This window comes from Toxotes jaculatrix, chromosome 20, assembly GCF_017976425.1.
Source record: "Toxotes jaculatrix isolate fToxJac2 chromosome 20, fToxJac2.pri, whole genome shotgun sequence".
NCBI lineage: Eukaryota > Metazoa > Chordata > Actinopteri > Toxotidae > Toxotes > Toxotes jaculatrix.
Genome location: NC_054413.1, coordinates 4,788,800 through 5,032,592, shown reverse-complemented (window position 1 = coordinate 5,032,592; position 243,793 = coordinate 4,788,800). Strand labels below are relative to the sequence as shown.

The following is a 243,793-nucleotide window of genomic DNA, read 5'->3' as shown; positions in this document are numbered from 1 at the left end:
TTTTACTTTTGATGCTCTGAGGCTGCAGCCCCCTCAGTCAAACACCCCCCCCCCCCCCCAAAAAAAAATCTACCACCTTTCCCTTCTCCCTTGCAATATTCAGACTACACTGACTGGGGTACAAGGATCTTATCCAGGGTATGTTAAAAGCATATGCATATGTTCACTTCCATGATGCCAGCATTTTGGGGGATAAAATGAAAGAAAGGGGTTTTGGTATACAATAGGAAACATTTTATTACTAAAAAAAAGTTGTCTTATATTGAAGGTGCTCTTTCAGCAGCGTTTCCACAACTATTCTTTATTGAAATCACAAGATTGTTTTTTAACCACTTAATGGAAAAAAACAGAACAAAAAAAAAGCAAATTTAATCATACATGAAATGACATTAACTATGGACTATTTACAACAGTGGGACAGGAGGGACACAGGTGTGGCTTCAATAGGCCAGCATTGTTTGGTGTTTTAACACACTAGGCTCATACAGGAGGCACTTGAATGTGAGAGCCTTAAGAGCCAGGACCTAGCCAGAGTGCTGGAGGGAGAGGAAGGTAAAAAAAAAACATGGAAATGTCCAGCAACAGAAAACAATGACTACCTGCTTTGAAAATAATAAAAATCTTGTTCAAGGAGTACATAATATGCATCTATTCCTTCAAGGCCTCAAGGCCTGGAAACTTGGTTAGGGGAGGGGGGAGAAGTGGGTTTGGGGGGGGGTGGCTGTCACATGTGGGACACTGATGCACATACAGAGCGTTTACACAGGCCTGCACCACAGAAATCTAGAGCACAAAGGGTGCACATTCAAAAGCATGCATCGCCCCACAATGAGCAATGTGGTTAAAAAAAAGAATGATGTATTTAGATGTCTGCAACTACGACAAAACTCAACTGTCTGCTGCTCGAGATTGTTAATGCAATAGACATACAGTATTTACAGGAATTATATTTTTCTTTTAAACATCTGTCACTCCAATGCCAGTTAAATAAAAAAAAAAAAAAAAGTCCATAACTGCATTGCCAGGTATGAGGGGAAGTTTACAATGATAGATTGCAAAATCAAGAATGGCTACCATTTCAATGACCTATTTACAATAAAACACAATTATGTATCCATAAACAAAATAATGTTGAGGAAGAACACAAATCCATGACATTCTGAATAGAAGTCTGTGGGTTGGCTGCCTCGCTGCAGAGTTCCTGTCAGAGCTGGTTTAGTGGTTGGTTCTCAGTCTGCTCTGGGAGTGTGTGTGGCGTTCGCAGTGTTAAATCTTCTCCTGGATAAAGGGATGCTGCAGAGCCTGGTTGATACTGATGCGTTTGGCTGGGTCCAGCATCAGGGTGCCATCCAGCAGGTCCTTCAGCTGCATTACCTTCTTTCTCTGGTCCTCAGGCAGTCGCTGGCCTCCTATCATGTCCGCCAGCAGGTCTTTGGTGGGGTTGATGGTGCTCATCACCGTCACCTTCTCCTGATGGTGCAGAGATACGGGGAAATGAAAGGAGATGCAAGTCAAACTTGACACAATGATTATACTGTGTTACCTGACCCTTTTAGGCTTGTTATAAAAATTGCAGGACATGTTGAATCCTTCATCAGTGTAGAAGTCAGAACATCTTACCCTTTCTGTTACTTTGTCTACTTCAATGTACAGGAAGTTCAAATTCTGATCGAAGTGCTGGTCTTTGAACAAGCCTTTACGGATCATCTGAGGAAAGAAAACCACATTGTTGCATCAGTCATAACTTCTTGAACACTGCATGGAACTGCAACACGTCTCACCTCATCCAGGAAAGGCAAACAACAGCAGAAGGAACTGAAATTAAATGATGTAATTTTACCTTGTTTGGCATCTTGCCCTTGAGGTCCATAGCTAGTTTGATCATGTGATTGTTGGAAGATCCAGGAAACAGGATTTTGCCAGTGTAAAGCTCGTATAAAGTGCAGCCGACGGACCACATGTCAATCCCATAGTCATACGGCTTTCCTATGACTGAGACGGAGAGACATTGTGAGCAAGGCCCAGTCTTGAATGCAACTTATTAACAGCGAGATCAGAGATTTAGACAAATACTGCCACTCACTGATTTCTGGGGCTCTGTAAAATCTGCTGACCAGGTATGGTGTGATGTCATTGTCAGCAACGTGGGACGCAGAACCAAAGTCACACAGCTTCAAAATGGTCTTTGACTCGTTCACCTTGTAAGGATGGACACAAACAAGTCAGTACCATTTTCATCATTCCAGGATCTATCTCGATTTCAGGAGCGAGAATTCAGATCGTACCAGGATATTGTCTGGCTTGATGTCAGCGTGGAGGATGTTGCATCGTTTGAGCAGCTTGAGGGCCAAGAAGAGCTGCTGGCTGTAGGAGCGCACCGCCTTGATATGGAGCCCAACATCTTTACCATACTTCTTCAGCACCTCTCGCAAATTCATACTACAGAGTACAGAACGCAGTAAGTCATTAACAAGCGAGACTATCGTAAAAAACGCTACAAGCGACAGCTGCTGCAGAAATTATGAGAAGAAAGAAGCAGTGTTTCCTTTCTCAGTACCTGAGAGGCTCAAATACCAGACAAAGATGCTGCTTGTGGTAGAAGTGCCTGAAAAGGCGAAGGCAGTGAAACTTGTCGTCGGGATCGGCGTCATTCAGCTTCTTGAGGAATTCCAGCTCTTTCAAACCGGTCTTCTGCCTGTTCACCAAAAATTCATATATGTTGTTCATCAATGCAAATCCAAGCAGACATTCATACGATTCACGCTGCAAAGAGTACTGTTTTTTAAGTATCTGTATTTGGTGTATACGTATTTGTCATTCTTGTGAAAATGTTCTTGGTTCACTCACATGAGCTCGTTGTTTCGGATGATCTTGACTGCCACCTCCTGGCCGGCCCTCGCAGTGTCCCTGGCCCTGATCACGTTGCTGAACACACCTTGGCCAGTGTAGCCATAAACATCATAGCGCTTGTCCAGTGTCTCCCCGATGTTCACCCCTAAATGTCCAAAAAAACAACCACACAGGTAAGTAAATTTGTTAAAGGCAGGGTGGCTGATTAAAATATAGAAAATGTGATAAAGTCCACTCAAGACTGACACTCAAGTATGTTGCCATGACATTAAACAATCATTCAATCCAAAATCTAAGGATAACAAAGGGAGGACTTACGGTAGTAACCCTCAGCATCAGTCCAGTTGTCCCTGAGGTTGGGGTTCTCCTTGAAATCCTTTCCTACACCTGCTGCTCTCATCCTGGCACTCTGCAGAAAGAGCACAAAAATCAAGTCAGTGGCTCAGTGCTGTTTCCTGTTATTTTGTGCTTTTCTGAAACTTAAGACCAGGCCAGTAAAATAGATACTACAGTGCAGAGGAACATTATAAGAGCAATGTTCAGATGCCTTACAGAATTAAATTTTTGAATACTCACATCAAAGTCAGCAGCAAACATGTCATCTGACTCTGTAAACATGTCAGGGGCTGAAGGCTTCTTTGGATTGGCTCCTGAAACGAAAGAACAACAATAAAACACCACATGATGGGTTTCTGGTTGTCCACTGTGTTGTAAAACAGAATATCTGGAACATGTGTTTGATTCACATACTCTGCAGAGATCAAAACATGCTGCAGGTGGCAGAGACACCCAGGCTTTGGATTACAAGCCAGCAACTGAATGAACACATGACAGAAAGAAACAAAATTAAAATCCCTGCATCACACAACTCTGCATTTCTCACACAAATCATGCCACTTAATGTTTTGGTTTTCTGTACACTGGTGTCTTTTGGCCAGTCACGAAAATGCCAGATTGCTCGTAACTGCAGGGAAGTACCAACATTAATGCACATTTATGGTTCAATGAATTTAAAGGCAGGTTAAAAGTGCTACCAATCAGCTATCACTTTTATAGATTCCTTCATCATGACAGAACTGCTGAAAAATTGCCATTTTGCTTCCTGTCAAAATCTGAGAACAGACTGTCCAAAGTGATCCCTGATAGAGCTTTCAGCTGTTCAGCTTCTGATCTCCTGTTCACAGCACCATGATGAAGGGGAGCAGATGCAGTGACACATATATTTTCTAAAGCCTTTGAAATGTGGCTGATGTGAATGGGTGAAGCTGGAGGAGGGATAGCGCATAATATTCTGTAGTTACCTGGGTCAAGCTAACCCCATCCTGCCAAAGGCAGCATATATGGAACCTGTTTTGCGCTTGGCCTATTCCTGTTCTAGTTTTCAGACCAAACCAATGTTTCAGATGAAATCACCTTCATATGTTCTTGCTCTGTTCATTCAGTTGGCCTTGTATGCCAACAAACATAATAGTCCTGACAAGGACATTACCGTCTTTCTCCTGGGCGATGAGGTTGTGCTTGGCTTTGATGTTGGCCTCAAAGGTGTTGAGGTTCTCGCGTTCATACTCCTTGACATCTGCGGCTACTCGCTCCAGGATGTCATCGGGTGAGGGTGAACGGCTGCGTGTGCTGCTCTGGGGGCTGCTGGGCTCTGACACCATGTTGGTGTCTTCATTCACAACCTTGTATTTCTGTACAGTGGCAGCAACAGTTAGACCATAAGAATGCATCTCATTCTTTTAGCTTGACCAATATTGGACTGCATGACAGATTTGGTAAGTGTGCACAGACCTGCACAATAGCCATGCGCTGCTGGCGGCGCTGTTCGATGAGAGCTTCTTCATCTATCTCCTCTCCATCAAAGTCTTCCAGCCTGCGAACACATGCACAGGCTTTCAAAAACGTGACAAGTTCACAGTTTCCTGTTGATGGAATCAGTGAACCATGATACTGTAGTGCTGATACATTAACATTATCAGTCACGCAATTGAGCTTAATCCACTTTTAGTGAGCTGGGTAGCAGCAGGACTATAAAAGGACACATAAAATACTTGTGATCTTTGCAGATCATACTCGTGATCTGCACTGGAATTAAAAATATCTTCTTTTACTCACACTTCTTCCTCTGAGGATTCCTGGTCTACCTTCATGCCCTCTGAGAGGCTTCCCTTGAACTTGTCTTCATCTCTGCTGCGCCGCCTTCTCCTCTCCCGATCGCGGGACATTGAGCGACGGTATTGTCTGAGCCTACCATACCTGTCTCTCTCCCCAGACCTGTAAGGTTCAGACGTCAAGGAGGGACAGTTCATTACCTCATAAAAATATCACAGTACAACTGAGAGACACTGACTGCAGGTAAAGTTCCAGAGACAAATGCTAACAGTGAACTGATTATAAAAAGTCAAAATTTGCCGTTTTGTCATTACCTGTGTCTCAGTGGAGACCTGCTCCGCCTGCGAGGGGAGGAGCGGGAGCGTCGTCGTGGTGATGGGGACCTCCGTCTCAGAGGTGAGCGACTCATCCTACGGCGAGAGGATGATCTGGGACTGTTGTCTCGTGATCTGTCTCTGCCTGGCCCGACATCTGTCCGCAGGCGCTTCCTGAACATCAGACGGGTGGACAGACAGGCTGAACTGGACATTCCACATAGTCGTTTCAATAAAACAATGCAGATGAACTAAGACAGACAGTCAGTGAAATGCTGCATGTTTCTCTTTTTAAATTGTCTATTTTTATTTTTTAATTGAACTGTCTTGAAATGAACTGTCAAATATTTGATGTCTGTACATCTTTTAGAATCAGTCAGACTATTATTCATTTGTGTTGCATTACAGGCCAACTCCTCTGTCCCAATCAACTTTCATTACCATGAGAAGTTATGCAAGTCAAAACAGCTCTGTTCACCAACCTCAGTGGTGAGTCCTGCCTGTCAGCATCCCTCCTCCTGGCATCTGGTGAGCGACTGCGGCCTCTCCTGGGGGAAGACCTTGTTCTGGATGGAGAGTGGCTCTGTTTTGAGGTCCGGTCTGCGGCACTAGCCGAGGGGTGGCGGGAATCTCTGTGGCGAGGAGAAGCACTGCGTTTCCTTGCAGGGCTGTGAGGTCCTCTTCTATGAGGGGAGCGGTTCTCTTTCCCTGACGATGCGTCCTTGGATGGAGACTTGGCTGGCCGCTTGTCTCTGTCAGTGTCAGACCGACTTGGTCGCTCTCGTCCAGGTGATCTGGACCGTCGGGTTGCTCTTTCCTGGTTTGGTCTGTCGTCCCGCTGTGGAGAGGAACGTTTTTCAGAGCGGCTGCTTTTCTGCTCTCCTCTCCAGGAGGGAGAGTTGGACTTCCTTCTCTCCTTGGACCTATCAGTGCTGTCTGAACGCTTTCTCTCTTTTGACTTGCTCCTGCCACGGCCTCTGTCCTTAACACTTGTGTCCTTGGTGCTTTTGGTCACCTTATCCTGCTTAGTCTCCTTAGCAGGTCTGTCTGCAGATTTACTTCGACTACGACGCTTGGAGCTTGACTTACTGCCCTCTGTTGAGTCCCGTCTCGATTTCCCACTTTTTCCCCCTCTGGGAGATATGGGTTTACCTGAGCTGCCCTTTTGACGCTGTTCTCCATTCCTTACCCTGGCATCTCCATCCTCTTCCGATCCAGAGTTATAACCCTGAAGGATCAAGCCCATGCCGGACTGAACCTTGCCCTCCATCAACTGGCTGTCCAGCTCAGCTTTGATCATGGCCCTCTGTTTCTCCAAATCCTCCAGCAAGGCCCGATCATCCAGACTTGGATTTCCAGAGGAGGGAGAAGATTCAACTTTTCTATGACTGGAGGAGCCAAAGAGGCCAGCACCAGATGGGGAGGAGCCCTCTTTGCGTTTGTGTTTCCTATGTTTATGACGATGTTTGCGTTTGCGGTCCTTGTCCTCATCAAAGGCATGTTTGTGTTTTTTGTGCTTACTGCGATGCTTGTGTTTTTTCCTCTTGTGTTTACCACTGCTGCTGTGATGTTTGGACCCCTCCTCTGTCTTCTCACCATTAGTTTCCGCCTCCTCCTAGGATGAGACAAATTATCAGCTTGACATTTGATTCAGGTGTCAGATCATCTCCTATTCAAAATTTTACATGTTGTGAACAGTCATATTTTTTCTTCAGTTTTATAGATTTAATCTAATGTACAGTTTAAATAATGATCATCATATCAGTGAAGATATTTAGGCTTGTAGTTGTCCACCCCCTACCTCTTCCTCCTCTTCTTCCTCTGACATATCTCCACTGTCCTCATTTCCACTTCTTTCATGGCTTTCCAGATCTTGCTTCCTGTTTAACAGAAAATAGCATTCAGTTTACTTTGATATAAAACAAACAGCAAATAATCACACTGAAAGAAACCTGTAAACACAGAATATTTGCTCTTTCTCGTTTGAAAAATGACTAAAACAGTCAATTATCAAAATGGTTACCGATGATTGATTGTTGATTCATTGAGTAATGATTGCAGTTATAATTAAGAAATAAAACGACTGAGTAGCTCAGTAATTACTTATGCAATTTCTCAAGCAAAAACACTGGGCTAGCTGCTTCCACTTTCTCAAATGTTAGAACACCTTTAATATCCCCATTTTTGACTGTAATTGTAAATGCATCATCTTTGGGCTGTTAGTTGGACAAAACAAGACATTTTAAGATATCACCTCAGCCTTTGAAAAATAGAGATGTTAATGATTGTTAGCTGCAGCCCCACACTGCACTGATGCCTTTACTGCAGCCCTAGCACACACCGAGGACATGGAGCTTACAGAGAAGCTTTCTCTTGTTGTGCCTCCTCCAACACCAGTAACCATTAGCAACCAGGGCGCCAATGACTTTGGTATCCTTAAAAAAACCCATCCCCAACTTTCAGTGCTGTGGTGAAATCCAACTTTTATCTTGCAGTGTTTAGTAATGAGACCACTTAAATTTGAAAATAAAAAAAATCTGTAGATTTTTAAATTGTATTTTGAGTTCGTGAAAACGCCGCCGTAACGACTGTTTTCTTCCAGCATTTAACTAACTGGCAGACATCGTGCAAGTGTGTTGTGAAGTTATTTCACTGCTTGCATTGCGCACATTTCAGCACGTTTATAAGAGTTAGTGGAGTTGAAGCCATCACCCAGAAGGCAGCATGTGGATGACCGCAAATACAAGTAAGTAACATTAGGTAAACCCTGGTTACGTAATGTACTCAATTTAGCTGGAAACTGCAGAAACATTAGCACTAAGGGGAAAGATAATAGTTGAAATTTCGGAGATGGAAATCTGTTTATTACTGTGGCAACGACATTTGCCACCATGTGTACTTCACTCGTTTCGCTCGACCGCCAAGACGATTTTCACTCATTAGCTCGGATATGCTAACCGCTCTTAGCAAACTTAGAGCTAACAAGCTACATCCTAGGGTAGCTTCTAACCATGATAACTTAAGTTTCAGGGTCGTTGCTCGCTACCAAACACCACCGTCTCGCTGCATGTGGCCTGGCACGTATATTACAGAAGAACATGCTCAACAATTGAGTGGTGGCAAATAAGTGCTATGCGTTAACTGAAACTTAACGCTAGGTGAGCTACAGAACATTAGCTGGTTGGCTAAGAACGTTAGCCGGCCGTTAGCATGTAATTTAGCTAGCCCCGGCAACAACGTGAACCCGCTGCTCAGTCTAGCCTCCGCACATCTAACTAACAACACAACTCCCCATTGATTTCGGATCAGGAAGGAGCTTAAACCTTATTACTACGAACGTCTTATTTTAAATTAAATCACTTACACGTGTTCGTTGCCATTATTCATTCTTCTGGACGTGATGTCCATCTCAACGTCGGCCATTTTCCTCAGCTGAGGGGCCTTTTCTTTTTCGATTATTTTGACCGGAGAAGTCCCACAATATCAAAACACTGACGTGCCCTCTGTTGTGCTGGCGGTGCACTGCAGTACAGAATTGTACACTGAAATTAGTCTGTTTGTCCACCAGGGTGTACACTCGTATTATACTTGTAATTAACGTTTTCAGGCCAGAACATGCTGTTATTACATCGTCATACATTAAGGAGGCACTATTAGAAGTAACCAAGAAGGAAGCGATGGGGACAGTTGCAACACTTTCTGCATTTTGTTGAATTGCTCTGAGATTATTTGCACTTGACTAACAAAAATGTAATATATTAAACTCATATGTGTGAGCTACCTCATTAAAATATGTCTAGATATGATAATAAACTCCAAGTATGCACTGGAAGAGAAAAAGCCAAGTGTTGTAGTTGACCCCATGTCTGGGGATTTAGGAATATGGTACATTTCAACAAAATTATCCTCAGCTGTGAAAAAAACAAAATAATACACAGTCCCAGACTTCTGGATATAGAGTTTAAGCATTAGAATTAGAAAGTACACATAAACTCTATGGTGTTCAAATCTTACTGGAGATGTCACAGAGTTCCTCTGCAAGCATACAGTGCTGGTAGGAGCCTTGGGTGCAGTCTTTGAGAGACAGCCAAATAGGCTACAGAAAAGAAACTGAAATAACAAAGAGTAGGCTCAAGGAGGCCGCTTAGTTTTCCACGGGATACCACAGGATGGCCCAGGTCAATCAGTGGATCATGTGGTTGAGGGCCCCTCATGCACCACAGGGTGCACTTGGGGGTTGTGAACCTCAGTGTGCACCTTTGGTATGCTCAACAAAAATGTCAGATGAATGCTTGATTTAAATGCTCTCTTCTCCAGTGCAGCATTGTAACAGCAAGACCAGCAGCTCACTAGGGGAGAAATGTCCACTAAGAAAGAATGTATTCTAAGGCATCTAAGGATTTTATAATCCCTTAAGACGCAGTATTTGTTGGTGTTTTAAAAAGTATAATGTGTAATAGCAGATGAATAGCAGATATTTTAATCCTGCCTGATTTTTAAGGAATTAATGTTGCATCACATGCAATATGTATAAGCAGGTAAAGGTACTGCCATTAAACATTCCTGTTGCCTTAAGTATAGACAACTTAACTGTAACTTGAATTGTTTGGATGTTATTTGAATTTGTTGATACTGCATTGTTGCTTCCTAATCATATGAAATTTAATAAGAGAACAAACCTAATGTTTAGCTATGGAAAATATCTTGAGTTTTTATTTGCTCTATATTTATAGTAAGATAAGTAATTCTTCTTAGAAAAGAAACAAACTTTCTTTTCTAACTTTCTTTCTGTCGTTACGGCGATTGTGTGTTGCTTCATGTAACGTTTAAAACAGACAGATATATGGCAAAGAGTTGCAAAACATGTAAAAAGTAAGCGGCAGCTTCTAACACAGCTCATCACTTGACATTCAAGGATGCAGAAGGATTCAGGGGGTGGTTATTATCCACGCTTGACAGTTTTATATGTTGCAGTAAATCGCGTTATTGTGAGGCACCTGCGGTTGCTTATTCACAGCAATGTGAAAGTAATGGAGGCGTAGATATAGCAGCATTAATGTTGATATTCTGGCAGATGGGACAGCTGATGACTGTCCTGCAGGTGTTATTATTATCATCATGTGTTTTGTTGGCATCTTGCTTGGTGTAGGCTAGCCAAAAAAACAAAAAACAAAACTTTGATTCTGTTTCAGATTATAGAACAATTTATATAAAAAAGTCTAAAAGTTTAATGAGACTTCAGTTTTTGCAGGAGCCCCTTTGAAAAAAATAAACAGTACACACAGAGGCCTTTCTGCTGTGCTGTGCCTCTCGGATTTATAAGGTAAAGTTGCAAGCTGGAGGTCTCCCCACAGATTAAAGTGTCGGTCATGGAGACATTAGGTATTCCATTAGCTGAGACCTCTGTCCCAGTGTGCCCAGTAAATCAAGAAGCATTACGGTATGCCGTGAGTGTTGTCTGCTGCTGTGCAGTCTAGAGAAGAGACAGTCTGAATGTGTGTCATACAGATAATGATTTAAAATGTTGTGTGATCTTTTTGTAAAGATGAAGATTAGACTCCAATGAGTGTCCAGTGTGTCTCACTGTATGTTTTACCTGTATTAACTTGGTCAATAAAAGGCAATACATTCCTTCAAACATAGTACTTTAAATCAGTCTGTTCTGCAAGTTGTAAACCTTAAAGCAGCAGTCTGTCATTTTGGGAAAAACACGTATTCACTTTCTTGCTGAGAGTTACACGAGTAGATAAATACCATTCTCATGTCTGTCTCTTGAACACAAAACTGGAGCCAAGTTTAGCATAAAAACTGGAAGCAGGGATAACAGCTAGCCTAGACTGAAGTCTTGTTGTGAGCTTGCCAGGCAACTAGTCGAGACTCCAGGAAGTCACTGCTCCCAACCAAGAAAGAGTCTGGGACATAAACCCTGTAAAACCAAAAATGTTTGTGTTTTGTAGAGAATGAGGTATGATGTTAATTAATAAGCTCTGATTAACATGTTATACCAAACTCTTGGGTTGTTTTGTATATTTCATTTACTGTAAGTAGCATCATCTGGCTTAAAGTGCTGGATCAAGAACATATTTGTATGTACACATATGGCCATTCAGATTTGAGGACACATTCACAGAACCACCTGCACAGATTTCTTGTTGACCCAACCTCTCAGATCTGAGTTATGGCTTTTGTAGTTTTCCATAGTGAAGAAATAAAGCAAACAGGTCTAACTTTACTCTGAGGGCCTATGCTCTCCAAGCTTCACCGGAGACACAAAAAGGATGGAGCCATAAAACATAAGGTCCAGCAGATGCTCAGTGAAGACAACCACAGTCCATTACAGAGCCTGTTAAAAACACTCAAGCAGTTTGCTAACCCAGTGTCACCCCAGACCCCTCACTCTTCAGTGGGTTTTGTCCTCTGGTATGGACAAAGACAGAGTTATGACTCAGAAGGACTTCCTCCGAGTGAAGCTGACAATGCTTCTGAATAAAAAGGGAACGCCTGCATCCATCAGCGCAGATGTTCTTTACTCTCTCACAGATGTGTACATCTTTATGCTTTTCTTTCTTTTCTGCTCCTTTCAGAACAGTTTTGCTTTATGTGCCTCTGATGTTTGGTTCTCAGAGGGAACAAGGGCTGGCTTAGGATTTACAAGGGTAAAGAAGTGGGTTTGGAAATGTGCCCTAAGTATATGGCCTTGTCAGGGAGTGAAATTTATGTATGCTTCTAGGGAAGGGATGAGGAAGCAGGTTTACATTGTCATGGCTTGTGAGCAACTGGAGCAGAGTGACTTTGAAACTGGGGGTGATTTCACTGGAGATTTTGATAAAGAAATTTCCCCTGAATTCTGGTCCATCATTCGGAGCTTGATTAGAGACATCTATGTTAACACCATCCCTGCAGGTCCAGGGTGTGGCTGTTCAGAGATTGGCACTGAGGGAATGACAAATTAGAAAACAGGAGTTGTAGAAGATGTAATTTTCCTCCTTTCAGCTGCATAATTAAATATGGGCGTACAAGTTTACTTGGGTGATAATCAAGGCCCCAAATGTTAGCCTTGAAAGCTGCGCTGTAGGTCCACCTCCCAGGTTACAAGATAAACAACGTAAACAGCCCAGGTTACATGACCATAAATAATAAACATATTTGCAGCTGCAGTTTAGTTTTAAGGAAATGCAATTTCACTGTTTCTTGGCTCCAGCTTCATATTTAACGGACAGATATGACAGTGGTCCCAATCTTTGTTTAACTATCGGTAAGAGAGCAAATAAGCATATTTCCCCAAATGCAAAAGTTTTCATTTAAGTCTTAAATGTTGTGAGGTCTCAGATGTTGTAAATTAAAAACCCTCATCCTTATGCCATAAGTCACATGCTCCTAAACTTAAGTTGTATGCAATTCTTGATCCTGAGCTAATCCTGAATTAATGTTCACCTAAAGCCAAATCGAAATTCTTCTTTTAAACCTAAACCCAATTGCTAATCCCAAATTAGTCACTTAAAAGTATGGAGCGAATATGGAGATTTTTCCATATCTTTCCATCCTGTGAGGACATTTGAACACAAACAAACAAACAAACTGTTTATCTGGTGAAACAAGTCTTTTATTTCACAAACCAACTCTTAACATTTCCTCTTGCTCTCTTACTTTTCCCTAACAGAGTTTGGCATTGCCGCTGTTGAAATGAGAGACAAATGTGTTTAGAATTCTGCATGAGAAGGGGCTTTAAGGATGAGTGGGCAAAAGTCTGTTTTTCCATTTAAAGTTTACTCTTTCAGAGGAATTACACTGGAATGAGGTACTGAGGCAGAATGTGCTGACTCTGCAAATGTGGCCAAACCTCAGATTGAAGCCCTGCTCAGAACGGACAGATCCTATTATTACACGAGGGGAAAATGGGTTTTCTGATAACACTTAGACAGTTGCTCCATGTAACATAATCATTCTCTAATCATTCATCCTTAAAATGAAATATGCAGCATAGAGCATCTCCACGTTAGGAAAAAAAGGCTGAACCATAGTGTGAGACCTCTTACTAACCTTAACAAATGTATTATTTCACAATAAGACATGCTTCATTGTTCTGATTATCGGACATTTAATCTACTACAACCATGGGATTGACTTTTAAAAATTTTTTTTTAGATAAATGTCTCAACAATGATTGTATGGACTGCCTTTTGATTCTCTCTCTGGAAACATCACTTCTTTGACTCAGCATTTTAAGAGTAACCAAACCCCAAATGTGCACCACACGCTATCTAATAATGGCTGGGTTTTGTGTGAGTAAAGGCAAGCTGAAAGCAGATGGACAGCTAAGTTTGAGGTCTTTTTTTTTTTAGGATGATTCACCTTCTGCAAAAGGTTTGTGTAACATAGCATCTCTCACCTCAACCGCTACATGACAGTTCAACATTAAATGTCGGTCTGAGCTGCTTTATTATTACAGTGCATCACAGCAATTTTCTTCCCGCTCTGTAATTTCTGCTTTTGTAATGATACGGGTTAATATACGAAGGAGCTCTTATGTAATATTATTCAGTTCTTGCTGTAAACAACCACTGAGATGAGTGATCTTGTAATCTGGCATTCATGCATTGCTCCATAACATTTGTAATGTTTCCCTTTAGTAGGACATTTTCCATATTCATACACTCAGCTGTCGTTAAGCACAATGGGGAGTCAAGTGCCACAAAACTGAATGTGGAAACATTAATTTAACTACTACAAAATTATACTGAAAGCCTGTTTGAAACTAATGTTTTGTATCTGCAATTCACTTCAGCCATTTCTCTCACATGATAGCGCCGTCTCATGGTTTTCATTCTCTGAGGGGTGGATGTTCCCAAAATGAAGGTCCACTGTAGTGTATATAAAAAACACCCTCAGTAAGAGGTTTACATTTCAAGACAACTTGAAAATTGAAACAACAGAACTGAAAATTACAGGGAAATGACAAGTGAAATGCACAGTGAAATGTTATCTGTAGTTGACAACGTGGAACTTCCAGAGAAGCAGGAATCCGTCACTGAGCCCACATTGCCAGAATATTTCCTTTTCTGTACTGTGGCAGCATCTTTTCTGTGCAGACAGCAGCTATGTTGGCAACGAGGAGCTAGGAAACAGCTGAATATAAAACTCTCAAATATTAACAAAATCTCTTTGGACAGTTTAAACACGGCACATTGAAACTTTACATTTTCCTGACTGGCTGTGTTTCCTTATTCTGAGCTCTTACTTTCGCTATAGTTAGACTGCAACACTCACTAAGGTACAATAGCAAGTTCAAAAGGGGCATGAAGGCAGACTTTAGCTCCTACCATCTGCTCTGTCTCATAAAATGTAATGTGCCCATCAGAGCTAGAGCGCTCTCTCTGATCACAACGGTGCCATTTTCAGTTTTCTGCACATACTTTCATTCATACAACCACATACATACCAGTACATGCATGCATTTGTGTGCTTGTACAGTCAGCAGTGTTTGACAGTTTGCATTTACTTGCAGTTAACATGATATTTCCTGTACCGTATTGTTATGAATTGCTTTTACCAGAACTATTTGCAGACAGTCTTGTCCCACAGTGCAGTGGTTAATTACAGCTTAATCGACATTACTTGACTGGGCCATGGCTTCCTGTAAAGCTCATTTATTGGTCGCTGCCTCTCCACTCAGTGAAACATTAGTGTGCTGCTCAATGGAGCAAATCTGCTCCTTTTTTGGTCACCCTGATAGGAGACAAATAGGCTACAGTGAATCTTTGTGCTGTGGCTAAAAACTGGTTAAAATAGACAAGAGTTATGTGAGGTCAGAAGCTGCAAATCCTGCACAGGCGAATGTTAATGCTCCTTAGCTGGCAAAAAAAAAGGAGACGAATTTCAGTTGTTGGACTTGAGATTGCATTTCAGCAGTTTCTTTTCAGAATTTTTTTTCCTGTGGTTATTTCCAAACATCTCATTTAAAGATTTAGTGTAGCCTACTGATTTGAGGAAGACGTGGCATCAAAGGCAGGGTCACCAATAACCAGTAGAAAAAAAAAAGTTTTCCTCCTGCTTATAAATAAGGGGATGGACAGTTTTGTTTTCGCAGCCTTTTGCAGTCTTTGCATAATAATACCCTGTTGTCGAGGAGGAGGGAGGAAGGAAGGAGGGAGGACGCAGAGGAGAGGGGAGGAAACTGCGCTGACAGAAAAGCAACTGCTTATCCAGACAGTGTGAAGTGAAAGACTCTGGATTTAGGAAACAGATCAGACAAGGGAACAGCGCTTTAGTTTGAGAGATGTAACAGTTTTATAGACTTAAAAAAATCTCCTGAACGTATGGCCGGTGATGATGACGGATAAATAAAGTGTTATATAGCCTAGTCAGTTCTGCGGGGGCGTTATCTTTGACTCTAAAGTCTATTCTTTTTTTTTGTTTTTTTCTAAATCATGCCACGTTGAGATTACGCCTGTGATGGGCTGAGCAAACGCAATGATCATCCTCCTCCTGCCTTCACACACCGCTGCTAAACCGCCGGGAGTGGACTCGCCGAAAAGTTGTCGAAGTTGTCTTTCCTCACTGTCCAGATTTTTCATTTTCACATATCTGTGCCCTTGACTTCCTCAGTGCTCAGACCGCTGTCCTGCGGCCCGCCCCAGCATGCTGGACTGACGTCTGAGGAATGGCATCGGCTGTGTTTGAAGGGACGTCGCTGGTCAACATGTTTGTCCGGGACTGCTGGGTCAACGGGATCCGGAGACTCATCATCAGCCAGCGGGGAGAGGAAGAGGAGTTTTTCGAGATCAGGACTGAGTGGTCTGACAGGAACATTTTATACTTGCATCGGAGTTATTCCGATCTGGGCCGGCTGTTTAAGAGACTTGTAGAGTCCTTTCCTGAGGACAGAAGAGACCTCTCCAAGTCCCCACTGATAGAAGGTTGGTATAAAGGGAAATAATAATGTGACAGTTAAATGGCAGGAAGTGATCATTGTGACAGAGTATCACCAATGATATTTAAACTATGATCAGGGCCATATCTACAAATTATGGGGCCCAATGGAGAGGAGGTAGGTGCCCCCTCAAAGTTCATCTGCACAACTTTTTTTCTCCAGAGCTGATGATTTTTGCTTCCCAGGTCTGATGTCTTCAGATTGCTCGCTTTGTTTCTGTTTATCAACTGATCAACTGGTCATTTAACTTTTCCACTTTCCTGTAACATAAATGCACCTCAGTACAGCGACGATTTCATTAGTGATCATGTTTTTTTTTTGGATTGGAGTTTAGGTCTTGCTTCTTTCTGACAGAGGATTCCCTCAGTAGTGGAAAATGATATTCCTGTTTAAATGTAGCCTCAGATAGCACAACAGCTGGCGTTTTGTGTGGTTTTTTTTCTTCACATTTTTGTGGATCACAGTCAGACCCTGTTACCAGAGCAGCTGTGTGATGTGAAACTATGAAACATTTCTAAATGTACAATTGAGGGCTTCTTTTTTTGCCAGATACTTAAGCTTTGGGTCTTATGCAGATGGTACAATTGGGCATCACATCATCACTGGAAAGGAAGCTAAATGAAAGAAGGAAAACATGGTCAACATAATCAGTAATGTTTTAGGCCTAATCTGAACAAAACGGCTTCAGAGCCTGGACTTACATGCTTTTGTTTGGACAGCTTAATAATTAACAAAGTCCACTTTAGGATGCCACATAAGCAGACCTATCTCATAGCCTGTAGACCACAGAGACAACATGCTGACAGCATGATAATAATACTCAATATTTAGGACCTAAAAGACCATGGGATCTATAAGGTCTACTTTTTAGGTCACGTCTTTGGTGCTTAAAATTTGATGCTTAATTTCGCACTCTGCATTTGATACACCATAACTTGTTATTGATGTCACTTTGCTATTTGGGAAGCTATTATCTGGTTCTCAGGAACCAACCCCACTTCTGAGGCCAGTACGTTGATCAAAGGCAACTGCAGAAACATTCATAATTACTAATGTAGGTGCTCAGTGTGTGAGGGACACACAGGCACAGGGAAAACATGCATACTTTGCACAGAAAAGACCAGAATAGATTTACTGTATACCCAGCAGTGTGATTTTTGATTGAAGTTAAGATGCATGATTCCCTTTTTCAAAAAAATCTGGTAAAATCATTTTATTTTGAGCAAAGAGTAGATCATCATTGTAATTTATTAAAAGATGCAGGGACATCTCATCTACTAGGTTGAACCTATGGCCTCACAGTTTGGATCTGACACTGTGGTGTCCTGGCATTGCCAGTGGGTTTGGCAGTGTCCCCAGCTTGTTCTGTGTCTATGATCTCCCCAGACAGTCCAGTCTCCTTGGCACTGCCCTTTTGTCTCTACCCACTGAGCCTATATGAATGTTTTGGAAACATCCCTTTAGTGGCGACTGGAAAGCTTTACTTCCTGCCCAGGCACTGAAATAGCTGACGGATGTGTTGACAGCGCGCTGCTCTGCCTCTGCCTGCGCAGTGTGTAGTGCATTTTGGGAAGAGACATTTCAGATCTCATGACTCACTTTTCACATCTTTTTTTAACTGTCTGCCACCCGTCATATCCCCATTACAGCTAAAAGATAAAGGGGGCTGAGATATCCGTGCTGAAGCAGACATCAGCGTTACTTTAGCAGTGACTCGAGCTGGTTTGACAGCTTCATTAATGGATAGCAAGCCACAGGGTTAATAACTTTCCTCCTTAATTCCTACCTCTGTTCAATATTTCATTTGCATCCCTTCTAAGTGCCATTGAGGTTGAAAGTCCTGAGACAAAATGTAGCTCTGGCCTGTCTCAGTCCATTTTGCTCCAGTTTCTGGCTCTGCTCATGTTTTCCTGTTTCTCTCCTGCACCCAGGCAACAGGGAGGGCGTGCAGAGTTTTCAGACTTATGTGTTGATGAGAGAGAGGGAGAGGGTGACAGGGAGAGAAGTGGACTTCCCATATTTAGTCCCTTTGGTCCGCGAAGGCCTCATAACCCTTACCTTACATGTGACCTCAGAGTGAACGCAGACAGGAAGTTATTGCTCACATTCCATGTGAACCAGATACCACTGAGGAATATAGACAAAGATAAAGTTACAGCACCCACATCATAAACCTCAATGAGTGTTGTGGGCAGACAAGTCTGTGAAAAATTGTAAATTCAGGGCTAAGCTGACAACAACAAAATCTAAGCAGCTGCCTAGTGAGACTGATGAAAATTTAACTTTAAATGTGTTTGATATTTGCTTTTAAATACTAGTTATGTATGTAAGAGAAGTAATATCATTAAGGAAACATAATGGACTATTAGGTAGTAAATATAGTGCAATCGGTAGGTAGTGACTTTGGGCACACAAATACAGACAATAGTGGTACTGGTACTGGTACAGCACAGCATACAGAGGTCTGATGTCCTTTGCTTGTTGACTGAGGCGTCCAGAAATAACACAGTGACGAAACTACAGCAAGTTAGTGGTTAGAAGATAACGTGTTATGCTGCTGACATGTGCTTATCAGATCCATGCAGAAGATAGCTGTGAAATAGCTGGTGCTTACAACATCTGATGACTGTTATGATAGTGTGTCTGAGGATGACTTGGACTCTGTAGTTCCTGTTGTAAACCTGCTTGTACTGTGTCATTTCAGCTAATACATTAATTGAAGTGGCTTGTCTACATGGCTTTCGGTCAGAGAGCTAACAGATGGGTAACTTTAATATGTAATTACAAAAAAAAAAAAAAAACATGAGATGGGAACATACACTAAATGTCGTCTGGTGTCCGTGTAATTACTGTCACTGTTAGACACCTTGTTCCATTAGGTGGATAAATACAGACAATTAAGCCAATGTTCCAAAAGGGAGACAATCAAGAGTGAAGGCTATTATGAAACAACCAAAGTACTTCCTGGCTAAAATAGTTTTGCTGGAGGATAATCCTCTCTGAAGCCAAATGAACTGAATGAATAATCTCAGACAGAAAACAGAAAAGAAAATGTTGATTAATTATTTATAACACAAGGACCACTGTAGCCAGGAAGCCCATTCAGGAAATAGACTCTTTCACAGGAAGTTACAGGAAATAGACTTGGGGACCCTGCTAGGTTTTAGTGTCAGTCTATATGAAGAACCACCATGTAATTGTAACAAATAGCAAAGATTTGGATACACACAGATGAATATTTTGAAGTTTTTGAGATCCTAAGGCACAGAGTTTTTATTTTGTTGCCTGTATTTTGGTGATTCGCTATGTGCCACAGTGGGAGGGAAGATGCAGGAGGAGAATCACTGCCAATCCAGTGGAGCACTGCAATTTTAGTGTCTGGATTGATTGCATTCTTTGTCCCATGTTTCTGCTCAGGCCAACTCAGCAGTGCACATTCACGCTATTTCCAAAACTAATTAGTGGAGACGGCTCATGTAAAGCACTCTAAAATCACCCAAATCTCTTTCATTCCAGGTTGCTGTTCTCAGCATCTGTCATCCAGAACAACTTTTAGCTGATTAATGTCCTTTTCATTTATGTGATGGCAGCGAGTACATGTTGAATCTGTAGCCTCTAACTGGAGATATGTGCATCATCAAACTGTGGCTGCGCATACCATCTGCACTGTGGTTAACTTGATTAGATCTTGGGCAACCAGCACCAAACTGTTGCGAAAATACCTACACATACTTCTCTTTTGCATATTAAACAGGCTTGTTTCAGTATATTTTGTTATTCTCCACAGCCTGCAAGTTTAATCAGTAAAAATCGTCTGGAAAGTTGGAGACAGTGACAGTTACAATCATGTAAAGGCTTATACAGGCTATTGTTTTTACTGCAAATTAAAAACATTGCCAAACTTTATTATATTTGCACAACACTGGACCTCATCTATTGGCTTATGTTTTTTATTTTTTAAGTTAGCCGTCTTCAAGGGACTTTGTAAGTTAAATAAAGAAGATGATCTGGTGGCGGTATGAGGTTCACACTGGGTGGGAGTCCCACTGGTTTCCTAATGATGATATAACTGCCCAATCACTCTTCACATCCCTGTGGGTATGATGTCATCACCGTGGGCCATTGTGAATGGATGAGCTTGTGACTGTGCACAGTTTTGCTTTAGGCTCTCTTACTCAGTGCTTCCATGTAACAGTAACCGCTGCGTGACAACGTTTTGTCTGGAGCACTTACATCAGACAGAGGCTCATCAGTCTGGCTGCAGCCTTCATCATTATTCTCCTCCCCACATCCCTTTGTCAGCATGGCAGTAAATGATGCTTTGCTTGCTCACATGGGCGGCAGCCTTGTATTGCTAAAAGTGCTGATTTTACACTCCCGCTACCTCTTAAACTACATTCCTAGTTTTAGCAGGATTAACATGTTATCATAGGCATTGTTCTGTAGCTTCTCTACCCACTGTTATTACTTTCCTTTGCTATTACTGCCGTTGTACAAGCGGCAGCATTTACACTGGCAGTTTGACAGTATCTCTTTATACCATGCACTGTGTTCTTGTTCTGTATACAACGATAAGTAGTCTATTTTTGCCTCCCTTTACTTGAAGTAAATATCAGGGGGCATTGTTAATAAAAAGGTTACTGTATTAAACAGACCACCACCTTCTCTCATGCATTTGTAGCAAATTTTTTCAAGACTTGGGACAAATTCAACCCTGTCTGGCTTTGTGTCTCTTGACCTATGGTTAGATAATAGTGGGATGGCAGTAAAGGTCAGGACAGCTGACCTTTAGTGTTCAGCATAGAAATAGTTATATATGTAAATATATCTGTCTATATATAGATGTATGCATGTATGTATGTGTGTATATATATACACACAGAGTATTTTTATAGTTATTTTTCAGGTTGTTCTCAGTGGGTGTTTTTCATTGGACTGTAATATGCTGCTCTGTGCTGGGGGTGGACAGAACATAAATAACACCCTTTTCAGTGTAATGCAGTCCAAAGCATTTGTTCTTGCCATAACAACATAAAAAGACTAGGTTTCTACAACCACACTAACAACTCTGTAAGCTGTACTCAGACTCACTGGTGCTTTGAGATAAATACTAACATCAGCATGATAGCACGCTCACAATGACAATGTGCTGACATTTAGTAGGTAAAAAAGATAACTGGTTCAACATGCTAACATTTGCTAATTATCACTGAACACAAAGTCCAGTGATGGGATTGGCATTTGTTTTGCAGGTATTTAGTTATAAATATTGGGCAAATTAAATTAATTTTGACCCTCTGGGTGAAAAATTAAGGAAGTTGTTAAAAGTCAGCCTGCGGGGAGAAGAATATATGTACCAAATGTTATGGCAATCTATCCAACAATTAATGAGATCCATCCTTGGAGCTATGCTACTGGTGTAGCTAAAAATGACACCTGTCTGACACTATAACAACAAAACCTGAATATTATAAGCTTCACAAAGATAGGATCAATTGCAGAGCTGTTGTACTTGACTTACACACTTGCACCTGGTAAACTCAGTTTATTTTTAAAAATTTCCATACTGTATTTATTTGTTTATTTCAGGGCTGGTAAAAATCAAAGAGGCAAATGACATTGAGGAGAAACTGAATGAGGTGGAAAGACTACTGAAGAATGCTATCAACATGCCATGCAAGGTAAATCATTCAACTGTTACCCTTCAAATAATATCTTATATCAGTACCTTGTTAGCATATTCACTGTACATAGGACGTTTGCCATGACACCTCGCTCTTGTTGGGAGCTAAAGTGATGTAACTTGTGGCTATGTAGACTAAATCACTCAAAGTCCTCGCTCTTCAGTATTCCAGGTCAGAAGTGATGTTGACATTCTTCGAGCGCTCGCCACTGGACCAGGTCCTGAGGAATGACAAAGTCCACAGAATCCAGCCGTGCTTTCAGAGTCCAATCAAGATATCAGGTACATGCCCTGTACTCTTTGTACCACAAAGATGGAGTCATGGTGACTTGACAGGTGATGTAATGTTGAACTCTGTACATTTCAGAAATCATGCGGTCGAATGGATTCTGCCTGGCCAATACAGAGACCATCGTATTTGATCACAGTATCCCTGAAGAAAAGGAGAGACCTTCATCCACTGACTCTGTGGAACATACGTAAGTATTAAGATCACTCCATTCCAGTTTCAGTCATTATCACAGTAAATAGGACATCATTAATCTGTTTTATACCCCAGAGGGAGTCAAATTTGCACAGAGCTATTTGCAGCATAACACAAATTCCTTTTGCACATATGCAAAGATTTCCATGTTTGCTCTTGGATGTACAGTAAGTGCTTTGGTGAGTGAAGAAGTTCTTGAATGTGAACCAACCCCAGGACCCTCCACCCCCCTTTATGCACCACAGGAAGTGTGTCTCTGCACCTCTTCCTTCCCTGGGTGTGTGAAGGAAACAAAAGAGGAACACATTCCTCTTGGTACTTCACACAAAACAAGACTTTACATCACTCTCGCATAGCTGAAATTTTTACTACTGCAATGCTCTGACCTTATATTAAAAAAAAGTCTCTATGGGAGGATGCACACAATTAACACAGGGCTTTAGATAAAAGGCATCAAGCTTTTGATTCCTAGGTTAGACTACATGGGTCCCCCCTGTCCTTGCAGTAATGTATCTGTCCTTTCATTGCCAGGTATGAGGATGGAACTGAGTTTTTGCCAGTGGAAACAGACGTGTGTGATGAGGAAACAGAAGCATATGTCACCAACCTTTCCTACTACCATCTGGTCCCATTTGAAACTGACATCCTGGAATGAGGAATTTACACAACAGAGGACTGCCAATGAACAGTTGACATTACGATTGAGGAATATATATATATATATATATATATATACTCTGAAATGGATCCAAGCTATGCAATGCTTCACATAGCTGCTCTGAGTTAATGCTGCTGCCTAGTGTAGCAATCAAGGGTTGCTTAAAGTTTTCTTGCTCATTTTGGAGTCGGGCAGGTGTACAGGATGCACCAAAATATTGAAAGAATGCAACAGCATCGCCACTTTGTTTTCATTTTATGTGACGTCACCAGTGTGCCTCATCCAGAGCCTTAATTAAGTGTATTGAAACAAATTAAAATGAGACAGGACTTCAGACTGACTATACCTGAAGGCTTTCAGGTGAAGTACCACAACTTGCGGCAGCCACAATTGAGGGTCGAAGTCCGCAGCGATGTTTTCAAACATGATTCGCTGCCACTTTAAAAGAACTGAAATTTAATGCATCAGTGTCTGTGGTTTGACTGCAGCCAAGGGGGTGAGGTCGACTGAAAGTTGGAAACAAATCAAGCTTGTCGGGCCATTCACTGTTACTTCTAAACTGAATTTACTAGTGCTCTTTCTTTTTGACTGAGTTGTTTTATCTTCAGTGTCAATGTGCTCTGCCAGTTCCTCGGTGGACCTCCATTATAACATTGGTCAACTTTGCTTGGAGATTTGCGATGCATCTGTGTCTTCTCATTTAAACTGCTCCCTCAAGTGTTATCCACAGTGTTACCACTCTGGTGTTTTGTTTACTGTGGGAATACAGGAAGCTATTATGAAGCTTTGTGTATGGACTTTGTTTATGGCGCAATTTCCACCAGCATTTAGGATTTTCTTTTTTGTGTACCAGCTTAAAACTATTTTGTTGCTGTGATGTGCAGTAGGTTCTTTGGCATGAGAGTACTCTAAGATCCAGGTGAAACTAGATGTGAAACTAGTGAAACTTTAATCTAAATGAATAGAAATGACAGTAATTTAACCATCTAAAATTAAGATTTAGACAAATTGTTGTCACTTAGAGCTGCTGTTCAATTAAGCAAAGTTTTTGCGACGCTTAAGCTATAGATACATTTTCCATAGTTATAGGTATGTGCTTCTGTTTCACTTGGTTCTTGGACTACTGTCAATTTAAAGAATGCAAAATAAATATTAAGTGCCATTATCATTTTGTTACTGTCTTTCCAAAGTGAGAACTTAATGCTGCCTTTTTGGATGTTGGTGAGAAGTTTTGTCTGAGTAATAACTTAGATGTCTTAGTAGTGTAGCGTATAATGTTGCTTATTTTATGTTCATAGACAAATAATTCCATGTATCAGAGCAGAGAGTGAGTGTTGCCATTATGTGGATTACTGAATCATCTCACTGCTGTTGTTGCCATGTGATGAGTGATAAAATAGGGCAAAGAAAGCATTGTTTTATGGGTCAGTTGAGGTCATATCTGACCCGCTCTGTAAGATGACGTGAGTGGGTTCTGTCAGACAGCTGACTGCAGTGAATGTGGGAGTCTGCTGCTTGGCCTGCGATGGGGGAACAAGTCCTCTCTTTTTCTAAAGAAGACAAACAACCTTGCTGTACTTTCTATAGGAGAAGCTGTGTGAAATTGGCAAAGACTTGATTAAAATTCATGCCTTTTGTATGTTTTATGGGTCCTTCCACAATACGGAGGGTGCTTTGACTTCTGTAACTTCAGAAATGTAGAAAATACATTTTTGTGTTGGGTTAACTGTATGGGAGTCCATCAAGTATGCATTGTTTTGACAGTTTTGTCAATGCAGAGGTCATTGTGGTCTTACAATATAGGCTAACAGCTTGTGTGCAGTTCTCTGCCCTTCTAAATACAATGGCATTCAACCCTCACAAACTTGGCACAGAAGACTTCAACAGGACGGTCCTCCGCATGAGTCTATTTAGTAACACAGTCATGATCACTATTCACCCCGTGAGAAAGTACAGCTCTTTCTCAGGGTGTGAAACTATTTCATGCTCTTTTTTTTTGGTCTTTCTTTTCTCCAAGAATGAATTGATGGATAGTCTTTGGACATAAAGGTTTCTGTTGTAGAAAACAGCAGAACGTAAAAAGCACTGATTTAAGATGATTCAATAACAAGAAACTGGAATTTGTACTTTCATGCCAAGGTCAAATTTTCTCTGCAAAGAACTGCATGTTTTCTATGAGCTCATATTTTAAGATCAAAGAATATTAACACTCCTCTGTCTATCTTAAGGCCATTTGCAAGCTTACACAGTCAGTGCATTATAAATATTCTGCCACTGTTTCCGTGAAGTCATGACTAAAATGGTACTCAGCTGATTTAGTGCAGCGAGAGGAATGAGTAACAAAATGCTGGTACTCCAGTTTCAGAGAATCTATGAAACATATCACTGTGCCCGTCATTGTCAGCCAGGGGTGTGAGGACTCTGAGGAGGAGAATATGACAGATAGTATGGAAATAATATTTCACAAAAGGTTTTATTTATTTTGTAACCTCCAGCCACACTCTGTGAAGCTAACCATTCTATGCCTTGTAACGCTGTTTATGTTCTCTTGTGAGATGTGAGATGTTCTGATGTGTAAATGTATGTGACATATGTATGTGGCGACATGTTTGGTAACTTTAAAGCTATTCAGACAGTATTAGATAAAAAATTATTATTCTCAAATCTTCATAAAACAAATAAATATGTTTTCAATAAAATGAATGTTTAAGGTGTTTTTTTTTTTTGTGGAAAGCATGATGAGAATTCAATGATTGGTCAGATTCTACAGAACATAACTGAGTACATTTACTCAAGTTCTGTATTTGAATACAATTTCAAGGTATTTACAGTTTACATTTTATGATACTTTTATTTCTCTTCATTTCAAAACAATGCAAAATATATTATCTCACATTGCACAGTACAATGATATAGATTCAAGTACTGAACAAGGAGTAGGACAGCCCCTTTGGCTAAATTGATATGTCGGGTCCATTTTAATCCCTGTCTGAATTTTACCTTTAGTGTAATTTGAAACATGCAGTAATTTCAGAATATCCACCATATAAGCACAGTACTAGCAGTAGTGTGGCTTATATATTTAAAGATCTGAATACTTCGTGGACTACTGGCCAACAGGCAGTGAATGGTTTGGCCTGCTGCCCGTTTTGATTATCTTAGAGGGCCACCTTGTGGTCAGTGTTGGTAGTCATCATCAGTACCTCTATCTCCGTTCAGTACAGTCAAATACTGCTTTTTTGCTTTGATAAATGAACAAGATTAAATGTGAAAAATGCATATAAATACACATTTAGGCCCACTAACGTGTTCCTCAGATAATTTCTTATGGTAGTCTATTTAGCTCTGGAGCACTGTTCAAACAAGGTTCAAATATAATTACTGTTGAATAAGTAAAACATTTGGAAAGTAGTTTGCAGGTTTGCTAGAGTGTATGTGGAATATTTTCAAAGAGACGTCTGACACCTTGTTTGAAAAAAAAAAAAATCTCTATATTAATAAAAAAAACAGAATACACCTGTATTACATTTATTATTATGCTATTCCATTCATTTATTTATAGTAGATTTCTCCAGTAAATTTTTCAAAATAAAATCCTCGAAACACGCAGCTGTTGCTGCTTGGAGCGTTGAAGAGGCCGCGTGACCACGCGCATGCGCAGAAAGATCCGATTTAGCCGCTGTATTTCCTGCTTGGTGTTTCCAGTCGAAGCAATGGCAGAAGTGAAAGCTTCTCTGGTTTGTGGAGGTACGTTCACTTTTTTTTTTTTTTTTTTAATTCCGTGTACGTTTAACCATAGGCTTCGCATGTTATCATGTCATCTGTTAAAACGGCGTTCAAAGCCGCTGCTGCTGAAACTGTGGGGGAGACAGATACACAGTTAGCCGACCAGCTTTAGCTGGTGATGCTCCAGTCATGAGGTTTCAGGCTGGAGGGTTTGGAGAATACAGACTGTAAAAACCCTTGTTCACATTAACATCAACGTGTTCTCTGTCTGTGTTCGTGTCTCTTTTAATATTGCAGTTATAGCGGCCTTCCTAAGTTCAGCGGTGCTTGCTTTTGTTGAGGATCTAGATGACACGTAAGTGATGCACACCTGAATCTGTTTCAGTATTTCAGCTTCCTGCCGCGGGCTCCTTATATCATGATCGTTGTAATTCAACTTCCGAGTGTACAAACACACTTTCTGCGGATGCAAATCCGAGTTAAGCTCAGTTCTGACTTCCTTCCTGTCAGAAGGAGAAACATAATCATGCTGGTGTGGCTTTTTCCTAACTTGAGCATATTGTGTTTGTTGCAGTGTAACTAGGTCTTTGAAGACACATCACGTTTTCAAATGACCACAGGGTTATGTATTAAAAAAGGAAATAGAAATAGACATATTTTAATTAAGCTAAAGTAGCCAAATAAATCTGTGAAAGCAAATTTTCTCTGAACATTATAACCTTCAGAAAAGGAGGATATACAACAGTACTGTTGTCTTAGATTGTTTTAATTTTAGCTACGTGTACCTAATAAACTGAGAACTGAGTGTATAGTTTATTACTTAACTCTTGTTACTGATTTTTTTAACAAATAAGCAGCATTTTCATGTACAGCTGGTTCAGGTGCATTATATTTAACTACTTCAACAACTGCAGGGTAGTTTAATCTATAACAGTGCATCATATTTTGGAGTACAAGTACAAAGCAGTATAAAATGTAATAATAAATCATTGTCTTTCGGTTTTTGACTGTTAGTTGGACAAAACAGGACATTTTAAAATATCATCTTGGACTGTGGAAAACTGGGGTGGATATTTTCCATTGTTTTCTGACACTTTATAGACAAAACCAGTCAAGGAAATAACAAGCAGATTAATCAATAATGAAACACATTGTTAGTTGCAGCCCTGATTTAAGTGTTTAATATCCACATAGCTGGTACATTGATTGTTGTTTTTAGTGTTTAAATTACAGCAATGATTTTGGAAAGCGACTCATTCAGTTAACAGCATCTGATTAAGTTTGTCTTGTAAATGATCAAAACTCTCATTTAATTTGTTTTTTTTTCTTTCCAACAGATTTAAGGACACTAGAGTAAACGACATCTGGCTGGTTGATGTGAGTCTGACATTATGCGTACACACACTCACAAACATGAACACACTAAAACCAGTCTGGGTCCACTCAGCTATGCTTTACTTTGTGTCCAGCGCACCACTGTCCTGATCATCCCTTGCGGAAATGGCACCAGTCAGGGTGGGATGTAGGAGGGCGGGGGCCGCAGGGGGTTTACAGACTGTCCTCTGTGTTTGTGATTAGTGAATGAGAAGTCATGCATGCCGGGCAAAGCCAGGGGGCTCAGGGGTTTATATCAGATTGGAGTCTGGGTCCATATAAGGAAATCTAGCTTGAACACCCAAACTCCTAGTTTGGGTTGCAGGAACGAGTTCTGACACTGGGAAGTTAGTTTGGCTAACGTAGTTTATTTGTTGATGTAAAATAAAACTGAAGGAAAATACAAATTTAGAATTAGAATTTTTTTGTTTTCTTGAAAGTTAAAAGTGGCCCACATGCAAAATACAGCACAGTATAATAGGGAGATATGTGTGTAATCATAAACCTCAGTTAAAACAAATGTGGAGTTGTAGATATTTTATATCATAAATAATGCTATATTTTGAATTTTAAATGTCAACAATGTGTTGCTTTCTTCTCCTGGTCATTTTCAGTTCTATGCACCGTGGTGCGGTTATTGTAAAAAACTAGAGCCAGTATGGCATGAGGTGGGAATTGAGCTGAAATCCTCTGGGTCGCCGGTCCGTGTGGGAAAGATGGATGCCACAGCTTACTCTGGTGAGTAAATGATAAAGCACTTTAATGTCTTGTCTTTAATGGCTCGGGGCCTGTTTTTTCCCCAGGTGATTTTTTTTGTGTGGTAGAGACAAAGGTTCAACATAACTGACTGTGTTACACAACATCATGATAATATCGTGTATCTAAAGGGCTTTCAGGTCTTATTACAATCAGCATAAACAATTTTAAAGTTGGATTCTGATGATTTCTTAAAAATTATGTCTATCATGAAATTATAATGATAAATATGATAAATGATAAATATGTGTAGTGAAAGTGCTTTTAAAACTTTATGAAGAGAAGAAGAATTGTCACTTTTTTCTTTGGGATGATTACTTTTCTTTTCTGTGTTGCAGGAATGGCATCAGAGTTCGGTGTTCGTGGTTACCCCACGATAAAACTGTAAGTGTCTCTCTTCAGTTTTGTACAACAGATTTCTCTCAACCTGCTTTGTTTCAAGGGGAAATTTTTGAAACCCAGAAGCAAGTCAGCCATAAGTTTGGCTGAATTTTGTACAGACCCACAGCGTCTGATCACAGTATGATGATTAGCCAATCCAGTATTTCAGCAGATAACCTCTGATATCTCTGTGAAGCTTCTAATGTTCTGTACTTGTTAATTATCCCAGAGAGGCTTTGTTCCATCTCTGTAATCACTGTTGAGGCTATAGTTTGTGATTTAGGTGTTATTATATATTGTGTAATGTAGCTGTTACTCTCCCCCCTCGTCCTTCATCCCCTCTTTACTTAAGTTTGTATTGTGTTATTATCAGGATCCTTTTCCCCACGGTTGTGTTTTTTTCCTTTGAGGTTTGGCCTGTTGAGATGCCCTTAGATTACTTATTCAGGAGAGATTAAGGTGTTGTTGCGGTTTCCTTAAGGCATAACTAAGTGACAAATTGTGTTTACACCTTCTCAACTTAAATTTTATTACGTTTGGATGCTGTTAATGATACATTTCTTGGGTGATAGACTGTTTAAGATTGGCTTTAGCAATTTAAATTTACATTTTCCTGTTGTGTATGTTTCACTTTTTTCAAGTATGTCCTAAAATCACTTCAGTTTGTCTCGTGATCTGTGGATCAGATTTAGTGTGCTTGATTTCTTTTTTCCAACTGTGAACTACTTCAACTAATGTTCCTCATGTAACTTATTACAAATTGTTTCTTGAAGTGCGAGTGACACGGTTTTGTATAAAATTAATGAATGTAGGTAGGTGCCAGCTGCTCAGCAGCAAGGCTCATGTTGACTTGAGAGATATGATCATCTTACACATAAAGAGTTTCTTCCATATATTTGAAACAGAACCATTTGTCTTCACGCTGCCATAATGGGCTCCCCATTTACTTTCATCAAGCTCATTTGGGGAAGTGCCACCGGATCACGGCAGGGTTCATAACATTAAACCAAGAAAGTGATGAAACATCCATCGAAGAACACGAGAGACCTCCCTCGGTGACAGAGGGAGACTTGATTTAGAGTTCTGTTTCCCCCTGAGTCCATTAAGCCCTGTAGGCTGATGCAACCTTAGCAATCCTTAATGCACTCTGCTTGTTGTAGGAGCTCAACTTAAACAGTTTCCTTGGCTGGAACTCAATTAGAGGAAAGTTGTTTGTTGTTTTTTGATTGTCTTATTTATTTATTCATTCGTTCACTGGAGGCGCGATGATTTAGATTAAGTTGACCTTTGCTGTGAAGGAGCTTTTCCTGCTAAGTTTGTATTTTCATCAGCTTGTCTTTCACAAAGGCGACTTTTACTTTTTGAAGGATTCTTGGTGCCATATGGTTTGGTTTGAGTGTCTCAGAAACTGCTGATCTCCTGGGTTTTGTCTTGCTTAACAGTCTCTAGTGTTGCCAGAGACTGCTGTGAAAAACAGAAAAACATCCAGTGAGTGGCAGGTCTGTGAAAACACTGTGGGTGAGAGAGATCAAAGGAAAATAGGCAAACTGGTTCAGGAGCATCTCTGAACGTACATCATGTTAAACTTTGAAGTGGATGGAGTACAGCAGCAGAAGACCACACCTGGTAGCTGCCTCCACCAGCCTGATAACAGGTTCAGTGTACTCCAGTGGCCTCTAGTCAGTAAGGAATGATTCCAGTACCTGGCTGAATCGGCCCTGCAAAGAATTCAGGCTGTTCTGGGAGAAAGGGGAAGGGGGAAATCCTACCCAGATCCTAGAAAAATGTAAATAGGAACATGGCCACTGATTGTATAAAACAAGAAAAAAAAAGAAAGATGATAGAATATATATTATATTCTTTATATGATATTAAAAAATGTATGGTACTGAATAGCATCATCATCACAAGTATCAGCCTTTGACACTTTGTTTTGCTTTTCTCTCTCCTTCTCAGGTTAAAGGGTGATCTTGCCTATAATTACAAGGGACCAAGGACAAAAGATGATATTGTGGAGTTTGCAAACAGGGTGTCAGGGTAAGTCCCAGCCTTCAGTCACCACTTCAAAAAGAAATGACATGAAACTGAAAAAAAAAAAATAGCAGAACTTCCTTTATTTCACAGGAACACATGCTATGAGAAACATCCAAGCACACTGATTGATGCAGGCCATTTTTGTTTCATAGCTTAATGGATTTCTGCCTGTGATGCTCCAGTGTAGCCACTATTATCAACTGAGCCTGGCAGATTTTGTCCTCATTAAGGGAAATCAAGCTAGATCCATGACAGAGGGGTTGATCAAAAGCTTGGCTCTGATTTGAGCCCAGGGCTGCAAGTTGTCGAATCCCCACTGGGTGGTGCCACTAGCACACAAATCAAGAACTGAAGGAGTTTTTATCCTCTAGTTCTTACACTAGTGTGCAATTTCTGTTTTGTCCAAGTTTTAATTTGAATACACATTAAAATGAACTAATCTCTGTGGATTTTATTCCTCCAGTCCGGCTGTCCGTGCACTTCCCAGCAAACAGATGTTTGAGCACATGATGAAACGACATGATGTGCTTTTCGTGTATGTCGGTGGGGAGTCTCCCCTCAGAGTAAGCACCGTTTATGCCTACCAGACATGAATCAAGATCGCTCTTTTATTCTAAGCACCCAGTATTTTCAGAGCACCGTCAATGTTAAAACTGTGTGTATTGATGGAACGATAGAAGCACTGCTCTGCTGGTGTTGAAACATGTTTTTAAAGAGAATAGGTTGCGTGTAATAACTTGTAGTGACTCAGACTTCACAACTGTGAAACACTGATTTATTGAAAGCTATTATGTGAATACTGAAAGACCCGTTTGCTGTTGCAGGAGAAGTACAACGACGTAGCCTCTGAGCTCATTGTCTATACTTATTTCTTCTCGGCTTCAGAGGAAGTCTTGCCAGAGGTAACACTTTGAATATGCATCCTTTTTTTGGTCTTCTGAAAGTATTATGTAATGAATTTCTTAAAGATATTGAAATAATTTGTGGAGAGTTTCATATTTTTGTCATCATATGTTACTGACACTCCAGGGTATTGTGCATCCAGTTTCTATCCTTGCTATTTTTCTAGCTCCAAGTAAAGTAAATAATTATATTCTTTTAGCATAGTTATCTTGCTGTAACTGTTTATACAGATCCCAGGCTCGTATGCTGTGTTTGCAGTATGCAAAGAAGTATATAAAATTCATAGTTTGCTGCAGTTCCATACTGCCAACAGTCTCATATTTTCCACGTGCATGTACATTCAGAGAGTAAAGATGATTTATGGAGCTTGCTTTTAAATTAAGTTTTTTTTTTTTGTATTTTCAACAGTCTGTAACTTTGCCAGAAGTTCCGACGGTTGTAGTCTTTAAGGATGGAGCCTACTTTACCTATGACGGTGAGTATTATATTACTCTGTCGGCATCTGATGTTGTCTTGAGGTGATTTTCTTGTGTTAGTGTGGCCTAAAAATTTCTTATAGGGGCCAGTAGGGTGCCGTGCCGTCCACTGTTCCTTCTCTCTCTTCCTTCCTCCTCCTCTTTTCTCATATAATCCTTGTAACTGGAGCTGTGTTTCTCTAGTTTTCCCGTCCCTGCTGCTGTTCTTTCATCTTCCTCACCACAGTGAGTTATGGTGTGCCTGGCCCATCATAAAGCACCCCGGGCTCTGCCCACTATTGTGTGTGCGGTGAGGCCAGTGATGTTGTGGTGGTTTGTTTTTGGGCGGACACCCATAGAACACGAGGGTGGATGGACTGGCCTGCGTGGGTGTGATAGACCACAGTTTAGGCCAAAGAAACCAGTGCAGAGCTGGAGCTGTATATAGCGTCCGACAAAGCCAAGAACTGAATCCTTGAAGCAGCCGTCAAGTATCAGCAAAAAAATTGTATTGTACGCACAGGGGTTAGAGAAGTTGCTTTTTCTCTGTTGCCTAATTTGAAGCTCCTCACCGCAACAACGTGAGTTCACCACATTTCTTCATGATGTCTTGTATTTTGCTGCCACTGTGGGCCTGAGGCGGGAGGCGGAAGCGGAAGTGAAGAGCATCGAGGCACAGAGTCAACACAAACGGCCCCCAGTAGTGGCTGTTGGGCAGGTTTGGTGCACGGTGTAGCACCTGGAGAACAAAATCCATCTCCGCCGCCATCTGCGAGTTCACATCAGTCTGTTCCACCTGACCATTGCGGAAGGCGGACTTCCTTCTCCAGAACTGCAGCAGGAGAGGCTCGCCGCAGTAGACGTTAATGACAAAAACTCCACACTCCGCAGAGTCCTCCAGGACCCTGATACGGAGGACGTGGTGAATGTCTAGCGTCGCCATGGTAACGGCGTATTAAGCTTGTCAAGGACTGAGAAGGCGAGCAGCTTGGCAAAGTGGCATGGTTGTGTCCTTCCTCACATGGTGGATTTCTCCTTTCCCTTTTGAAGCCTCTAGAAATTGGAGAAGTAAAGCACTTATTATGAGGTGTTGTAGGCAAAATATTCAGACTGTAGCTCATTAAGCACTTACCTACAATGATAGAAGAAGAAATTTCCCCTGCATCAGAGAAAGTAGTTTGCCTGGTCTTCCTTTTTTTTGCCACCTGTGGTCTTCATCGTCTGGTTTCCGTCCAGCTGTGCTGTGCCGTGTTTCCCAGAAGACTGGTCTCACCGAAAATCCACTGGCTGGATGTTGGATTAGGGAATAAATAAGGCTTAGGCACCTTATGTGGTTTTCTATTATGCTCGCTTTGCATGATGTTCTGTCAGAAACTTTTCTTATCGAATGGTATTTGGCTGAACTTCCGAGAGAGACGTTTGCATAGCCACCCAGTGACACGGTTTTATGACACACTATGACATTTATGCAAGTGTGTGGATATATAACCCACATATTATATTTTTTTATTAGCTGTGTTGTTGTTATCTACCATCTACCCAGGCCGGTAGTTTCCAGAATATACATGCAACTTTTGTCATCTCCCCCCTGGTATTTGTTTTTGTTTGTATTTCGTGAAGATGCAGATTCACAATACTAATTAGAAATTCAGTGCACATTTATTGTTCTTAATGTGCAGGTCTGTCTCGTGCTTTGAAGAACTGGATGCCACTGAGCAAAGCCACACTGTCCAAATATGGCCTCTCGCTTTGTGTAAAAGGATATTTGACATATTGTTGTTTAGCTTTAATTGGTTTAGTGCACATCGAAAACACCGGCATCCCTTTTGAAAAGCACAGTTAAAATATAGTACAGCTCAGAACCTCATACATATTTAATTCTCAAATCCTCAGTTTCATACTGCTGCAAAGGTTTGAGCTATTATTGTGCTTCAAGAGCCAAGATCTTTTTGATCACTGTGTGTTTGCAGTGAAAGCTGCTGGGCCACATGTTAGTGCTGTAAGAAAACAGTAATATATAATTAGGATGTATGTTAGTGTACACAGTGTGCTACTTGCAAATGCTTCACTCGCCAACATGGTTGTCTTCAAACATGTTCTGAGTGTTAATACACACTAGTTAATACTCAAAGCTCCACATAAGGCCTTCTGTTTCAGTGGTTTATGGTTTGGCCTTGCCTCTCCTTCTATGGATAGGCACTTTACATAACGCAGGCAGCTGTGAGGCAGATACTGTTTTGCATATGTGTATTGGGAGCACTTAAACGACAGGCTGATTAACAATCCGTGAATGTGATGACAAGAAAAGGTGATAACGCAGAGATGACATGACATTGTGACGGCACACATGGACGGCATTCACTTCAAGAGTTATTTGAATCGGCAAAGATGCGATCAGTGTGAATGATAGGGGGATGAAAAGCACAAGAACTGGTCAGAAGGGTTCACCCTGTATCATAATGGGAGTTAGTAAATCTTTACTTCCATGTCAGGCCAAACATTCAGCCTGTCTCTGCTCCTTATCAAACCTCAAAAAACATAAAATGTTCTGGTGGCGCACATACAATTCAATCTTTATTTATTCAGGCGGTCTCACTGAGATTAAGATTTGTTTTTCAGGAGAGACCTGAGAACAAGAAACATTCGCACGAACACAATCAGCAAAACAGAAGCAAAGCAACTGCACAACACAAGGAAGTAAGAAACAAGGTTTTTAAGAAAATCAGTTACAAGAAACATAAAAAAAATCTGACAATAAAACTGTAAAATCTCCAAGGGAAATGTAAGACTCTAGTTTGAGGGCAGTTTGGATTTGGAAACGGTGCATAGTACCTGACACCAGTTCTGCTAACATTAGCGTGTACACAAGGGATATCTAAGGTTAAGTAGTTACTGGATTTAAATGAGAGGAGAGATGTGAAGCCTTAACAGTAGAGCTTCATAAATTAATAACATGAGATGGCTGTTTTTTTTTCTCTGTGTGATACAGAGAACAATGATGAGTATGACATTTGTCATTTGAATTAAAGTGTAATGCCCTGTGATACACAGGGTTTAACTGCTGCAGTGCTGATGGTTGATCATCAGAGTTATTACTTCATCCTGAGGGGCATGGACGTCTTTCACAGCAGTCCATCCAATAACTGATGAGACATCTAATCTCTCAAAACCACAAATGCCAACCTCATGATGGTGCAGGAGGAAAACTCAGGGCATCAGGGAAGTGAGTGGGAGCCGTCCTCTTGGCATCATGAAAATCTCATGGCAGTCCGTCCAATAGCTGTTGAGACATTTCAGTCTGGACCAAAATGGTCAACTGACTAACTGACTAAATGACACTGCCATCCCTCGGGCTGTGCTCCTAGCTTGGCTAAAAAATGCTCCACCACTCCCACAGTTGTGAAACAAAGTACAAATGTCATTTCTCCAAGATCCAATAATTTGTTTATCCCATTATTTATATATTTGGTTTCTTCACTATCGAGCTGTGGATTCTCTAAGTGAGCTGCACATATTTTCTCATGGTTCCCATCCTGCATCCCCCTCCATATTATATTTTTTTATCTTTTTTAAAAAAAGGTTTTTCTTTTTATCATGAATCTTTCTTTCATGGGTACAGTAAGAAAGTGCGACTCGTTCTTCTGTCACCTCACTGAGCTTTCTGTTTCTGTTAAATACATCCGTCTTTTCATCTTTGGCCACCCTCTGTGTCTTACCTTGACTTCCCTTTGATGATTATAGCCTGTCCCTCTCTTCTCTGTGTCTCCCTCTGGTTTTGCTTCCACTCTCTTTGCATTGTCTTGGAGGTCTTCTGTGCCATTAACCTTCATCGTTGAAATATGTCAGAGCTGCCTCCTCCTTCCACTCAAAACTCTAACACTGGATCATCCACACTCCACCCACTGTCTGTTTTTATTCCCCCTCCTGCCCCTCATCTTTCTTTCTTGTCTCCCACTGTGTGAACTCTGGGCTGACAGGCTCCTGTAGGGCAGTATGGAGATTGTGAGGCTGGTGCCCAGGAAGAGAGCAGCTCTAATTTGTTTCAAGGTGAAACAGGTTCAGTCCGTGTAGAGGTTCATCAGGCTGTACTGTCTCAGTATGGGACCTTCAGCTCGCTCGCTTCTGGGAGAAACGTGTCGGGCAGCTGCACGCCTAGAAAGCCAGAACATCTGTGGAAAGAACTCTCTGGAATGTCGACGAGATTGACTGACTCAGCAGCCTTAACAACAACACTGCTCTGCCTTTGCACAGCAGCAGCACTGAGAAATAGATTGCATTGCTTTAGGGTCATTTTGATTCTAATGCTACTATAAACTTCGACCTTGGGTTTTTTAAAATTATGTTCCAGGTTTTAGGTTGTCATGTTCGGTATTATGCTCCCACCTCCTTCGGGGCCCTGCAGCCTAAGAACCATGTAAAAGTCATCAGTGTTCTTGTAATTACTGTAATAGCAGCAGAAAGGTCATGATAACTTATTAACATGTCATAATGAGGTCCCAGCTACATTTGACATCAATTATGAGCATCCTGTAGCCTCTCTCAGCCGGAGAAAACAGAGCAGCTTCGCTACACCCTATTTATACCCTCCAGGGACAGACTCTGGTTCCCGTTTGCATGTTGCCTCCAGATGTTAGGGTAGCAACAACATGTGGTTCACATTCAGGAAACAATCCTTTATTTTACTTCACTTTATTTTTTATTTATTTGTTGCAGCACATGACTTTTTTCCCTCTTGATGCATCTGTTGAATTATGCATTTGCTCCAAATGTGTAAAAATCTGCTAAAAACTGTGTCCTGAAAATGAATGTACGTTTGTGTGGAGGGTAATTTACAAACCAAATGTGTTTTTTTTTTTTTTTTTTCTGAAGACAGAGAGGCATAATGGCTGTGAAAATGAGGTCAGGTGAGCCAGAATCCCAGGAAAAAACAGCAACTATTGTGAATAGAAATTAGTTTTTTTTTGTTTTTTTTTTTTTGGAACATTCTTGACAACCAGCTATTTGATAAATAGCAAATTAATCTTTTACAACACGACTGTTGTGGACAATCCAGCCTGAACAAAATGTTCTTTCATTTATGTCTTGACAAACTAACTGTTACCTTTGATTGTTTGCATCTGCCTTGATTCCCGTCTTCTCGCTCTGACTCACGGTCCATTGTGCCATCTCAGATCCAAAATAGCTTCCCTGGCTACTTAACCCATAGACAGCCCTCTGTCAAAATAATTTCTGTTTGTTGTTTAGCCGACCTCTGTCTGTGGATGCTCAGCTTGTGTCCCTCTCTTTATTCCCTAGAGAGCAGGTGGTAAACACTGTGATCTTCTTACAGTGCAGGCATCAATACACTGTTCTGCTGTGCTTTTAATATAGACAGGTTGTGTGCCGAATGTCGATTGGTTGTTTTGTGCTTCTCCTCCTGAAATGTTCTTTTCCTCTGTGTTGCAGAGTATGAGGATGGTAGTTTGTCATCGTGGGTGAACAAGGAACGCTTCCAAGGGTACCTGCAGATCGATGGCTTTACGCTCTATGAGCTAGGAGAAACAGGTGGCGTATGCGCAATATTTGTCATCCATAATATGTTATTTTCAGCCAAACTGCATTTTCCTTTTTTGGTTGTGTTTTACTTTTTTAAAGTTTGGGTTTTATTAGTCCAAAGTGTATGTAATTATGACGTTTCAAATAACATATATACATACATATGTCCAACGCAGTTATCCAGCGTACAAGGTGATGCCTTTAAATGACATAAAAATGTCACAAATCCTCAAATTTTCAAAGCTGGAACTGCGACATGTTTTCCATTCTTGCTTGAAAAATGACTAAAGCAATTATTATAATTGCTGCACATTAAGTTTCTGCTAATTGACTCGATTGATTAATCATCTGAACATTGCAGCTCTATTTTCTTTTTAAATGGCATTGTTTTGTTAATTGTGATCCAAAGCTGTGTGACTTGTTTCCTTTTTTACTCTTAATAACTATGAAATCAAAGTCAATAGACAACATTTACCAGCATATATAAACAGCTTTACTGAGCCCATACCCTTTTTTTTTTTAAATTCATATTAAAGTCCCTAATATTTAGCTTTTCACTCCCAAATCTACCTCATTGTAACTTTATAATTAAAAATCAAACAGTTTAGCTCTGGTTTTGTCAAGAGTTCCTTGTAAAAATACATTTTTTTATGGGGACTCTGATAGAAAAGAGTGTCCCTTCCCTCATGCTGCTCTATTTGCTCAGATGTACATACACTTTTGGTCTCGCAGGAAATTTAAGCTCAAGACTGAAATACAAACTGTCTTTTAAACAGCAGCAAATTGATGCTCTGTGCAGAGAAAGCCAGGCCTTCTAAAGTTAGATACAGCATTTTACCCCTTTATGTGCAGTTTATTGAGATCAGTGACGCTCAACGGTTGGATGTTGCCTACATTTGCTGCTGCTTACATTCAGTTTTTAACCCATTTATTCCAAATTCGCTGCTTATTATGGGTAGTTCAGCATACAAAATAGTCACTCAGGCATCTTAATTGAGTCTGACTGATTAAAGACGACATGGTCTGTGGCTTCAGTCTGTTGAAATAACTTGGTAGAATTTCGATCAAAGTGAATTTGTGAAAACAGTATAAGCCTTGTCTCTAAAGACATTTCAATCAAGTATCAGATTTCATACACTTGGGGGTGGTTGAGCAACATTTTAATGCTTTAAAAGCCCCATCACACACATTTTAAGTCATACTGACACAAAACTTGCTGCCCATGTCTGAGTGCCATAGGAAAAAGAGAATTGAAAGAAAAATCAATTTGACTGAATCAAAGTAGAGTCATTTTGTTTTGTTTTTTTGGGGGTTTGGGTTTTTTTTTTTGTGGTGTACATGCTGGCTGTTTTGCAGGGACAGAGAAAGGGTAGTATGTCTGAAATATTGCTCAAATGTACAAGGAAAGAATACCACATCAAAAACTAATGAAGAAGCTCAGATTTTGACTCATAAAGATCAAACTTACCACATACCACTACTGGATTTAGACACATAAATAGTCAACAAGGTCAGCTTGATAAACAACATAGTCACCGAACCAATGAATTTGAAAATGGGCTGGTCCAGTTTATGGATATGATTGAGTACATTTCAGGAAATGTGACTCATGCAGGTTGTTAAATGGATGTGTTGTAAATTTGATTATATCACTTCACGAGAGCTAATAGCTCTTTCTTTAAGCTTTTACCAGAAGAACTTAGCCTCGAGCCTTACAGGCATAAAGCTCACAAGCACTCAGCGATTTAGAAATGCTTTCTGTGGTTAAAACATGAAGTAAGATCTTCATTCTGAGCCTGAACTAGGATTTAAAACGAGTCCCAAACATCTTAACCAGAGTGTTAGAGTAATCATCTCACAGAGCTCAAGGAGCTTGAATTATCCTCTCAGTTTGGAGAATGAAGGGGGAGAAAACAACACCACACTAGTAATTTCAGTGTTCCAGTTTCACCTGTGGGTCAGAAATAACACCAAAATTCTCAGAGGCAGACTCGATGCCAGAGGGTAGCTGGCTGAGAAACTGGTGAAGATCTCTTAATGAGTTTTTTGGCGAGTCTACCTAGACTAGTCTAGACACTTGAAAGAAAGTGTTGAATTAATAACAAAACTGCAGTGACTTTTACAACAATGTACAAAGGAACAGAGATACAGTCTGCACGGTGAAGCTGCAAGAAAATACTTGACTCTTATTTCGGTATCACTTTTAAATAAAGGTTTATAAGTGGTAGCTTATGACTTTATTGATTGTTAATAAATCTTATGTTTTGTAGATCAATGTTTGCCCTCTATAAGATTAACCTGGGGTTGCCAGGTTGTGAAAAATCCCTCTGGCTGGTGTTTATCCTCCTCCAGCATGACATTTGATTTATCTTTTTAGTTCATCATACACTCCTCCAGTGGACTGTTTGAACTTTTATTCTCTGGAGAGGAGATACAGAGCATCTGGATAACTGCAGACATGACAGATTATATTAAGAGCCCTTTATTAATGACTGTTATACATGCATTTATAATTGCACATGTCTGCACTAACTTTTGCTATCAGCTGTGTAGAAAGTGAGAAGACTTTGACTCTTTATTAATGATGTTATTAACATTTTTCTTTGTTGACTTGACGTCTTATTAGAAAGTGATAACATTAGTATTAATTAATGATTTATCAGGATTTATTACTTCATTGTTACTGTAGATAAATGAAAACGACACCCTGAGAGCCCAAATGTTCTTAGGAATGGCTTCGATCTGATCTATAAAGCAGGAATAAATGATTAATTAACCATAATTCAAGCCATTAGTTGCAACTCATTTACCCCTTAGAGAGGGTGACTTATTTCTTAAACCTGAAATTGTGGTGTTTCTGTGTGGTTCTGTTCTATATGACTGCAATGAACATGGCTGCCCTGATTATCCAGGACTATAGTTAATTCCGCTACATCCACAGTGGAAACTGTGCATCTAGTTAAACACGACAAGACTGCACAGAGTTAATTATGCACATTTCCACAGGTTGTATTCCCATGAAGAGGCACTTGAGAAAAAAAACACAAAATAAACCATAAATAAACTGCAGTTTTCACTGCATTCTCAACAATCACATGAATATGCAACCAAAGTTACTCTGGGAATGATGCGTTGAGGTCAACATTGTACATATAGAGGCTATAATTAGTCCCACATACTGTAGCTTTAGACCCTAAGACATGCATTCATTTTAAAATTGCTTTCAAGCATTAAATACCTCTTCCTTTCCCACTTTTGCCACTAGAAACTACATTTCTATGTGAAATATTATCCCTTTTCTTGGAGCCAAACTGTCCCCTGCCTTCACCTAACCTTAACCTTTGCCATTTAACTACTGTGAGTGACCACCAGGGGGCAGGCTGGCACTCTCATCCAAGCAACAAGGGGCTTCTAGCCTCAAACCATACATGTCTGGATAACAGAGCTTTTAAGTTGTGTAGGTTTTTTTTTTAAGTAGACGTATTTGTCATGTCGTGGGTTTTGGGTTTTGAATGGCACTGAAATAGCTCTTCTACCAGAAAGTGACCACTTGTTTCCTGTTCAACTAAATAGAAAGCCTAAGCTAGTTTAACTTTTGAGTGATGAAAGAACAAAGAGCCCTCGGTGCCTCTTCTTCTCCTTTCCCCCGTTGAGAGGTGATGTGCCTCTTATCTCCCCGCCATTGTCTTCTCACCCTCGTTTTGTGTGTGCGATTGTGATTTCTAATCCCTGTCTGCCCCCTCAGGCAAATTGGTGGCGATTGCAGTCATCGATGAGAAGGACCCCACAGAGGAGAGTGGCAGGTACAAAGAACACTGAAATTAAAAAGCATGGCTCTATATAAATTACTCCCATACACTCCCACACTTACCACAATAGTTGTGTTTAAGTGCACGGCTTTCAAATGAAGATAAGACTTGCTGTCATTGTTGGGATCTTCCCACAAATTGCAGGCACCGGCTAAAAAAAGGTTAGACTCCGACTCATGTGGTATTTCACTCTCTTCTCATTTGCTTTTAGATTAAAGAGCTTGATTCAGAGGGTGGCGAAGGAGTACAGAGAGCATTTTAACAGGTAAGGCACGGATACGTGATGAGGTCAAAGATGAATATCCAATTTATACATTTATTCTGGGAGGGTGCACTCACTGGGGAATGCCGTCTGTCTATTCACAAGCAAGTTTATGCCTTTGTCAGGGCACGTCTGTTTTCGCTGAGGTTCAGCAGAAAGGTAATTATGCGAAATGTCAGCTTCCAAATATAGGTGTTCTTTTCAGCTGTCAGTCAAAAACTCAGCGTGGCTTGTATTAATGCATAATTTTCTGTTTTCTCCGGCTTCAGTTGTGCAATAACAATTGGAGATGAGATGTTTATGTTAGGTACTACCTTGTCTGACCTGTTCTTTTACTGGAGAGGAACTGATTTGACAAGGCACCCAATACAAAAAAGAAATGCATTTAAAATGGATCATTTCTTAATGGTATTGTTGTTATTTTTGTTACCAGTGGACAGTTAAGGTTGTAAACTAAGATAGCGGACAAAGAGGATCTAGGTGCATAGACACCCAAACGTTTTAACATAGTGCTCCTGCATAAGGTGCCAGATGTGTGCAGGGGGATGATTTAGTGTGTGCAGTCGGTGGGTCATCTTTCAGCTGGAGAGCCCAGGTAGAAGCAAGCACGTGCTCTGCTGAAGTGGCTCTGCTGAATTCAAATCAGCTCTAAGTTTGCTGTTCTGTAGCTGACCCTTATCTGTAATCACCACCGGTGGGGGCGAAAGGCGTCAAGAGGATTTTCCTCACAAGGATTAACACAAAAATGTATCACATTTTCATCATTATGTTGTGCTTGAGTTCCTTACTTTGCCCCATCATTGACCATGTTGCTTCATCAGATAGATTTCTGTATCTCAAGTTGCCGTGATCAAAGTGTTTCTTCCTCTCCAGGCATTCCCATTAGGACTGATTGAATTACACAGATCCCTATCATCAGTTAGACTACTATCCGCCACACTACCCAGTCCTGCTTTTTTTGAAGACTTTTGAGTTTGAGATCCCCACTGAGATCAGAGCTGCCTGCAGTGTTCTGACACACCTAAATGGTACTTATAATTACAAGTCGCAGGCTCGACTGTCGCCCCCGGTGGTGGGTGGAGGCAGCGCAGTCAGTAGATCATACGTGCTGACTGACATCTGAATGAGCTGACGCCGTTTGATGCAGTAATAAATGTCGTGGTATTCAGCTCACCCACCATTTGTAGCATTTTGACAGAAGAGTGAATGCAAATCTCAGGGGAACCAGTCTGTGTGTAGGGGGGAGAGGAGGAACATGCCTACATGTGCGCAAACTGTACTTGGGAAAGTTTGATTTTTGTCAGTTGGTGGGTGTGAATTGGGTTGAAATTCTGCACTAGGCATTATTGTCTTGGCTTCTAGGCACCAGCTGATGCACAGAAGGTTGGTGCAACACGACTAAACATGAGTCTTATAAAGCTTGTGGGGGGCTTTGTCACAAACTGAAACCTGTGACCCACAACCTGCTGTCCATAAATGACACTGGAATCAAAGCAACGAGACTAAATGTAATTTTGTCATGTCCCAAAAGCACCTTGTATTTCTGATATCAGAAAACCGGCTGGTGACAAAAGTTACATGAATTTTTTTTCTGTGGAATAATTCTTGTCTGTTATAAACTACATTCGTAATTTGACAATATTAGTTATTAGTTATAATTCTGTTTAGAATGATGAGTTTAGCTTAGTGAGGAGCAAAATATTTCAACGCCCACTTTCCTTGGAATATTAATTCTCTCTTTTCTCCATGAGAACCATAAGACACGAGCAAAAAGGTCGATAAATATCTTCCTACGTTAATAAATATTTCATAAGTTGAATGGATAAATAGCGCACTTACTCATTTGCAGGAACATTGAAGTACGCAGCCAAAATCCCTTCTTACTGCAAAAATCTGACAGCTTTTGCCAGAAAAATTTGTTGCACAATTCTTGCCTTCAGTTTGCTCCATGCCTCCTCTCAAGTATACAAGTTTCTCAGTCAGTTACTCACACTTCTTGGCCGGTCTGTTCAGCGAACTGGCCAAGAAGTGTCATTGGGAGTGGGAGGATGGACATACATGGGAAACAGACCTGTAAATATTTAAGTTATTGAGTGGGCAAAGTAATGGTAATAAAGTAATACAAAAAAAAGGAAAGCAAAAGGAATTTGATTTTTAAATCACATTTTGTGTCCCTCAATCCCTTATCCCCAAATTCCTTCTATTGTTGTTGGACATGTAGATCATTTTCCAGCTATTTCTGCTCCAGGACCCACAGCGCCGGGGCCTTCAGAGCAAAAGTTACAAGCTGACTTTTTGATGAGCTTTATTCCCAGACTGGTCCACTGTTGTCAGCTAGATAATCCCTGACACAGAATGATTTTATATTGCATCCACTGGTATTATTATATAGGTGAGACTCTTCATAATCATGTCATTGATGTAAGCACAGGCAGTATTGTTTAACACCCAGGGGGACAAACGTGCTAGATGTGGCTGTGATTCAATATGAAAATAATATATATGTATAGGCCCTATAATCAGTCATTCAGTGGAAGTCACTGGCTTCCCTGGACTTGTGCAACCCCCTTCCCTAGTCTACCCACAATACACTCTGCTCAGACATAGTGCAGTACAATGAGATACAAATTGAATTCCTCCTCCTGCCTTATCGTTTAGATAAATCACCTGAGTCTTTTCTGCGGTAGAAAAGATGAGGAGAAACAGGAGACGGCATATGACGGAGCTTTGGGGATATTTTTTTTCCGTGCTGCAGTGACAAAAGTGATCCCAGGTTTTCCACAGCGAGAGCCTGCGATTCCATTCAATGCGGTTTCATATTTGTGTCCTATTGTGCAGGAAAGTTTGCGTCCCAGTTTGTTCTAAGTTGTTCAGTCCACAGAGGCAGGAAAAGTGCTCATTTTGCTCTGCTGTGTGTTGTTTTTGATGCACTGTTTCACTTTCTCATTCCACTGACTTGTCTTGCGTCTCCAGAGACTTCCAGTTTGGCCACATGGATGGGAATGACTACATTAACAGCCTCATTATGGGGTAAGTGTCTCATATCCAGCCTCCCTCTCTTGTCTCATGTCATCCTCCTCTTTCTCTACCTCATGTTACCTTCTGTCAGCTACTTATCCAGGTCTGCGCTGGCTTGTAATGCCAGCCTCTGCCATTAAAGATGCTCTCTTGTGGAGAAGTCAATTACACAGGCCGACTGTCATTTCTTTTTTTAGTGCTCCTGGCAATTTTAACCCCCCGCCACACACGCATATGAAAAACCACACAAAGATGCACATGCTCATGCAGATCTGCTGGTGTGAGTCTTGCATGGCGAGGAATATATGAGGAATTTCTCTGCATGGATTAAATCTAAAGCGAGTGTGTGTTTTAATAGCTCGCCAAAGAGCAGCGCTAATGATTCAGCAAGACCCTGCTGCAGTAGCCCTGCGCCCAGGCTGAGGCCAACTGTTGGGGAGTCATGCTCAGAGAGGCCCTGCTACTGACATCCCACACTTTTAATTAGACAGAACCCCGCTAGTGTTACAGGCCGGCGGGGTTGTAGCAGTCGGCGTGTCTGTTTTGTGTCTACCAATGTACAGTATCTAATTATGTGTGTCTTTGTATAACATTGTGTGTATGTTTGTGCGAGAATCATGTGAGCGTAATAGATCGCTGCAGGATGTTATTTTATTTTGAGCATGTTATTGTTTGTATGTGGGAGATTATGGCAGACATGGTCTCCTAAGTCCTGTGTAATTAAAAATGTGTCAGTGAGTACAGTAGAAGTCTTATTGGAAATATGACTACATTCAACTAACTCACTCCTGGTGCACAGCTGAAATTAGACAGGCGGTGTTTATATTTAAGGATAAAAGAGGCGATTAGCTTTCCTAATTTTGTGTGAGTACATACAATATGTATTTCGCTGGGGTTTACGCGACTGAATTTGGCCACTGTAGCACAGGATTAATTGCCCTCCTTTGAGGAATGAAATCCTGGCCTGTCAATGTCCACTAATCCTCTCCCTTAGGAGGGCCATGGAAATAAATCTGATGGCTTTTTATCCTTCTTTCTGTCATCACAGCGATTACTGTGTTCTGGCAGCGGTCTATCTGGCGTAAGGCTGCCCCTGCTTTCACCAGAGGCACATAGACACATTCATACACACACATACAACATGAGCACCACTCTGTAAGTCCAAGGCTGTCTCTGCCTGTGTTTAACCGTGGGATTATCACTAACCCCTCATATGGAATGCATTGTGGGCTGTGAAAAAGTGAAAGCGATGTGAGGTGACTGAAAAGTTTGTGTGTGAAGGGAAGACTTATAATCATAGACGGTGAATGAGTAGAAAGATCACTATTGCCGTGCCAACTGGCGATCATGTGATTGTTATACTAAAGACTGCTTTTGTGGAACCTCTAATAAATGTATTGTGGGAATAGTATTCACTATACAATGAATGCCAATTCCATTGTTCTACTACTTTTCAATTTATAATGTTTTTAATCAAATTTTTTTTAAGTGTAAACTGATTTTATGCCCCCATGCATTCAAAATGTAGACTTCCTGGACACCCTGTGATAATTATTATTACAGTTTAGAGTTAGGTTTTTAATTAGGCCCCCTTGCAATAATTAAAGCTCAGAAAATGCTTCTGGTAACAGAAAATGAAAAGAAAACTATAGGAAAAAGAACTAATGCTGATAATAAGCTAGTGTCAGTCCCACTGAGTAACAAAGCAACAACAAATGTTATTTTACAGCTTTCACATGGATTTGTACATTTTAAGTTTATTTGTAATTAAAGGAAAAAAAGGATTTCCAACAGTTTTGTTGTGTTCTGAGCTAATGTTATATGCAGTTAGCTTACAGCAGCTAAGAATCCCGTGATCACCCTGCAACTTCCCCGAAAACCACAAAATGTGTTTCTTCTAAAATCACAAATTTCTGTTTGAGTAAACAAAACAGAGGAGGTTATAGGTGTGTTTCAAGAGATGATGTTAATCCAGTAAGTTGGCAAAGAAGCTTTAAATGTTAAACTATTCCTTTAATTAAAAAAAAAAAAAGAATTTTTATGCTAATGCTAACCTAGACTTGGACAAAATTCCTTTACAGGTTTAAAATAAAAAAATATTAGTCCTAATTATGTGGCAGCTGTTTTTGGCTGTGGAGAGGGAATAAAATGTGCCTTCTGCCAGTTGTAATTCTATAGAGTACAGTATATGACCCTTCATTATGGGTGGCAAACCCCCAGCGGTCTCCACTCACAGAGGTGAATAGGGTAATCCATATTTATTTTAAATGGGTGCCATCTGTTGGAGAAGGCTGCATGTCAGATAGAAATACACATTTGTAATGTATGTGTGTGTGTGTGTCTGTGATTGCAAATCTCAGCTGGGCAGAGTAGTGAGGTGCTGTATGTTTGCACTCCTGATCTCAGCTGGGGGGTGGATTGAGACAGTGATGGATCCGTGTGCGTGCGTGTGCAATTTGTTGCCGGGTTGAGTAACACGGCGGGGATGTGGGGTGGCGGCGCCGTGATGGACTCTTTGTGTGCCTCTGTGTGTATCCGAGCACTAGGATACCTCATCTAAGCCACGCTTTGGTGTTGTGCGAGACATGTGAAAGAGGGATTGCTTGTTTATATGACCTCGTTTGTTATCTCACCGAGTTTTGTAATTCCTTAGCTGATTTGTCGAAATATGTTGGCTGGAGAGCGTACAGTGTGTATGCCTCTGTTTTTGTATTTTCTCCTCAAATGATGCGAGATCACTGGACCACTGGGTGTCTTTGTATATGTTTTGCATGTGTCTCAGCATGGATGCAGCATGGCTTTCCTCTGGGCTCCCTGTGATTCACTTGTCAGCTGTAATTTGTAAAGGTCTCTTTAACTGTGACCGGCACAGACCCATAAAGCCCCTGAGTTGCGCACTGTTTGCATAAAAGATAGAAGAAATGCCACTCCGAAATAGGCCAGGCTGCATTGCCTTTTTCCTTCTGAAAAAAAAAATCCTCTCTTTGAATGAATGCCCATGGGAAAAGTTAGGTTGCTCTGAGCACAAAGGGTTTGTTTATCTCACTGTTGTATTCTGTGTGTTACAGTTTGTACTTTAAGAAACCACAATTTGTTCCTATCTAATGATGCACTTTGATAATGGCAGTCGAAGGTGCTGAGGTTAAGAAGATTAAAAACTGTGCTTCCTGTTTTTATTTCATTTTTTTTCCTCAGCGAGGTGACAGTGCCCTCTGTTATCATCCTCAACACATCCAACGAGCAGTACTTCCTGCCCAGTGAGCCGATTGAGACCATGGAGCAGCTGGTCCAATTCATCAGCAGTGTTTTGAACGGTTCTGCACAGGTACAAATCTTCTCCTCTTCCCTCCCTCTCCTGCTTTCTGTTTAGATATTCAACTCAGTGTAGCCCTATCCCTCCATCCCCTGGTGTTGTACCATTGTAATCACACCAGTAGTCTTCATTAATCAAGCATGTTGCCTTGCATTTTAAGTCCTCTGTGGAAAATATTTTCAACAGATGAGGTATTTTTCCAATCTCCTTTTACATGTTTAGATTTCATATTGCTGTCCCTTCTGAACAGATTATCTACAATAATTCTGTCTTCTAAGTCAAACACTGAGATTACTACATGACTCAGTATTGTAGTGTGTACACTAATCTGGAAAAGAAATGTCATTGCTTTCCCTGCACTACACTAAAGTCACCAGATGTATGAAACCATAAGCCAAACAGCCAGAGGTCCTGTCCTTTTTTTTTTTTTTTTTTTTTTTTTCCAGGAAAGGTCTGGGCTATTTTTTGCTTGGCAAAACAAACCACCTCCCACCAAATAAACAGCAACAGAAACCTCCATGTTTCTGCAGTCCAGTTCCAGCCAAGGCCTGGACAGTTTCAGCCTCTTCATGTCATGCTGCTAACGTCTGCCAAGAGGTCTCTCTAGGCTGGTTTGTGCTCCTTGTAGAAATGCACATAATAATGTGTGATAAATACATTCAGTTAAATTTAAAATAGCACAGATGGTGCAGAAAAAGTAATAATAGTTACTGTAATATTTTGAGGGTGTTCCTTTTGTCTTTTTTTCTTTTTCTTGGGGAGCGTGGAGAGCTGAATCTTCCCCCACACACATGAGCAAAGTTGTCGAATTTTTGAGTGTTTTTCACAAGAAGCGTGAACACTAAGGCGCACAGACGATGTTTAGCCACGCATGAAGCGTGAACCAGCCAGAGGAGGACAGAGTTGACAGGCTGTGGCATCTCTCCAGCAGGTTTTTAGGGAATAGTTAAATTTTTTTTTTTTTTTTTTAAAGTATATTGCTACTCTCTGCTTTTATGGTACACAGGCCGACTTCAGTTCTTAAGTCCCCTGTCCTTTGCTCCTTTTCAATTAAGAAAGAACTCCAACAACATATGCTATAAAAATGTTTGTAAAAACTTCTCAGACTGCTTTTGCAGTCCTCGCACAGCATAAGTCTGTGCAACAGCAGCTTCCACAAAAATCATCTCATGCCCGCCTTCAGCTCCTTCACAGAAGTCCGGCTTAGCCAGAGCTCACTAATTGGCCATCCTGATGAATTTGCATCAGGACGGATCACTCATTGACTGCCGGGTGCTTTTGCCAGTAAATGAGCTCGGACAGAATTGAACTGCAGGACAGTGAGCAAACCAGAGTGGAGCACATCAGATAATTTCGTGCAGGGAAGCGGTTAATGAAACAATATTTAAAATGTCTGAGATTCTCTGAGCCTGAGACTGGAAACCTGAGACTTAGATTATTCTGTGTGAGTAGTCTGAAAAGTTCTTATTGACATATTGACAAGTGTTTTGTTGTTTTGGGGTTGTCCCCAAGTAATTGCATCAAATGCCAAACTGAAGAATGGATGAAACCCTGCATATGTACAACATAAGTGCTGAATATAAGATTGGGACAGACTAGAAATAGCGGGTCCTCTGTCTCCATTAAACGATCTGTTTCCCTGCAGGCATATGGAGGTGATGGAATCATTCAGAGGATCAAACGTGTGGCCTTTGATGCCAGATCCACTATTATGGTAAGTTACTGAGGATTCATTCCAGGCTGTTATATGTAGACACTCAGAGGGCAATGTAGCTGAAGTTCCAAAGGCTCAAATAGTATTGTGTCATGTAAATAAATCACATTTATTTCTAATTAGCAAGCACTTTAAGTGTTTGAAAGAAATGCATATCAGGTTAAATTTAAACCATTTAGTGATAAATAATTACAAAATAGTTAAAAACAAATCAGTCTGCAGGATATCGCTGTATTGGGTTGTGCTGATGCAACTGTCAGTTGAGCATTCTCACTAGTTGTAGTTCTGTTTTGTTCCTGCCTCTAAGGGAAATTTGCTAACGTCTGTCTGCCTGCTGTTCAGTGCTGAAACGGTAGCGTACTGTGGCTTTAGCGTGGAAACACTGTTGATGAGAGGAGTGAGAGGGAACCAGAAAAGTGAAGCTGTGGCCTGTAAAGGCAAAACAACAAGCTGAACACCTCTAAAATGTTTTGTGGAGGTGAAACAAACTGTGCAGTTGGGTGATAATTCTCTGTGGGTTTGACACTGCTGGCCAACCACCAAGCTGAGATATCTTTTATTCCAGCTCTGCTGAAATACATGTCTCTCTCTTACCTCTGTAATTATTAGACATTCAATATTATGATAGTACTGAACACCTTGTGCTTGTTCATATGATTCATATCATACCTCACCTTGACTGTGTGCCATTTAGGGTAAATACTGTGTGTGTGTGTGTGTGTGTGTGTGTGTGTGTGTGTGTGTGTGTGTGTGTGTGTGTGTGTGTGTGTGTGTGTGTGTGTGTGTGTGTGTGTGTGTGTGTGTGTGTGTGTGTGTGTATATATATATATATATATATATAAAACCTGCTCCAAGTTCTGTAACAGTATAGAAATTCTCAAGCACCCTGCATGTTCCCTCTGGGTGAAAAACAGAAATGCAGAGGACTAGACTGGGTGTACGGTTGAAAATATGCAATGCAGGCAGTAAACACAGTATGGGGACAGAGAAACAGACAACTGGGTAGGAGAAGGTGGAGTGATGAGGGAGGAGGAGAGGGTCAGGAGGCTGAACTTGCTTTTCCTCCCACTTTAAGTAGTTGGTTCATTTGGGAGAACTGGTGTTTATTTTTACCAAGGGTGTGATAGGAATCTAAATACGTCTGTGTTGTAATGCTCCTCAGTAGAACTAGTTGTACTGTAACCACGGGTAAAGCTTAACCTAACATAGAAGGTTAAGTGACTTCTGTCGTTCAAGCTTGAGACACAGAAAAAAAGTAAATATAGATATAAATATTTTTATTGAAGTTTTAATTCTTTTGCGGTCAAATAAGGACTGACAGTTAGAAAACAGTGGTAGAATAACTGTCATAAATAGGTAAAGGTCTGAATACAAAAAAAATAATAAATAACTGTTTAAGAGCATATTGTGCAAGATTTTCTTTAGTTTCTTATTTGCAGCTGCACAAAAGTAAGAATCCATGAGTGAAGGGCTTGTTCCCAAATTTAGCGAGCTGCAAGCGTCACCATGGCTCGCTCACAGTGACACGATATGATACAGAGCAGATAGGCAGCAGCCATCACCTTGTCCCTGGAGAGCTGATCTAAATGTACATCTGACAGCAGCATGAGGAAGCAGCCACATTAGGCCCAATGACTCATAGCCAGCTGTGTTAGCATAGCATACCCATCTCTACCTCATCTAGCATCACAGAGCACCAGCAATTACCATCCCTCTTCCAGTGGCAGTGACTGGAGGGAATGTGAATATTTCTCGTCTTCTCAGCTCAGTGGCTGACAGAAGTTGTGACCGAATACTCCCTTCTAGGTACATTGTCTCTGATGTATCCTGTTATATTAAGGCCAGATGACTCATTTGTCACCGAGATCATTTAAAGAAGAACTTGCAAAGTTGTCCTTCAGTGACTCGGTTGTTGTTGTGCCCAGAGGAGATGAGGGATTGTGGGTTTTGCAGCAGCGGAGCAGTACAAGTCATAGAAATGTTCAGTTTTATATGCAGGTTCAGGACATGGATGTGAATGAGAGATGCTGTAATCACGACCGGGCAGCACCTCGAGTCCAGAACAACTTGTTAGCTTTGTGTGTTTGCTGTACTTCATATACAACACTGACACTTCCATTTACCGTGTGCAGACCCTTAGGGGCTACTAAGGGGTCGGACTCCAAAGCAAGTTAAATTTACAGTATACATGTAGTAAATAAAAGTACTGACAATTTAAACGTAGTGATTCACTCTCAAAAAAAACATTTGCAGTGTGTGGGTGTAAGCGACCTTTGCACAAACCTTGGTACAGTGTGTGGTCGAGGTGCTGTGTGAACATGTGGTCATGGGTGGCGAAGCCCATGGGAGGAAAATAGAAAGTGTGTGTGTGCGCAGAGAATATCTTCAGACAGACTGGTGTATAAAGGTGGATCTTTGCTTGTGTTTGAGATTTCTTTATTTATTTCAGTTCAAACTCAACAATCCAGGAGTACAAGAGACCCAAACAGTGCAAAACAAAAGAAAAACAAACAAGACAGCACTGTACAAGAGAGAACACAAACACTATAGCATAATACAGACTTTCTACAATTACATGACATAAATTTAATTAATACTAAAATGTTCCAGCCCGCCCATGTTTCTGCAAATGATTTGTGACCTGCCGTCGAAACACACTCGCTGAGCTTAATGGCATAATGCAAATGAATGAATATATGAATGGATAAAGAAAGAGTATCTCCGCTAAAAACATAAAAGCCTGTCCACGATTTTCACGCAGATATTTTTTGATCTGCTTTCTAAACAGGATTTTGAATTCACTCTACCTAATAGCTAATGGGACTCTCTTTACTACAGTAAACACTGACTGTTGAGAAAGATGTAACACTTTATTTATTTATTTATTTAAACCGTCAGACACTGCTCTGTTATACTGATAAATTATTCGTGTGTTTTGTTGTTTAATGTGTGAACTTAAGAAACAAGATCAGGGTCGGGTTGACTCATTAGAGCTGTGGGGCCTTATTTACCTCCCATTTCCTCACTTCTCAGTGAGTGCAGTGTATGCATCCTATTCCTTGTGAGTACTCATCATTTACAGTGTGCACGGCTACATGGCTTTACTACGGTAGCTTCCTCCATTTTGGATTCTCAGTGCAAAGTCGAAAACCTTTGTTTTATTTTAATTTCACCTCCCTGAGCGGATCCCCCGACTGCGTCGATTTATTTGCAATGAATTTGATTTTTGCTGCGAAACTTTGCCGTCCGCTATCAAGACGCCAGACCTTGTCTTCGAATCGCTAACGAAGCTGAAGATGTAGCTAGTGATAGACAGGTACGTACTCCAGGGTGTGTCAGTACACCGTTACGTCACTGTTGGGTGTGGTTACAGCTGTAACACAGCTCACTTCGGTCTGGTGTTAAGTTACCGTTTAGGCTTGAAATGTTGAACTGCTTTCTTACCCTTGTCACGTCACTGTATGCACTTGAGTTGCGTGTACTACCAAGCAGATTTGCAGTTTATCAAATAAGCACACGGTGATTCCAGCAGGGAGGTGTGGGGGCCCCGGTGGGAAGCTGCTGGCTTTGCCCGGTCAGTCATCTCAGGCTGGAATAAAACAAGCTTTTGGGTGATTTTAATGTTTGGAGATGGAATTACTTTTAACTGGATATGTAAATTTACATCAGGAGCACTGTGACATAGTAGAGATCATGTTCTTGTAGTGGTTAAAGTAAGCAAACTTAAATTTCTTCAGCAAAATACTGAATTGTGAAAGAAGCTTGTATTTTGTTCTCACCTCTGTCATTTCTTGCTGTCTCGTTTTCCCATTATTTCTTTATTTTCCTCTTCTCTGTCAAACTTTACTTTTGTCACCATACTCTCCCTCCCTCCCCCCCCCCCCCCCCCCCCCCCCCCCCCTTTTTGGTCTTCCTTTCATCTTTTGTTGTCTCCTTTCCAACATCAGTCAGTGTTTCGCAGCTCTCCACTGCTGGGCTGCTTCCTGTTTGGCCTACCGCTGGGTGTAATTAGCCTGATGTGCTATGGCATCTGCACAGCTGAGTCGGATGACGGTTCGGATGACATAGACGCGCTCAAGAGGGAGGGCCTGACTGATGAAGAGGAGGAAGAAGAGGAGGAGAGGCAACGCGGCGCTGAGCTGGAGGGCCCAGATGAAGGGGAGAACGAGGAAGAGGATGTTGGAGAGAAGGATCCCGAGGAGAAGAAAACAGATTAACACAGGGGCTCCCGCCAGATAGAGGATGATAGGCCTAGTCAAATGCAGTGAAATGAAACTCAGAGACATATCAATGTATTACTGTTCAGCCTCTTTGTTTTTCATCTCACTTCCCAACGAAACCCCTCTAGCGCAGACTGTTCTCCTATCTTTGAGTTCTGCGTGTCAGTGTGTAAGGTCAGATGCTCGGTGAGGCCATTGAATCATGTTTAAAGCTAACAGCCTTTTTAATGACGGAGCGTAAACACATGATAACAAAGTGCTTCACAGAGCAATGAACTATCAAAAGATCATAACAAATAAAACACAGGATAGAAGCATTGAAACGGACATAGGATCAAAACATTAGGGCACATTAAATATAAATATAAAGTAAAATCATAAAGAAACGGCAGAAGCTAAAGGCAGACAGTTGCTTGTGAACATAAAAATGCCTGTCTGAGCCAGTGTGTTTTGAGAAGGGACTTGAAGGTTGACACTGAAGTGGTGAGCCAGAGTCGAAGGGAAGAAGGGATGGCTGTGAACCAAACATACCACTTATTTATTATAATTCAACCAACCACTGGTCTAGTCCATGTGATGTGTGACCCTTTCTCTGACATTGTTAGATCGTTGTTTTGAAACCACTCCATTGCCCTTATTATATCTTCTTTTTAATGCCATGTCCCAGTCTCTCCTGTTGTTTTTTTATAGTCTAGTTTGCTATATTATCCTTCAGTAGTAAAAACAGATAAATCTTGCCTTCAAATTGAATAGAACTTAAAAACACTGCAACATTTTGTATGCCTCTACCCCCCAACCCAAACTGTAGGCTTGTCATGTATAGTGATTGATATGTGTAGAAAGCATTGGAAGTGCCCAAGAGGGAAAATCTGCCATAAATGATTTGTGCTTTTTTTCCCTAATGTCTCTTACTGCCTGAAAACATTTCTTCTTCTTTTTGTAGGGATGCAAAGTGCCGAGACAGTCATGCATTTCAGCTTATTTCTCATGCCCGCCACCTGTTAGTGTCCATTTATGTAGACAGTTGATGAACAAAGCTAGAATGGTAATTGGTATCAGTATGTCTGATACCAGAAATATGGCAAATGCACATTTTTTTAACCCATTTCAACCCAACATAACCAACCTGCTTAAAATTCTTAGTATAACTGGGTTATATACCTATATAGCAGACTCCTATAACATGCATCAGTGGCTCCCGTGGCTCTTAACAACTCATATTCCTCAGATAGACTGGCTCTGTCTGTTTCCATATTTCAATCTGTCCTCCATCACTGGTTTTTTGTTGAATTTAGTTGGCAGGTTGAAGTTTACATCCTGATGCACTGAGACATACACTAAGCGTATAAAATATTAGGACTTTCTTCCTACTACTGAGATTTGCCCCTTTTTTGTTACAGTCCACAATTGTCAGTTGGCTAAAGGCTTAGAAATCTTTTCCTGTCCTATTCTCATACCCTTGTGACTAAAGTGTATGTAATAGCTGAAATCAAGTAAGGGTTATTTCCTGAATTCACCAGGGCGCCTGTTACATGAAAAAAAGCGTTCCTAATATCGAGTCTGCACCGAGTCTGATGCCGTTTTTATGAAAAATGCACAGTAGAGTGCATCTTGTTGGATTTGGGATCCAGTGGTGCCGCAGTGGCAGCAATGGCAAGTTAAAGCACCTGGTGACATGTTTCATCACCTTTAGTGTCTGCTGTATAAAATGAAACATTTGTGAGTAAAGGAGAAAAAAAAATAACACAACACTCAAAAACTCAGGGTGTGATTTTAAGTTTGATTCTCACATTTACATTCTCGGCAACAAAAGCCAGTTTCCAAACAGCTGTAGTCAGATTTGACTCTTGATTGGTGCATGGAAATACCTGACATCTCTTTGTTTTGTTTTTTTTTGTTTTTTTTCTAATACAGTCCCGCCCGCTTTAAACCAGTTAGAAGAGCACAGTCAAACCACAAACACTATAAAAATCAATCAATAACCATTGTGGTTCCACATTTGGACCCTGTCGCTCAAACTAAGAAGTTAAGCAGTAGTTAAAACATTCTGGGAAATACACTTATCCACTGTCTTGCTGAGAATTAGATATGAGATAGTTAACACCACTGTCATGTCTGTGCAGCAAATAAGAATCCAGTGCCAGCAGCCAATTTGCTTAGCTTAGCATAAAGACTGGAAACAGGAGAAAGGAGCTGCCTTGCCCCTGTAACGGGTAACAAAATCAGCCCCTAAACCTGTTTTAAAGCTCTAATTTACATGTTCAATCTCTTTTATTTAATCCGCTCAAAAGCTGAAGTGTCCACAAGACTCCAGGAAGTTTCTGCGCATGGCAAATAAATAGTTGGGCACAAAAGCCCTGTAAAATCACAACATGTTATTTTTCTTTGCTAGTTTTTTTTGTACAGATTAAACAAACAAGATATAACATGTTAATTAGTGTTAATGTAGGTGTATTTTTGAACTTTGAACAGAGCCAGGCCAGATTTTTCCCCATGTTTCCAGTGTTTATGCTTATTAAGTTAACTGTCTGCTGGCTTCAGTTTCATATTTATTGTACAAACATGAGAGTGGCATCGATCTCCTAATGTGACTCAGCAAGAAAGCCAAACGGTAATTCCATGAATGTTGAACCATTCCTTTAAAGACGTAGCAAAGGCATTTATTTTTTGCTCTGTATTGGTTTTACATTGTCATTCAAAACATTCACACATATTTAATGTACAGAGCTCCAAAGGAAGTTTAAGTTTGAATTGAGTAAAAGTAAAAGAGTTCTCTCAAGGAAACTATCAAGTTCATTCTTGACCTCGGGAGCAGTAGTTTAACAGAGTATTCTAAACTCAAGGTCCACGTCTTAGCTTTTTTTTTTTTCCCCCGGTGCTTTCAACATCTCGAGTATCAGAAAACTGATCAAACTGCGAAGCGGACCTTGAATTAAGATATTTTCAAAGGGCAATGAATGTTTTGATTTGTTTATCCTGTTATTGAGTAAAGCTAATCCCTGATCCTTACCCCTGTTCTGTAACCTTTTTAAGAAGTGTAGCTGAGTAATGAGGTGGCTTTAGGATTTGTTTTTGCAGCTCAGTTTATCTTATAACTTGATTGACTTAGGCACCTCAACCTAAGCACACCTGTTGTTTTTAAGATACAGAGGTCATCTGTATTATTACTGTGAAACTGCACTAAAGGAAACCATGCCCTCGTCTTGCCTTCTGGTCTTTGTAGTTGCCTACCATTCTCTTCCAAACTTCCTCTTTGGGTTTGAATTGAGAGTGTCACACTTTATTACAAGTTTGGAAGATTGAAATAAAGATTGTCCTCTTTTTTTCTTGTTCACTGCTATCTTTTGTCACGTCTAATGTAGGCCACATTTCCCTTTCTGTTTTTTTCATCTCTTTTAAATGATCTGCCTGTTTTCCGTTTTTCAATTTCTCCATCTATCTCTAATTATCGCTTGCATAAATGTGCTTTTCTTTTCCACCAGTGTAATTTTAGGCAGAGGTGTCTCCTCAATTATGGCAGATATCGTCAGATTTTTGGAGATCTAGGTTTAACCGTGGCTGATTGCTTTACTTGATGTGAAACTCATTTATTTCCTCTCTTTAGGGAATGACAGCGCTCACAAGTCAAACTCGGAAATGTGACTTTACATAATGAAGACACACAACGTCACAGCACACTTCCTGAAGCCTGACCCTAACACAGTTTGAGAGATGAAAAAAAAAAATAGCTGTCGGGAAGTTTGATTGGTTGTTTTCAGGTTTGATAAAGGAGGAGATGTTCATTTTCCATTGGATGTCATTTTGGGGATAAATTGCCACAAAGGGGGAGATAATATATTACTACATCAGAATCAGTATCATTGAGTGGTGCTGATGCAAAAAGCAATTCATCGCTCAATTACCTCGCTATGTATTCTGAGAATGAGTTTCATCGCGTGGCAAATGAAGGAGGCCTGCTGTCTCTTTTCTTTCAGAGAACCAACAATCTTGTGCACCAGACAAAGGCAATTACACTTTGCTGCTGGTTCTGAAGACTGTCTTATGTTGAAATGGCAAATTAAGGCAAGACAGTAATCTCATCTCTGACTCACATGGGAGGTGTTAAATGGTTTAGGGTTGCGTGTAGGGTCAAGGTAAAGAGCAAGATGGCTGTTTCAGTTAATGCTTTGAACTTGTGTTTCAGGAGTGTTCAGAGCTCATTTTGTGTCACTTGGCAAGATAAGAAATGGCTGATTAGTTTTCCAGATCTGGTTAGAAATGCAGTGTTTTCTGGTGTTCTGGTGTTTTTCTCTTTTTTTTTTTTTGCATTCTGATAGATGGCTGCAGCTGCTTGAGTTAATTTGTTGACTCATTATCTAATTACACAATTTGTTGAAACATTTACCCTTTAAAGATATCACATCCTATCAGTAAATGGCTCTTTTGTATTTTTTTGTATTTGTTTCCATCATTTCCAGTTAGATCATTTCTCATAGCCCTGTCTGACTATTTTTAGTGCTGTGACTTCACATCAACAGTTCAACTGGGTTTAATAGCCGCTTGTCAACTTGTCAGTCGATAGATGGTGCTTGTTGCCGTTGTTTTCCTCTGAACGGCCTGACATTTTGGAAAGCTTTTCTTCAGGGCTGTGTGAAAATGACTTTGTGCGAAGATGTCTGCTGCCCATGAAAGCTGTTACAACTTCTCCTGCATCAAAAATCATCAAAAGCACACACACAGCACGCTCACATGCTCCTGTAGAGAATAGTAACTGCCAGTGGAAAAGAAGATACAGCAACTCATTCAAGTAAAAAAATACCCATTTCTGAAAAATAACAAATACTATCGTACATAGTAAAACTTAGTTATTGTAAAAGTGGAAAAAACTTTTTGCTACATTTCACTAACTTTTCAGTGTTTCAAGCTGTTGTTCAAAATTATTTCTCCACATGTGGAGAAATCCAAAGCTAAGCTGTGACTGGACAGTTGGTGGAGAGGTTTTTCAAACAGTCAATTACAAATCATAAAACAATTGCAGCTCAGGCACCTCATCCACAGTCCGTATCTTGGATTGTGACAAATCTTTATTTATAGCTGGAGCTCGCAAATGATGCACAGCTCTGTTGAGAATAACAAGTCCATGGCCCATATTATCCCTGTCACCTCTAAGTGCACTGTAAGCATTTCCCGGTGGAGTGTTTCTGCTTATCACCGCCAAGGAGCCGCTGCCACACAGCAGCTGACAAATGATGTTGCCTAGGTCGTGATCATTTACTGAAGGGACCTGTCCCCTCAGGGTGGTCAGGGTGACTTACAGTACCTGAGACACAACCGTTTCTTTAGGAGATGCAATGTGCATGAGCGCAGCCGCTGATGCCGTCACTCCCACGGTTGCCACGGGCAATTTCCAGCCTCCAACCTGATTATCCAAAGAGCATAAAAATCAGCTTTCACAGTTAAGGAACACAACAGGTTCATCAACACACGGATGAGTGTTTGCAGTATGTGTATATATGTGTGTGTGTCACAGCTTTTGTAGATTGTGTTTAATCTGATCCTGTCACACAGATGTTCAGGGTCGTTACGTGACTCGCCTGCTGGGTCCGGAGCTTACTTCCAAGCCCCCTCACGGTGACTGTAGCCAGCTGGGTTTTAATGATGGTACAGTCACAACACTTAAATGCACACTTACATATGAACACTGATGTGCACACACACTGTTAATGTGAGCACTTTTTCCAGCTCAGGCAGCAAACTGCGGAGTTGGAGGGGCTTGTGGGAACCGTCTCTGAATCTCTTTAACCCTTAAAAACCGGATATCTCAGGCAGTACTACTGGGGCATGAGCTAAGTGCTATATTCTGTGAAGAAAGTGGGATTTATTTAAGTTAAGAGCTTTTGCCCTGTAATCCTTTCAGGGGCCTGTCTAAAACATTTTGGGTGGAGCTACAAACTCAGAGGAGAGGGCTGTCTGTTTACATAGAGTACATCATACATCATACAGTGATATATATATATATATATATATATATGTGTGTGTGTGTGTGTGTGTGTGTGTGTGTGTGTGTGTGTGTGTGTGTGTGTGTGTCTGTGAAAACCTGATAGAAAAACAATGTTTTAAATCGTTTCCATAGTTCTGGAGCACAAACTGCAAAATTTCTACACTGGTTTGTTGTGGAGGCAAACAAACCCTTATTTTATTTATTTATATTTTTTTACTTAACTTAAAACTGGATCGATTTATTTTCTTGTAGAGATCTTAAATTCACTGCTGTGAGTGCTGAGTCCTGTTAAAATACCTGTAGCTGAATGTTTGTATTTGACTTATGTTTTAGGTTTAATGATAGATTTAATAGGTTTGGAGCCACAGTGTTGTATAATATTTATTGCTCATTTTATGTCTATTATCCTTTTATCTTTTATAGCAACTTCAGTGTTGTATGTGTCAGTGTTAGTGCAATGATTTCCTCAAGTAAAGCAAACTTCAAACGTCTTTTCACTTAACTTTTTGTGTGGAATCAGCAAACAAGATATAATGTGTGTTAGTGAGCTTTAGAGATGCTGGTAGGTGAATTTTACTACCTTCAGGAAGAACCAGGCTAGCTGTTTCCAGTCTGTATGCTAAGATAAGCTAGGCTAAGTGTTTCTCTACCCTAGAGACTCTAGCTTCACATTTAATTGACAGATATGAGAGCAAGAAAGCAAATAATTATATTTTCCAAAATGTCATGACGATTCATCTGACAACTGTTATCGTTGCACTAAAGGCTGAAAGAATGAATATAGTGGCTGCACATACGGCAGACTCATGATTTACCGCAAAATTAGTATGATTAGTAAAAAAATCAGATGACAGGCATCATTTGTGTTAACTTGACCATCTGTTGTGTAGCGCGCCGACTCGAACCTAACAGAAGGTGTGTTTGACTGCGCAAAACTTTACAACAACCATCAAAGAACCTAACAATTACTTCAACTTTAAAAAAAAAAAAAAAAGCAGGAGACGTGTTACTGTGCCAAGAACAACAAAGACTTTTATTTTGAGTAGGCATAACTGCGGGATTACAGATTCCTAAGAGGGACAATCCCACCCTTGCCCCCACCCATCGCTGCACACACCGCTGATTCCCACCACCCATCACCAGTGGAAAATAATGCATTTAAAATTTGCCAGATGCCTCTGAGATTTTGTGTGAACAATGACAAGTCAAGAAGAGACGACCGCTCCTGATGCGCTCTTTTTTGGAACAGCAGTGCAAAGTGCTGTTAGTGGTCATTACTGAGCCCACTTTAGCATCCAACACCACGGAGGAATAACAACACAGCGCCTGCAGAGAGTAATAACATCTTAGTGCTCCTGTGGCCACATTTGGCTCAGGCCAGTGGTTAACTTTGCAATCTAATAGGAAATGTTTTCTTTTCAGCTCCCTCTGATAGCTTTTTAATTGCTTTTGGTGACACTGTCACCTCTCTCCCTCAACAGCCTGGAGACCATGTTGTGTTTGCTACGACAAGGGAGCCCTGTAATGTAATCATGAAATAATCATAATTAGGAAAACATAATTGTGAGCAGTTATTTGGTTTAAAATGACCCAGAGGTGCAAACTAATCTCTTAAAATACATTCTCGTTAATAGTAGATGGCTTAGGAACACATTTAAAAACAAGCATTAATCAGGATTGAGGACTATTACAGTTTGTAAGGACCACAACAACCAAATGTAACTCCTCTGGGCTTTCTGTTAACGCTTCTGATAGAAACCTTCTGGGCTGTAATAATGCACAGGGCTTTTACCTGGTTGTTGCACTGAATTATTGTTATTGCATTTGGCTGAAAAGTGCCTTTAATATTGCCCACTGTTGGTAAAATATTAGAGGGGTAAATGGAAAAACACTAAGTAGCTTAAAATGATCAGTTGCAAATGCATGAGTGTAATGGTCACAAGTGCAAGTGGCTATGTGACATGGATACACACATCTAACATGAGAAGCCTTAGTGAAATGAATTAGTACCGGGATTAATAGCATCAGTTACTTTCTGTGAACTGATTCCTTTCATATTCGAAATGCAACGAATACCTCATGTTGCTGACGTGCATTCGCTTTTAATTGTTTTGAAATTTTAATGAAAAGAGACAACTCTAAGACATTCACAGAGACAACTAAATGCCATTTTCCTGTTTTCAGCATCTGCTGTCTGTTTCCACTGCAAGACAGACAGGTTCGGACAGAAGTTGCCAGTCAACAGAAAAGGAGTTTGTTCCAATTGGAGCGGTTGTCCTTTTTTGTGTTTAGTGTCAGGCCTAACAGATGTTCTACATTTTGTAATGCGAATCATGTCCTGGTCAGAGCTAATTAGCTGGGTTTTCACCCTGTTGCATTACCTCTTACCTGTAGTAGTGTCACCCAGGGGTGATTCATTGACTACAGATAGAATGATGCTAATGAACCACTTTATGAATTCTTTTTTTCCCCTATGAAGATGGCACAGAGCCGAGTGAAACGGCCACTTTTAAATTCTTTATACAGGGAGATCCCAGATGATAGCTAAAGGAGCTTCATTTCTGCTGAACCCTGGCGAAGAGCTCATATATATTTTGTACAAAAACCCAACTTTTTCCAACTATTGATACAGATATTGATTGTTTTATTATACTGTACATGTCAAATCAGAGAGTGCATTTAAAAAGCAGCCCTTGCAGGGCTTTAAAAACAAACAATTTAATATTATTAATTACTACTTTAATTTTTAATATGAGACACACCAGCTCATGGGAATCCAAATAAACATACAGTGGGCCTACTAAGCTTAAACAGGACAATCACCAACTCAGCAAACAAAAGTATAAACTCAAAACTGCACTTCCTTAAAACTTCCTCAAAACTGCTCCAGAACAAAGTGAATACCAGATAAAAACAACCTCACAATGTCATTGTCAACCAGCATTGCTTTTAAGGCAGTGACATGTGCTCTCTTTGGGGACGCGCGCAGCCTGGATTAGTGGTGCAGAAGTTGTCAACCATCCAGATAAATCTTCTCAGAGCTCCACGCTGCTTAGACCACCCAGGAGGATCTAGCCTGGAGGTTCGTCAAGGACAGCCAGAGGCAGATTTGGAACTGGCCCTCGGCCCTGTTTTTTTTTTTTTTTTTTTCAAAAACTGGGTTGTCTTCTGTTTCTCCGGCTCTATGTGTCTCTCTCTGTATGATGTGCATGCCCATGTGGTGTAGCTGCATATAGGGCAGAGATTGTCTGTCATGCTTTTCCACCTATCTGAACTTGGTTTAAACAGAGCGGAAAGTGAAAGTGCTGCTCAGTGTCGGCTGTGCTGCTCAGCTCTGGTCCACGATAACAGAGGTGGGAAAAGATGGGATGGCGCACCTGGAGTTAATGAAAAAAATTTAACGCTCATACATAACATGAAGGGTCCTGCAGGATCACAGCCTGCCACAGCCACTTAGAGGCTGTATTTGTCATGAGCAAAGAACGGGGAGCAGGCAGGCAGCATTGCCTGTTACAAAGTCCTCTGCTGCACCAGTTTGTATCAATCAACTTGTCCTGACAGCAGCAGGAGACAGACAGAGAAACAGATGCCAACTGTCCTTACTTTAAAACGTGCACATGTGATATCAGCAGTGATCAAAGATAGGGGCAGTTATCAAGGGTTCCTTTCTAAAATCTTATTATTTTGACGCCAAAAATATTCCAGATTTACATGATTGTCGTACTTTGACTCATAACCACATAGTAACCACATTTACTTTAATGGCAGTAATCATATTATTTGAGTCCGTCACAGTTTTTTTAGACGACTCAATGTGTGGTATTTTAACAGAGCGATAAAGCATCACTTTTACATCTGTAACAACTTGCGTATTCTTGGAGTCTGCACTTTATCCTGATATTTTATTCATCATGCGGAGAAAGACATAAAACAAAATGCAGAGCCTGGGACTGCTGAGGCACACATCTCTGTGTTATGTGGAATAAAGCGTAATACAATTAAGAGGACAATCTTCAAAATGATGAATGCTGTTGCTCGTGCTTCGTTGCTTTATCCATTTATCTTTCTTTGTAAATGACATATTTTTGTTCTGATATCCTCACCCCGCTCCATCAAATGGAACTAGGGGGACACAAGGGCTATTTGTTCTGTTTTTTTTGTTGTTTTTTTTCTTGTATTTGGTTTGAGCTTTAAACCATGCAGCTACTTCTCATGGAAATCAGCTGGCAAGATTCAGTGCAATGCATCATACTAATATGACAGGATGCTTATTAATGACCTTTGAAAAAAAACAATCTGAGTTAATAGCAGCTAGCTGACCTGCAAGTAGAGCTTTCCTTTCCAAAACACCCCATTTTGGGAGGAAGAAAATAGTTTTACACAGTTTAGGCTCCAAGCTTCTCAAATAATTGACCGTTCGCTAAGCCCTACTGCCCTTAGTTACTGTTGCTACGCCTGTCAAGCCTTTCATTCTAGCATGGCAACAGAATTCAGGTTACCATGACAACACTGACAGATTCACCACTCGAAATTTGTAGTAATTTCTGAAACAATGGGTTTTTGATTTCACACAGAAGTAAATGAAAACAGCCTCACATCACCACCAGGCCACTGCGGAGTGTGTGGACTAAGCTCATTTTAGCAGCTGTAGCTAGCTAGTTTAAGCTAATGAATAGAATATAAAACTGTGTGAGACGCATAGAAAATCCGTATCCAGCTGACTTTTTACAGCACAGTCTGTATCAAGGAGAAAAAAAAAACAGTTAACAATTTAATTTCGTAATTCATATGCAGAAAATTACTTAATAGTCATGGTGATCCACACAGAACACCAATACTGGGCAAACCCAAAGTTCCTCAAGTTTCCCAAACCCCCAAATTAATCAGTGATGCATGAACATAGTTGCTCAGATTTCTTAATCTAACAGACTTCAAACCTGTAGAGAAAAGTGCAAGAGCTTAGGTCTGTGTGTTCACTAACCAAAGCCACACAAATTGCGGCTTTTATGCTCTCGTAGAGTAAACCTCCCTAAACCAAACAAAGAGCAGGACTGAAGCTAGGTTACAACAGGAAAAGGTTTGCTATGTTAGATGGGTTGATGATTCAGTGAGGCTGCCACTGTGGATGGAAAGCGGAAGGTGCAGAATCAAATTTTATGTTACATACCAAACCCATAACCAATAAATACAATTTCAGACTTCCTAAAATGAAAGTGGCACAAAGAAAACTGATACTGCTTTTCAGTTTATGGTAGATGACATGTCCACTTTATACTGCTGTTCAAACCCCCAGTTTTTTAAAACGTAATATCCCACGACTGACACAAACTCTTTCCTCCTGCCTATGCTCAAACAGCCTTGTCTTCTTTAACTTCCAGAGCGCTTATCAGAAATTGTAGTTAAATTGGCCCAAACTCACTCATGATGCGCATGAGCAGACAGGTACATGTGCATACACACAGACCTGCTCTTTCCCCTCATAATGTATTCCCTCCGTCCGTCACTTTTGCCTCTGTCAACGCTGTCTGATATCACAATGAATCTGAAAAGTTGTTATTCTTCGCCCATTAGCACGCAGGAGAGACACCATCGTCTTGCGTGTGAATAAACAGTTGTTAAAATTTCAGTCTGAATCTCAAGAGGATCAGAGATTAAATGGTTGCACTGACACTTTCTGATCCCATTTTAAAGTAGAGGAACACATATTTAAATAATCCAGTGTTTATTCTCACCCCATGACAGAAGGCACTTCAGGCAGCTAGGTGACTCATTTTATAGTGATAACCTTCAGCGGAATGACTTTAGTACTGCAGGTTCGAGCAACACAACAGCTTTACGCCACCCTGTTTCATTCCCGGCCAACAATGGAGTTTACACATCTTTACAAATGAATTTAATAAGAGTTGAAAAATCCTTTTTCTTCTTCATGAATCAGTAAAAATCTCTTAAAATGAATAATAGAAATGCATTTGCAGTTTGCCCCATAGCAGGTTTGTCCACATCACCTTCTAAGTAAACTTGCTGCGTCTACTTTGCTGTTTCTGAAGCTTGTCAGTAAATACTGCTTGGACCTAATGCTTCTATAGTAGGCAGTTAAATTGAGATGGATTCATCCTCATTAGAGGCAAAGTGAGCGTGCACACCAACCAAAGACATATTTTGCTTAATCAGGCATGTTTTATAAATGCATTCACTGAGCTGTAAATCATTAATCAACATGAATAAAAACATTAATACAAACTAGACCATTTTCTAAAGAAAATAGTCAGTGTGGTTGCTGGAGGCTAATGATTTTACCTTGAAAAGCAAATAAAGGAGAAACTGAAGCTGACTGGCTTGTGATAACAGTGTCAATTCAGGTGACTGAAGTTAAGAATACATGAAATAAGAAGATTAAGTTGGTATGTAAGCAATGAAAGGAGTTGAAGCAAACATAATTTAAAGTGTAGAAAACCTTGTTGTAAAATAGTATCTCTCCCAAAACTCGGGAGTCTGTCAACCAACTAATTACTGAAGAATTCCTTTTAAATTTCTTTGGCTAAAAGACAGAGGTGTCATTTATTTATTTACCCAAAAAAAAAAAAACAACAACTTTGTATTAAGAGCAAAATCATGCATCTTTAATCCAGTGCACCTGCAGCACAGTGTGGGACTTACAGGTTTGCCACAACTGCAAAATGATAGTAGCGCATTTTATTTGAAACTGGCATAACAGATTTTTCAGAAACAAGCTCTGAACACAGAACACACATTATCACCTTTGTGGCAAATCTGGCAAAATCATGTGGCAAATTTGTCCGTGAACTGATTCCTATTTGCACATCCCAGAGATACAGAGCCACATTATCATTCATTCTGGCCGCCGGATGAACGTAGGTCCAATGCTCACTCTCCTTATATCTTTGTTTTGCTCTTGAGTATCTAGTTCTTTTTCTGCTGAATGCTCCACCATGATAGTTGCTAACTTTGTCTGTCTGCTGTTTGGTGCTGGAGCTGGTAATGTAGAGTGGATTTTTCTTTTTTAGAGCCTTTTTTGCTGAAAACAGCTGTCTGCTGTGGCCAGATTTGATGCTATGATGGCAGGGAGACTGAACCAAAATGGTAAAGTTGTGAGCCAGAAAACCAAAACAATGAGCTCAAAGATGCCAAAATACTAAGAGCCGTGAGAAACAGCACACCCAGGTGATTATTCTCTGTGGGTTCCTCGCTTCGAGTGTCCCTTTTCTCAGTTGTGGAATTCATTGTTAATATTGAAATATTAATTATTCCCTCTGGAATATGGAGCTTTTCATGACATTTGCTGGCTTGAACATTCTGCATTTTGAACAGAAGCTTAGTCAGTGTGCATCTGACTTCAAGAAATACAGTGATGTAGAGATTCTTAAATTGTCTTTGCACAGCTCCATGAGCTGAAAAACTGCTACTCATAACTCAGCTGTCAAAGAGATACCAGCTACTAAAGCTTTTGTCTGGTTTTAGACGGTGTCCTGTCAGAATCCGAGGAAATGTTGATGATGGAAAGACTTGAAGCAGCAGCCCTGGTAAACTGCCCAGATTTTAGTCAAACACAAAGTGGAGAGATCTCCCTCCCAAAGCGTCTGCTGCTCTGAATTCAGAAATTCAGACATCAGTATGCCTGTGAGAGATAAACATGATGATGACTGCTTCCCCAGTGTCAAATACTGGAGTGTCTGGGCTGTGGTCTCAGCCAGTGATAATGAGGTGTTGTTGTCTTGGCTAACAAGCTCTCTCTCTCTCTCTCTAACCGCCACCGCCGCCGTACGCCCTGCTCTCTCACAGCAATCCTCAACAGCACATGATCACAAGGCCTCCATGTTAGCTTGTTATATGAATAATGCCTCATTGGCCACAGTCGTGCCATGACACATCTGTGATCATAGCAGGATACTTCACTCTCCCTTCATATCGGTTTTTGTCTCACATAAACACAAACACTCACATGAGATACTGCTATAGTGTGACGTCTGTATCCACTTTGTCTGCTTCACTAATGTCGGTTTGTGTGCCTCAGCAGGAATTTTATTGGCACTGCTGCACATACTGTGACATTATTCACTGGACCAAATGAATCTATGAGCTGTGAAATCATTCAAGGGGATGTAATGATGAGCTATCACAGATCTGCTCTTGCTTTTGTAGCAATAAAACACACTGATAGAGTTAGGACTGTGAATATGCTGACAGTCTGGAATATGAAAAGCCGCAATAGCAGAGTTAGAATGCACTGCGTGTCTTTTTTTTTTTTTTTTCTCCTCGTTCATCTTAAAGCATATTTCTTCAGAACCAGTGGACACTTTTATTAAACACCAAAAGCACTGAAAAGATGTCCACGCTCAGTCTAAAATGAATAACGTACATATCTAATTTTACATTCATACATGGCCTGACAACTTTCTATATTTATTTTTGCATTATAATGTCTTTTAGGCAGCTACAGGGGAAGAGTTCACAAAGTTGTGTCTTTTGATAATTTTTATTCACTTAAATTTATCAGCAACTCATTGCACAGAGAGTAATATGCTTTGCTGATTAGTCCGAGACTGCAAGGATGACAGAGATGGACCAAAATAAGTTCAGTCACAAGCACAGGAGAGCTGTTTAATCGAGAAATTCCATTTTGTGAGACAATGATTTAAATTGATTTTGGAGGGAAATACTGAATCTTCAGCTAAATTATTAGTTAGTCTTTGCTTTGCAGATGAAGGTTTTAAGTAAAAACCTCATGTTAATGATCCCTTCCAACCCTTAAGTGAGCAGTTTTGGCTGTCTAACCTCTGCTATAAGTTATTCATAGTGTAGTTGCCGTACATGGAAATAGGGGAAATCATTTATTTAACAAACTGTCTGAAATTTTCTGAGGTTTTGCAGAATCCTCCCTTATCTGTGTTTTATTGTGTGACTGGATTGTTGAAATTAAATTCAAATTACAAACTAAAATGGCAAGAAACCTGCAGTTTCATCCCAAAGTCTGAAATATATACCATCTAGACAAATACTACATAGTTTATACTGTTGATTTCAGTGTGTAAGAATACAAATGTAGTTTGTTTAGGGCTGTGGTGAATACGTCCAACCATGGTAAACATTCAGTTTTTTGTTGTACAGTGGTTCACCATACAGATGTTCACTCATGATGTTAATCCTGTACTAATTTAAGAACAATGTATACGTTGGCCTAGGTATCAAATTTATTTCTTTCTTTATTTGGAGGAATCTACAGTACAGACATGGTAATAACTGAGGGGAGAGAAAGACGTGGAATGAAATGCAACAAAGGTCCTTGCCCTGTTTCAAATTAGGCATACATAAAGCTATATATATATATATATGAATATGTGCAAATGCAAAATGACATGCTGTGAATCACTGTGAAGGAGAGGCCAAACCCCATGGGGGACTGTTGGATGACACTAAAAAAGATAAATACGGGGATGGAGACTGGTTTAGCTCACACCTCTGCTTTGACATAGTATCCATTCCTCTATTTATCTTCATTTGACAATGTCGCTATTCTTAAAATACGGTCTCCTCCCAGTAAGATTTCCCTGCGGGTGCTCAGCACCTATGGGTAACAGCTTCCAGTGAAAGATTTGATGACCTTGCCACCTCTGATTTTTGAGCAGTGCAGTCTCTGACAGAAGAAGCTTTACAGTGATGTAGTTGGCGACATCGGGTCAGACTTGATTAGTATCAAAAGATGGTTAAACGGGGTCAAACTTGCAACTGGCACCACTTTGGAGTTCTCATGTTATGATATGCCCCTCCTCTGGCAGGGTCTCTCATCCACAGCCTCTGTCTGTCTGACGTACGTGACTGATACCCCAGGGTGAATCATAAGCTTGTTGCCTAGCACTGTATCGCCTACCCATCTTTCTTTTGAAATGTCCCTCTTCTCCTTCCCCTCCCCCCTCCTTTATGGGTGGCTCATTGCTGTCACCACACGCTGTCTGTGGGGGGAAAGTGACTGCCACGCAGGGCTCTGGTATCTCGGCGCCCATCTGTCATCACCGGTCAGCCCGTTTCCACACTGTGTCCAGGGAACATCAGGCGTGGGCTGCCCGTCCCGCCGGGTGGCTTGATGACTTCAGTGTGCGCTCATAGTTACAGAACTACCTAGAGATTGGATTTATGTCAAGTCAAGCAGCAGGTTTTAGCAGATATCAGCTGTAATCTTTGTGTGTTCATGCAGAGCCTCTGCTGATGGTTTTCACAGCCTCAGCGGTTATCACGTACTGCATAATAGGATGTGACTGAAGACCTCCTTTCACGTGACATGACATAAGTGTGATGGCCACATGACAGGATGACTCCTGTATATGTACAGTAAATGTAGAAATAATTAGGAGTTAATTCATTTCAGGAAATACACTGACAAAGTGAATCCTGTCATGTATTAAATTACTTACTATCAGAAAATTGAGATTTATTTAGAAAAAGAAGCAGCAGGTGACAGTTGCTCTTTCTTACTTACATTATTATAAATTAAATCTTTCAACAGTATGCAAAGTAGGTAAAACTACTGTGCACAGTGAGTACTTAAACTTTTGATACTTTATTGATGGCAGTATCTGATAAAGATAAAATTTGATTTATAGGGTGTGTACAATAGGTTTTATAGGATTTATATACTGACTTTCCTTGTTGTTATTACATTAAAAGCGTTTTCATGTTGAATGAAACGTCCTGGATACAGGACCCAACAACTGTCAACAAAACACAGGGGAGAATGAAAATATAAGTCCTCAGTCACAAAGTATCACGCTGCTGTTCTTAGTAAATGAACCCAAAGTACAAATTTTAGGACAAATATTGGAAGCACTCTTCGGTTTATGGCAAGTCAGTGTGTGTGCATCCCATTTTCCAGGTGCTGAACATGTGCTTCTATCAAAGGCCCATTTCCAGTGATTTCAGCAGTTTTAAATCACTCGCTAACCCAGATTTGGTCTCTGCTGAATCCCAACCCAGATCTGGTGTCTTGGCTAGCCTCTCCACAGAACACTGAATGGGTGATTTATCAGTTCTTGGAGTGAAATGATTTATGGCTTAGCTCTCTGTTGCTGTCACCATCACTGCTGCCGTCTCTGTTTTGACTCTCTCTTTCTCTTCTTGTCTCTTTTGCTTATACTTTAGAGGTCATACCAGTGAGGTGTAACTTAAAGCTTGATGGGTAATCCTAGTTTACTGTTGGCTGAAAGTTCTGGGAAGCGCTGCGTGATCCCAGTGAGCTTTTATGGTGGATCAGAAGCTGGGACTATGTGACGTTTACTCTCATTCAGCACTGACACACGTCAGTCCCAGCATGTATTCATGGTGGGATGGACGTGAACATGTATTCAAGCACACACACACACACACACACACACACACTCATGCACAGGATAGTGTCAAACTGAATTAATGCGTGGGCCGAAGCATGGCGAATGCAAGTTATTGCTTATTCTCTCTTCCGTAGAGAATGTGCCCGATGAATAAAACATTTATGAATAAACACATATATTGATTTAAATATAACTCTATGAATACACTATAGATTGCTCTTGAGATTTTGTCCCCCTTCTTTTCCCTTTACCCATTATTCTATAATCACTGACGTTAGCATATTTCTCCATCTCTCTTTTTCCATTTCACCCCTTTTCTATCTGTGAAAAATGAATTGGACTATTACCATCATGCATTCAGGAAACGCAGCCTTAGGATATAAATTGGCCAAATGCAAACAAGTGGGATCCGCTGATCCTAAATGTGAGTCACTAAGTCGAGAATTTTGGGCCTTGAAATGTCTGACAGCTTAAATTACTGTCACTCTGGGCAATGACGCAGAGAGAAACAGGAAAGGAGGGAGGCGGAAGGAGAAAGACAGACACAGGGGAGGAATTAATGAGTTTTCCCATAGTAGTCTATCTGTAAGGTCACAAAGGCCACGGTAAATATGAACAGCATTTAAATCTAAGCTTGTCATCTGTGGCTTGATGCCAAATGACCACAGTTTGGCTTCATGACTTTTTCATGAGCTCCTGTTGATAAAAATTCATAATCCTGATCTGCATTCTCTGATCAAAAGCCCCCCTGAAATGTGCAAACAGATTGTCACCTTGTGTGAAACAGAGATGTTTCACAAAGAAGAGTGCGGGTAAAACCACTGCGGGACACAGGCACTCTTTCTGTATGAAAATGATACTTGAAAGACCAGATAAAATATTCACCAGAGAGAAATATGGGGAGATAGCGCATAGCCTTGAGCAAGCAGGGCTCCTGCTGCGAGGTGCAAGGAGAGAGAAAGAGATAGAGGAGGAGAGCGAGAGAGAGAGGAAGCTGGGGAGAAATTGGGAAAAATGAAAAGTGAGAGGGAATATAAAAGGAGATTTACTGAAGAGCAGGTAAAGAAAGAATAGGTGATAGAATGACCAGTTAGCAACTGTAGGATGTGACTCAGTGTCTATTAAATTTTACTTTTCCTGAAAAGGTCACGTCTGTTTGCAAATTTCTACAAAGTTCAGAGAGGATGCTAATATATCCCTAAAGCTCTTACATGACATGTAATTCTTCACCCATTTATATTTGGGTTTAATTGCAAAACACTAAGCAATTTACCTCCAGACAGAGCAAAACTACAATCAAAAATGACACTAATTTTCCACCTGACATTTTGTCTCTGCTCTCCTCGAGAGTGTCAGAGACAGACACATCCTAGAGATCATTAGATCATGGGAGAAAAGCATGATGTATTGATTCGGGACACAAAATTCTAGGTCACCATTGATTAGCAGACACAGGCCTTTTGCTTTCCTCTCTGTCACTGCCGGGGCCTGGCTTTATTTTTAGGCGCGGGCTGATCGATAGGAGGTCGCTTTGTGCGAGTCTCGGTGGCATTGTGCCTCTCCGTGGAGCCCGTGTAGGTCAGACCAAAGCCCTCCGAAAGGTTGAACCAATGATGGGAATCAATGGTTGGGAAATGTCAACTAACATGGCTGTTTACTACACTGAAGGACACTTTTTAGATTATTGTTTCATGTGAACTGACGTCTGAATTCCATCTATAGCTTTCATCCCTTAAAACTTCTGCCAGATATAAATCAAGGACAGCTGACTGGAGAAAAACATAAACAAACAATGACATTTTCAACCTATGCAGATAAAAGTGGGTTTATTTATGTAGACAGCTGGCTCAGATCCTGATACTGCAGAAAGTACTTGTTATTGCTGCTCTGGTTTTGGTAGCTATGTGCTAATTCCCTTTCAACCTTAATTATTCTGAATCAACATCATAATTATTTCACAAATTCATGGGAAAAAATTTGTTCTGAGGCACAGTAATTGATTATAATGGTGATGATCATGAAGTTTGTTTTTTTTTGCGCCATGCACATTAATATGCTCATCACACATCAGTTTACAAGACACAACAAATGATTGTAAGCCAGACCCATAATGCAGTGCACAGAGTCTCAAATAATACCACAAAATCTCCACAGATAAACAACACTTTCCAAAACTTACATAGATACTTGAAAGCAACACAGAGCTTAGAGTAACTCCCTGTAGGTTTGTCACTGTGACTGAGCACTTTGACATTACACATTCATTCAATCTCTACAGGAAACCATTAAAGCATAGTGTATGTAATTGTAATCAAAAAGAGAAATGAGTGTAGATGATTAAATTGTTTAACATGCCTTCATTTCCAAGCTTTGAGACAGAGTTTGCTAAAAGACATTAAACGTACACAACTATTCCAATTTTTGATCGTCTGTATTTGCAGATTTAGGTTTTCATAATACAGATTACATGTGATGTGTATTTATCAATTGTGTTTTGTATTAAATTCAAGCTATAATAGCTAATAAATGTTTCTGATCTAAACATGACTAAACTACACTACATTGTATGTATGTGGCTGGAAAACTATTTGTCACTTTTAAGCTGATTAGATTCAGTGTATCCAGATCTGTTATCCACTCTGGTAATTTGCCTAATGATCTCTGCGCTGTGATGAGTAACACGTCTGACCAGAGCAGTCACGAAATGTTCAAGCACAACATATTACACAATTAGACAAATGTTTTGAACAAAGGTGATCTGACAGCCCAATTATCACTCTGCGCTGTTTCGAGCTTCACTCTCTTGTTCTCCCTCATTTCCATGTGAGAGTCCACTCATGCAGCGTTCACCCACCCACTTGTATGAGCTGCTTGAACTGCTCGATGACTCAGCAGCGTTACACAGTGAAATCACAATCTGTTTTTGAGAGGCACTTGAAGATCCTTAATCCATTCTGAAATTGGCCCAGATGCAAGTGGCTGTTTTTACATTGTGGCGTGACAAAATTGTTTGTTTATGGTTTGAAACCGCGTTCGAACTCACTTGTTTGTTTCGTGCAAAATACTCAGGACAGCAAATGATGCAACTATAACTACTAAATTGTATCAGCAGTATTTATTCCACTGTTTCCATGTTTTTTTTTTCTTTGTGAACTCTTTGGGTTCTATAGAAATGAGCTGATGAAGTTTTCATATTTAATGCATTATGGATTTTTGAAGACATGCTTGCAAACAACCATGAGGCAACTTCTCACAAAGCTAGGCTAAGCTAATGTTGCTAAGCATGCTTTCTTGCAGCTTTGAAGTGTTTTAGAAAGGAGGTCATAACAATCCCATTAGGACATGAGTCAAAATATATTACAGCTGTGAACATTTATTTTTGTGATGTTTCTCTTAGCTTTTTTCTTATTAAAACAGGGATTTGTTTTTCTCTCCAGGCTTTGAAAAATGTTCAAATTAAGTGAAATATGTCACCTTTGACATGAGCTGGCAGTTGCTTCATTTTAAAAGGTTGGCAACCTCTGCAGTAACAACTGTATTTTATTATTTGTAAGGAGTTTTGTTTTTTCTCTAATCATGTTATGACCAAAAATTATTAATATTTCAGTCACCCAACCTTCATGGAATGGATCACTATGTGAATGGAAAGGTGGGTTCAGACTGAAAGCGATGCTAATTTTCACCTTGTGTCTGTTGTGCAAATTGGACGGCTCTTGTGTTTATTTGCTCCAAATGCTCTTACTATCCAGATGTTAACTGTAAGCTAACTGGCAAGAAAAACAAGCTGAGGACAGTGAGGAGTGGGGACATAAATGACTCCCCTATAGGGGAAGGTAATCTCAAAGCCTATAGGTGGATGCTGGGGTGGAGGTGAGGCTTTTGAAATGCGTCATGAACAACAGCAGTGGCAGTGGTAGCTTTCTTTGAGCAGTGTGGCAGCAGCCATGGCATCAAAAGAGTGAGCAGAGCACTGACGGCTTAAGTACACTGACATCAGAAAAAGGGTGAGCTGGATATATGTGAGTCATGTGAGTCCAGAGTCAGAATGGAGCTGCTTGCAGGCTTTGCTTTATTTAAAATCAATAAATCAAGACTTGAGTGATCATCGACAGTAGAATCCATTACAGAGTAGATTGTAAGCTCTTCTTCACAGAGGAAAATAACCTTGACTCCACTTAGAGACGTGAAATTGATAATTCACATATGTATTTTGAGTAGAAACAAACATGTCTTTATTCATCTAACTGAAACCGAGTTTTCTTTTTTTAGTTAAAGGAAACCATTTTACCTATTTCAACTATTCCTTTTTTAGATGTTGTATTGTGTATTCACCATGCTTTGCAAGCTCTGGCCTTTAAATCGAGGGCTGTTTGAGGATTAAGCCGGCTTTATACTCTGTCCAAGCAGCTTGTCGGATGGTCGAATAGCTTCAGAAACCCCCTCCCACCGCACCTTTCCGACGTCAGATAAGGAGGCTCTGTAACTTTCATTCACACCCACTTCACGCCATGATTGGGCAGCTGCGCAGACGTGAGGGAGAAGCCAAAAGCTGAACTTCTCTCTCTAGCTTTTTTAAAAAAAATTATTTCTCACACAGCTATTTGTGGCACTTTTCATGCGAATAACTGAGTTCAACGCTATGAATGTCTTCATGGAGTGACTGAAAATGTGCCCTGTTGTCCCCATTTTTAAACGACATCATGTCTCCCCTCTCTCTATGATGGTCGATTTTTCACTCTACCTTTGAATGAGGCCGTTTAGATCAGGGATAAACTCTTTTGATGTCCATCGTGCTCGAACAGCATGTCTTACAAACTAGTTCTGACAGAGCACAGACCAGCTCTTAGTGTCCTAACTGACACAGCAAAGGAAGAGAAGGGGCTTTTGCCACAAACTCTTAGTTTGATGACTAATTCATTCTTCGAATCACTGTGTCAACTAATGTGAACAAAACATCACTCATCGTCTATCTGCATTTACTATAGGACATGGCGTTAAACACAGTAACACCAGTAACAATACAGGAAGACATATAAAATTAGAATTACGCTGATGAGGCTGTTGTCTTGTTACAATAAGCGTATCTTGGTATGCAATGATGTAAACCTTCAAAAAAAACCCTCATTTACTATAATTACACTTAGACTACAAGAATTGATAATTACACAACATATATAGATTGAATAACTACATTGTTTTGTTGTGTAAACACAATTGTAGCAAGACTAATGACACCAGTGTTACTTGAGAAAGTATATGAAATCCGCTGTAGCAGTTCTACAGTGGTACACAGTATCAGTGGCTCAGGTGCTGATGTGAGAGAGATAACAGGTGATTATAGACACATCTACACCCATAGACCCAGTGTCACCCACAAAAGTCTCAGCAGTGCTGGTGTCAGCAGGGCTGTGGCCCATGCAGGGCAGCAGCCGGTCAGGCCTGGGGCAGCTGGTTCTCCGACTCACAGCTCAGAACATTGATCCCTGCTACCAAGCCTCCTCGCTCTCATTAGCAGCATTACTTGGAGCACTGTAGAGCCTAGGGATCCTGCTCCAATTGGATGGCAGAGCTAGTCAGCGGTCTGAGGAGAAATGATAACATACCCAGTTTTCAGGCCAAGGAGCACACACAAGGTCCAGGCGGATTAGAGTGAAGCGCAGTCTTGTTTGGCCAAAAAAGTGAGTTTAACAATCTTGCGGCCAGCTGGTCAACTGTAGTGTATATTAGAGGCTGGATTGTGGATTCAGTGCCCAAGGACATGATGACAACAGCATTCAGGCAGCAATGAAAATAATACCAAGCAGGTTTAAAGTGCGCTGGAAAAGAAAAAAACAGCTTTTTACGGATATTTCTTTCTGTGCTTGGCAAGTGTTTAGCTTCCCATGTTTACTGTCGCATTCACACTGAACACAGCACTTGAAATGTCAGCTATTTCCTGGCTTGCCTATACTGTGAGAGGCAGATTCAAAATCCTCTTTTTCCCATGTGTTCATCTGCTGATAGACCTAAAGTTCAGAGGCAGAATTTGATACTTAAACCTCAGGCAGATGAAATGTGAGATCTCCGGTTGTGGTTTTTGCACATATATTTATATTTTTTGCATGCATTTACATATTTTCCTGAAGGAAAAACGTTATCTACAGAAAGTGCATTTGACAGTGTGCAGGTGCATCAAGTTATGTGTAAGAGAGTGATGTTACGCCGTTCTTAGCACGCCCACGTATATCTCGCTGTCCTAGTGCTGAAGACTCAGTGGTAATTTGAACAAATGTCTGTCTCGTCCTTTGATCTGGGATGATCAGTGATTAACGTGAAGACCACAGTAACAGGGAGAAGTCACGGATTCTTATTCTCAGCTTGTAATTGATGGTATGTAAACAAGCTTGTCGGTATTAAACCTTACATCATGTTGCAAAGTTTACAGCTGACATGACCACTAATTACCTATGGGGCCAATTAAAAGATGTTGTCTGTCATAGTTACTTGTGATTACAGCTTCACTGACCACATAAGATGTACTACAGCTGAGAAGGTCATTTGTGAAGACAGATAGCAGTGGTGCTGTGGCAGACTTTGAAATTACACACTTATTCCAGACAATACAACACAATTCAGACTGTGTGATTTGTTCTGGGATAAACACTTGAAATGACTCCTCATGTAGAAAATCCACTTGAGGGGGGGGAAAAAAAAAAGTTGGCAAGAACGTCAAGCGCTCTCATGTCTTTTGCATCTCAGGTGCGTGTGATCACAAAGTGTCACTAATATGCTATTCACAATGCATGTTAAAAGGGGCTTCATTTGATCCCAACAGCACCACGGTGCTCTTTCAGAACCAGCACAAAAATACTGCAGCAAAAGAGCACTGATGTTCCTCTACTCTTCTCATAAACAAACGTCTGACATTTGCCGACTTGCACGTTGAACATTGCACCTTGTACTTCTGTCAAAGAGTACCTCTGACTTTCACAAGTAATTCTTGTTTGAGGGCACCTGAAAGGATGATGTGAGGAAGGAGGCCGCCGAAAATAGTCTGCTTATTTATATCATATGTTCAAAGCTGCAGATATTGCTTTCTTTTTCTAAAAAATACATATATATATATATATATATATATCATTTCTCCCGAGCGGTGTGCTTGAAACAAGATGTGGCGTTGTCTCGGATAAAAATAGAGAAATGTAAGAATATCTGACTGTCAATCTGATACAGGTAGCATCGTGACTTCAGTAAGGATAAATGTCCTGATAGGTGAAGCTGTGGTATACCTGCTTGTTCCAGAAAAAAAACACACGTTTCCTCTCACGGAAGGGGTGGAGGTAAGGGGTCAGCTACAGCACAAGAATCCTGAATCTAAGAACTCTGAGTCTCTTGTTATTTTAAAGCCCCATTCCATTATTCTTTTTACCACATGAACATAACATATGAACATATGTAACTGAAGAGTTTTGTCTGTTGGCCTCCCATATATCAAGTTTGACCATCCCTTTTTTTTTTTTTTTTAAAGTCCTGTCTGAAGCGTGATACTTTTTACATACAATAATTTACTAGTGTTAAATTGAGCATCACAGCAAGTACCAGTCTTGAATCTTGATTGTTGGTGGTATGGTGACCTGTTTTTGGGAGCTTGTGCCTTTAATCACCAGGTCACCCTGTCGTCCTGTCTGACACAGCCACATTTCCAACCCTCTCACCACTCTACACATCCTCAGGGAGCATACATTGTAATGTGGGCGCGAGTGAAGATCACGTCATCTGAATGCTTTAAGATTTAAGGCTCCAGTTTGGCCATTTCTTCTCTTTGACGACACTCTGACATAATTTCATCCAGCTGTGTCTCAACCAGAGAGGCTTGCCGCGGTCTCACTGCTTAGTGTGTCTGAAATAGCATCAAGCAGCACTTCCTTCAATCGGCTTGAATTAGAGACGAGCCTCGGAGCCGGCAGCAGGGAGAGAAGCAGGACGCACCTCAGTCTTGACAAAATGATTGGAATGATTAAAGCTCTTGGAAACCCATGTTTCATCCCTTAGTTTCAGTCATTTTATGACAGCGCTCATTACTGTTCCTGCGATGCCCCAGACGTGCCACACACTGCCCAAATTAGCAGTCCTACATCACACTGCCTGTTTATACATTCAAACCACACAGACTAGGCTGTAAAAGTATATCATGTCAGAGAACAGGCAGACGTTCGCCATAAACGTGACAGTGCGAGTCTTTGCATCTGCACCTCTTTGCTCTGAGAGTATGTGTGAGATGGTGGCAATTTCCTAGATATTTCGTGTCAGCTCTGAAGCTAGCAGTCCCGCTCCTTTTATCCTCTGCTAGGAGCTATCCACTCTCTGCCCATTGTGTGTTTTCAGAGGAAGAATATGAAGTTGGCAGGTTCTGAGCGAGCCTGATTGGTGTCTTGAATCATTAAGAATGGACGACAGCGCTGGTGTCTGCGTGTCTGACATTTCAGAGCGACTTGAAGCCAGGCCCGTCACACTGATAACGTCCCTTGGGGTGAGGTTGCGAGCGAAACACCAATTTTATTTATTTATTTCTCATTAATCCCACGCAGTCAAGGTGGCAGCTGCGTATGGAGATTGTCATGTTTGCGGTATCTGTGTTGGCTTCTCTCTCCTATCACAATGTTACACCTTGTATCAAAAGTGCAGCAGTTTTCTGTGAAGCATTTGTATTCTCATGCCAGCGCCCAACTTCTGATGTAAGAATGCCGTGGTAATGTATGCAAGTGCAGTAGTGTAAAGCCTCATGGAGTGATATCCTCTTCGCTCTTTCCCTGCTGGGAGCGTGAGGTGCAGGACTGAACATAATTGAGGAGAAACAGGACTGCCGGCCAGTTAGTGGTGCACCCTAGAGTAATAGCTCATGCTATGACTCCACTGCCACCTCTAAAAGTAGCATACTCCTTGTTTATAGTTGTGGAGCTTGCAGTTTTAGATGAGGCTCCATCCAGCGCTGTCTTTATCAGGCTGGATGATTTAAGTGCACCCAGGGAGCGGGAGACTGCCATCACTGCTTCCTTCACAGGGCCGGTACAGTATGCAGCGGGGAGGTGGGGGGGGCAGTATCAAGTGCGCTTGATCTTCAAGCATCTTCACTGGCCTTTGTGAGAGTGTAGTCTCCGAAGACTGAGTCCATAACAAAATTCATCCATTCATTCATCGCTTTGATCCATCATTTCAGTTGAGGAGCGTCATCATAACAGGCTTTTTTCAAGGACTCTTACACTAATGAAATTACTTTTCAGAATGTGTTGTAGCTTTTCTTGGCGATGACGTCTAAATCCATTTTTGTCATTTCTAGATTCATTATAATTCAATTTAAGGGTATGAAATGCCCATCTGGCCACTGGCCACAATACTGTATGTACAGCTAAAATCACATTTAACAGATAAGTGTCTGAATACTAATGTTGACCACAAGTTCTGCAGTCAGTGTATATTTGAATCATGCAGATAGTTTTGGGAAGATAAGGGGAGATTAATGGGCTTCATCATTGGCAAGAGCCAGGCGGAAAATGGTTGTTGGCTTAGAAAGGGTGATTTTTATTCATTAAAAATATGAAATATGAACAACTTTATTGGTGGTGCATTTTTCTCATCTTTTTGTCACTCGTTTGGAATGCTACTCTATTTCTTTTTTCTTAAATAAGCTGTATTTATTGCATGTTTAAATGTGCACTGTAATGATCCCTCTGAAAACTGCCTCTGTTGGAAGTCGTACAGTTCACTAATGCACTCCACTTGAGTGTTTCCATTTAAAGCAACATTTCAATGTGTCCGTTTTCCTCATAATTTGTACCATGCAATTTATTTCCAGGAACCCTCAGATGAATTTACATCATTGAATTCCCCCTTTTTAATGTTTGTAAGCAGTATATAAATATTTAATAAGTAAAATGCTATTTACACATTTATGCACCTGCAGCAGCAATCTTGCTTTATATGATAGAGTTTCACTGATAGGGTCAATTTTAACTTTTCATACTTTACTTTTCATTTTGTTCACAAAACTAACACACTTTGCTTTAGTCACCTTTTCAGTGCAGGACTTTTACTTGTAATGGAGTATTTTTTACATTGTGGTGTTGCTACTTCTGCTTAAAAAAAGAATATGAATACATCCTCCACCGCTGCTCCTGACAAAGACTATAGAGAGACTATGTAAGTAGAGCAAGATGCTGGCCTTTCTTGTCCACGTTCAGATCGACCATATTGTGCTCATATAGCTACACTTTCCTCACAGAACATGCATCTATGGATGTTCAGTAGGGCAGACATGTTTATGGAGCTCAGCTGCTGCTGCTGAATTTATTTTAAAGTGAACTTTTACGTTCGCAGATCCAACATTTATGAGCATTCCTTGTTTTCCGAGCATATGGCGCTCCGCTGGGCTCCTCATCCCATATGCCATGGTGCCCAGGAGAACATGCAGTTAAACAGAAAACATCGCTGTGCTCATGTAGGTGATGGAATCAGTACGCCATCACACATAAACTGAGCATGAGTGGGTATGCACTGTTAGAACAGTTGATTGTTAAATGGAATATTACACATTCAAGTGACAGTAAAACAGAAGTTAGAACGTTTCTAGCTTCTGCAATGCGACATATTTCCAAATGAAAGAATATGTGGTTTTGTTACAACAGTGATTTGAATAAAATCCCTCAGATGTGAGTAGGTTGCTCAAAAGCGAGCTTAGTAGATACAGTACCATACAGAGCTATGGGTTGTTTCTATAATCACTCCCTCATTTGACGATGACACTGTATTTCACTCAGCAGCGAGCAGTAAATCTTGGACACCTTTGGGCACCATATAGTGGATAAAGTTACACCCTCAGAATTTTGATTCTCAAATAAAATGGTAAGTGGAGTGAAATAGGAAGGGATTTTGGACACCAGAAAGAGCCGCATACTCAATATTTGTATTTTTTAGTGAACTTTAACGAAGGCCATTTCCCACAAGCCCTAGGCTTTTCTAAACGTCAAGGCTTCACAGCTCAATTTCTTTGCGAAAGCTGCAGTGGGTGCTCATTTGTCTCAGAATGTGGACACTAGTCTTAAAGGAGAGATTGTTTTGATTTACACAAAGCTGGTGGGTCAGAGGCTTACCAACATGTGACGCCATGACAGCTCTCACCTCCACACACACCTCCCCCAGCAGCATTGTTAGATCACAAACGGGAGGATGAGGCTTTTATGATTACATCAGACCTCGACCACATTCTTTGGAAATGTAAATCAAGCTGTTACCAGCTGAAATCCAAACACACACCTCCTACTATGATACTGCTCTGCTAGCTGCCCACACAAGCTAACGGGTACGTGTGGTTTCACATGATGGGTGGGTTAGCCAGTCACCTCAATTCACATTTGATCGGATAAATTCATGTAACCACCTCTGACTTCAAGATGTGCCATGATAAATATCTTTACAGGAAGAGAAATTAAAGTGATTTTGATGTAAAAAAAAATTATATATATATATATATATATATATATATACTGTATATATATATATATATATATATATAGAGAGAGAGAGAGAGAGAGAGAGAGAGAGAGAGAGAGAGAGAGAGAGAGAGAGAGAGAGAGAGAGAGACCCACACTTAGCATGTGTGAAGAGATAAATGAACAATTAACACAGGCACAAAGGATTAGACCTTGGAAAACGTTTTTTTTTATTTCACTGTGTCTTTAGCAATAGTTTGAAGCAGCTTTCAATCTGAGTGTGTAGTTACAGTAAATATAAGGAAAATAATGCAAATACAACATCTAACAGTGCATGCGATGACCTCTACAATATGTGCTTATCTTTGTTTATGGTGGTGTTCATTATGATCTTACTCAGTTAGGTGTTGTAATTAGATACAAAAGCTAATTTGCTTTAATTGAGCTAAAATTTGATTATTTGTGTGCATATGCGTATTCAGTGACAACATGTTACAGGGTGTGGGTTTGATTAACAATATAGGACTCCCTGGATCATAAACATATGGTAGGTTTAATCCTGTTAGTGTTATTGCTATCTGTGACTTTTATTTTCATTGTTTGTGCTCAAGGACAATATGTATATAAGAAAAGATATTTTTACAGGATGAATGATTTTGTGCACAATTTTCGAGACTCTTTCAGTGGATTTCAAGCAATAGTAATGGAAAAGGTTTGAGGTAAAGAGGTGTGAGCTTTGGGCTTGTAATAACTGGAACATGAGCACAGATAATGAGAAGATACAAAGGCGTTTTGTGGAGTTATAAATTCCATTCCATTTACACTTCCTCTCTGTCTCTGTATCTTTCAATCATGCTGCATGTAGTGAATGAACACATTTATCATTAGAATTTAATTCCCTGTTTCATTGTGGTCGCCGCAGCTCGGCTCTATCACTGACGAGGTCTATCTCTCGCGCTAAAATAACCGAATTACTGACATGGCAAAGGGGAGACTATGGATTCAACCATTATCGCCATGGCAACATGAGCTGGGAGCACTACCACTTTGATATTGCACTCTGAGCTCCTGCTCACTCTTGTTAAGAGAATAGGAGTTCAGACCATTGTGTTCTCTATAAAATTGAGGGGGGGGGGGGGGGGGGGGGGTAAAAGCATTGCCTCTTTTTGTGTACGAGCCTACAGGTGGTATCATCTGAACTATGAGAAGTGCCAGGGTTTTCCAAATAAGCTGAGTCCAATATCGAAAATAGGGTTTTTAGAGGTGCTTTTAAGGGTTACACTGCTGGATTTCAGCCTTGACATATGTCATCTGTGCTCTGAGAAAATTCACCCTGCACTAAAATATGCATGTCTGTCTTTTCAAGCCAGAAAAAAACAGGTTTGCTTTTGATACTTGAAATGATGAAATTAAGTCAAAAGGATAAGAAAAGATAATAAAAAGCACTGGAAGGTGACTTTGACGTTGCCAAAAAAAACCAAAAAAGAGGCAGTTTTTGGCAGGATTCCTGTCATATGCCACCCGCCCACCAGATGTCCCTGGACTTTCTTCCTGTTCCCAGACCCACCTGCCTACCTGTTTCCCATTCCACAATCACGGAAACGTCCCGCCTATCTACACACCTGCTCCTTATTACTCTAATTTTCTCCCTGTATTTATACCAGCCCTTTTTCAGTTGTCAGTCGGTTGTTCCTGTCTCAGTGTGTCTCCCTTTGTGCTATTCATGCTGTTGTCTCTTGTTCCTGTTACCTGCATGCAACCTGTATTTTCTGGTCCACCTGTCTGCCTCTAAGAAATTTTCTCACTAAAGCTCAGACAAAGACCGTGCAAACACTGAACACTCAATAAATGTGCTTTTCACATCTATTACAGTTTGAGCTGAAGCTATGGACCCTCAGTGACCACTCATTGATTGTATGGTTCTTAGAAATCGACATCTTATCCTGCTGCATTCAGGGTATTTCAGCTGGTGTGTCAGTGGTGGATAACGTATTAAGATTCTATACTTGAGTAAAAGTAGCAATACCGCATATTAAAATAGTCCATTACAAATTAAAGTTCTGCATTAAAAAAATACTCTTACGTAAAAGTGCACATCATTAGGTAGACAATGTAACTTTTGCTGAGCAGCAGCTACAGCTGCCAGCAATAATGCTCTCCACCATAGCAGGTATATGATGTTCTCGTTTAACTTAACTCTTGGCAAGAAAGCCAGTAAGTGAATTTCTGAAATGTCCATCCTTTCCTCTGACAGCATTCATTGTTCCATTCTGAAAAAAATAAATATAAAATGAATGATGTCCATAAACTATTACTTTAATTCTATGTTTTTTGCAAGTGAAATCTTGCATAATTGCATCCACTTGTTCAGTTTCTCAAATATGACACTCTGCTGTGTGTTCTTACTGTTCACTGGCAACTAATTTTGGGTATCTCAGTCTAGATTGTCCCAGGGGGTCTAAAGACAATTTCTTTTGTGAGTAAAAGAACTGCAGACAATGATTTCATTTACATGGCACAGTGCGGCTCTGCTGGTTGTCTTCCATTGATGTTTGCTGAAACTCACCAGTGATGATAAGGAGGGGAGGGGTGAGAGATATTCATCTAACAGCCACTGGAAGCTGTGTGGCTACATCGATTGAGCTGCACAGGAGGATTCATTGTACATACAAATGATGCATGAATTGCAACACAAAGTGGGAGATACTTAAAGTGAGAGCTGAACAATTTGATTTGATTGAACTGAGTCACAGACAACCCTAAACAGCTATTTAAAGAGGTATCGCATTTGTTGAAATTGGATTAGTTCGGGGCCTCGCTGGATATAAGAGGCACCTTTCAGCACAAGAAATCCTTTGACATTAAGATTGATGCCTTCACTGACATAAATACTGCAAAAATCTTTCCCGCCAATAGCCCATTCCTTGTATAATGAATTAAAATCCAATTACAAGTGCTCATTACCGTAAACAAACACCACATTAGCATGAAATATGCAAATGAGCAAGCATCATATTACTCAGGCTGATGAATCACTGTGCATTAGATGAGAGGGACCCGGTGATGTGTTGGTAACGGCCTCCCTTTTGTTAAGTCTGAATGTGTGGAAACCACCAAGCTTAGTTGTTTGCAGCAAATAGTGTCTCTGAGTACAGTTATTTGCAGCAAATATAATAACCATTAAAGATTCATTAGTAAACCAATGTACCAGACACATTCTTTTCATCCTATTTGGTTCACCGGAAATACTAGTTCACACACACACACACACACACACACACACACACACACACACACACACACACACACACACACACACACAGACAAAATTACTCCAAAATATGTTGTGGTTTCCTTCGGGTCCTTGCAATTAAGTCTGAACTGGTACGTTCTGTGAGCTGGGGAGATTTTAAAAAAGTGCCACTTCAAAGAAGAGTTGTCAAACAGGAGCTGACAGAACTGAAGCCATAATTCAAAGTTATCGTGAAGCAATGCCACATATGTTCTTTAGGTTTCACTTCGGTTTGGTTTCCCATAGTGTCTTTGTGATACATTCACAAGGCTCAGCGAGCGTCAGTGGCAGGATAAGTAGGGTGAAGATGGGCGCAACTAAGATATTTAAGACTTTTGCCTTGTTTTAAGTATTAAACAAACTGAACATTTGTGTTTGGAAGGGTGTAGAACTTTTGTGAAGATAGTTCACTGAATTTTGGAATCTACAAAACAATTTTGACAAGAATCTAAAGTTATTACAAATAATTGTGTGGGGGATATGATAGTCTGTACTCAACTTCATGTTGACCCACCCATTTGCTGTAGAGATGTTTCAGACAAGCCATGTGTCAAACTGGTGGTGGAAGATATTTCATTTTGTCAAGGCATTTCAATGAAAAACATTTCAACCATTTAAAAAAAATATGCAACATTTTCTGACTATAACAGGCTGTAAATTATTGTGATCTGATGTCTTTGCCATGGTGTATTTAATAGAGCTTTGCTGTATATCTGGCAATCTAAATGTCCACTAGTCCAATACTGTACAGTTACTGCCTTATTCTGTTAAAGGTAGTCCATAAACAGGCCTCTAAAATATCCCTGCCAACACCACTGCATGTTTCTCCTGTGCTGTAAATCTCTCCACCACTCCATCCTCCACATGTATTTGTATTCATGAAGTCATACTATTTTGGTATACACATATTCATGCAATATAGCAAACATTAGGTCTATGTTTGCTATATAATCATTATAATAAGGTAATATGCATTTTCAGGATGTGCCCCATACAACAGGTTTGTTTGCTCAGAGCTAGTCTGTCATGTTTGCATACACTGGTTCTTTGAACAAACCATACTGGGAGCATTTACACAGCCAAATACGACTGTATTCAATTACCACTCGCTGCAGTAAGACAGTGTCATGACTGAAGTTATTTTTTTTATTCCTACTAATAATGCAATGTATTGCAAAATACTGTTCAAGTTTGTAACATGTAGCGTAGAACTGTCAAGTTTTCCATGTTTCTTTTGAAATGTGTGTGATAGGTGTGTGAATATTGTTAGTATATAAATATTGATGTGTATGTGTGGGTGTGAACTGTTGGTCTGCAGCTGCTGCATTCAGAGGAAATGCAGCAGCTGCAGGAAAAGACAGGCGAGTATTATAATAATGGACAGAAACATACATTTGTAAAAAGTATGCAAAAATAGAAACTTATTATTTCAGTGATTCTCATTTCAAGATCTCTGTTACATGTTGTCCAAGTCAGATTCACAAAATAAGTAAAGTAAATCCATAACAATTTCGGCAAAGAAATTAAATACAGATGGATTGCCTCCTCTCATGGTCCAACTTTGCCGCCAAATGTTGCCGCCTGAACCCCCGATCACATCCACAGTGGTAGTGCTTGACAGTTTATGTGATGTGTTGTCTGACCACGTCAAAAATGTTTCTAATCCAGTTAGCCAAACTCATCGGTTTTGCCATTGCCAATACTATATAAAGTCTCTACTGCTGTCAGTTTGCACTTTAGGCTGCAGAATTGCCAGAATTTAGTAGTCACACCCTAACCATATACTACACAACTGAACAGACAGATTTGTGCCATTGTGACAGATTCTGCTACCACTCCTACAGTGTTTAATGAATACACAGTGTATGCTGTTAGCAGTCACTGCTGACAGGATCAGTCATCCAAAGATATAATCCGCCACTGCAAATGAATGTTTGTAGTTAGCAAAACCTTTCTTTTTTCAAGGGATGAATTTGATATCAGTGGCAGTAAGTTCCTTGATATGGAACATTTTAATGAATGTAAATGCTGGAAACAACATAGCTTTTTTTTTTTTTTTTTTTGCAACTGCAATTTTACAGGTTTTATTCTATCCATATTGTTTATATTAGGGATGTGCTGAGCTTGGTGTTTCAGATTATGTTTACCCATGAAGTCATTAAGTTAGTGTCCTTTCAGTGGAAGCGGCTGCCTAAATCCATCCACCAGGAATTAGCTTGTGGATAATATAAAACAGCAGGTGCAGAGAGAGAAATGATCCCAAGAGAAAGGTACTGTAATTTCCATTTGAATGGAATGTCTTTTGTTACATGTGGTGGGACTACTGATTAGGATTTGCAAACACTGAGTAACTTAATCTTTAATAATCTACATATTTGGGCTATTTTTAGTCATGATATCTGCTTTGTGGCTAAAGCACAGCCATGTGGAAACACATTTAACCTTCAGTTACTTCCCATTTACCTCCCACGGAGATGATGCCATAGTAATTATAACCCTCAGCAGGGTTCCAAAACCTAAATAATTTTAAGGCTTAACATCCAACAAAATCCTTGACAGGACTGAGCTTCAGGCTAACACTAATGGAAGGTCTGGCAGAGCAGTCAGGTGTGGTACTTTTGACAAATGGCCGACTATATTGTCCTTTAAAATTTACTGCCCTCTTTTTTTACTGTAGACAATAAATTATCATCACTGTTTGAACCTCTCTTCTAAATTTGCAAGTGCACACTCAAAAAAGCCTGAGGAAATTTTTACCCCAGTTGTTGGCCACCTGAGAATTAAGAGAATTGACTGGGACAGAAAAGTGCCACTGGCTGGCCAGCATCTGCTAGAAATTGGGTGTCCCAGTAAGCCCCAGGTGAAAGTGGTTCTTCCTGATGGTGCCTTTACTTCCATTATAAAAGACTGAGGTTTCATATCAGCTCTTTGCAAGGCAGGACAGTGGCCCTAGCAACAGGTGTCTCTTACTGTGTCTGCACCGTTGCAATTTGGTTATGGAGTAGGTGCCTACAGTGATGGATGTATTGTGTCTATTGTGTTCCATAACACTATCCTGGAGACCTAATTTGCCCCAGGCAGCAAGCCTCAGAGGGAGAGCAGTAATTCCAGCCACTGGCAGCCAGACTGATAGCCAAAACCCAACACTGCTTTCAGCTTTAGACTGAAGGTAATTCTATATTTTTGGATTTTTTTTTTTCCTTTTAAGTTTTGTTTCCACCTCTTGTTCTTATGTTGACCTAAACTGACTGAACATAATTTCACATAACCTAACATACAGTTATATAGTCTAAAAAAAAATGAACCATAGTTTATTGTTCCTGGGATATTCTGTGGGACCTCTAACTGGAGACTGTGGTCTGCTAAGATTAGGATATATTCATACTGTGTATAAATTCTACTCATAACTTAAACCTATACTTTACTAACTTGGACACCATGGCACTGTTGAGACTGTCCTCCCAAGAAGAGCAGCAGCATTAGTCATTTCAGTAAGATCCGCAAAATTACATGTTTACCTTCAAATGACAAAGAAATCTAGCGTCTGTAGTAGTTATGACGGGAACACAGAAGGAGGTCAGGTGATGTTGTTATAGAAGGACAAATGATTGTTCCCCAACATTGACCACATGTTTATGATCCTAACCATGACGACAAAGGTCCATTAACCTTGGTGAAGTAGTCATTTTAACCCAAGCCATGATATTTCCCTAAACCTAACCAAGTTCTTTTTGTGCCTTAACCTAAACAAACTTTTACCATAGTGTTGTGGCATCATAAATTTGATTTATTTTTGAGCAGGGATTTGCAACGGTTTCAGGGGACAAGACAAATGATGCTGTGCTGCTGATAGGTGCGTCCAGTCAGAAAATATTTCTGCTGCAGAAGTTAAATACTTCTGGGGGGGGGGGTTGCAGCATTGGTGGAGGTGGGGTGAGTGTGGGAGGTGGTGATGGGACGAAGCTTGGGACATTGGGAATAATGCCTATAAAATGGTGAAGAGGATTGTGTTCAATCTATGAAATCTGCAAACACACACAAGGTTTTAACATAGCACCAAGAACCTTTCTACTCCAGCTCTTCTCGCCCTCTTTACACTCTGTAGTGTGTGAAACTACACACAGACGCATTCAAGGTTGCTACATTGTTAGATTTCAAGCACCGAACACCTTTCTGCTCCCACATATTCCTGCGCACTTAACCTGCTGCAGTGTGTGAAACTACAAAATGTCTTGGATGAACCTGCACATTATCATTTCAAAACATTCTAAACATCCTATATTTTCTCGCTCTGTATCCCAGCTGCAAATTGGGGGCGGGACACAACAAACAGTATACAAGTGCAAGAAATACATTTGCAACACACACACAGTAAAACTCTGTCCCTCGTGTATTATGTAGACTGGTATGAATGTGTGTTCAGATTCATTCCAGACCAGAAGATGAATGTTTCCAAAAAGAGACATTGTAATCCCATGTGGAATGGGTCAGATATTTGGCATGACACAGAAACAAAAACCATTTAAGTGTACCCGTGTCATTAATGTCATAATATCTTCCCCACAGTTATCAGTTATCATCCTGGTACAGGAAACCTCACCTCATAGAGAATATTGTATTAAAGGATCACGTCTGTTGTTAGATTGCACCTTGTTTCATCTTGTGTTCCTGTGCGTGTATGGAAATGGAAAGAAAGAGAGAAGCTTTCAGATGAAGAGAAACCAAACACGCACAACATTCAGGCTACTTTGTCTCATCCACAGCTTTTTGTTGTTGTTGTTTTCTCTCTTTTAATTCAGACCTAGCCTCAGGGAAGATGCTTGCTGTGGGCGTGTTTGGCCAACTTAACTATCTCTGACTGGTTCACAGAGATGGCAATTAACCTTTCCTCTCACAGGGGTCATAGACAACAAAAAGCACATAACAAAACCCTAGATGCATTGCCTGTTGGAACACGTTTATTACTCTGCCCCTGTCCTCCAAGTGGACACTGCAGAGTATCATCCAGTAAAACATCAAGGCAGGTTCATCTGACAGGGTTGTTAGGAAGTGGTGATTATCAGCAGATTATGCCAAACAGATAGGAGATATGTGGGCAGTGGAGTGTTAACCTAGTGTTATCATAGTGTGTTAACCTCTGAAAAACACAGCTGTGGTTTGAGATATGTGACTATAGTGTGTACAGCATATGGATTTCTCTTTTGCTGCAGGCCATTGCGCACATTATATCTAAATGTTTAAATATTAAATTATAGACAAAAACTAATTTTATGCAAAACATGTCCTTTCCTCTGACTTGCCTAACAATTACACATAAAATGATCCAGCTCCTGGAAGAGAAGTAAACTTCCCTCTGAAGGCTTTTCTGCAGTATCCATTGCTATGTTGCCAATAGCAACCATCTGCATTTCAAAACGTCAGATGTTTCTTTGTAGAATTTCTGATCTATTTTTGTTTATTATTTGTTGGTGCACAGGCTGCAGTCATTACATGTGGATGTCATGCTTGGCATGAAACTCTCCCTCCCGTGAATCCTCCATTTGGAAAACAAATCTGCAGGTTGTAATACATTAGGGAACCTGTGTTCAAAAAGCCACATGTACTGTAGAGAATGGTCTGACGGTATTTATTTTGTATTTCAAAGGTTAGATAAAATCCTCCTCAAACCATCCTTAATAATTCACACAGTTGCGACATACTTGTGTTGACAATGGTATTCTCAGCACTTCTCTTTGGTTGTAATGCAGCCCTGTCTTATTATTTTTTTTATTTTTTTAAACGTATATAAGCCATCAAGTCCCTGCTGTTCCTCAGACTAATTCTTAGCCACACTCATGGTCACCAGGGGATTGATCCTAATGACTGCAGTGGCCCCCTGACTTTTCCTCTAGGGTTCACCATGAAGTTGACATTTGTGATTCAGTGTGAAACAACTTGATAACTAATGAATGGATTGGCATGAAATTTGCTGCAGATGCTCATTATAAATTCTACCTATCTATAAATTCTCTGCCTATCTACTCTATCTACTTTATTAAAGGGCACAAAATTTTGCACAGACATTCATGGTTCCCAGATTATTAATCCTACTGACGCTGGTGATACAGTGACTTTGTGTCAACGTGATGTTGACATTTTTGGTTTGGCTGCACTCCACAGCTCTTGCTTTTGTTGACACTTTTCTGATTTTGGCATCTATATTATGGTAGATTTATTGTTTACAGTATGTTCTGAAAAGTTCTACTGCTCAATCTAAAAGGTTTAAAAAAGATATGTAGAAATGTTTGGCAAAGCACCCATATAATTAAGCCTCAACACAAGAAAGTGTAATTAATGAAAATATAATGTTTAAAATGATCAAATTTTCAAGCCTTTGTGCTTATTATTCCAAATATTTACTTTGCTTTCTCTGTTCAGCAGCTAGTGTCGCTAAAGCTAAATGATCAGATTGCTCTTCCAGCGTCATCCCTCCTGAGCCTATATAAAAGGCAGGCTTTCAAGTCAATGCTGCCACATCCATTCTAAATTTTTCTGTCTGCAAAATTAAAGGTTTCAATGGAGTTAACTATTCCACCCTCCAGAGAGCTCCCGTACCAATAGATGGGCATTAGGGACACAGGTTTCCCTCATCTGTCATTTCAGGACTGCCGGGGCGTGCCCCAAACAATGTGGTCGGCTAAACCCCCCCCCTGAATGTAAAGAGGCCAAACTGCACTGCCAGCTGCACAAGCAAAGTCTGGAAAAACCATCTATGTGTAAGAATTTAAGATCACATGCCAGTTGAGTGTATAAGTAACATTCCACGACAGAAGCCAAAATGACCTTGGCAGAAAATAATTCCATATGACAGCTTCAGAGGTTGTCGGTGTAGGTTTTCTCTGACAGGGTTTTTTTTTAAACCGGGTTTAAATGGTCACATATTCCACAGAAGTTTGTCCACACCACAATTAATGGCTGGTAAATTACATCTTGCATGCAATAATAAACCCCAACTTCTCTTTTTCGTTGCAGACAAAGCAAAAAACCTTAAATTTCACACTAACCTCACCTCAGCAGGGCATAAAGTCTAGACTGCCAAAGCAGGTGGTCAAGGTTGGCTCTGTTTGATAGTCACTGAGAAGATTTGAGGTCTGTCAATCACCACCAGCATCAGTGTGAGGAGTCCTCCGGCGGTAGTGATTGATTTGGAGGTCTATCTCATCTAAGACCTCTGAGTGTTTTCTCCTCTTGGAGCCATGGGTTATAAACCGTCGCGAATCCCTTAAAATTGTTTTTCTCTGCAACATCAGATAGAGAGAGACTGGGGTTTTGTTTGCCATTACATTTTAATAAGACAGATGAGAGAGAGAGGGGAGAGTGTTTTCGAGAGGAAAATAAATAATCAGAGACCTGGCTGACTCTGGGCCATATTGCGAATGAATCAGTGGACTATTAGAGCCTGAAGCCAGGCATGAAAATGCATCTATCTTGAGCTAAGAGATATAGAGGTCAGAGATGACACTGGAAAGATGTGTAGTCCCATCAGATCTGTGGCGATACTGTTGTCATGTCTCTTCTGGCAGAGTGGAGCTTTTGTTCTTAATGGCACCATACGTCAATATGGACATAACTGTCAACCACCCACCACGGCCACGACGGGCGATGTTTCATCACTATTGCATCACAGGGAAAATACACTCACGAGCATTTCGCTTGCATATATGAATAGGATATGGCATTAACTGCATTCTCTCTGCAGTGAGTGCAGAATTTCAAATTTACATCATTCCTTTTTCTGTGCTGAGAGTAAATAGGAAAATAAAAATCTCCAGGGGACATTGCAGGATTGCAAAACTGTACATCATCAAATCCCAACCCTGTCCCCTAGAAAGTACATTTATATACTATTAATTTGTTTTATCAAGTACATTTTGAAGGACTTTTAATGCTGCCCTTCAAGTGTATACAGTATGCTACCTTTTTGTGTTGCTTATAGTAATAGTGGGGGGTAGTTGGTGTGCATGGGGAGTGCGGGTGAAATGAGTTCACCTCCCATGTCCTGCATGTGATTAGGTTTAGACAACAAAAACACTTTGGGGAAAAGTTTTGGTTTCGGTTTAATATTAAACCTGCTATGAATTATTTTTGGCCATTTGGAGGCAGCAAAACAAGCTGTCAACACAACACTTACATATTATTGCTGTTTAAGTTGATATGGCTCTATGAGAGTGGTGGGAGTGAACCAAAACAGTAAAGTGGCGGGCTGTAAAAACCCAAACAATAAGCTACAAGATGACACAAAATTCTCTGTAGAGAAGAGAGGGGAACGGCAGAATAGGAATCACTGAAAACATTTTTGTTATATTGATAGAAAATGTGCTTCAGGTGATATTACCTCACATATCTGCTATGTTTTGGATTTGTAGTATAATTTCTATAGTGAGATGGGGCTATAGGTTGGCGGTCAGATGTCAACAAAGGAGCCAGAGAGGGAAAGGTTGCTCAGATCTTCAAATGTATTTGACAGATGCCACACATTAGTATCATTCATTACCATTAATCATCATCGTGTCACCAGTAATTACCCCATTTAAACCGACCAACCCTGGTCAACCCACTAATGAAGGTTAATGGTCTCGGACGCCATCATTCTTCTGCCTGCATTATACCAGCAACAATTGCAATCCCTATCAACAACACAATGTCACTGCTGTCTTTCATCTCATGCAACAATGAATGGCAGACAACACTGTGGCCACCTTTTCTATAATGACATGCTACAGCATTGCCTAGTGACCAAGGGACAAAGCGGCACGTCTGTCTGAAATGTAAAGGCTTCAGAGGAGATCTTCTGTAGGAACAGAAAAGAGCTCATTTACATTTCACACCTAGCATCTAATCTCTGGAGCTAATCCTGGTGTAAGACACATGGGGACAGGTTAGTATCGATCACACTGACTTTGAAGGTGGTTTGAGATGGAGTGGATCTGCAAGTCGGCCTTGTGTGCATGGACATGTTTTTCCGAGAATGTGTGCGTGTAAAGCTCAGAGTGAGACAACAATTTCGTTGTCTTCCTTTCATTCGTGCCGCTTACTCACGAGTACAGATAATTCAGTGCTCAAACTGATCCTGGATCAGAAAAATAGAGCAACAACTCTGTGTGGGCTTCAGTATAATCATGTGTGTTGAAAGCAGAGGAGCCAGTTTCTTCCTTTTCTTCCTGTTGCTTGAGACAGGGCAAACAACAGCTAATTTCTGGGTAGTTTCAGTGTAACTTAAGCTGCAGTTATCACAGGGGAAAGATGAAACGGATCCAGTAGAGGTTATTTCCACAGACAGCCCGCTTACATAGTTACACTTGGGAGGAGCAAAGATTATGTATGCGTCTTGTGATGGATGCATTTCTACTTTTTCACCATCCGACTAGAATGTGTCTCGGATTTCAGTCAGTCTTGAATGCTTCTTGGAAGCGTTTATGGTTAAGTTTTTTTTTTTTTTTTTGTGATCAAATAGCCAACATGAGAGCAACAAAGATGAATTAAGTGACTAAGTGTAAATAGGATCTACCAAATGCACTTTAACAACCAGGTTGCTCAGTGGAAGCAGGCAGTGCAGTAATCTGGTTACTGTAAATCTGTATATATATGGAGCAGATCAGTAACCAGACTTCTCTTCTACCCTCACCACGTATTTTTTGGAAGCATGGCTGACTGATGTTAACTGTAAAGTGACAGAAGACTCTGCTTCCTGACTTTTTTTTTGTTGTTGTTGTTGCTGTGAGTGAAGCAGACAGAACAGAGCTCCTCTTCACAGCAAAAAGTGTGTGAATTTAAGAAATACTCCAATGTTCAGCAGAGGGAAACGATGCATATAGACTTCTACAAGCTACTTTAAGTTTTAGTTGGATGTAAGGCAGACTTGTGTTAAATATGAGGATGAAATTGGCATAAACATAATAGAACCCACCAAGGGAAATCAGGTTTCTCTAATCTCCTACGCCAATTACAGAAACCAGATTTCTTGTTTAAGTGACAGTTAAGAAATCCGCTTACTGGAGAAATGTAACTGTAACTGATCATGAAGTTGGTGACACTACTGGGAAATACAATGTAAAGCAGAATATTTTAAGAAATCCTGGGTTGCCTGGTGGATGGATCTGACTATGATTACACCATGAAGTTTTCAAACATTTGTATGGAGAGCCCACTGGCCATTTCCTGTTTACATGTTCCTGTTATCTGTAACAAGTCATCAGACGTAGCCCATTGCCGTGTCTGGGAGGCTGAGGGGGAAGATAAAGAGGCGTCGAGGCAGGCTCTGCCCTTCTGACAGAAAGCAAGAATAGAGGAATGGAAGCATCCTGTTTGATCTCTGAGGAGGGAGGATGCTTCCCACTGTTGGCTATAGTTATGCATACAGAGTCTGATAAGAGGATAGTGTGTGTGTCCGTGTTATACACAGTCGAGTAGTGTACCACTGACTGAATTCAAAAGTTAGAGTTCGACCTTTACGAGCTTCTGAAGGTGAAAACAACCACATGCATGTTCAGACTGAAGATTTCTGTCCCTAAAACGTATATACAATACATAAATATACAATTTGAGTAAGTTTGAGTAAGCTAGTATGTTTTACAATGAATTAAGTCAATAGCGATATAAAAAAGACATTCTCTGTTGTATTGTATAGCCTCTGAAGCCTCCATATACAACTCCTCATTGATGAATGATCAAATTTAAGGAGCTATATTGCCTTTTGTTTTCATTATTCAGAGCATAATGACGCTCAGACTGCTAAGTTCTATCAGATGACACAGTTTTATCACCAGCCTCCAATAAACAAACACAATCAGCTGGATATATAATGCAATCCACAGTGATAATAGTATGCTAATTTGTGCAAGTGTTTTCTTGGCAAGAAAACTGCAAATAAGGTGAAATACCTCGAGCTGTAGCTCAAGCAGCTCCAAAAGCCTCGTGCCCTGCTCCCGCTTCTGTTGCTCACCAACACCCTCTCAGCCTCCCCGAATGTTAAAAACAATTACAGACTTTAACAACAAACGGCAATGTAGTGCAACTGCGGTAAAACTGTCTGGAATAGCTGGAGTCAGCAGCAATCTTCTTTGTACTGATGTGGACTGTGGTTTTTTTCGTCTTAATTAAATCACAGCCACATTTTTAGGGGGAATCTAAAGTTTTATGATCCTTGGGTTTATGAAGGCAGTGTTCACGCTCAGACGTTTATAACACACCATATGGGCAGTGCTCTCTCAACAGCAAACACACGTGACTGAAAAACAGCTGAGCTGTTCATGACAGCTTGAAGACGATAATTTTCAGGTGTAGGCTGAGGGGGAACATAATTAAGGGCATATGAAACCTATTTCGCGGTGCAATATCTTCATGAACATTAAAGGTTATCCGTATCATTAATTTCTATATACTCTGAGTCCCGACACTGGGTGTTCTTCACCAGTTGCTGCACTGCATTTAATCTCACTGACATACTTATAATTCAACTTTTATCATGCTTGGCGGTATGATTTAATCATTAGATTTTCGTTGGCATAATTAATGTCAGTGACCTCTCTAAAATCAATAGGAGAAATCTCCTAATGACAAAGCCTTGTCGTGAACCTTTAATGACTATCATCAGTCATTCTTTATCTATTGATATGTGATTTATCATTGACTCCACAAATGTTAAGCTCATAACCAGGCAGAAATAGAAAACACGCATCTTTAAAGCATCTTTTACTATATTGACATAAATGAAGAAATGTGGACCAAAGCACATGGATATTATTTTTAACTGGCACTTACCCTACTAATGCTGTTAGACCACCACTGGTGTGTTTTCATACCACAGAGTATAATTAAAAGTTTAAAAATTGTTCAGTTATGAAAAAAAAGAACAGCTTTGGAGAGTAATGTTTCTTGTGGTGGCAGAATAATCTGTTTTTCCTGTTTTCTTTTTTTGTTTGTTAATTTAATATTCGTCTCATGGAGATTTCATTTTTGCATTTAAACTTGTATTAGAGATGGCAAAGGCAGAAATGAATGATATATACATATATTTATCTCTCTTTTCCAGTGTTAGGCTAATTAAAATGGCTCGATGTATAATAAGATTGTACGCTGTATAAATAAGTACTTGAAATATAATTTTTTAGTAGTTTATTTAGTTTTAGAGGGAAGTTATATTACACTTGAAAGGCAGACACAGCCTCAGTTAGGGCAGGATGTGGCTAATGTTGGTCTTAATCACACTGATATTTGCCTGTTTTTTAAATAAATAATTAAAAAAAAAAAAAGAGCTGCAAATTTGGCAGAGCAGCTACAAAAAAGCCCCTGGGCGAGGTTGGAGGCACCTCATTATCGGATGGAGAGAAAGATGCCAAGAGCCACACAGATTACTGTTGGTTAAAAAAACAAAAAAGGAGAACAAGTCATTTTTATTAAACAATGGCTACTTAACTTGAAGCTGCCAGCCATCATCAAACCACTCATCTGGTTCTAGTAATACTGGGGTCCTTTGACACTTCAATTTATAATGATAAACTTATTTATTTATCATTTAATCAAATGACTGTAACTCTCGAGTTCCTGATTTTGTAGGAATGAATTTATTTCGCAGTTTCCATTTTAAATCGTGATGTAGCAAACAGGTAAAGTGTTAGGGTCCCCATCTTGGTTTAGTGTGTTATCATGCTAACATTTGCTCCAGCTGAGCTGAGTCCAGCTGAGGCTGATGGGATGTACTGGGCAAACTGAAATCTTGACCTGATGATGGCCTGAGATGAAAGGTCAGGGGATATTCATTTATCCTCTATGTTAAGCTCATGGTGACACAACAGGAAAAATGGACCATGAACCATGCTTCAGTGTCACAGATACATTGTTGATTTTAAAATATGAAAATTCAACAGACCTGTTGTTTGTATTTTTAGCCTAAACACAGCAAAGGAACAACAACAAATCACTTACTGTGTGAATCCCTCATACTGTATGTAGTAATGTATTTGCCTTGGGACCTGAGCAGAGCGAAACTGCACCTCTTTACAAATTTCACAGATAAAAATATCCGCCTCTCTATGAGAATGAACCTGTGACACCTTTGTAGTGCTGCAACACAGATGGCCCTTTTAGGAACAGCTTGAGAGGACACAATGATGGAGATTGTTTTTACTACATTAAGCCAGTCTTCTTTCCCACGTAACAATCAAAGGCTTCATATTATCAATAACATCACTCACTGGAAATACAATTTCAAGGTCTATTTGATACATGAAAGAGCAATGATGCATTTTAATTCAAAATTTCCACTATAGCATTCTCATTGCTTTTGAGAAAAAAAAATCTTTGATAATCCAGGTGCGGTGGAAAAACATACAGTTAGAGATAATGGGGGCACCAGATCAGCAGAAGGCTCATATGAGTCGTTCTGGAGTGCGCTAACTAATTTGTTATTGAGGAGTTCTTGCTTGTGGGAAAGATCTTGTGTTCACATGTATGAGATGACTTGATTTTTTTTACAGGGCTTAGCAATAAAATCCAAATCAGTGTGTAATTAACCGAACTGGAGCCTGTTTTGTTCTCTTCTGCTGCTTTCAATAACATGGATTTTTGTCAAGGAAGCAAGGTGCTTTTCTACCACATAATATTAGGAAAGTAAAATAACAAGATAACTCATTTAAGGAAGTGAGGTGGAGCAGTGCTTAGGTGTGGTTTATCTTCTGAAACAAGTGCAGGCTATGTATAGATACGAGCAGGTTATTTGTAGTGCAGTGAGCAGAGAATAGGCAACTGATGTATCAATCTGTCTTCCTGAAAAATACCTATCGCCAGAGGAGTGTGATATAGACCTCTGAAGTGACAAACAGCAAGGTGGTTTTCCTGGTTCAGCAAAAAAAAAGCAGGTCTGGTCTGGTAGTACACCGAAGAAAACACATTCTTTTTGTTTAAGAGGAGCTTGGCAGGAACACATCTATTTGTCATGGAGAACATGGCGAGTGAAGGAGTGATTGAGTGGCCTGCAGTGAGTGACCCAGTGCAAGGATTACACAGGATTGAAACAGGGACTACAAAGCTAGGGCTGAATTGGAAGGTAAGGGAGAAGGGAACCTGTGTTTATGTTTTCTAATCTGTAATGCATGTAACACAGAAGTGGATTTCTCAGACACAGAATCTATTGTACTGTACGTGCACTGACCTAAAGTGAATCTTAGATATTATGTTAATTAAAAATGTTATTTTCACATAAAAAAAAAAGAGAATCAGCTTGTTGGGTGAGTAAAACATCATGATTTCACCCGTACAGGGACATTACTTTGCTCATAATATAATGTTTTGCAGCTCAGGCATCTAAGCAGCTTTGGCACATTTGCTCCAAGTTGTCAGTTGTTTTGTGTGTAGGTGAGCATTTCTTTCTTGTTTTTTTCTTTTTTTTTTCCCCAACTCACCATCTCCTGCTCTAACTTTTATTTATCCTGGGAACATGTCTCAAAACATCTCTGGAGGGACCCAGGGCTCTATTTTTATGACATTGCATGGGGGATGTTGGGACTGTTGTGATGCTAAAGTGGCATTTTCTTCCACTGCACACAGGTTATTTTCTTACCAGTTCCTGTTGGGTGTTTTGGTGTTGCCCTGTGAACTCCACTATGTGGAAGGAGGGGCACGGAAGTGGGTGCGTTAGTAACAATCAAGAAGTGCAGTGCAATTTTGGTGAAAACGATCTCCGTGATTGGTACTTACACAGGAGAGTTGGGTGCACTGCCTGCTTGCTTGAACCACCAGAAGTGCATGAAGTAAGGGAGTTGTGACATTTGGGTAAATGCACGTCCTGCAAAAAAAAAGCATCGCTTCAGTAGAAGAAAATAAAATGCATTTCTCTTTGAAAGTGTACAGTACATATGTGTGTCCTGTAGTTTTAGTAATTTCAGTCCTTAATAGATCTGTCAGAACGTGCCATGATGGGGTTGTGGAGGTGGCTTTATTCTCCATTAGAGCCTGGAGGATGCCTGCATTTCAGTGGGCAAATTGTTGTTTACAATGTGTGCATCTGGCCATGAAATAATCAAACTTCAGTCAGCATGTGGCTCCGATTCAGATTTTCACCATGTTCCCCTGAAAAAGAAAAACAAAGGCTGACAACAGTTTTTGCTGCTTTGTGTTCACAGACAAAACAATATCCTCATTTTCAAAGCCAGTATACGGATCTAAACTGGCACGCTTGTGATCACCAGATCTTTTCTATTGTCACACTCACTACTTAAAATCCTACTGTGAAAACAGCTAAAACCAGCAGAAATAATGTAAAGTGCAGTACATTTCTCATTAATGTAGCACACATAAAACCAGGTTAACATGTTATTGGGCCTGAAACCAAGTACCTGCATAATGCAGGTGCATGCTAAAACTGCAGATGAGTTACCTGCAGGTGCTGAATCACCCACACTGCAGCAATTAATCCCAACTTTTGGAGTCCTGCCAGGTGAAGGCCTGCTGATTCATTCACCCTCTTTTGCCCCAAAATAGCATCTCTGCATTAATATTGCAGGATACCTTGACAAATACCAGCTGGCATATTAAAAAAAAAATATATACATGCATAATTTTGGATGAAACCGGCAGAACATGACACAAACGCAAATCATGATTTGATTTAACAACTTGTGAAAATAGTAGAGGAGTAGGATGATGTCACTCAGGTTCCTTCATAGATCTGATAATTACTGGTTTTTATTTGACCAACTAATTATCTCAGCACATATCCAAAAGCTTATTTTCTTTATGTATCATTTAAAGATGTTAGCAACCTTAAAAAGGAGCATTTTTTTTTCTATCTTAAGCACGTTGCACTTCTGTGATCAAAAGATAGAAAAAAGCAGGAAAACTGAGAAAACAGAGGACAAAATGTACACGGATGGAGCATTTTACTGCTGTTTAAAGGACAGTTTTTCACTTCATTTACAATTTCTCGCTTCTTAAGTGTTCATATTTGACTGTGGTTTTTTAAACTGGACGTCAGGTGATGCTCTCATCACAGCTCTGCTATGTGATTTCCACTGATAAGACAAGTATATTGTTATTTTAAAATACTCCGTGGGGCAGCTTCACAGTCAGTGGGAAATAAAACTGTTTCATTTTGCTGTGGGACACTTTTGCAGAAGAGGCAGCTGCAAGGCAACAGCTCATCTAAGCTGCAGTGCTTGCATGACTCTCCAAGCTGTATTAGCAATCAGGAAGTTGTGGAGAGGAGCGCACAGGAAGTTACTTCAATCAACCATAATACACTGCGTGATGAATATTCAGCTAAACATGGTGCTCCTCTCACAAGAGGGAAGGCTGAAGAAGCTTTAATTAAGATTCACAGATTCTGAATTCAACCACAGAAGCACGGCAGCAACCATAACAGGAAATTTCAGCAATTATCAAGATAGACTGAAGTGACACGAAATAATATGTGTGCATATAAATGAACAGATGGAAAAATACTCTAGGTCATGGAATATATGTATATTTCCAGGACAGAAATTTGAAAAAATATGATCCATACTACATATTTATGATGGATCTAATCATTATACATTTTGGTCACGTGAAGAATGAACTGTTGCAGACACATTTGACACTTAAATGGTAAATTCACAGATTATTTCACAGCTATATACATATTACACCCTGACAGCTGAGTGTAAAGTGCAACTTCTGTGATGGCCATTAATTGGTAGGAACAGCTGATCTTTAAAAAGTTTTCAAAACTATGATGAAATACATTCAGCTTAAGCTTATTGTGTTAGGAGCTAAGGATGATGTTTTCCACCCTGAGGAGAAAAACAGTTTATGCTATATAATTACTTTGAATTCAAAGGTGCTGCGGCTCTTGACAAAATCCGACCTCTGTGCTGTGAACGCTGAAAGGACAACACAGCATTTTGGTCCTTTGATAAAAAGGCCAGTTGAAATCAATTCATTTTTTCCTTGGAAAGATGCTGCATCACACCAACATGCTTTCCTCTTTTTTTTAAGATGCTTCACTACACACAATAGAGCTTCATGGCACTTGGTTGAAAGGAATTTAAATCAGATGTGATGATTCTTGTCTGTTTCTAAGGTACAATATGTGATGTAACTCAATTATGCAATCACTGCAAGTATGAATTTAAATTTAAAAAAGCATGCAGAGCAGAGAGTCCAGCAATTAGACATAGCATGAATGTCAAATGATCTGACAGTACAAAACAGGGATATTGTCCTGTGAAGAATGCATGCTCGGCTATGAAGTGCACCAGGGAGCAAATTTTGCTCTAACACAGCAGGACTTGCTGCGTATCTAAAGAGCAATATTTCATGATTAAGTGCTCTAATGGCTACCTTTAAGCGTCAAAGTCATCATTCGTAATACACTTTGCATGAGGTTTTCTCATGCTCGCTCATTCCAAAGTAGTCTAACTCCCAGCGAGCCCCCATTAATTCACTGTTTGCCCAATCAAATTAAAAGTGGCAGTCAGCGTCTGGGTTTGTTCATTCATGAGGTGGATCTGATTGCGCTTCAGGCCCTGTCAGTGCATGCAGCCTGATAAGTGGCTTGTACAGTGATTGGGCTGATTGCAGAGGGATGTTTTGGCTGCCATTGATGCAGAGCCTATTGTGCGCTCAGCTCTGATCAGGCTGAATAACGAGGTTGTTATGGCAACGAGACTCCAAACTCTGGTGGGTGAGCAATAAGATGTGAAAAATAAGAGATAGTGTTTTGGATTTTTCTAAGTAATGATTGACAGGAATATGTTTTGGGTTTTTTTCTCCACAACATTAAACATGCTTCACTCTTATGTTTTCACATCTATCAGGAGCATCATTATACACAACCATGGAAATACAAATAAATATTTTTTAAGAAATATATATATATATATATATTGTTTGTTTTGACTTTGATCAAACTTGTAATTGACAAAAGGACAAAATTTTAGTTGTTTTTGGAGTTTCATTTTCTGCAGTATTAATGTTGGTCTCAACCGACACTGGTGGTACTGATAATTTGACTGGATCATTATCTGTGAGGAATTAACAGACAGCTCATTAATATCAGTACAGAACCAAAAGGGACAAAAACGTCCAGAGACATTAACAATGCATCTCAGTGCTGGCCCTTAAATGTCAGTCAGTCGCTGCTATGGAAAATGAATGTTAACAAAATTTAGAATTTTAACAACAGCCTGTATCATTATAGTGTATTTTTCCTTACACAAAAAGTGAGGAGAAATCAAATTTTAATTCAGCTTTAATGTGAAATTAAGACATACAGTGTTAGCTATTTCGGGTACATTAATGATTTAATTATAATCAGTGGTTGTTGGGGTAGAGTCGTATAGCTCACAGTGTACACACCAACAGTTTCTAACTTCGCCGAGCCCCTTTAATACTGGCAATCCAAAGGGAAATACACCATCAGTGGCTGCTGGAGGGGGACACGGGAAAGGTTATGAATGTCATTACAGTCCTCCACGGACTTTGTGGTGAACTCATTCAAAGTAGTTCATAGTCATGGCTCTGAAAAGCTCAGATCTGGCCAAAATGTATTGTACTCTTAACAATGAGGTGATGTGGTTCTTGCCACTTGTAATGCTGTAGATAATCAGATCCAGGAAAGGAACACAATGAGAGGCAGTGGACCTGACAGCATGGAGAGCCTGGATTAGACCACTCTATGAAAACAGAATCACTCGTGACAGACACTCATGGCCTTTCATAGAGACGGCTCACAATAAGGGATAAAAAAAATAATCATTCCCAGTCATTTCTCTTATCAAACTGCTCTTTTCATTTCCTAAGCTCACTATTGAATTTTCTCACTCAAGCTCAACATGGGTGATGGGGTTTCTTTTCTTTGTTATGTGTCATCCACACACCGCTCTCGCCCAGAGGTTAATAATGAAAGTTAAAAGAGTGTTGCATATTAATGCTGAAATCTATTGAGCCATATGGCAGAGCAATAACTGTCCTTCAATGGCAGACTGCTGTCTTAAAATAATTAATACGCGCGACATGTTGGCCTTTTCCATGCTCGGCTGGAATCACAATTCAGGGAAGTTCTCACTTGGATTTACAGGCAAGTGTGATAACATACAAAAAAAAAGGACATTGTTCTTAGTTCTACTGGACTGAGACTTTTTAAAATGTTTGAAATGATTCCTGCACAGAAAAAGAAAAGTAATATTTGAATTAGAAACACTATAATGAAATATATTTCAATTTTGTACAACAAGTAAAATCTTAAAGATAATTTAAGAAACAGATAAATTCCTTCTTTAATGCAAAGTCTTATTCAGTGACTTATCCTCCTGATTACTTACTGAAACCATATCCTCCACTGCCCCAAACTATTTCCTCTTCAGAAGTCGATTTAGCTGCATGGTCTGTTGCACTAATAAGGAGCATCTTAACTTGACTATTATGTCTTTGACAGTAATACTGGTTCTCATAAGGAAAAAGGAACAGATTTATGGACTAAATTTATCTACTGTCCCGCTGAAAATCGGACAAGAAGGGAAAACAAACCAACTGAGGCTAAGCTTGAAAACTGTCAAGCAACAACAGCTGTGGATGCAACCTTTATGTTGCTTTTTGCATTTGTGGGAATTAATGTAAGACTAACGCAGGCTGTCAGATAAATCTTCTCCTCGATGTGTTACTGAAGTAATATTATCCAAAGTGTGACAGTGACATGGGCGCTATGTGTGAATCACTGCATTACACTCTGCCACAAACTTTAAAAAAGTGCACTTTTCGGCAAACCTCACAATAGATGGAAACAACTCTCGTAACCATGGCAACAAAGCAGAAGCTAAGTTTACTCACAAAAACACCATAATAAAAAAACATGACTAAAACTAATTAACACACTAATTTAACACTTGTCTGTAAGAATTAGTGTATACCATTATACACGTGGGTTAAAAAAAAGGACCAACATTAATTAGTGTGAAACAACACTATTGCATAACCATGAGACAACATGACCAAAATAACCTGACTTGATGTTTTTGTTTTCAAAACACCCTTCTGATACTTTGATAATGCCAACGGTTTAAAAACACATGAACGTTTGCAGACGTGATGTTTGAAACTTAAATGTTATATGTGACCTGAGAGACTGTGGTCCCTGGTGCTATCTGAGAACTCATTGTATGCTTTAATATTTTAACCAATGCACATTTAAAAAGCTTTCTGAGACAAGAGGTCAGCGAAGGTTGTGCACCTCAAGATACGATAAAGTGATGTTGCATCTCTTATCCGTATTTTCTAAATCATATCAGGTCACATCAGCATATCAGGCTGAGCAAATCTTCTCTGTCTCTGATGTTGCCAGTGTGTTAGTGTTGAACTACTGATGTTTTCTTTGAAGAATGCAATAGATCTCTTATATAATAAATTCAATGCTTGATCAAATTAATGTTTCCCTCGTGTGTCACCAGTGACAGAATCTGATGTTGATATTCAGTGAAATATCACAACACTTTCAAAGCTAATTGAACACGGGGGTGTGGATCTTTATTAAGATCAATATTCATTTATTTATCATTTGTCGTTTTTCCAATGAGCCCATCAGAGACACAGAGATTTGACGCTTACAGGAGTCAAGAAGAAAAGCAGGAGGAGAGGGAATAGAAAGGGGCTGTGTGTCACATGGAGGGAAAAGGAAAAAGTAAGGAAGAAAGATGGAGAGCAAGAAGGAAATGCCAGGTATTGAGCAGATTTGAAGGTGAGGCAGGATATCGTAAATCCACCACCAATTCCCCAAATCACTCTGGGAACTGAGCTCATCTCGAGGTCAGTTGCAACTCTGTTATCCATGCAGAACTGCTGAGTGGGCTTTTCCAGGTAGCGGGGTCAGCCGTCCCTTTGGTCACAGCTGGTGCGATCAACAGTGAGTTTACACAGAACTGGAAAAGTTGGAAACTATTAGCAAGTAATGAAACTATGATATTATATTTCCTACAGCTCCCTGTTGCCAGCTCATAAACAAATTATGACTCAATTTGACCTAATCACATTCTGAAAGCTTTTATATTACATTTCATGAAAGCTACATTTGTTGTTCTCCTTCTCTGAGCCAAAATTAGTGTAAACATTAGCACTGCCTCAGATTAAAATCTTTCCAAAATGAAAAGATACTGTGGAGATGAAATTGTGTTCCTTTTGAAAGATGTATATTAAACTGGAACTTACATTAGGTTTAATGTACTGAAACTTTTGGAACTGCCATGAAATTTTGTGCAGATGTTCATTATCCCCAGAGGAGTTTGGTGACTTTTTCCCTACACTGCCACAAAGAGCGGAATGTCTTGACAACTCTTAGATGGATGTGTTTGACATTTGGTACATTCATGATCCCTACAGGATGAATTACCTTTGGTGATCTGATCCCCTGATTTCTTATTCTTCTTCGCTGCACCTCCTGGAAAATAGAACTGCACACCAGCTGATTGCTTGCCAGAGTAAAATAAAAAGAGGCAAGAAGGGCTAAGCTAACAGACTTAAACCCTCCCAGCAGTGACACGTGGCCGTGACCATTTTCTTTTTAGTTTTAATGAACAAATATGCATTATAAAAAATAGGCTCCCAGGCAGGGAATCATTTAAAATTAACAAGAGAGATGGTATCTCGTCACCGTTACAAGGTCAAGACTGTAACATCATTTGTTTTGCCGCGTTTTCCTTCAGCATGAATCACTTCATCCTCCCAGTCTGTACTCTCCAGCTTTGTCCTTCAAACACATCCTGTCGGACTGGTGTAATTGCACCATGACAGGACCGATTCCTCATCCCCATCAATCACTCCCACAGAGATATGGGCTTCTTCCTAACATGACGACTCTCACCCTCCCTCCTCCCTTTTCCTCCCTGGTCTGCCTCCATGTTTTATGGTTATAGTGATAAATAACAGATCCAATGTTCAACCCCCTTCATCTGAGCCCAGATTTCCTGGCTTGCATCCTATCGAGGTTGGACCAGAAACATAGTGCATTGAGTGACATATTGACCATGTTGGACTTGTGACAGGTTTTTCTTATGTTAGTGCTACTGGGCTTCCTTTTGGTGCTCCCTCTGTGTGGTACGTTGTGTTTACCTTGTGCTTTGTGGTCCACCATTAAGAAATTAGAATAAGGGTTTAAACAAGCAAATGAATACATTATAGAATCTGACTGAAATGTGACTATGGGGAGAATCAGAGCAAAAAAGTGAAATTAAGAGAGAACAGTATATATATATATATATATATATATATATATATATATATATATATATATATATATATATATATATATATATATATATATATATATATAATTAAAGTACCTCACATGGCATCAGAGGAGGTCACTGTTTGGACACACTGGGATACATCAATCTGGGAATTCTCAGATCTGCTGAGGACAGATAAGACATCAGTTTAATAGCGCCTTGGCATTTCTAAATAGCTTGTTCTGCCGGACTGAGTGATTAGTCTACACAGTAGTATTGTCCAGGAGAAGGATCTTTATGCCCTTTAATTAATACATTTTTTGCCTTGTGAGGCTTTTGTTACATCCAGAAACAGATCAGTGCCGTGGTAGGTTCACAGACAGGGTATTCTATTCATAGCAGTATGTACAAATGAGTCACTGGAAAGCCTCTCTTCATCTGCACCAATATAAAGACTTTGTGTTGTGAGCTGTTTTGTTTCTTATCAGAGGAACAGAAGTGGAAAGTTTGCTTACAGAGGCTGGTGATAGCATCTCGCTTGCATAGCCATGGGAAAACTCTGAATTTACAAAACCAAAGCACACTTAATGCTAACGCTAACTGCAGCACACTCAAATCTGGGTATTCAGTGAAATTTGACTCAGCTGTACTTGAGTGAACTGAACTAAATCTAAATTTAAATCTAAATTTAAATGCCCTAGAAGGTCCTGCTTTCAAATCTCAGCCTTCTGCTTTCTAACTTAAATGTGCGTGTTCTTTCTTTGTTCTGTGGATGTTTTGGTTTCCTTTTTTTAGAGCAGGTTTTAGATATACTAATAAAGTTGCCCTTGATCAAAGCACTTTCCTCAGAACTAGAGTTGGTCCCCTGGTGCTGCTCTGTGGCTGCACATTGCTCTTAAATATGTAGGGTTAAATGTAAGAGGACAAATTTCTCCACAGGGGTGAATAAATAATAATGTGATCATTTTAATAACTTTATAATAATAACTGGACTATTAACCTCAAACGTTGCTGCAGCCCTAACTAATATAGTTACTTAATATTAGAACACAGGATCTTGGGGTTATCATCTAAATGAGTTCACTGCGTCAAGAGGTCTCCTACCTTTTGTCTTTGGCTTAAATTAGCAGGGATAAAATTCCACCTGGAAACACTTTCAAACGCATCCAAAATTAGGCTGTTTGAGAGGACAGGCATTCAGGATACTTACCATTTCATTTTAAGCACATGGTTATTGTTATGGTCTCCTGATAGTATGATGCTGATACTGGCTAAACTACAGAAAAATGTCCCAGGCATCTTTGTAGTTGTAGCCGCCATGATACGATATAGATGCAATTTCAATGGCTTTTGGGCTGATTTTGGAGCTTTTTTTTTTTAATTATTATTATTTTTTTTTTGTAACAACTTGAGACTATGTCTATTTCCTACCTAACTTACCAGGACTTTCAGTACTTTAAGTTACTTTTCTCCAGACCCCTCTATTTTCTCCCTGTTGTCTCTGTACATTCATTAAATAGTCCTGTAGCTATTGAATATGCACAAATCTTTAGCTCTGCTTGAGACATTTCTGTCCAGAATACCAAGGAATTACATCCATATTTAACAATTCTGCACCTCATGATTTATCTCCAGTGGCAATGTTCAGTGCCAGTGCAGGAGGTAATGTGTCCTTTACGTGGCAAGACAAAAAGTAAGGACATAAAGGTTGAGGTGGTTGATGGGCGTACAGAGCATTTAACTTTCATGAAGGAGACTGAAGTTTGTGTCCCGTCACAGACCTGCAGTTCATGCCGCTCAGATTTTTATTAACTGTAAACACAATCCTTCCCTGATCTTCAAGACCTTGTGCTCTCAAAAAAGGTGTTTTGCTTATTGTTGCTTCACTTGGATGTTTGAGCTTCGCCGTGCAGAATGATGTATGTGCAGAGTCTGACACTAGAAGGCTGTTTTCAAAAGGGGGAGAGTTTCTCTGAGCTCACCTTGAACCTCCAGCGCACATTCACTGAGAACAGGCTTTTCAGTGAAGAAAGAGGCAACTTGCATCCAGTGGTTCAGTTTTAGAAATTAAGAATATTTTCATGTTCATAGTTTCTGGAGTTTTATCAACGAGTAGATGTGCTTTTTAAGAATTTTTTAAATGAGATTATTGAACTTTTTTTGTGGAAAACACATTTCAAATTATTATTTCAGGCAGGGTATTTTCATATGTACTGAAAACATGTCATGGGGGGAAGCTTTAACCAGATTGCAGAAAACAAGAATTTTAAAAACACCAGCACTGAATGTAAACAAACAAAAACAGTGAAACTGAACATGATCCACGGCTTTGCAGAATTCTGCAGCACTGACTCTCTTGCCCAGCAGCAGGGCTGAACATGTTCAGCTTCTGTGAATATGTATTAGTCTAAACCAAAGCCATCATTTGTTGCTACTCTGTGTTTTTGCATGCAGTCATGCCACTTCTAAAATCACTCTGCATTCAGTCTGTTTACTCTGTGTCAGACAAAGGCAAAGAAACATACAGAAATGTAGTTTTTTATTTTTTATTTTTTACAGTAAATGAAGTATGCCAACAATGTAGCTAAACATACAGTGTATGTAATAACGTCTCTTGATTGAAGCCAGCCAGCTGGACAATGATCTACATCAGTGCATACTGTACATTTGAAAGCACGATAAATGCAAATGCAAAGTAGGCGAGTGGAACTACTGTTGACATTATGGGTATAGACAGCAGTGGCTGTTCCACACTCAGGAACTGCTCTCACACTGAGCTGTAGTGGTTTATTTTCAAAATTGCTCATCCCTCCTGAAAGATCCATCATCTGTGGAGTCTGTATTTCCAGCCTATGCATGTTACTGCACCCACACACAGACACTAACTGAGGGGAATAAAAGAGATAGTCAGAGGGAGAGGCTGGCTTAAATGCTGGAGCTCGTGTCCCCACAGACTATTGGTCAGAAGGCCAGTGCTTTTACAGTGTATAACCTTCTTCTCCCCAATTTGGATTTGTGAACACAAGCAAATCAATTCTCCCAAAGCTGGAAACAACAGAGCCGAGGGCAGAGTCTCTTGATGATCCTTGATACCAACTAGAAAAACTCTAACTCAATGAAATCTCCAGGTTATTGCCACTGGATAAATTTTATTGCTTGAAGGCTGCAGACATTAGAAACCACGATAATCTGGGTCCTGGCTGTGGGAGAGGATTGTTCACAAATACTGAGCTTTCTCCTATTTCAGGGATACCACTGGCATTGTGTTTGAAGGTGGATTTTTGCTTTAAGAGACATTTTTTTGTATAATCCACATTTAGTGACTCAAGAGATATCTGGTTTAAAATTGCATTAGCTACCTTCTGCCAGTCCTCTTTTACATTTTTTTTTATTTGAATCTCCACACAAAAACTCCATCACAGATCCCCCATGAAAAAAAAAATCCATGGCAGTCTGAAGGCAAACTCCTCCACTGTACTGCAGAGCTGCTTTTGTGTTGAGGGAGAAAAAAAAAAAAACATAGCCTCCACGTTCTTTTCAGGCTTTAGCTTTGATAAATGGTTAGTGGTCACAAAAACAGCATTCTCACTTGTTCAAAAGGATCGAACTGAAATATGAGAACAACAGTTGTTTCGCCCTGAATTGATAGCTGTGACATTTTTCTTCACACAGATTTTACAAAAGAGAAACTTTTTAGTGCTTTCTAATAAATTTTCGTCATTAGGCTCGAATGAGAAAATGGCCTTTCAGTTAAATTTCCCTTGACCAAGGCTGTAACCTCTGGATAATGTCAAAAAGAGACACAACAAAGAAACAAAGAAAAAAAGGACAAGGACAAAAATCAATATTTTCAAATTAGAGGAAGTAATTATGATCCCTGTATGTTAGAAATATGGGTGCTGTTGTGCTCGACCCCTTCGGCTCAGAAATCAAACCTCTGACAAGAGGAAGATTAGAAACCACTACCATAGTGGGCTGCCTCTGTAATCTCACAGCTCATTATGTTTTAAATAGAAACACCAACCACCTCAGCTGCTATTTTAGTGATGTTAGCCCACACATTAGCCAAGCATGGGATTTTCCTTTTATCCTTGTTTTCCCCAGTTCTGTTCCGTAGACGCAGCTGACCCCTCAGAGGCAGATATCCTAACAAGTCTGGTGATGGGTGGGTGGGCCGAAGATGCTGCAAAGGAGGAGAGCTGAATCCATATTTTGTCAGCTCTCCTCATCCCATCATCAGCACAGGTGTTTCGCTCCTGAGCTTGCATCCATGTGCCTCCAGTGTTTTTGGCTTTGCCCGTCCATCTGTGGCTGGTGCTCCGCTGGGCGTGCGCCCGCAGAAGTGTGGCAGTCTGTAGCGTTTTCAAACAGGTTAATGGACTTCTAACCCCTCATCACTGATTAGCATGATTAATCAGACAGCAGAGTACTCCATGATTCCCCTCCCCTCCCCTCTCCCCCAGCTCACTAGCTCTCTGTTCCTGCCAGATGGTATCAATGCAAAGCTGAGAGCAGAGGAAAATCAAAGGTAGGCTTCAGAGGCTTGAAAACCAAGAAAGCACAGCAGTTATCTCCTGCTGTTCAGATGACACATTTACAGGCTTCATGCACTCTATGGAGAATAACCTCAGGAGAGAGTGCCAATAAGAAAGCACTTCACCGCACTCCGTGAAACAACAACTTTTACAGCTACAGTGTTGTACAGTAAAGAGGCGTAGGGATAAAGCACAGTATGCACCTGGATGTGATGACCAAAAAAAGAAAAAGAAATCAGTTTTTTCATTTCACGTGCTTATTGATGACTTGGAAATAAAAGTATTAACAAAGAAAAACTAATGACAGACTCCACCAGTAACAGTGAAAACTACTATACTGAACGTAATTATGCTTCAAATTAAAATCTTAAGGATACAGAGTTGTTGATGTTAAAAGAAAAGGAAATAAAATCTGTGTGTAGAGTACTTGAGACACAAAGAACGCTCCGCAAAGAGAGTTCTTGGACAGCAATCCTGAGCCGATGACACAATTACATCTAAAAAGCCGTTATTAGTTCAGTCACAAAAATGGCACGCAGGTGTACAAAGCCATGGAAAATCCAGAACCACCAGTCAGTGTCATTAGCTGGAAATGTCAAGGTGAACTCTGAATCTGAGGGGTGAGAATCACAGGACTGGAGACGGCCTCTGGAGAAAAGAGGACGAGACATTTCTGTCTGCTGTCCCCCCGTGCTCTTCCACTCTAGTTATGGCAATGAATATAATGATTCAGTGGAGGGATGGGCAGACTGCCACAATGTTTTCTCTGAGAGCGAAGTGTTGATGAGAGACTCTGCCAGTTTTATATTATCATTTATAACACAGCAGTGATGTGTTTATGAAGAAAGCAGATTATACTTTTCAATAGGTGGAGGCCATTTGGAACAACCGCAGATAAACTCTTAAAAAATAATACATTGACTCAAGGCCTTTCTGTGTTCCCAAGCCTTAAATGCATAATTCAATCTAGCATCCAATTCTCTTGATTCTCATTGTCGCTGTGTTTGGGGAGGGTGAGGCTACAGAGCATGGGGAAATGAGAAAATTAGTTTCAGCTGCAGCTCTTTCAGACCTCCACCAGCGTCCCGTGGGTATTCTCATTTCAAATTCAAAGACAAAATAATTAGAGGCCGTTTTGTTGAGGGTAGCCTTCATTTAAATCAGATCAAAGTACAGCGTAGGGACGTACCGGCTCCATGATGTAGCATCCACGAAGAGTTCTGTAAAGATTATTTAGACTCTCCAAGGTCTATGCTCTGCACAAAAGTCAACAGAGATGTTTTGGGAACCCACTATGCTCCTTTGACCACTGGATCATTTTCTCAATATCCTCTTCAGTCTGTCTTTACAACTTTAAGTACATCTTGAGGGAAACTTTTCAGAAGAAGTGGTGAATGTTGGATACTGCTTATGTGATATTTCTTGGGGAAAAATGAATCACTGTGCTTGCTGGCCGCCAGCTGGTAGATGATGATCTAGTAACTGGGACAAATGTATTTTCTCCATATCTGATGGGGTTGAAGAAATATAGTAGATTAAGCCAGGAATTAACAGAAAGAACCATAAGATCCCTTTCAATCTGCGTCACATTTCAAGGGTGCATTCATAATGTTCACATCTGCCGCCTGTAGATTATCATTATTTTTCATCCCTTGAACGATGTCACAGATCAGACTCAATAGAAAAACCTATTTGAAATGAATCTCAGATGAATATAACACATTGGTAATACTGACCTAATCTTATTTGCCATGCAGGTATTAACTTTAGTATCCATGGGATTACAGCGACTCTGTATTTGCTTATCTGGTTTAAGTCCTTTAAACCAGTGGTTTCTAACCTTTATTTGTCAAACACACCATCATAGCCACAGTGGATGAACTCAAATACCCTTCATCAGTATTCATGTTCAAAATATATGTTCTCATGAATGGATTATAAACTGGATGCTGTTTGGCATAATTATTTACATTAAAATCAATACTGTTTCAATAATTTATCCCTTACACTTGAATAGTTTATGTTGCTTTGGTCAAGTTTGCATTCGTACTGTTTACTATACTATTTTCTGCTATTTATCTATTACATAGCTAGCAAATTCAACTGTCAATTCATTGTCTCAGCTAATGGATTAAACATAACTGTATTTAAATTGTTTATCTATTAGCCAACTGTCTCAGCTGTAGCTTTCTATTTCAATAGTTTATCCTCTACTGTTCCATTTATGACAGCTAACGATTTCAACCTTTACTGTAAATACAATAATAAGAATGACACCAATTTTTAATCTCATGTTACTGCACCCACACACAGTGGGTGCAGTTTTCAACTCTAGTAGTACTTGCTATAGGCTTCTGATTGCATCTGATACAGCACAATGTAGGACCAATGCTGTCAAATCTCAAGTTCTAAGTGCATAAAAAAATCTGCTTAAAACTCAGATATGATAAACTCTCCTGTGGGTTTACCATGATGCCTGTATCTGCAGCAGTTAAAGGTCAGCTGCACACATCTCAGACACTTCTATACGACCACACAGAAATTCAAAAACATCCATAATTGATAATTTACTTGACCAGCATACAAACACAGCATCCAACTTCCTCATGGTCCATTAAACACACGGTTATCTAAGATACATGGAGTGTGTGTGTGGATGTTTAAACACTATAATTGCCTGTCAGTGGATTCTGACGCTGAGGAGTTAATTACCTTCTGTGTGTGTGTGAGGTGCATGTTGACACAGTTGGCATGTGAGTGACAGGTTGGAGTTTGCTGCAGATGGTGTGTGGTATTGTACATCACGAGTGGGGACGTTTAATGAAAGTGAAAGTGATTTGTGTTAAATGTAGTCCTATGGTCTCAGAAAGTCAAATTAGCTCTCTGATGTCTGCGTAACAACCATTCAGTGTCTCGATTTGTTTGCAGAATAACGACCCTATAAAGCTCAGATGTTATTAATAGTATAGTGATGTGACTGTTACCATATATCCATTACAACAATTAAACTGATAGCCTAAATTTATGAAATGCTGTGTGAAATTCTACGTAACTAAATGAGGAATGTCATCCATGTATCTGCACTCCAGCTGCCTTTGATGTACCTTTGAAACAAACTTCAAAGCTCGTGGACTAGCTCTAGTTTGTACTGATGTCTTACAGAGGTTGCAAAGGGTGTGCTGCTATAGAAGAAGATATGAAGCCTTTCACTGTGGGGCTGAAGAAGCAACTGCGGGGCAGCCTCGGTCACAGAGTTAAAAGGAGGGTATACTTTCAACAAATGACCCATGTGCTGCAATAAGTGAAAAATAACTCAGGCAGCGTTTGGCCTTATTTGCGTTCAAGGTCACAGTGGGCTGGAGTCTATCTATCCTACTAAACACAGGCAGAGAGGCACACTCATATTAATGCACACACTCAGTGTTGGCTAGTCGGTCTCTGTAGTCCAAAAACATGTGACTGCTCCAAAGATGATTCATGTAAGTGTTTGTCTACCATATGTGTTTGTGCAGTATAAGGCAGCTAAAGGTTGTCAAAGTTGCCCTGGTTGGAGAGGTTGTTGTAAACCAAAGCCATTTTCATTTAGAGTTCAGTACATTTGCTAAGCGAACGCAGGTCTAGAAAACTGGTCGTGGGTCAATCACAAAACAGTGGTTCAGGGGTTTTCACCCATCCATGACTAGATTTGATCAACATGGTTTTAGCATGGTTGAAATAACGGAAAGGCGAATGTTGTTTTCCATTCACTGACATAATGCATGTGGCGCACTGTGTTGTCAGGGAACATGCAGCACAATTAGTGCACGTTTTAGATTAATTTTCAAGTTTGAAAACAAATGTGCAGTAAAGCTTTCTCTTCCCATTTACTGGAGTAACAAATCTGGGTGGATTTAAGCATCTGGAGTGTGAAAATGTCCTGAAAATACTTGGTTAAAAGAATAGTTAGATATTTGGGGAAAGGTTTTGATGTAGTTTTCTGCAGGGACCATGTACAAAAACATTAATATCCTACAGAGAGAGATGTTCACCAGATTTAGCTACTGGTTTATTTCCATCTGTAGTCCCTCAGCTGGCAGACACAAAGAGTACCATTATTAATAACTATTACTAAGACAATACAGTACACATATTTGATTTCTTTCCAAGAGCTAGATGAGTAGATTGCTATACAAATACACTATAGGAGAATAAGCATAATATCTTCATGATTTAAAGAAATCAGTGACGCGGTCAGTAGGAGACAAGGCACAATTGTCTCCCTAAGGCACAATTGTCTCCACAAAAATTATGTTAAAGTCACATTTGCTGTGCACTCAATCATCCATCATCCAATCTAATATCAGGCTGGATGCAGAGCTTGTAGGTACCTAGTGCCCTTTTGTTCTCTTTAGATGCAACTTTTTTGCATCTTTCTAACCACAGCAGATCCACATCAAATTCTTTCTGGGTGTGGAACCACTTAGAGCCGTGATGTGGAGAGCAATGTATGCAGCATCACATTTTATTTTATTTTATTTTATTTTTTTGCTGTGGTAGGAGTACAGCATTACCTCAGGGGCTTTATGCCTGAAAATAATGCTGCACATTGAAGAATGAGTGCATGAATTGCACAAGTGATCAAGTAGCAAGTGCAACAACCCAGATGGCTTTTGAATGAGGCTGTGTACTGGCTACACTACAGAAAAGCCCATCTACAGGGCAGCATTAACCACTGCGGCCCCTTGCTGATATAGAGTAAACAGAGATATGTGTGAGCAAGAATAAAAGAGTAGCAAAGGATTATTCCAGCTGCAACACTGTAGTGTGGGATGGGGAGGTGGGGATGTACATAAAGCATCTCAGTGAAATAAGAGACACAGTATGGAAAACACAGTGGGTTGTGAAAATGACAAGTGTAAAGAAAAGAAAAATAACAGTGTCCTGGAAATTCTGGTTCCCATTTTTATATATATTTATATATACTTTTTCGGTCTGTTGGCATAGGCAGTGCACAGTTAGACAAAAGTGATTAGAGCAGATTTTCCTGGATCCACTTTGTTCTAAGTAGAGCCACTGCTGGCAGCTGTCTGAGGTGATGCAACCGCGCCTCTGGAGAGAAACACAGACCCGCTTATTTATAAAAGCCAAAGGGAGGATGAAAGGACAAAGGGAGCTTGAGTGACCTGTTTGGAGAGGGAGGTTCAAAGTCAAAGAGAACTCATCTGGTCTTTACGGGGACAAGGGTAAGATAATGAGCACTGAGAATAGCCCTTGAGAGGGAATCACAGAGAGTTCAATTAGGCTTCCATACTGTTGCTTCTGGCTCAGTCTGACTGCTCCGTGTGCCCGGATGAAATGTCTTGAGTTTTTATAATGACAAGAGCCCACTTGGAACGCCCTGTAGAACCAAATCTCAATGCAATCCCCTCATCGTCTTGTAAGCAATAAGAGGGGCATGCTGCTTAAGTGCTGATATTAAAGCCCACTGTGGAGCAGCTTGCTAATTGTTTTCACTTTGTTTTGCTGATTTAAATTTCTTAATGAGAATTTCTTTTCCTTGTTCTCAGTTAGGGTCGAAGGTTGGGGGTGTCATTTTCATATTTTCATTTATTGTTTTCATGCTTTTTTTTTTTCCTAGTGTGGGCGGATAGAAGTCCTTTGAGGCTATATCTGTGATTAAGGTCTATAGAAATAAACAACTGGAATATAGCTAAATAAAGGCTGGTTTAGCCTCAAGAAGCGTCTTTATCTCTTGGTCAGTGGAAAATGGACGTTGGAATGTATTCATTGTCGGCGCTGTAGGCAAAACTAACACCTGAAAGGAATGCATATTCCACTGGTAGAATATTTTTCTTTCTATTTTCCACTTTTTCTCAGGCTCTCGACTGTTGTTCTGTAAATAGAGATTGTGAGATAAATATAATTCAAAGTCGCATCACCATCTGCTGCACATATGTTACCATTTAAACTCCATCACCCCTGTCACAGATAAACATCATCACTCTGCTTCACTAAACTCACTGAAGTGTCAGCGCAACGAATGAAAAGCATTAACTTTGTGTGGGACAAATTGACCCACGCTTTGAAGCAACCATCCAATGCAAGCTTGTGGTCGGGCTGTGAGGGGAACAGGAGATAACGACTCTTTTTACTCTTGCTCTGCATTTGTTTGTAGTTTCCTGACCCACTTTACAGGTCAAAAATGTTGAAATAAATAGCATTTTATCTTATCCAGTAATAGGTTTAATGTCATTGACTTTCCACTCAGATGGCATTTAAATCAATAAGCACAAGAATATTCAGTAGTTCCTATGGCAGCTGGAGATCTTGATGTACAAGCAGCAGCAGGTGCTTTAAAACTTTAAAACTTTACCATTTAAAATAAGGGTTCATAGGGAAAAGGCATTAGAATTCACGTTTATAGAGATATGCTCTTTTTCTGTAAATGTTTGTTGCAGTAGAATATTTCAAAATATGGCTTACCTTCCACCTAACATTTCCGCAACCAGTAAAACTTTCCTCTTTGCAGTAAATAGGCTATGATTTACAATGTAAGATCATTTACTTTTGCTTATGTGTGAACATAAGCAGCAAATTTTTCCTTTGAGAAGTTGCAAATCAGATCTTCTGGTTTGAAATGGACAAACACTTCGTGTCAGTGGTGGGTTCACCAATCCTAAAATCAAGAGGTCTGTTCTGAAAAATCTAAAATGTGAAAATTGTGATGAATATCAGTTTTGAACAACTAGGTTCACCGAGGACGTGTCCATGTTAAATCCAAGGACTGGAAATGATCACAGAAGCTGTTGGCTTTTCTTGACCATTTTACTGTAAAACTTATTTTACACTGGGCTGAGGAAATAACAAGGATAACCAGAAACCCCGTTGGCTGACCTGCTGTGGCCTCAGCATCTGATATGACAGGGCGGGGTGGTATATTAACATTAAGTATAGCAATAAATCTTCATAACAGCTGGTGTTGGCTTCAAATTTATGGCTATAATTTTTTCTCATGAAGTCATTTAACAAAAAGTCCATTCTCACTGCGGAGGCAAAGTCACTTAAATTGATTTGGGGGCAGAGGAGCACCCGCAGTGGACGCACGCCATAATTCATCAATTCTAAATTCTAATTTGCAGCAGTGCCCCTGAGATTAGCAGAGAAGTAAAGGAAGTGGCACAGCTCCTGACTGCACCGCGCTCTGTGACGACGGGATGGACCACGGATAAGTTGCCGTTACGCTAAACGGGATTTCAGTGAAAAGAGAAAACCAATTCACATTTGAAGTTTTCAAAGAGGATTTTCCAATATGTTTTTCAAACCCATTCATCTGAAATTCATTTTGTCTGTTTGTGAACGTGTGTGCGTCTGTGTGTAGAGAGAGCTGCACGAGCAGCCATGCATTTAAGCATGAACTGACAGCTACCTGTTCGCATACGTTCACAACACAAGACTATTGATTTTGTCAGCTCAACAGCAGCACATGAACCATTCCTGCTCTCATAATCAGCCATGGCATTACAGCTCAGTAGCTCACATAATGGAGGTCTCTTCTGATCACGCTTTAAATATTCATGTGCTGCTGGTGTAATTCACACACTGCAACAGCAAATGCCTTGTTTCCTCCGTAGGCTGATTTCAGCTCTGGATCTCAATGTTGTATTCCACAAAGCTTTCTCTTGGGTGTTTGTTTACAGCTCGCTGCTACAGTTCACCTACAGAAATAACAGCACTGGAAATAACAGCAAATTAAATTTTCACAAAGTTGAAAGAACTTCGATTTGTAGCATTAAACGTGGGTTGAAAACAGCACCCAACCTGTTGAGAACTCGTTAGTTCAGAATGTCTAGGGAGTCAGGTGTTATTTCAGATCATTACAAACAATTTTCAGCTCATGATGTTTTTTTTTAAATGGACGTTAGCATGAAGGATTGGGCCTGGCATTGCTGAAAGCTGAAATCTTGGTGCCCCTTTACATCTGTCACGGCTAATCAGATCATAGCTCTGGATCACTGGACAGAGCACGAGCACATGAAATCCGAGTTGAAGAGAGGGATATTTCAAAACCTGGGAAAAAGCCCCTACGTGAATGGCAAAATACCACGAGAATTAAGGGGCTTTTTGTAATTTAGGTGAGCTTACTCTTTAATCATAAATAGATACAGAAGTAACTTGAGCTACGTTACTATGATTGTGAAAAATGAGGGTTTACAGTATGATACCAACATCCATTTTCTGCCTCTGTCCAGCATAACCTTGTCTCACCTTTTAGCTCATGATTCACACAAAGTCACCACCATGAAACCTGCATTAGTTATAAAATAAAGACAAAAGACAGAATTTACTTCAATGCTGAATTTCAGCAAAGCACTTCAAGGGAGTCAGTAAACCGTGCTGTTTGAAAACTACTCTGTAGATTTGATGAATAAAAATCCCGTCCTCTCAACGTCAGTTTCAGAGTGACAAATGTACTGTTTGATCTGGAGCAGACTGATGCCTGGCTTGCATACAGCTGTGGTAACAATACGCTTTGAAGCTCCATCAGATGAGATGTGCCTAGTCACTGCTGCCCCATTTCCCAGACACACATACACACTCAGTGTACTGTAGGTACTGTAGCACTCAGTTCTTTGACAGCTATAAAGCTAATACCACATTTCCATAATGCAGAGGGGAAGGGTGCAGTGAAAAAAAAGATGTTAAATACATAAAACATGGCAGCTGGGAAAACAGTGACCTGTGGAAGATACTGTACAGTCAGGTATTGTACAGTCAAACGCTAACAGGTCTGAGAATAGGCTGATGTTCATGACTTTTTCATGCGACATTTTAAACAAGGTAATAAACATGTTCGACATAGTACCATGGACATTGTGTCAGCGTGTGTGGCACTGAGGCAAAATGTGGAACAACCAAAACATGGTGCATGTTTAAAGGCTGCTTTCATTTAACACTGTGGGGTACCAAAGAAAAAAAAAGGTGTGAGGGTGATATATTTGTCAAGCCTGGCATTAGGACTGCTTCTGAAGTTTGATCTGTATTGCAATCAGCCACACAAATCTCACCATTTAATCACATACTGTCACTGGCACTCTCCTGCCTTGTGGCACTAGGCTAAAGTAAGAAGATGAAAGGTGAGGAAAACACTAACAATGCTGTGAGGCGCACAAAGTAGACATGCAACTGTCTCGCATCTCATTCAGTATGTGTAAGGACCCAGTTTGAGACATCACTGGAAACTGCAGCAGCATTAAATAATAAACAGCAGTTCTGTGGTTAATAGGTAACAGTGGGCTTGTGATGTGGACAGGGAGGAAGAGGGAGGCCCTGGCCTTGAGCTTTGGCCCTCCCTCAACTCTGGATGGGCTCCTCATCTGGTAGGTTTGGGCCGCAGACTAAATTAGCTACCACGGAAATGGCCCCAAGCGACTGCAGCGCCTCCTCCGCGCCACAGTCCCCTCCATCGTCATGAAAAATAAAACAGATACAACACCCCCGCGTTAGGGAAGCTTTCAACCCCTGCTCAGCCTCCACTTTAATATTTCATGGCCTTCTCTTACTTATTTTAGTGGGAATAATTGATCTGGAAAGAGCACTGCCACGCAGCAATGAAAGGCTCTGAGGAGCTGGGTAGAAACAAAAAAAAAAAAAAAAAAAAGCTCTATTATGGTTTTGACGACTTGAGATTCTGCAGCTTTTGTGTTTGGTGCTGCCTGGCAGTACACCACCACATCAGTGACTTTAACTACAACTTCTGATTTGTTGAGGAGAAAATGCATTCTGAAGTGCAGATAAGTTCAAAAAGACAAAATGTTCCACAGCTTGTTTAACAGCTAATGGACAAGCTGCGTTAAAAGGTGCTTTCTAGTGCATGTGCGGCTGTGTAAAGGCTAAAAAAACATTTCTATCACTAACCTCACTACACTTTTTTTTAGCGGCGCACCAACATTGCTCATTCAGTTCAATGGACAATTCAGCAGCCTTGTCCATTTAGACAAACACTGGCCAACATTACAAATAAAAACGTTTATTCTGTATTGTGGAGAACCCTTGTTCATGGTATTCACTGCTATCGTTAGAATTGTGTTCCTAGTCTAGCAGCTGACACAGGCAGTCTGGAAACACAATTGATTCTTTCTCAGGGATAAGGGCTAAGGTCACCCAGGGCCAGGAGCTGTATTCATCGATGCACAAAAACACCTCCAGAGATCTGCACCTGCAAGCATCTCGCCCCTTGTGAATTCCTGCTGCAACCCAGTGTAATGATTTGTAACAAAATGTTAAAAAAAGTCACTCAGTCTCGGGCAATCTGTGCGGACGACCAGGGAGGCAAAGTTAGGTGAACTAAGTTTCTGACAGCAGTAAAAAAAAAAAAAAAAAAAAAATTACAAAACAAAACAAAAAGGCCTTCCCGGAAAAACAGAGTTGACTTGTCAAGCCATTTTGCTCACCAAGGGCATTTTGCTCTGAAAATTATCTATGTTATTTTTGAAAGATTTTCTGTTGAAGTGATGGAAGAGGTATTCAATATGTTTCTGTGTGTGTGATGCTGAGTAAAGGAAATAGAATACCTCAGTGACAGGTAGCACTGAGAGCCAATGGCAGGCCAAGACAAATAAAGTCAAGCGGCCATTTATCATGCTGACAGTTGAAATCCCATCTCAGTAATTACAGCTGATGCCTGGCCTTGAGATCAAACCAATCATTTCACCAGAGGAACAAATGATGTGGAGCCAGGGAACATGGATTGCTTTAGAGATCAATGAACTTCATCAGGAAGCAAGTTAAGCTGAAAAACAATAAACAATTGTTTCACATCCAACTATACATTTGCTGCATGTGATGGATCTCGACAGTGGCTGGCCACCTTTCTCTGGGATATTGGAGACAGGGCGGAATTAGAGTGGGGAACAATTGATGCATGGGTGAGAAGATAATCCCTCTATACACTATGTTCTACCACTGATTGGGCCAACCACACATCATCCATTGAAACCCCATCTCTCATACATTATGGGTGTATAGTTTCGTCCTAGAGCTCCATTTGTTTTGCAGTGGTGGCTATTAGGTGTAACTGTGCCTTTTTAAACATTTGGTGTAATGAAAACCTTAGATTAAAAAGAAATGAAACTTGATATTGCGGTCATTTTAAAGGAATAGGTTGACATTTTGGGAAATGAGCCTGGCTCTGTCCAAAGGTTATAAAATCCACCTACCAGTAGTAAGGGCCTTTTGCATTTTTAGGTTACCTGAAGGCCACCGTAGGTTCTGCTACATGCTTGGAAGGGGAGGGGTGAGGTGAGGGGTATTCATTAGGATCTAATGTGCGACCTCATTGGCTAGATGCCCAGGTGTAACCCATTTGGGCCCCACAATGAGTGTGCTGACTGGAGTCTTTATAAAACACTGAAAATAAGGTTATCATAATATCTGCAGCCAGTTAGCTTAGCTTAGCATGAAGACTGGAACATGTCACACTGTGTCACTTTGCAGTACACTTTTATAGTAGCTTCTGTTTTGAGGAATTGGAGGGAATCTTCTTAAGGGGACCAATTAGTATGTTTTCATATTCTCCTTCAAAAGAAAAATCCTATTTGCAAAAAGCAACATAAATAGAGTTTGGAGGTGTCTGCTGTGTCTCGTGTTTCATTTGACCATAGTGAGTCTCTCAGGTTGCTGGGGGGAAAGTGCTGACACTGTGTGGTTTCGCCATCTGCTCAGTGTCCTGTGAGATCCCTGGCTTGTTCATACATTGGCTGTCTGGCAGGAGTGAATCTGTGAGATGCAGTGATATGCTTCTGGCTTGACCTCTGCAGTGAATGTATTATGCACTGTGCTGAGGAGAAAAAATTCCATAAGTGTCGAGGGTTATGAGAAAAATGAAGGACAGATTAAAAAAAAAAAAAAAAAGCTCAGTAGATGTAGTGCTGAGACACTGGTATCATAAGGACACCCTTTCTGCCTGGCTCAGTTCCAGTTGAATCTGTATTTTGGCAGGATGAGGAGTCAAAAGGTGAAGAACCAGATGGATACACTGTTTGTCCTTTCAATACGAAGGACCTTCTCTTATTGCTGAACTCACCTGGATCAGTAGTCATAGCCAAAGAATGCCTCAAGGACTCTTCTACACTCAACTCAAAACGGTCCGACATGTACAATTTAGGCTCTTCACACACTTGTTTAGATCAGAGTGAATGATATTTTTCAGGATCTGTTGGTATCTTGTTCTGTTGTAGTACTGAACCAGTGGAAGAAAAATCCAGTTTTTTTTCTTTTGCATTTCTGTTGTTTAATAATCTTATTTTTCAGGTATTCTAGCCATGAATGACATAAAATGAACTTATTTCCAAAACAACTGTGGTGTTATTTAATAGAAAAGCAATCTTGAAGCTCAATAAAAAAAGCATCAGTTTATGGTGGATATCCCTCAGAAAGAGCAAGAGATGTGAGTAGTTCTACTTATTTTGCACCTCCAGTACATTCAACAATCATATCCATCATAGATGGGACACAGATACCAATTTCACCACCAACAGTGGCATCAATAGACCACAATAAAATGCAGCCACAAGATATATTGAGTGATTATCAAATACAAGAAAAGCCGAATCAATACCTGTGACCTTGGGGAAAAAGTTTTCTGAACGCTGCCTCAGAGTGGACAATCTGGTTGAAAGTTGTAAGTTTACAGCTTATGCTCGACTGCATGTTTCTGAGGCTGTATTTTTTTTCTCATGTAAAAATACATTAATACATTTAAAGTTTTAATCCTTAAGGTTTTAATGAAACCAAGTTCAGTTTTTAAATATTATTTATTGTAGGTATTTCATTAAGAGTATTGTTTTATTTAAACATCTTTGGTGATATAATTCAAAATTGTGCCTTGAAGCACTCCAGTGACTTTAGTAATGATCATTTATGAATATATATGTGTTCAACAATTTAATAGATTTATACTAGTTTACTTTACACTGGTTTAACTGTGATGAATACTAAAAAGGGAAATAAGAGCAGTCATTGCGGATGAAAACAGATGTTTTGCTGACGTGCTCTTGACGCAGAGCTGCTGTGACCTGACCAGTGAAGTCTTCAGGTTTGAGTTAGTCCGTTGTTTATCTCATGATTCTTTAATCCATCCCCTCTCAGACCACTTAAGCCCAAAAGGCAAATCCATTCTGTCTTCTTGCCCTTTATAAGTGCAGCGAGAGACACGCGAATATTTTGGCTGGTGAGAACATAAAGCTCAGTCCATCGTGACAAACTTCTATCTCAGGCTCAGTGCTGACGATGCAACACAGGTATTCTTGTTTCCTTTTCCCATGGATATTGTCCCTCAATGGATTACTGTTTCATTTATCATTTATTATCCTCTGTATCACTTTATTGCTATCAGTGTAATAGTTTGTTGCTATCTGTCAGTGGGTTGTATACTTTGGAACAGGAACTGTGATCTTTCAGTCTGCCAGAGGAGCTTCTTCAGGCAAATTGCTGTTTCTAAGTAGCATGTTGGTACTGGCAAATGATTATGGTGCTGGAAATATAAAGGAACCCTGCTGGGCAGGCCTTATGTGCAACATAGTGTTCCCCGCCCTTTACCATGTTCCTGTGCTTCTCTCCCATGTGCACAGTATACCCTATGTCAATTAAAACCCATTGTAGTCAGTCAGCATGCAATCCAAGCTGAACTGTTCCTTTGAGGCAGGAATTACGGAGGTGTGACTCTGCCATCTTCTCTTCAGAGGGATGAGGGTGAATGGCACGAAGACAAACAATACTAGCGAGAGCGGGGAGGCTTGCCTCTGCAGCACAGAGCCTAAACAGCATTGATTGCCATGAGTCGCTCTGAGTGGTTTTGATAACATTTCAATAAATATTGAAATGAGCACAACTCTCTGAGGGCACTCTAGCGCAGCTGGATTGACAACAGTCTGGAGAGCAGCTTCTGTGTAGCAGCGTTGGGTGTGTTTTGTGACACAACAGAATGGCTTTTGGCACAATAACCTTAGGTAACATGAAATGCAAATGGAACAGTTTCAGCTCATGCAAAACTGAGCATGGCAATGCTTCAATAGCATAATGTTCAGAATGTCGTTGATAGAGCTAGAAGTGTTCGAATGGAAATGGTAGCCTCTGACTGCACAATGACCGCAGAGCATCAAAACCAAAGCTTTCTGGCCAACTTTTCTTCACTTCTGACCATTTCCTGTCAGCAGGCCACGGCCTGGATGCTTATCTCCTGCCTCACAGTGTGCACACAGCTCTGCACATTCAGCTGGCTCGGCACCCCTCAGGTCATTGCCAGTCACTGAACCATGAACCTCTCCAAGCACTGCATGGTTAAATAAACCACACACAGTCATTTCTAACCCACGGAGCCGTGGTGCAGCCTTGGACACTTTGTTGTACATGTGTCTGCACATCACTCTCATTCACTCAGTGGTGTGACTGTGATTTGCAGCTTGGCTAGCATCCATGACCGTCCTCTGCTTTAGCACTGATCAAATAGCCTCACTAATGGCTTGGGATGATGACACTGGATGAAATTTCTTTCACTGCTGTTCTAAGACAGCTTCTTTTCAGACAACAAATACTTGTAGTTGACACAAAACAACCTTTATAGTCAAACATAGAAACAAGACAGTTTAGGTAAAAGGTGTAGAAAAAATTCTTGTGGAACGACGACTTTTCTTTTCCGTGACAGGTTACATTTGGTTTCTGTCTGTCAGATCGATTTACATTGAGCTTTGCTATTTTGGCTGCGTGGCTGGTGGAAATCCTGGGCCTTGGAATACCGGGGAGACATTGGTAAAGCAATGAATGATTGATGATAGTGGAAAGCTGAGCTTTGACAAGGAATGAGTAGTAAAAGGCAGTAATGAATCAAAGATCACAAATTCTGACCTGCGGGGATTGGAGAACTCTGATCTTGGATTGTGGAGCCATGTCTATACTTTGCGGCAACACAAACCAAAACTGCTGGTTGTTTATTGATTTTCAAGTCAACAGTGAAAAGATTGGCCTTAACAGCACCAAATTTACAGTTTTACCTTAACCCAAGTTTCTCTTTTATCTCCTGATTGCACAGCACTTTCCAGCTTGAATGGTGAAATTAGAAATCTGATAAAACTGTGACACGCAATTGCTCCCCTGTAACACACTCTCTCAGGAGTTGTGTGCCTCTGGCAAAAACATAACCAACAAGCAATTTCTAGAAATTATTTTAACCACGAATGTTCTTTGCAAGTGATGAAAGGTGGTCTGTTTGACACAGGTTTCACCTTGTACAAGGGCTCTCTAGGTTCGATCACTTAGCTTCACGTATCTGTGCAATCAGCATTCGTGCCTCAAGGTTGTGCCTTCTAACAAGAAACTCTTACACAATGCCTTGATAAAAAGCAAACAAACTGATAAAATAAAGATTGAGTGATTCTCAAAACAGAAGAGCTCTAGTTTCTATGACAGGTGTGTTTTAGTATTTTAAAAGATTAAAAACTGGCGAAATTAATCAACAAACATACCAATTGCACAAAAAATGAAAATCTTTCATATGTCTCATCAATAAGAAGGAATCATATATGAATTGCTTGATATCTTTCTTAATAGGGACCCATTGAACATAACCACTGTATATTTAAACAAAGGAACAGATAATAGGTCATTTTAAGGAGGATCTGTTATCTGTTGCCATTATACCCAATATGTAAAAATCAAGTCAAGTCTGTTAAAGCTCTGTATAATTAAAGCCCTGTCTGTCCCCTACAAGCATCTCAGAAGCTCACTAATTAAAACACTGTATCTTGTTTAATCCGTACAAAAAACATAGTCTAAAAACTTAAAAGTCTTGATTTTACAGTGGATTATTTGCTGCTGTAGCTGCAAGATATAGATAAAATCCAACTACCAACAAACATAAAGCTGACTAATTGCCATGTAATATCACGTCTGTTTAATCCACTGAAAAAGTGTTGAAATGCCAATTAATGGAGGATTATGTACTGGACTATTGCACTGGGAAATATTGCCAAGACTCCAGGAAGCTACTGGTCCCAGTCAAGAGGTGGTTTAGGAATTATTTATACAGACAAAATAAACAGGATATAATGTGTTAATTTGTGAGCTTTAGAGGTGCTGATAGGTGGATTTTGTTGCTTGTAAAGATCTATATTACCCCCCCATTTCCAGTCTTAATGATAAACTAAGCTATCTGGCTTATATTTATCATACAGACATAAGAGTGGTATTAGTCTTCTCATCTAACTCTGTGTAAATAAGCATATTTCCCAAAATGTTAAACTACTGGCACATGTTTATTTTAATGTGGGGTTAATTAACCTCGACAGAAGGCTTCATGATATTTTGGCTCTAAATATCAAACTTCACAAGAAATGCATATTGCTGATTTCACTGTGGTCACATACTGTGTATAGCTAGACACATTTTACAGTGCTCTCGTACAGCTGTAGACATCTCATTTTAAAGAACTGTGAAGCTGAAGTGTTCATTGTGGAAACCTATGGCAGTCAATCAGTCATATTCATTCTCCAGCAGCATTTTGTGGCTTGACCCCTCCCTGACTCTGCTTAATGTCTCAGCAATATAGAGAGATGGGCCATAAGAGTCACTGCAATCACACCTTACTGACAACAACCAGCCATAAGTTCACAAAATGACCGACCATTTGGACCAAGAGGGAAAACCTACCTCGGTGCAATTTTTCACCTTGAAAATAGATGTTGCTTCCAATGCCATACGGCACAGATTGCGGATGCAGTGAACGACGCATGACCCAAAGCTACACTGGTCAGGACGGCATCCGAAATATTCCAGATAATGGATTATTTTGTCAGGGATAATGGGATTATGAGGGCAAACACAGCCTGTCAGGACAGGGTAAACATTAATTGAAAAACTCGGAGGTCTGGTATTACAGGTTAATCTGCCAAAGAGTGAAGTCCAAGCTCAATTGGAGGATAGAGCTTTAGAAAAAAAAATTATTTTTGTTCCCTCACAAGTCCTTGTAATTCACTCAGGCATCACACGTAAACAAATTGAACAAGACACATTACAGTGCATCAGAGCACAGCAAAGGACATAACACTCGCTCCACAGCCCTGCGCTTGCTTAATGGCTGTCATGTCATCTTTCCCTCGTTAGTGTTTTATTTTTTTTTATTTTTTTCAGTCGTGAGAAAGGCTTCATCACACTGAACCATTCACTCAGATGGCCTTGGCACACTCCCTAGGTGCTAGGATTCCTGTGCACCCACTGAGGGCCCCTGCTTGCTGCATATCCACTAAGCTTGTGGAAAATTACAAACACACACAAGGTCACAGTGGAGCTGCGCCAGCCTCCCACAGAGCCCATCTGATCCAGCCTGAAACGCAGCAATTACCACCCTCTGTGTGCCTCCGTGTGGGGCTGCAGCTATTTCATTATTTATTTGAACAAATAGGATTACGGTTGGTCTGCAGTGGATTGATTGTGACGAGGGATGAGAGGCTCCAGGGAGCTGGGTGCTGTGGCCCAGGTTTGCTGAGCCACTCTGCTGTGTCAAGAGCACGGTTGATCACCTGTCTTGGTCTCAGCGACTCCTCCACTTTTCCTGGACAGTGGAGCGTCGCTGTGTTGACATATGCCATCCGCTCTGCTGCGTTCCCTGCACCGATTGATGGGGAAATGTGCTGGCTGGTTTGCGTACACCGCTTTTTGGAAAATGTACATTTATGAGACCATAAAAAGCATCTATCTCTCATGCCCTTTGAGGCATAGCACTCACATTTGACAGCACATTCACACCATCTGCAATGGAAGCTTTTAAAGATTGTCACTCACAACATGGGTGCTTTTAATTTAGCTTGAAATGAATTTGCATCTAAATAATGAGGGAACAAAGTGACACTATAGAAGTTTGAAATCACTTCATATTAATTGCTTTTGAAGAGCTATTAAGTTAGCAGCTAAATGAAAGTGCTGTGATTGAAAGGGAAATATGAACAGCTCCAAAATATAGATTTGTTCAGCACGTTGCACTCAACAACTTCTTTCCAGAATACCAATGCCTGCAATATAGTAAGCGGACCCTTTTTTAGATCATTATAGGATGATATGCTATGATACTAACATCAGTGTAAGGTTAGACTCAGCTGTGCACAATCTCACAGTATTTGAAATCAATATTGTAAGGTTAAGAGAGCAAGCTACAGAATAAACAAGAAAAAATAGCTGTCCTGATGTTTTGGGAAACATCACCATCAGTGATCATTTTGATTCAGTGAGGAGTGTGTGGTCTCTAATAGCTAATAGCTCACCCCAGATGGAATTTAACCTGGCAGCTCCCACCCAAAAATACCCTCCTTTGAAGTGATGAAGCTCGAGGTCTCTGCGGTAGACTTATCTGCTTCTGGAGATTGATCGAAAGTAATTTTTTTGCCACAAGAAAACCAGGGAGGAACGTGATAGATAGCTCAGCCCCTCTTTCTCCCTGATGGTGATATTAGGCCTGATTAAGATAAATGGGTCTTCTCTGCCTAACCATGCAAATGCTTACTGCTGGTGCCATTTATCCAAGAATGTGAAATCACAAGAAACAAAAAAAGCATGCGTCTCTCCAACTGATCTTTGGCTAGAAGTCATCCATGCCAGGATAAATTACTCTGGATTCAGACAAATGCCATCATAACAGAACTACCCAGATATATTCTTAATGTATGAGCGGTCAGGTCCATGTGACATCTGATTTGGTAATGGGGGATTTGAGGCAGAACAGGAAAGTGCTTTTATCCTCGTTCGTATGAGCGACTAGTCATCAAGATATACAGTGAACACGGCATTTAGTGGGCTCTCCCTGCAGGCTGCCCTAAGCTGCTCTAATTGATGTCGATTAATCAAATCAGCTGTAGGGAGGGCAGAAGGACAAACTTATCAAGCAGGAGGTGTGACCTCTATGCTACAGAGCAGCCTAATGAATAAACAAAGACAACAGATATGCTGCGGTAAGCATGCTCTATATGCTAAGTGAACTGAACTGCAAAACACAACAAAAAAGAGTTAACTGATGTTAAGTGCAATCAATACAAGCAGCATTGCAAATTACTCTCACTCTGCACACTTTTTAAGACAATATTGATATTGTTAATTACACCAAGGAGACTCTGATTCTCTAGAACTGAGGCAGTGTCGGTCGGTTCACCGCTTTGGTCAGGACTAAAATATCTCAACAAATAACAGATAGATTGGCACAAATATTTGCACAGACATTCATGCTTCCTCGACAAAGAATGACTCCTAATGACTTTAGTGATCCCCTGACTTTTCCTCGAGCGCCACTATGAGGTTGACATTTGTGGTTGTGAAAGGTCTCAGCAGCTAGTGGATGGATTTCCATGAAATGGAAAGATGATGGTGATCCCTTAACCTTTTATTTAGCGCCATCAGTGGACCAAATTTTAATTTGCTCTGTGCTATTATTAATGAGAAAATACCTGTAAAACTAATGCCTTCTCATCATCAGCTTCTGCTGTACTTTGTGTTTTGTTCTAATTAGCAAATATTAACATGCCAAACTAAAATGGAGAACATGGTAAATGTCATACCTGCTAAACATTAGTATGTTAGTGTAATTATTCTGAGCATGCTAACATTAGCATTTGGCTAACAAAATGGAGTAAATGTTATATCCAGCCTCCAGACACTTGCATTTCCTGTCAGTGAGCAGCTAATCCTCTTCGTAGAGTGAAAACCTGTTTGTCTTTCAGTAACTAAGATATGTAACCTTGCTTATCACCAGAAACCCATGGATTCTTTAATTTGCCTGCACGTCTGTTAAACTCTCACCATGCAGGGCTTCGAGATGTTTCAGTCAAGCTTAAAAACCACTATGACGTTTTTATAAGACAAAATGCAGTGATGCAAAAATTTTTAATTGCCTGCAATGCCTGTAGTTTTCAATGCAGCAATATTAGAGCACCTCCTTTGCATATCAGACTGCAAAAGAACATTAAAATATCTGTGTTTTATTTCCGTTATGTACGTCCTCTTAAACCAGCCTGTTCAGCCGCTTTTATTTCTGAAGTATCATTCTTCTTTATCTTAAAAGATATGCGGGTCTGTAGCAAGGAATATTGAAAGACTGAGGTCAGGTGTTGGAGTCACACCAGTACCCCTTAAATTTTAATCAGTTAGCTGTTCACCTTTTCTGCAAGATTCCTCTGGAAATCAATAATAAACTCAACACAACTTGCTACACTAACAGAAATATTTCTCTGTTTTACCTACCAGATGATACCAGATTGCATGCTTCTTTCCAGAAAATGTCTAAGACATTATCAGGAAATTACATACTTAATTACGAAATAAATAATTTCCCTACATAGAAGTCTAAATCGTGTTTCCCTCTCCAAACCAGGAGAGAAAATAAATTCAGGGGGAAAAATGCTGTATCCTTCCTTTTTTAAAATTCTGTTCATTTATTTGTTTATATTTGTTTGCCGAACATTGGAATCAGCCATTTGGAAGTTTTTTTAACCACAGAATTCTCACAAAAAAGTTCACAGGACATGACCTCAGTGTCCTCCATGCTAGCTGCAGCTCTGATGATATGGACATGTTCAGAGCAATATTCCAACTTGGCTGCATACATTTTAAAATTTTGTCCAACTTTCCGCTGTCCTCACTGTGGTCTGGGGAGCTCAATCAGTGGAGCACTTTGACACACGATACTATGTTACCCCGTTGAGTGGTGCAGAATTGAAGCTGCCAATCAAGAGGCAGGAGCCTGAAGCTAATCAATCCAAGCAGGCCATGATGTGATTTTTTTTTCCTTGTCCAGGTTTGAGCAGGCTGACAGACTGCTGGATGGTTGGATTCACTCACCTCCTGCAGTCTGCGTAAATCACACAGCTATTATAACACATGTAAATGTCTCTTGCAGGATCTGTTTAAAAGGCCGCCTCGCTGCTGCTGTCACATTTACATAAAAATTATAAGTAAATGATAAGCATGGGCTGTTATTAACCTAACAACAACACTGCCTGTTTGAATGGGACCAGAGACTGTTTGGTGAGAAAATGTAATCACATTGTTTTGCTTTTCTATGCAGAACCAAATTAGAAAACAGTGTTTATCTCAACGTCTGGATAGAGATGAAAGTTTGAAACACTGGCCCTGCCATTCTCTAATGTAGCCCTAGTATTCAGTAGAACTTTCAAGTACAACAAAAGACATGCCAAGAAGATGACAAGGGCGTAACATGGAGGGTTGATCATTGGAAAGAACAAGAATTCATAAGACATAAAGGAATATTCCTCTGTGACTCCAACAATGGAAACATTTCCTGAATGTGCTAACCTTTTTTCCTCTCATACATCATCACATTCATCTTGCGATTTCATGTTTTATTTGTAGGGAGACTGGGCTATTTAAAAGAAATGTGCTTAACAGAGGTTCTGCTCTTGACTTTGAGTTTGAAATACATCAGTTATTATATGGAGGTTCTGTGCCACTGGTAGGTAAATGATTGAAAGTTGAAGCAGCAGCTTGTTATTATGGGAAATAAGCATATTGACGTTCTCGAGCTGAAAATCTTTTCGTTGGTTTAACTTCTGACTTTGCTGCAGTTATGTTTTGTATTGTATATTGTGATGTATTTCATACTGATGTGTATCAGTACACCTTGACATCACTGTTGGGCATGATTACAAAGTTTTATGTCTTTATTTGTAAGAGGCAACAGAGCAGATTCTGTTCACCATTTACAAACACTTCAAATCAGAAATGTCCCTTTTGACTCCTTTTCATTCCTAATGGCACTAAATGTTTCCGGTCAACAGGATACAAGTGGTCGTCCAGTGAGGAGCTTAGCAATAACAGGAAGGATTTGCCAAGAACTTTTCAATAACCAGACCTGATGCAAATTGAGCATTTGTCTGAGTCTGAAAATGTGTTTGAGGCAGCACTTGTCAGCCACTGCCATCATAAATATGGGAGCTCTAGATTATCTCTCCAAATTATTACATAAGTTGTAATTAGCACTGGCTCTACTGCCAGAGAAGAGTGGATCCAAACCATGGCTGGAAAAGCTACTGCAGGCATTGGAAATACAAATCATTGGTTGACACATTTTTTTTAATCAGATACTTCATCTTATCTGTACACTCTTGTGCCAACCAGTCTGTTACTTTGATGTTTAACCTTAAATGTGTAGTGACAGAAACTTTTCTTAGGTGTGGTTACCATAATGCAGTTAAATTGATTTGGTGGCATTTTGCAGCTGAAGTATGACATGCCCTTAAAAGTCATACAGCACTGTCAAAAGGATGTTCCCCATGTGGGGAAAGTTTCCATGTTTTTGCGAGAAACCTCAGAATTAATTAAAAATCTCATCAGGAGATGTCAAGGGATTTACTTCAAGGCTCAGGAAGGCAGCCCTTTTTCTGGTGAGGCATCCTTCAGTGAGGACAAGACTGTGTTCATAATTCCATTTTTCATCAAAGTGTGTTTTAATCTCAGCATTCTCAGTACGCTGCAGACACATCTTACCAGGGAATCCACTGTCCTTTTTATTCCCTACCAGTCTTGCCTAAGCAATTTTAAACTTGAGAAATTATAGATTTCATCCAACAGATTGCAAGACAAGACAGCTTACTGTGCATAATTATTTTTCAAATGTTCATAATTTTAGGATTTGGTGGGTGACGTGACTCCCGCCGGCAGAATCCAATGCCTTTAAAGTATTTTAAAGGCATCACTTGAAGAAGAACATTGTATATTTCGGAGAAAACTAGTATGAACAACTCATTCCACACAACATCTCACTGCCTGTGGGTCAAGCTTGCAACCTAAACAAAGTAGGGAACATGAGCTCTCAGCCTTGCCAGAGAATTATGCAGGGGAACATTCAGCTACTGGTCACTCTGAATACTGACTCCCTTTGAAGTCAGAGTCTCTGTGGCTTGCAGAGCTGCTTCTTCAGGCCAGGCCTCCAAGCACCGCTCTGTCTCTGCCAGGCAGGAAATTATGGCAGTCTGACAAAAAGGACATACTGAAAACCTTAGAGGACAGATGGAAATGAAAACAGGTCGGTGGCTTTTATGTATTTTTTCTTACCAACCAGCCCAGCAAAACCACAATTTATTTATATGTATATATATACAGTGCGTGACATTGTGTGTGTGTGTGTATATAAACAACAGAAAACTTCAAAAAATGTCAAACCCAGTTTCCCAGACTCAAGGTTGATGGCCCAAAGGTTTTGGTTTGTTTGTTTGATTAAGAAAGAATTCCAGTTTACTATAATGTAAGGTCAAGAAAAGCAGCAAAGCACCCAAGTCATTATCCTCTGGGGACTGTGAACGTCTGTACAAAATGTCACGACAATCCATCCAGCAGATGTTAAGATATTTCGGTCTGGACCAAAGTGGTGGACCAACCAGCAGACCGACATTACCATCTGCAGGAAGCATAGTATCGAGAAAATTTCTTTTACAGACATCACCAAGAAAAAAAAAAAAAAAAAAACACCTGTAGCATAACGATTCATTTACACAATGATTTTCTGGAGGGGAAAATTATTTGTAAACCAATGAATTTGCCCTGCAAGGCCACCATTCAGAATTCCTTGGCTCTTAGAAGAGCACAGGAAATCAATGAGACATTTTGCTGTGAACTGCAGATGAACTTGCACTTTGCTTGTTTATGGATTTTAATTAGAGCCAAATAGTCTCATGAATTTATGTAAAGCTCTCATACACCACTCTGTGTACATCACAGATGAAGCTGGGGGAAAAGGGTCAGTGGTGCAGGCGGTGGAAGAGGTCTGGGCTCTCCTGCCAAAACATTGCATGATGTGAAGTACACAGTTATCTCTGCACTGCGCCTCATCTTTTAGTCCCTTTTCAGAGACACTGCAGTTTCCCACGTGAGTGACACTAGAAATTCATCTCTCATTCGCCCTGCTTCACAGCGACATGTCAGCAGCAGAAGCTGACGAGATGTACAGCCCAAACTATGAGAAGCAAGTTCGCCCATTTTAATAATGTGCACATAGGAGAACACTGATTCTCTCCCAGACTCTTTGATGTGTTTGCTGTGAAAAGATGATTCCTGACAGCGTCAGATTAAACTCCAGACTGTCTGAAAGTAGCAAGAAAGAGTGGGGTGAAAAACCTAACATCACTGGAGTTGTAATCTCACCCTGCAAAGTGCTAAACCACAACACTGGCAGTAAATAATGTATTAGTCACAGTGGGAGAAAATCACATGTCACTCTTTTGGATTGGAATTAGTTTTGAGGGCTGTTTATTCGCTTCTGTACAGAGTCAATGTCTCGTGTTACACAAGCCAATATCTGCATAGCTGTATCAGCAAATGGGGAAACAACGAAATCAATTCAAGCAGGGGAGGCACTGTATTGTGACAACATTGGTGGCAGGAACGATAGTGAGTTTCAGTTGGCTGCACGTTCAGTTCATGGTGTTTTAAATAGATTTTATAATCTTCATCTCTTTTCCTGTCACCTCTCATAAAACTGTAGCGTTTTAAAATTCAAATTATCCTTTGGGAAGCCGAAATTAGCATCTTGAAATATTCATGGAAAGTTTCAGAGCTTGTATCGTACACCTCCGAGGAGCTGAGAAGGTACTGTATCAACACTGCCCGTGTTTGTAAATGTTTCATGGGCACAGTGGTGCAGTACTGAGATCAGTGAATCATCGATGTTACACACACATCAGATACATACATTTTCTCCCTTCGTGGTCAAACTACAGTCCCTTACTGTATTTGTATGTACCTCTGTCCAGGGTCCAAAGTTGGTCACCAAATCCTCTGAATAAAGAATAATTCTGGTTTACTACAACTAGTGTCTTATTTTCAGTTTTATTCATCATTTGTATCAGAAACATCAACAAAGCTGAGTTCCTTTAAATCATAGCAATGTATTGCTGTCATAGGTTTAATTCACTATGTATTAACTCCTATGATTTGCCCTTCTTTGATTTTTTAATTTAGAAATATTAGATGTCTTAAAATTATTAAAAAAAAAAAACAAAATCTTGAGTAACAGTAGGCAATAGGTCTTTTGATTACTTTCTCTTCCATTAATCATCTGACGGCCTCTTAAATTAATTATGCGATCCCTTTAGGGTCCCTGACCCTCTGGTTGTGAATCAGTCTTGTAGCCAGATGAACTAAATCACTTATGTTGGAGGTAAAAAAAACAACAACAAAAAAACAAAAAACAAAAGCTGAACACACTCAAATCTCAAATGTAAGTAAAAAACATTGCACAGGAGAACTGTGTCCATGTGCAGTGTGATGTGTTGTGCTTAATTTTGTACAGGGCCTTTGTACATCCTTGTACATCCAACTCCTAAGTGTGAGACTTTTATTTTGGAGGGTACAGATTGTCATTTCTGGTGTTATGCTTACTGTTATTTTACATGTTTCAAAAATGTTGTCAGTATGTTGTAAATATATTTTTATGGGAGTAAATTTGGTTTCATGTAAAGATTGGATCCTTTCTCTGACAGGAAGTGCAGTGTATTTTAACAGGAAGTGTGTAGTGATCTTATTTTATAAATACTTCTTGTCACACCTCAGTGAGCTTTACTTCCTCTTTTCATTGAGGCCTTTCCCCTGGGTAGGTGTGCACTGCCTTTGCTCTGTTTTTGTTCATTGTTTTGGCTGCATATGTGCTGTTAAGTTACTTTTAACAAGTGTGAAGCCGATGTGTTAACATTTTTACACTTTTACCTGTAGTTCTTTTTGTTTTCATACACTTTTCTGCCAAGTTGGGGAGAAGTTTGTTGAGTAGTGTGTGGCATGGCTGCTGTGTGCTAGTGTGTGCTGTTGGGGGCTGTGTTTGCTAGCGTGGGCCATGAAGTGACTCTGTTCATGATGTTATGTGGGCACAGGGAGCATTTATGCAAGTGTAACCTTGTGAATGTTTTGTTTCTTCATATTTGCTGTTGCCAGTGTTGGGCAATAGATTGCTTGAAAACAGCCCTGGGAATTGTGGTCCTTACTGTGTGCGCAACACAGTCAGACCCACTGCATGTACACAATTGTGGAAAGTACAATAAGTCAAAGTTGAACAAGTGTATCAGTGTGGAAACTATGATAGTTTGTATAATAATGTTTTGTTTGCTAATAGTTTTCCTTCCTGTCTAATTGTCTGTCTTCTCATGTTTCTTGCCCCATCAGACTCCTTCAGAGCAATGTCACCACCTTCAAAGATGTCAGCACTTAACTTGGTGAGTACAGTGTTACTATTAAATCAGTTCACTTCAGCTCAACTTTATCATCCCTGCAAGGTGCAGTGTGCTGTGTAGTGCAGCCTGCCAATGAGGTCAAAAACACACACACAATAAAGAGAGATAAAAAAGGATATCTCCAAATCAAAATGTCCCTTAAACTGTTACGTTTTCTGGTGTGTTCAATGTTCCAGTGTTGTTGTTTTTTGCCCCTCAGGGCCCCCTTAGATAAAGCGCTTGGAATAATGATTACAAAACAGGAAGTCTCACTAAAACTATGAAAAGAAGATCCAAATTATAATAAACTGGATTTATCCTTTTGGTGTTTAAGCACATTTCCTTTCCCTAGCTGAACTGTGTGTGGATGTCTGAGTAGGACTTGTATCTACACTCTGAAGTAGTTTTTCTCCATTCTTATCATCTGCATTGAATAATCTTACAGCTCAGTGCGCTACAAGGTCATCCATGCACCTCTATCAGGATTAGTTAAAGGAAATTGCAGCAGCAGATAATTGTCAAAATGCTGCTGTTGCATACTCAATTTGGATTTTAAAGCGTACTCTGGTACTTTTCATTTGCATCTGTCCGATGTCTCCCCTACCATTTGATGTCAGCTCCTCTCTGCTGTTGTTTTCACTTGATGGAGGCTATGGTGAATGTCACAGGTGATGTGGAAGCTGCAAAGGCAGAAATGATGCGCAAACTCAAACAAGCAAGGAAATGTGCAAACACAACAGTAGGGGTGATGTGCAAACTAAAATGATGGGGGGTGGTGGTGATGAAACAACATTGACAACAGATGTCAGTCCACATTAAGCAGCAGGTATTAAGGATATGAGACAGATGCAAATGTCATTGAAAGGTAAAACAGTGCAGTCATTAACAACCAGTTAAAAATGTGACACAAAAGTGCAAAGTACAACAGCAGGCAAATGTGTACACAAGAGTAATATGCTTTAAGATCGTAGAAAAAAAATGGTACAAAAATACTCACTAACAGGACCTTGTAGATATATTTAAAGTTAGAACAGATGAAGAAAACAACCTTGAGTTGGGCTTCGACTGTGATTGCTGCTTATACAGAAAGGCTCACAATTTTTCTTGTAGATTCAGTTCTGTAGGTTATTATGTGCGGAGGCTGGAGACTACACATTCACAGCGCTGGGAAGCGATCATCTTCAGGTGCGATAAACAATAACACATATTGCCAATGAGGCACTCAAGACCTGAGAACCGCCACTGTAGATATGCGTGTGGACTTAATTATTATTATTATGGAAGACTCGAATGCACTGAGTGTTTTCGCTTCCAGGGTCATCAGGCAAACTACTTCCTGTTCTCTGTATGAGTAGACTGAATGCTTTTGAAGGACCACAGTAATTCTGAAAGCACCCATAGAATAGTGCAGCCGTACAGTTTGTTTTGAGAAAGACTACTGTGATTGACAGACGGCCTCATAGAAGGCTCTGAAACCATCTTTGAAACCTGAACAGTTGGAGCCAATTTTCCCTCTACCTCTACCCAGAGAGCTGGATGCAGGACACAGGCATGCTGAGCAACCCGAGTCTCTTGGGGGAAATTGAAATTCTCTGCAGGCAGAGAAAGAGGGGAGTCTTTCAAGGGCCTGGTTTGCACCTCCCTTTGCTCCCAGCATGGCATATTTTTAATAAGGGCACTGACACGCTGCACACATCTCTCCTTTCAATATGTATGGCTGGAAGTTTGTTTAACTCAACAAGCAAATCCAGGATTTGCAAAGCTTCAAACAGTCAGAATAAACAGCAGGAGAGCCGCAGTAGGCGCAGGGACACTAGCTGCCACCTGCCAATCAACGGTGCATTCAGGATCCATGTTTGACATGTTCTTGGCAATTTCCCATTTATCTTCTCTGATCAAATGGGCTTGAAATGTCGCTATAGCAACCAGTGGCAAGCAACAACTCGAGGACCTTCTGCTCAACCCGAGGCCCGAGCAGCTGTGGATGAGAGTGATTAGAGTGCTAGTTGACTATGGTTGAGATCATTCAATCCTTTCACCATGCTGAGGTTTCCTCTAATTAGGACGCTCACTCCTTCTCTGTGGTATGAGTCTGACAGGGAGGAATTGACATGCGGTGATGTGACGATCAGAAGTTGTTCCAGTTAGTGTTGGTGCAAAGTTTCAAAGGATGGTGGTTGTGTGCAAATATTCTTCTTGCTCAGAGCTCATTTAGGGAAGAGATTTTTACAGTGAAGGCTGGACATAATGTTAGTAGAGGCGACTAAGTGGAGATCAAATTAGTCAAAAGTACTCTGCTGAGAAACGTGGAGGTTGAGCAGATGGACAATTAATGGAAGTAAAAGTGTGGGTAGTGCACACACCAGAGGGGTGCATACTGCAAAAAAAAGAGTCCATTTAAAGATTTTTTTCTTTTTTAAACTTGGATTCACTTTTAAAAATCAGACTTTTTCAAAATGAACTGCTATACTGCAGACTTGAAAGTGTCATTCATGTCAGAAACGTGCTGAATCTTACTACGAGGTAAAGTTGAGGACTTTATTAAATCCAAAAAAGCAGTACGCTCTAAACTCAAAATCCAGTTAATTTTTACACCCCACAGACCACAGAAAAATACACCCATAGATTTTTGTTCAAGAAAGAAACCGAGTGCAGCGGAGAGGATGTTCTGCAAGTAAGTCGAACTAGCACTCATACCACTGTCTAACATGATATTTACATCAGAGAACTGCCCTGATGACACACAATATGTAACATGATAACCGAGCATTGAAGTAGCTGACGTCAAAGACATTAGAAGCGGGGTTTCTCTTGCTGCCGCTTTCTACTGCCTGAAGACCGACTCCGACACAGTTTCCTGTCTAATAACACTTTGTAAGATACAGAATCCTAGAGGAATGAGAGTGAATAGGTATATGTTTCCCTGAGTTCACACATCTCCACTCGGGTGAGGCAATAATTTTATGATAACACAGGCAAAGTGGCACTGCCAAAGAAGAATCTCCAGAGAACTGGATGCAGAAAAAAAAAAAAGTTGGTGACTTGTGATGCTGCGTTTAGAAAGAAAAAAAATGCTGTAAATTGAAAAAAGAAACAAAAAAAACCCAACACAACCATAAGCAGAACAGAAAGGCTAAAAAGCGATCCTGACACACTCCTGAGCTAAAGTTGTAACTCATTTCCTCTGTGTTCTGTGCAACTTTCAGCGCTTCTGTATTCTGTTGTGTTTTCTTGCTTTGAAGCATTTTCTTCCCCCAAATTGATGCTTTCATCATTTGCTTTTTATTTTGTCCGTATGCATGTGTTTGCAGTGCGCTGAGCTCTCAGGGCCTCTGGAAAAATAACACCACTACTGTTTTATCTTTGAAATAAAAGCCTTTAATTAGCTCCTGATACAACCGTACTTATTTATTTAAGGATGTAGCCCACAAGCACTAACAGATGAATGTTATGTTGGTGATGCACCTAAAAGTGCTTGAAAGGATGTTCTGAAGCTTGGGTTTGGGTTTACATCTTGTTGGTAGATTTTTATTTTTAAATTTGTAGCCAATGGTGATACTGCAACTTTGGAGAAGGAGGGGGGCAATTAAATGGTAATTTGTTGCTCTACAGAGTGGGCAGCTGCTGCAGTAAATGAACATATGCTAAAAGTAAAAATTGGTTGGGAAATCCAATCATTTTTTTCTTAAAGTAAATTTTAAGAAATCTGTCTGTTGTTTAGAGTTTTCAAGCCTCATCTCGATTTCTGAAGTGTAGTTTTCATGTTTACGGAGTGATTTGACTGATGTGAGTTCAAGATGATCATCACCATTTAAATTGAAGCAGCTTTTTTTTTTTTTTGCAGTGTATCTTCTCTCCATGTGGAGGATTTTAGTCCTGAGAGAGATTACTATGCGTGTTTTCTCTCAGTGATCTTGATAAGGCGTCTGTAGATTGCTTTCGAAGTGTGGGGAGAAAAAAACAACAAAAAAGGCATCATGGAACAGCAGTCCCTGTGGGTTACCATGCTGCAGAACACACACGTGAACTGAGTATAGAGAAAGCGATCCATCATTAAATGAAGATGCTGCGCAGAAACCTAATATACACTGAATGAGGTGATCAGAGTCCATGGTGCTGCGTGTGAGGACAGGCAAATGTCAAGCATTTCTCGAAGGGGAGATGCTTTTGAGGTTATTGGAGGCCTTTTTTGTTGCCTTAGGAATTGTATTACAAAGACATGCAACTGAGACACTGAAGGGAAAAAAAGGTGTAATGAGACATTTTGAGCAAATAATGTTTCGTTTCAAATGAAAAATATTAATAACATCTATCATGTAGTGTTTATCATTTGTGTAATACGTATCAGGTAGAAATGCCAAAAGGGAGCAAAAGGGATTGAACAAGACTCCTCCTAGTCACTGGAACACCGGAGAAAAGGGAGAACCAGTTAGCCTGGCTCTCCAAGGAACAAAATCTGTCCAGTGTCTCATTTGTTTAATCCTTAACAGAGAGGGAAAAAAAGGGTTTTGAATTTGAAGTCTAGTTAGCAAAACTGTGTAACAGATATATTCATTTTAAAACCATGGACCTTTTATAAAACCTAAAAAATCATTTGGATATTGTGCTCTGTACCTGACAGACATGAGAGTGGCAGCAGTCTTCTCACCTAATTCTCTACAAGAAAGCAAACAAGTGTGTTTCTCAAAATGTCAAACTCTTCCTTGAAGGTATAGCAGTGTTCGTTGTCATTGTTACTGCCTCAGAGATCTTAGGTTCTTTGACTTTTAAATGAGGGCCAATGCTGTTGCCTTCTGCAAATCCCTTCCCTGCTCTTCTGTTTTTGTGCCTTTTCAGTCATTTCTAGTCTTTTTGGCCTATTGCAAATGAGGACTTCTGTGAAATCTTAAGAGAGGACCAGTTAAGGCCATGTTACATTTAAAAAGATCCCCCAAAAAGAGTGTTTTGTTGCCACTTGTTTGATTTTAGTTCTGCAGCCTCAGTCTTAACATAACATCAGGAAGTTAACATAACATCAGTCAACCACCCTGTTAGGAAAACAGGGAGGGAAAAAAACTGATGATTTTATGAAATGATTATCCAGCCTTCCCACTTTGTACAAGAGACATGAGGCTGGGCTTCTGAAGTCACGGCTCCCTCTACAGTTTGTACAGCGGAAATTTTCCATCCAGTGCGGGAAAACAATCAAACTGACTGTGCTGAGCAGTCGGGAGGACGCGTCCGGAGATTACACACATGCACGGCCGTACTTGTGAGATGTGTGCCTCAAACGGCGGCGGATTCATGAATATCACTACAGAGAGGGCAGATTTTCATGTGGAATATCCATCACTCGGGAGGATGATTTACTGTTTCCTGAGGACAATGGGGAAAAAAATGCCTCATTCTTTGCATACTTGAGGAGTGACGACAACTTTCCTCTTTTCGGACTTCACCACACTAATCGCGGAAGATAAAGCGTGGAGCAAAGAAAAAAAAAACTAAAATAAAAGACGACTGGATTTAACAATGCTCACAGGTCGATTTCCCGATCAGGATGTGCAGTTTTAAGCACCAGGCAGTTTGGAGTCTCTGCAGCGGGGAGACCGAGCAATGTTGTCTGCGGAGATGCGTTGTTTCTTGAGGTTTGTGTCCATGGATGTTGCAGCTCGGTCGGGCTGCACACGGAGCCTTTGGGTGGCTGTGATTGGACCGGACACAGACTGGGGCTGACCGATGTTTGTCCGCGAGGAAATGTTTTGGGGAGGAGATCAATATGAGGTACTGGCGCACGCGAGGGGGGAGATGCCAGTCTCCACGAGCACACATGTTACTATGAGGACGGAGGAAAACATGCAGGAATAAGACGGCGATTTTTTTTTTTTTTAGTCTTTGATTTAAATTCAGAAGCAGAACAGAAACATCTTCTTTACATCAGACGCTTATGTATTTAATGTGATTTGTTTTATTATCTTTGCAAACTGTTTTGGATAGTGGTTAGGGAAGTTAATAAGGATAGTGTTTACTCTTGCACTAAAGTTTTTGTTCCTCTTTTCTTGACTATCATGCATTGGACTTTGGCATTGCATTATATTATCTTATGAAATATCAATTTTGTGGACTTGCGGACACCCCTAACAAATATATTCCACCTGGACTTTTTCTCTGAAATTACAACGTAAGTTATGGGACATCATAAGAACGTTTTTAAGGAAGAAAACAATCAGCTGCCTATTTCTGAAATTCAGTAAAATGTGTTCACAAATGCCCGGCAACATGGCAGTTAACTGGGTGGTATATTCAGTTTTTTTACTACCGCTGTTCGCAGTGGGGACTGCTTTCTCGGGGGTCTTCAACACCACAGACAGAGACATTTTTACAGATGACTTGCTTCAGGTCAAGCTCACACAAGACAGAGCGAGTGAACAGTGGAAACTCCAGTCTGCTGATTCCCATCCAAACCTATATTTTAACCAAGTGGATGTGTTGCACTTGAGGCAAAGGTCCTCCACCACCCACAGTCACATATTTAAAGTCATCCGGGCGGCTGTGCTCACCATGTTGTCTAATGTTCCCTTTTACATGCCCCCTGTGAAACATGAGGAGTTTACAAGCAAGTGGAATGAGATTTATGGGAACAACCTGCCTCCACTGGCTCTCTACTGCCTGTTGTGCCCAGAGGACTCTGCTGCCCTGCAGTTTCTTATCAAGTTTATGGATAGGATGGCTGAATACCCCGACTGGAAGGTGACCAGTGCCCCTAACGATGAGGTCCCTATGGCACACTCCCTCAGTGGGTTTGCTACTGCTTATGACTTTATTTACTCTAAGCTGGATGAGCACAGAAGGGACGTTTACCTCAAGAAAATTCGCTCTGAGACAGCAGAGCTGTATGAGCTCTCTAAGTACAGAGGGTGGGGGAAACAGTATCTCCAGAATCATCAAACTACTAACATATTAGCCATCCTGACTGGTGCAATAGTGGTTGGATCACACGACGACCCGGAGTCAATGATCTGGAAACAAGTGGCAGTGAACTACATGGAGAAAACTATGTTCCTCCTAAATCATGTTGTTGATGGGTCTCTGGATGAGGGAGTAGCCTATGGGAGCTACACAGCCAAGTCCATCACACAGTATGTCTTTTTAGCTCAGCGCCATTTCACCATTGACAACATGCAGAACAACTGGCTGCGTGGACACTTCTGGTTTTATTATGCCACTCTGTTGCCAGGCTTTCAAAGAACAGTTGGCATCGCAGACTCCAACTACAACTGGTTCTACGGGCCGGAGAGCCAGCTTGTTTTCCTCGACACATTCGTCATGAGGAACGGAACGGGTAACTGGCTGGCTCAACAGATTAGAAAGCACCGACCCAAGGATGGTCCCATGGGGCAGTCATCTGCCCAGCGCTGGGCTACACTTCACACAGAATATATTTGGTACAACTCCCACCTCACACCACAGCCTCCCCACGATTTTGGCAAAGCGAGGATGCACATTTTCTCAAACTGGGGTGTGGTTACGTATGGAGCAGGGCTTCCCAACGGTCAGGGTAATACTTTTGTCTCCTTTAAGTCTGGCAGGCTGGGTGGCCGTGCAGTCTATGACATTGTACATGACAAGCCTTACTCCTGGGTGGATGGCTGGAACAGCTTTAACCCCGGCCACGAGCACCCGGACCAGAACTCTTTCACGTTTGCTCCTAATGGACAAGTATTTGTATCTGAAGCACTTTATGGCCCAAAGTACAGCTATCTTAACAATGTTTTGGTGTTCAGCCCCTCTCCTACCAGTCAGTGTAACAGTCCATGGGAGGGTCAGTTGGGGGAGTGCGCTAAGTGGCTGCGCTGGACTGATGAAGGGGTGGGTGATGCTAGAGGGGAGGTGATTGTCGCCTCCTCACACAGGAACACCATGTTTGTGAGTGGGGAAGCTGTGTCGGCTTACTCCCCCGCTATGAGACTAAAGAGTGTGTTCAGAGCCTTGGTTCTGCTCAACTCCCAGACGCTGCTGGTGCTTGACCACGTGGAGAAGTGGAGTGATTCACCTGTGAAGTCATTCAGCGCTTTTTTCCACAATCTCGACATTGACTTTAAATACGTTCCATTCAGATTCATGGACAAATATAACGGTGCGATGATGGACGTGTGGGATGCACATTATAAAATGTTCTGGTTCGACACCCAGGGTCATAGCCCTGATACCAGGATACAGGAGGCAGAGCAGGCGGCTGAGTTTAAAAAGAGGTGGACTCAGTATGTTAATGTCACTTTCCCAATGACAAGCTCAGTCAGCAGAGTAGCCTATGTTTTACATGGACCATATGTCAAAGTGTCCAACTGTAGATTTATGGATAATAGCAAAAACGGGGTGAGGCTTTCTTTAACCATAAATAACACAGAGAAGATAGTTTCTATAGCTACAAACTATAAAGACATAGGGGCGAGGTTGAATTATTTAGGATTTGGAGGCCACTGTAAAGTCGAGGATAGATATCAAATCACTCGATATGGCCTTGGGACTCAACTCATCCCCAAACAAATCAGCAGTGATAATCAGCTGTTTGACTTTGGATTCACAGTCAATGTGATAGCAGGGGTTGTTCTCTGTGTGGCCATAGGATTTCTGACCATGCAGAGAAAGTTTTATGTCTGCTTCAGCAGGCTGATGCGTTACGCCCTCCTCTCTGTGCTCATTCTGTGGATAGCCGAGCTGCTGTTTGTGTCTAACAGCTGCGATCAGCTTCTCTGTGGGGTAAAATGGAAAGGTGCGGGTGCCAAAAGCGAAGTAAACAAACAAATCAGACTGTACGAGCAGCACCGGCTCCCCCTCCCCACCGTCGTCATAACAACCCTTCCCGGATCAGGAGCGGAAATACTCAAGCATCTTTTCTACAACAGCTCGGACTTTGTTTACATAAGGGTTCCCACTGAGCACGTGGACATTCCTGAGACAGAGTTTGAGTTTGACTCTCTGGTTGACGCCTGTGAGTGGTCAAGGTCAGACGCCGTGCACGGACGGTTTAAGATTATTCAGGGCTGGCTTCATTCGCTGGTCCACAACACCAAGCTGCACTTGCAAAATATTCAGCTGGTGGAGGGCAGCAGGGTCAAACAGCCCCAGAGGGTTGGCCCCTCCAGGGACAGAAAGAAAAGATCCAGGAGGAGGGAGCCAACGTCTGAACTGAAGGGCAAATTGAGGGCCAGTCTGGACCGAGATGCAGAGTACATTAGAGAGATAAGACGTCATGTTGCAGAGTATCCTGACGCACGGGTTGTCCTCAACATGCGGAGTGGAAGCTGGGCACTTAAACTGCCTTTCATTCAGGAGGTGGTAGGACCCTCCTTGAGGACAATCTACATGGTGAGAGACCCTCGAGCGTGGATTTATCTCATGGTTTATAACAGCAAACCCAGCCTATATTCCCTTAAAAATATCCCACAGCACCTTTCCTTGATATTCAAGGAGGATGCTGTCAGGGATGGGTGCCCAAGTGTGGCGGCGGAGTTTAAAATAATTCAGAGGCTGCTGTCCCGTTCGGAGACAAACCCAGTCCTGATACTGGCTCATCTGTGGCTGGCTCACACCGCAGCAGTGCTGAGGGTCAGCGAGAACCTTCCGGAGGAGTCCTACCTCCAAGTGAGGTTTGAGGACGTGGTCAACCTCCCGCAGGAGACAGCGGAAAGCATACACACATTTCTGGGGGTGCCTGTCTCACCTGCAGCCCTCAACCAACTCATTTTCACCACCTCCACAAACCTGTACAATCTGATGTATGAAGGAGACATTTCACCAGCCAATATTAACATGTGGAGACAGAACATGCCTCGAAAGGACATCAGACTTATAGAGGATGTATGTGGGAGTGTGATGAAGAGGCTGGGTTACACCAGAATTGCCGGTTAACTTGCTGCTGCTGGTCAGCTGTTGTTGAGCTGTCTTGTTTACTGTAGTTGCCATCGAGTTTTTTTTTTTTTTTTTTTTGCACTGACATTAAATTTTAAAAAGTAAATGTTACAAGTTGAGGGAAAACTGGGTAGCATTTCTAAGTTTTTTTTCTGTTAGTTGTATTTGTTTGGGTGTATGTAAGGTGTTGTACCAACTACAGCAACAGATGTTGACGGGGGAGGAATATTTTACATTAAAATAGGTGGAAGGGAGCTTCTGGTATTATTCTTTTTTTTTCTCCACAGCAGCTCTTCACACATAGTTGTAGCACTCTTTTATTGAGTGAGATTTCAGACCTTTGCTGTCTTACATGCAGAGGAAGGCCACTGAATTTCAGCATAATTTTTGCGTTATTGCAGCGTCCTAGAACAGCTCAGTTTCTCAGCGAAGATTATTTACTGTGTGTCTTAGTAAGAGATGAAAAATGAGAGTTTTTCCCATCGCTAAGCTGTGATGTCAGAAAGATGTTTGTGGAAAATCCATGTCTTTTATTAGTGGAATTATTTTGCGGAGGGGGGGGATCAGGGGATATTTACTGGTTTGGAACAGATAACGTTACGAAGCTCATTAAGAAATAAGACTCGTATTTATTGACAGTCTCGGTTTCTAGTTTGTAGCTTTTGGAGACTAATTTGGCTGTCATGAATTTTAATATCTGAACTTTGAGCGCTGTTTCCCTTTAAAACTAAAAAAAAAAAAAGAAAAAATGCTGCAAGACTCAAAGCAAAGCAGAGAACAAGAAGACAACATTAGTGCTTTATTGTTATGATACAGACATATAAATGATATGGATTGTAGTTTCATTATAGCAGTAGAGGGAATTTATTTGAAGCTCAAAGATGTCATGACAGTTTGGTGGCTTAGCACTTTTACAGGGACTCTTGATTGTATATGGAATTTAGTGCATTTTCCAAAGCTAACTTTACTGTATGTACTTGATTAGCCTGGAAATCTTCAACCTCCGAAGATATATAAACCTCTAAAGATATTATGTCTAGAAGAAAGAAAGTTATAAGTATTTATGGGTTCCAAAGACACATATCCCAAAGGATCAGGAATGAATATGATTATTATAACTCCCTTTGGCATTTATTGAATTAGATCAGAGGGAAGTGCTTAATGGGTATCAAACTGTAAAAAAAAGGAAAAACTGTCAGCCTTGACACATTTGTAGTCAAAGCAATTTCCAAAGCATCCCCCTCAGCTACTATTAATCTGCAAAATGCCATAACTGAGACTTACCCTGTGTTATATTGCTGTTCTATCTTCCATATAAAGGCCTGGAGGAAATTCAAACAGCACAAGTTTCCATTTCCTGTCGTGGTCAATCAGCTATCTGATGATCTTTTTGGGCCTTTGTCTTGAAAGAGTTCAGCTAGCAGTGGAAGAAATGGGATGAATATTAAGTATAGCTAAGGAAAAAAAAAAAACAGTCAGAGACCATTTCTACTTTGTAATGTTATGCTCTTTGGCCTGGGCAAAAATGTATGCTCCTCAGTAACCTTTGATGCTGTCTTGCTTAAACATTTCTGTAATGTAAATGGATCACACATAACATGCAGATGATGCACTCAATTATAGACTCTCCATTGCATCTGTATGCAAAAAATAACATACTGTGGCCATTTTGGAAATATCCATCTTCTCTCAGCTAGAAACAGTCCTGTTTGTTTTCTTCTCTATGAACACTGAAACCCTTGACTGCCTGGAAAACCCGTTTGATGTTTGTGGTCTTTGAATGTGTAGACTTGGCAGACATGCTTTCACTTTGGTGTTGCAATCCTGTTACCAACTCTGTTTTGTATTTGCTCGTGGGGATATGGTTCCTTGCTTCTGTGGCCTTGAATTACAATCATTTCTTTATAACGGTTTTCTGTGGGCTCTGGAATAGGAGGTGGAGATAATGTAAAGAAAATAATAAATTCATAAATATATTGGCTTTGTCCTTGTTTGGATGTAATGAATTATCTTGCACTGTAATAAGTGTGTGCCGTATGATTATATAGCATCAGTCCTCATTAGCTGCAGATATTATTATACTCATGTTAAACTCACTATTATCTATCACGACAAAAGACAGCATAGGTTTTAATTTGCACATGCTCTCTTTCACCATGCTTACTGCTAACTCACTAGTAAAATGTCTACTTATACAGATGCCTCTGAGCTGCCACAATTATGCAGCAGCAAAGTCTCCATTTTATTAGACACGGATGACAGAAGCCTAATTGCTTATATGGATGACGTGCATGACAAGGAGGAGCCAACAATTAAAAACATGTCAGGAAATTCTTATGTCATGCTCCGACTGAGATGGGAACTTAACAGGAGCGGGCTTCGAAAGAGCACATGCCGCATCTCATGTTTCAGACTGGTCTCAATGAGTCAGTCATTTCATTACTCATTTGTTCTTGATCCCTCCTGTAACACTCCAGTGCTTGGCAGGGTCCTCTATGCCTAATCCTTCCAGTGCAGAGGCACATTATTCACTGAAAAATCCTCAGGCAAATGCTTTGGAAGGGAGGTTCCTACAAGTCCGGACTTGCACTCACTGGCTTTTAAGTGTTTTGATTTATTCGGGATCAGGGAGTGGTTGGAAATATTGGTGCATAAATAATCTCAGTATAAGCAATATTTTGTTTAACCTCTAACTTATTCAGATTTTATTGATAAGTGTGTTAAAGTATCAAATAACTTCATTCCAATGGAAATTATGCAGCTCACCTTTACAGCACCTATTATTATTACATTTAATAGTACCAGCATCTCACTCAACAACTTTATATGGATTGATATTGATGACTTTTGGGCTGTGAAAAATCAAAATGGTTGTTTCTTATTTTCATCCTGCAGGCAGTGGTGGAAAGTAACTAATCACATTTACATTTACTTTTCTTGAGTATTTCCATTTTATGTTACATTATACTTCTACTCCACCACATTTCAGGGAGAAATATCAGATATATTTTTATCTGCTGCATTTATTTGACAGCTATATTTACCAATTACTTTTCAGATTAAGTTTAAGATTAAACATTTTTTGTATTTTTTATTAACTATTTACTAACAATCATAGACTCATTTATTTTTATAAAAGGTTTTTAAATATTGTATGGAATGTATAAAACCTTTACAGAGAGTGTCTTATAGAAAACCAGTACACGTTCAATATATGTAGATAGAAGTCAGATCCTCTTTATTACTGGGCTTTTTAGCAGCATGGCACATAAAAAGCTAATCAGGCTAGTTCGCACGTTAAGTTTAAGTCTGCATAGATAATCTCTACCAATTAAATTTAATGGCATCTTACAGACAGGATAAAAATAAAGCTATATGTCAGTCTGTTTCCATAGAATTTATTTCCCATCTGAAAATAACACTGCAAACGCCTGCCGCACAGACAGACAAAAACGCTTTATGAAAACCTTTTGATGTCTGATCACAAGAAGCAGATTTGCAGAACTAATTTAAGCTGGAAGGTTGCCTCAGATTATCTCTGATGTTTGATAACCAATACATCATCATTGCATGAAATAAGGTTTCACAGAGAAAATGATGAAAAGCTGCACTATAATCTAATTCCATGCAGCAGCTTGGGTAAGTGATCAAGTAGCTTTCTCAGACTATTAAGTACACGGAGGTTATCCAGATAGAAAAGGAGACTCAATTTCAGCTGAGTAGTCATACCCTTCCCTGTTCCACCTTTATCTTTCACCACTGGTGAGTCGAAGTCCCAGGAGAGCTTCTCCCTCGCCGGCAGCCATCGCTCCTGCCACTGCTCATTAATTAACCTTTGCTGCAGCCACCATCAGAGAGCAGCCCGATATTTTGGAGAGGAGTAATCATCGATACTATATAAGTCCATTGTGCTGGAGAATTAGCCCACTAATGGACAGCAACACCATCACTGTTAAGAGTTTTAAAACTTAAATATGAATTTCATGTGCATGACTTGATGCCAGTGTGTCCTTCAGATGACAGGGGAGAGGCTCGGGATATATTCAGATTTTACTGACAAGGCGTAAGCAGGTGGCGATGCCACTCTCCTATATTTAGTAATTTTCACAGTGGTAAACAATGCCTGTGAAGTCCTCAGATCCCGCTGTTCAAATTTACCTGCTGATGACACTGCTGTGTTTGGATATAGGGAGGTGCAGATCCCAGGAACTGCTATTAATAAGAGTTGACTTGTGAGGAAATATGGCGCATTGCCAATTTGCAGCTGGTGGCAAGTCATTTCTGTAGTGAAAATGGGATCTTCCGTGCCAATAAAGCACAGCGGCAACTGCTAATGAAGCCCAGTCTGGTCTTATAGCACAGGGAAATCAGACCAGATGAGACATTTTGAATTTCACTTCAGGCAAATCTCTATACTGAGGCAGGCTCACAGTTGTATATCAAAACACTCCTTAAGGCTTTACACAGTCTTTACTGCCAGTTTCGTTTTGATATTTGGGCAGAACACATGATTGCCAGCTGAATTTGTCAAAATGAGATGATTCCACTTTAATTGCGCAGCTGGACTATAAAGAGAAATATTGTGTTCTTTGAGGATTTGAGTATTAAATGTCTTTCAATGTCCTCTGCACTTTTCAGTTATATTTTCTTTCATTTGTTTATCGTGCAAACATGAATTTTGGTGCAGTTTACTCTGTTCCCAAAAGCTCAGTGTTTCTTTGACCATTCACGTCTGAAAGTCAAATGAAAGTCTGCGGAAATTGTCTTTTCTCTGCTTAGCAATATGACATGACGTTATGAGTGAAGATTTCACTCTGAGAAGTTTCTGACTTTTTGACTTTGAAAGTGAGACCCTTCAGTATAAACCGATATCCTGTCAGCTTAACCTGTCTCTCATGACATTTTGGTTAATCCCCTCTCTTGTTTTGGATATCATGGGCAGTTTGCTGGGCTGAAACAGCTCGCTGACTCTGGGAAACCGAGCCACTGTACAGTAGTATAAGTGTGTGCTCGGCTCTTCTGTTTCTCGTATTTCAACCATTGTGGTTGCTAACTGTGCAAAAATGAACAGAATGATGTGTAAGCTGGAAAAAGAGATAAAAGGGAAAAAAACACAAAATCGACCAAATGATTTAGCTGTTGTCTGACTAATGTGAGTTTACCAATTCTGTTATGGGAAGGGTTAGCCACTGTTGTGATTTAATGAGCTGCTTCTGCCTATTAAAGCAAAGGGTGGCCATGCTACAGCGTTTGAGGCCTGGTGTTATTCCGAGGTGTAGGATTGAATCCAGCTGGCTCGCCGACAGACAGACGGGGGAGAGGCCCGTTTCCTGGATGACACACTAAGTAGTCCTTCATTACTGGGACCCAGAAACCATAACCCGGCTGTCAAAGTGCTGCCGCTGCCACCGCTCTCCTGAACCATGTCTAGGCAGGGCATGTCTGCTGAGGGGATCATTTTCATGTTTTATGTTATACACAATAGAGCTGATAGGGGAGATAGAAAAAAGGAGATGAATATATGTCTGTGTTTTGTGGGGGCGTCCCATCCAGCCTAATTACATAAAGCATGAGTCATTGATCTCTAATTAGTGGAATTTATGTCTTGAGGAGGAGTAATGGACCCTATGACATTGGTCACAGTGTGCCTTGGGAATTACAGCAGAGCAACAGATGTGTGTAAAGTCTTTAGAAATGAAATAACTAATGCAGGATTTCTTCTCCCTGTCCTCACCTACATATTCTCATCTCACTGTTTTTTGACAGAACAGAAATGAGAAAGCTACTTCCTACAATAAAGCATTGACAGGAGACGTTCTCTGTGAGCTCCAGAGATAAGCCAATCATACTCTACACAGATTTTATATCACCCCCTTCCCATAACTGTCCCACCCACTGTGGCTATCTGTATCTCTGGAATCAGTCCAAGAATACAAACTTAAAATGGGTTTCTTTTACTTTTCCCTTGTAGTGACCTTCCTTCTTTTTCTTCAAAAAACTCCTTCATTTTCAAGAGGGCCTTACATTTCCTTGTTATCGCACTATTGGCTCTTTACAGCTTCCGACAACAGTGTTTTATTTTTAAAAGAGACATCTTGACACTGACAGGCGGCGGGAGATGAGGGACATTCGTCACTCCTCTCTTATCCCTTGTGAGTTTTGCTGCAGTGGAAGCCAGATGGTCAGATTCTCTGCTCATATGGTTCTGTTCCTTAGAGATCACCATTCTTGGCCTGGTTGGCAGGAAAATGTAAGAGTGAGGAGACGATGAGAAATTATATGAATTGTACAAGGCCAGGATAACACCACCACCACTACTCTGGAGAGCCGATTCAGAGGGAAGTTTGACTCCTTTGTACATCAATTCAAAGAAAAAAATATATATATATATATATATAAATATATAAAAGAACTTGATGAAAGAAACAACATGTCACAAACCACACAAAGAGGTGTAACCGCTTTGTAAGAGGTGATAATAAGAGGTCTCATCTTTGCTGGTACACACTGATGATGATTGGTTGACCGTACCAACTGTTAAATTGTCTTTGACGCTCTGTTTTGTCTTAGGATAAAACGACCTGAAGGTACAGGACAAACTCAAGAGCTGCAAGGTTCAGCTTTATCTGTTTCAGTCTGCAAAAGCTATAATCTGATTATACACAAATTAATGTATGAATTAGAATCAGCTTACATTTTGGCATAGGGCCCCTCTTTAAGACACCTTTATGTGGTTTACAAGAAAATGTTCCCAAATGAATTATAATTAATTGTTGCACAGCAAACCTTTTGGAGCCCCGGGGCAGTTGACACCACAAAGGTAAGGAGGCAAGTCTGCAAGCTAGCAAATATGAACAGTGCAGAATTGAAAATAACAGGAAGTGCATCGTCAGATGTTACTGTAATGTTGACAGAATGCTTGGGGAGTTTTAGAAGTAGTGTGATGTGCATACAAAGTCAATGGAAAGACACAACTGAAGTCAAATTTACCTTGGGCGGTGCAAATTCATAGACTCATCCACACAACTTTAAAAATGTTCCTACTTGAGCAATAAATTTGAGCAAATCTTGCAGCTTGTGAATCGACTTAATTAACATGCAAAAAAGAGAAAGAAGGAATGGACACTGGAACTAGCAACAGAGTCTGTTGCCTTTTTAAAGTGTCATTTTAAAGTGCAGGCAACACCCTTGTGTAATGGCAGCAGGCAAATTAACTGGAAAATACCAAAGTAATGTTTGTTTATCATCAAATATATCAGAGAAATCAAAGAAAACAGGAACCTAATGGATGTTCCTTCATAGCCAGATTATATTTTTGAAGTTTACTTAAGAGCTAACCCAATTTATCTTACACTTAATTGCTCTTTGCCGTGAATGCCAAAAAGATATGTGATGCGCTAAATGCTAAGGTACAACTTCACACCTAATTTAGAGACTGTACACTGCAGCTTTTCACAGAATGTACTGTATGTATAAGATACTGGATTTGTTTGGAGCTTTTTCTCGGCAGCTGCTCTCCTGACTCTCAGGGGTTGTGTCTTAAATCTAAACTGCAATTTAACTTAAAAAAAATGTTATCAGACCAGCACATTCCCCTCTGTCACAACTACGTTGCTTTTAATAATTCATTGCTCCTGACAAACCTCCTTTGGTTTCTTGAATTCCTCCAGTAGATTTTTAACAACCTGTGGTTTTCGGTGTCTGAGAGATGACACGGCCATGCACTCGCTCCTAGGGTGTTTACTTATTGTCATTTGTGTCCTTTTGCAAACAGTCTTTGACAGGTTTTGATTTGACTCGGGGGCACTAATGATGGCATTACTTTAATAACCGGCCGTGGTCACAGTGGCTTTGCTCCTGAGCATTGCCTATAATAGGAGTAATGCGTGGATGGTGTCCCTCTGGCTGAGCTGCCTCATTAAATGGCTGAAGAAGAGTGACTGGCTGCAGGGGTGATGCATTATTGATGAGAGAATCTGATTAATTGAAAATATCCTCCACAGCAGGGGAGGCTGTGTGCATGTGTGGGTGTAAATGTGTGTGTGGTTGCAGTAAGTGGCTTCATTTTGTGTGAACAACTTAATCAGTTGATGCATACTGCAGGTTTTTGATTGTTATTCTGCACAGGCACACACTGCCAAACATTTACTGTATATGCAATCACAAATGTGGATGTTGTAAATTATATTGTTCACATAAGCGCAGTCCAGGTGGGAGTAATAATCTTAGGCAATCTGCAGAATGTCAGTTGGTATTAAACAATAGCAGATATTTGTGCCGGGAGACTGAGAGCATTGTTGATCTCCCCCCGTTGTTGGTCTGCACCTGCGACACCGGGCAAGTGGTGTAAATAAAAGATGAAGCTGTCAAAAGATGAGCAACAGGACCAAAACGAATTAGCAAAAGTAATCACTTGCTAACAACACAAAGACGGTTTTACAAGCTGTGTTTCAATTCATAGGATGGATCTGAAAGTGAGGTCGAACCTGTGCCTCTTCCTCAAATGAGATTGCTTATTCTCACAGACTAAAACTAACGATGCATTCAGGTGCTCCTTGTCAACTTGTGAAGTCAGACATTTCCAAGTTAATCATCCTTTATAGGGACCCAAGAAAAATCAGTAGGATAACAAGAAAATTAAAAGGTATTAAAAGGAAAAATATACATTTCTGTTATTCAAAACTACATTTTGTTTATTTATTTTTAAAACGTTTTTCTGTTTTTCCTTTTTCCTTTTATTTTCTGGACTCTAAAAATCATTCTGGCCATCAACTGCTCACGGCTAAGCTTATGACGGCACAAGTCACAAATAGAAATTTATTCACTTTAAGAAGTCACAAACCAAAAACGATAAACAAGTGAAAGGACATGACCCCATAAACTCTCTTTTGTTGTTCTTTCCTGAACCTTAACCATGTATTTGTTGTTGTAATCATGAAGAAAAAGGTCCCCAAACCTTAAAAAAGAAGTCAGACCTTATTGGGCCCAAATTTGTGCAGAATAAAGCTACATTTCCTGGCTCGATCGAGAGGATCTTTTGCAGGCTTTGTCAGCCTGTTGTGACATATTCGTTCCAGAAATGTGGACTTTGGAGGATCCAGGCCCTGATCTGGGACACAGCTAAAGTACCTCTATTATATTGTTTCCTTCCCTTCTTTTGTCTACATGCAAATTTAGTCTATTCTCCTCACTGAACTTCCATTAAGACCCATCAAGGCTGCCATCAGGATTCTGTCTGAAGTCATGCCAGGGGAAATTACAAGCCCTGCTGCCAGCCGCCAATAACAAATGACTTATATATAAACCCACATTAATTTTAAATTCATAAAGGCAGAATATTTTACTGACTGAGTCACTTTTAAATGATTAAAGGACATAAACTAGTTTTTACCCCTTAGTTTGATTTGACATTTACTGACTGAAATGTGAACATCATTTTATATTCAGCAGTAACTTCCCTATCACCCATACGTTGAGGTGTTACGAAGAGTGAGGTAAACCCGGTATAAAGGAGAGCCCTGAGGCAAGTTCACTTCTAAAATTTTATGTGATAGACAGGGATCCTACATTTCGAGGCTGCCACTTCGTCCATTGGTTCTGAAAATGAACAAATGTGTCTAAAATTTCAGACTAGACAGTAACAGCAGTGATGAGTTGATGCTGCAGTGTGCGAAGATATGGTGTGTACTGTTTCTTTGAATGTCTGGCTCTGTGGCAGTGAGTGTAGCATAATGAGTCCCGGAGCTGAAGCTGCAGTCACACACTGTTTACAGTCATGTTAAAGGTTGGAGTCTTAAGTATTTCTCAGCCTCCTCTGGAGACGCGGCAGATAAATAGAAAAATTTAACTATGGAAACAGCACACTGCACTCAGTCGACTGGGTGCAAAATCCATCAGTGTGTGCTAATGAAGGCTGCATGACAGCAGCGTCACATGTTCGCTAGCCCTGCAGCAGCTTTTCTCCACTGACACTGATTAATTCACTCCGACCAGGTGTGTGCAGGACAAACAGGTGTGTGCAAAAAATTTTTTTAGTCCTGAGGAAAAAAAAAAAAAACACAGATGGGCAACCTGTTCAATTTTTTTTTTTAGAAAAAATGCAACTATGTGAACAAATTGCCCTGTTCCATCAACATATTGTTGTCGAGTTGTTAGATCGAAGTTGAAATCATTCAGACCCTTTGCAGCCAGACAATCAACAAATAATCCATTAGGCCTCAGAGTGAAGTGAAAGCCTCTCCGCTCCTTGGGACATTAACCAACTTCATTAACCACTTGTCCACGTCTGCTGAAATGCCAGGCAGTGTTTGATTTCATGTGTTAAGTAGAATGCATCATTTATGTACATGACTTCATGACTTCAGCTGATTTATTCCTCCTCCCATCCAGGACATGGACAAAAATGAAAACCATTGTAGAGGGGGAAAAAAAAAAAGTTGTAAAACCATTTTAAGCAATTCTACTCTAACTAGATAATCACTTAAAGCTTAGAGGCTTTTTGTTATAAAAATTCAACAAAAGAAAAGAACACTGACGTTGGTGTATTTATATAAGAATGGTTTTGTCATAATATCTGTAACCAGCCATGAAATGGAACTATATGTGGAAAGTTTTGCGGCTCTAGAAGTGGATTTCTTTAACTGTATTTGAATGAGGACCACAGAGATCCACTATGATTTTAAAGGATAGGCCTATAAATCATTAAGTAGATACAGGGTAAGCTTTTTTTAAATGTATAATAATACATATAGTCTTATCTTAACAACTTCTAAATTAAAGGAAGGTCCTGCTGTTTGTTTAGGATACTCTTCAGCATGTACTTGAAAAACTTAGGTGTTTGTTATGCTGCAAAGTGACTTTAATGGATGTGAATTTCAGTGAATCCAGTGTACTCGCTATAGAAACTATCTCCCATTTCTTCTAACAAAAACAAACAAACACTACTAAGAGGCAGCTCAAACCTCCACTGCACTGTAGGTAACATCGGCATGCTAGGTGTAATGTTCTGGGTGCCATGAATATCGGCACCTCAGGGGCAAAATCAGAACACGTCATTCTATTAAACTTTGATGTTTTTCCTAATATTCACCATAATAATCTCTCTGCATTGTTACAAACACACACAGAAATGAGACTGATTCATTTTTTATTTCCGTGTGTTGTCACGTGATGAAACTTACTCGCTGCTTACAAATGAATTCAGAGTCATGAAATCTGAAAACGTTAGATGAGCCTGTGAGTGGCCTCTTTGTCCGTCTTTGACATGCTCATGTTCTGCTGTGTGCTATCTTCCAAAATAAGCCTGAAGCTGTTTGTAACAACTGACCACATCACACAGTTTGTTTTGTGCGTTCACCCCTGCCGTGTCCTTCCAACTGGCCCTTTCTCATCTGAAGACCGCTGATTGTAGATAATAGCATATTCCTGAGAAAATCAATCAGATCCCCTTTAAAGATTGTCGGCCCTTGTGTTGGCTTTGTGCTTGTAATGGTGTTTGCTCTGCTCACAGTGTGGTCATATTAAATAAGACTTGTACCCTTTGACTGTGGAAACAGGCCTCTCAGGCCACCTTTGAATGTGGCATTGCAGAACAGCTATAATAAACTATTGTCATTAAACAAAGTTAATTTACTAACCTTTAAGCTTCAGGTAGCAGTAGTATAAAGGCTATTCGTATGTATTCTTGTCTTGAGATGTAATGCATTTTCTCTCAAGGGCAACTTAATGTGAAGAGCGGGGAGGAAAACATTTTCCACTTTCAGCAAAGCCTGGGTGATGTTGCTAATAGGATCCACTTCCTGTTTCCAACAAGATCCAAGTCACTGGAAAATAACAACCCTCTATAATAAATTAGAATAATTTCAAGGTCTTGTAACGTAAAGGCGCACAATTCAGAAATTCATTTGGACATTTTCTTTGCTGCTCTTTTGATAATACGCTCCTTCACTCATGGCCAGTGGAGGAACTTGAGGGACTAAAAATTAGATTTCTTGATTTGATGTCGTTTTTGATCAAGGTTTCCCAGCCCGGGCTGATTGCAGTGCCAACGCTTGGCAGACGTAATGTCAATATCAACCTGGTTAGCTGTGTTTTCTTTGGTTGCCATGCCAATTTACTACAGACTTTCATCAGGGTTATTGGCAAGGATGCTGGGTTAATATTTGATGAGAAAGGAAGAAAAAATAAAAGAGGTCATTTGCCGTTTCAAGAAAGTTCTCATTAACAGAATCCAATAGTTTGCAAGTGCTGGATGAGGAACGCATTGAATTATCAATAACAATCAATATACAGAACCTAGTTTTACTTCAGCAGCTTTCAAAATGAACTAGACATGGCAATTGATGCAGTTTACAATAATGTGTGTTGAATGATTGTGGAATTTTTGTAGTATTACTATTAAAAACACACTTAAAACACTGATATACTACGCTGTATGTATCATCCACGTGTATTGTTGTTGGGCAGCATCCTTGAGTTTAAGAAAGATATTTTAGAATTTATTCTCAGTTGTTTGTTTTGCCTTAAGTTTGGTGTTTCACTTAAAGTCAGTGTAGAAAGGATGACACACAGTGGGACTACTCTGTCTGCAGGGGCAAACATGATGCATTCTGTATGTATAAAGCAATAATGGCAAGATTAAGTGGATAAACTTAAGCGCCAGTGACACTTCTGCAATAAAAAGTTTAACAAAAGTACACAGAGTTTTAGAAATCTACCCATGTTTTTCCACCCAGAATTCAGTTCTAAGAACTGAATCTTGTGGCTCCAGTGAGTCCAGTTTATATGCACAGTGAACCCAGCTGCTCACACGTCGCTACACTTTAAAGAAGCTTCAAAGTGAGACATCAAACACAATCACAGCAACATCTCTGATCAATGGTCACACTTAATTGCGTTAATTCACTCTCAAAAGCACTTCATATTCAAAAGCTTTTAAAGAACATGCTTTTCATAGTCAGTGACACAACCTCTGGCTTTTTAAAATCACTAAGACAGTGCAGCCTTTGTTGGAACCCTCTGAGTTACCAAGGAACCAGAAGACGAGCTTGTAACCTAAAGTCTTTAATAACAGTTTGATTTTAATGCTTGTAGCTACAGATAAGAAAACAAGTGTTTCATTCATATTTCTGCTCTTTCTGTGGATTAGCCCTTTAAAACAGGCTCATCGTCTTTTCTCAAATGATCCACCCTGAACTTCGGCCATCATTAAAGGGTGACAAGCAATCAATATGAGCTATTTCAGAACTACACTTTCTCTGTCTCTATTGTGACAGCTGTCCAGAGTTGTCTGATACTGTTATTTGGTCGTCTGTGAGATTTTCAGAAAGGCCATTATCTAGATGGTTGAAATCTGTGGCTGAGTGACTTCTAAGCTTTATGAGCAAGCAGAGCTGACACAAAAACCCCCCAAAGAATAAATAAGTAAGCAGGCTTCTGTGAATACAGTATCAAATGAGAGGTATGTACATTCTGGACATGTTTTTAGTGATGGATTTGAAAGCCCTGATAATGGTAAAACAAATTAAGGTCCACAGTTGAAAGTTAAGGTGGCAAAAAAATGACTGACCACGTGGCAGCTTGTTTGGTTGAAATTGAAAAGTGGCCGTTTCATTAACTACACTGGATGGGAGGAAATCAATCCTGTGCAAACTGTATATGCTCAGATTCATGTGCAGCAGTGGCAAGTCTGAAGGAAGGCATTTATATCAGGTCCATCCAACAAGAAGTAGGAGTGGGGATGTAGGAAAGAGAGGAGTCTGATTAGTAGGTTGAGACTGGGGGAGGAGGGGGAATTCATCTTTAAACCTCTTCAGAAAGCATCCGAGTGGAATCTGTGATGTTCTTAATCAACTGGAGAGTGTGGATAATGTTATTTTTCTTTGTCTGAAATATTCAGAACAAAGAAATTATGGAACTTAAAGGGATTAAACACATGGATTTTAAAATTCCTTCTCGTACAGCTTTCGACATTCAGCCTCTACATGTCTTCAGTTATTTCCAAGATACAGAACTAACAACAAGAAGGATATAAGAACTCTTCAGTTCAAGAGTTGGTGGCTGTGACGCTGTTTGGCTGGATTAAAATTTTTGTGTTTATCCCTTTGTATATTTCCCTCTCATCCATGTGCTGTAGACACTATTGATGTGTGTGATTTACACAGTTTGGTTAACAACAGGCTGCTCTGGTTGCTGCATCCCTTTTTGCTCTTTTAAGAAATAACTTAATCTTCAGTGTCCCCGGTACACAAAGAAACACAGTCAAACAAACTTGTTTCAACATACATGTATTCACTGCAAACTGGTGCAGACATGCTGCAGTAGCTCATAAAGTGGATTCAGTGGGTGCAGCAGACAGTTGGCCTCAAAAACCTGCTGATCTTGTTGTGGATCTGGCAAACAATCATCGTAATCACCGACCATATTCTGAGTTAGGTACTGTAGGGAGGTGGTATTGTCATGCCATGAGTTCACATGCTGGATGAGGACCTTGTCAGAAGAACTACGTACACACTGAAAGCAGCTGGAGGTCTTGTTGGGGGTGTTTAAAAAGATTTTGACAGAAAGTGGTGTTTATCTGAAAGAGGCCTCTTTTTTTCCTTCACCCCTCAACTCTTCCTGATTCCAGGTGCAGAGCCAAAAAAAAAAAAGTGAGATCAAAGCAGCTCCTCTCATCTCTGACTGTTTTTGATGATGTATGTACATGTTGCCACTGCTTTTGTTGTGCTCCAGTTTTGTGGCGCCGCAGAGATAAGAAATTGGCAGACAGAAATATAGATGATTATGCCTTCATAACAAGATAAATCCAAACATCAGCAGCATCTCCTCTTTTCTTCCTTATGTTATTAAGCTTGTCAGGGCATTTTTACACGGGTGTCCTGTTTAGAAATGTATGTAAAAAGCTGACATTTGTGGTGAACTGTTCTGCTGTGGTAACATTTCCTACACTAATTTCACAGTATGGTTCCTGCTTATCATTCACATGAGCTCAGAGTGAAATGTGCTGTACTACACAAACATCAAATCAAATTGGTCTTTAAAAGGTGTAATTTCATTTTAATCACTAGCACACAAACATGTTTTGGTCTTCGTTACTCGTTAAAAAACAGACAAGCAAGGCTCTCTATTGAAAGGGGCAAACTAAAGCAATTTAGTTAGCCACTGTTGGATTTGCTTCTGTTCCTCAGAGTAGAAAACATAATGCTGTCTAAATTGCTGAGATATGTGAGCAAAACAATTTTGCCTCTTTGACTTAAAGGTAACCTGTAGAGCTTTTGACCACTGGCAGCGCTTCTGAGCAATGTCTTTACTAGTGGGTCCCAGACATGTCTTTTAAAACATGTTTTTTTTTTCCTACTGACTAACATGAGATGTAATTATATATATGCAGATATGAAACAACAACAACAACAACAACAAGAAATAACAATTTTCTGCCCATAACTGACGGTAACAACCTCAATGTTTTCAATGTGCAAAATATAATAAGATACATTCACCTCTAGGATCACAGAATGAGAACATTAAACATATGCTGCAGGCTATAATTCATGAAAATGTCAGTGGTTTCTTTGCATAAAAACTACCTTCTGGGTTTTTTTTAAGACATTTGTTTCACTGCTTTTCCACAACAGCCACCAGCAATGCTCCTGCTGAATCCAGCAGAGGATCCTCACTCATTCCAAGTCAATATAATGTCCAGTAGGGCTTGCTAAAATGACCCATTAAACCTCCCCTCCAGAACGATAGGTACTGTTAAATCATTCACACTGATGCATTTTGTAGATGTAATTATGTTCCTCAAATAAAATAATTTACCCTGCACATTCTGGCCAGCCAATCTGTAATTATTGCTGAACCCAGGTCCTATAACATTTTAATCAGGCTGTGATATTGAACTGCTCGAGTTGTAATTAAAAAATGAGCAGGAATTAAGCACCACCATATACGAGGGACGGGATTGGCAGGACTGTCACATACAGGAAAAAATGAGTGCACTGGATACCTCATTTGCAATGTAGATTACTTTTTGGAGCAAAACAATAGGATTATTGAAATCAAAATCCAACCCAATGAATAAAACATGATAAGCTTAGAAAATAAATGGCAAGTAGAAAATAGGCCAAATAAATGTTCATGAATTCAGAAATGAGTGTTTATCACTTTGGTATGCTTTAAAGAGAAAAACGAGAAAGCAGTGCAAACAGGTTAACTCCAGGGAGCCTTGTATTTTAATGATGCCATGCTTTCCACAGAGCTTTCGTGTAACGTATAGTTGCTATTTTTTTCACCGCACTTGGTGGATTGCTGATTGTGTTGCCACCTTTTGATTTTTTATTTTTCCATAACCAACAACAGGAACAGGGGCACATGGGAGAAAAGCATGCTATTTACAGCATCGCTACCGCTGGGATCAGCCCCAGAGTCCCCGATGCTCAGCGTGAAGTTTGTCACCGAGGCGGTCGTCCAGGTGACAACAAGGTAAGAAACCCTCGGAGAACTCATAAGACTCGTCTCCAGGCATCCTCACACTGCTTTTAGTCAAACTTCCTGGCCTTTCTATTTTATGATCATCCCCGCAAAAGTGATAAATTAGTCAGGGAACACTAGTGTTGGGCTCTTATTTACACTCTGCTGTGATTGAGCACAAGGCCATTTGATCTGTGAAGTGAGGTGCTTGAGAAGGAGCTGTTGGCGCTTGGAGTGTGAGAGGCCTTGTAATGGAAACACTTGGCAGGCCAGCGTGTAGAGGTTGATGTCAAAGTCAAAAGTGAGATCCCGTGACAGACGTGATTAAATATTTAAAACTGTTGATAGTGCAACTGGAGAGTGTTCCTGTGCTATTGGGATACAGTCGCTCTAAAGAGGCCTTGTGGACAAGAGCTGTTAATTTTCTCCTGCCGTGTCTTGTACCTTCACGCCCAGTGACTGAACCCTGCATGCATTCAATTATTCTCTGCAAGCCCACAATACAAATAAGAACTGTAGTTTTGATTTTCAAGCATTTTGCTCATAATTCCAATGTGTCACAGCAGAAATTGAGTTATTAATGTATGGCCAGATGGCAGTTAATCATCTGTCTGTATCGCTCTGCAAACATGTCTGCAATGAATTTTCCTAATTAACCAGAATGCATGATGAAGTTTTCAGGTATCAAAGCGTTTCAGTCGAATCACTCAGGTTTGACAGCTCCTGCAAGTTCTTTTGAATTAGATCATATTTGAAAATCAGTGCTGTCAGCTTACGCTAAAGGAAAACCTTTCTTCTTCCAGTACTAATCTGTGTGACAGTTTCCGAATAAAATGCTGAATTTAGTTTCAGGTTTTCCCAGCTGGAGCTATAGGAGATTCATTTGGGAGGGTTTTTGCTTTGAATTACACATTTTCTGTACATTTGTGCAATTTAATTAGCTGACTTGTAGATTAAGCTATTGTATTGATTTTAATATCATAATAGACAAACTGACAGAGATTTATTTATGAGCTACAAACAGTAAATCAAAGTACAGTTTATTTTCTTCAACAAAGCACACATTTTGTTGCTTTCCCTCAGGATTACCCAACAGGAGAGAGAACTATTCTAACTGTTCTATAGCAAAGATTTGAGTTAATCAGTCTGAGAAGGCATAAAATTAAAGCATTATGACCTTTCAATCTGTTATGGTTTGCTGGAAACTTCAAACCCCTTTTTTTCTGCTGTCTGCCTTTGTGGGATGTGTGGGGGAAGTTACCCACTGCTGATGCTGGCAAGTGTTTCTCCTCTTCCCTCTGAAACATCAATAGACAATCAATCATTAATGACCACAAAATCAACACCTCTCATTGTTTTCTGCTAAAAAATTAATTAATCAGTCCTTCACTGTTCAAGAGGATCTTTTATATAACTAAACCTACACATATAGGTGTGGCAAAGAGTTCTTTAAAGAACCAAAGTTCAGTACAGTCCTAGAGTCCAGTGTTGATGCCTTCTCAGGGACTTTCTCATTGACACAGATACACTAGCGGTTGTTAATCTACATCCTTTCTTGGCATGAAAATGGATCAGCAGCTTTAATACAAACACATGGGTATCAGCCTTCAAAAACTAATTTCACTTCCATTTTTCCTGCCAGGCTTAACACTCTGGTTGCATTTGCAAAGTCTGTAACTTGACACTAATAATTTAAACAGATAGTTTTCAGCAGCAGTAAGTGCACGGCTGGAATATTTTCGTTTTCTTATAGAACAGCTTAATTACCATTTTAATCACGAGTCAGTATAATGCAGAGCGAAAGAGTGAATCATAATGAAATGAAAGTTAGTAATGAATTCCTAAATTCTTAGTGATTATCCTTGACATTCTTCCAAAGCTTTAATTAGAAGAAACACTAAAGTAGTAATAAATAGTGTTTTTATTTTCACTTTGCTTTGGACCTGCCACTTTAAAAATATCTTTCTGTCCAGATAAATATCACTTGTGAAAAGATAAGTTAGTGCCACTTGCCTTAATATAAAAAAAAAGAAAAGAAAAGAAAAACAATCTTACGGCATCAAAATCATGAAGACATCATTGTGTTTTTATTCTTTTGTCTGTTGCTGATGAAACACAATTTATTCATAATGCAATGTTAAAGCAGCTCCAGTCTCATTGATCAGTAATACAACAGAAATTCTTCAAGAGAGCAAGAGAGGGATGAGTCAAAAGAACAAAACCAGTGTAACTTTTGAGCTGGATGAGGCTTTTTTTATGGAGTATCGAGGAATGGGAGATAAGCTGGGAGAGGTAATGGAGAAGCCCCCTTGGGAGGGACTGGCCTGGAAGCCAAACCACCTCCGCAGATTGGATTAATATTGCATGGGCGCTTGTGCAGGGCCCCTTCCCTTGAAGGAACACTGATTGCCTCATTCACTCTTTCACAATCCTCAAAAGGAAAAGTTATCAAAATACTCCAGAAGCGAGGCGGTGATGAAAACAAAGCCTGCCTCATCCCTCGAAAAAACATCAATGACAAAAAGCTTTCAAATGACTCCTCTGAAAGGGACAATAACAAAGAGCAAGTGACAGGGAGGGTTTATCCCTTTTTTTTTTATCTCGCTCTAAAGGCAGCACATGAAAGATGTTGTCGCTGTTCTCGAGACCTGGTGTGATAATGAAAGCAAGGTTGCAACATACTTTTTTTCAGACTGAGTTTGTCAGGTAATTTGTGTGAGTAACAGTTTTAACAAGACCCGTGCTCTGACACATTTCCAATGTTCCATGTTTCCGCTTGTGTGGTGTTAGAGAAAACTGTGTTCATACTTCACAGATGTGCCACGGCCCCCTCATTTCTCAGCACAGGTTAAACTTGACATCGGTTTAACTTGGCATCGGTTGGAGAGATATTGACCCACGCTGAGAAGCCACGGAATTTATTCACTGCTTTCTTTTTTAGTTTGAGACTTTTGCTTGGATTTTGTGAAGAGATTTAAGCAGACACTCAAAAGATCTAATAAATTTACACTGCTCCGAGTGTCACTCAAACTAAGCGTTTCAGGCTTGGACAGATTATAACAAAATGGGCCTTTGAGCACAGAGAGGTAAAAGGACTTGCACCCCTGACATACGACCCCCAGACTGGAGACACAAAATGACTACAAATGATGATTTTTTTTTGTGTGTGTGTGTGTGTCTTTGGTTGCTTTGAATATCTTCATGGTCATTTTGTATCTCTTCATTGAGCTTTATGACTTTCAAGAAGAAATGTTAACAGTCAGTTCACCTCTCAAGCCCCAGGGCCTGTGCCCAGTAGGCCTGCTTGGTGATCGATACATGGTTTCAGGCATTGTCTGCTAGAGTGATATTTGTCAGTCTGGAGAGAGATATTGTGTGTTGGTAAATCACTGACTGTAAGACAAGAAGCAGCTCAGAAGCCAATATGGACACAAGGTCATGGTTCAGAAATATCCAGTGTATTTTTCCTCTCTCTGTTTTAAAAGACAACACCAATCTCCATGTTGTGACCTCCCTGGTTTATGACCCACTGTGGCCCGAAGGGATCCGACTGAGGATGGCAAAGAGCAGGCAGCAGCAGTTGTCACCCATTAGTCATGTGTTTCTCTGTGTCTGTGCTGCAGCAACTTTTGATGAATGAGAGGAGCACTTAGTACACCTTTACCCTTTCTCCATCATGCACAGTAACCATGCAGTTAAAACACACGGCAGTAACCGGAGGCACTTTGTGACTTAGGACTGAGATTGCTCTCGCCACGCTGGATGAGCGCTTAATTACCCTGATCTGGGTTTATTTTGTGAAATGAGCACAGTGTGAGATAGGACTCTCCACAGAGGAGCGCATTTGGACAGAGTGGATCCAGCTTGGTAGAAAAATAATTCATATTTACTGTTATAAGTTTTGGCAGATGTTATTTGTTTTTCAAGTGGCATCATGACGCTCAAGGTTTCTTGAAGCAGTGATTCATTATGTACTCGACTGTCAATAGCAAGTACAAGAGGAGCTTAGCTCACACTTCCAAAAAATCTGTTTTCATGTAGCATCTAATAACAGTTTGATAGAGTACCTGTCTGTTGCAGGTAAACAAATCAATAAATATGAGACGATCAATAAGCCAGTAATGCTCCTCTTCAGTAGTAGTTGCTATGATGACTGCCATCTTCTGCCTGGCTCAGGTAACTGCAGCTGTTCATCAGTTTGTTCCAGAATATGGAACATGTGCCAAAAACTGTGGATTCTGAATTAAAATCTAGTCTCCAGTTGCAAAATCCTGGTGAAAAAACTAGAATATAGTGAGGGTTTTTTTCCATATTGATGAACAAGTTGTGTGATGTTAAGTGTTGTCTTTAGAGATTCTTCTGCCTGCCATGACAGAAAAAAATAGATTTACTTTCAGAAATGGATGGCTCTCACTTAAATGTTATTTTTAATTGCTGCCGTTTTGGAACATATTTGTTGGTTGTTAATTTGTTGGTTCCTTTTTGGTGCTATATGTTTTATACATCACTACATTCATCATACTCAGCTGTACATGATCAACCACCATGTGCAAAATTTGAAAATGAAAATCTCTTAAAGCAAACAAAGAGCAGATCTCACAGACTCAACATTAAAAACAACACTGCTCCTCCTTTAAATGCTCCTTTACGACAAAAACTTTATGACAAACACTTTCCCATGGCAGTCTGTTACACAAAATGTTCATAACAACCTGTCTCACCCTTAAAAATTTGTGTTTAGACTTGTGGCTAATGAGATGAATAATGTTAGAGAATGTCATAATGTTCCCATTTGGTGCAAGGTGGGGAAATTCTCCAATGCTGCCACTGACTAAAGCTTTTCTAAGATTCTGAGTGTCTATAAGCTTCGTGTAATTCAGAAAACACTTCTAAAGGGAGGAGACCATAATTACATTGAAAGAGGTCGCTTTCAAGCCAAGATTTTATGTAACTGATTACTCAAGGAGGATGATGCCAGGTGTTTGTGCGTTGTCTGTACATACATGGAGTGTAATGCATTAGAAAGCAACAGGAAAGAAGAGATGACATCCATTACGGTCTCAAATCCACAGATTCATAATATTCACCTTAGATCTCTCAGCCAGTAAAAAACTGAAACAAGTGCAATGTCAGCGTAGTTTCACAAAAAGCAAAGAATTCAGCTAAAATCTACATGTGAATGGAGAATTTATCTGCACAAAGACAAGCGCTGGGACACATTTCTGTGGATCTGCCAAAAAGCTTATTAAACCAACAGTCTAATCAGGCCCCGGAGACGTCAGCTTTGCTTCTGCAGCTTGCCTCTCACCTCATTCATTAGTGCACAATTCTGCGGCCACATGTTACAGCTGTGTTCCTGCCTCTCCCAGTGATAACATGACAAGAAGCCCCAGCCCGTGCTGCATAACATAGAGCAGTTTTTATGTATGACAACAGCAATTTCTTTGCCTCACAATGATGCTTCTTGATGGTTAGCCAACCAGTTGAAATACACCACTAAAGGACTAATGCAGGCTTTCCAATCTCAATGGGAAATAGAGTTGATTAAGAATGAAAGGATTTGCATAATTTGGTACAATGATGTGCTCTGTATATGTAGAAGTTCAGGAGTACACAGAGGGGTTCTTAAATCATAATGAGCTTAGCCTAAAGACGTTTTTGAAATCTGAACAGGGATGATTTTTGACATTAGCTAATGCCCTGCTGGTCTGGAATACAAATGAAGAAGTAATGAATGGATTGGTTTACTGTAGGTATTGATTTGAATAGAAAGCTATTTCAATTAATCAGAGTTTATGGGCAAACATTTTCATATGAAGAACATTAGAAGATGACAAAACCTCAACTGGAGAGTTGAGTACAAAGTTCTTTGAGCTGAGTTAGTGGGATTTTAGAAGCAAATTTACAAGACAAAACGGTTGAGAAATATGTAGAACTATATCATAACACATATACAAATCCATGAAAGTAGAAGGACTCAACTCTGAGCCAACTTAAGAGACCCCAGAGAACTCTTAAATTCAGCAGAATTTTTAAGTTGATCTCTCTATCCTCTTTTACTCTCCATTTATGCCCAACTACTTCATAAGGGATTGCCTTGAATTGTATCTAAAAATGGTGCCAGTTACATCTAGCCTGAAACAAAACAGGATAAGAACCTTTTCCACTGAATCTAGGGAGGAACTGATTTTTCTAAAAAGGGCCTTTGAAGCTAATTAAATCTTGCCTCAGTGTGTGCGGGGCACAGCTGTAGGCTCCTCTGCTTTGGGCAGGAAGAGCTTGGAGCTTGGAGGTGCCTGGATCCATCCATCTTCATCCTTGTCAATTATGCCTTTAGCAGGCTGCACATCTTCATTTCCAATGTGGGCACTGTCTCAAAGCACTTCCCAAAGTCACCGTAATCCAATTATATTCTGGCATTCACTATGATACAGCCCATTAGAAAAAGCTTAATCAATGTGAGGTCTTCATTAAAGTAATTTATGAATATTCATCATGACACTCGATCCGATACTTTATGGGAACTTGAATCAAACCATTTCCCCCCCATGGCGCCATAACATAACCTGGCTTTAGTTTTAATGGTAGCTATTTAACTGGAAGGATAATATACTGTATTAGTTGGGTAATATGAAGCACTCTCCACTTTACACACCGTTTAATTGGCTGGCTGATGATACTACAGTCAGGTCAAACACAATAGGAGATTTTTAATATTAGAGAGCTGCATGTAGGGCTTTTGACTCTTGGACAGTCCCACTCAGGTGTCTCCACACTCACTCTTTCAGGCACTGTGCATAAATAGCTAATTGCACTGTGACCCTCAAATAGGTTCTTTCAACAGGGAATAACAAACAGCCAATAACTCATTCGAGGCTGAGTATCCATTACAAGAGCTTCCTCCTTTATCTCCAAGGAGACCACACACACGGAAACCTGCTAATCTCAGGCTCCATTTTAGAAGCCACAGTGGATTTTTATACTACGGGCAATTTAAGCCCAGCTGACTAATGTGTTACGAGAACCCTACATATGGCAGGCCCCATGGATAAAAAACAGCTAAATGGAGAAGTTTCACAGATTAATATTTTGGGAAATGTGCTTCTTGCTGAGAGTTGAGATAAGGAGATCGATGCCACTCCTACGTTAAATGTGAAGCTGAAGTCTGGAGATAGTTTGCTTAGCTTAGCATGAAAATAGCAAAGTGGGAAACAGTTGTTCTGAGGTAAATTAAAAGCAAAATCTGCCTATCCGCACTAATAAACACATTGTATAGTGTTTGTTTATTCAGAAGTCGTTGCTCTCAACCATGAAAATTTCCCCCCGTAAAAGCCACAACACACCATTTTTATGCTTTTTGTGCAAATTGAATAAGTGAGATATGTTAATTGTTAAATGAGTTTGAAAGGTGCTGGTTGGCGGATTTGTTAGCTTTGGAGGCTAGTTGTTTACCTGTTTCCAGACTTAATGCTAATGCTAACCGGCTCCTGGCAGTAGCTGCACGTTTACTGTGCAGATACAAAAGAGGTATTAATCTTCATATCTAAATCTTTGCAGGAAAGTGACTGTTAAGGTTAAGTGTATTTTCCAAGATGTCAAACTATTTCTTTAACATTGTTCTCACATGAGACCCCTTACATTGTTTATATATGATTCTTTACCCCTTATAAATAATACATTATAGGAAGCTACTGTGTACTACATTTAAATTGGCGGAACAATGAATTGCATCCAAAGTAACTAGCTGTGGATTATTTTAAATAATTTGTGTTCATACTCTAACCAGAGATTGGACAGACCCTTGAAAATTAATTCCAGCAGCTCAGCTGTCTGTCCTTATTTGTCTTTTCTTTGCAAATATACTTTTTGATTGGTAATGTGAAATTGTGGCACGGAACCACTTATTCATCTCATTTGCATTTTCAGGCAGATTTTAAATGTCAGACATAATAAGCTCAACTCTGATGGTTTTAAAACATAGCTTATTATGCAAACTATGTTTGTTCCTGTCTCAGATCAGATCCATCTTACTGAGACCAACATGCTGTACCCTTCCACTGTACTGACTCACTGAATAGAATTCATTTATTAAATCTCTGATCATTAACGGCAATTTATTTCAGTTGTTTCTCATGAAGCCCATTATAATTGATGAAAAGTAAATCATTCAAAGGAGGTGAAAATAACTCACTCTAAACTGTATTGACAAATTGAGAAACTGAAAAGAGAAAACAACATCCTTTTTATTTCCCCTCAAATTACATTTATGAGCAACACTTAGTGGGCTGTGCAAACCAGTTATTTTTGTTTTTGGCAACCTTGAAGCAAGACATACGTTGCTTGTCCATCATGCTTATATCGTACATGAAGCACATACTGTATATATTTGACAGTCTTGTCAAGATAATCTTATAGACTGTTAGATCCTGCAGACTCTAATACAGTGCAGTGTATGCTGTGACATTTCAGTTGTCTCTTTATGAGTGCTCAATGTTCAACAGCATTTTTACATGTTTTGCACAAAAATGTTATAAATCGATTTTACTGGCATAATGATGTGATTAGCATTAGATACAACATGCATTTAACATTAAATAGAAGCACATAAAATCAGGTATAAATGAGCTTCAAACAGCTGCCGCAGAAATAGTTTATATCTTATTGCACAGAGCACTGGATTAAGGTGCTAATGGCCTTAAAGCTCCTCCGTGTGCGGACTTTGACATCTCTCACTTTTGAACTTCTTGCAGGGAAACAAACATGCACTTCATATCTCTTTATAATACATATAGAGGAGACTTTGTGTAATTTCCAGCTAAACTTTAACCTGAGGGCTAATTTGCCACAATAATGACGACACCTGTGTGGGTGAGTGCTGCAGGGTCTTTAATTAAAGTGGTTGGGAAATAAAATAAAACATAAGCTTAGAGCAAATCAGGTCATTCTACGCCTGATGGAAAAAATGGGCTAAATCAGAAAAGGGAAAGGAGGATGAGCTCCACCTAGTGCCTACAAACCTATAATACAAGAAGAAAAAAAAAGACTTGATTTTGTTAGATTCCAGCTCCTAATTTTGTAATGCCCTTTGTACTCCCATGAACACACATGTACAGAGCTCAGGTAAAGCCACTCACACAAACATGCATTTCCTAATAATCTCATTCCTTATTGTTTTGTTCATTTTAAATATTTTAAGTTCCTGTTTTCAACTTTCAATCATCTCTGCATGCATTTGGATGGAAAAGAGCAGGCATCTTGGACAAGTCCAGTGATAACATCACAAGGTAAATGCAGTTTGATAGACAAATGCACAACATTCACTCACTGCACCTATAGTACTGTATTTAGTCTAGATTTCATTGTAAGTTTATAATCACAATCACATTTCTTACATACAGTCTAACCATAAAAAACTTTAAGTATTTTCTTTTATTTTCATGTATTTGGTGTCATTAACTCATTTTCCGAAACACAGCAGTTCTGAAGACTTTGTTTGACAAAACACATGATTAAAGCTCCCCCACAAACTAGGTGCAATTTATGTTTGTGCTTGCATATAACTTCCACTAGATGACACTGTCTTCAAATAGGTTATGTTGTTGATTCCAATACACCAGTCTTCCCCTTTGCAAAATTCATCCAGGCATCCAGTTTAAAGACCTTATGCTTACACTGTACATTAATTAAAGCAATAAGTAAATTACACTTTCGATTCACTGCCCTTGAGATCATCCTTCCCTCTCGTTTTTCGTGGCAGAAATGAGCACAATTCATTATATAATGTAGAGTTATTGTAAATATCATTGTTTCATATTATGTGATGAAACATCAGTTTGTGCTGAAAGAGTAAAAAAGGTACTATAATATGTTTGGAGTGCTTTGTAAGATGAATCAATAATTGCTTTTGGTGATTCAGTGTGGCTGTGTCTCATCAAAACCACTTGCTTTTGCCGTTACCTTAAGAAGAAAAGTTCTGACTCACCTCCCACATGCTGTGAAAGTCTTGTTACGGCAGTTAAGAGCATCCATCATAGTGAAAGGTCAATACGCGAAGAAAAGACCCACAACAATATTCAGAGCAAATTTGTCATTTGATGTGCTGGAGGGGAGGATGCTGAAACTCTGGCTGCACATCATTCATTGATCTGAACAAACTGCAGTACAAATGTAGTATAATGTCATTATTTGAGATAATACGGTGGCCATAAAAATTCACTTGCGCGTTTTTTGCATTTGTGCTGACAAGTCACTACCTGGTATTGATGCAAATGTCAGTGATCATCATACATTCCTCTGTGCACACATGAACACACACTCCAGTTTTGTCCCAGTGCACTGAGCGATGATGAAACAAGCTCTTTATGGGAGCATTTTTCTGGCATCCTATGTGTGTTCTGCCCTGGTGGACTCAGCCTTGGGCGGCACCGGAGCGTTTCCTTGAGGACAAGCACTAGTGTAGCTGGAAGGTCAAGTGCACCACTAAAAATCATTAACCATCCTTTTATTTGCCTTCATACGCCGTGTGTATCGATGAGATCAGGAGTGACAAGGACAACAACTTGCTGTGTTTGAATCTCATTTTGTACTAGTTTCACATATGTCTCTTTTTGCCCGGGAGGGGGGGAATTGAATTGCAGATGTCAGTATAACCATAACCTCTGCAGCAGAAGGGGGGTCAGCAGACAAGGTTAAAGCTGCATTTGTTGGTGAAAAATGAGAGGCTGCTATATAAAACAGTGTGTTTATTAACATTTTAGAGCTGGCTGTCCATCAGCTCTTCCACAGGACCACTGAATCATGTAATTTCTGTCATGGGTGAAAGATGAGAGGCTAGCAAAGCGGGACGGCAGAGCTCACTAGTTTCACAAGCACTCAGGTAAAGACTCTGGAAATACAGCCACTACAGTCTCCCCTTGTATGATAAGTGCAGAGAAATTGCTTGCTTGAGAGTCTTTCATTTCACATTCATTAGAAAGGTTCTTAAATTAATGATGCATTGTCGACCGCGTTGCGCGATAAGATGCAATAAACAAGCCCGGGGATATTTATGATGCTGAGGTGAAGTTTATCACCTACAGCAGAGCTCATGACATGCGCACAGGGATTATATACACATTACATAGGTATGACATGTTATGGTTTATGACACGGGTCTCATACAAAGCTGATTCAGTACAATATTTTCATATACTTAGACTTTGGTGGCACATGTTGTTCTGGTAATGCATTCCAGGTATTCATTCATTTATTTATGTAGTATGTTATTAAAGGGATTTAAAGCAGAAATTGATTCCACGCATATATCTGGCTCTTTAGCCCCTAAACGCAACACAGTGTTGACCTGCACGTCCCTAACTATGTGTGTTTGCCATTTGTTGCTGGGCAGGTAGTGTACAGTGCAGAGCAAATACAATTTGTTCATTAATCGAATAAAAATGCCCAAAAATTCAATGGTTTTCTGACATTTTATAGACCAAACAGTTAATTGATTTATGGATTGATAAAGAAAATAATTGATAGATTAATTGATAATGAAAACAATACTTAGTTACGGCCTTACGACAGCGACTTCTTCTTTTTTTTGTTGAAATCAGTAAATGAGGTTGAGAAAGGCTGAGAGACTGAATTAAAACAGTAAAATTCCTGTTTAGCTTACACACATTAAAATGCTCCGTAAACCTGAGGGAACCTGCAGAGTTGGGTGATATTCTCTGTGGATTTATCACTGTGACTAATTCCTCTCAAATTGCACATACTCATGTCATCCATTATTAACATAAAAATATTGATTATCGCAGCTTTAAGTAGTTCAGCCCAAACAAACAATATAAACCTGCTCCTTTAACGAGCTGAAATAAATGTTAGTGATGAGTCCAGGTTTTACAAACTACAAAGTGTTCCCCCTCAGACCTGAGCACATCTCAAGTCTTTTCATTTGTGCGTGATGTAACCACATCTAATCAAAGGAAATGGAAATGGGCTGTAAAGCACCTTCCTTTGCTGAGTAAATGGAATCTGAAATGAATGTTATTTTATGTCATGCAGACACTCAGCGGATGTTGAGTGGTGGCAGTGCTAACATTGCTTTGTGAATCCAAAGCAGTCAGTATCAAAAGCACCCAGCATGTATGTATCATATGAAATGATCTGGGATGTTAGTAAGCTAACAGAATGTGGGGTAGGAAGGTACACAGTGCTTAAGTGTTATATGATGTGATTTTGATTTTAGAATCAATGTGCCTTTCCGTAGCTGTCCCTGATATACACCCAACAAACAAACTTGATTTGCTCAGGCCCTTAAACAATAATAATAATACATAATGCATCAGTGCATGCCACATGGATGATGCCAAGTGTACGTCCCACTTCATTAATTCATCCATAATGAGTTTTGCAGCATGTAGGAGCAACTACCTTAGAGGCAGCCCCAAGAGTCAAAGCTAATTAAATCAGAATCTTAAATCCCAATCTACACACATGCCTTTGTTTGCAGAGTAAAAAGCACAAATGAGCTGCACACACATAAAACACACACTCTGCTTCTGTTTCAGCCATATAAATGGACAAAAGAGGACACTATTCTATACCACATGTGAACTCTTTTCGTCCACAAGTCCTTTTCTCTCTGCACCGAACAGCTAAAACCCAGGAGATCTGCACCAGTAGGTGTCTCTGTAACACAAACAAATCCTCTATTATTAGGCAAGTGCTTCATTGAATGCCAAATCATATTGATCTCCATTTTGTGTGTGTGTGTATACACTTTTGAAAGCTGAAAATACAACTTAACACTAGGTTCAAGTGTAATGCCCTTTGTTAATTGGTTGCTAGAGGTGTGATCCACATCTGAAGATTACAGGAACTGAAAAGCCCGTATGGAGCGTCTCATTGCAGGTGGCTGAGTGAGGCTGGGTTAATCTCCCGCTGTCTATAGTTGCCACAAAGTCCTCAAGGACATTATCAGCAATGAAAGGACCCTAATTTGTGTGCTGCCCATATCTTGCTATTCTCTCACAACTGATTAAGCAGCTGGAGCATCTCAGATATTGAGTGGCGATGCAACCTTTTCCACTGAGGTGAGGTCTTGTGCATACAGGCCTAAATAGAGGTGAGGGTTTGGGGTCTTTTACAAGCTTCAGCAGATAAAAAAAAAAAAAAACATTGCACTGGGTCATTTTGTTTCAAACACACTTTTTTTTCTTTGCCTTTCTATGGCCTCATAAATTGTACATCACTGACTCTGCCCTGCATTTCTGTTGATTCAACACATGCATATGTTGCACACTACGAAAACAGAGCCCATACATATGTATGCTAATGTTTCTTGAATGAGGAAACTGCGTGCTTAGAAAGCCCCCGCAATTGTTTATCAGTAAGCAAAAATTTAGAGCACCATGTGCCTTAAATTTGTCTTTGCCAGCTCCCAGCGCTGAGGAGAATCTGTGAGCTGGGTAAAGATTCTCATCTCACATGCTCTCACAGAATACTTGAGCCCGTGGTTTATCTCTGTAAGAGGAGCTGTCGCGAAGACGACAAGTCTCTGTTTGAGTAACCTAGCGCAAACGTCACAAGTCACCATTAATCATGTGAATGTGTCATGCATCACACAGAGGTGGTTTGCCACATCTGGTCTTTAGTCATATATCCTAATCATCACCATATCAGTGTTCCAAATCTGTCCACGAATACATTATTCAAATTTAGTTCATTAGAAAAGTCATTTCAGCCGACAGTTAAGTCCACCTAAAACTTGGAGAACGGCTCTAATGACATTATGTTTCATTGTAATTCTCTGCTCTTGCTGCTGTGGATGTTGTAGTCATTTACTATAATTCATAATACAATATACATTCCCAAAACATGCAGGCAGGCATGTGAAGTTAAATATCTTTGATCCTTTTCTTCTGCACAAGCAAAATCACACTCACAAAGAAGTTTCTAATATTTTAAGAAGTATGTCTTTCTGGTCATTTAAAAACTTTTAATGATGAAGACATCATTAGCAAAATGAGCTAAAACAAAAGCCCTTGATATTGTTTTCCCTCGTAAAACAAATGATTCATTACTGTTTCCAGTGTGATCTTTTTCTCAGGTCTTCCAGGACACTCTGTGTGTACTTTATATCAGCTTCTTATATAACTGCATGACAAATCAATCACAAAATTGTTGTTTATATTGTTTTGACCGATAGGCACCTTGAGCCCAGAGGGACCCAAACAACCAAATAACTACAGCACACCATAAAAATAGATGAAATAGAAAAGCAGGCATTTCCAGCTGTAGCAATACGACTACAGGTATGTTTGTATTTCATTGCTGTAATGTAATCTCAAGCTAGTAATCTTACTATTTCATATTTTATAGGTTTGTACAAATATCAATGGAGGCTCCTGCTGACCTTGAATCAATGTATAGTGAATCTCTATATAAGTATTATAGATGTTCTATCACCTCAAAACTGTCTGCTTTCAGACAAATGCAACTGTAGCTATACATCTTGCCTGGAGGATTAGCCAGGCTTACACTGTGGACTGCTTACCAGAGACAATGCATGATCCATGTGTCTGCAAAGAAAGTCTTCCTCGCCCTTCCCTGAACTAATCTCACATCGCTATAACCACAAGTCTCATTTCACCTGTTGACGGAGGGCTGGAGGCAGATTTTACCCCTGAGTCTAGCATCACATCTCCGCTCCATTCACCAAGGACCAACGAAGGAGATTTCACGTGGAACATGCAGCCCCCGAGGCCCAATTTAAGAGAAACCATGGCTTTATTTTTTTTATACTTTTTTTTATACTTTATTTTTTATTACACAGTGATATACTGTTCTATGCATCTGCACTCTTGTTCGGTTTGACCTCTCTTGTCCTCTAAATCCAAAAAGCTGACACACTTTGGAAAATAATTCATAAAATCCTTTTATATGAGCCTCTCATTTTGTGTTGACTCAACTCTTTAGTTATGACCTACTAGAGCCAAAACATTTTCAAATTGAACTCTGGCCATTCAACAGCAGGCACGGGACTAATTTCCATTTTCTCTGCCTGCAGTGAAAAAATATTACTGCTGATGATTCTCAAGTTGACAAAGTGGATGAAAAGGTTGCATTTGTTTTTTTTTTCTCAGCCTGACCTGGGAATGAAATGTAGAAAAAAAAATAGCTTCATATCTTCTATGGGTGTTACAGTAATGTGAGTTAACTTGGCTTGTACTGCAGCTGAAAACTTAACAGACAAATGTTGTATACAGTATACATGTACCAGTTACAATATCCTCATTTATAGCATTTACCACACACATATGTAGAACATTATATAAAATGTCAAGAGCAGTGTTTGACATAATTTGAATTTAATAAGCTGATAATTCTTACAGTTCTTACAGTGTAAATTTGCAGCAATAATATAGATTAATTGGCACAATATATCTTCACAATATGTTTACTTAATTTTGCTGATTGGATATTCATTAGAGAAGAACATATATTGCTTGTAGTGCTATAGGTCTTAGAGTTTGACAATGATGCAGTTGTATTATTTTCTAATTATTCAGCTGCTATTTATTGCTTGGATCAAATATAACCATAGTTACACAATGCCCATCTTATGTGTCGTCTGTGTCCAGTGAAAACCACATATCTCCAGATTTAATGATTTTGAATTTGTTGGACAGACTGGAGGATTAAGCGTTCCTTTGCGGATTGAGAAAATTCTCATGCTTCTTAAGCTAAATAAACCATTTTAAGAAGCGATATCAGTCCAGAAATCGTATCTGGAAATTGCATTGTCACAATATGTTAGTGATGGAAGAAGTATTCAGGTAAATCATTATTTTATTTTAACATGTAGGCAGGGCTTCAATGCTGTAACTGGAGCAAATTTTTATGCACCTCAGAATTATACCTACAGCAAGCAGACTGAAAAATACATTGTCACTGAGCTGAAAATGAGGATGTTTGTCCTAGCTTGTGAGGGGTTGATACTTTGAAGATACATGGTTTTCACGGGACAGTGACAATGTTGAAAGAGCATGATAAAGAATATTATGAATCCACACAAATTATAGAAATCATTTTCTGACTGCTTGTGAGTCTGTAAAACGGTGCAATATGAAAAGTTACAAATGAGCACGAGCTAATTTGATAGCTGGTATTGGCAGAGTGTGATTCTGCTCAGCCGTGACCCATCATTCTTCACCAAAAATGGTCTGAGCTTGCCACCCTACAATGTAACAGATAATAGTATTATTGTTATTGCATTGTTGCTGCCTGCGTTGGCCCAGTTGGTGTTTATTTTCCTAACACTCCATGTCCACAGACGATGGCAGTGATCCATCCTGACAGCCAGAGGCTGAGCGACAGATTCCACACAAGAGGGAACCCCAAGGTAATCATTTGCATTTGTTTTTTATTGCAATCATTAGGGCTCCCCTGCCGGGCCTCAGCACAAGTCTGTGTGACAGACCCCATGTTTTATCTGAGAGTCAGGGGAGGTATGTTGCTGGGAGCGAGTCGAAGTGTACAGTACGCTGCACTGATAAAGAAAACAGGCTGGCTACCATGCATCACAGAGACACTGACATCTGTGTGTCCCTGCTTGTGCTTTGTAGAGTGGGAACAGAGCAGAATTTCCAATATTGAGAATCTGTGATTGAAAATGCAGAGGATATTAATTATCATACTAACTTGTATTGCCAATTTTCTCTGTCAGCATATTAGACAACATGAAGTTATTTTAATTTGTATGATCAAAGGCTGGTACACAACATAGCAGAGACAGCTGACAGCAAGAGAGCACACCAGAGAGGAAAACTATGGGGAACAAAATACAGAGGAATCCTTGATCAAGCTGGGCTGTGTCATGACCCCTCCTGTCCCCCAATGGAGGCCCAGAGAGATCACAAGTGGTGCTTGAATGGTGAACTCCATGGCTGTGCATCAGGATCCAAAGATCACACCGAGCTCCTATTTTCTTTTAATTATCTTGAGGTCTTTGGTATAATGGGGCTGCGTGCAAAAGACCCTTTTATTCAGCTTTATCTGGAAATAGAAAAATCTGAAATCACCTTAATAGTTACACAGCTGTCACCTTCTAGTTCAAGCTAGAAAATCTTCCACTATTCACAAAGTCCTAGAGCTAACAAAAGGTCCCCCCAGCTGGCCACACTGAGAGAAATAGGTATTGTTCTGGGGCTTAGTAGTTATTACTGCTCTCTTTGACATCTGATCACTCTGTGCACTTGTGATTCAGCTTCTTCAGCCTGCATTATATACACTTTCCAGAACTTCAAATGCAACTGATACTAATTATATGCAGCCAACTCTCAATGGAAATACCCTTTGAATTCTTGTTAAGACTGACAGTAGACCAACACTTGCTTTTTCTTGACTTGCGGTAGATTCGCATCACTGTCAAAACGCCTTCTAATACATTGGCCTGTGCATATTCATTATAATGATGCCTTGAATGAATGCACAGTGTCACTAATATACCCCTGTGCTTGTCGCAGTGCATGCAGGATCATTAAGCTTTGATGAAACAATGGCAGGCCCCAAGGTGAGGTGGGAGAAGCCTCCCACTCTGAGGCCAAACTAGACTTACCACTGCATATTATACTCATTCAGCTCATTACAGAGGAGGCTAGTGCTTTTTCTGACTCCCATGCTTACTTGTGTGTCCCTGGTAGCAGCCCACACACACACACATACACCTCTAATAGATGCCTGGGTCTCTCTGGTCTTTTTGTCTGTGTCCTCCTTATCTGTGCTCCCATGAAGGAAGTCTGCCCCTTTTCGCCATCACTGCTGCTTCTCGATCAACGTAGCCCCAGCCTCCAAGACTCATTCCAATTTGGCGCCGTCCCCCCGACACCAGAGCAATTACCCTGTTCTGGCCATTTACATCCCTTGCCACACTGTATGCCACCAGCTTGTCACTGAGCCACTACATTACAGGAGAAAGATTTTTCATGGCTGTGAATGAGTAATAGAAAGAAAAGATGTGACATATGGATCTTGGACATCTCATGGAACGAATTTGCTTGCACTCTATTGATTATGTCTTTCTATCATTTTTACTGTTGAGGAGCAAATATGATTTTGGCTAGCTGCTTGGAGCTAGAAAAAAGTTTGTGTGTAACTATGATGGAGGCAACCCAAGAACAAGCTAGTGGACATCTGCTACAAACTTTTTGCGACATGTCATTGGACCGTGTCTGAGCGGAATAGTGTTCATAGGCTGCATTCATTGCCCATCAAGGTCTCAATGAAAAGTTGCTTTTTGTATTCATCTGCAGCGTATTAGATAACATCCTTCCATGGCGGCCAATCAGAAACGACAAACAATAACCTGTGATCATGACAGAAAGAAGTCAAGCCCTGACTGTTTTCTTAATTCTGAACATCTGTGGGAAGTTATCGGACTCCTGGTTTTGGAAAGTTATAAAAATTGTTGTATGCAGCTTTTTCTTGCTGAAAAGGTGTGGGGGAAGGTTGTTTCAGATGCTGTTCAACCATCTGAAAATCACTTTGAATGCAGCATACTGATCCCTTAATCTAGAGATGTTGTTAAGATCTACTTTGAGGCAACCTCCAAGAGATTCCTCAGAGGTTGGCGAATGATTCTTTGAAAGACTCTAGTTGTTTGGGTTTTTCTCAACTTGACTAGATAAATAACTGACAACTGACTACAGAGGTTTTCACAGTGGAAAGATGCCAGGGGTGGACAAGATCTGTGCTGAAGTAATGAGGGCTATGGATATCAAGGTGTCACGGCTGATACATCTCTCATATGACACTGAGATTTCAGGAACAGTGACATTGGACCCGGAGGCCTAGGTGGTGGTGGTCTTTGGAAATGCTAAGGAACTCCTTAGGAGGATCAACAGTGTGGATTTCATTGTGGTCACTGGAATGTGGACCAAACTTTTACCCCTTCAAAGATAACTGAGGGATCAAAAGAGATTGCAAATCTTGCCTCAGTGTATTTTATTGTCTTAAAAAAAGCCTGTATTCCCCAAGGGATTCTGGGGGAGTACTGGGGAACTGGGGGTGCTGCTGATGTTGCAAGTCATTCACTCTTATAAACATGAATGCAGCCCTCAGAGAGAGTGACAGATACAGCATGTCTGCATTCTTGTTCATTCAAGGTAGAGGTTAGTTTCCAGCAAAGAGGAATGCTGTCCTGCCGAGTGTTTGTTATATTCATGGACAGCAACCAGGAGAATGGTCAGGCCTCTGCTGTGCCTTGGAATTTAGGCAGTATATTTTCAGAGAATGAAATTCTTCTGCTTCATTCAATGTGGTTTGCTGTTCAGTGTGTTGTTGTCAGGGTCTGAATCTACATCTTTGTCTAGAAAAGCATGGCCTTCCACACTCAGATGAGGAGTGAGCAGCTGCTCCAAGTGGGAAAGTGCATGTATCTCAGGGTATATTTCACCTCGATGGGTAGAAATATGAGATTTACTGCATCTTCAATTGTTTGGTGCAGTGGCAACAGTAACTTAATTTCAGGTTATGGTGATAAATTGAGCTGTACAACAAAGAAAAGCTCTTGATTTAACAGTCAATTCTTGTCCGACTAACGTTATATTTAGGGATCGAAAGAATAATGACTATGTCGGTGTTCCTCTGTTGGGTACTTTTTTTCTGACAGTGACGAACTCTGCCAGTGACGGCAATGTCAGTCAGAGTGACTGTATTCTGCTACTCCATATTGAGGAGAGCTTGTTGTGGCTCTTGGGCGCCTCCTGCAGAAGTTGTAATGAGATTAAAAGCAAGGAAATGATGCATGGATGACTGTAAATTGCACAGAGCCCCATGCAGATTTCATATCACTTCAGCTCCGCTTTGCACTTGTAGCCTAACATTTACAGAATTGATTTTAAAATGCTTTTAATTAAGCACAAGGTATTAAATGGCTTTGATCCAAGCTGCATTAGCAATCTTTTAACACCACTTAACATTTGAGGCCACTCAGGTGCTTAGATGGAAAGCTCCTATCTATCCTAACACCAGTCAAAAACCAAGTGGAAAATATGCATTTATACATTGGAATAGATTTCCTTTTTGTCACAGCTGCAACTTTATTTTGAACATTTAAACAGCACAACATAGCACACAAAGACAAATTTACCCATTTTTAGTGTTGTTTCGTAATTATTTTTAGCCGTGTAAGTGACTTTACCGAGGGCAATGTCAGCTGGTCAATTGGTCCACCACTTTGGTCCGGGTGAAATGTCTCAACTCATATAACTTTGGTGCTCCTTTGACTTTCAATCCAGAACCATTTGACTGAGGCTCACATTTGTCAGTGCTGAAGCTAATTACCGAATGTTAGCATGCAAACAACGGCAACTGTAATGCACATGAGGGAAAAGAACATGTTTGGATGTGTATGATGCTAAAAGGTGACGGGGTAGCAGGTCGTGGGAGAATAGCTCTTGTGCAATGAAACAATAGTAGGAACTGAACATACTGCATGTAATTTTGTGCAGTATTAAATCAGTCAATTCCACCAGAGGCACATTTTTGATCTATTACTGCAGACAAATCCAAAGCTACTGGCTGTATTTTTGAGTTTTCAACAACTCAATATGTCATAACTCATGAGGAAAAAGGGTTAATTACATTTTTTTGACCCAAAATGTTTCTCTTCTTCTATCCAAACTTGCCGAACTGAGGGTATCACTGCCTTTCACACCCACACACAGGCCATGGTGAGCATCCTCAGACTCTCCTCTGTATGTTCATCCTGAACATAATTAATCAGGAAGACAGCAAGCCAACGATAAACCAACATTTGTCAAAAATTACTCCTGACCTTTCTCAGTCGCACAATAAGCCTCCCTTCTGGTTTTCTCTAAGTCAACTCTAAATGAGGACACAGTCTGAAAGTTTCTCCCCACACAAGATGGGCTTTATTAACACGACACCACGTCCTCCACGATCTCCCCCGTTTACACCTCTTTTGCTTTTAATTTTCTGTCTTTGAGGGTTCAGAGGAACAGTCTCTGCCATTCTGAAAGTCTAGACTTCAGACTTAGAGGGTGTTTCGCAAGCTGTTTGATGGGAGGTGTTTTTAACTAGAATGAGCAGGTTAAGCCACTGTTGAACAGTTGTGAGTTAACACCCGTTGGCACCATGTATGCCTTACCATGTTGTGATGCTTGGTTTGCTGGTTGCCTCTTGATGAGGGCACATAATTCCCATTGATAGATTTTTTTTTCTCCACATAATTACTTTTAAACATAATATCATAATTTCACCCTTTTCTACAAATTTTAACAGCTTAAAGGTCACAGAGAGAGACAGCGCTTTTTTTTTTTAACGTTTTTGCTGTTAGACTTCCTCTCATAGATTCATGTTGATTGTTTACTGTTCATATTTCACTTCAGTTTGAGTCAAAGACAAAGCACTTTTGTAAAGTGGAACATCTTGTCCAGTTGGCACTCAGAGTGGATAGAGAGGGAGTTTAATAATACAAGATCAGACAATAAGTCTCAATAAACACGTCTGAATAATAACTAATTCCCTGGAAATGTCAGGACAATAACGCAGCAGCTGTTTGAAAAGGCTGGCTAAATAGGAGCATGTTATCCTGAGGGATTATTTGGAAGGCCTTAATATAACGTATGGTGGAGGAATTGTGACCAACAACACGCTGCCAGTCTTTTACACATACCTGTAATGCTACACACAGTACTGACAGCATACTGCAGATATGAAGGATGTAAACAATTCTAATACTGTAAACAGTGACAGTGCACTGACAACAGCATTTGGGAGAGAAACAGTATGTCTCAGCTTGTCAAATGTCCCACAGACTTCTTCATATTATATTTAGCTTCAAATCCTGAGTGAGCATCCTCGTCTGTCTCCTCATACCGGAAACAAGGAACAAGAAAGAGAATTTTGTCCTGTGCCATAAAGTGGAATGTCAGTCTGACTTCACACTGAGCAGATTCATTGAAAATGAATTGTAAATGATAGAAAATGTGACTTTGACAGTAATCCGGAATGATTTCCTGAGGATCGGGATGCATTTATGGCTTGGAATTCACTGCACCGCGTGAACATAAAAGTCAATCAAATGGAGAAGTTTAGACAGGCATTGTTGAAACTGTTTTTAGCACAGAAAGTGTCCTATTAATTATGACTGAGCAGCTGAAAGGTGTTCATTGGGATAACATCATTTTCTGTGTTGTTTTCTAGCTTTTGTTCATTTTTGCAAATTCTGCCTGAGTGAATTTATCAGTTTTACTAACTATGACCTCAAGCTGGCTATCAACAATTTACTCAGCATTATTACTAACTAAGCAATTTAATTCCCCTTTAAAGTTTGTTGATGATCACGGTGTCGGAGTTTCTTATAGGAACAGGTTTCCATTTACTTTGTGGAGTTGTATTCAACGTTAGTGCCACGTGATGTCTCAGATGTCCATCCTATCTGTTCCATCTTTCTGTCTTGAGAATCAACACCTTGCAGTACTTTCTCTGTGCAGAGCATTTGTTTTTATTTCTTTACCTCCACGAGTTGATAGTGGGTTTGTTGCTTTTCTGTGCACACAATAGGACACTGAGGTTCAACAAATAAGAAAATGCTAGATTTACAGGATAAAAGCTGTTTGGTAGATTAAGAATAACTGTTAATTCTGCTTAAAAGCTCTGGGGGATGTACAGATAACGGGCAGCCTCACTCTCACTACTACACACTGTGTCCCTTTTCTCTGCTAGTCAATGTAGCCTATTTTTTAGTTGGTTTTGGGCTACTTAAAGTGAAGAAATATACTTTTTTTTTGTTATTTTTGGTGCCATTCATTTGCAATGGCCAGTTGTTTTGCATCTCCTCTAAAGTTTTAGCTGAGGGCTGCAGGCTGGCTGTAGCTTTATATTTAACAGATATGAGAGTAGTATCAGTCTTCTCATCTGTCTCTGCCACAAAGCCAATAAATGTATTTTCTGAAATGTCAAACGGTTTCTTCAGTGTTGTTGAAGACAACAAATAAATGCAACGTTCAAATGAAGATGATAACAACTCGAAGCACACTGTCAGAAATCTACTCGGGAATGAAAAATGCACATTCTGTGTTTTTGTCTCCAGTCTGCAGTAGGGTTTACCCACCGCTGCTATTATGATTCATGGGGGGAAATCAATCAGGAAAGCTTAATCACCCCTTTGAAGACTACAAGTTACACACATTGATACGCTGTGCTGCTATCGCCACCATTGTAATGTTTTACCACAGAGGTGTCTTCATCAACATATTGAATAACAGGTGTTGTTTGTAAGGGATTAATTACAATTCTCCATGGAGAGAAGGGAAATTGCAAGGCAAAACCAAATTATCATAATTAAGCCATAATTTTTCAATCGATATGAAAAGAGCAAAATGCTGAATTTGTTACTCAGATACACTTGAAGCGGCGATAGCTCAGTGCTGACAACTCTATATGAGTGTAATGAAAGCTGTAAACATGCACTTCTGTTGTCATGCAAATCACCCGCTCATCACAGGAATGCAGCTGGAGCTTTGAATAAAGGGCAGATTCACATTATTCTGTCTTAAAATAAGACTGAAATGCAACCTGGACTCATCCTCTGCTTTCCAACAAACAATAATAATAAACAAATGATTCTTCTCACCTACCTTAGCTCGACATGTTTTACATGTCTTACATTACATATGGCTCTGTACACTGCACTGCACTGTGAAATTTACATCAATTTGTGCCATTTCTGCTTTAAAATTTACTTAAATGATGATGATAATTCTGATAATCAGAATTGTTGCAGATCAATTTTCTTAAGCTTCTTTTTGCAGCTGTAGTTAGATTTAGACATAAAATGAACCTAATAAGGTTAAGAGCAACATCGTGATTCTGGGTTAAAATAACAACTTTATTAAAGTTGAGGATCTTCTTCAACACGGTGACAATAATAAACACAAAGGCACAAGAAGGCTTTGCCACTCGAACATGAGCACGTTGTTTTTGTCTGTTTACATATGTGAGTACTGGATTAAGACAGACTTGAAAACATGTTCATCTATCCTTTAACCAGAGGCAAAACTAAGTTAATTTGCAATGGAGAAAGAAAAAAAAAAAAACAAAACGGATGTTTTACTTCCGCTGATGTGTTGATTCTGTGTATCGAATCTGAACAAAATGAGCCAAACACCCAGACAGCCTGTGTATCCTATGGGAGCTCTCTGCACAATAGGTGCTTTGGCACCAATCTCCCAGTTTTTACAACAACTCGGAGCTGTTTAACACACTTCAAACATCTTCAAGCTCGAAAATCACTTTGTCTTCTCGGTCTCAGTACCTCTCCCTCACACACACACACACACACACACACACACACACACACACACACACACACACACACACACACACACACACACACACATACACACACACACACACACACACACACACACACTCAACTCCAAACCTCCAAATATTTCAGTCACTTGAGTGAAATCTAATGCTTCATCTCTATGTGGGTCTGCAGCAGCTAATCAGAACAAGATCAGACAACTGGGGCTGAGCATGTCATTAGTACTATAGCTGTGTTTACATGCAATAATCACATTATTGTCCTCACTCTGATTAGGTGAATAAACCCATTAAGTTGTTTACAAGCATTGTGGGAAAGTATCGTGTTAATAATTCCATTTTAATCCAATCTGGCATGTTGTAATTGATTAAATACTATAATTATCCACCTGCTATAGGACGTAAGCGATGTTAGTTGAGATATCCACCTATGAGACTTTGTCTAATGATTCAACATTTTTTAGAATTAAAAACAAAAATAACATTGCACTGTACGCACATGTATTGTCATGATCTTTGTTGCGTGTCACATCTGCTATGAAATAATGAGAAAAAATAATCATCCCTGTTCTGTCATACTGAAAATCTTAAAATGGATAATCTTGAATCAGTGTTTTTTCATTGGATGTTTTTTCTACCACATAAATGGTCCCAGTGAAAACAGCTAAAAGCAAGAAACATTTTTTATGATTATGATGAACTGAAGATCCAGTCCTCATTCCATGCTTTACTTGTATGGCACTTTTAATGCAGGTTAGTGCACTGAAGGTGTGAAGATGACTAACAAGTGGATGAGAACACATTACAAATGTAAACAATAAAGCCGTTATAGAATAATACACACGAGAAACAAAAATGATAAAAGTGGATTAATAAAACCAATAAAATATACAAAAACTAATTAAATAGATAAAAAAACAACAACAACAACAGAGAGGAGCCAATAAAATATCTTAGTGCATGCATACAATGAAAATACTTAATAAGATTAAGATAATGGCCAAAAACAACAACAATAAAAACATTCTAATCAAATGTCAGACTAAAGAGTTAGGTTTAATGTTTACGTATGAAGACATGACTCTCTAAAGTCTGAGAAAATTGAGCTTGAGGTTTTTGAAATTTTGACAGAAAATAAGTTCATGGAGGTTCTAATGAATGGTACTATTAGGTTGAATTATGGGAAGTGTAGGATCCAGGTTTTAAGATTTTAAATGACTCAGGTTTTAGCTGTTACAGTCATAAAATGCAGTACTGTGTCCTATTTTATCTAAAATTGAATGTGATTTTCCCCCTTTCTGTGTTTTCTTTTCTTTTTTCTTTTATCTTTTAAAGCTTTTTGTCCATAATCAAGGTAATTCAGAAGTAACAATGGCCCTCAATTGTACTTCTGAACACCTTTTTATTGAATACATCAAGTTAGCGCCACAATATTATTCAGCACACTGTTTCACATTAAGCAAACACAATATACTGTAAGCTCTTCTCAGATGACTGCAATTTGATAATAAATAAAACATGAAATTAGCGGTAGATCTTATTCTGCAATGCTGTGAGTTCTCAATATCAAACACACACACACACAGAAACCCACACGCACACACACAGATTCCCAGACCTAAAACATAAATGTTACATAACAGCAAATGAATGCATTATAAAACTCTGAGGCAAAAACTCTCCAGAGTGAGCCAGAGATTTGTCTGATATAATGTATCAGGAGACATATTACCTCAGGGACCGTCGCCCTACCAGGCCAGCCATGATAAATAATGCAACAAAAATACATCATCGTGATGTTTCTCTTTATCCAACATGTGTAGCTGTCAACTTTGATCAATAAGAACGCACTAAAGGCGATGGTATATAAACACAATCCTTTTTATGTTTATGCATGCTGTTGAACCCAGAAACACAGCAAATAAGACATTTAGATGCAAAATATTCCAGCCCTTAAGACTCACAAAATCTTTAAAGTTGACCAGGGGAGTGTTGTACAGGCAGGGATATTGTTATCGAGACAGGAGTATCAAGAGTGAGAAGAGGTTCAACAGTCGTTATTGTGCAATGATATTCTCCAAGGTTTTTCCAAGAAAATGGTTCCGGCGAGGCTTTCAAAACACCAATTTAGCTAAAGTATACTCCATATTCACTGTATGTCCACTCTCTGCACTGCTGTATAGTGCAGACAATGTAATAAGGTGGAAATTTGAAATTCAAATTCTTTTTCTCTCATCTCTTATCACACCGGTGTAGTGATCTAAGGACCCACCCATCAATTTTGACTGTCAGATCAAAAAGGTCTTCATTTGCATGGGCTCATATGAATTTTCATCTCACATATGGAGTTTTCATTGTCGGTGAACATGATGAGATGTTTGAATAATTAAAACAATCTGGTGTTAATGCAAAGCATCCTTATGCTTCATATGCCTGAAATGTGGGTGAAAGCCTGCATATTAAGGACTGTGAAAAAAAAACTGACCCCAAACACAAGAAACATCACTTAGTAGAATGTTTAGTTTGGTAGTTTGTTTGGTGTAATTACAATGTTTTGTGGTTGTTTTCATATTTTGTCTCACTCATCGCAAACTCACGTGTCCTGTGTTGCTTGGTAGCATTGGTTGTTGGTTGTGTTCGTCCTTAGAAATTAAGGCTATGCATGATGCAATTCAGCACATAACCTGTATCAGAAAGTAAGGTCAGCAACTCGTAATGCTTGTCTGCCTGACGTACCATGTACGATGCTGCCATTGCTGTTCTCTGTGCCATGATCTCAACATCAGCAATACTGTAACCTCGTCAAGTGTCACACTTTCTGTTTATATTGTGCAAAAAGTGGAACCTGATAAAGAAAATTTTGGCCAGGGATGATTGGGCCCTAATCAGCCCCCTAGTGGAAATACCTTTTATACTCCAGACAAAATGCAAAGTAAGTTAACAAGTACTGTATGTGCATGTTGATGCCTGAGTCGCTGCTGTTGTCAATGCGTATGTGTTGACAAAAATGTTACCTCAGGTACCTTGATTGGGTCAAAAGGAAAGTTTGTTTACACAAACAGCAGTGGGGTCTGTGAGACTCTGTTGCATTCCCATTCACCCGTTTTTATGTTAATTTTCAATTTGGACACAAAAAGCCTGAATGGAAAAACCGGAGACCTGAAAATAGGTTTTCACAGTTGGCTGAGGTGGAAAAGTTGCGTTGTGCTGTGTCGATAAAACTGTGACATATTACAAAGGAAATCATGAGGAGACTGTAACGTTCCTCAGATTAATACATGACAGTAACAGAAATGCCATATTTTTTTTTGCATTGCATTTTTTTTTTTACTTACATCATGTTGTGACAGTCAGCTCTTAATATTCATGTATTAGCATTGGATAGAAACATGCGTCATTAGTATTTTCTTTTGCCGATTTTTTAATTCATTAGAATTTTGTGCTGAGTTTGGATGGAAACTTCTGATTCTGTTGTCAGTGGAACTGAAGGGTAACGGGACATTCATGTTACTGAGAGCACCAGCTCCCAGAAAAGAGGCAAACCTTGAATTCAGAGCAGTGGATTTGCCTGTAAAGCTCAAATGTAAGTTTAAACACCTCAGATCACTTCAAAATGCCTCAGTATCAATAATTCTCTTAAAATAAGAATTTTTGACCCAGCATTAGCTTCTCAAATTGCCGCAGCTTGCTTTCACTGTATAATATTTTCACTCACCATGTGCTCCCTCTGTCTGAAACAGGCACGTGTGATTAGCATCAGTGAACTCAGCATAACTCTCTGAATTATAATCCTGTCGCCATTAATAAAGACCAGAGAGGGAGATGAAACCAAAGACTCAACTGTACTCCTCATGTGGTGCAGCCCCGGAGATCCTCGGTGCCCAAGGCTCCGAGTACTTTCTCTGAGGCATCTTTTTGATGTAAAAGTCAAGGAGTGCTCTCTGTATTCCACAGGCAGCCTAGCCTCTGCCTGACCAGGCTGTAATAGCCTATGATCAGAGATCTATTACTCACTTCTTAGAAATGGGCTCAGGGAGCATAGTCATTTGCCATTTTAAATTGATCTGTACTTTTGGTTTCTGGTCCGATGAGACAACATCTCTCAATTTCAATTTCCATTGGCGATATATTACTATCAATACGTTATTAGAGTAATTTCATAGGTTATTCTGTAGACGTGTGATTTGCATAAGTATATACATTTCATTGCAGCACAGGGCTGGGCAAATGATTTAAATGCAGAATACAGAATTGTGCAATGTGTCAGAGAGAACCGTGGGACAGTGTTGAACTTCCTCTGGGCAAACTCTCTCCCAGTTGTGTCCCTTGCTGCCCAAACATTTTAGCATCATCCGCCACCGGCTGGGACAGAGAAGCACAGAGGAGGATTTGGAATACATTTGGCTGAGGTAACAAATTAGATTAGTCTATTTATCTACTAGCTGCCCTCTCCTCCTGCTTTACCTCCTCTCTTTTCTCAGCAGGAGGCCACAGTTGTGTCACTCCTGTCTCCTCTCCTGTTTCCCCTCAGACAAAACTGTCCATGCTGATCAGCCTCACCGCTGCTCAACACAAGACAGAGGGGATATAAGGAATCAGAGAGAGGGAGATTAGCATCTTGTGGCCAGATCATGAATATATTCAACATGCGGCGAAAAGACTGCGACCCAGCTGTTATAGGAACATTTCATATTACCGTCTTCCACATGTGAGGCAATAATTGTGTGAATGAAAGCAATGCATATTATATTTTCATTTTCCTTCTCCCTTTTCTGCGCTGGCAGCTGTGGACTTTTATTTGACTGAGCTAAAAACCACTGTAATAATCCAACATTTTGCTGCACAAGGGTAATGTTCTCATTCTGGCTGAGCTTTGTCAATATTCTCTCACAACTGTTGTTATAAGGTACAATAACTGAGTAGCAGGTGTGTACTACAAAACCACATTTTACTTTTATTTCACACAGAACAGAAATGCTATTGAAGCACATGACTGAAAAGTCTTGGAAACCATATTAATGTTTCGTTAGGCAGTCCCAGGGTTGTGTTAAAGTAACATGACTGAACCATCTACTAGGATACGATTGTGCAGGGCATATTCCGTACGAGAATATAAACTATATTATTTATGCCACACTGTGCTTTACAAGACTGTAGAGCTAGCCCAGTAATTTAAGCTCCACAAAAACATGAGAGTGCAAATTTTCATGCCTATATCTCACAAGATGATTACAGTAAAGAGTGTAAAATATTGTAAGCAACCTGGAGCCATGCCAGCCATCTGACGTTTCTCCCAAGTGCTGACGTTTCCCCCAAGTGCAACACAGCCTGGACAGTATCTTTCTCATTACGTACTCCATTCACGGCCATCTCTATTGCACTTAAAAGGTCCTGTGGCTATGCATCAACAAAACGGCTTAATTTGAGTAAACAAGTGACTTCAAAGCCACAAAGGTGTCGCGGTAAATCCAAATTAATTAATTTCGTTATCTGTTAATTGCACTGTGTGTCATTAGAGATGGTTAGAGTTAATTATGGTTCGCTCTTCCATTTACCCGCTAACATGCTAGGTGGCATTTTATTTATGCAAATAGACTATTTAAATCTCAGACACAGAAGAGGAGCTAATTTAGCTCCATTTTTGGGTGTCTTTTTTTGTCTTTGTGGTCAGTTTTCTTCTCTTTGTGATCATTTTACATCTATTTTTTGGTCGTTTTGCATCTCTTTGTTGTGATTTTGCATCTTTTTGGAGCTGTTTTGTGTGTTTTTGATGTTTGTTTTGTGTCTTTGCAGTCAAATGTTAATAGTCACTTCACATAGAGGCACTGGTCCAGGGGCCCTCGGCCTGTACCCAGTAGACCCATTCAGTAATCCATCCATGATACTAACAAGCCAACTACCTATCACCTTCTGACTCTGGTAGGGGGCTAGATAATCAGATTCCAGGGTGGGGGGGCCGTGCCACCCCTGGTCACCCCTCAGGCCCCTGTCACAGTGTCAGTATAGCATGACAGTTTGCGGAGCATGCATGCCACTTCCCCTGAGGATCCCACCACACAGCAAGACAGGGAGACTCGAGAGATAAGGTCTTATCTTGCATTATACAACTAGTCAACTTGTACAAAACCTTATCAGTGCTACAGTATGTGTATCACAATAGGTTGAGCTACAGTTTCGGGGTGTGTTAAGTCTAAATGAAATATGGCTACAATTATCTAGTTGCCTGATATTAGAATTGGCAGCAAGATACGTAATGGGGCCAGCACAACAGAATGATGTTGTAGTTGTAATGCCTTTGTGTGACATCCAATGACTGTCACTGCTTCTGTTGACCTAATTCAATTTTCTTTTCAATTACCTGTAGTATATTACCATCACAGCCATTGGTATTGTGGTATAAATCACCCAACCGGACCCTGTGGCTACAGCAGACAGGCACCCCACTGGGTGATGTAGAGCTGTGTCCTGACTGGCCCCTGTCTCCCTTAAATATATTTTAGATTAAAAGAAAGAACACAAAACACTCACGACCCACATTTCAGCAGCCAGACTACGCCGCTGGGTCCCTTCATAGGAACGTAATGTATAATTACAGTGACTCAAGGTTAGACACAGACAAAACTGATAGCTGAGAACAAAGCTCCGTGGGTTCAGGGATCTGAGGATTATTATTTGGGGATGTGTAATTAAAAAGGCCTGGGTGTAATGTACTCCCAGTCTTGCGTCTTTGTTTCAATCTTCACATCTTTTTTACACCTAAGAGCTTGTGGCAGGTTCAATGAGGTGAACGTTGGTCAACGAGTCGGGGGGCCATTGTCTGGGTTGTCCTACTGAGGTGAGAACATTGATTTATTCCAGAAAGAAGAACCGAGAGCAACCAGGTCTGGAAACACCCTTTAATCAATAGGGGCAGTTTATCCAGTGTGCTTAATGTGAGAGAAGAATTAGCCGTGCTTGCATATGATGTGGGCACAGACCAAAACTAATACAGTGAGAGGATGCTAAACGAAATGTCACGGACAACTACAGGCTTTTGAAATGTCATGTGCATCGGTGGTGAAGGTGTTTTTAGGTTTTATTGGCAGGCCAAGTCAAGGTTAATAAGCTGGGCTGCTGTGTCTTTTGAGCAATGGAACCACTATCTCTGCCACATGAAACCTACTCTAGTCTCAGTTTATACCTTCATTTATACGTTAATACATTTTTAGCCATGTTAGCAGCATGACGTTTGAGGAAGCAATGCCGGCCTGTCTATTTGTTGGTCCACTACTTTGGATTACCATTAAATTCATTACAGCCACACAGAGCCTGCTAGCATGGCTGCAGACTTAAGTCTTGTTAATAAACACAAGCTCACAGTAGTTCATTTTAAGAATAATGCCAAGCCATCTTGGTCTGTCCAGCCAAATGTCAGAAAATGAAAGAATGATGATCGACAGCACAATATAAGACAAAGAAATGAAGGTGTGTGACCTTGAGAATGAGCAAAGAACCAGAAACCGTGCTGCTTCTGTGAGTGTGTGTGTGTGTGTGTGTTTTACATGGAGGGTGAAAGAGGGGAAAGCAGGAAAAAAAGAATACAGAGATTCACTTTTCAGCGGTGCTAAGCGGCTTTGTAAAGGCTAGTTAATTAAATGAGATGCCTGAGTTGACTTGCCTAAATTCAAGGCCCTAATGAGCTTGATAACTGTGTTCTTTTTAATTAAGCTCTATTGTCTTTGACAACCTGTAAATAGAGCTGTAGCCAATGGAAAAACATTGCAAATTGCTTGTGATGTCCTAAGACGTTTGGTTGAGAGATTCTTGCACCAAAGACGAGAGGTACATAGTCTGTCACACCTTGATAACAAGCTGTGAGTTTTAGATTAGGCTAATATCATGCAAAACTAATAATTTATTAATAAATGAGAGCTACATTTGCGTTACTGGGGTTACTGTACAATTGACATCCTGTTTTTTTCTGAGAGGTGTGGTTAGAAAAAAACGCACAATAAGAAAAGGAGTGTTTACCTTATTTTACAATTCTGTATCCATGTTTTCAAGTAGTGCACCACGTGGTACAGTTATCTACCTGTTATTTTATAAAAGTTTACCAACACCATGACATTAACATATGTTGGTGTCTGTGTTTAACAGACTATAAACTAGTTAGAATTAACTACTGAATAACACCAGTGTAATTTTATTCATATCCAAATTAGCTTTGACTAAAAGTATCTAAATAGACAAGCGAGCCTAATGTGAGAGAATCATGATGCTCATTGTTGGTCTGAGTACTAATTACTTCCTACACACCCCCAACAAGTTAATGTGATTGCTATTCTTTAGACCCTATAGTTTTGTGTGTCAGCATGATAGATGGTCTTGTTTTGCAGGGACACTAAATTTGGAAATAATTAAACAGTTTTGCTTCACAGTTTTTTTTTTTTTTTCGGCTTTAAGCTGAAATTGGTGTCATACTTTAAGCTGCAAAGCAAGCAGCATGTTAGTATGAGACGCCTACAATTTAAAACTGCTGCTACTGTATGATATGTATGATATGAACACCATCATGAGCAGCACAAATATTACTGCCAGTGGGATTATAGTACAGTGGAAGCAAGTGTTATAGCAGCAGTGTCCTGCAACATGTCTGCAAAGCATTACAATCACTTCATTTGCAGTTAGAAACATAAAAAGTGAATATGAGTTAAATGGAAAAGATCTCAGATTATGAGGGTTATGAGTTTTACTTTTGAAAATTATTCCCTTTCTCTCTTTGTAACATTTTTAACTTGTATTGATTTGCATGATGAAGTGGCAGGGGAGCAGGGAGAGAAATCAAGTTTAGTTGGGTGGAGGACAGAGCAGAGGGGAGGCCTGAAGAGACAATGAGTGGCGCTTTATTTGCATTAAGCAAATTGGAGTTTTAGTTATATAAACATTTCTCAGAGGCAGAGCTGCTCTAGAGGCAGCAGTAATCTTATTAGTTTGGTTAAACCTGGCAGAGCTAAATGACCAAAGTTTGTCTCTGTCCCAGTTAGTTCAAGTTCCTTCTAAAAGACTTTTCTTTTAAGGCCATGTACCATTTGCTGGAAATATTTTTAAGTTAAGGATAAAGGGTAGCTCATAAAAAATCGGCAGTTTGTTTGCTAGTACATGCATATTGAATCTCTGATTACTGACCTAAATGTTTTTATTAAACACTGATGCAGTGAACAGTTTCAAACATGTTGTTAAATTAAATAAAATGATCAAGGTATGGTATCAAAAAACATCATTTACTCCTTTATACTTGAGGTCAAAAAATAGTCTAATTTCAATTTATTAAATAATAATAATTATGTGGAGGCTGGACTTAGAGTGTGGTAACTTTCTGGTCATATGACAGAGAGAAACCAGTTTTCTTTTTAATGACAGTATATAATTAAGGAAATTAACCCAGCCTCTAATACGTTACACAGATTGATAAAAGGAGCAGAAGTTTTTATTGTTCTAACACTGGATGCCTCTTGCAGGGAGAATGAGAGCAGACTATAAAGTCTCAACCAAGCCTCTTAAAGAAGATTGGGCTTTAAATTGAATTCAGCTCTGATTATTCATGTTTTTTGCGATGTTACTGTAAGGAAAGAAAAAAACCAAAACAGGCTATTGTTTGTAGTGCCCAAAAGAAATTTAGGAAAAGTAAGAAAAAGAGGCTATAAATATTTAATGGAATTGGCTTGTTCTGCAGTGAATTGTGTTTAACCTTGCGGTTGTTCTTGCAGCTATGTGGCTTGCTGTGCTATGGTGTACTGCCGAAATTTTAGACTGGGAAGGTTGAAAGCCTCCCAATGAAACAGTCCATTTCACGTTGAACTTCAGCCAGCCTGCATGTCATTGACTGACAATTAAAGAGGGCACCCTGTAGGTGGTTTACTGTCAATCGTCCAATCAAAGCTCCTGCTGCAGAGATAATGCCTGGCCTATATTTATGTGTCCCACAGCCTCAGTTGTCCTGGTTTCATTACACTTTGTCTTTTTTTTTTGTTTTTTTTTTTTGCCTTGTGTCCATTCAATTGTAAGGTGCGCAGTATCAATATAAATGGAGGTGTGTTTGTGTGTGTGTGAGAGAGAGAGATAGACACTGGTTACAAATAATTTACAAACCCCTAAAACAACACAAAAAGAAATAAAGAACAAAAAAAAGGATAAAGAGAAATAAATAAGCAACTGCATAAAAAGCTTCAGGATGTAGCTTTGTCAGCACTATCCACATCACAACTGTTTCAACCAGATGCCTCCACATGTGTATTTTTTGTCAAGAATCTCTGGCTTTGTGAAACCAGAGTAGGATCAAACAGCCTCAGAGAAATCAATTAAATATTAACGTTTGTTCTTGTCCTCAGGTGGGTTGATCTGTTTTTTGTTTTTTTGTTTTTTTTTTTTTATCGGCAGCCATCATTTCTTAAACTCTCAAAGTTTTTGACCACTAGTAGCGCTACAGAGCAATGTTTCCATGACTGGGTGGCTGTTTTGTTCAGGTCAGACCAAAAATGTGTGGATGAAAGAAGGAGATGCCATAGCTTTTAGGCAGCTCTCGAGAAAGCCCTGTATCACTCTGTATCGCACTTAGTCCTGGATCTCAAGACAGCCTCCCTGAAAGATTGATTACAGCGCTGTTTTATTAGACTGTATTCGTTTTAGCTGGGTATACCTCATAAACTAATAAGCTAAAATAATGGGCTACTATGTCTACGGGTTTCATTCATTTAGCCTAATGTCACAGTTCATCTGAATGAGGCCAGACTGAGCAGATGTGGTCTAGTGGTCAGACCTTGAGTACCACAGTTATGTAATCTAATGGAACAAACGGCCTTTGTTGCTATTAACTGTGTTCTTAAAAAGGCACAGGCAATGTGGTTTATTAAAGCCGAACTATAATTAGCAATGAAAAGTTCTCTGGTTAAACTCTCCTTGCCGCTGTGTTTTTGTTTTTGTGCACTTACCCAAAGAACTTCAGCAACAATTATGTAAATGTTCTTAATTATTTTGATCTCTTTAATTAGTTTCTTCCCCAAGTAATTGTGTCTCGAGGTGATTTCCATTATGTTGTATGTTTATCTAATGCACAGTATTAATAATATTTTAAAAGAGTATTTTCTTTTTTTGGGGGAAAAATTTTATTTATTTTTCCATTCATTCCACAGATGCTCTGTTTGTGGGAACAGGAACATACTTGACACTAACAGAGAAGAATTGAATGAGTGCAGACTGGGCTCTGGTATGTTTAAGGAAACATGACCAAGTGGTCTGGGGTCTACCGTGCAGTATGTCCCATCATTTCTGTTTGCCACTGTGATGTGAAAGTCAGCACAGCACCCGACTGTATACATCAGCTCTGAATGTTACCGAATGTGTTCAGTGTGTATCTGTGTGTATGTATGGAGAATTAAGTGTGTTAGAAAGAAAGCGCCACCTCGGCAGTTCAGCTATATTAGTTTGTCCTCACCAGGGCAGGGCGACAAAGACGGCATTGCCATGTATCTGCTGACAGATAAGTCTCTCAGCAGTGGGAGAAACCCTTATGTCAACTCAGTGAGACTGCATGGCTCACCCTCCCCTCTGAACAAATAAGATCAGAGTCAAAATGAAAAGCATTATTACTGCTGACATCTTTATCTTGGGTCTACCTTATTTAATAACCAATTTCTTTCACGGCTTCCTGGAGGAATTTATCCTTTGGGCAAGCCTCTCTTTGCTGCTGAGAATGTGCTGTTTAGTTATGTATACTCTGTTGCCAGAAGGAAGAAGCTGCTTCATAGCTGTTAGCCTTATAGTTGCACACAGCCTGTCGCCTTGTCTAGCATTATGTTTATTCCAATAAAGCTCTGGGGAAGTGTTTCATTGGAGGTGTTTAGAATACAGCACAGGAAGCAGGGGAATGAGAAAAGAGTTTCTTGAAAAATGTTTGCATAATGTAGCATATAATTTGTCTTTGAAAGCAACGAAATTAGTCATATGATTAATTATTTATACACATTATATGCCATTCGCCTTATTTTACCCACAGTACCTATTCATTCATTAAGACTAATATAGTCTTCATATGCCTAATGGCTAAGAATAGTTTTTGACTGACAAGCAAACAAGACCCTGTTCGGCTGTACTTAGTCACAATAGTGCTTTAAGCTAAATGCTAATGTCAGCATACTTAGGAGATATAATGTTTACCATGTTCACCATCTTAGTTTAGCCAGCAGTAGAAGTACATTGATCCAAGTACAGTACATAAGTACTAGAGTATTTTCAATTTGTGGAAGACTGTACTTTTTACTCCACTACATTTATCTGACAGCTGTAGTTACTTCACATACAGAACATATAATCAGCTCTTACAATATGATGCACAGACTGAGGACACAGTAAGAATGATTGAGCTGCAGCAAAACTGTTAGAGAGAGCTTGAGTTTGTTATGCCAGATAATAACTTGTGTGCACAAAATATTATCTTATGTACATAATATAAAAAAAAAAACCTTTCAGTACCTTGGAGGCCCATTATGACCTAATGATGACATTAAATAAAAAGTCATTAAGGCACATCATCTGGGAACCATGAGTGTCGACAATATTTCAAGGCAGTCGATCAGTTAATAGTTGAGATATTTCAGTCAAAACGTCAATTATCTTATTAAATTTGATTTGGTTTGTTTATTGGAGTTTTGACAACACGACTCAGTGTGTTGACATCTTGATAAGAGCACTCAACTGTAAGCTATCAACCTTGACCTTTAAACCATTCAGGCGCCACATACAGCACAGTGAAGTTCAACACTCTGAGGAAGACAGTGTCTCTTAGCTCCGGCACCATCTGCCACGGCAAGCTCATATTGAAAACCGATGTAGCGCCAACTGATGAATGAAGTTTTAGATTTAGAGTACAGCATGTGTAGTGTGGAGTTTGTGATTGAGAGAGGATTTACAATTAATGGTACAGCAAGAGGGATCAATTGCAATTAGGTGTCTGTAGCACACTGTGGCTGATAAGCATCCCCGTCATCGATCAACGTGCCAACACTACGGTCTTGTGAACCTGAGGCGCTCTCCGTGTCTTCTCACAGCTAACGTAATTGACCCCACAGGGTCAATGAACAAAGCTCAGGATTTGTCATGGCTCCGGGATGATCCCTTATGTGAGGAGAAAATAGCAGGCTTTGCATTTGCAGTCATACTTATTTTTATGCAAATGTCCCATAATCTACAAACACACTGACACAGTTGGGGCAATATGGTGGCATCATGCTGTATGCTAATGCTAAGCATGAAGACTGTGGGGTATTTTGAATTCTTCTGCATTCTCAGCACTGCTCAGCAATCCAAAGATTAGCTCATTGAAGAGATTCTAAAAACAAGGCTGAAAATGTCAAGTCTGATCTTTTGACAGACTTGACTTGTCTTTTTCACGCATCATGATCTTGGTTGGCCTACAACTGGATATTGAATGCTTTAAATTCTCTTTGTTAACCTTCTATAAACTTAATAATAATTAATGCTTGTTTTGGTTTATTTTTTTCTGGAGCACTACAAACAATTCAAGGGATTTCAGCTGTGTACACCTGTGTATCTGCTAAGCCTAATACCACTGTTCTTTGATCAGTCTGTTCCTGTGCATTGATTAGCTGGATGTTCTGAAGCAGTGGATTTGCAGAAACAGTAGTTTTGATCTCTCACAAAAAGTGAAGAGTCCGGGTGAATGCCACATTCTTGAGCGTAATGACCATGTTTTGCCTTAGTTTCCATCAAAGAGAGTAAATGCTAAAACAAAAAGTACCGAATGGCGTGAATAGAGATAAACTGGGGAAATAATAACTTTTAAAATGTATCCTCAAGACAAAAGAAGTACAAAAAAATTGGACTTTTAATTTGAATTTCATGATTCTGAGGAAGTAACATTCAATATATGGTGCAAGTGGACAAGATAAACCTGTCAGCCATGTTGTACTTAAATAAATAGATGTTGTAATGTATTAAAATGTAATTTAAAAAGGGTTTTGTCATATGCTTCAAGCACAGTGCTAGCTACACAGCTTTCACTTTAATCATCAACAGTTGTCACTTGCCCTTTGTAACAGGGTTGGCACTGATGCAGAGTAGCCTTTTGCTCAAACATAATCATAATCAGTTTTTATATTTTAATTAAGAAGATAGTTTCAATTTTTTATTTGATTATAAGGACTGGCTGTAATTTCAATTCATACAGTTTTCAATGGCTCCAATCAGAGCAGCAGAAAGGCAGAGACAGTGCTGTGCCCAGAGGGATGCTGACCCTGTCACAAAGCAGCAGTATTTAGAGAAATGGAGGCAGGATAGATTAAGACGGGGGAAAAAAAGAGCATTCAAGAACTGACTGAGAGAGAGAGCAGAGGCTAAAGTGAAGGAGATAGAGGGCAGCTCAGCAGAGGTGTAGGCTGAAGCTACAGAAGGCAAATGTCACCACATGTCAATATGTATCCAGTTTATATACACAGGCTTCAGCATGTTAACACGGTGCCCACTGAGATTAAACTAGAAGTAAGGCTGACGACGTACACCTGAACACGTGAGGCTTGCAAATGTCTGGTCATTCATTCAAATGCCTAATAACACATATGTTTGCATTGACAATAACTCTTTGTAGCATGCAAAGTATGACTGTTATCTAGCATAAAACCTCTTTGGGAGGAGGTGAGGGTGGATAGCTGGCTTGACGCACAGCAGTATGTGACATTAAAGACTTCTTTTTTTCATCCATAACCACGAAAAAGGCTCTAAAATCCCTCTGTGCACTACCTGCTCAGCATCAAACGGCGAAGCGTTTTGCAGCTAAAGAGACAGATATTTCCCTCAGGGGTTGGTAGAGACCAAAAACAGAGCTAAACTTGCTAACTTGCATTCATCCATTGGCCAGAGACATGACTCCAAATGAATGTTACAACCACTTATAGTGTAAATAGGCAACTGTTTGCTTACAAGTTTGCAACATCATCTTAAAAGGTGATATGAAGTTGACAAAAAATTTGAATTGCTTGGTGTTTGAGTTGCATGGAGATTAGTTTGCTCTGGTCTCTATAGAGAAGCTGTAGCTGTCTCCTTTGTGAAAGGCCTTAACTAAACAAGACGAAGGACTGATTTGGACTGGGCGAAGCTGCACTCCAGCCTCACATTTCATATCATGGAAAAGGATCCATGTACTCACTCTATGAACTCCATTCTGTGTACACTGGACAGGTTTGATATATTTGTAATGAAACCTTCCCAGCTCAGCTATACAACTGTGAGATCATTGACCTTGACCTTGACTCGGTCTTGTGGATTAATACGGGCAACTCTTCCCTGGAGCATTCACAGCTCTGAAATCTGATTTTAATATGTTTTTCAGACACTATTCTATACGCCATAAAATATTTTTCATGCACTTAACATGTTTTTGCACAGGAGACAATATTTACAAAAACAATACAACCAGCGCAACACTTCCAGAAAGCAAATTTATAAGATATTTAACACAATTCTAAAAAATAAAACACTTAAATACAAGTTATAATGATACCTACAAGTAAGAAAAATAACCATGTTAAGGTCAGTGTTGCAAAGGAAGAAGACTCCAATGAAACAAAAATAAAAGCCACAGCCTTGATATCATTACATGCCTTAAACACACCACATCTTACAATATTATACCAAACTTTTTCCTTGGATAATTAAGCATGCACACATTGTTAAATAAGCAAGCCTAATTGATTGAGTATGTAAGTACACTAGCATAATGAGCAACTAATTATCATTCTGGGCACAAATGCATGGACCGAAACATTATACTTGCATTTCCTCTCCTCCTCCCTCATTATCCTTGTATTGTTTAGACAAATCTGCCTTAAAGTCCTTTTAGTAAGGCATTATGTCATTTATTTCTTATTCAGATGCATAAATAAATAAACTGAGCTCGAAAAACTGAGACCAAAGCTGCCAAAATACAGTGCAGTATCCTGTGACTGATATTTGATCAGAGGTCAGCTGTAGCATCACTGGCACAATGAGAGCAGCGACATGTTTGGGTTATAATATCACCATATATTAAAATTCATTATATTCATTTCACTAGTTCTGATATCTGATCCTGTGCAAATTGAATATTTGTTCATTCTCAAACTGACAAATAAATAGCAGTTAGACTGAGAACATCTAATCTAAATCCGTGTTTTCTCTCGGTTACAAAGCTCTTAATACCCCTCTAATGCAATATGCATACTGTTGCAATACACAGCTTAAAACAAGCTTCTCTAGGAAAGAGAACTCCAGCATACCGCTTAGGCGAACGCAGAAGTACATTCACTTTTTCCTGGAGCTAAATACAGAGAAGCAAAGCATAGCGGAAATCCTAAGACCAGTCACCGCCATCCTTTAGTTTTAGAAAAACGAAAAAAAAAAAAATCTCACTCTCACTGCCGCTCTCTGTTTGTCTAAGTGGCAAGAGGATTACACAAGCTAACACTGGAATCATCATTCCTTTTCTTGCCAATTAAAAGCAGCAGTATGACTCAGTCTAAGAGGGTTAATACCTTGAGTGATAGCAAGGACAGCTCTGTGTATGTAAACATAGAGTTATCCAAATTCAGGTTCAACAGATTGCTGTGCAGCACTGACATGGTTTACTTGGATTGCTTGGAATCTGTTAACAACATGGTGTTACTTATGTTCTAAATTAATGTGTTAATTACTATTACACCACTGTAGACGGCTGTAGCCAAAGATAAATTTTCAAGATGCCATGCTAGAAGGCTGAGACTACAGCTCACACTACACGTCCCAGGCAAAAAGAAGTCAGCGTCCTCAACAGCTGATAATCCGTGTAAAAGAGATTTAAGGAAACAGTGTCACTCAAGTGAGTCTTTCACTTGAATGATGCAGCCCTGCATTCAATGGGAACTGCCTGTGTTTGTTATCGCTCTGTGTCATCTTTGGATTGCTGTTAGGACGTGAGACTTAATGTATGCTTCTGTCTCTTGTCATCATAAAATAACCACAGACAGTGCAACTATTGCAATTATTCAATTTATTCTGATGATACTGATGTTCCTGCCCTTTTATTCTTTGTAATCTATGATGCAATAGTTACACAAGGTGCATCAATAAAACATTACACACATGTAAAAGCCAACAAGCTGTGTGACATATGAATATGCTGATGAGACCGACTTTAATTTTTTAAATGGTTGGAAACTTTACTAAAGACGCCCTCTTTCTCCTACCAGACACATCAGAGTGACAGAATTAGGTAAAATAAATTTGAGGTGGCACTTGGCAACCCCGAAGAGACCGGCTCTGCTTCAGTCTTGACTTGTACAGAGACACTGAGACGTAGACAAGTTCAGCTCAGCTGATTATGAAACACAGACCAAAGAGGCCTGGCCCGGATCAAAAGGAAAGTTACAGGGGTTAGAGATTTGCAAAGTCAATCCCCACCACCCTGTTAGCTTCAGATACACTGCTTGATAAGGTCCTTGGATCGATACACTGATGGACACAGTGACAGAGGCAGGATGGTTATGTACTCACAGTCACCAGGATCTTTTCATGCGTTGTGCTGTTAGATTGGCTCATCATGGTGGACCTTGACTCAGCCATGAACATCTCAGTGTTTCCTGGAACTACCACCTCAGCCAGAAATAACAATGTACAGTGCTTGTTGTGCAGCTCTCCTGGTTAAACTCAGGATTTCACAATGATGGAAAATAACTAGGTACGGTTACTTAAGAACAGTTTTGTGGTACTTAAATTTTTCAGATCTATGCTTTTCACATACTGTGAACACTTTGGTGAGTTTTTTGGATATGGAACAAAAAATGTTAAAAGCCCATGTTAAATTCAAACAGAGAAACCCCTCCATGTATCATTGGTAGAATGCCCCTTTAAGTTAAAGATTTGAATACTTTTTCCACTACTGAGATTTCATCATATCTATGACACTGATGAGTGAAGAGTTACTTTATCCCAGAGGGTACCTACTGTATTGTGTTAGTGACTTCTGAAGTGCAGAGACAACATCAACACAATAAATCACAAAGGTTTCCTCTCTTCACCTCCCTCTGAAAACTGAAACTGTACTGCCGTGGAAAATGTATTGAGCTGAACTGCAGGAGATGTGCTCCCAAATGTTGTTTTCCTCGCCAGTCTAATGGAGACTCTGCTGTTACTGACACTAGGCTGTCAAGAATAGAAAGTCCCCCTCCTTCTTCCCCCCTGCAGACTCCCTCTGTTCTTATCAGCAGGAGGGAGATTGAAAGTTTCAATTGGGTTTATCGTATCAATTGTCCAGACTGACATTCAGTGCTAGGCCTGGGAGCATTGTCATGGCCAAGGAAAAATTCAGTTGTAGAATATGCTTAACTCAGATTCAGTGTCAAAATATTTGATCGGTATGAAACAAAAATATGTCTGTGTGGTACATGATGCAACCACCTCTCTTAATATAGACATTAAACGTGGGTGAAGCTATTTAATATAATGTACTTTGTAAAAGTGTATTAATTACAAATAAATAAAGACTATTGCTGTACATGTTTGTGGTTGCGTTGCCGGGGCTGATATGTATCGCAGTATGCATTGTGCAAATGGCTAGGCACACCATGGACAGGTTGCCAGTTAATCAAAGTGATAACACACAAAGAACTCAGGTCTGGATTAACAACCTTCTTGCTGTGAGCAAACACTAAGCCACCGTGGCACCCCACCTTTTCTCCTGAGGCATTTTGTCCCTTCATGTCTTTTATTTTGTTGTTCCACAGTGAAAATATGTATCTAAACATATGTTTCTATTTAAACATGCTGGTACTTAAACAGTCAGTGAATAATGAGAAATCTGTGTTGCAACGTTAGCATCTTCTTGTTTTACTAGTTTTCATGGTGGCCAGAACTGTGACAGACATACTGATGTCTGTCACCAAACATTTTTTTGTGAGTTTTGAGTTTTGTGAGATGTTGCATGGCTTCACTTTTCAAAGCAGTCTCTCTACCTTATGGTTCTCCTGCTGCGGTCATTTCACTGTATAGTTACCTGGACTCCATTTCACATTCATCTACAGGTCTAACTGCTAGGTGAAGTGAAAAATGTTAACAAGACCTGTTGTTACCTCTACTTGTTACCTTGTGCCAGGGTGTCCCTTTGTAAGGGACTTAGTCTCCAACAGTGTCAGCAGAGCTGCTCGTGGTTGCAGGAATTAAAGCCAAAAAAAAAAATCGGACTGAATTTTTTTTTTTTTCAGGCCAAGTCATATTCTCTATATACTATTTCTAAAAAAGGTTACACAGGAGGCCCAGACATTAGGACATGGACACATCCTAATGTGTGGGCCTGTGCTCCTGGTCTACACAGACAGAATTCTTGAGGATGTAACATTACTGTAGCAAAACTCAGTGTATTTTTAGCAACTTGAAAGTTGAATTTGTTTTTCACTTTTTTCTCTGTTGATGTGATAATTGAACTGATTAGCTTGTTGATTTAACAAATAAATAAAACTCTATTCAGTTTTTATTTAGTGTCCAGTCAACCACATTTGTCAAAATGAAACCAACTGTCAATCTGTAGGTATTACAGATATATTTTCCGTTTCTCTCAGCAGAGAGGTGTCGCATCAAAAAAATCAGACATTCTGCCCATGATTCAATTTGAATCAGTTCAATTTGAAATGATTTATTTCAGTGCTTACGAAGCATAACAACTCCAAAATTGTAAAGGCAATGGACGCCTGAGGGAAAGCAGGTTTGTGATAGAAATTGATTAGTGGGGCTTCAAACACAGAAACAGATACAAGTGTTTCATTAATAACATTTTGCAGGTGCAAATTTGTAGCTTATGTAATGTCACTACTAAAACTCCTATAACTTCCATTTAAAACAATATATAAATGTTTCATTCTGATCTCCTTCAACAAGGTTCACGTTACAAGTGTGTGAAAAATATTTAGTGCCGACAATGTTAGGCCAGTGAAACCAAGTGCTGTTGATCATAGCTGCATAATCAGCAAGAAACGATACTCTCAAATGATCCTGCTGTTTGAGCTGAAAAGAAGAATACCAAAAATAGGTGCATGCCTAAAATAGATTAGAAAAATTTAAATGAGAGAGCAAACTGCAGCCCTGTGACACGAGGCCACAAAATGGCTTTTGAAAGACTTTCCTGCACCGCTGTGTGTGTTCTCAACACTCTGTCATTAGTCATTTGTAAATTAAAACATAGACAATTTTACTTAATGGTTAGCGTAATTATAGAGCTGAATTTTGATATTTCCAGAGCATAAAGCGGACGATCATTTTAACAACTGTTCTGCCAGTCCAACCATTTTCCTAAAAAACTGGGCTGAAACCAACTGAGTGACAGTGCAGCCTTCCAGCCAGAGAGAAACACACAAGTGTCCAACAAATCCCCAAAACCATTATAAAATATTAGCTAATCTTTTTACAATTCAGAATGACATGGATGGGGATTTTTTAACAGGTGCATTACTGCTGAAGTGCCTTGAGGGCAGAGATTAGCTACCACGCCAATGCATGACTGCAGGACTGAATGAATAATGCCACAAGCTGGGTATTACTGTGCCTGGCTACTATGAAGACTGATTCTGCTGCAATCTGAATGTCAATATTTAAGCTTATACTGTATATCCCCAGAACTGACATTTGGTCACCCCGCAGATATTTTGCAGCTTGCAAGAAATAATGTCAGAATCTGTTGTAATCTATAAACTCATCTATTATTTATCATAAACCAGCCAGAGAAGTAAACTACTCTGTGAAACAACATATCTACACATTAACTCCTTACACAGTTCGCGGTAATATTGTTATTCAATGCACAGCATGTAATGAAATGCTGTCTTTTAAGGGTTACACTGGGTGGTTGCAGAAGCTACTGGAACGTCACCTGCTCAACCTCTATGATTAGGTGCAAAGATCAGGGTGGCAGAAGTTAACAAGACATGCTGTTCTCACCACTTGTCAACGTGTGTCAAGATGCCCTTTGGCAAGCACTTTAACTTCCAATATCCTCAGATGAGCTGCTTGTAGCTGTAATAAGCAGTTTCTAGTTTGCAACCATTCCTTCCCTCTGGTACCTCTTGGCTTTCTGGCTCTGGATTGGTAATGGTCTTTGCTTATATAGTTATATAAAAACAATTTCTGGAGGTAGAACTTCCATCCTTTGTGTGACTATCAAAATTGCTGATTTTTATTTATTTATTTATTTATTTTGATGGACTATTGATTGTTGCATCTTTAACTGTATGTATCCATGATTGTATCCAGCCTTGTTGACATCCATGACTTCTTCTTCTTCCTTGCACTGACAGCACTTTGGTTAAGGTCTGGGATTCGGTTTAACACAGAAAAAGTGTCAGTAACCGTACATAACAAATGCGACACGTGCTTGTTGAGGAAAGGGAGAAAAACACCTTGTATCAACATCAGCTTTACAGAGAAATGACCTGCTCCAGTCATTAGCACAACACAGAAGTTGAGAAATGTGTCTCCTGGCAACGCTGGCTCTCAAAAAATGTCAACCTCTGCCATGAGAAACACCCACCTAGAGGCCTGAAGCTTAGAAGCTTGAGATATGTCAAAAAATATATGTTGAAATACGTTTGCAAAAATGTCTGAAACACTGACTCGGTTGCTGCAGTGTCATTACAGTTTACATTTGCTCACACAATTCTATGACAGAATTACAGAATTTAAATTTCACTCTGACATTAAGGAATTTTGTTGCATGTGGATCTGTATTGTGTACTTTTGTAGAAATGGTACGCTGAGCAGTTTGTAAAAATGTACCAACTGTCAAATCCTCCAACACGACATGTTAGCTATTTCCCTGGTAAAGGATCTCAGAAGCACTCTTACAGAAAGACCTTGACGAATACTTCTTAGCTGCTCCGCCCAGTGACTGCTGCAACATGGAACAGCTGTCTACCAGCAATACCAGCACAAATCACTCATTAATCACCTGTTTGTCTTAAATACTGCAGCACAGAGGTGGCCAAAAAGGTGCCAGCAATTTTATGCTTTCATTAGTGACTTGCAGTGATGATTACCGGGAGGGCATTTGAAGGTGATATTCAAGTTTTCTACAATTCAGAGATTATTAACACTCTAACCTGTGTGTGAAAAAAAAAACACTGTGCAGGAGTAGCAGCAGCTTCATGATAGATATATTAGATATATATTTTTGGTGTGATACAAAGATAGGGAGCCTCTGCTGTGACAGAGATGAGATCACAAAAGAGTTGAGATGTTGACATCGTCCCTGTTGTCCTTATATAACGCATTCCTGTTGCAGGTCTAACACTTACCACTATTGTTCATGTCCCCAGAGGTGGCTGCTTTCCCACCAACTCAAAGTAGAGGACATTGTCGGGACACGGCAGCTTATACATGTTAATGCTCCCTTTTTCCTATTCCACTCCTGTTAGATTGATGGCTCAGCAGTGGTTCTCATTGATCAATCAGACACAATCTGCGTCTCGAATGAACCCAGGCCAGGGGGATTGTGCATTCTTCCAGGGGAACCACATCCCTAAGGGTATGACAGTGTGGCGCATGGATCGATTGTTTTCAACTTATTTGTGTAAATACTTTGTAACCTTGCCGATTTATCATCTGCATTTCTATTCCACTGAGTGAGAAAACTACAATAGATATCACCCAGCCTGCTGACACGGGCCCGGCTTGTAATTTTCATCTTTGCGGTCAAGTCTGCAGAAGGATTATGGGAATGATGAGAATTAATTATGCATTTCATCAGCATGATGGATACCACACGTTCAACTCAAAACTATATTTCCCCCGAGAACAGAGAGGAGTCTGCTCGTTTCTTGAGTGTCTCCTTTGAGAAATGCTGTCAGTTCTCACTCTCAGAAGATGAAACTTTGCTGACATTAAATAGAAAAACAGACATATGATTTTCTTACCTCGGCGGCTAGCGTAGGTGGCTGTACTTTTAGTCAACTCGAGTTCTCAACACCATGTAGACAAATCTCAAGGCAAGTGCATTATGTTTGTAAGCAGAATAGGCTACAGAAGATATGTCAAAATCCCACTTTAATGTTGTAAAATTCCCTCTACAGTTTGACTGACATCAGGTAGCTTTTCCTTTGTGGTGTTCTTTCTCTGCATTTTTTTTTTTTTTTTTACATAAAGATACCCTGGACTGTATTACTGTACATATACTGTGGCCACTTTCCAATCCTTCATAATGCATCTCATGTGACACGGTGGTTACAATACCATGTGCAACCACTAGGGCAAAATTGCTTCACCGTCCAGCTCCATTGCCAGTGTGTTACTCTAAATACAACAATAAACACTGGTATGAAGGAAAAGCACAAATCAGAGCCAAAGCAAATTCAGAATGCCTTGTTGTCCAGAATCTGAAAAACTGAATTAATCTAAGTGGTGAATTGTATTATCTGTTCTCTCTAACACTGTAATCTTCTTCTCTCCACATTAACAGAACATTTTAAACAATGCAACTGTGTTTTTTTTTTCTCTTTGAAAAGCATGGTGATAGTCGCAGTTAACCTCGCCTGATGTTTCTATGTACCTCAGACTATTTGTCAGAGAGTTAGGTATTTTCTAACACAGTTGCTCATCTTTTTGGTTGAGTTTCATTCCCATCCAAGCCCTAGAAGTCCTCCATCTGTGAGTCATGTAGCACTGCCTGTGGCAAAAATGAATGGGACTTTTACTTCCAACATTTGCAGCTCAATATCTTTTGATTTAGAATAGTGCTTTAACTGTTGAGGTTATGTTTGAGGTGACAATTTGAGCAGACTCCCAACCAATCAGAAATTAGCATATTATATTGGTCAAGATGGTGTTTTCTGCACCTTTAGCAATGCATTACACACGAGCTTACCTATGTAAGTTTTGTCAATAAATCAATAAAAAGTAACTACAACTCTTGTACAGATATTCTATAGGTATAAGGTTCCACAAAACACGCAGGTTAAACATAAGTTGGTCAAAGTGCACTGGTAAATCAAATGCACTTAAGTTGCTTCCCACCTTGAGCTGTATATTTAATGAACAGAATGACTCTAAATGTTCATGTAAACAAATTGTTGCTGTGTGCTTTCAGGAGATTTCCCTCGCTGCTCAGGAGTGCCGAGTTAGTGCTCATTTGTGGCAGATTCATGGAGGATGCGGGAGATGTCCCACAAGTAATGGGCCTAGCAGCTGGTCGACAGTTGGCTGCTGGCCACCAGGCGGCTGTCTGAGCTGTTGCTTCAAAGATGACTACAAACAAAACAAAGTACTACAAAAATACACATAAGGAGTGATGTAAGAAGGCTGGTTTATTTGAGCATAATCCTTGTGAAAAATCATCATTTTTCATCAGGTGAAGAATTTTGTTTTTGCTTGGATTTTCCACTTTGAGTAATGTTTATAAGTCTATTCAGCTTTTCTATTGTGACCCAATTTCTTTTCCCCTCCATCAGCCCAGGCGTTGACAAATACATGGTCTCATGTGGAGGAGGCAGACGCTGGGAAAAGACGATGCTTCCTGTCGAATAGAGCGATCCACCTCAGGCAGCGTCAGCTCCGTCCTTATTTGTCATAAGTGTCCGCTGTTTCCCATGGCTAAAGACAAAGGCCAAAGAACGTATGAGGAACATGCATTTTTAATGTGACATCCTCATCAAATTCACCACAGTGGACTGAGCAGAATGCCAAGGACGCTTTATTCTTCCTCCAATTACAGTGAGACATCGCAACAATACGAATGTAAGCCGTGAAGGGCACATCTGCCTCTAACATGACGAAGCCTGAACAGTTCAGTTCTTCATCTCATGTCAGCCTGAACTTGTGAACTTTATATTGACGCTGGTGTAGTGTTTGATTAGAAAATAACTTCTTTTTCATTGAGATATTCAAAAGCATTCCTCAGAAGCGCAGGATGGAAGGCGAAATGAGAAAAACAAACCATCAGTTTAATGTCAGAGTCACATTATCTTCTCTTTGTGCCTCCTGTGAAGAGAATGGTGTCTTCACTGATAGTGAATAATACAGGATATAAACAAGCAGTGTATCACCATTACAGGTTACATTATTTATACAACATGACATCCCGTTGAATGCTGATTTGACCAGACTCACCTTTATCTTGTTGCGAATATGCTGACCATTACTCTATGCCCATTATTTGACGGTCCTGAAATGTCACCACAGACTGAGAGATAGTGGGATTCACTGCTGCACTGGGGGAGGAGAAGAGAGCTGGAATGTAAATAATTTTCGCTGGCACTAAACTACAGCTTTCATCTCTGATATTCTTTTGCAGTGGTCGGTCCGCACTCCATCATTATAATGAGGGAGGCTCAATTAGACAAGGTCTACAATGGGGGTTTTAAATGTCACAGTGCAGGTCCTGACATTTCTCTGTTTGATATGGAATCAGAATGGGAGCCGTGGAGTTCACATGGAGAACTAATCTCAACTTCCGAAATAACAAATTCCGCCCTGTCACAAAGCTCTGAGCGAAGGCTGGTGCGACCACTTTGGACACATTTGCACCCAGCAATGCTAGCTTGGCCCTCTTAGAGCTTTCTGATGATTTATTTGTGATTTATTCCATTAGCATTGTTTAGGTTTGTAACTAGCCCTCAGAGGTGACCATGTTTACGAAGAGTGTGTCATGAATCCTCTTTGAGTATTTTATCCAAAAGGTTATTTGTCATCAAATAACCAAATACCTATAAAAGACCAGTAAGTAAAGTATAGTATAATAGTAACTTTATTACACTCTCCACTGGCCTGATCTTCAGCTTCAGTGTTGTGACGTATTTCTGAATGAAACAGAACATGTGGGTAGCATTTAGTTATGAGAGAGGTTTTAATCAAATCTCTAAAATTTGATTGGATTGCTCAAAAATTTGCATGGCTTAATAAATACTGCACGACGCAGTGCTGTAGTGAGTTAACCTGTGGAGATGTAAATGCTCCACCCACACCTCCGTCAACTGTTTGATCGGGGGGAGGAGGGGGAGTGAGAAATCAGTGAAAGTATTTGCCAGCTGACATCCAAACACACACCCATGATATCGCTCTGCTAGCTTCAACAACCTACAAGTTAGTGATCAAGTGTGGTTTTATTTGGTATCAGGGATTAGCTAGCTGCCCCAGATCACATTTAAATGGGATTAATTAATATAAATGTTCAAGAAGAGTCATCAAAAATATTTTAAAGAAAGAGATTTTGATATGAAAATGCTCAAAGTGATTTAAACATCTTTTTGGGATCTCTCTTTGAAAATTGAATCGAAGGCAACTGGACATATGTTTGTCTGGGAAGACGTTTCGCCTCTTATCCAAGGGGCTTCATCAGTTCATACGCATCGGTCTATCTAGTCCGCACTAGTCTGACATCTTTTTGGGATGTAATTAAAGATAACTGAACAGTTAACAGGGATGCAGAATTAGAATGTGGAAGTCATATGATTTAGAGAGTGTGAGTTAATGTAGAGTTGAGACCCCCCCCATTTTATGGCCAGACCACCAACACATGTAAACAAGTTAGAGAATATGTATGAAAAACAATATCTCGACTGATTTTGCAACTCGGAGTCATGACAGGTCAATTTTTAAATCTGACCATATCAGGATGAGGCATGCAGGAACAGCATGCTCCCTCCCTTTTGAATGTCAAAAAACAGACTGTTGCCGTCGTATCACCAGCAGAAATAGTGGCCTTACAGTGGGCAAATTACCATCCCCTCCATGCTCTAGCTCGACTCTAATAAGCGCCGGATTGTTCACAAAAATGGCGAGGAAAAAAAACGGAGAGCTAACAGATAGAAATCCATTTGTAAGTCTGGGCTGTGACTATTTGCATGGCGATGAAGGCCCTGAGTGTTCTGCAGTCTTCAGATGCGAATCCCAGACAATAGAGCCTGTGTTTGTTCTTCCCCGGGAAGTTTGAGAAGGACAGAAAAGGGGAGAAGAAGAAGAAAGGGGGAGGTCGTCAGTGGAGGGGATTACGCATTGTGAGAACCACACGCATTCGCTTCTGCTTATGTGGTGACTGAATGGCTTTCCAGTACCAGGGTATTTAGTTAAGCAGATTGTGTTGCCTCAGACCCCACGATGATCTCTCTTGATGGCGGCTGGTGACAAGTGGCTTGGGGGACAGCAGAATCACACACACAGGTGGGTGTGGTGGTGGGCGCTATACATCCTATAAAAGATTATCTTTTGTCAGAAGATAATTAGATGTAATTTTACGTATTATCTTGGATAGAATTTGCAGTGGAATACAAACAGGACTACAAGAGGTTTTCAGCACAAAAGCGACAGCAGAAAGGCTGAAATTCATAATAACTGAATACAATCAATTCCAAATGAGTCCAGGGGTTCTTTGTATTTGTCACAGCGAGAAGTCAGTAAATTCCTTGCATTTTTTAAAATGGCTGTTGGCATTTTTAGCAGAGTTGTGCCTTCTGAAATAACCATGAGTGATGTTTCAAATTGCTAAAGAAATGTTTTCAAGTGGATTTAATTAAGTGTGGCAAAATGATGTGGTTGTGATAAACATTTCTGCATCACTGTGGCCTCTCTATTGATAATCTGATAGTTTATTAATTGAAATACACACACTGTTTTCTCCTCCTGCTGAGCAGCTGACCTGTGTACTGGCGTGTAGTATGTGGCAACAAAACACAAGCTTTCACTGCATTCCATCTTTGGAAACTGCGTGAAAAAAATTCCATGACCTGTCTTTAGATGAGGAATCTCACTCTGCCACTGCAGAACTCAGTGTTTGAGAAGAAAACCTTGGTAAAATGTATGGATAATGCTAACACAACAAGGCATTACAGTACATTCCCAACCGTAGGCCTATAGACGACATGACTGAAAAGACTGAGGGAGTAAACATAACAGCATTGTGGATATTCAGGTTCAGTATTCTGATGGTTGTTTGTTTTCAAAATGTTTTCCTTGTCCGATGTTCTTTGAAACTTGATGTGAAAATTTGGTCAAAAACTTCTTTTTTATCCTCATAATTAAGTCTTCATAGATAGTTGCCTGTGCTTTAAATACACTGGTGTGTGTGTTTTTTTTTTTTATTTCTTCTGGCAGCATCAGTTAATTGTTTTTCACAAAGAAAAGAGGAGACAAATAATAGGATGCAGTGCTATCACTGATAAATGTCAGTGGAAATTCGAGACACTTTGCTAAACAGTAATGATTTCCACTTGTGCTCATAACAAAATCAAACAAATTACTTACTAACAAGTACATGATGACTTGACATCCCCCTGTTGTTCTATATCAGTCTCTGGTCTCATTTGAGGTCTTGAATTAGGAAACATAAACTACATGTCAGTGTTATTGTTTTATGGAGCTGAACAGCAAACAGCGAGTCCCATGATAGGCTCCCAAATGACCAATTAAGGACATTTTGTCTTGGAAGGGTGATCTTAAAGAAGTGAGGCTTAACAGATGTTTTTTTTTTTTTTTTTTTTTTTTTTATTCCCCAAGTTTAAGTCTGCAAATAGTTGAGTCTATATTTAGATCCAATGTCACGTTCAGCTTTAAACATTTTCATATTTTCCACATTTCTTTTTCAGTGATTATACATAAGACCAAGTCAAAAGATCAATTCATGAAAAAGAACATACTTAATGCTCACATAAAGTCAGCATTACATAGCTGTTAGCGTCAGCAGGACATATTGATACTGGCGTGTCATCCACAATGTCAAGTAGAAGCCGCTTTTTCTTTATTACTACGTTTCAACATTTGCGTTGGGACATTAGACACATTCTAATAGCATCCTGAAACCATTACTACAACAGAGTGACATTTTATTAGCTAGAACACATCACCATATAGGAAAATAATGTGACGGTCTCAGCGCATCTAGTGCTTAACATTGTGAGACTGCAGCTCATTGTCATTCTGTCATGTGGCAGAGTAGCGTACTGTACATACAGGCTACAGGAGGTCTGCAGGAAATGGGAGGAAGGCCTATTAGAGGTAATGAATGGCTGTCAACCACAGGGCACTCTGCATGTCATGTAGAAATGAGAATCTCTTTTGAAAGGAGAAAATTGACCATAGAGTTCAATAGTTGTTGTATTTGAATATTCTTAGTTTCTCTTTATTTTTCTCCAAACCTATACACCTGTAAGTGATGGGTTTGTATTATAAAACACTTGTATGGAGTACATTTGATACTTTGGCAGGGTCGCCATTATTATCAAGCGCTATCAAGATAGCTGTCATACACGGACATGTGTTTTACTCGCTCCTTAACACCTTTTGCTATTTACAGATCCGGAGCTGAGAGGGTTTTTTTTTGGCATACCCATTATTTTCCCAGAATTTCATCACTTATTTCTAGAAAGGCTCCATCTTGTTAAATTGGCACCTGAACACCTGTTGACCTGTGCACTGTTCCAACCACATCAGTAAAGTCTGATACCCCCAGGAAGATTTTTAAGCACACTTCTTGGCACGTTGGCAGCTGAGCAGTTACTCAGAGTATCATCATTGAGGGCCGTTGTCTAGTTTTGGCTCAAGGTGTTCAGTTTGGGCGCGTGCTTGGCAGCCCTATGAAAGACCATAACAGCTCACGATTCACTGGCCACTAATTGGAATGTCACTCCACAATGCTGGGAGATATGAATACGGCCCGTAAAAACATACATAAGCACAAACACATACTCTCATTCACGTTCTGTATCGAAATTGAATTTCAGAAATGAAGTGAATGAATGAATTACCGCATCAGTAATTGATTTTACAAGCTCATTACAAATGGGTCTTGACAGCTAATTTACTTTTACAAGATTAAACATGAACATTATGAGCTGTTAAAGCATTAATACTGCAACTTCTCTAACTGCTGAAGCAACTTCCCACAGTATACTCTATATTTTAAATTTCCACCAGGACCACCCATGCAAAAAATGCATGCGCCTGCGTTCCTGTGCAGCACTTCGGATGGAAGTGGACACATTGTGGGACTGTACATGTTATGTGCTGATATTACAATGTCAAAAAAAACAAACTCTTATTAAAATGGTTTAGAGTTATGGCTGTTTTGACTTCTAGCCCTTAATAACAACTGATCCCACTGAGTGCTGAAGTATGGTTTGCTGGTTGACTGGAGAGCTGTATAAAGTTTTATTTTTGCTTTTGAAAGTAAAGGACTTTATGAGACAAAACTCTACAAGGACAGCACAGCGAAACAACATCCAGAAGACTTGACCCAAACAGACATGTTTCTGTGGTGTCTGTGGGCGCAGGCCCTGAATCTGCACCCAGCACGCTTTCATGTGGACTCTGAGTGACAGGCACATGGAGAGGTCCGGTAAACAGACAGACAGGGCTGGTAAAAACTTTATAGATTTTTTGACGGTCCACTGGCTCACATTATTATGTATGAAACTGCCAATCAGATTTATTTACTTATTAATCGAAGGTGCCTGAATGCCTTTCCAGATCGTTCCGGTCCACTTTAACCCCTGGTCCTAAGTAATTTGCTGTCTTATCTGACTTTCATTGTCCTTACACTCTTAACCCTGATCTTGGTGCACATTATAATTGGTGCATCGATTCAATTCATAGTTTGTCAGAGGCATGTGTGTCTCTGTTTTCCATGTCTGGGGAGACATTGATCTCATTAGAAGTCTTCATTAGTCAGCTGCAGAGTGCAGTGTCATGCTAAAGGAATGATGTTAAGGCCCCGCTCCCCTCCGTGAAACACAATACAGGGCCTTGTCTGAATTTAAAACAGAAGGCTGATTTTTCATCCGACTTTGCAGGACTGCAGGATGCAAAACAAAAAGAGGAGAGCTCGGACAAAGGGCTTGTCTTTTTCTCAAAAATGGAATTTTTATTGCCTTTCTTGCTCAGATTTGTTATTCGTCTGAAATATTGTTGTGCAGTGGGTTTGACATAACTCTTCAGACAGACAAAAAAGGGTCACGTCATCGTACAGGTCTTATAGAACAACTGTCCGACAGACACTACTTATTAAAAGTTTTGGAAAAAAAACCCAGTTTTCCAATTTTGTTGAAATTTTAGCAGGTTAAGTCTAGTTAATAATCTTAAATGGTACAAAGGTGAACTGCCCAAGGTAAAAAAAAAAAAGAAAAGTTTAGGCCAAAAACTAAAAAAATTATATAAATTTAATAGAGCCTTCCCCCAAGCAACAGCAAGCACTGTTTGTAATCACTGATACAGTAGTCATCTTTTTATCTACTGCATGTAAACTCCTCGTTAGATTTCCCTTATATACTCAAACTGAACTTTTAATTTCAAATAGATACACACAGCCTTTAAATTTTGGAATTCAGCATTGTGATTACAGAGTACTTAACACGCATTTATAGCTTTGTGTAATTAAACACTTGATTTTTGGATTGTACTACACTGCTACATATTTCAATTTCTTCATTTTGCAATCTCTGTGCCCTGCTGGAAATTTCTCACTGCTGCTATTAATTAAATTGTTAACTTTTATTTCAGGGACATGAGCATGCATAAAAACCACATCATAACAAGATGGGATGCAGCACAGCCGGGATCATGAATTACTGGGTTGTCGAATGAGGAATTGGTAGCACTGGACCAGTGGCACCTCCATCTACTGACCACTAACCATGGGAAGTGCAGAGGAAATGCACGGATGGACAGTAAAAATGAGCACGCCGAGTGTTTTGGCTGTGGTGACGGTCTTTTCTATGATTCCTGGCGGGGTGCTGAGCGATATAAGAGGTACTCAGGGTCTGGAAGCCCAACAATTGGCCCAGGGGTCCACTCATCTGCACCGTCGCCTGAAGAGAGGCTGGATCTGGAAACAGCTGTTTGTCCCAGAGGAAGATCCCACTCCTCGCGTTATTGGCCAGGTACAGCCTCAGATTGAATGTCCTCCATGTCCTTGGTATGGTACTTCCCTTTGAAAAAGCATGTGTTCTACGTACCTAAGAAAAACATATTCAAAAAAATAAAAAAATAAAGCTTTCATGTACTACCCCTCCTCTTTTTGCAGCTCAGATCTGATTCTGACCGAGGCGAGTTTTCTATCAAGTACATATTATCAGGGGAAGGCGCCGGAGATGTGTTTGAGATAGATGAGTATTCTGGTGAGATCCGAACGCTGAAGAAGCTCGATCGTGAGGAAAAGGCCTTTTACGTCCTTCAAGCCCAGGCTATCAACAGGAGGTCCAATGAACCAGAGGAGCCCCAGTCAGAGTTTATCATCAAGGTGCAGGACATCAATGACAATGTCCCCCAGTTCCAGAACGAACCGTATGTGTCCAGCATTCCCGAGATGTGTCCAACCGGTATGTTTGAAAAAGATGAGGGAAAACTTTCCCTTTAGCAGTTGAAGATACAGACAGAATAAGATTTAAAGCTTCAGTTCACGCAAATCCCCCCAAAAAAACCAATAACAACAAAAATGATCTGCTCAGGTTTTGAGATATCTGTCTTTGGGATTTCTGCCTCCACCACAGCACAATAGAGATGAATTAAATTTAATTCACAATAAAAAAATGACATTTTTAAAGATTCAACAGTGACATGTCCTTCCAAAATCTTTGTCTTTCTCACTATAATTCACAAACCTCACTCGCTGTAAACAGCTTTCAGTGGAACTACATCTTAACAAATAAATGGTCCTTATATAACCGGTTCACAGTAAGGTCTGTGATTTACTGAGGGTATTTTCACTGATTTTAATAAGAGATGTTGCTGGTGATTGTTTTGTCATGCAGTGAATTGCAATGTCGGTCATTTGGTCAACAACTTTAGTTCAAACTGATGTATCTTGACAAATGTTAGATGAGTTGCCATGAAATTTTGCACAGAAATCACTGTTCCCTACAGACCGCACTGCAATAACTTTCAAATAACCTTTTGCCATAGTTTTTGAGTGGTGTAGTTAGATTTGGCATAGGCTGAACAATGGTATTTTTTAAGATTCACATGTGTAGCTATAATTTTCACCGTGTGGTATGTCCTCCAGAGATGTATTTCAAATATTATTCATAGAAACTAGTGAGAGTTTCTGTTTATAAATATTTAAACTTTTCTCTTTTGTACAGATAAAAACGTATGACTTTCTTTATTGGCTTTATACTTTTTAAATTAATTTTCTTAACTTAAATCTTGACTGAAGCCAATAAACAAAAGGTTATATGAATGTCTGTCATCTGTCCCCATTCAGGAAGTTAAAAGTATTAGATTCTGTATCGTTGCTTGGATGCCTTTATGGCTAAATTTCTTAAATAATGTTATTATAACCACTGCCCTTTTCATACCACAAACATTACCATTTCAATTTTATATGTAATCTGCTTTTGCAGCATAATATTTAACTTGTAATAAATCACAATCCATTTGACTCAGAAATAGAAAGTGTGAGGGGAAGGTTGGAGACCAGACGAACGAGAATAAGAAATACTGCAGTAAATCCATGCCTGTGTCAAAGACAGAGGTCTCTCTGGGAGGAAAGAATGAGTTAGAAAAGAGGACTGAGGGAAGGAAGGATACTGTAGAGAGCATGGTGAGGAAAAAGAAATGGTCAGTGGAGAAAAGGGCAGTAAGTCTGAAAGATGGAGAGTTAAAACTGAATCAGAGGAGAGAAAACAGGGGTCAGGTGCATAGTGAGAGAGATGTTGCTACAGGGCTGGAGAGGTTGTCACACACATCTGCACAGCCTCACTGAGTTGTGAAAGGCCAGCACTGCTCCCTACTGCCACCTCCCCAACCCCCGCCCCTTTGTCAACATCCCTCCTCTAACCCTACCTCCTCCCTCTTCCATTTCCACCCCCCACCCCCACCCCCTCCGTGAGCCAGACAGACAGACCCTGCGGGACTGTGGCATAATCACTTTATTTCCCCGTCGACTGGAACTGCTGCCTGAGCTAACTCTGACTCCCCCCCACAGGGACCACAGTGGCCCAGGTGACAGCCACAGATGCTGATGATCCCATGTTTGGAAACAATGCCAAGCTCATCTACTCCATCCTGCAGGGGGAGCCCTACTTCTCTGTGGAGCCGAAGACGGGTATCTCAGACAGCCACAGAAGCTTTTAGCTTGAACTCACCTTTGGTTATGATCAGTGGGGGCTATGCAAATTTAGAATTTATTTTTATTATTTATAAATGTGGCCATAAAAAAGACAAAGGGACAAAAACGTTTCTAATTTTAGGTCATTGAGACAAGAAACTCTTTTATTTTGTTTTTTTGTTCCCTTAAAACTCCATTTACGTATTAACAATAATGAAATGAATGTATTGTTAAAAGTATTTTAGGGAAATGGGTAATGGATAAATTCATGGGGTCTATGACCACCATGCTAAATGTCCTAATCTAAGACTAATCTAAGTGTAGGGTGTAATTTTTGGGGTACTTCATGGCATTTTGACAGATTTTAAAGCAAACTACTAAAACACATCAATGAGCTTCATCACTGCACTGCAGTGATGTGGGCACTGTAGTTTATTTTGAATCAATTCCACTTTCACAGTCCTGGTGATGAATGGGCTTGAGACTGACAGGTGTGAAAGTACTGAAAGACAGACAGGTTGTTGTTTGGTCTTCTGATAAAAATGAAAGAAAACTCAAATTATACCTGAAAAAACAAAAAACAAACTACAACAACAAAAAAAAAAAAAATACAGATGGTCTTTAGCTTCCTTACCTGGCCATGTGGCCAGGTAACAAACAACGATAGTTGGCTGTCTAGATCTTGTGGGTGTCAAATGGCTGCTCAAAAGCTTATGTAATTTAAATACAAGATTACTGAAGTGGTTCAAATCACGACTAAAGCAAAAATAACATAACTTTGGCAGGTCCGTCTAATTCTCTTGATTCAAATTGCTCATCTGTTTACTGTTGCCTCTACTTTTGGCCAGACAGAGGAAGCATTAAGTCATCTGACAGCCCTCTTGATTTTTCTTTTTGTATTGATTAAATTTGCAGACTTCGAGTTTATTGTAGTGTGGTTTTATTGCACGTAATACATGGTGCTCTCAAAGACTACTTGAGGCAAAGTTGTTTGCTTTCATTTGGTCCACCCACAGATACACTTGATGCTGTCTTTAATGAACCCCGACTCTCCTCTTGTCTATCTCCTCTCTGTCTGTCTCCTCCACCTGCAGGGATTATTGTAACATCTTGGCCAAACATGGACCGTGAGGCCAGGGAGCAGTACCTGGTGGTGGTGCAGGTGAAAGATATGCTGGGCCTCAGCGGGGGTTACTCCTCCTCCACCACAGTCACCGTCAGCCTGACTGATGTCAACGACAATGGACCCACATTCCAGCACCGTGAGTCACTTATATGAGTCACTCTGATGCAAACACCAGATCGCACATACACTCAGGGAATCAATGGAAGAGTACAAAGTGTTGCAGACTGCCAGGACGTGTTTAATATTATACCTAAGAGGTATTTATTTGATTACACTTCTCTGGTTCGGGTGGGTGGTTTGCGCTGCCAGCACCGCATTCGGCTGTGCGCATCTTGTTATTCAGCCGGCAGCCAAAATTAAAAGGAGACAGTCGAAGAATGAGAAAGAGAGAGGGGGAGACAGAGGGAGTGAAAGAGACAGGAGAGGAGATGGGGATGTTCTGTTCATCTGCCCGTGCATGTGTACATGCGTCACCCACTGGATGAATTTAATCATTCACACATGAAAGGACATTTGTCATGACCTTTGGAAACAAACCTGGCCCTCTCAGCGATAAACCTCGCTAAATGAATGCCCTGGGAAGAAATCAATTCTGTAGAAATGAGACTGAGGATGATACTTTTAACTATTAATGTCACATTCACATTCATTTCAGGTGCTACTGTATCCCGTAAATTCTATGTTCAGTCAAAAAGGCCTTATAAATATTGTATGGCCACACTTCACTTTGAACTCTGCCCTATGTTTTGTCACATAATTGCAAATTATTATCAGAGGGATTTTTTTTTTTTTAGGAGCAGCTGGTTGCCTGTTGAGTTCCTCCCAGTTGTGGCAGCCATCCAAATGGAGTCGCTCAAAGACACAATCACATTTTCTCATCTTCTTATTAGACTTACGCTGGGATTATGTGGAGTTGCCACAACTTATCTGTGACTCGCACAAATTGACCCTTCACCACAATGTTCTCTGTTCTTATCACTTTACACACGAGCAAACTCTTGACTAGCTATTAGCATCTCACTGTCATGCTCTGTAAGCGACGTGTTAGTGATGAAACTTTTTTTATCTGTTGTTTTTCTCCAAATGTGAGTTGTCGTTATGCGCTTGAAAAATACCAATTTGGTATCATCCATATTCCGTATTCCTTTTGATATCCTATTCCAACATTCCCCTTCTCAAGCTAATGGTGTCAAAATGAAAGATTGATGCTGAACACCCTTGTTTCTTCAGACTTGTACACCTTCGCCGTCCCTGAAAATGCAGCCGTGGGCACCACAGTGGGCAGGATCATGGCAGAAGATGGAGACATTGGCATCAATGCCAAAATGACCTACAGCCTGAACGATGACCTGGAGGAAAGCTCCACTTTCATCATCAGAACAGACCCAGTGACGCAGGAGGGAGTGGTTCTGCTAGCCAAGGTGAATACATTTACTGAGCATTTCACTCCATGTCAGCTATATTTAAGTATATATTTTTATTTTTATATCAATTTTTAATCTAATGCCTCAAGCAGTGTATCCAGAAATCATATTGTGGGTGGGCACAAAGTCCATTAGGTTCTGTTAAACCACTGGTGTTTAAGATTTAATTTTTATTACAGACACCGATGCAAACAAAATTTACAAAATCATTACACCTGCTAGCAGGTATGGTAGCATAACGTGGCACTGTTCAAGAACCATGAAAGCATGCACACACACACAGGCAGCTTGCAGACACAGTCACAAGAACAGCAATGTTAAACCACATATACTCAGACAATTATGTTTCTAGAGTCTGTTCACACCAATTTAGGTTCATAAAAATCACTTTGTTTTTTTTTTTTTTTAGATAGATAGAGATACTTTATTAATCCCCATGGGGAGGGAAATTTTTTTTTTTAAAAAAAGGCTAATAAGGCCAAAATAAACTTAATTTTTTTCTAAATTTGAAAGTATTTTTTTTTTTTTTAACCTGTAAAAACAACAGAGTATAAATGACAAGTTGCAGTTTTACAATTTTTCTTTTTCTAGACTATTTGCTGGGCAGAGGCAGTAGCTCCTTGAAGCCTTTGCCAGCTGCCTGAAAATGTGTGGTGATGATAAGACTGGAGAAAGTCAAGTGAATGAACGTAATTTCCAAAATGTGAAACTAGATCTCTTTCATTCCTCTGCTCTGTGCAAAATGCTGCTGTAAACTGAGTGACAGACCCAAACAGAAAAATACGTGTTGGAAGCCCTGTGATTCGGTAACCCTGAGCTCCAAGTTGGTGGAGCCAGAGCCACTTAGGACCACCTACGGCTAAACGAATGTTCAATGATTTAGTAAAGTCAGGAAGTCCTTTATATATCTCAATTAAATGTGAACACGTAAATGCAGAACGTAGCTGAATGTCACATTTCATTTGTTTTTCTCTTAGGCTTGTGCCTCACATTTATTTTTTTTCCACATTGAGTTTGCTTCTCCTTTATAGCACAGGAGATTTCCATTTAGATTCCGTGATAATGAAATAAAATAAAAACATTATTGGCTCTGTCTCTGAATCATTCTGGGAACACAGTAATGGTTTGCATGCTGTTTTCTTATTACTAGCATCATAATGTTAATCGAAAACACAGCTTTATTTAAGTGCGTGCTCACAGCTGGTAGCTTATTGACATTGACTAAACAATTTTAACTTCCAGTCTGGGTTGTGTCCAGCTTTCAGTGGAATAATCATCTATCTTAAGCACAGGTTGGCAAAGCATATTTGCAAAGCTGTTTCTCTTTAATCTTTCTTAATTATGATGGTTAGTCAAGGTACTTTCTGCTTACAGCAGCCACTGTATTAATATGAAATGTTAAAGGTATTTCTTTCCCTCACAGCCTTTGGACTATGAAACAAAGAGGCGTTTTGTTATGGCTGCAGAGGCGGTAAATGACCATGTGGACACTCGTTTTCTGACTTTGGAGGAGTTCAGGGACAGGACAACGCTCAAGATTGTTGTGGAAGATGTGGACGAGCCACCTGTCTTCCTCTCACCAGCCTACGAGTGGAAAGTTCCTGAAAATGCAGCTGTGGGAACTGTGGTTGGCAGTGTTAGCGCCAGAGACACTGACACAGTCAACAATCCCACCAGGTAATGTGAACCATCTAAACCAGGAAGAATGGCATCTGCCACCCAGCTGCCAGTGTGATAATGACGAGGTAGATACCCAGGCTGGGGGGGAGGAACATCCCTAGACAGCCTGCCCTAGACAGCTTCCTCCACAGGGTGAAAAATCATTCCATTTCAAACACTACTGGCTCTGTGCATCCATTTTTACCCTTGATCTCTGGATACCCTGTACATGGTCATATTTATCTCATATTACTTTAGTAGGAAATGAGCCCTGCTGAATAAATCATGACGATTTTTTTTTTATACCTCACAGGCTTTTCTATCTATTGCTGTGGTATTATCACAAAGCGACGTGGTTAGGACGTGGGAATGTAATAAAGCACCATACGAGGTGGCATATGGAATTGAGATTTGCAGTCATTTGCAAGTGGAGCACGTTGCAGAGGAGACAGCAGCACTACTGGTGCCTGTAGTCCATCTCTGCAGAGCTTAAGAGTGGCAGGTGCTGCATATCATCCTCAGCCTAGTGTCTATTACTGTCCCTTTGGTGACAGTGCCTCATTGATTAATAAATTCAGGCTGACATTTTAGGGGTTTTTGGGGGCTTATTTTCCATGTTGTCATCAGCAAAGTGGCTCACAGAAATGATTCATTATTCAGAGATTTTATTCCTGCTTACCCTAATTCACCGTGGGTTTATAATCACAAACATCAACAGGTGTTAAAGGTTTGGTGGTGTTTCAGGACATGTGCAGTGAGTATTTCCTTCATAAAGATTTCTACTTGCTTACTCTGTGGATGATAAATATATGATTTTTATTTATTTTATTTTTTTTAGGTTATTTTTACATTAAAAAAAAATTGCAGGCCCTCACTTGTCACCCACTATCACACAACAAGTCACAGGGATGTGTATTTCATCACAACAGCTGCACCACCTGTAACACTGTGTAGAAAAACTATTGTTCAGTTTCAAAAAGACAGAACAAAGTTTCTCTGTTTCTGTATGTTTACAAGATTCCCTGTCTCACTGTTTTTAAATTATATTTCCTCACTTATGACAAATAGAAAGAGTCTGTGGCCAGATTAAAAATAATATTCAATTAAAATATGTGAAAGAAATACACATAAACTGTGTCTATGCCATCTGTGTGAGGGGCTTTGTTTTGACAGTGCTGTTGTCGCTGTCACACTAGCTTGTGTGTGTACTCTCTTTGTTGGATATCTGTCAACAGATTAAAAAAATGAGCAGTTTGCCTAATTAATCTCCCTGTGGCATCGCACTGTTTTGTTTGCCCAGAAAACAACCTTGCCTGCTAAAATGTGTGTCTCTGTGATTTTTCTTCTAGATATTCAATTGACAAAAGGAGCGATGGCACAAAAGCTTTCAAAATAGACCCAAACAATGGGACCGTAACTGTCGCTAGAGCTTTGGACCGAGAGACTGCAAACTGGCACAATGTGACTGTTGAAGCCAAGGAAACAAGTAAGGAGAATCTCATGTCTTGTACAATATTATCTTGTTATTGCACATTTAACCCTTCCATTGTTTGTGGTTGACAAAAATGGTCCAGAGCAGTGAACCTATGGGGTGATTTGAAAAAAAAAAAAATCAATCAAAAATAATAACTAAGCCAATAACTGAAAGCACTGAACAAATGCTTGAAGTAATCAGTTAAAAGTAATGAATAAATGAATGAAACTTTAGACACACTAGCGTGTTTACTAATACTGTAGGCCACAATGGCCACTTTTAATTAAAAGTGCCAAATAACATCCAGTTTGAAATCAGTTCAACATAACAGATGGCACTGATGAAGGCATACTTCAGTTCATCTGACAGGGCCATGGGGGTACATCTAAGAAAAGGATGGGAACCACTGGTTTAGAGAAATTCCTTATAAGGATTTACTTACTATTTTTTACTGTTCAGTCTATCGTCTTGCTTTGGAGAAAGCAGTGAAACGTCAACATCCTTTTTTTTGTGTGTGTTTGCAACAGTCGTGATTCAAGAAGAAGAAACATTTATCAGTCTTAAGTATTATTTTGACAGAGCTTTTTCAAAGCATTTATGATACATGCACCCAGTGGACTCAAATGTCTATCTTCACTACTGCAGCACAGAACCATTTATCCTCCTCTGTGGTGGTGTTCATCAAAGTGCTGGACATAAACGACAATGTGCCAAGGCTCGCAAGAGATTACCAGCCATATATCTGTGAGGGGACACAGGCAGGAGAAGTATGTATATTATGATGCACTGATTTTAATGATTTACTGTGTAGAAGTGTGACAGTCAGAATCCTCATGAATGTGGACAGAATAAGTTCTCATATTATGCTATATTACATTAAATCAAAACATTTCTGTTATTCTATACATCATTTTACACATTAGGGGACACCTGATTGTTCCTATTTGACCATTGTGCAGCACTACACCGTATTACATTCAACAAGATTCTGAGTGGCATACTTCTGGGAAAGAAAGAAAAAAGGCCCCATATGATTACAGACACTTCTTAGAAAATCATTCGTGTATTTGTCACTGCTTGTGTTGCTCTTATTTTTTCAGCAATGTGTCTTTGTGTCTCTCAGCTTATTCAGCTGCTCAGTGCTGTTGATCCCGACGACCCCGTGGAAGGACACCACTTCTACTTCTCTATGGTCCCTGAGAAGCACATCAATCCAAACTTCACTATCAGAGATAATCAAGGTTATATTCACGTAGATAATGAGGCACACATAATACCTCTGTAGCTATATATTTACTATTCCTCCTAATCCCACAGAGGGTTGTGTATGGCATATCAGGCCATAGTAGCTTAGTGCTATACACTGTTAAAGCTGAAATAAATTCTTTGACATCCCATATACTCAATGGAGGTGGACCCTGGTCCAAATCTAGACCAAAATACAACGTCATTTGGACACTTAACAGAATTTCAATGCAACCTGACCCAGACTTGGCCAGCTTGTGAATGACATATAGCAAGCTTGTCATCTTACCTGTCATCTTTCAGATGTAGGTTCAGGTTTAAAAAAAAACAAAACAGTTTAAAAAGTGCCTTGCAAAGGAAAGAGAGGTTGACGACAAAATGTGCACTTAAGGATGAATAGTACTGTCTGAGAGTACTTTCTGAAAGAAGCACAAGATCAGTGTGTGTAATTTACAGCGAAACAGCTGGCCACGGTGAAGAGCGATAAAATAACACTACGACAGCAAACATGCTCATTTTAAACCAAACTGTCCTGAGAGTACGGAGGTAAGAACCACAAAACTAAACCAGCTGAAATCATCATATCAAGCTATCACCAGAGGAACTGTAAAATTAATTGAACAACAAGACTGGGCAGTGAAGCAGCATTTTTAACCATGAATACATTAAAAAATTCAGAGCGCAGCAAACTCATTCGCACTTACATCACTGCATCCATCACACCTTTTGTACCCAGGTTTAAGGACGTGGCTACACAACAAAGATGACAACAGTCATTAATACAGAAATATGCTTTGTGTGCACAGTTCCAGAGCTTTTAGACCTTAAATATGACTTACTTAATTCAGCCTTCCTGGACCCATAACATTTTCCCGGAAATTTTACAACTGGACCTCTACCACTTTGATATGAGTACTCCTGTTTTAGGAAGCTAAGACAGCAATCGAGCCAAACTGTACTGCAAGATATATACAACAACAGAGTCAGTCACAGATTCACTGTCAGTGGACCAACCCCAAAGTGCAGACTGCTTTTTTTTCTCAGCACTGCTTTACTGACTCCCTGAGAATGAACTAAATTTGTATTATTATACTTCAAACAAATTTCATTTGGAAATTACTGACATTTTCTTTGCAGGGCTTAAAAAAATGAATACACAAAAGCCATACTTCGGTAGCCAAAGCTCTGTTTGGTGGCTGAAATAATGATGGTGAGCTGTGGCTAAACTGCAGCCTATGTGAGCAGTGGTTTAACTGTGTGAAAAAGGCAGAGTGAAGGGATATTTTATGACTACAAGAGTTTGAATTTAAATGAAAGCTGTGTACCCACAAGTGTTGGGGAGCATTTTGGAATGAAATCCTTCAGTGGGTTGTGGTTTTTGTGTCTGACAGCCTCTCAAGTAAGTAAATTGAAAGAGTGTTTGCCTTGTAGTCAGTGGGCAGTCAACCCTTTTTCAAAGTTTATAATGAAAATGGGCAGTAAAAATCGAACAAACAGTGTTGTTAAAGTGTGCAGCAGAGGGATGTTTGAATGTATCAAATAAGTCAGAATGAAATGTATGCAGGTGCAGTGTCTGGGTGGTTAGCCAGGCAAGCACAGCAGTCCAGTCAGCAACTAGGAGATGAATAATGAATCAAGAAGGAACACTTTTAATAAAACACATTTCCATATGCCAAAAGGCATATTTGTCTCCCAAAAAAAGTTTTTGTTCAGCACCTTGCTAAAGTCTTACAGGTGCACCCAAAACCGAAGTAGATTTTCCAAATTTACTTTTGTACACACTGAAAATTAGATTTGACAAGGTGCTCAGGCCCTTCAGAGAGCTTGGATTGTATTTTAAATCCCATTACGTGTGTCACTTCACGTGTTATTCATCTTATTTTTAAATTCCCTTGAAACATGAGTGCTCGTACTGCAAGCAGCACTCATCTTTTTTTCAAGAAGACTGAAAAGTGCCCCTCTCCCTCTCGACATCACTTTTAGACAATACAGCCAGCATCGTGGCACGCAGGAGTACTTTCACCCGCAAGGATCGAACCCAGTACCTTCTGCCTGTGGTGGTGACAGACAGTGGCTCTCCAGCCCTCTCCAGCACCAGCACTTTGACCATCAGAGTGTGCAGCTGCCATCCTGCCGGCCATTGTCCCACAGGAGGGGTGGAAGCCCTTGCTCTTTCCATGGGGGTCAGCCTGCAAACATTGTTAGGGCTTCTGGTCTGCCTGGTCACACTCACGGGTAAGCAAACATGGGAAACCTTTATGTATTTACATCCATCTTAGAATATCAGACTTTGATATGATAATGATTTATTTGAAGGAATATAATGGCTCTTTTTTGGAGTTTGGTCTCTTGGAAGTCTCAGCTGTCTCATCAAAATCATTTCATCTTAAAAATTTGAAAATGAAAAGGCAGCTGAAGCTGGAAGATTAGTGCTAAATATGGAGCCCCAAAACAGACAAAATGTTTGCGAGGTTATCAGGCGAGTCAGAAATATACATCAATAAACAATGTTGTGAGTTAGATAATTAAAATTGGAGAGTATAAAGAAATAAAAGCTTTATACTTTTTTTTCATTTAACACCAGTCAGCTGATAAACCATATCAAAACTTAATTTATTCCACTCTTCTTTTTATCTTTCACTAGCTTCATTTTGGCTAAAGTGTTTTACCTACTATTCCATGTGTTTACACAGTGATTCCTGTTTTCTCTTTTTACAGTACACACAGTATTTATTAATGTATTCACATATATTTTGTAGTTTTACTGTTTTCTTTTTTTCAGTTTTGGGGCTCCATATATATAAACCTGAGATTTTTGTTAAAATAGAGAAAAAAGATAAACCTTGACTATAATTGTAATAATGCAATTTCTGTAGCAGTGGAGCTCTGTTTTAGAAATTTTGTGTAGCCAGACCTCTGAGACCTCTGAGATCTCTGAAGTTGGGAGCATTTCAAGTGTAAAAGGCCAAGATTCAGTGGGCTGAGGATGTTCTTACTGTAAAACCAATAAAATTACACAAGGGAGACAAATTCCACAGTATTTATAGAAAATCATCCAAAGGTTTTGTTTGTAGACATTTTCAGATTTTTAAATAGCCAGTAAAAAGGCTACAGTAGGATGAACAAAGATCTTGCTCTACCAATTTTTTGGCAAAAGTCTCTCCAAACCTCAGTAAGACTGACAAGGCAGACATCTGGCTAAATATGATTATTCTTTCCGAGAGGCCTTTTGCAAAAGTAGTTTGTTTTGTTTACACTAAAAGAGTGAAGCAAACTAGAGAGATGTTGTTTTTGCTCTGTGGATTCACAAAGGGTTTCACTAATGATGTGGTCCGAGATTTTCAGAGGTCGAAAACAGTGTCAGCTTTGAATAATTCTATTCTTTACTTAACTGATAAGGTGACCAGTGGAAACTCCCAGGAAGCCATTGTACTCCTTCAGGAAATACTGATAATTCCAGAGCATATTAAATGACAATCTCACTGATATTTTGTTGTAAAAAAAAAGTCATTCTTTTTCAGCAGATCTGTTGAGCTAGAGCAGTTCCACCTCATCAAATTTTGGCAAGTACATAAACATGTGTTAAACAGCAGGATTTTTCATTAACAAATTTGCACTTTGATTTGAATCCCTCTTTTAAAACTCACCAGTGTGCCTTTAACACATACTTTTAAAATGCTGAAAGCTTGCAGAGCAATGATGTCAGGTAATGAGCGCATTGGTTGCAATACATCAGTAGCAATGCCATCCTGGGACACTGATGGGTTTGCATAGTGAAGAGCTTTATTATGACCTCGGCTGCTTTGTGTCCTCCCTGTGCCCATCACATGAAAGATTAATGACAATACCTGCTATGCTAACATTCTGTCAGATGAGAACAATACTCGCTGAAAACACGGCAGAAACAATAAACACTCTTTTAGCATTCTGTGCCACATGGAGCAAATAAAAGATTTCTTCTTTTATGTGTGAGCTGAGATTAAAAAACATAATTTATAGCCTGATTTGCCCTCATTTTGATTTTTGCACCCATAGCAAGTTACAGAAAAACAAATCTGGCTGCTGTTATTTTCATTGCCCTTGTACATTCTATGTGCATGCTCCATCAGGCACCCTAGATGCTTTTTTTCTCACGAAGCTCATGCCCTGGTGTTTAACTATAATGATCTCCTACTGTGTTGTGTCTGCAGTGCTGTCAATTCTAATGCTGATGGTGAGGAGACACAGGCGAAAACAGCAGGAGGGGCAGGAGGTAGAGGTGAAGGAGCTGGAGCTGCCTGAGACGGTGTCGCAGAAGGTGCTGTATTACGGAGAACCAGGGGTTGGTGGAACAGACCTGGACTTCTGCCAGCCTGTCGTTCCGCTGCGCCACCACCCCCACAGGAGGAGGGAGAGGAGGCTGCGGAGGGAGGATGTCAGGGCCAGCATACGGATGTCCCTCAGAGAGTCGCACCTCATTGGGCCAGAGGACGAGGTCTTCAGGCAGTTTATTCTGGACAGGCTGGCAGAAGCTGATCAGGATCCTTACGTTCCCCCATTTGACTGCCTCAGGACCTATGCATATGAGGGGTCAGGATCTCCCACAGGGTCCCTGAGCTCACTGGAGTCTTCTACTTTAGAGGTAGTACCCGAGCAACCTGTTTGTAATCCCAGACCCTATGTAGTGAGGCTTACCCCTTGGTATGGTGGAGGAGAGGAGGACACCACCTTCTGAGAGGCTCTTCCTCTAATCTTTGCGTGACAGCAGGAATAGTTTGAAATTTTGTGAAATATGCTTATTGGGTTTGTTGCCAAGAGTCAGACAACATGATCACGATCACTCTCATGTTTGAACAGTAAATATAAAGTCTTAATGCTAAGCTAAGCTAACCAACTGCTGGCTTTACCTTCAAATTTACCGCACAGAAAGAAAGTGTGTATTTCCCATAATGTCAAACTAGTCCTCTAAAAATAAACTCATATACTACATAAGAACTATTGCTATTGAGATAAGCTAAGAACTATTGTTGGTAAACTTTTTATAACTGGACCCACTTTTGTTTGCTGAATTTTTTTATTCTGTGTGTAACTGTTCCAACATAAATTACATGACTTAGAGCTACAACAGAGTTTAAGTATGTTCAACTTTAGGCCTTCTAAACAAAGGATGAGGGTTTGCCCCTAGACTCACAACTCTGCAACAATCAATGCTATCCATAGTACATGATTATATACAGCTGTTTTTTTAATTTGGACAAATGCTAAAAATGATCAGCGTTTTGTTTCCCTGACAAGTGACCTTTTTGCGGTTGTGCAAATAATGACTGTCGTCTTTAAGAATGGCAGAAACAGACGTAGCGTGGTGTAATTATACTGCTGAAAAACCTCTTAACAAACAGGTCAGGGTGCAAGGATGGGTGTACAAAGCACATGACCTAAACTCCTTTCTCCTAAAACAGTGGCTCATTATGTGTTTGTGAAGTTTTCATGGCAGAACAATTGCCTAATGAGACCTCCAGCAGACAAGGAGCAACATTAGTGTTCATTTGAAGTCATAGTGACTAATGAATGTGGTCCACGCTCCTTCTGATTTGGCTTGTAGCTGCACTACAATATTCACCAGCTGGAATCTTTGTTGTTTTGTCCTGGGCAGGTAGTGCACAGTGGGTTTAGTAGAGTTTTTTTGTTTGTTTGTTTGTTTTAAATTTTGAAAACAGCTACCTGCTGTAGATGGAAACTAGGTTGTTGAGGGCAGAGTTTGCAGGCTGGAAAACCAAAACAATGAGGTTAAAGTGGTTAAAGCGTTCGTTTTGTTGCCTTTGTTTTGTGTTGAAAGTTGACAGGCGTTTTTCGCAAATTTGGCAGGAATGTTAAGGGGAGAGCTGAAGGGAAATGTAAAGCGGGGTGGTCACTTTGAGCAACCTCTTAACATTGCACATATTCATTTTATCTATTGCTACTGTAAAATAATAATGTGCAGCTTTAACCTGGTACTTAACCAGACCTTATTTAAAAAAGGTGGCAGATCAGAAATGATATAATTGGTCACATGGGTTGATTTATAAGGCACGGATTCATGCTTTAAGGATTGCGGTCAATTACAGTGTGGCAATACCATACTCACTGTATAAAAGCTATAGTATCACAGACGAATCTCTGGCATTACTTGTAATATTATTCAGTTCTTATCGTGTTGTTGTTTCACATTTGGCATTTGGGCTTATAACCTATGTGACTTTGTATTTGGCATTAAGGAATTCTATAAATGTATGAAATTCTCTTGATACGTGTGTGGCAACATATCTGTCTACATGGAGATTTTATTTCCTGGATAGCCTTATTCTCACAGAAATTAAAGTTCATATGCAGAAGAGTAAGTTTTTAAAATGTATTATGCTGTATGATATGACTCTGCTTTCTGTTGAGTCACCAGAGAGCCCATCGCACTACTCGTGTCAGCCAATCAGCGATGGAGAGAGCACATGGGTGACTAGCAGCAAAACTCCAGCAAAGTAAGGTTGAAAGAGGAGAAGAAGTTAGCCGAGGCTTGATTTGAAATGTATAAAGGAAGTGAAACTCTGGAGAAACACAACAGCTGGAGCCCTATGAAAAAGCTCATATTACACTGTACGGTGCCTGGCTCTCTTCCTTCTCCACGGCCATTTACAGTGTTATTGGCAAACACTACATGCTCACAGTTAGTTGTGTGGGCGGCTGCTTGCAGCGTGACTTGAGGTAATTGCATGGTGATCAGGTCAGCCCTCCCATCACCTTCTCATCCGCTAATTGGGCTGTTTGCTGTCTGTGAAGGTCACTGTTTGGACCAGAGAGAATATAGTTCTCACTGAAGCAAAATTTCGTATACAAATCTACTTGGAAAGTAGTTGGAATGCCTCAAGGTAAGAGACAATATGAGGGAAACAACTAATTGCTTGAATCTATTCAGCTTTTCCTTTTCTGCCGTGGTTACTTGTTTGAGTAGGTGTGCCACTCAGCAGGACAATTTCCAGACATCACTGCAAATCAGAGTGAGCTTCAAATATCTTCCACTGTTGGAAACAATCTATCCGGCCAGTGCTTTTTAGATCAAATCATTGTCTCACAATGCCTTCAAAAGACACAGGTGTTCACCAAAAAAAGGCCTTTTTAAAGTCCTTTCAAACCAATCTCCGCAGTCCAACATGCAGGGTATTGGATTTGCCCATAAAGGCTGTTATAATTCCCTTTTCAATAGTACCTTAATGTCAAAAGTCATTCAGCTCCTGGTGTCATTTAACCTTCTGAATTTCTGTCATTACCCATGGTGAATATCACGGGTAATTTAACCTAACAGCCCTTTTCTTTGTGTAATTATACCCATTACAGCAATGTGAAGAATTTCACTCAGTCAACTGTCTCTGTCCTCTGCTCTCCTGCACAGGTTATAGATTCAGCTCTTCTTTTCAAACCCAGTGCCATACTCATCGCGGAGCGCCAAAATGCTCACTAGAGGGTCTTTGAGAGGGGCTCTCATTTGGCAGACATTGGGTTGATTGAAAAGATGCCTGAAAGGATTTTGAGAGCCATTTGGAAAAAAAAAAAAATCATTAGCAACATGTATGCCTTAAGGTCTTGCTGAAGAGCGATCAAATCATTCATGTGCAATTTGGTAATGTGAACATAATTATAGAGTATGAAGATTAAGATTTGGATGATGTTCTGAGCATCACAATAGTGCATTAGTGTGGACAGTCTTTGGACATTATATGTGGTACACAAATCCATAGCGCATTCTGAATAGTCGATTTATGAGTTTGCTGTTGAAACTGTGAAGGTGTTGATGGATACTGATGGATACTTGTATCTTTTATCTGATCTCTGCTAGTAGAGGAAGATGTTTAGGAAGATAAATGTTAGACTGTCTGGATGAGTAGGAGAGTGGATATGTGAATATATGATTATACATTAAAATTCTTTAGTTATTAACCAGTGATCCCAGTGATGTCAAGTTGAAATCGGCTGAGCAGGAACAGGGCAGAGGCACGATGTTAGGATGTGGACAGTAAGCCTAAGCATCACAATAATCGATATTAAACCACACTCACTGCATTACAATATTTAAACAAACTGACAGTGGTAGAAATTCCTTCCACGTGTGAGCCCTTACACATAATCAGGCTGTTAGCACCCCAGCATGTGTGCCGGAGTCAAATCTGACAGCAAATGTGTTAAAAGATTATGCAAACTTTAATATTTTAGGATTTACAGAATACATTTCCTGCAAGTTATTTCATGTGAGTCTCCGCTATTCTGGTCCATTAATGAGCTTCCCCTCATTGCTATGAGGCTTGGGGATTGTCACACTTTGAAATGAAATTAATAAGTAATATCGCAGAGCGAAAACTTTGGAAACTTGTTTTGTTGCTCATCAAGAGCTAATTGGTGGCTGTTTTGGGGTGTAATATGTGGCCCCATTAACAAGACAGCTGACAAAGTGAGATCATGCCATAAGCCAACTGGATTATTTTCTAGACTTTTAGAGGCTAAAGCTGAATTCTGTTTTCAGTTTTACGGTGCAAATTGGTCCTTTGCATAACCCAGCGCCCCCTGTACAGTTTGTCTAGCTTTGGATTTCTCCATCTTCTACAACAATCTGAGAGCATAGCCTACATAGGTGTAAACAATTTGGTGATTTACCATGGTCCTCAGTGAACATACCACAATGCAACATACAATTAGGGTTAAACATTTCCAGCTTTATACTGATGAAGTAAATTTAGGAAGCAGACATATATAAGCACTAGCCACATTGCTGACTTCTTCCTGAAATTAGAGGAAAGTAGAGCTGACTGGCATGTGATTGTAGAGTCAGTGAGCCTGTTGCTAATCACCAATCATCACTTTGACTCCAACATAAAATGAACATAAAAACGTGCTCTGCCATTTCCTTTGACAAATCAGACTGAAATTCACACGCTCTCATGAAAACTAAACAGCGAGCCACACAAGAGGCAACTGAGTGGTGTTTTGAGTGGTAGAGAGGTTATCCTTTGACTAAAGACTCAGCTTCAAGCCCCATCACAGCCATCATTATCTCTGGCAAAGTGTGCTTGTCACTTCCTGCTCTTCTGTAATTTCCTGTTTGTCTTTTTTTTTTTTTTTTTTTGTTGGGATACACATTTCTGTAGCCACTATTAACCTTGCACTGTGATTAAACACTGTAAACTTATTTTCTCAATCAGCCTTGTAATATAAATGACATGAACACACTATTCACACTATTCACCATCCAGCATCTATCCCACGGAGGTGTAGTGTATCTGCACACAACGTCTGTACTTAAACAGAGAGGCAGACAAGGTGCACTACCTTTAAGATTTAAAAACAAGATTTCAGGCACTTTAATACTTAAATAAGATGAATTATCATGCTGTAGGCGTTCAACCTGGATAATATTTTGACAGTGATATTGAGTTTCTTTACCAGTGTTTTTGTGTAGAACAAGGTCAATCTATAGTTCCAGCACCACTGTATTCGGATGAAGACGTATTCCAACACCCTGAAAAGGCTGCTTTATGTCTTATGGACTCAAGCAGCTCAACTGACGTGAAACTGAAGTAACAAGTCATGAGTCAAAAAGAGTTTTGATTGAGTTCCCTAAAGACTGGATCCATGGCTGAACTGTGGGGTTTACATCAGTTTATGTCACATAAAGCTTTATAAAGAGTTAAAAAGAAAGGTGGGGAGGGTTTCACACAGTTTACCTTTATAGTTTTACCTTTCAACTTTTTTCAGAACAGTACAGTAGTCATCTCACAAAGAACAAGGTCTTTTTTTAGCCAATATTGAATGAGTTGAACTCACATGAAAAACAAATTAAAATAACTGCTGATTTTAAGCTAAAACAACTAAATTATGGGCTTTTCTTTGTTGTGGCTCATCACAAGAGGAGAGGTTTTCCCTCTCCACACATCATGATATTTTTTCACTGAATCAAAGTACAGTGTACTATAAGCTACTTTCAGAGTTTAGCTGCTTACATCTGATCTTTTTCCCCCTTCCTCTCAGAGGTCTTCTGAATTTAGAAAGAAATACTTTCCACTTATCATTCATAACACATCCACTTGATCTGATTTCATATTGTTCTTTCCTTAGGTCTGTAGTATGAAACTACTATTATGGAATACCAAAGGCCTCGGGTCCAAAGTGAAAAGTCCCATTAATAAAGAAGAGATTACTTTCACTTGCTGTCAAGGCCCTGCGCTGCTAAAGGATTGATGCTCTCACATTAAATCAGCCCCTTGAAAGGTCCTTCCAAAACTGTACGAGTGCCAACTGTATAGGTAATTTTTTTCTCTATTATGTTTCACTTTCAGGGCATGTTCAGTGGTATTATCAAGGCATTGATATTGGGATTTTGCTTTGTTTGTTTGGTCATTTTTTAAAAAGTCTGTATTTGTCATTTTTCTAAGCATGTTTGCACACGTTCCTTATTCCTTTCCTTCCTTCTTTCTTTCCTTCTTTCTTTCTTTCTTCCTCCATTTCTCTCCTCAGAGCCACAGGGTTTGTTGTTCACTTTTTGTTGTCTGAGCCATCATTCAAAATGCAGGGCTTTCTTCTGACAGGCACTGAAGCAAGGAAATGAGAAATGACTTACACAGTTTAGCTCCTCTTCATTTTCACTTGCCTTATTATTATCAAACATGCACGCCCACATTCACACATACACCCACATGCACGCGCGTGCACGCACTTTCACAGATGATTAGTGAAGTCTCCTCAGCAAAAAGACACCCAAATCTGTAAAGTGGTGAGAGGGTTTTTGTCAATGTCCACACTCCATGACATACAGTACATTTAGTAGACTCTGACACTGCAGAGAGTGATGGCCCCTGCACACCACTAATTAGCTGTCATTCATAATTGATTAAAGCCCAAATGTAAATAATAAATGGAAATTGAATTTTATTTGGAGTGTCTTGTCAACTACATTTACCTTGGGCAATGCTGAGACTGGATGTAAACATGGCTGCGTAATGGCAAAATAATTTGCCAATCAGATTTAGTTAATCGTGTTTAAGGGCAAAAAGATGCTGGAGGTGTCACTTGGCTTTGGAGAAGGGCTTTTTTTTCAGTCTTTACACATTTTCATCCAAATTCTGGTCATGAGAAAATGATGGGCCGGGGTCTCAGTTTTGCGCTGAAGGCAGCACTTCAAATCTGACACTGAGTTGGTATAGACTTGACTTTTTTGGAGGAACTTTTACTACAGTCTGAGGATTGTGAAAAGTTATTATACTTTCGGTTATTTTTCCATTTTCTCTCACTTCCTACTTTTTACAGTAAATTATTACATAGTATAACATACTAATTCATACATCTGCATTATTCAACAGCTGCAGTTACTTGTTTCTTTGATTTTACATACAAAGCTTATGGTCAACTTATAAGATATGATACATTATTATAGATTATGATGCATTATTATATGTATGCTTAAAGTCCATACATGCCTATTGTGACATTACTACTTTTACTTATTTAATCTGAATATGTCTTCCACCCTGAGTGACATTAAACTGAATATCTTTGGGTTTTTGACAGTTGGTCTGACATTTTATGGGCTGAGCAGTTACTGAATTAATTGAAAAAAAATCACAAAATTATTGTAGTTTATCAGCTGTAAACAGCTAAACAGCTTGTGTGTAAACAGCTAAAGATGCCACAAGAGGAGGGACTGAACTGCTTTTATTTTGAAGGGGGCTTTCCCAGGACTTAGTTTTGTGATAGTTTGTGTTAGTGCTCATGTAAGACTGTCTTTCTTTGGTGTATCTGACCCTCTATGAAACCATAGCACAGGAAAATAATGTGTACAGTGTGTATGTGTGTGTGTACATTTTAGTGTAGTACTTTATACAAACAATTTTAGTAATCACTACCAGCCAGCCACCAGTCTCTTCTTGCATTTTGGATGTCTGCATGTCTCCATTGTGTATGCGCATATTGTGAGGGGTGTGCTCCTCGAGTCAGAAAAAAAGCCATCGATGCAGTCCTCAGAAGTAGCACATCATTAATAACGGAGGGACCTTTGAAGATCCTGCATAAATGTCTAATTAGGTTTGGTAACCTTTAGGAAACTCAAGTGGGTGAATACTAAACAGGCCAGGAGATCTTGTACTGCATGGCAAACTAAGCACTCAACATGTGGGAGAGAGCGCTGACATTGAGGAGGTTTGTTCCCCTGCCTGAAAGGGCATGCAATCTAAGCCACATTACAAGCGCGTCTGAACTCATTGGCCAATTTCGGGCCAATTTATCGTAGTTAACCATCCTGTGTATACACGTCATCATGGAGGTGGAACAAAAATATTCTGTCCTTTTTTTTTTTGTCCTGCCCTTCAAGCTGTGTGGATCACTGTTCTGCATAACTGTGACAAGGCTGCGTGGCATTTAGCAGACCCTTAAGTCTGAGTATTCAAGCCATCAGCCATGTTTGTACTGATAAAGTGTTAGAACGATGTGACCTAGAAATTACTACTGAGAAA

The 243,793-nt window shown here is 40.0% G+C and overlaps 5 protein-coding genes across 12 annotated transcripts; 4 read left to right on the top strand and 1 right to left on the bottom strand.

The window, feature by feature from the left end:
• Window positions 1-219: 219 nt before the first annotated feature.
• On the bottom strand, window positions 220-8,723 carry prpf4bb (pre-mRNA processing factor 4Bb). Its single transcript, XM_041066135.1, has 16 exons — window positions 8,641-8,723; window positions 7,078-7,156; window positions 5,759-6,891; window positions 5,277-5,450; window positions 4,966-5,124; window positions 4,642-4,723; window positions 4,340-4,541; window positions 3,427-3,500; window positions 3,169-3,259; window positions 2,848-2,995; window positions 2,558-2,695; window positions 2,286-2,439; window positions 2,084-2,198; window positions 1,841-1,992; window positions 1,621-1,707; window positions 220-1,470 (listed from the first exon to the last, which is right to left on the bottom strand). Exons 1-16 carry the CDS (start codon window positions 8,697-8,699, stop codon window positions 1,267-1,269), a joined length of 3,051 nt encoding a protein of 1,016 aa, XP_040922069.1. The 5' UTR covers window positions 8,700-8,723; the 3' UTR covers window positions 220-1,266.
• A 6,744-nt stretch (window positions 8,724-15,467) lies between these two features.
• Window positions 15,468-25,730, top strand: pxdc1b (PX domain containing 1b). Its single transcript, XM_041066134.1, has 5 exons — window positions 15,468-16,192; window positions 21,796-21,887; window positions 22,054-22,171; window positions 22,257-22,368; window positions 22,905-25,730. The coding sequence occupies exons 1-5, from the start codon at window positions 15,937-15,939 to the stop codon at window positions 23,026-23,028; spliced, it is 702 nt and encodes a 233-aa protein (XP_040922068.1). The 5' UTR covers window positions 15,468-15,936; the 3' UTR covers window positions 23,029-25,730.
• A 974-nt stretch (window positions 25,731-26,704) lies between these two features.
• LOC121200337 (protein disulfide-isomerase TMX3-like) lies at window positions 26,705-221,937 on the top strand. 6 transcript variants are annotated; one of them, XM_041065575.1, is made up of 19 exons: window positions 26,705-26,778; window positions 27,055-27,112; window positions 28,095-28,134; window positions 28,746-28,869; window positions 29,226-29,271; window positions 31,225-31,305; window positions 31,766-31,865; window positions 32,127-32,204; window positions 32,614-32,680; window positions 38,106-38,204; window positions 41,941-41,998; window positions 42,216-42,269; window positions 45,240-45,296; window positions 48,480-48,609; window positions 50,243-50,311; window positions 139,550-139,599; window positions 165,841-165,963; window positions 214,418-214,620; window positions 214,779-214,918. In XM_041065575.1, the coding sequence occupies exons 1-18, from the start codon at window positions 26,745-26,747 to the stop codon at window positions 214,554-214,556; spliced, it is 1,407 nt and encodes a 468-aa protein (XP_040921509.1). In that variant the 5' UTR covers window positions 26,705-26,744; the 3' UTR covers window positions 214,557-214,620; window positions 214,779-214,918. The 6 variants fall into 6 exon arrangements, with proteins under 6 accessions (XP_040921509.1, XP_040921508.1, XP_040921513.1 ...); XM_041065574.1 differs by having other exon boundaries at window positions 214,418-214,678; window positions 214,779-214,907; XM_041065579.1 differs by lacking the exon at window positions 214,779-214,918 and adding an exon at window positions 182,270-182,338 and having other exon boundaries at window positions 214,418-214,523.
• On the top strand, window positions 144,815-150,989 carry LOC121200334 (dermatan-sulfate epimerase-like protein). The gene has a single exon (XM_041065570.1). It carries the CDS (start codon window positions 145,828-145,830, stop codon window positions 149,482-149,484), a length of 3,657 nt encoding a protein of 1,218 aa, XP_040921504.1. The 5' UTR covers window positions 144,815-145,827; the 3' UTR covers window positions 149,485-150,989.
• Window positions 221,938-221,948: 11 nt separating the features above from the next.
• Window positions 221,949-238,124, top strand: cdh19 (cadherin 19, type 2). Of its 3 annotated transcripts, XM_041065573.1 has the most exons (12): window positions 221,949-222,194; window positions 222,338-222,632; window positions 224,240-224,359; window positions 225,457-225,624; window positions 226,719-226,909; window positions 228,336-228,589; window positions 229,921-230,057; window positions 230,691-230,812; window positions 231,169-231,286; window positions 233,274-233,525; window positions 234,812-234,853; window positions 235,481-235,612. In XM_041065573.1, the coding sequence occupies exons 1-11, from the start codon at window positions 221,949-221,951 to the stop codon at window positions 234,826-234,828; spliced, it is 1,920 nt and encodes a 639-aa protein (XP_040921507.1). In that variant the 3' UTR covers window positions 234,829-234,853; window positions 235,481-235,612. The 3 variants fall into 3 exon arrangements, with proteins under 3 accessions (XP_040921507.1, XP_040921505.1, XP_040921506.1); XM_041065571.1 differs by lacking the exon at window positions 234,812-234,853 and having other exon boundaries at window positions 235,481-238,124; XM_041065572.1 differs by lacking the exon at window positions 234,812-234,853 and having other exon boundaries at window positions 222,131-222,229; window positions 235,481-238,124.
• The last annotated feature ends 5,669 nt before the right edge of the window (window positions 238,125-243,793 follow it).

What these genes read in the sequence shown, in the direction of transcription:
- prpf4bb (XM_041066135.1), bottom strand. Translation starts at nt 8,699, where the DNA reads ATGGCCGACGTTGAGATGGACATCACGTCCAGAAGAATGAATAATGGC. An exon ending in AGGTCTCCACTGAGACACAG is followed by an intron (nt 5,125 to 5,276) that starts GTAATGACAAAA and finishes TGAACCTTACAG; the next exon opens with GTCTGGGGAGAGAGACAGGT. An exon ending in TTACAGAGCCCCAGAAATCA is followed by an intron (nt 1,993 to 2,083) that starts GTGAGTGGCAGT and finishes TCTCCGTCTCAG; the next exon opens with TCATAGGAAAGCCGTATGAC.
- pxdc1b (XM_041066134.1), top strand. Translation starts at nt 15,937, where the DNA reads ATGGCATCGGCTGTGTTTGAAGGGACGTCGCTGGTCAACATGTTTGTC. An exon ending in CAAGTCCCCACTGATAGAAG is followed by an intron (nt 16,193 to 21,795) that starts GTTGGTATAAAG and finishes TGTTTATTTCAG; the next exon opens with GGCTGGTAAAAATCAAAGAG. An exon ending in CTATCAACATGCCATGCAAG is followed by an intron (nt 21,888 to 22,053) that starts GTAAATCATTCA and finishes CTCGCTCTTCAG; the next exon opens with TATTCCAGGTCAGAAGTGAT.
- LOC121200337 (XM_041065575.1), top strand. Translation starts at nt 26,745, where the DNA reads ATGGCAGAAGTGAAAGCTTCTCTGGTTTGTGGAG. An exon ending in AGCTTCTCTGGTTTGTGGAG is followed by an intron (nt 26,779 to 27,054) that starts GTACGTTCACTT and finishes TTAATATTGCAG; the next exon opens with TTATAGCGGCCTTCCTAAGT. An exon ending in ATGCCAGATCCACTATTATG is followed by an intron (nt 50,312 to 139,549) that starts GTAAGTTACTGA and finishes TTGCCCCATCAG; the next exon opens with ACTCCTTCAGAGCAATGTCA.
- LOC121200334 (XM_041065570.1), top strand. Translation starts at nt 145,828, where the DNA reads ATGTGTTCACAAATGCCCGGCAACATGGCAGTTAACTGGGTGGTATAT.
- cdh19 (XM_041065571.1), top strand. Translation starts at nt 221,949, where the DNA reads ATGGGAAGTGCAGAGGAAATGCACGGATGGACAGTAAAAATGAGCACG. An exon ending in CTCCTCGCGTTATTGGCCAG is followed by an intron (nt 222,195 to 222,337) that starts GTACAGCCTCAG and finishes CTCTTTTTGCAG; the next exon opens with CTCAGATCTGATTCTGACCG. An exon ending in TGTTGAAGCCAAGGAAACAA is followed by an intron (nt 230,058 to 230,690) that starts GTAAGGAGAATC and finishes TCACTACTGCAG; the next exon opens with CACAGAACCATTTATCCTCC.